Source organism: Dysidea avara, chromosome 13, assembly GCF_963678975.1.
Source record: "Dysidea avara chromosome 13, odDysAvar1.4, whole genome shotgun sequence".
In the NCBI taxonomy this organism is placed as follows: domain Eukaryota; kingdom Metazoa; phylum Porifera; class Demospongiae; order Dictyoceratida; family Dysideidae; genus Dysidea; species Dysidea avara.
This window is the reverse complement of record NC_089284.1, coordinates 4,744,994-5,014,323: the sequence shown is the minus strand read 5'-3', so window position 1 is coordinate 5,014,323 and position 269,330 is coordinate 4,744,994. Positions and strand designations below refer to the sequence as shown.

Below are 269,330 nucleotides of genomic sequence, written 5' to 3'. Positions count from 1 at the left end.
TTGAGTTTGTGTATCTACAGTGACCATTGAATGCATCTCTGTGTGCTTTTTTTTGCAAGAGTACATTTGTGTGTCCTACCTTCTCTAGCCCAACTATGTGCATCTGCTATCATTTTGTGGTCATTCTGCGAGCATTAGTAAATTATTTCTAGACATATACTAAAAACATTGAGGGGCGGGCCTGATCTAGAAGACTTGCTAGATACACATGCTCATATGGTAGCTAGCTATAGGATCGATAGCTAACATTTGAATTGTAACTTCATTAACCCTTTATTACCGAAGTTTTTTTTACAAAACCGCAAGTGTGAAAACTTTTATGGCTTGTGTGAACTGTGTGCGATACGAGTGGACCCCACCCATTAATTAACCCATCAAGCTATATACCGTTTGATAGCCATCTCTCTCTTCTACCAACACAGCTAGAATACTTACAGATCACACACACAACTCACGCGCTATGAAGCGAAGAAAGCGTATCTTCTCCGTATCGCCATGGTATTGAAAGATGGGCGCCGCCATCTTACTAATCAACGCGATGACATCACACTATTTATTTTTAGAATCCTTATCACGTGGGGAATGGAGTAATTCTAACTATAGCCTCCTAGTAGCAGGGAGAAGGCGAACATGGAGTTTTAAACAGGTATTGTTGTTTTGTGTACGCTATTTTATATTGCCAAGTGCCATAACTTGCCCATGCTTCTTCCTATCGCCGAACGGTAAACTTCATTAGAAGCGCCCGGTCCTTCTGAGCAGTTTGCTAGCAATTTCAGCTTCGTAGCCCCTAGGAAAAAGGAGTTAGGGCTCCGTTTATAAAGGGCACTCGTTATGGCAATATATTAGCCATTCGATAATAAAGGGTTAAAAGCCGGAGTGAGTTGACTTCTTGGGCAGTGATAGACAGTGGTCTTTGTTGAAATATCACATAGCTAGCTATGATCAATGTTTGTATGGGGGAGAGTAGCTAGCTATCTCAGTATGCTCTGTACACATGGCAAGTTCACTTCTGATCAAATAATTACCTGGCTACACAGTCTCTACTGGTGATGGAGAACAGTTGATTGGTGTTGAAACATTTATTTTGCAGACTGACGTGTACAGTGGTGTAGCTTCACTGGGGCCTATGCCCTACCATCAGTTTTCCAGTGTTGTAACTCACATGATCTGACGTGATGCGCTACTCTGTAGCTTTTATATGAAAATCACTGGTGTATGTACAGTTTCTGCCATAAATAACATAATTGAGCAAATAAAGTAAAATTCCATTTAATTCCCACTATCACGTGATAACAAGTTCAAATGTGAGCGGGTTTTGAGGGAAGCTATCAATAAGGTGGGTTTAGAATACCCAGACCGGACCAGGTCAACTTCTTCAAGTAAGCCAATTCACACAATAACTGTAACATACAATTCATGCAATAGCTAGCTAGCTATAACATACACTCTTCACCTTGTAGCCACTCTGCCAAGAACATAATTAGCTAGCTATGATGGCTCAGACTGCAACAGCGATCGCGCATGAAACTTCATCCACGATAAAACAACCTAACTAAGCTATTAAAATACTTTCTACTACATTTCACTACACAATCGCTACAAAGCTACACTGAAGCTCTTTCTCTTGTACTCAACTGTTATACACACTAGTGACTGCCTGGATTTATTAGAATCGTGATATACAAAGTGAAAGGAACAAGGGATGCCACGATAGTCGTGACATAAAGCTTCATGATATGATATAGGCTTCTTTATGTCGTGACATAACTATCTCCTAATAATGCACACTTTTCCATTCATTTTGATCAAATTTGATACAATAAATATGAGAAAAATTGACAAATAAGTATGAGCAATGTTGGTTGTCGATGTCATAATTAATATTACTGATGTTTAAGTTGATATTTTTGCATGTTTAAATCAAAATAACTATACAGTTTCATAAATAACAGTTTCAGTTGCGAAACGTTAATTATGTTGTGACATACGACATGTCGTGACATAAACCTCTATGACATGTGACATAAAAATTTCTATGTCGTGGCATCCCTAAAAGGAACTAAGATAGCAGCAAACCTCTGAATTTATTTCGGTAGTGATGAATGAGTAATGGAGTATTTGCTACATGTTAAGGTAAGCTTTGAATAGAACAAAACGTTACTACTCCAGAAATCTCTATAAAGCTACCCTGCATGAGCACTAGCTTACCTTTCTTAGTTTAACCAGTCATCCATGACCATTCCTTTACATAAGTTCAAAGGTTTGCTGTTATCTTAGTTCCTTTCACTTTGTATATCACGATTCTAATAAATTCGGGCGGTCACTAGTGTGTGTAACAGTTGAATACAGCAAAAAGAGCTTGTAGCTTTGTAGCAATTGTGTAGTGAAATGTAGTAGAAAGTATTTTAATAGCTTAGTTAGGTTGTTTATCGTGGATGAAGTTTCGTGCGCGATGGCTGTTGCAGTCTGAGCCATCGTAGCTAGCTAATTATTTTCTTGGCAGAGTGGCTACAAGGTGAAGAGTGTATGTTATAGCTAGCTATTGTGTGAATTGTACGTTATAGCTATTGTGTGAATTGGCTTGCTTGAAGAAGTTGACCCGGTCCGGTCTGGTCCGGTCCGGGTTTTCTAAACCCCCATCAATAAGTGAGACTATATGTATTATGATTATATCAAGTCAAGGTGATGACAGACTATAATTGAAGTGTTGAGTGGTGAAAACTATTGATAGTACTAAGGAGATTGTCGAGGTGATGAGGCACATGCACTGTACACATTCGTTTTAATGCCTGCTATGGTTTAGCGGTGAGTCGACAGTGCAGAGCTGATAATACAAGTTGCTAACCGATTAAAGATTAGATCAAGAATTAATCCATAAGAGCTGTGTAAGAAGAAATCGGGTCAAGGTGCATGCTGATAGTGCAATAGCGTAGGTTGTAGCGTCAATTAGATACAGAAACAGCTGTGTAGCAGTGTATTTAGCTAGCTAGGCCAACCATGCACTTTAATAAGATTTCTATATAAATGTATAAAGAGTTCAAGATGGACTCGATATCATGTATTTATAATTGCATGGGCGGACTTAATATGAAGGCGTATTCCACCTAGGCCCTCATCACTAAAAGTATAGCTACACTACTGGGCATGTACACAACATATGTACCATGCTCAACTGGAAATACTGGGGCTAACCCCAATTATCTAATCATTGGTTACTTAGAGGAGGCCATACTCTGTGTTGACACCTGACAGCCTAAAAAGTATTCCTGGTATTCCTAAGAAGGTTTATGTCACTTAGTGTAATTGAGGAAGGTTTTCACTGATTGGAACCTAATTAGTTTGTTATCATTCATTAATGGTTCCCCCTACTACCACAACCAGCAGTGTAACATTCCCTTTTGGCTTCACCTTAATACCTGTAGATAATACCTGTAGACAGGTAGTTTTGCCAGCCAGCCTGTATTTTTTCCTGACCAGAAAAAAAATAGACTGGCTGGTGAGACTAGTAGACAGGTGATAGTAGCATCAACTGGTTAATAGAATGCTTGCCATGGTCTTATTTACCAATTCAGGATCTTCTTGTTTACTGGCCAAGCACAAGCAAAAATCAGAAATTTAAAATTCGAGTAGGGATCATGGATATAAGGTTGCCTACATGTGGTGTACTTTTAATACCTAGTTCTGTCATATAACCATGATTAAAGTAGGGATTGATGTCTACTAGTATAGCAGGTGTAGGTGACCTCCCTCTTTTTATTTCTATGATTCCTACTTCAATTCAAATTGTCCTTGTACTGAGAAACCATAGACATACTTTGGCAAAAGTCTGTTCCTCTTTGGTACAGTGTTGCTATATTATCACCCTGGGCACCTTAATAGGGAAACCTCTTGCTTCTCTTGCCACCAGTTAACTCTTAGTAGTCTCTTACCCGCCATCTGCAGCTTTGCAAGCTTCTAACTGAGAAGTGAAGTGTGTACTTGTAATTGGTGTGCGTAGTAGTAATAGACTCATGATTCCCTGTTCCTAAAACACAACGTCTGTAGTGAGGATATTTGTATTTATTTATCCAGGGTTGTTTGTGCAACTGTTTGAATAATGTTTATTTTTCCCTCAGGGTGGTGGTCATGCGAGTACAATGTGGACCAAGTCAAGTGTCAGTTACAGCAATTTTAGAATATCTAATGTAGAAGAGTTTAAGAGAAAACATGTGAGCTATGTGATGTCATATGTTGTAGAGCTATAACATGATCATGTGATCAGGGGCTGCAGTTCCTACCGGATGTGGCCAGTTCTCTAGTTGCTGATGTGAAACGATTAACAGAATTATTAAAGTCAAGAGATAACACAAATACAGAAATTATGCAGTGTATTGAAGTGAGTTGGGCAGCAGTGGTAGATATTCAGTGCACACCTGTACAAAGTATTTTTATTATCATTATTTAAGAACTTTTTCATGCAAATTCTAAGGGCTGGTTTCCATGTATCAAACTGCAATTACTGCTGGGCTATATGCATTATGGTGAACATAGATCACTATGACTACCAGAGTAGCCAGAAGTAAATAGGCTACACTTCATCTTGTGTCACTATAAAGCTTATAATGCACCGTATCGTAGCTAATGGAATGCATACCATTGCCTCCAGTTTGTTTACTAATACAGATGTCCACATTTGTTGACTTTTCAAGAGCTATTAATATCATGACTCATAGATGTGTGTGGCTACATGGAAACCAGCCTTGACAGCATATCTTAATTGTGTGATAGAAGACTATTGCATACATTTTATCCTAATACAGAAAGAACATCCTGAATCAAAAGAATGTAGTTTAGTATTTATCAGAGAATTACTAGGGACATCAATGTTCCATGCAGTAATTGAAGGTTAGTTAATCTGTCAATATCAACTAATCATATCCACTACATCGTCAGGTTCTGGTAGTAGTGCTAGGTACAATGAAGAATTGTTTGACTCCAGAATGGTCATAGTAACAAAGTATGTTAAACCACAAAATGACAGTCAACATCAGAGACAAGTGGAGTTCCTATGTGCCATGCAAATGGTCCTACACGACCTTGAACAACCAGCAGGTAAGGTAGTAGAATGACTCGATAGCTCTTTTTAGTTCTTCATTTGCAGGTCTAGCTACTGCTGTTTGTAAGAAGTTATCAGAAACAGGAATATTTGAAGATGCTGCATTCTTCAGATGGAGAGAATCAGCAGCTGGAATTGTAGGGCATGGAGCAACAATGGTGGCCCTGAAAGATTTTTATGAATGGCTGGATAGCACTCCAGTGGAAAGTGACTATTCACAATAATGATACAATATGCAATTTTTTGTTGGTGGCATTTTCTGCCACTTTTTTAGGTGAAATACAATTAAGTTTATTTGTACAATGTAAATAAATTGAATTCATTTTCAAACAAGCTATTTTATAGTCACGTGCCAATTTTTCGCGCGGTCTCAAATAAAGCGCGCCAAACTTTCTGTGATTTTAATGCCTGCGAATATTCAATTAATACTCGCAGCAATAAAGTAACTTTACCTTCGCTTTGTTCCTCGCTAATTCACCTTCTGGACCCGTCAAATTCGACAGTTTTGTAACAAGTTCGTTCCTGTGCAAACACATGCGATTCGAACATGTAAAGCTAGCTGATCACTACTTACAATTCTGCGAGAGTTGTTTTAATAGACCGGAGTTCCTGTACTATCTTAGCGTTAATTTCGTCTTCCATCAGCTTTTTTGTAGTTTTGATTGTGGGTATCTAGATTGCACGTGATACAAGTGACTGTTGTATAAGAGTAGTTACTTGTGTATCCACAACATAGCATACAGGAAGCTTGCTAAGGCCCAACATTGGGCCTTTAGCCTTCCACTGCTGCAGAATATACTCTAAAAATATTTTATAATAATAGAGCATTCAGTTTAATAACGAGCCACCTGCCTAGCTGTATTGATCTAGGGTAACTTTCCTGCTCTGAAATAGTCTGGGGCGGCCACGTCAGACTAACTCTGAAACATATTTAAGCTTTTCTATGGTCAGGGACACAAGTTTGTGTTAATTAGCCATATACATTTCACGTATGTGGTTGAAATAATAGCAGCAGCATGAAAACTTGCATGTTATAATACCGAGCAACATGGAGTGGAAAATCTAAACCATATTATCAACAATAAGTGGCCTGATGGACGTTACCTCTATTACACACAAATGTACTTCACATAGTACATTATAATTGCATATAATCTATATCATATAATAGCAATATTGATTATTTCAGATGTCTCCTAAAGTAGTTTATCACACTCATTGCTGTATCACATGACCAGTGTCTTCTTTGCCCTTGTAACGTCTCTTGCCATAGGAGAATGGCAGGTACCTGTATTTGATCATGTGCTACAGACAAATATTAGAAGTAAACAAGTCGCCATAGCAATTCATAAATAGAATAGTAATGAAGCACATACAAGTACAATCTCACTCTACAATAATTACAGCAAGAACAAAAAATATTCGGTGTGCATGACAGTGAATCGATCAGTACTAGTAGTATCCTCAACAATGATCTGTTTTGTGTGTGTGCGTGTGTAGTATATACATAACAATTTTCTGATGGTGTGTCACCAACTCAAAGGTCTAACCCACTTCAAGGTCAGCATAACAATGCCATAATTGAAACCACCAACATCATTAAATTTTGTTAATTATATGCATTCTATTTTGCCACATCATAAGAAATTTGAGTAAAGTAGAGTGGTGCTACACCACTTTACTACTCTTTAGGGAATTCGAAGTCCCTGACACAGCTATTGCTGCCCAGCGAAACCAGCACTGGGATGCCTGTGTATCACTCAGGCACTTGAGTCTTGTGCAGGTAAATCCTCCACTAGTAACCCACTGTAGGACTGTCCAGGTATCATTGTGAGAAGTCTTGAAACCTGCTGAAGTTCCGCAATGACCCCAACATAGAACAGTTGCACATTTTGTTTCCCTAGCTAGTGAACATTGATGGGTGGCTGCTTCCCCAGTTACATCATATAGCTGTGTAGATCAGTTAAGTTTCTCGCTCAAGGAAACAACAGCAATTGGAATAACCAGGCATGAACCTGGAACCATTACCAGGCTGATGTATGGTGTGTAATTATGTTTTGTTTGTGTAGTTACGTTGTGCTTTTGAATATTGCTTTAATTGTATGTGTAGCCACTGGGCTATGCTGCCTCACAGACGCACAGACAACATATACCCACTCACTGTAATTTGCCTCTTCATAGTGACAGTAAAGAGCAAGATGAAGTACAGCACTAGGATGGGCCAGAACACAGGGATGTTGAACATCTCAAAACATGTCAATAGCAGTGCAAACAGCACCCCTCTAGTCAGGTTGTGCCTACATGGAAAACAATGCCTTATGTCAACACGTGTAAAACATACATGCAAACTATAGCTATTCAAATGTCACACAGTACACACCATGACAACTGTACATACAGTACTATAGAGCATGACCAGACTTAGTGGATGGTAGAAGAACAGAGTTATTACCCCCTAACCTTTGGCAATGCCACCAAGACTATATTTATGGCAGTGGCTGCACACAGGTGATGAAATAAAACAATAATAGCTCCTAGTCTGGCGCCGCTGACCCTATTTAGGCGCTTATACAAGCGCCCTGTATAAGCACCTAAATAGGGTCGGTGGCGCCAGACTAAATAGCTCCATGCAAGTCACCTACCAAAATTTGAATTCTGGTAATCTTCTTATAAATGGTCTGAACTCTTCTGTGGCCTTTGTGGGGAGTGAAGGACCCTCTGGAAAATCATTGACAATTTGATAAGTAATACCCGATTACCTAAATATACCTGATTCCCAATCGTCGTCTTCGAATGCTGGATCAATTTTTGGTGATAAAAATAAAATAAATAAATTCAAGATGTAAATTGCTAGTGCATAGGAGATGATATGCCAACCCTACAGATATACACCCATTCATACAGTGACCATTGAGTACTACACACTTACCTGCAGCAGGTACACTCTGATAGCATATACCACTACCAATAGACATGCTACCACCCAACGTACCATCCGATAACGTGTTATGTCATCTAGGAACTTCTGGTAACGCTAAGTGTTAACATTTGAAATGCAATTATATACAGCGAAAGGCTGTGTGTTAAGATGTAGTGTCACAGTCTATTTATATGTATCTCGGGCACCTATATACCATACCTGTGATATTCCAGTTACCACCCCAGGTGACCATCCCGACGATGAATCGCTACTGGTTGTTACTAGGTACAAGGCAAGATATATTTAACCACTGGTTCATGATCGGGTCATACATTACAGTTACACAGTGACTAGTCATACAGCTTTATTACCTTCAGGGGTTGACATTGTTATCGTTATTCAACAATCAGAAACAATAAACCTATAGTGGGCATTATATAGAATACATCATTCTCTGTTCGTGTGCGTTAAATAGAAAACATGGCTTCGTTGAGATTTCAGGGGCAAACGAAGCCAACAGAACAGCAGTACATTGATGAGGATGGTAACGAGAGTGGTTTTTATGTCTACTACATCATTTCAGTCCGACAGAGCAGAAAAAGATCATAGCTGAGTACGAGAAACAAGACGAACAGCTGTCGAGAAAAGCTAGAGTATGGTTTGTACTTAGTATTGTTTACGTGATACCATTATCTGTGTCAAAGTTAGGTGTGGGTCTGCTGGTCGCTGTGTTGTCTATTGTTAATCTGCTCTGTGCTGTATTGGAATGGATATCTCCAAATTATGTACCTTTCCATTCTATTTTCCGAGATCTCTATCCCATTTGGACGATCAGTGAGATTACAATGTTAAGCTTACTGATTGTCTTATTTTTCTTAAGGTTTTGTTCATGTATTATCATCTTCAGGTCATGTGCTATGCTATATTGGAGCTTTTTATTGGTTGGTTGATCTATATAATCATGATTTGAATGGCTACACTGTGTTCTGTTGTAGCAACCATCTCTATGTTAATATCGGTGTACTGACATCAATATTGGTACCCTTTTATTGGATGTATGGTCTTTATCTGTGGAACAAATTAATGGTGAGTATAATTGATTTCAAACTCGTGCCATGCACTAGTTGTTATACATGTCATTTGCTACCATTCTTTGTGGTTGTCAGTTGGTCATGAGTACTGTGTGATGGCTTTACCCTGGTGATGGTTTGCATGGTTGTATTCACACAACACGATGTTCTTTTAAAGCTATTGATACATTATGGTGACATGAATTTAGTTTGAACTGAAATTTCTTTTGTCCACAGAGTGAAGAGATATGGCTGGCTGTTGTCAACCCAATGACACTGCTACTATGCTGGTAATAAAAATACTATTGTGTATGATCAATAGGTTAGTTACACTCTCTTCTTTACAGGTACATGCGTTATCTTAGCAGTTCACTGAAGCCAGACATCGCCAAGTTAAAGAACTTCACTTACAAATACAAAGCAGTATGACTTCCATATCATGGACGTGTATTTTGATTTTCAAATATCAGCGTAAACTATTTGTATCATATGATGTGTATGGTGCATTGGGTGGGTGCTTGTTCATAAAAGTACCAGCGGTTTGACAATTCAGCATGTACAATATTATAGACAAGCTCATTTGTCCATGGCTCCTCTCTTCTTGTGGAAACCCATTCTACTCTGGTTGTAAATCATTCCCCATACGTTACAGTACGTGTTCAATTGGATATTTCCTTCCTTGACGGCCACTTGTGATCCAACAGTCTGTAAGGATTGTTTGAGTACATCTAAAAAGTCATCTAGTTGCAGTCGTTTATCATCAGTGATCACTTGACGTCTTGCTAACACGTGAGATTCAAAAATAAGGTATGGCATTTGTATACTAAATGGATTCCATCGTTCCAAGAAACCTGGCTCGTTGCCCTGGAAGGTGATCTTGAGACCGTTGCCTCTATTCGCCCTAAAGAGGTAACACCTTATAAACTAGTGTAGCACCATTATTAACTCTTGGTAGCACTGATAGCTTACCAGACTAATGCCATTGAGGGGTAAGTGAATTTACCCACCAACACTTCTGTGATGAACTTCAGTGGTATTAGTTTGATTTCTTCCACTTGACCGTAACGGAAGTTGTACCAGGTTGAGACAATGTTGTGATCACTGATGGCTACCAGCCGTTCCTTCTCAAAGTCCCAGTGGTCTATTCTGTAATAGGAAGATAATTTTTACTATTGTAAGTGTTGGCAGTTTCCAGTCAGTGTGACTCACTCTGTTAGCACCCATGGTCCTTTCAAATTGGCATCCCTATCACCCAGTCGTGCCTTAATTGCAACCACAGCAGCTTCCATCATATTATCCTATACAATAATACAGTACACAATAGGTCATTTCACACACGAAGCTATTGAGTGCTGTAGTTTCAGGTTCCAATACATTACGTAGACATTAAGACCAGTGAATACCTTAACAATTCGGTGCTCATTCATCTAAACTATTTCAATGGTCTTGAAATCACAGGGTACCCATACTATACCACTAAGGTCAATTGAAACCATGAGTCATCAAAAAATTATTACATCACCCCTATGCTTTGGTGGCACTAACACATCCAACCTTCCATCTTCCAAACCACCAGGGTACTTAAAAGCCAGTTAAATGACAAATAGGTTCATGTATAAATGGTTGCTATGCAGGATATTAAATTCAAGATCAGATGGCGCCCCAAAACATAAAATTTGGTGCAAACATGTTCACCAATTCCTTCCCACCCGGTACCTTTAGAGCAAAATATTGTTCTGATTCCGGAATTTTACTCGTTAGCTTTATGAGCCGCTCGTCAGCATCTTTAACAAATCGAGAGGTATACTCAACGTCCGTAGATACGCGATAAAGAACTGGCTGGTCTTCGGGTAAAGTGATCACGACTGGCGGAGGATTGTCAGACGAAGCAGCAGTGTCCTGAGGGGCAGTGTCCTGAGGGCCAACGTCACTCTCCAACTCGCTAGCCATCATATTGCCGCCCTAATTCGTTATTTCCGTTGCCACGTGCTTTTAATAAATAACACAAAATGGCGGATGCGCATGTTGTTATTATTATCTACTTTGCCAGTTGGGCACTGGAGGGTGTACACAGAGGGCAGAGCCTGTTCGAGGTGTTTACCCATAGCCTAGGAGCCTAAGCGAAAATCTTTGAGCTAAATATCCTAAAGTGAAACGGGACAAATACCTAGAAAGGGTGAAAAAAAAGCCAGCCCCATCGTTACTTCATTCGCAGGCCACCCAGATTCCGGCCAAGCGGCACGCTCGGAGCCAACTTTGGGGAGGCCACCTAAGTAGGGAAATGTTGTTGTTATTATCTACTTTTCCAGTTAGGCACTGGAGGGTGTACACAGAAGGCAGAGCCTGTTCCGGATTCTAGACTACATGCAAAACTTCGATGCTTGTGGCTTTCCATGTAAAGGATCCATAGGTCGCCATGATCTCTTTCTAACAAAAGCATAATAAACCAGCTGTAAAATCTGCAACAGGCCATACCTTCCTTCATAAAGATAATAAGACTTGTGGGAATAGCAGCTACCTAATTTCCTTTCCATTCAAAGGTTTTCGTCCGTCGCCGTTATCCCTAGTCACGTGAGACACACTACACTGGTCATTCTTGCTGCATTATTTGCCTTTTAATACAAACGTATAAAGTTGCGGTATTAACTGCGACATAACTGTGCTTTTATTCAAAACATATAGCTACAGATCATAGATTCACAATACTCTACAAGCTAAACCAACAAATCAGCTGGTTAATTGGCGACTACTTCATCCTTTGCATTCAAAGGACAACTGTTATCCCAACCATATGGTGTTTCCTTTAGTTGTAAAGGATTGGACACTTAGCTGATTTCCCACCTTCGTTTCATACCTTTATATTAAAAACAACCTACATCAATATTATATATATAATACCTATACCCGATAACAAGCCTCTCTCCCTCATCAAACTCGGACGGGAAACTACATTCTCATTAGGAGCATGTTTGTAGTGGCCTCATGCATGATTTGACATTGCACTACACTCTGACTTGCATACGAGTTTTAGCCATTATAATATAATAACTCACAGTGACGAAAGGTTCTTTTCCTCTTCGTGGATGATAAGAGCTAGTAGCACGGACAACATCAGAACAGATTTTCGCTTAGGCTCCTAGGCTATGGGTAAACACCTCGAACAGGCGGGTATAGGTATTATATATATAATATTGATGTAGGTTGTTTTTAATATAAAGGTATGCTAGCTCTTATCATCCACGAAGAGGAAAAGAACCCTTCGTCACTGTGAGTTATTATATTATAATGGCTAAAACTCGTATGCAAGTCAAAGTGTAGTGCAATGTCAAATCATGCATGAGGCCATTACAAACATGCTCCTAATGAGAATGTAGTTTCCCGTCCGAGTTTGATGAGGGAGAGAGGCTTGTTATCATTACGTCAATGGCTTTTGAGCCAAGTTTGGATTCTGCTAGGTTAGAAACTAGCTGTAGAACGTGGAATAAGGTAATGACTGGGTTTCACCCTGGGCAACTTTCTTTCTTGTTGAGAACATCCTCGGATACTCTGCCTACTGCTGTTAACCTGCGTCGCTGGCACATACAGTGTGGTGCCAAGTGTACCCTTTGTGATTCTAATCGGCCAACTACCACTCATATTTTAGGTGGTTGCCCAGTAGCACTATCCCAACAAAGGTACACCTATAGACATAATCAAGTACTGTTCACTTTAGTTTCTCAGTTAACTACTCTCTTTTTGGATTGCCAGATAGTCAGTGTTTATGCAGACCTGCAAGGATTTCGCTTTAGTGACGCTCCTCCAGAAACCATCCCCTCCAATGTTTTAGTCACTCCTTACAGACCTGATGTTGTTATCTATAACAGACACTCTGCATCAATGGGCATTATAGAGCTTATGTGCCCATTGGACTCAATACAACATATGGAATCTGCATGCAGCCGTAAATTGTGTAAACCTGAGTATGTTCAGCTTTTGGCTGAATTGGATCGTTTGAAAATTCCTCACTGCTACAGAACTGTGGAAGTCAGTGTTTTGGGCCATTTTCAACCTAATTCTATTGTTGCAATCAAAGATGTGATAAATTTTACCCAGCAAGTACCCCTATTTTCCAAAGGAAGTGCTAGAAATCTCTTGTTCAAGATGGCCAGCGCCTCAATTTCTGCTTACAGAGAATATTTTATGGTAGGAACTCTAAAGAATGGACAATCAACCTGGACTGCTTTTAATTCTGTATATAAGCTATAGCTAACTTTAGTTTTGTAATTTAATTTTTTTCCTTGCCATGCCCACTGCTGTCCGCTGTTGGTCAGACATGTGGTCGCATGTTGTCCGAGGACACATTCTCTTGTAGTATATCATTTGTTTGTAATCAGTCATGCGTGTTTACTCATCAATTGTGACTGGATCTACGAAAACCGTTCTTATCGCCCAAGACAGGAAGTTTGATTTTTTCACACAAACACAAAGCTTAATGAATGCACTATCAAGTTTCACTGCCACAGTCGACCAGAGTAAAGTGGTCTGCTTTTGCTGGCTGCTTTTCTAGAGCACAGTGGCGAGCCGTACGAGCGGTCTGGGGTCTTGATGGAGCCCTGGCCAACCAGGAGATGGCTGTGTGTGGCTGTACAGCTCTGTGGTGTTGGACAATGACCTGTGCTGTAAATTTCCTTTTATTTTAGCCAGTTCTGAGCCCTGAATGGCCTATAACTTAGCCTAATTCATCCCAGCACGTCTCTTCAATTTTTGAAACACCATCTTGCCCGCCTTCCAGGGCCCCCGCCTCACACCCTTCTGGAGCTCGCCTGATACAGACAACCTCGGTTTAAAAACTATCTAAAATGGTGGGAAACTTAGCTGTTGACTACTTCTTCAGTGGATGATCAGGAAGGTAAGAAATAGTTGTGAAACGTGTGAAAATTTGGTATGCGTAGCTACCACCATTGGCCAGCTACAACACACAGAATATTTAAAACCGACGTTTCTCGATACTTTTAAATGGGCGATAAGACCGGTTTTCCCAGAGACAGTCACAATTATTAATGATGGTTTTTCTCTATTATGAAATGAATCTTGTTTCATGCAAGATCACTTACCCTAGTTGCTCTACGCTATCACTCTATGAATCTACTGGACCAGAGCAGTTACACATAATATTTCAAACTTAGCAACTGAACACAGTGATGTAACATTTCTGCCAGGTCTACACAGACCGATATACATACAAATACAATCTCTACAACTTACTTTGGTGAAAATGACATACAGGCTTGCAAAAAGCCAGAGAATGAGATATGATCTAGTTTCTGGAAATTGGCTGACATACTTCTTGAGCATGTGACCTCTTATTATACTAAATTGCGCTTTGCATAATCTTATAGAATCTTTCATTTTGTGTGTCATTCTTTCTTTCAGCATATATACCAAAGGCTTTGGGGCACATGCCTAGTAGCAGTCCACTATTTCACTACTTTAGAATGCTGAGCTCCAAGTAATCAATTATGGTACCAGCTATGGAGTATTTCCATATATTACATATTCTGACTTCTATATCACCAAGGATGACTTCTCCAAGGAATGGATGAACCATGGCTGCACATGCAGTAACACCACAACAATTAACTTTTGGAGCATCCAAATCTTTCCCACAGAGCATCATTATAGTAGTAAGGAGATGCCACCCATGTTATGATTTTGGAAGCATTATTTTGTTAAAACTTTTGCCAGTTCTTCTTGGTGATTCTCACATAGCTATGTAGTAATTCACATAACTAATACTAGTAAATTTGGAAGCTCTAGGTATATTCACAGACTGAAGACTTTAATCACAGCAATATAGGTTGTGGTCCAACCATTCATATTTCATCAAAAGTGAGTAAACAATCCGAACAAAATTTAATATTATAGCTAACTATGAAAGCAGTATTTAAGTAGTGGTGGATCTAGGATTTTTAAAAGAGGGTTTCAGAAAGTTAGTATATATATATATATATATATAGCTGAAAAATAAGGCATCTGAAGACATTTAAAATTTTAGAAGTTCTGAGATTGGATTTTAGGCTGCTTTTAGCAAATCCAATGCTTTAACTGTAAATACTATATAGGAAAAAGTTATGACTAAGCTGTAGCTTTGATTGCTCTATTAGAGTAGTTATACTTGACTGCTCTATTAGAGTATTTTGATCATTTTTTTAATGCAGTGGGAGGTGAAAAGTGAAGTGTTGCTGAGGGTTTATAGCTATAAATGGTGTTATAGTTAAATGCAACTGCATGCATGCTACTGAAATACAGTGGTATTATAATTGTTTGCTATGACAAATTAACAATTATGAAGCTGCCACTGAACTAAATATTAAAAGGGGGTTTCTGTCAAACCTATCTACTGTTAAGGCTTGTTTTGTATGGCTTATTTCTATATAATAGACAAATTACATAATAATGAAAAAATCAACCGTTGCCCATACATAGCAACCTAATTTTTACATTATTTGTAGGTGTCAATGTCTTAAATCACCTCTCCAAGTTTTAAAAGGATAGCTTATATAAGTCATGAGATATGACATTTTGAAGTTGCAATTTTCCCATACATTGTCAATGAGAGGGACAACAGTTTCCCCTTCTGGGCAATCACACAAATCATGGGATTCAATGAATGTCATATCTTATGACCTATATGCACTATCCATTTAAAACTTGGAGAGATTATTGTTGACATTAACACCTACAAATTATGTTACATTGAGATATGTATACTTTCGAATTTTTGGTTTTGCGTATGTTGAAATACCTCATTTTTGTGATTGCCCAGAAGGGGCAACTGTAGTTCTCTCAAATAGACATGTATGGGAAAACCACAAATTTCAAAATGTCATATCTTATGACTTATAATAGCTATCCTTTCAAAATTTGGAGAAGTTACTTTTGACATTATCACCTAAAAATAAATGGCAGGTGCTCAAGTGGCAATAGACAAATTCCATAATAAGACTTTATAGCATATAGAAATAATTGTTGCTCCTAGCAACCTGAAATTTCCAAGCTATTTATCTAATGTGATAGCTGTAAATGCATGTAGAGATTGACATTCTGTCATTTAGTTCAGTACAATATTGCTAAACCTACTTGGAAATTCCTCAACTTTCCACTTTTCATCAGCTTTCAGCAAAGTGACCAATCAGTTAAAAAGCCTCTTAAAGCCATTCTTTTGGTCCATAAATCAGTTTCACTGTTCGATGTTGCTTTGGCCCGAGGTGCCTTTTGGCATACCGCAGTACGTACAATACATTCTTCATGGACTTACCACTGTCCTCCTTTGTGTCCCATTCATCTTTGCTGACAGCAAAGTGTCGACTTGGCGGTAGCATGTGATGGCTAACAGAACGCTTGCACAGATCCATACACATGGCAGCACTGCCAAAAAATAATTTATCTTCTCATAATTAGAGAATAATGACAATAATATGGTATTTAATGTTTAGAAGTGATGCGGGTGGAGGACGGGAAACTACATTCTCATTTGGAGTGGCCTAATTAATAAATCAGTAAAAGAGTTGCTCAAAGACAGTAAACAAAAGGCCCAACAATTTTGCTCCTTCTGCCAGCTGTTCAATCACAAGAGACCTGCTTCAGTGGCTACAACTTGTTGCTATCATAGAACAATGAAGATGTAGCCTATATTATGTAGTTACCCCATTATTTATTGACATGCTCAATTTGCTGCTAGGAATTGAGCTGGAGGCGTCAACCAGAGTGGACGGCTTGTTTCAGGATGCTTGTTTGATCACATGTCCACTGGCAGTAGAGTACATGAGCGGAACACTACTTTAGTACCCTCATGTAAGGTCTGATATATAAGGTGTGCAGGAGGTGGATCTAGGGTTTGGCAATGGGGTCAGAGTACATTATATGTTTTAGGACTGAATTTTTTATGCAGAGCACTAATATCTTAATTATAGTACTGGGCACCAGCTTGTGCTAGTGTATTTTGAGCATAATAAGTGCTTCAATGCATCAGGCATAATGCTAACATAGTATTATATATGTCTTGGCAGATTTGACAACTTTAAATTGCTGTCTGTGAAAAATGTATACTCTGTTAGTCTGTTTATAATCTCGCATCCTATACTTTTCTATTTCTCTCCTACCCACCACTGGGTAAATGATACTACTCTAATATTCAGTAACTTTAACCCAGTCAGAGAAACATTAGACAGTAGAGGCTGCCAAACAAGTGGCTAACTTTTGTAGCTCACAAACCAAAACCATTTGTTTGTTTATAAAGATCAAGAGTTGTAGGGATCAGTGATAGTCATAAGTAGTTCGGTTATACGGTATACCTACGTACAGTTAGTTTGCACAACTTCTGACCTTTTTTTTTTAATTTTCTCAGCATTACCTTTAGTGACCAAGGAATTTCAGCTTGTTGTACAGTGACTAATGCCAACACTGCAACAATGTGGTATGTCAATCTCTCCAAACCTTGTGCTTCTTGTGGAGCCATACCCAAAAGTAGCTAAAATATTGCCATCATAGCCCACTGTTACCAAATACTTAGAGCTACAGTTGTACAGCTGGGGAAAGATGATTGACTACACAGTATCTGTACCAATTGCTACAAAATGCATTGCAATATTATACAATCACTAGAGAGAGAGCAAAATGGGTCTGATGATTCCTTATTCAGGGGGGAGTGGTAATTGTCTCTCAAAGCACCTTGTAATTTGGTGACGCCACTTTGAGTGGAGTATTGTTTGTTATTTGTGCCAAAGAATTGCTGCACTGCCGGTTGCTCTCTTGTCCATACTAAGGGATGTGGGATTAGTTTTTACCATTTTCTTGTTGATCCTGATCGAAGGAGATGATGGATTCCATGGTGAACAGGAAGAACTGTATGAACACATGATTCAGGATTCTGCTGGGCTACACTGTGCAGAGGTTTGTATCCTACCATTTACAAAAGGCAAGAGCCAATTCAGTAAAGTATTGGTGAAAAGTTCTCCATTTTACACTCTATTCTTCCAATCAGCATAATAGCTAGTAATGATGATGGTGTACCATTTGTAGACAAGATAGTTACTGTAATTTGTTGTGCTTTGCATGTTGTGACTTTGTCATGCCGTTTAATTAATTCTATTAAACATGTACTACATCACTATTAAATTATATAGATATATAGCCTAATTAAGTTCTAGTATTATGTCAGTGTACAACTTTTTCCCTTAATTTTCCTTTCTTGGAATTACCATAGGGTTGGGTTGTTAAGTGCATGCACTTATAATTTTTGGAGAAAACTTTTGTAAAAAATCATACTATCTGTTAGGCGCATGTGCCTAATAATTGTGGTGACTTTAACATGAAATCACTACTTTGTAATAAAGCAGTTAGTAGTTTATGCCTGTCACCATGCCGGTGTATAAGAATATTTGACTCCATTTCTGGATGAAATCCTTCGTGATGAACAAGAATATTGCAATCCAGAAGGCTGATTTGCTGTATACGTGGTGATAGGATAACTCAAGGAAGACGTAAGCACTTGAGGAGACTTTAATTTTCCAGCTTTTCTTCCCGTGTGTAGCTTTGTCGTGTGTTGAACCTCACATATGGCCATGTGCACTTATCAGCCATGGTTAATGACACGAAATGTGTATGCGCTTATCAAATAATATGCGCTTAATAACTCAACTCTACGGTACCACTTCTTTAGATGCATGACTTAGATTCATTTGTAGACATGAGAAAATTACCACACCCTGGGACATTGCTCGTTGTTGTAACCTATCACAGCTCCATGTCTTCACCCTTTTACGGTAGCACCACATCTGCTCTTCAGTTTCATTTGAAACATCAGACTGTTGAGCAGTTTGTTCTTCATTTAAGCTTGTCTTTTGCTTAGTGAACCACTTCCCCACAAACTCAGGCAATATTGCCAGCTTTACAAATGGTTCTGCACTTTCTACAGCATCATTGATAAACTTCTCCACTGATATCCTCTACAAACAGTTCTTCCTTCCACACAACAAATTCAGCATATTCAACTTGACATATTTTCATCTGTAGTTGAACCTGGTAATAGTATGCATGGTCTTCCTTCAGCCGGAGACTATCTTCACCATCTTCTAAACAGAATGATCCTTGAGTAGCTTCCCCTTTAAATGATGCTTCTCTGTAATGAAAGGGACATTTGATCTCCAAAACACCAGGTCTGTAGCATGAGCAGTTTACTATCCCATTGGATGTAGTACCAAAAATGGGTAATGATGGATGCTAAATAAGGCCTGACTTGATAACAAAGCTATCATGATTCTTACCATATGTCACTCAACATACTTCTCCCTTGCTATATTCTCATGCTCATAACCATACTTACATGCAACTGGCATTGCATTGTAAGATTTTGGATAACAGATTAAGGATCATAGTGATGGCTGTGAGTTGTCTGTATGCAATACTTGTCTCAGCTTTGAAGCTGTAACATGTTCTGCTTGTTGTTGGTACCACAGCCAAGAATCTACTTGTGTTCTGGTCATCTCCTCAACTTGCTGGGCTTGGCTAAGTGAAAATTGACATGTTTCATAAACTTCCTCACTTTTCTGGTTATGATAATTTCATAGTTCCTACAGAGTATATAGTTCTGTATGTGACTTCGTCACTTTCCCTGTTCCATACAAATGTATGTATGCCTTATTGTAGTCAGCAATCGGTGATAAAATAACAGGGCTACCTCCAGATTGTGACAATTTTTCAACCAACCATTGTGCACACATAGCTTCATCATTATTCTTTGTGGCCACCCAAACCTTAACTACTGGTACAGTTGAATGCTGAGAATGCTTCACCAGTACCCATCAATATAAAAACTTTGGTCTAGTGGTATGGCAAGATACAACAGCTATGTTGGTTACTCACCCCCTTGACAAGAAAATTGAATGCCTCCAGACTTCTGTATGCCTTCAGCTGTTTGTATTATGTACAGTAGCTTGTTGTGTAGATTAAAAGTTAAAAGCATGCGACTTCAGTTCAGGCCATTCATACCATTCTGCAGTGGAGAAACGGCTACTATTAGCATTGCCTTCTAGCCAGTTCTAGGTGACAATAGGGATCTTCAAGGTCAATCATCCTTATCTTTTATGTTGCTTTTACATTGCTATCCAGTTCTTTATAATACTGAACATACTGAACTGCATTGTCAGTCACACTCTCAGTATTCTTTACACACTCAGTCGTTTATCCACTCCAAGTAGCTGGTGGTGCTTAGAATACTGTGCATTCAACCTCAATGGATAGACCCCTTGAGTAAGCTCTATATGAGTCAATCAAAGTCTGGAAGTACACAATTGAAAACACCACAGATTTGGTAACCAAGGCAACAGCTGCAACCATTTCAATTGTACATTGCAAAGCACTTGCTGCAGAATAAAGCTGTACTTTTACCTTGGGTATGCAAAGTATTTGTATAAGCTTATACAGGATCTGTTAATTTGGTATATTTATACTTAAAGTTGGATGAGAACAATGTGCAATTTTCCTCTCGGTGACTACTACATCAATTGATTGTTTACCTACATACTTTATAAATGTATGCACAAAATGTTTGGAATTATAGTTTACTGGAAAGGGGTAGATATCCTGATAAGCCTATCATGGGCTTTAGGTTCACTGGAAGCAACAGAGTACAGCAAATCTGAGCCTATTGCAAAACAAACTTCATCAACTTCACCACCTTATTTTACTCACATACATGTATATCACTGATGTCTACCACTACAGTTAATTACACTGTATCGTTAAAGCATTCACTTCAGTTGGTCTTTTTGTGTATGAGAAACATCCTTAAAGGAAAGTAACACCCTTACCCAGATGAAAATCAGCACAAAACGTATCAAGATGGTGAACAAGCTTCTCATAATCTTTTCTTTCACTTATAATCCGTAACACAACTACGGAAGACTAGTTTGTCAATGCCTACAAAATGCCATGATAAAACTGTGATAGGGTTCTTGGTTGCAAACGAAGTACTTCTGTTTTGTGACACGTGCGTTTCGACTGCACCTTCACAGTCTAACCCTTTATCTATAATTCCAGCTCTTTTATATCCTAGAGCATTGTGTCAATTAATTGTTAAGTAGTCTGCTCAGGCAATTTGGACATGTGCTTTGTTGTAATGGGAAATCAAGAAACAATAAGCTGATGGTAAAACCAAAGAGACTGGCTTTCCATTAGTTCTGAATGGTAAAGTACCACTGCTACAGTAAGAACTACAGGTTGTGATATTTTAATAAGTGTGGTAGTTGCCATAACTACTGTGCACAGTTACGTGCAATGTACAGCAGATATCAGAAACATAAATCACCATCTAAAAGCAAGAATGTTAACAGGTTCTTAAAGCCACCTGCAAAGGACAAAAAAATACAGTTGTAGCAAGTACAAGATTTGTATGAAGAGTTACTCAATATCATGGGGGAACACAACCATTCTGTGCTCCAGAATTTTCCATCAGACGTTAGTTTAGGGAGCAACAGCTGAAATTTCACAGATTCATGACAAATGCATTGGCATCCATGATCATTTGCTGATGCCTTACCTCAGTACTATCTAGAGGTGTACCGATGTGGTTTTTTTGCATGTACCGATATCCGATATTGATGTCACCAAAAGAAGCCGATAACCGATAATTGATCCGATATTTGCATTATAGCCGGTTAAAAGTGTACATTTACCTACCCTACAACATCATGTGCATGTATTCATTGCTATACTCTGCCTGTGGTGGTATACAGCTTGGGTTTCTATTGTGCAATCCAGACAATTAGGCACCCACAAACATTTTTATGTATACTCCCATGAAGCCTTATACGGATATTTCTGCATTACTCTGCATTCTAATGGTTTGTGAGAAAGCTGGTACGGCAAGTTTCCTTGGTTATCCTGTGACCCTTATTTTTATTACAAGGTACTCTATAACTGCTTCATTTATAAAGACTGTGATAAGCTTTCCAGCAACAGACAGTAGAATCGCGTGTGTTTATATGGCTTCTCGTAGCGTAGCGCTTGTTTCAGAGTGAATAATAAGCCACTGGCACTAAAGAGCCACGTGAATAATGTAGAAAACCAATGCACAATCCGTTTATGTACAAACTATTGTTAATGTATAAATATCGGTAGCGATATCGGTCCTCCTGCTGTTCTGTACCGATACCAATATTGGTAAAAATTACCATATTGGTGGCCGATATTATAGCCGATCCGATTATCGGTACACCTCTAGTACTATCTTCATCTGTATATCACTCCCTTTGTAGAACAAGTTACCGACTCTGAGAGACCACACCGATGTTTTTTTTCAATCTGAAGTTGATACCATGCTGCTAAAAGAAGCACAACTGGATAAGCTACCAAAATGCAACAAAAATATGATGTGCCGCCTGAAAACAATCTACACATGGGAATTTTAGATAGCATTTGGTAACTGTGCATACTATATATTGCTCTTGTTGTGTATACATGTGCTTCATAGATAAATGGTTAACATATCAGCTGGCAACATTTACATGCTTTATGCCAAGCCAAGTCATCTTGAGCAGAAAGATTGAATGGTTTATAAAGAACACACTGAACTCAAGAATGAGAGTAGATCTTGTACCTGAAAAATTAATATTACAATATGATTTACATTTGTGCATGGCATTTTGTTTTGAAGGTTCTAGCAAGACTGTATACCATCCCTGGTTTCTTTGATGAAAAGCATAGTTAAGTTTTTAGCTTTAGGAACACTCGGTAATGGGCATTCTTGGTCACCATTTTCCCATCCCTTAAGGTATCCAAGCAGATCTTTCTTTAACCACTAGTAGTAATGTACATTAATTTCAGTAACCACTTTTCTACATTATGAGTGTAAAATTGTATCCTGCCACATATGAGAGGCACTAAAATACTTACCAGCAAACACTCACTGTTTACACTGGTGTACAGTTGTAGGGTGCCAAGTCATGCTTTCTTGTTTTTAATATATTCATCACGATTGCGTACATTTAAACAGTCAAAAAAATTATCAAATGTTTCTTTCATTTTCTACCATAAAATGAGAACGCTTCAGCTACAGATGCTAAGCATTTCTGCACATTTTGGAGTATGGACCACAACCACATTACTGCATATATTACCACCGAGTAGCCACTCTACACAAAATAACCACTATACAAGCAAACTTAGCCATCTACCGCAGATTGACACCTTGGGCAGTCATCAGAAAGAAACAGGTCACAAAGGAGGAGAAAGGTAAGTCCATGATGTGTGCATTTTACGTACCGAGGTATGCCAAAAGGCATGTGTCGGGACGAAGAAACGTCAAACAGTGAAAAAAATCAAGCCCTTAGCCTTAGTTATTATTGAGTTACGCTTGCCTAAAGGCATCAGGCAGGCAGGCAGGCAGGCAGGCAGGCAGGCAGGCAGGCAGGCAGGCAGGCAGGCAGGCAGGCAGGCAGGCAGGCAGGCAGGCAGGCAGGCAGGCAGGCAGGCAGGCAGGCAGGCAGGCAGGCAGGCAGGCAGGCAGGCAGGCAGGCAGGCAGGCAGGCAGGCAGGCAGGCAGGCAGGCAGGCAGGCAGGCAGGCAGGCAGGCAGGCAGGCAGGCAGGCAGGCAGGCAGGCAGGCAGTAGAGAATTTCATTGAATAATTTAAAAAAAATTTGTAACGAACATTTAGTATCGTACTTCGGCAGGGTTATACCTACCAATACTGCTAAGGTGCCAGGATGGTATTGCGAAGCTGGTTTTCTCACTGGAGGACACCTCCTCCCATCAGAGCCAGCATAGTAAGTGACCTCTGTGTGTTTGTGTAGAGCAGCGTAAACCATGTGTTATAGTGTAAGCTATGTGGGTCATGTACTATAGTCAGCTGTTGTTCTATCTTTACGTAGTCATAGCAGTGTCTGGCAGAGCCGTAGTGACGTGTGTGTGTTTATGTGTGTTGGGCATGCAATATTAGTGTAAACCATATGTTGTAGTATAAGCTACTATAGTCAGCTGTTATCCTATCTTGTAGCATAAACCTCGTAGCAGTGGTCTGGCTTCAAGGATGACTATTACAGGACTAGAGAACAATAGCCGTAGTGACATGTAAGGACACACCCACCAATTGGGCTGTGTAACATGTTCAAATGTTTCAGACAACAAATTTTATGTATTACATCTAATGATGTCCTACGGGTAAGCTGTGTGTTGGTATAGTTACTGGTTGATATTATCTTCTCCAATAGTCTGATACACCTAAAATTCCCCCACCCTCATCAAGATGACACTTCAATCAAGTCTCGTATGGTCATAAAATGATGGGCCACACCCTTGGACATTATGCCTCCCTCACCCCTCAATGAAGATGATTACATTGATGATGCCACCTGGGGACTTAGTACCAGTGAGTGTGTCTTTGTGTTTTATCATTTGTTTTTGATCAATTTATGATCTTAGGTATAGTTATCACTGACAACCAATAGCTTATGTTTAGACTTTAACTCATGCCTCTGTATAACTTCCATAACTCTTGGTATCAGTTTATTATTTTTATATAACTGAATAACTGATCTCTGAGATATTCATTCCAAAATGTCTGTTTTGGGCACTTTTCTTGTGCTTTAACATTGACATTAAAGATGATCACACTTGTAGTAGGATTCTGCTTAAGTATAATCACTTGGTGCCTATTACTTTGGTCACTATATGGACAATCTGACAAAATTTTAAGGGTATGTAGCTGACATGCTAGGTGCAACATAAAAATTGCAGGAAATGTCATTTTATTCAGTTAACTGGATAACTGACAGTTTGATCTGCTCAGTAACCAGTTATGATATTCTGTTCAGTTTCTCAGCTCTATTCCATACTCAAAAATTAAGATTGGAATTAAAAAGGTTATTGATTATTTTAATGCGTGAATTAGAAGAAAACATGTTCCTTGAACCCTAATTAGTTTTCTTAGAAGGAGTAAATGTGGCCAACAGACCTACAAATATATCGGTATCACTACCAGTGGGTGAATTGTTCACTTTGTGATAAAGGCATGAAAATTTCCACCATATTCGATTCCGAGCTACAATTATATTTAACTAAAACACCAACTTTCTTAAATAGGCTATTTGTTGTCAATAAAAAGGTAAAGTTTTTAGCTGTTGACTACAGGGTTAATAAATATAAGCAGTACAAACAGCCTTTAGACACCTGGAAACACTTGGTACATATACCAACTCTCAAAGTAAGAGATCTGTTAGATTCCCACTGTAGGCTTTGACTGCTCTATTAGGGTATTTGAGTGTTCTATTAGAGCATGTTGATTTTTTTCAGTTTTCAGTCCCACTCAAACAAGGATAATTTCTGTAATATATCATTCTGACAGGGCCTTTCTGCCTATGCTATAGGATGATTATGGAGTGAGTTTATCATTTGTGGCTGTCTAAAGGATTAATTAGAATTTTATGAAATACATCACATATTATGTGAATTGGTAAACTCTAGGAGTTCATAGTGCAGCAAACTTATTCATGTAGTAATAAGGTTTCTGCTTTTTTTTGCACTTCAGTGAACGGGACCACACCCTCATGGTTAGTATATCATGTGTTGTTGCTATGGTATGTACTGATACACCCCTAGGGCATGTAGTGGACAATTATCCTGACTGGAGGACATGGTGTTTGACAAGAGGTCACCTCCCCCCGGTACAGGTGAGTGACCTCTCTGTATGTATGTGTGTAGAGAATGCTTAAATCATGTATTGTCTACAGTATAAGCTATGTAGGTCATGTACCATACTCAGCTGTTATCCTATCTTCATGCTTACGTAGCATAAACCTCATAGCAGTGGCCTGGCTTCAAGGATGATTATTTTACAGAACAATAACCGTAGTGACCTCTGTGTGTGTGTGTGTTGAGCATGCAATACAGTATTAGTATAAACCACATGTTGTAGTATATGCTGCTATAGTCAGCTGTTATCCTATAACCTCGTAGCAGTGATCTGGCTTCAAGGATGACTATTACAGGACTAGAGAACAATAGCCATAGTGACATGTAAGGACACACCCACCAATTGGGCTATGTAACATGTTGAAATGTTACAAACAAATTTATGTATTATCTCCCTACGGGTAATGTTGTTATAGTTACTGGTCCCCCAATAATCTGATATACCCACCCTTGTCAAGAGACGACACTCCAAACATCCTTTTAAAATGATAGGCCACACCCCTGGACATACAGTAATGCCCCACCTCTTGATGAAAATGATGTCACCTGAGGACTTAGTATCAGTGGGTGTGTTCTTGTGTTGTGTACCAAATGAGATTATTTGATTTTGATCAACTTATGATCCTAGGTATACATAACCTCACTTTGACAACCAATAGCCTGTGTTTAGGCTTTACCTCATGCCTTTTGCATAACTTCAAAATGTTTCTTCTTTTTTTACACTGCTTAGAAAATAGCTTTCTCCATCAAATGTCTGCCATGGCTCTATCAATTGAAGCATATCTTGATAATACATTGTCCTGTGGCCTTAAACTAAGTGGTTGTAAGTGCCATTAAAATCCTCATGTACTACCAATTCATAAAAAAAATCACATGATGGTTAAATGGACACCCATAATCAAAAATGTCAGGGAAGACAGTTTGTGTGTATGTGCGCGTGTGGGGTGTGCGTGTGCAATGCATGCATGCAATAGAGACACACTGTATAGTTACCGTGTGTGTTGTGTGTCACCCTACAGAGCCACAGTCTACTAGCAGTAAGCACAGACTACGAGGAATCATCAGATGACATATTATACCACTTCACTCCCAGCAACACAGCAGTAACCCGGTCACTTGACATTTCAATATTGTAGAATAATTCTTATTTTGACACATAATAAAATATTCAGTGAGGTTTCCACCGTGGCAAAAGGTTGTAAGATATACAGTCCATTCCTGACAATATCATGAACTGCAGAATATCTGACGGTATCCCTGATCAACTAATGAAAATAATCTTTATTACACATGGCAAAGCGTTTTCCACTAATGAGAGATCAGGGTCATTGTATTGTATTTTTACTGTACAGAACTTCCATAGGAGTATGTAGTACATAATCACATGATCCCCAAAAGCTTTGCATTATGCTTTGCTTGGTTCACAACATCTGAAGGTCAAGTGTTTCCTTCACATTAAGTTAATCTTTTTTGTCCAGCACTTTACTAACTAGTGCACTCGAAATTCCACATCACTATCTCCACCAAACATGACACACCAGACAGTATCACCCCCAACACTTCATTATTCCAAATTCATCTACTGTAACGTATCAACAGAGCTTTTACTCAAAAACAATTAATGAATGGAACAACTTGCCCACTGCAATAATTGATCATGATTTGAACTTATTTACTAATAACTTAGTACTAACGTTATAGACTCTTAAATCATTGTAGCTGGCTAATCAGTACTTGTAAATCTTTTTTTCCTGGGAACATCTACAGAGCTACCTGCCCAGTAATAATAAATAAACAAATAGTGCTGGGGTGGTGGACCCTGGGAAAAAAATTAAAGAGCAGATTCAGCAACTCACTTATCCAAACCACCCCACGTACAAGCCCTACTATTAATATCTCAGTATCTTTACCTCGAGTCTTACCTTCTACTTATTTCACAGGACAGTTAACTAGTGAGATAGATCCCAAAAGAGCAGCAACAGACGAAATGCCTAAAGTCGGAATCAATGGGTGGGTACCATCTTCCTCAATGCGTGGTTAACCATGAACGCGTTTTTGTGTATCCAGGTTTGGACGAATCGGTCGTCTAGTTATGCGTGCAGCAATTGCGACAAAGGAGATCGAGATTGTCGCTGTGAATGATCCTTTCTTGTCCATGGATTACATGGTGAGTTTCGGCGACATCTTTACTGGTACATTTACCTTTTCTGTAGGCCTACCTCTTCAAGTATGACTCCACACATGGAAGGTTTGATGGTGAAGTCACCTATGATGACAAGCATTTGATTGTGAATGGCAACAAGATCAAAGTGTTTGGGGAGTAAGTGAAAGGAAACCCCGAGGGAAAACCCGGATCAGTGTTATTTTGCGATTGGAATCACGTGCAAGCACTAGCATGCTACCAGTTCATAAGCCTACATGCTACAGATTACACCGGTAGACTTCACCAACAAATTTTGTCTGCTAGTATGTATTTTACTTGTAACAACGCTACATCTTTGAAAGAAAACAGCTAAAATAAATACTGTGATAATCGAGGGTGTTAAGTCATGTAACTCGCCACAATCCATTTGACTGAAGCGTGACTCTAATAAATTCGGTCGCTGATCACTTGTAACATAGATAATAGACACCCCATACTATTATCTATGCTTGTAAGTATAGCAAAACCGAGCGAGCAAAACTATGTCTTGGGATTGTAGCGATCGTAGAATGTTAAGATAAAGTTTTGGTCTAAACCTGTCAAGAGATAATTTCTGCTTTCAGATTGAACCTGGGACCTTTTTGTAATTAAATTCTCGTTGTAAGGGACAGCTGATAAAATTCTATTAATTTTTGTAGACGTGACCCCAACAACTTGCCATGGGGAGCTAATGGTGTCAAATATGTTGTGGAGTCAACTGGTATATTCACTACCTGTGAGAAGGCAAAGGCTCACATGACTGGTGGAGCTGAGAAAGTGATCATTAGCGCTCCATCTGCTGATGCCCCCATGTTTGTGATGGGAGTAAACGAGGACCAGTACAAACCTGATATGCATATTGTCAGGTACCCATGATGATGTAAATGAGTTTAGTTTGAGTGTGGTTATTGTAGCAATGCATCTTGTACTATCAACTGTCTTGCACCATTGGCTAAAGTGGTTGACGATAAGTTCACCATCATTGAAGGGTTGATGGTAAGATTGTAACATAATATTGTATTGTGTATTGTGTTTCTCTCCCAGACTACCATTCACTCATACACAGCTACTCAACTGGTAGTGGATGGACCAAGCAAGAAGGTGGGCTTGTAACCCTCGAGTCTTTAACATTCTAGTGATTATTGTTTAGAAATGGCGGGATGGACGTAGTGCTGCTCAAAACATCATTCCAGCATCTACTTGTGCTGCCAAGGGTTTCGGCAAGGTGATGCCCCACCTCAATGGGTGAGAGACTTCTGTTGTTGTTCTGTAATGCACACCATGTAATACTGCAGGAAACTAACTGGAATGGGGTTCCGTGTACCCACCCCTGATGTGTCTGTAGTGGACTTGACCTGCCGACTGCAAACACCAGTTTAGTTCAGTGTATCTTGTGAGCTATGTGTACTGTGTTCTGGCAGGATTCAATGGACGACATCAAGAAGGCAATACAAGATGCTGCCGCTACTGATCGCTTCAAGGGCATCCTAGGATACACTGAGGATCAGGTGGTGTCCACTGATTTCATCACTGATAGTCGATCCTCCATTGTGGATGGCAAATCTTGCCTCTCTCTCAATCCCCAGTTTGTGAAACTGGTTGCTTGGTATGACCACATTACTCCCATTTAGTTGTGTGTATCTGTTACTAGGTATGACAATGAGTATGGGTACAGTTGCCGTGTTGTGGACCTGATTTGTCACATGGATGGTGTCAACTAGCCAACTATCAATAGTAGGACTGCAGGAACTGTAGTGTAGATGTTGACAGGAAGATATCTGAACAATTTTTGTGCATATGTGGTATTTATTTTAACAAAACCCTTTACACTAATGTACAGGGGTGTCATGCTATACAATTACAAAAATTCCTGTCAATAAATTTTCATGATTTGGGGAGGGGGGGATGAGTTTAGATATATTTCTGTTCTGGCTTGACAGTGAGAGAATTTTAATTGATGGTTGGCTCTGGTATTTGGAAAAGATAGTGATGGCCACGGCAGGTAGTGGTGAGGAACAACTAGTATTTAAAAACCCTCTATTCTGTCATGGATCTTGTAGAGTTGGCTAATTTAACTCCTGGGGTTAGGGGGAGTTTTTCCTTTCTTTGGCCTATTCTCTGGTTCACCCTATTATTAACTAGGTTAATGTCTCCATTTATGCATATTAAGTTAGGTAATTCAAAGGCTGCAGCAAACTATACACGTACTGATCAAATCAGTCACAAACCTTGCCATGTAAGGAGAAGCTCTAACAAACCACGTTGGTAGACCATCAGCTCCAGAAACTTTATGAACATTTAATAAGGATATGATCAATGGAAGATTCAACATCAACAGGTACAGACTCCAGAGAGTTTGTACTTGTTGATGTTAACCATAGAATCAGAGTTACAGGACAAAAAAAAGCCAACATGATGTAAAATTGTAGGGTCAAAATACTCTAATAGAACAGTCATTGAGTACTGAGCAAAAAGGTTAAAGGACCTTGACACATAAAGGGGGTTGGGGAGGAGGCTACTAAATAATATATCTGTAAATTCAAGCTGAACTGCATGTCTGACCAGTAGAACATTCTATGTGTGTTCTATTAGAATCCTCTCAAACATGTGCACTCTATTAGAGTATTAAATAAAGAACACATAGTGTCTTCCATATCATCATTGTGTCTGTAGATATAGTAGCTGGCTGTTATTTAAAATACAAAAAAAAAAAAAAGAAATCCATGCAAAATACCTAAGCTGTAAAAGGATGCAGCTTTCAAAAGCCTGGGTGAAAAAGTTGTGAGATCAAAAGGTGGCAGCCAATTTGAAGTTAACATAATATATTTCCAGGGATACATTATTAAAATTGATTGGCATGGACATCATTGCAGTCATTCTTCTTGACCACCATCATGCACCTTTGATTTCACAACTTTTTCACCAAGGCCACACTCTTTTGTTGTTTTTACATGGATAGATGTTAAAGTGTTGCTGCATGCTATACAACTACCTTATTTGTAGTTGCATGTTTGCTATATTAATACACTGTACTGAGTTTCAGTAGTATATAATTCTGAAATTGATTTTCCTGTACATATAGCTATACTGCATGTACTGATACAGGCAAAACGAGAACTCAGTATTGTTAGACATAGTATTCCCTCTTGTATCATGAGGGAGGACTATATTTGTATGTTATTGGACCTACATCATACATGCATATCTGATGCATACATGGGACCAGTCCAACAAGTATCATGATTCATGTACAAGTTATTATTAGTTATTCCATAGCCAGATAGTCAGTTAGCAGCTTAACAGGGGTAGGGCGATACTGTATTTGGTAAGTGTTTCATCCTCAATTTAATCAACTGAATGTGTAGTAATCACAATTGGCAATAGAGATATGGAGTGAGTGTGTGATACTAACAGTGAAGTATAGAGATTGCATTATCTTGACATAAGTCTGCGTGCATTGAAGGTGAGCTGTTGTGATCACATAGTCTGAAATTGTCCATCACACACCTAAGTGGGTATGGATCAGAGCATGTCAAGTTTTGCAACATTATAAATTTATAAGGTCTAGCCAGCTACTTGGTGATGGCAGTCTATTGAGCTGGGGGTTGCTTCGTTAATCGAGTTTCATAAGGAGTGTGGCTGGTCTAAAGCTTGTTGTCTTCAGGATGTAATTTGACATAGTATATGTTTCATGACTTCACAAAATAGGGTATAATAATTAGAATTGTAGCAATTTTACAATGATGAAGTGTACATAATGTGGAAAGAGGCCATGTAGAACTGATAAACTGCTGTCTGGTCTAAAGAAGGAGTAAGAAGAGCCACATTCCGTTTTATTGTCCAGGCTCATCTTGAACCGACAAAGCTAGACTCTCGGTGAGTTATAGTTATTGGTGAAGGTAATGACAGGATGCTGGTTGAACAGACCCCAGAAGCTAGACAGTTTATGTAGCTTACTTACATACATAACAAGTCATAATATAGGGTGAATGTTCTAATACAGTATTTGACTACTCCATTAGATCTGGAGAATGAGACCAACCATTAGTCCTGGAGTATTAAAAATATGCCGTTGTCTTTTTGATACTTGCATCCAGAAAAGTTCAAGAACTTCACACATGCAGTTACGATATTATAATCAGAAGACACATCGTCTCATTATGGGATCAATGTGGAGTTTATTGAAATACACTGGGATAGGTGTGTACAGATCACATGCTGCTCATATTAGGTATTAGGTAGGGTATATACATAGTATTTGATGATGGTGCTCATGAATTAGAACATAAAATCATTGATGTCAGTACAGCTGGTGAGGGATGATGACTGATAATAACAATAATGTTGCAGTGGTTCATGGTTGTATCCAGAGCACCTTGCCACTGGTTATGTGGGTCAACTACTGGCTCTCTCAGAATAAGTTATATTACAGCCTGTATCAACACTTCCAGTATGTAGATGCCACAAATTTATTTATATTATATTACTCAAGCTGCTGTAAGAGTAGAGACACTGTACTAACCACTAGACACCACACCTAATAAGTACGAAGTTTTGTTTCAGTGTGGCTACACAGAAAACATTTTTTGTTTGATTATTAAAAACGGACAATAATGACCATTTTAATGCAGGCACTCAGATGTCACATGGGCAGAGGACAGGAAACTACATTCTCACTTAAAACAGCCTAATGGTTACTCATTCAATAGCTGTCTGCATTGAAACACCAATATTTTGGTAAGCCATAGCTACTTTCCAGGAGTAATAAACACCATAAGCATGCGTTAATTAGCACATTGACTTACTTATAACAACAGGTCCACACCTGCAAGCACAATGAGTTGGTTTTTAATAATGCCCACCCATGCTGGATTTTGAAATCAGGATAGGAAACTACATCTCGGCCTTATGTGTAGTTAAACAAGAGACAAATTGTAACCTATCCATTCAACAATAAAAATCAAAGTAAAGAATACGTACATACTGTAAAATAACATTTTAATGGAATATCTTCCACTATGTTATCATTTGGTTAGGTATGGTGATTAGAGTTGTTAACATGTTGGAGAATATGAGGACCTATCAGTGCCACTCCCAATTAAGTTGTTGCCAAGGCCACTGATAGTATATAAAACTATCTATTGCGCTGATGAAGTGAGGGGTGGGCTAGTCATGCTCTGCTCTGATAGACTGCATGATCTTGAACAACACTACCTCACTGATACCTGCCAGTTGGGTGCTTGGTATTGAGCGATTAGCAGTTGTTATGGTTACTCCAAATCTATTACCCTCTAAGGCCACTCCAAATAAATTCTCTGTTTCCCGTCCACCGCCCGCATCTGATTTCTGTCAGCTTAAAACTTCCATTATTCCGTATTCTTCCATTACTCTTGCATACTGACAGGCTCAGTAAAAGCCATCTCGAAACGGTGTCAGCAATGCTATCAAGTTGGCCCGCCACACTTCACGCTTGTGTTATTTTTGCAACTTAAAAAGGAAGGATCAAGCTTAAGCATGCTTTTAATGGTTGTGCCAGGAAAATAATGGCTTGAAAAGCTGCCAATCGTATAATGAAATAATGGAAATGGACCGCCCGCCCGCATGCAAATATGCTTGAGTCCAGGAAGGGAAACAGAGAATTTATTTGGAGTGGCCTAATCCCTGTAACCACGGTGGTCTAAAATTGTTCCCCGTATGCAGGTAGTTACCGTAACTACCAGGAAATCTAGTCTGGCAGCGAACACCCCAACCAATGAGATAGCATAATGATTCAGAGATTCCTTCCTCTATAATGCGAAGGGGCGGGCGCTGCCGGACTACAAAGTAGATCTCGAAGTAGATCAAAGTACAAGAACAAACTCAGAAGTCTAATACCTTTCAATAACCACCCCACCCAATACCTTTAAAGCAAATATTATTCCGAATTTTTACCAATGAGCTGCTTGAGCCGCTCGTCAGCATTTTGAACACATTGGTGTACTCAACGTCCGTATATAGATACGCGATATAAAAGAGCTGGTTGGTCGTCAAGTAGAGTGATTGGCGGAGGATTATCTGACGAAGCAGCAGTGTCCTGTCGCTCTCCAACTCGCTATTCATCATTCGGCCATCACACCATCATAATAATATTGCCGCCCTAATTTGTTATTTCCGTTGCCACGTGCTTTTAGTAAACAACACAAAATGGCGGATGACTTATGTGTGTATGTCTCTAGAGAGTAGCCAGTGTATATAATGAAATGTTGTCCGTGCTACTAGCTCTTATCATCCAAGATCAAATGTCGAAGAGGAAACAGAACCCTTCGTCACTGTGAGTTACTCATAGACAGTAAATTCCTGCCATTCTCACCTCGCAACGTAACGTAGAGCTGGAGTACGTGGACACAGTGTTGATATTCATAGCGTCAATGAACAAACGCCAGCTCGTTTAGCGGCCAACTCCTTCATGCAGGCCAAATACCTGTCCTCTTTGGAGGAGGCTGTGGGCCCAGACATGGACAGCGCTTTTGCTCCTTCTGCCAGCTATTCAATCACAAGAGACCCAGTGGATAGCTTCAGTGGCTACAGCTCGTTATTATCATGGAACAATGAAGATGTATGTGATGTATTTACCCTGTTGTTTATTGATATGCTCAATTTGCTGTTAGGAATTTGAGCTGGAGGCATCAACAAGAGTGGACGGCATGTTTCAGGACATTAACAGTGCCTTGTTTGATCACATGTCCACTGGTAGTAGAGTACTAGACCATGAATGTGATGAGTGGAGCACTACTTACCCTCATATCAGGTATGATGTATTGTGAGTGTAATTATGTGGGTGTGTGTGCACTTCATATGTACATGACAATAATATAGTGAGAGGTGTGTGTATAAATAAAGTAAAAACTGGACCAGGGGAGCTGCGGGGAGGGAAATAGTGATTACTAGTTTCAGTGCAGCGGCTTGACAACCAGACTTCATACATGGTAGTTTATTTTCTAAACTTTAGTAGGTAGGCGACATGATATAGACTGGTATGCTCATTTTCCAGCAAGTCACCTATAAGTGCAGTCAGCTTCAGACACTTTCAGAGGCACTTATAATTTCTAATTGGTATCTAATTGGTATAAACATTGTGTGAGACACTGTGACGGGGAAAAGTGGATTGTCCATGCAAGACTAATTGTAGAGGTTGAGTATTATGAAGTTTATAAAATTCTAAAAAGAGTTGGATCCCCGTGGGCTCATTGGGTTGTTTGTTTTGGTGATATTCAGTTATCAATGCTCTCAATTTTGTTACAATTTTGCATAGTTTCTGGTCCAGTACTGTGGACTTCATGTTTTACTATTAATGTATTTTATTAAAAATTCATGTACAGTGAAACGGCACCCAGAGTTTAGGTAGAAGTTTTCCTCTTGCAGATATAAAAATGTAGAGTCACACCTGTTGGGACCAAAGTATTTGTCCTTATTAGTACTTAATTCAGGGAGTTTTTAAAGAGAGATTCATCACTTCTACACCTGAAATGTAACGGTCAGTTTATATTCAAGAGTATTGCAATTGAAATAAATATCTGACTATTTGTAATTTTTCTCCTGCTTTTAAAACATAATTATATGGTACATACTCATAGGGTGAATGGTGTACAGATATTAGAGTCAGAGGATGAAGGAACTGAATATGTAGCACCAGACCCATTTGTTGTTAACCGATTCTTATTGGAAGGGTTATCATTAGGACAGCATGATCACACGGACCAGTCTCAGTGAGTATTAACAAGTTATATAATGGGATGATCCTCTGGTTTGGTCAGGTTGTGTGTTCGTGGTCATCAAATACATCCACTACCAGTTCCACCAACAGTAGCAGCAAATATGACCTCGTCCAGTAGAAAGGAGAAAAGAAGTCTGATTTGTAAGAAGAGAACCTGTCAATTTGTGTCACATTATGTGTCAACTCATGTCTTGTTGTGTTGCAGTGTCTCATTGTGTGTAGTGTGTCATGTAACTGTGTGTGTGTGTGTGTGCCATTCATCACTTGCAGTTGGCCCTTATGAAGAGCTGATAGCATCACATGGTATAGTAGAAGAGTACTTTGCCTTTGATGCCACGTTAGTTCTTGTGTTGCCAGTACAGTCACCTAATGTATACATACAGGGGTGACCAGCTGATAAACTCAACTCGTGGTAGAGGACACAGAACCAATAAACGTCAGGGGCTTCCCCCTATTACTCCTAATGCTTGTGTGAGGGACACTGTTGGTTCACAAGTGTTTGATCTTATATGGGCAGAGGTAGGCACTTTTGTAGGGGGAATATATTCCCTTTATCACTTTATTACATGATCAATAGGTAGTTGTTATCTTACAACCATTGTTACATGCTGCACAGAGCAGAACAACTACCACTCCTCCCAGTCCCACACTTGATGCACCGTCAACTTTGATTGGTAGATCTCAGGTGTGTATAGTCCCTCCACCAGGCTGCACTCATTTAGTGTCGTTTGCAGGTCCTACAACAATACAGGCCTGTGGGTGGGGCTACTGGTCCTGACTCAAACCTATCAGCCCTACAAGATCTTATGAAGATCAAACCATTTCCACTACAAACAAGGCAGCCATCTCTCTTAGCTAGATGCCACACCTCCTTTGCATCACATGACCATATTGGATCTGATACCAATGATCCATTGTTGCTAGGCAACCATGACCATTATGGGCTACTGCGTAATAATAGGTACACACCTATTCCTGGAAGTCGTCCCGATACCATGGCAACAGGGAGATTAATATCTGGAGGATGGAATAGAAGGTACAAGATGAAGTAATCAATTACAATGCTAGGGATGCATGGGAAATCATGCTGTTTAGCATTGGTTGGCTATAGAGGGAATTCAGATACCTTGCTGTGTGGAACCCAAGGCAGAAATTAGTCTTGTACCAGTGACCATCCGTAGGCTCTAGATAGTGAAACTACTGTGTACAAAAATGCCAGAATGCTAGTGGCTTAAATCAGATCAGTCCATTTCAAATTTGCGTATATACTGTATTTCATAGAATTTGTGGTTAATTTTTTTAGTATTTATGCAGTACTTAAGCATCACACAACAGGGCTCCAACTTTTTGTGCATAGCTTCACACTAGACCCTAATTTGGGAATAGCAGCAAAAATAGGCACATGCGTAGATTGCAAGTTTGCATTCAACGTTGGGGTTCTGACTACCAGCTATGTATACAGGCTTAAATAGTAGTTAATAATACAATCCATTGTGACATTGTTATATTATTGCATTCAGAAACATGGCTACTTTAAAGCCACTGGATAAACCACGTACTCCAGCTAACTTACACGTGAGTATGACCTCATTGGAGAGTAGTGTATTAGTGACAATGTATCACTGTAGGATGATTATGGTATTGATCTGGTGTGTCTGCGTGGACAAAAAATGTGAGTTTATCATTGTGTGTCTAAAGGAGTAATTAGAAATGCATTGCTTATATTATTATTATGTGAATTGGTAAACTCTAAGGACTTCATAGTAGTGTTGTTCCAGTATACTTTTACTAATACTTACTTTGGAAAAGTATAGCCCTTTTTCTGTTAGTATTACTTACTAATACTGTACCAAATGTTGGATGATTTACTAAAGAGATACTCATTACTTTAGTAAAGGGATGGTTAGATACTAAATACTTACTCTTTACTCATAATTGCTTCATCAAGATTTAGTAAGTATTGTACAAGTGACTCATTCATTTATTCCAGCTGAGTTCTATGAACTTTGAAGATTTCTTTTCAAAGCCACCACAAGTAGGCGAGCCTTAAAAGTGTTTTTTTTTGTGCTTAGGCTCCAATAATCACTTTGCTCATGTTGTTTGATCTATCAGTATTAGGTAGTATAGAGTGCATAAATTTAGTGGTAACTGGAACTGTTGGAGTTCATTGTAACTGTTTGGAATTTGGATGCCAGAATAACCATTAAAGAGCATAGAATGGATCCGTTAGATTACTGGGTTGGGAAACTGAAGCATTATCCAGTAATAGTTCCTTAATAGCCTGATATTTTAGCAGTACCAGCTTCAACTGCCCCATATAGAACACATTTTCTCAACTGGTGGGGATGCTACTAGTGGAAGAGAAACAGACTAATGCAGAAAAATTTAGACAGGAATATTTATTTGAAAAAATCTGTAGATTGCACCGGCATATTCAGAATAACTGGTTATGTTATGTACTAACTACTTACTATAACTTTTGGTGACCTTATACTTTACTAAATCAAATTTTGGTAGTAAATATTTTTAAATACTTACTTTTGAAAATTTTCATACCAAAAGTAATACAAGTACTTTACCATCATTGAAAGTCAAGGTCAAATACCAATACTATACTAACAAATTTCTTAATACTGGAACAACACTAGTTCATAGTGTGGTAAACTTATTCATGTAGTAATAAGGTTTCTGCTCTTTATAGCACTTCAGTGAACGGGACTACACCCTCATGGTTAGTATGTCATTTATTGTTGCTATGGTAAGTACTGATACACCCCTAGGGCACGTAGTGGACAACTACCCCCATTGGAGGACACTGTGTTTGACAAGAGGTCACCTCCCCCCATCAGAGCCAGCACAGTAAGTGACCTCTGTATATTTGTGTAGAGTATGCAATATTAGCATAAACTATATGTTGTAGTATAAGCTACTATAGTCAGCTGTTATCCTATCTTCATGTTTATGTAGCATAAACCTCGTAGCAGTGGTCTGGCTTCAAGGATGACTATTACAGGACTAGAGAACAATAGCCATAGTGACATGTAAGGACGCACCCACAATTGGGCTGTGTGACATGTTGGAATGTTACAGACAACAAATTTTATGTATTACATCTAATGATGTTCCTATCTCCCTACGGGTAAGCTGTGTGTTGGTATAGTTACTGGTTGATATTATCTTCCCCAATAGTCTGATACACCTAAAATTCCCCCACCCCCGTCAAGACGACACCCCAATCAAGTATCATATGGTAATAGTCCTTTAAAAATGATAGGCCACACCCCGGGACATTATGCCCCACCTCTTGATGAAGATGATGACATTGATGATGTCACCTGGGGACTTAGTACCAGTGAGTGTGTTCTCGTGTTGTGTACCAGACGAGATTATTTATTTTTGATCAATTTATGATCTTAGATATACATAACCTCTATAGTTATCACTGACAATAACTCATGCCTCTATAAACTTCCTTAACTTCAAAATGTCCTTCTTTACACACAGCCTTCATTGCCATATACGTACATACAAATTTTTGAGGTATATACGTAATTTTTGTGGATTGACAAATTTCAGAGTTTTATTTTCGAGGATCACTCATGTTTCACTGAGGTTAGTTATTAAAAAGCATAAAACTAACACTAGTAATCATTAGGATGAAAGTTTCGCGGAAAGCCAAGCGACCGCAAAAATTATGTCCCTCGAAAATTTGTATGTATACGGTAAATGCCTGCCATGGCTGTATTAATTTTTCCTCACCATACTTTGTCCTGTGGCCTTAAATTCAGTGGTCGTAAGAATCCTCGTGCACTATAAAAGATCACATGATGGTTAAATGGACACCCATATAATCAAAGCACTGTTGGACTCCAGATGTTTGATATTCATTCAAACTTCTAGTGAATGCAGCAAACAGACCTACAAATATATCAGTAGCACCATCGACGGTTTGTGTGTGCTTGTGTGTAATGTATGTATACAGTTGGTATTTTCCCTACACTGTATAGTTACCATGTATGTTGTGTGTCACCCTACAGAGCCACAGTCTACTAGCAGTAAGCACAGACTACGAGGAATCATCAGATGACATATTATACCACTTCACCCCCAGCAACACAGCAGTAACCCGGTCACTTAACATTTCATTGTTGACTTGTAGTAAAATAATTCTCATTTGACACATAATAAAATATTCAGTGAGGTTTCCACCACGGCAAAGGGTCATCAGACATACTGTCCATTCCCCTGACAATGTCATGAACTGCAGGATATCTGACGGTGTCCCTGATCAAGTAAGGACGATCATTTTGTTTGTATGACACTCTAATCCTGTCCCTCACGGTGCGAGGTTTCTCCCAATTAGTCTGGGGAGTGTCCTCACCAATGTCATGTGTTACAAAAGAGTGCATTGGTTGCAGCAAGATGAATGCATGTTTGGCACTGAATGCATACCGGCTGTGCCGTGAAGGGTAGCAGGGTGCAAATGTGGTGACAAAAATTGGCTCTGAATCTAACTCAAACATCCATCCAGCAGATGCAATGAATGACTTGCTCATACAATCATATCCTGAAGGGTCAGCGGATGATAGGACAGACAGAACAGTGCGTACTGCCTCCCCAAATTTATCTGGATCACTACCAAACTCATCACCTGGCAATGAAAACACAAAACCATCCAACTTGAGGTACTTGCTGACTGCTATAAATTTGATGACTGCTGGCACTGACCTATTATATTAAAATATCAAATAAGTACATTATTACACATTTGGTAAACCTCAAAGTGTTTTCTACTAATGAGAGAGCAGGGTCATAATCATGTGAGCCCCAAAGTTTAGCTGTCTTAGCAAATACACAGTGAGTGTTGGCCTTGACTGGTTCAAACTGATCAAGAGCTTCACAATTCTCAGTATCATAAAGTACCAGATTTAGTATGCTCTTTGTGTACTTTTTCACAATTTTATCAGGGATGTCATCTGCATCACTAGTTGTCTTTTTAATGCCACCATGTTGGGTGGTGGTGGTGGTGCGCTTGTCCAGAAAGTAAAACGTCACTACAGGGCCACACGTGATACCTGCAGCAGTTTTAATGCAGAAACTCACTTATCAAAATCACCCCACATGATATGCTGTACAAGTTGATATTCAGTGAGCAGTAGAGGAATAGTAATAGTGCACACAGTCGTGACAAGTCCACAAAGAGTTCCCACCGCCAAGCGCCCATTCTTAGCAAGAGGCGCTTCAAGAATTTTTTTGATGCGTGAATCGCACGTGGTCAGGGATGAGCAGAAAACGATCAGGTGAGACACCGCTGCGTTACTATAAATATCTTTGCCTCGAGTCTTATCTTCTACTTATTTCGCAGGACAGTCAACTAGTGAGATAGATTCCAAAAGAGCAGCAACAGACGAAATGCCTAAAGTCGGAATCAATGGGTGGGTACCATCTTCCCCAATGCGTGGTTAACCATGAGCACGCTTTTTGTGTGTGCAGGTTTGGACGAATCGGTCGTCTCGTTATGCGTGCAGCATTAACGACAAAGAAGATTGAGATTGTCGCTGTGAATGATCCTTTCTTGTCCACGGATTACATGGTGAGTTGCGGCGACATCTTTACTGGTGCACTTCGACCTCCAGAGGTCAGAGGTGAGTAAACTTATGCATACCTTTTGTAGGCCTACCTCTTCAAATATGACTCCACACATGGAAGGTTTGATGGTGAAGTCACCTATGATGACAAGCATTTGATTGTGAATGGCAACAAAATCAAAGTTTTTGGAGAGTGAGTGACCAGTTTATGATGGCCAAGATTTATTTTGTTGCTGTTTTAAAGTGTCACTGCACACTGCTAGAACTTCACATCCTAATTGTGTTGATGTGAGGTGTATTTGTTGTGCAACATTATCACTGCAGGGATTTCGCTAACACTACTAAACCTGTCATGAGTAGCGTTTGATAGTAGGTCCTGCTACATTGTATACAAGGTTATTTTAAAATCAATTCTACCTTTTAGATTGAACCTGGTGACCTTTGTGCATTGAAATTTGCATAATAATCAAACAATATTATAAACATATAAGGGTTGGCTACAGAGCAGCTGTTCAACTTTTCTATTTGTGTAGGCGTGATCCCAACAACTTGCAATGGGGAGCTAATGGTGTCAAATATGTTGTGGAGTCAACTGGTATATTCACTACCTGTGAGAAGGCAAAGGCTCACATGACTGGTGGAGCTGAGAAGGTGATCATCAGTGCTCCATCTGCTGATGCCCCAATGTTTGTGATGGGAGTAAACGAGGACCAGTACAAACCTGATATGCATATTGTCAGGTACCCATGATGTTGTAAATGAGTTTAGTTTGAGTATGGTCATTGTAGCAATGCATCTTGCACTACCAATTGTCTTGCACCATTGGCTAAAGTGGTCCATGATAAGTTCACCATCGTCGAAGGGTTGATGGTAAGATTGCAACATAATCTTGTATTGTGTACTATGTTTCTCTCCTAGACTACCATTCACTCATACACAGCTACTCAACTGGTAGTGGATGGACCAAGCAAAAAGGTGAGCTTGTAACCAACGAGTCTTGTTAACACACTAGTGTTTATTGTTTAGAATTGGCGGGATGGACGTACTGCTGCTCAAAACATCATCCCAGCATCTACTGGTGCTGCCAAGGCTGTTGGCAAGGTGATTCCTGACCTCAATGGGTAAGAGACTTTTGTTGTTGTTCTGTTTAATGCACACTATATAATACTGCAGGAAACTAACTGGAATGGCATTCCGTGTACCCACCCCTGATGTATCTGTAGTGGACCTGACCTGCCGACTGCAAACACCAGTTTAGTTCAGTGTATCTTGTGAGCTGTGTGTACTGTGTTCTTGCAGGCTTCAATGGATGATATCAAGAAGGCAATAAAAGATGCTGCCGCCACTGATCGCTTCAAGGGTATCCTAGCATACACTGAGGATCAGGTGGTATCAACTGATTTCATCACTGATAGTCGATCCTCCATTGTGGATGGCAAGGCTTGCATCTCTCTTAATCCCCAGTTTGTAAAACTGGTTGCTTGGTATGACCACATTACTCCCATTTAGTTGTGTGTATCTGTTACTAGGTATGACAATGAGTATGGGTACAGTTGCCGTGTTGTGGACCTGATTTGTCACATGGATGGTGTCAACTAGCCAACTATCAATAGCAGTACTGCAGGAACTGTAGTGTAGACATTAGTTGACAAAAATATCTCTGAACATTTTTTTGTGTAATGTGATGTCTGTTGTCAAGTCACTAAGCAGCAACTTCAACCACGTGATACGATAAAGTTAAAGTACCAAGAAAGCTAGTGTTCCACACAGTGGGTATGACAGAGAAGTGGTTTTTTTTTTCATGTTAGCTGCATGGGAACTTCTCGAAAGTACATGCATAATATAATTGATTAATGGCACCTCACATTCCAAATTTTATTTAAGCAAAATTCACCTTCATGTGTTCGTGAAATACAAGCTCTCAAAGGGTTAGGCTATATAATTTCTTTTTCCCAAGCCCTAATTTCACAAAACCCTGTATGACACATGCAAAAATTGGTGTGTACATCTTGAGGTGAACTCATGTACCAAGGTTGGTGTGAATCTGATGCACGGAGTTATGCCCTGATTATTTGACCAATTTTTTGCCATTCCTGCAGGGTAAACACACCATAGAGAATGACTTGAAAGTGAATAGGCTAACCATGGCCATCAGCTCAAACCTTCGGTGGTTAATAAAACCACAGTGACAACAAGTGTTACAGGGAAATAACCAACATGACATAGATTGCAGTGTCAAAATACTCTAATAGAACAGTCACCAAGTACTAAGCAAAAGCGTAGACAATAAAAGGACTTCCATACATAACTCCCATACCTTCAATCGTTGAACTGTTGTTGTCAGCTCACTCAATATGCACTTAATTTCTATCAAGGGTGGGGTGGGAGAGAGAGCAATAGCCCTTCAAAGAGATTATTAAAATAATCTCTGAACAAATGTGATGATTATAATTATTACACCAATACCAGCAGTTCCAGTGGATTTTATTATTGGATTTTGACTCTTCTGCTAACAAACACTCCTTAATTAACAAATACTAGTAAAATCTTGTATTTCTTTTTTCCAGCTGAGTTGCCTGCCCAGTATCATCAAAAATCAATGCATCAAGGTATAGCTACTGTATTAAACAGAGCATTCACCCTAATAGCTATCTACGACAGTCAACAGATATAATACAAGTATTAATGGTCATTATGGATTGCTAAAAATTCTTAATCACTTATTCTACCTCTATTTACTGCAAAATCACACATGAAACTGCTTCATTCAATAGTTCAAAATATGCTATTACAGTTAAGCTTCAATTGCATTTGAACAGTGAAATATTACTGGAGAGTGATTATTTGCTATGAAATATTACTACTAGATAGCTAGACCGAAGCACATTCCAGAACCCTCCTTTTTAAAAGTCTGGATCCACCTCTGGGGATGCCCCCAGACCCTTATATAGGTCAACTGGACACCAATATAAATGCCTCAAGACTTAGATACCCTAATAGAGTAGTCACCCTAATACAACAGTCACGCTAAAATTAGTTGTATTCTCATGCTAAAATCAAAGGTTCAATCTTAGAGGATCTACTGAAGTTTTTCAAGAAAATTTCCCGCTTGGGGGCATGCAGACCCCTTAGATTGGCATGCTACACACACCATCCTTAGTAATTAATAATACACTAGTTTGTTTGGTAGGAAAATTTCAACATTTGAAATGCTTGTCGTTTAAAATTCCACTGCAATATATTTTCATTGTTATATAAAATGGCAAAAGTTTACTACAAAAAGGTTCATCCTCTTTGCCCTTGATTTCCACTTTATAGTGAAAATGCTACTGTACAATGGTATAGCTATAAAAAAGTTATAACCACATGGATATGCTAATGGAAAGTCTAGAACATTCTATGTGCATTGTGTTGCATTAGAAGTCCTCAAAACATGACTATATTAGGGTATTCTGAAATGAATAACACATGTATGGTGTCTTCCATATAATCGTCATTTCACGCCTGTAGCTATAGATAAGAAGTTCCAAAGCCAGTTTAGAATGGTAGATATCTAAAATACAAAAAGAGGTGAAATTCAATAAACAGGGTGTGGCCTTCAAAAGCCTGGGTGAAAAAGTTGTGAGGTCAAAGGCGGTAGCCAAGAAATGCATTGTTTCAATGATGTTATAATGCTAATAAATTTTCAGGAGTGCATATTAAGTAACAGTAATGAAGCTCAAGTTGTAGTCTGTCATTGTCCATTGTGTATACCTCTCCACATCAGTGCAGTAATCATGCATGGTGAACAGTGCATGTCAAAAGTTTTTGAGAAATCAAGGTCTTATAGCTACTCTGCATGTGATGACAGTCTATTGAGCAGAGGATTACTTTGTTGATTGAGCTTCATAAGAGAGGGCCAGTCTAAAGCCATATTGTGAACTGATCCCATGCAGGTGTCTTCAACATGTAGTATGACATAACTCACAAAATAGGGTATAATAGTTAGAGGGATTTTTATCGATCTCCTTTTTTTGAACAACATTTACCCTCAGTCAATTCTGCAGGGTTTAATGATCATTATCAAAATTACACCAATTTTGCAATGTTGAAGTACATCATGTGGGAAGGGGCAGAACTGATAAACTGCTGTCTGGCCTAAAGATTTTCTATCCCCTGAAGCCCTATATCAAAGCATAAATGTAGGACGAGTAAACCCCGGGGAATGGAAGTTAAACCACATAGTAGGTCAGAATCTGAAGGACAAGTTGATTTACACATTCCAATTGGATCAAAGAAAACATGATTTAAGCCATATCAATAAAACCGCAAGCACAGCAAAATTGAAACCATATACACAACCTCACTGTAGCTAGTTCTTTGTTTCAAAGTATTGGATATAGCTAGAAAGCAAATCATAACTGCACATTATTAAAAGCCAGTTAAATCATTGTGACACCTGCACTGCTATCAACTGAACACCTGGGCCTTGCCTTGGGTTGATAACAATGATATGTTACTTGTTATAGGTAATTTATTGACCAGGCTCATCTCAAGTCAGACTATTATAGCTCTGTAAGCTGAAGGGTTTAGCCATTATAATACATGATAAATTAACAAACATTTAGGCAAGACATATGCATATTTTGATATAGCAAATCACTATGAAAACAGTATAAGTATTCAACTGAGTATTATTTACGCTGTTACTTCTGTACTTCATGTAGCTAGCTACAGCAATATTTTGTACATGCTGGCATTGTCACAATATTGTTTGTAAACCAGTTGGTACGTAGTTAGCTAATTATAGTATTTGTTGTCATGCACTGTACTAAGTCTTACTGTTGTCGTGTATATTTATGCATTTTAATGTCGAGTTGGTGCATAGTGTCTGCTTATTCTACTGATTGATATTTTCAGAAACTCCATACAATCATGATCAGCTAAAGCGTCGTTCTTTAGACATTAAAATACATAAATATACACAGACACCAGTAAATACGTGCAGTACATGACAACAAATACTATAGCCTCAATTGTGTATATGGTAGCTATCATGAGTACATGATATTCATGGTTTGAACTAGTGACATGACAACCTTTATAAGTCACTGCTTGTTACAGTGTATAGCACGGAAATTTTATCCAGCTAGGTTGTTACATGACTGCATGCTCTATCATTGATATTCAGTATGTCGTGCACGTGACTTACATCGTGATGTTTTAATATAATGACACGTGAGTGTTTCGCGGGAAATTGGAGTGCGAATGAAATCTAGTCCCTATGAAATCCGATGATGGATGATAGCACGGTGCAGTTTCCTGATGCGGAAACGAGTGCAAAACTTCGAGGTAAGCTTACTTATATCACTTTACCTGAAATATTCGTAACCATAGAGCCTCGACAGCCTAATAAATATTGTGACACAGGCATTCGTTGTAGGTCATTCTGCAACTGTAGTAAACTCGATCAGGACAAAAATTTGAAACCCACAATCAAAAAGTATAAATATTTCGAATAGGCTGTGTTCTACCTGTTCTACGGGACAAGTCAAGATGAAATTTCGACTTGTTATGCCCAACTGGTAGACTTGATAATAATAATAAATATCTATGGTTAAAGACAAAAGGATTTTTAAAGGTTAAAAGTGTATGTTTTAGCCACAGCATCTTGTAGAGCTCGAAAATTAAATGCTGCAGATTGATATGGTCACTCCAAATAAATTCCGTCCTGGACTGAGGCAAGGGGGTGACGTACAGGCACTCACTGTAGGTAGATCTGTGACCGCGGTCAAAGTCTTGACCAGCCATAATTTTGCTTTGATCTGTGACTAAGAGCCTTTTTCGATCTTTGACTGGTGACTTAGCAACGATATTTTAGTACTTTTCAATTGTGGGTATAGAAATTTTTACCCTAGACTGTTGACTTAGCATGATTGTGGTGGCCTTGATCTTTGACTTAGACTTTGACCGCGGTCGCAGATCTACCTACAGTGAGTGCCTGTGTGTTACCCCCTTGTGAGGCATATTTGCATGTAGTCTGTCTGGCAGCGCCCACCTATTTGCATAAAGAGGAAGGGTCTGGTCACCCTAGCAGAGTTGTAACAATGGTATGTAATTAAACAATGATGTCAATAATGGCAGCAAGGATGGCACGTCTATTAGCCACACAAAAGTAAGCAGTTTGCAAGATAGATTAATGAAAGGCTGCTAACAATATTGATTAGGCAGCTTTATGAGTACATCAGTTCTGACTACAAGGCTATTTCACTACCTCCATCTTTTGTTCTTTTAAAGAACATCCTATTGGCAACTACAGGCAGCCTAAATCATAACTATCGCATCTTCACAAAAACTCTTTTACGCATTACGGTATCTATGATAACTCCAAAACAAATGTCACAAACATTTAGTAATTACCAATAATGCAATCTGATTGGTGTTACCTGTTTTCGGTAACACGCTACAAATTTTGAATGCTAGAGTGACCAGACCCTTACTCTATGCGAAGGGGTGGGCACCGCCAGACTAATTTGCATGTGGGTGGTCCATTTCCATTATAAGACTGGCAGCTTTTCTAGCTACTATTTGCCTGACACAGCTATAAAAAGCTGCATAAAAGCATGCTTCAGTTTCAAGGGGTCTGCAACAAGGGTGAAATCTTGGAGGTCTTCACTGAAATCCCAAGTGAAATCCGAGATCTCCAAGTGATATGTTTCTCCGTATAATTACGGATATTTAGATCACATGATCCTTGCGTGTGTGTTTTTTAACATGTGTTTTTGATACCCATCTTACCTGGGGTGACGTCACAAGTGATAGTACGTGTGCCATGGACTTACGAGTACGAATATTTCTTAGTTGTTTAATGATTGTGTGATACTTTGAGTGATCATGACTGGAAAGTATCAGTTATTGACAGGTGAGACCATACAGAGTGGGTCAGCACAGCACAGTGAGGACCAAGCCGGAAGACAATGATGTGGAAGATTAAGTTAAGACCCTACAAAGAAGTGGAGCACAAGATAATTGTAGAGATGGAGTGTATGTGTGTGTACCACATAGCCTGTGTATGCAGGTGAAGGGATGGAATTTGGGAGAAACACTAGTGGAAGGGCAGTATTGTTCAGGCAAATTGTCGAGGTGGCAATTTGGTTGTTTCCTAGCACTATCTGTTACATTGTTGCATGCTTGGTTGGCTCTCTCCTGAGTTGATCATGAGTCTAGCTGTATGTGATTTTGTGAACAAGCCACATCTGGCTTACATGGAGGCTGGCTTCCAGGTACTACCTTGGCAACTTTCTCAATATGGGTGGGGCACTTCGTCAAAACATATCACAACCAATGCAGTTTACCTGGCTCTATAAAGATTACCAAATGCCTTCTGTGTATAATATAAAACTATCACACAATTTGTTAGATGCGAATATTTTTGCTGTGAATAATAGCCATCTTTCTTCACATCACATCACAACTTAGTTTGGCTCAGCTGTCCAAATTAAAGGTCTGGTCTGTCTAGCATCACATACTTGTGCCAGATTATGAAAAACTGGTGTAACCAATCAGATTGCTTTTATGCATAACTTTACTTGTACTTGGTGATGGCAACTATTATGTGTTGAGATATCCCTTCTAGATGCCAAGCACACAATACTTTTGCTGGCCTCTTGACTGGGAAAGACGTCGCCAATAACTTATGAGGTTATCGTGATGTAGTACCAGCATACTACTCCATTTGCAAAAGTATGTGACAAGACCCTTAATTTCTGATAGAAGGGATGGCCGTGCCAGGATAATTAATAACCAGTGTGCATAGCTACATGTAACCAATTGCAGGCACAATGAAATGGATAACTCTTTTAATAGTAGGTCTCATACCGGTAAATGAAGTCTAGTAGTATATATGTGTAATCCTGAAAGCTTGATGAAATCTTAATTGTTTTTTTTGAATCTCAATAATAATAATTATTATTATTAATAATAGCAGGATAGTTGAGTACAACACAGTATCGGCCTGTAAAGTTCCTGATCGTTTTAGTTACATGTTTCTGACTCCTGTGTTCACAGGCTTTAAGCCTTCTCACAGGTCCGTAGTGGGATAGCATTCACAGAATCATAATATCTACATATCTTGAGACAATACCCCCAGTGATCATGAGATCTTGAAATCCCAGTGAGATCTTGAAATCCCAGTGAAATCCCGAAATCTTGGAGGAAAATTTTTGCTTTGTTGCTGACCCTCGTTTAGCTTGTACCTTTTTAAAAGGTAACACAAAAGTGAATTTATGCTGACTTTATAGCACTGCTGACACTGCTACAAGATGGCTTTTACTGAGCCTTTGCAGTATGCAAGAATAACCAGGAAATAATGGAAGAATATAAAATAATGGAATATTTAGAGCTGAAAGTAACCAGATGCGGGCGGTGGACAGAAAACAATCAAATGATACAGTAGTACCGTTTAAGTAGGGATCGCCCCGAAAATTTCACATGCCGCCCAAAATTCCACCTTCAAAAATCATCCTAGAGACATTTTACGTGACAAAAATCACCTTTACAGAATAGTACTAGTCCATATAATGCATACTATATAACCAAACACAGATGGCTGGATATAGTAGATTTTTAAAAATCGCCATAACTCATTTTAGTCTCACTGCCTTACCACAGTCGCAAGGCTAGAGACCAAATGAAGCAGCGCACGGTCACCATTTTACGCCACAATAACAAACTCACCAGTGGGATGTGCCTTTGGGGTTCCAATGAGTGTAGGCCCTCTGCGCCTTGTCTTTTCTTTTATCTTCAATCAGGCTGCTTGTCTTCATCTTTTTTTCATTTTTTTTCATTTACTTGTTATATCAACAAACCATATTCAAGGTGTTAATTTTCCGTATTAATGCTTTCTTTCAGCAGCATATTTAGATGCCACAGAATTATTTCAGAGCTGGATTTCAGAAGTGCTTCAGTCCCGGTGCTACTATAGGTACACTTGCTAGATATCTGCAACTTCACGATTGGGATCCCAGGTTTGCGACCATGCCCATCAAATAAAGATCTAGGTGGATTAATAGGATAGAGTACGAGAGTACGATCTAGCTATTTACTTAACAGTAAACAAGATCACCTCACTCCTTATTGGTCTAGCTAACTGAACACCCCTTGGCTGACTCGAGATATACTGTAATACAACAGTCATGTATGATAGAACAGTTACAAGTTACATTGTTCTGGTACACATAGCTATTTTTATAAGAAAAAGAGAAGCAAGCACAATATAAAATCAGTATATTACATTATTGTTCTAAAGGAGACAGGTGCCCCTCAGCAACGGCAAGGTCGACAGCTGGAGGCACACAGGGACGGTTGGATCTAGAATGCAATCCCTTGATGCACATTATTGAAGAGCGCAGCAAGGAGAACCCAAACTACAGTGAAGCCAGCCCATAACCACAGAATATGGGAACTCCACTTCTCCACTTCTCACTGAGCAAATAGGCAAGATGTTTATAAGTGATGGTATCTGCCTTCCCCATACCTACAGATGTGGAAATACAAGTGAACTAATACAAGTTACATTTTAGCTAGCTGTGCCACAACAAAAAATTTAACAAACTAGTTTTTTTTTTTAAATTGTTAATTTAAATATGAAGTAAGGATCTATGCAATAAAAAGTAGTGAAACAAGAGATGAATGATGGTATTACAGCATAGCTCAGTGGGAAAGTCCCTACTTTGGCGCTTTAGCTATTGTTCAATGCCAAAGTAGGGACTTCCCACTGAGCTATGCTGTAACACCATCATTCATCTCTTGTTTCACTACTTTTTATTGCATAGATCCCTACTTCATTTTTAAATTAACAATACCATTTATTTGGAGTGGCCTATAATAGGTTTGCCATATTTGCTCCAGTTACACAAATACCGGTAGGCAGTTCTTCAGACTTCTCTACTAAGCATCGTTGGTAGCCATAGCACAGTGATTACGTCACTTTGTATTATCAATTGCACAGCATTACCAGGAAACTAATACAGGTGTTCAAGTTGCATCTTGAAAAACATCCTATTGATAAACTGGTACACTGTTCTACGTGGTGATTGACGAAACTAGCCTGCTGCCATCTTCCATACATTTTCTAGGCAATGACCTAACATTGGGGCTTACATATGCACTTAGTTACTCTAATCACGAGGAAACTCACCAGAAGAGCACTACCTTGACCACATTGTCATCACTATGAAATGAAAATTTCTAGTACCTAAACTATCTACAGCAGTGGCGGATCCAGGGGGGGGGGAGGGCACGTGCCCCCCCCCCCCTCCCCCTCCCTTAAAAAAATGTATATAAGATTGAGATACTCTAATAGAGCAGTCAATCACCAATCACTCTAATAAAGCAGTCACAGCGTTCATGGGGAAGTGTAGCTTACTTAGGAAGCTATAAATAGGATTTTATTTTACATAACATACGTGATATAATATATTTGGTAAAGGATAACTAGCTATTATTGTTGTGACCTTTTTTTTTTGTTTGCTCTTCAACTTTTTTTCAGCAAGGTGCCCCCCCTCTTTCCAGACTCTGGATCCGCCCCTGTACAGGATGTGCAACTCATGCATTGTGCCACTTTTAATAATTTAAAGAAGGGTCATTCCATGTCAAATCAACAAGGAATTTAGGGTCACCTCTCAGATTTTGATGAAACTTGGTGTGTTTGTAGTACCTATGGTGCTTATCACTCATGCAAATTTTTAGCTCCATGCATTCCATAGTTTCTGATTTATGACCGCAAATATTTTGAATATTTCAGGAAAATTCGGTCCATCTCTAGTTACAAAATCAACTGCAACTGTGTACTGTGTAAATATTTTTAAACACAATTTTCAGTGATGGAAGACTGTTGATTGACCTTTCCAGTGATCCCTAAATTATGGGATATCTACTTAATTATGGTTCAAAAGTACTTCATTGAAAATTTTAATCCTTTATATTTTGAAAAATACTGCTTGAAATTTTTCGAATTCTTTTGTGAATAATGATTGGGTCATGGTCTATGTTTGATAAAATTTTTGAGGTGGGAACACAATGGGCTCAAGAGATATAATGAATTATGTTGTGGTATGCGGTGGAATTTGCAGTGTATTATTGCTGTATTGGAGTGTACACCTCCAATAACCACTCACAACAAAGCCATGCCAAGTTTGTCTTACAGAGTGAAGGTGTCTAGGTACATTGCAACCTGCATTAGTGACCACCTGTATTGAAAGACCATCTATAAGCTGCAGCTAATTTATACTTTAATTGGATATTAATGTATAGCAGCAAAGAATCAACCCTTTCTAGCAAATCCAAAAATAGTCCTTTTTAGACAGGTTGACTATAAATGAGATTATCATGCGTCCATAAACACATTAATGCTGTACCATCTCTTCAGTTATACCTTATTTATTAAGTAAAATCTCGCTGTGGTGCACTCACATACATATCCCCACTCTACACTATTCAAGTTACGTACATAGCTGCATAGGTACAATAGACCTCCTCAAAAAGGATACCTGGGCACCTTAATAGCCTCATGATCTTACTTTATAATTGTACGTACATTTTGGGCCCAAGACAAGTCTGTGGTTTCTCAAAAATGAACACTTTATCAATGGTCCAGGGAACTGAAGCGTTACACTATATATAGTAGATACTTTTAACAAGAGTTTTTATATTATTAACACTTGCTTGCACCTCAATGCGTGATTTATAGTACTGTAATTACTAAAGTGGTTTTTCAAAGTATTTTGGGTTGACACTTTGAAGATCAGTACAGGCAAATGTTAAGTATGTGGTCAGCATGTCCTATGTGAGTATGTGCATGAGTTTATGACTTGATCTTCAAAGGTCATGAATGTAAAGTAATGTAGTAATTAATTTCACATATTGAGGTACAATTAATGCATGTATGGTAAAACCCCTCCATTGCTAGGAACATAATAAAGTGCTCATATTACAGAAGCCACAGAAGTATCTTGGTCTAAATGTATGTGCACCACTACAGTGGGAGTACAGCGTATAAACAGGTGTCCTAGTTATCAAGGTATCCAGGTATCCCTTCTGAGGAGTTCTGTTGTATGTATCTATGTAGCCACATACGCAACTTAAATATGGCTAAGTTCACTACAGTGGTATTCAACTTAATAAAGAAGGTATTTGTGAAGAGATAGTACATTTACATGATGTTCATGGACACATGGTGGTCAGATCTGTAATTTATAGTCAACCTGTCTAATAAGGACCATTTTTTGGATTTGCTAGAAAGGGTTGATGCTTTGGTGCTATACATTAAAGAAGTATAACTTAACTGCAGCTTATAGATGGTCTTTCAATACAGGTGGTCACTAATACAGGTTGCAATGTACCTAGACACCTTCACTCTGTAAGACAAACTTGGCATGGCCTTGTTGCGAGTGGTTTTTGGAGGTGTACACTCCAATACAGCAATAATAGACTGCAAATTCCACCGCATACCATAACATAATTCATTATATCTGTTGAGCCCATTGTGGTCCCACCACAAAAACTTTATCAAACATAGACTATGACCCAATCATTATTCTCAAAAGAATTTGAAAAATTTCAAGTAGCATTTTTCAAAATATAAAAGATTAAAGTTTTCAATGGAGTACTTTTGAACTATAATTAAGTAGATATCCCATAATTTAGGGATCACTGGAAAGGTCAATCAACAGTCTTCCATCACTGAAAATTGTGTTTACAAATATTTACACAGTGCAAGGTTGCAATTGATTTTGTAACAAGAGATGGACCAAATTTTCATGAAATATTCAAAATATTTGTGGTCATAAATCAGAAACTATGGAATGTATGGAGCTAAAAATTTGCATGAGTGATAAGCACCATAGGTACTACAAACACACCAAGTTTCATCAAAATCCGAGAGGTGACCCTAAATTCCTTGTTGATTTGACACGGAATGACCCAGAAGAAATTTTGTGGGATTTTGACGTCTGTATTAAGACTTGATTGAGGTCGCATATCTGCTTACAGTGTATGCCTATTTTTAAATCATGGTTTTGGGAGGTGCCTAAGAGGTAGGATGCTCTTAAACATTATAATCTTTCTTGGTGGCTACATGTTAAGACTTTGGTCTCTAGTCACATCAAAAGGATGCGGGCGGGCGGGCGGATGATCAGGACTATAAATATAGACTCTTACGTCTAGTATTATTATGTGCTGAATTTAGCCAATTCATGTTGACTTTAGTGTATTGACCAACATTCTTACAGTATAAGTAATTGTGAAAACGCACTAGGAAAATTGTTGATGGCTAGCTACACCACTTTAAAACAACTGAGCGAAACAGCGTATAGCTAAATACTATAGACAAGGTCTGCTCATGTAGCTACTTTTGCTTTCCAAGTGAAATGTCTCATTAGCTATATCAGGAAAGTATTAAGCTGTTCAAATGAAATTAAACTATTTAAACATTCAGAAACTCTTCATTCAAATGTGAAGTCTTAGTCCACTATGTGTGGGAAAGTTGATGTTTTAACTAAGGGTTGCCACTGGCCAATCTAGGACCATACAGTTATTTAGTCATGGAAAAGTTTGAGCTCAGCGAATGTTACCAGCTTTTCAGGCAGTGTACCAGTGTTCAGTGATAAGAGTCAAAAGTTTAGATCCACTAGAAGAGTTACTAGACTAATCATTAGAGGACCACATTTGAATTGTTAGGAAAGTTAAAGCTATAACCTATTTGATGCTATTAGGCTGGTGGTTAATGCTACATACTGAAGATACTTTGGTTACTGGTAACAGAAGCATTAATAATAGCTATATAATCAAGGATGAAACTAGTCAGAATATTTTAGTAGTCAGCACATATACCTGACCGTTCTATTATTAGAGTTAAGGGTAGTGTGACTGCTCTATTAGAATCCCTGACTGCCCTATTAGAGTATCTCGATCTTTTGCAGTGTTTAAAAATCAGTGTCCTTGGTTAATAATAGTCCTCATAAACCGGGGTTCCAGGTTTTTTGTGCAGGCGGGTGACCACAGAAACTAAGGTTTGACTTGGTGTGGCCTTACCAGCATTGCATCAAAGTTGACGATGTGGCAATCTAGGCCACTCTGGATATGTGCAACTATTACTGAAATTCTCCAGATCTTTACTCCTTATTCTGAATCTCCTCGTTCTGAATCTGTCAACTGAAAAGACTTACATTGCATTTTACATAGATTTGGACACTTACCACATGGACTTTATTTTTAACAAAATTATTGATTCTGGCTGCTTTGGGGAACTTGGTACAAGCTGCAGGTGTTTGAGGCATAGCCCCCAGAAGCTGCAGACAGTTTAGCTTACTTACATAATTTGTTATTTGCGTAGTCATGTATGTACATGTGGTGAATGCTCTAATAGAGTATTTCACTGTTCTATTTGAGTATTTTAATATGAGACCCAAACATAGGTCTTGGGGGATCCATGAGACTCACAATAACTTTTAATATAGTAAATGTATTATTATGTTGTCTTTTGATACTTGTATCCAGAAAAATTCAAGAACTTCATAGCCAAACACCACCACACACACATGGTTACAATATTATCATCAGAAGACACATCAGCTCATTATGGGATCAATGTGGAGTAAGTTTATTGAAATACAATGGGATAGGTGTGTACAGATCACATGATGTTCATAGCCTGCAGCAATTGTTTGACAGTGACACTGAAGCCAGTCAAGCACTCCTGGAGCAGCCAATGAGATTGCTGGAAGGTAGGGTGCATCTGAGTTGTTCAAATTTAATTCCATACATATAGTATTTGATGATGGTGCTCGTGAACTAGAACATGAGATCATCGATGTCAGTGAAGCTAACAGCCAGCTGGTGAGGGATGATGGTAAAGGCTGATATAACAATAACAATTATGTTGTAGTGGTTCAAACCTAATGTACACGTGAGGTTACACAATCCACCGTTATGTCCAGAGCTCAGTAGACACATGGTACCTGCCACTGGTGATGTTGGTCAACTACTGGCTCTCTCAGGTATGGACCTGTTGTTACTGTACTATAAATAAGTCAAATTTTACTAAACTAACACAAGCTTGTGGTGTTTATAACTCCTGGAAAGTAGCCATGGTTTACCAAAATATATATGGACTGCTAGTGATAAGTAATAGGCTGGTTACAAGTGATAATGTAGTTTCCTGTCCTCTGCCTACATCACACCTGGGTACCTGCATTGAGTGGCCATCATTGTCCCTTTTTAATAATTGAGCAAAAAAAAATTTTCTGTGCTGCCACACTGAAGGTTTTCTGTGAAACTTTGTACAGTATTTATTAGTTGTAATAAGAATGATACTATGGCAACATTGACTCACAGGGTGCTAATTCATGAGTGTAAAATCCTCTTGGATTAAAAGAGCAGTCACATTTTAAAAATATACAGGTGCGGTGGGTTGCCCTTTAATAAGACAAGCCTCCCACTTGCACTCGATTTTGGATATACTACAGTTACAAATTGCAATACCATCTATCCATTCATTCAACAACAAAAATCAAACCATGTTTAAAACACCTAGCTGTAAATTACTTCAACTTCAGTAAATCATTTTAAAGGACATACCACAAGATGAGCATTTAATAGAAAATCTTCTACTTTTCCATTTGGTTAGGTACGGTGATCAGAGTTGGTCGTGTTAACATGTTGGAGAATATGAGGACCTATCAGTGTGACAAGTGCCACTCCCAAGTTGCTGTCAAGGTAACTGTTGAAGTGATGGGGTGGGGCTAGTCTTGCTCTGCTCTGATAGGCTGATCTTGAACAACACTACCTCATACCTAAACCTACCAGGTGGTTGCTTGGTAATAAGTGACTAGTTTCCATGTCAGTTTTACAGTTGCTATGGTGATTGCAAATCTAACAAGTTCTCTACGTTACCCTCTGATCCTGGTAACCATAGTGATTTAAAACAGTAAACATTGTACCCATTATGCAGGTAGTTACCGTGACTACCAAGAGATCAAAGTACAAGAACAAATTCAGAAGTTGACAGTGGGGAAAATATCCTTTGTGTGTGGGGCAAGGGTGTGGTTTGTTGCCTTGACTACTTGTACATACCTCGTTCGATGATAGTGCTGTTGTTGGATGAATTGGTTGATACTTGTAAACCTGGAGATGATGTAACTGTCATGTGAGCTGTTGTCGTGGTAACATTTTGATTACCATCATCATTAGGGGTGTGGTTATTAGAAGATGGCAGCCAGTAAAGTTAGTTGTGCTCATTATTGCTATGGTAATGATATTTTTGTGTTTATAGGGAAAGTGAACGAGCTAATTTGGAGCTCCTGTTACTTAGCAACCATGTCAGTGTCCATAATGAACAGAAAAGGGGTGTGGTCATTACAGATGAAATGGTCAGTAACTACTAAAGAGGCGTCTCACTGTCATCATGTAATCTATACTACTATTAGAAACAAGACTATGAACAATACTGGTCCTTATATAAGGTGAGTGGAGACCTCTAGATCAAGGACAAGGGCAAACCTGACTGTCCCATGTTAGTTTAGTGGCACCCAGCCCTTCATGTGAGTGTACGGGCTGAGGAACTGAACATAGCCAGTTTTAAAAATAATAATTGGCCAATCATAATGAAGAAACCGTGTAACTTTGTAAAAACACCAGTGATGTATTCCCCAGACCATATGTGAACCATTGGACACCATCATACTATACTAGTCCAAAGTGACCTACTATAATCTCCAAATGAAGAGTAGCATTATTTATAATAAAAATAGATTAGCAGCCATTGTACAGCTAGCAAACTTTTCAGCTAAACTTCTGGGATTCAGCACATAAAGGATTTGAGGAGGGTTCTTGGATTTTGTATAACAGCAAATGTTTGTCCCTTAGAAAATTCAAAGTAGCTAGCATGTGTGCTATTCTACTGCTCTAATTGTTAGTGAAAACATTTTACAGGACAAGCCACTAGAGGGTCGTAACAACATAGTGGCTAGTGTGTGTCCACAAGTGTTTGGCTTGTATGCCGTCAAGCTGTCCGTCCTGCTAGTGTTGATTGGTGGAGTCCAGGTGGGTGTGATCACTGATTGACTACTGTTATAACATTCTAACCAATCAGAAGGGTGGAGGATCATCCGGTAACCACATCAGGGGGGAGTCCCATTTGCTGTTAGTTGGTGATCCAGGTATGTCATCAATGTACACAGTATTATTATTGTAGTGCGAAGTAACATTTGATACCTTCACTGGTATAGCTACAGTAGACCCTCGGTTATCCGACCCTCGTTTATCCGTACCCTCGTTTATCCGAAATTGGAAATGACTGTTCTATTAGAGTATTTTGAATACAAGTGTATGTTCTATTAGAGTATTTCAACAGAGCTCTGTATATAAATATATGGGCTTCAGTTATCTGAACTATTCACTTATCTGAACACTTTTACCATTTCCTGAGACTCATTGGGGTTCGGATAACCAAGGTTCTACTGTACCATTGAGGCAAGCAAGGTAGTTGCCTCAGTAATACACTGAACATGAATAAACAGAATTTGGTACATGCTAAAAATGAGATACATATTCTAATAGAGCAGTCACTGACTCTACATGTATGGCTCACTCTTTTTTTCTGGCTATGTCTTTGACCCTAGTACAGCAGAGCCTCAGTTACCTAGGGACTACCTAGTGTATGAATGAGTGCAATGACAACAACACTTTTAAAAATTTTTATGTGCTTTGAACTACTCTTATATAATGGTATGCATAATATGCTTTGATCTTTGGAAGGTGATGAGGTCTCAAAGATGGTTAGAGACCTGCTAGTAGAAAAACCTCAAGCATTACAAATTTCACTTTTGTTCATTGATTTACTATGTACTCAAGACAATACACAAATTCAATCACTCCATTTTATAAGCAATCAATTATTGGAGGTAGAGTTTAACATTTTAGCTACATTTGTTATGATGAATAAACAAGTCCCAAAATGTCATGGAAAATTTTGTTTAGTATCCGTCTGTTTTCTAGAGTGTTTTAAGCTTGTTTTGTCTTCAATTAAGTACTTGGACTTTACCAAACACCTACATGAGTACACTTCTTTGTAGAATGGTTATTTTGTGTTATCTGTAATGTGGGTGTGGTATTCACGAGACTAAGTCTAATCATTAAAGCACACCATTACATCATCATACAAGCTAGTTTAATACACGACATCCCCCTTTCTAGCCATGAGCTACAAAAATCAATCCAAAAATCATACTACAAAAATCAACTACAATCACTCAAAACTACAACTATATACAAGTCAAGTATCAGCTGATTCAATGTACCTTGTTGGTACTCTGATTGGTCTATCATACCTTGAGATTGTTTATCCGTTGACTGTCTGTTGACAGGCAGTGAAGATATATTATCAGAGCTATCTGTATCATCATAGGGAAATACTTGTTTGATTGCTTGATGGTACCTCATTAGTTTGCCTCAAATGGTGTTGGTTTCTTCTCAAAACATTTTTCTGTGAATTCCTGATCATGTATGATCTTGGGGCTGTTTACTGACAATTACTGCTGGTTGCCATACTGAGCCACATTTGTACCGAATGGTGTCACCCTCTGAAGCCACCTAGTACCTCTGTTGTAGTACCGCTGTTGTTGGTTTTGTTTCTTAGTGAGCTGTTTGCTAGCATTTCCACTGATTGCTGGAGTCAATAATGATTGGGTCATAGGTAGCACTGATTGAAGTCATCTGCTCATCGGTAACTGGTCTGGAGATAGATCCATCCCTGAAATGAAGTATTTCTAAATTCAAGCAAAGCAAGCTCAGTATTCGTATTGCCTTCAATTGTTTTTCTATCTGTACATAGTTGCACTCAGAAGAATTCAGACTTTGGGATGTGTAAGCTACAGGATTCCTCTTCTGTAGATGACACATTGATCTACTTGAACGTACCTTTGGATCAAAGTATTGCAGAACAGGTGGGTCAGACAAAATGACAGCTTTTCTGGTGCTCACTGCTCAGGTCCCCACTGAAAATCCTTTACCAGGTCATGCAGCGATGCTGTGATATTAGGAATGTGGTTGGTTAGAGAATTAACCATTCCAAGAAGGCGGCAAACAGTGAATTTGTCAGTTGGTACAGGCATGTTGGAAATGGTGCTTACTTTGTCAGGGTCTGGCTTGATTCCTTCTTTGCTGATGATGGTTCCCAAATATTTGACAGTATTCACCCTGAGTTGAAGCTTGTCCCAGTTGAATTTGACTTTTGTGCTCACAAGCTCTGTTGAGCACGTTATGAAGGATTACATCATATTCGTCAACTGTGGTAGCTGCAATGATGATATCATCAGCCATTACATGTACACCTTCAATTCCTTCAAAGTCAAATTCATTCCTCTTTTGAAATATTTTGCTTGCAGAAGTGAGACCAAATGGCATACGATATCAGCCAAAAAGTGTATTAAATGTACACAGCAGGCCTCATCTAGCTCTACCTGCCAGTAGTCATCTTTGAGGTCAAGAGTGGAGGAGACTTTCTTGCCAGCGAGGCGACTTGAAATTTCTTGAGCTGTAGGTATTTTGTAATGCTCGCGTTTCACAACCTTCTTAAGAAAACATAAAAGCAGAATACCATTCTTCTCAACTATCACTAGACTGTGTACCCAGTCGGTGGGTTGGTCAATATTATGCCACACTGGAGATTGGTATCCAAACACTGCTTTAGTTTGTGAAGTGATGAGTGAGGCACACGTCTAGCAGGATTTATCACAAGTACAACATCTTCCTTCAAGGTAATATGGTATTTTTAAACATTATCAACCCCTTTAAACACATCAGCAAATTCAATTTTAATCATTTCCTTAGACATGTTTGAAATCTGGATGGTGATACAATCTCTTAGACTCAGGATGGGTTGGACCACTTTGGTCACAACAACAAAAATGTGACTTGACATGTAGTGAGTTTTCCTTTGCATTGAAGAACACATGTGCCAATTGGAGTAACAGTGGAACCTCCATAAGTTGACAGTTGTATCTTCAATTAGCGGCTTGTTCTTTAACCATTTGTAAGCTTTAAATGGCAGACTGCTTGCCTCTGTTCCTCTATCTAGCTTGAATGTGACTTTGGTGTCATGAACATCAACAGTGGAAAGCCATGTATGTCACCCCATGTACCTGCAATTCATCAATGACTGTGTCTGAGGTTTTGTTGTCTTTGGCAACGGTGTGAATTTTTCTTTTCTGATTGGGAATGATCAGCAGCTTGGGAACTGTTGCAGGCTGATTTCTACTGCGGCAAACTCTTGCAAAGTGGTTGTATTTGTGGCAAATGGAGCACCTCTGTCCATACGCTGGGCACTCTCTTGGTCTGTGTGTATGATCACACTGGCCACATAGTACTTCTGAGCTTGCTCAACAAAATATTAGTTTCTTATAGGAGTCTTTCTTTCAGATTATCATCTCGCAATCCAAAAACAAACCTGTCACAAACTGTTTCTGTTTTAACTGCTGCTGGCCATCCCTCTTTATCATACTCACAATGGTCAATCACTATCTCCTTCTTGTTGTTGAAGGATCTTGTCAAACTTCATGCTGTCGCTAGCTGATGCCCACGGAACTGTTTTGCAAATTTCACATGCTTCCTTTCCCACATCACTAAGCATGATGCCAATCTTTACTGCATCAGATTTTTTGCTAGATTCTGTCCAGACAAGAAACCAGTGTAACTGTTCAACAAAGTCCCGCCAGTTGCATGCTGAATTTCCACTACTAAACGAAATGGGGTCTGGCAGTTCACACAGACTCACTGCCATGTTCAGAAACAATCAGAAACCTTCCTTTGTAAATTGTAAGGATAGTTCAGACTAGGTCAGTTGTCACAAAGGCATGATGAAAGTAATGGCACTTCTGACATGTGGTATTGATTCATTATTATTATTAAAGTACACCATTACATCATCATATAAGCTAGTATAGTACATGACATCATGCATGACAGTGGGTGTAGTCCATTTTCACTTGTGTCTTTGAAACCATGCCTGGAGTTTGAAAGGAAGCGAGATAAAGCCATGGAGATTGACACCAAACCCAACCTGTGTCACAATTATGCAATAAATTTTCATAAATAAATAAAAATATTAGTTTTGACGCTTACCAGGTAAACTGCTTAGAAGAGTGAGCTGAAAACCAGCATGTAGATGGAATAATTATCATAGAAAGTCCTTGCAGTAGTATAGAAGATTTGGAGTAAAAGCCATAATACAAAATCCAACTACGTGTAGCAAGTGCGCAATTGAGATACTCTAATAGTACAGTCACCCTATTAGATCATTCAGCGCCATTAGTAAGTTACTCTATTAGAACGTTCAGCTACGTAACAAGTCACTGTGTAGAGGGTTCAGCTACCAACAAGTCACCCTATAGACAGTTTAGCGTCACCCCGTAGAGAGTTCAGGTCACCCTGTAGAGAGTTCAGGTCACCCTATAGAGAGGTCAGTTAAAAACATGTTGCCTGTAAGGAGTTTAACTAAATCAGGTCACCCAGTAGATACTTTCAAGTTTCAACTGCAAACTAGTCACCCAGTAAAGAGTTCAGCTACAAACAAATCACCATGCAGGGAGTTTAGCTACCCCTTTGGAGAGTTTAGGTACATACTTTCTGTCCTAATAACAAATCAGCAGGTTTACAAAAGCACTAAATCAACTATGATTTACAAATTATTTTCTACAAAACCCTGTAGAGAGATTATCTAGAAATGAAGTCACCTGTAGAGTTCAGCTACAAACAGGTCACCCACTAGAGACGAACAAGTCCCCCAGTAGAGAGTTCAGCTACAAATAATTTATACCCTATAGAGAGTTCAGCTACAAACAAATCACCCAGTTGGGAGTTCAACTACATATAATACACCCAGTAGAGTGCTCAGCTACAAACAAAATCACTCTGTGGAGAGTTCAGCTACAAACAAGCACCCTTTAGAGAGTTCAGCTACAAGCAAATCACCCTGTAGATAGTTCAGCTACAAACAAGCCACCCAGTAGAGAATCCTCCGGCTACAAGCAAGTCACCTGTAGAGAGTTCAGCTACTTTTGTAACGAAGTTACATAATAGATTAACATCTATAAAAATTTGTATATTATACAAAACATTCTTCAAATCTACAACTGCTCTCCTTTCTCCTTCCTGTAGTAAAGAAAAGACAGGTAAAAAGAAGCTGGCCTATGGCCTGCTTTGGAGTATACAAATACAAAAGGGGTGATATCTAATCCAAAACAGTTAAGTTGTAAAAACAAGGGTGCAACCCCCAAGAAGCCATGGTGAAAAAAGATGTGAACTCCAATTCTGTGGCCAAAAAATGGCTGTGATGGTAAATGGCAAAAACATTAATAACGACAATTCAGGTGAACATGTTGCCAAGTTCTAGTGAAACTTGGAGGAGGCAGCACAATGGATTGTTCTTAAAATTTTTGTCATTTACCTACCATCACAGCCATTTCTTGGCCGTAAACTTGGATTTCACATCTTTTTTCACCATGGCTTTTTGGGGGCTGCACCCTTTTTTATAGTTGATTAGACAGTTTATAACTATAGCGTATCCATGAATATCTGGGCCACTGTTAACCAACGCTTGAATATGAGAACACCTATTGTGAAACCTATTTGGAATTGTTACACTGCTTCTAGTATAAGGGCTAAGCAATAGTAATCAAATATATCAAACAGCATATCAGCAGGGGTAAATGATTATTTGAAATAACAGTAATTGGTAGTATTTGTTGCCATTATCGGTTGCCATATTTAGCTCTTTTCAGCCATTATACCAAGTGAAAACATGATAGCATTAAAAAGAACTGACTATTGTTCAAGTTCTGAGGGAATCTTCCTAAAGGTGTGGGAACACTCTTGTTTATACTACTGCTTTCTTTAACAAGCTGGAGTTATTTTGGATTTTTACTACACTTTATGTGTACAATAAATACTAAGTTGAATAACATGGCAAAAAACACCTATTACCATGTACAATTTTTCAACAAGCAATTACTGAAGTATCTTAATTATTTATATACCATTCAACACTCTTGGTTACTGTTATTTACTCTTCCCTCAGTGCAATAATCATACAAACCAGCCAAATTTACTGTACTTCTCTCATTGCTGAAACCATTGATAGCCTGTCTGTTTTTTATATAAAACTCATTGTCTGATCCTTGTATCTAGTACCAAGTCATTATTACACACTCAGGCACGGCAAAGTCCCAGTTCCTAAAGTTCTCAGCCAAGTTGATGCCTCGGTCAGTATTGACCAGTGGAGTGGGGTCTACTACTGCTGGTCTCACAGTAACCGCTGTCAAGGTAACAGTTGTAACTGTGGTGTCATGTGATCCATTGAAATCATACAGGATGGTGGAGAGTGGCAGTTAGAGGCTGGAGCACTAGTACTAGCTGATGGGGGACTGTGTTGTATTGGTGAGTGACACCTGTCCAGATCACCTGGCCAACTTAAAAAAATCAGACTGCAATTCATTTGTCTAATGCAGCCACCTGCTTATTAAGGCCAAGAAATTTTTGTTCAAATGTGACCAATACAATGAAACCTACCTTATGAAGAGCACCATCATGTCATAGGGTGCTGCTATAAGTATTGTGTGTACCCTTACACACAAATGATCTTACATTTCACATATCCAAAAGAGGTCTGATCATGCTGTTAATGCATTTGGGATGGCTTCCCAGAATATTTTGTCTTTAAAATGTTTACTTTGCCATGTACAATTCTGATCAACTCATAAATATGATGTAGCTGCTATTCTCTGAGCATGGGCCTGGTGCTTTATCTATACAAGTGCAATGAAAAATTAGGAATTTCAAGTTCGATCAGGGATCATAGAAATAAAAAGTAAGGAAACAAGGGAGGTTGCCTATACCTGCAGGTATACAAGTGGATATTTAATTCCTAATTCAGTCATGGGTATACAGAGTAAATGTCCACTTGTATAGACAACCTCCCTTGTTTCCTTTCTTTTTATTTCTGTGATCCCTGATCGAACTTGAAATTCCTAATTTTTCATTGCACTTGTTTGTTTACTTTTTTGTAACATAATTATTGACTGGTGCACCTGTGCATACTGCATCAAAAGAATGAATAGTACCTGACATTATTAATAATGTCTAGATGCGCACCCCAACTCTATCAATTAACAAAAAGTAAAGTAGCTGTTACGCTTCGTGTCAAGCTATGTTCAGCACATTACATAGCGTTTCGAACGAAGAACAGTACAACAACTGCCTCTATTGAGAAGCCACCGCGCGCTATTGCGATTTGACACCTTATGCGGTGTCAGCGAAAAGAAATGGGACACAAAGGAGGACAAAGGCAAGTCCACGATGACTCATTGTAGCTACTGCGGTTGGCGAAAAGGCATGTCTTGGGAAGAAGCGATGTCAAATAGTGAAGAGATCAAGCCCGTTAGCTCTAACCAAAGTCGAGTTACACTTGGCTGAAGGCATCAGTCAGTCAGTTAGCAGAAAATTCTGTTAAATGTCTAACCAATACTGCCAAGCTGTTATGGAGATAAAGTGAGGCTTGTTTGAGGTGATATAATTGGGCAAAAAAAACCTATTCTCCATGATCCCTAATATCATACTGTATGATACTAAATATGTCTTTTTCTACAGTAACTACCCCATAGAAGCATTTTACGCCAGAGCAGAAATCCCACTTTTTTTGCTGTAAAGTGACACCTAAGTTTCCTGTTACTCAAAACAATTTCCTGTAAGAGATGAGCAATGTAACATGTACATGGAGGGAGGGAGGGCTTTGGGTAGTGTTACATTTGCTCATCTCACTCATATAATTATGATTTAACCTCTGGCCTTGTTAAATCATCAATTGTTCCATCTACTATGTGTGGCTTATAGTGGCTAATTAGGATACTTGAATAACACATACAAATTTGTATCCCACATGTATGAACAAATAATGTGCACATGATATGTATGGTCAGTGATGCATCAACAATAACAGGATAATGTGTTATACAACAGGTCATTATGGTGTAAGTGTTAGTAACATACAGGTTGTTACTATATCATCATCTTCACCAGCATTGTATGTACCAGTTAAACCTCCTACAAAGAGGATTTTATTTTCCTCGCATGCACAGAACGTCCAAAATAATACCCATGGGGAATTTCCCCAACACAGTCCCAACACTTGGCATTGACATTGTAGATGTGGATCAGTGGAGCTAACTTCCATGTTGGGAGGTTTTCACCAAAATTTTCAATTTTGTCAACTCCACTAAAGGTGATCAGACGACCTTGATAGTGGTTGATGGATTGTGATGCATAAGGCATGCCAGGTAGTTTGTTCCACACTTGACCACTGTTAGTGTTGTTGTTACTACTCTGTAGTAGTTGTGGTAGAGATGCAGTCACTATATTAAATGTACTCTGATGATCTTCATCATACCCTACAGCAATGTACAAGTTATCATTAACAATTAGAGGAACTGCTTGATATGTAATAAATGGTAATTGTTCAACCACACTCCAGTGTGAGCCAGTGTCAGTGATATGAAGAACTTCTACTGATCTTGTCATAATCATAGGATCCAAACCTGTTACTCCACCGGCTACTATCACTGATGATCCATGGGAAATACATGAGGGAGTGGGTCGTGCAGTTGGCATGTCAGGATATGGAGTGAGCCACTCACCCTTCTTCTCATTTCATAGGAATACTTTATTAGTCACCTTCATAACATTATTACTCCTAACAATTCCTCCAATAGCTAATAGTTGTTTCCTGTCAGGTACAGTTACTAGACTAAAATAACAACTAGGCAGTTCTGGTAGTATGGACCAGTGGTCCTTGTTGGAGTCATATATGAGGGGAATACTATATCCACCTATACTACTATATGCTGTAACATACACTTTCCCATCAAGTTCAGCAATAGATGACACAGATACTTTCCCAGGAAGATCATTACATTTCTGCCATGTTACCCTGAGGTTATTCCAGAAATCAGTGCTACTCTTGTTGACCTACAAATAAGTAACACATACATTATTAACTTATTCAATATTCCTTTAAAAACTTTACCTGATTATGTGGTGGTAGGGAACACTGTGCAGCTTGCAGCTCTGACATCATTACAACTAATTCAGCATCTTTAGCCTGTATTTCTTGCTCTTTGTTCTGTAATTCATTATTTTTGGCTTGTATTTCTTGCTCTTTGTTCTGTAATTCATTATTTTTGGCTTGAATTTCTTGCTCTTTGTTCTGTAATTCATTATTTTTGGCTTGTATTTCTTGCTCTTTATTCTGTAATTCATTATTTTTGGCTTGTATTTCTTGCTCTTTATTCTGTAATTCATTATTTTTGGCTTGAATTTCTTGTTGCAGTGATGAAACAGTTGGGACATGTTCCCTGTCATCCAGACCCTCCAACTGTTCACATAGTGTCACTATTGATGTCCTGTTCTTGGGAAGGTTACTGAGGCAGCTTTCAATCAAGGGGATCAACACACCCAACCTGCTTCTGTCTATTCTATCAAAGTAGCTCCTGCGTCTTTCAACTTCTGATCGAGCCTTCATTTCAAAAGTCAAAGGATCAGTGACTACAGCTTGTAAGGGAGTTGGCCACTGATGGGATAATGTGTGGAGCATCACACAACCAAATGAGAACACATCTAGTTCCATTCCATACCTAACACTTGACATGTCCTCTAATGCCTCAGGAGGCATAAAATCTACAGTACCAGGTGCTTTGGTCATTTGTGATTGTCTTCTAGGGTCTACAAGACGAGCTGTACCTAGGTCACCAATTTTTCCTTCCATTCCTTTTGACAGTAAAACATTATTACTGGACAAATCGCGGTGAATGATAGGTGGAGTGCGTGAGTGAAGATACCTAACACCTAACGACACATCATAAAGAATTGACAACTTTGTTCCTATCAGAATAACTGGAGTTTGCTCTAGCAGATTAGTTAGACTACAGTGAAGTCGCTCCATAACTAAACTAGGTACTCTGGCACCAGGAGGAAGGTAAATACCAAAGAAACGGACTATATTGGGATGACGTAGTCGACTACTTTGCTCACATTCTCGAAGGAAACTTTGCTTAAATGCCTGAAACTCTGGCTCGTTTACTTCATTCATAAAAATGGAGTGAATTTCCTTAACGGCCACTTCAGTTCCTTCCCATTTGGCCTCTAGGATCCTTCCATTTGCTCCTCTTCCGATTTGCCTGCCAAGTCGAATATTATCAATGACCCAGTCTCGTAGAGAAGGTGGTATATCTCGAGTTGCCATTGTTGTTTGCGTCTTTGATGATTGCGGTATAAAATAAAATTGGCAGTTGCTATTCGCACGGTTACTTAGCGATGCAGTTGGCATGTGTGTACACGGCACATAGATCCTTTACTATGGCATATAGTCTATATGGCATACATCTTCATGGTGTGTACGTGCATGCGGGAAGTATAATGAATACGTCACCAAATTGGTCGTGTGAGTCCAAGGATACACCATGCATGCACATGCATTTTCTCTGCTATGGATTGCTAACCGCGCTATGGGTTGTGTATTTACATATTATAGCCATCGTTGTAAAGCATGCAAGCATGTCTCTGTTGACACACCTACAGCTACCCAACTGCATGGATGGTAAAATGCATGCCGGCTGTCATGAAGTTCATAATCAGTTTACTGTTAGTCAGTATGTAAACTGATATGGTAATAAGTAGAGATATACAAAATACCACACACTGTAAAGTAGCAGATTAATTAGATAAAAATAATCCAATAGGAGTCATGCAGTCTGAGTTTCCAAATGCATTCTCGCATCCCTTGTAGTTACAAAACCACATTTTCTCCAACATAATTCATTCTCTTGGCCTCTTCCAAAGTGATGCGAATGCAAGAGTGATGCCATGCTACAGTAACAAAGAAATTTATCATTCAGTAGCATACAATACAAACATAGACAAGGCTGAATTTTCCCTTAACTTGATTCCATCACATACATCACTTTCATTGTTTCTCCAGTAGAACAAGTAGCATCCCTTTGTTTAGTTATTGAACTGTGGCTAGGGGGTCTACAACTCTGAGGAAGCATGACAATGGACAGAATTCGATTTTAAAATTGGAAAAATTTTCTGTAATACCTGACAAGCAAGAGTCAGCACCAGGATTCACTGGGCATTAATTGTCAAATCACAATGTCAAGACAATTGAGCCTATAATGTAATAGCAAAAGTGACACACACCAGCGGATGAACCATGCAGACTTTTGGAAAGGGGGTCAAAATGGCATGCTACATTGCCTGATTTGGTAAGGTGAGACCACTGAAAAAAGGTCACAGCCTGCTGACAATATAGCTAGCTGCCCACCCTAACATGCAACTATGCATTTATCACTGACTGAAAATGAACATAAAAATCCTTAACGGCCGTTCACCCTTAAATGCAGTCCGAACATTTTCCTCTGTGTGCACAAAGAAAATCTATTTCTCTATACCTAAAATCTTCATTGTATACCTTCGATGGTGCACATTTTGCTGCTGAATCTATTGATCTTGATCGTTGAATGTTCAATTGGACGAATTCCGTTCTTTCAAAGGTAGAGACTGTCTCCTTAAGATCATCGTAACTCTCAAACTCGTCTCCTATACAAAACATCGGGCATGTTACGAAAGACCACAGAGAAAGAAAAATCCCGCTCAAAGCCACGTGTAGTTTTCGGAGATGAATGAACCGTGTACTATCCGTAAAATAATAACATCACGTGACTGCCATGCGAATAGCACGAAGCTATTAGTACGTAACCGTGCGAATAGCCACTCCGAATAAAAAATTTTGCGGATTTGTAAATGCACTCCCAAAATCTTTTAGACTATATTAGCAAGAGTTAATAATAGTGGGGGGTGAGGTAGATTGTAGACAACATGGGGACACGCTGGATAAAAATGCCAAACTTTTTTTTGTTCATTACTGAGTATCCACTAAACACTTTTTTGCTAGGAACCTAATTTAATTATGCCCCCCTAATTAATTAATTGCAAGTGACTGTTCTATTAGAGTTATTTCTATTGCCAACATGGCTTTCAAATAATTCTGCCATGTTGCAAATGATTGAATGCGTACAAATAATGCATTCTGGTTAAGGATAATAGTCAAATTTTACAAAACTACAATTAAAATGATGAATCAGAGCTGTCAAGTAAACAATTACATTAATAGATTAGTACATGACAACTAGCAGCTACATCTAGTGCCACATCCCTTTTCACTTTTGCAACTGCACCTTACAAGTTTCATGCATGCACTGGAAGCTATTGGCTTGGTAGTCCAAAGAGGAGTCCATTCTTTTCCTTGTTCATCCCATTCTCATCCCCAAGACTCTGGTGTAGGCCTGTTCTGCTGAAAGTTGTGACTGGAAGCCCAAACACTTGCTTGATATGTCGCCCTTTTGGCATGCTGCAATAAAGCATCAGATGTTAGTGGAACACTCTCCATTGATTTGTTTTCCTGACAAAACAATTCCATTCTGGCTTCATCTACATTTTCCATCATGCTGCTTTTGTTGTATAAAAGAACTGTAAACCTTTCCAACATTCGGAAATGTGGAGATTCAGAACCAAAATTTTCAAATGGTTGCAGTGTTATTTTGGAAAAAACTGGTGTAATTTCTGGAAAACTATTCCAAGCTTCTAAAGCCATCCTTTCCCCTCTTCTATAAAAACTTGAAGTAGTATCACAGCCAATAAAACTATGAAAAAATGCCAATCCAAAGATTTTTCCTCACCCAAGATGGTGTTAATATGTCGAAAAGCAAAGTTTTTACCAGCACCAAAAGCAACCCAAATATCTGCATCTGAATTTACAGTAATTAAATAAGATGATTGTCCAATGAGGATGACAATGACGTTTGTGTCTACAGTGCATACTAGACAGGTGTTTAGTCCTTTCTTCAATGGATTGATTAAGTGAATAACAAGCCTTGTATTAGCTTCCTCATGGTCTCACTGTGGCACTATTAGTCAGCACAAATGGTCCATCAGTTACAAAAATTTCTTTGCCATCAGGGAACTTAAATGCCATAATTTTAACTGATAAAAACTTAAAGAGGTCCTCTTCATTTTTTTTCATCACGTAAAACCTTTGTTGGTAACTTATTCTTTCCTACTACTTTCCTTCTAATACCCTGACCTCTGGTAGATGCTTTGATGCTGTCTTGGATTTAAGTATCCCATACTAAATGAAGTCGTGAACACTTTTCAAGCTGTCTGACAAGATGTGGTATAAACACTAAATCTGCATGTTCATCAAATGTAGCTATGCTTGTTGTTGGTGAAAATGAACTAAAGCTGCGCTATCAATAACATTGGCATCAAAAACAATGGGATGTTCTGGTTAGCCATCTTCTGGAAAAAAGCTTAAAAGATCAGATTTTTTTTTTAAATCGCAGTTTGCCATTATCAGATATAGAGTGTGGAAAAAGCTGGTTTTCATGTGTGAAAAATGTTAACATACCACAGTCCCTGTTCTTAGCTACAATGTACCGTCGAGAAAACAATGACACATCATTTTTCAGGTTTTTCAAATAAGACCTGTGACGATTGCGGAGTTTAGCTGAACAACTCAAATGATATTTGGATTCCAAAGCAATAAGGTCCCCTCCCTCAATTTTTGCAAGTAATGAAGTGTCTTCAAGGTCTTTAGCAATAGCACGTATGCTGCTTCCAGTGTGCTATGGTGAAGCTTGCCACAGCTTTCTTCACAAAAAACACATTTTTCCTTATCTAGTGAATGACATGGAGGACAAATGCGCTTGGAACCACAGCTATTGCTAAACTCTAATTCAGTGTCTGTGACATTCCTTTTCCTTACTTTTTCGAGTTTTTCTTGGCCAAATTTCAAAAAACAACTTTTGTGCCACATGGCTTTATTTTGTACTAAGTCCTGTACTGCTATATTTGTAGGTAAATGTGTCAGTGGTAAAGGTAAAAATTTTAGTTCCTTAAAATCTTTACCTCTATCAAGAAAAGTTTGATATGGGATAGACTTATCCCCTTTACCTGGTGCATTTAATTGACACTTCAAAGTTTCTGCTGCTGGCATAAAGACCAGTCCATGATTCAGTATAGTAGGGATGACTGATTGTCTACAGCATGAAGCAATTTTATGGTTGCAAAATAATCAATTGTACTATAAATTACCTTTTAACCGTCTTTAGATGAACAGGAAATCAATATTATTACTAGACACGTGGCCGTAGCGATAAGCACCTCAAGAAGTAATTAAATTTTCAAGAGGCGCTTAAATTAGAAAAGTTAAAAATTTTACTGTATGTTCATAATTCATGTATGCACCTTTTAACAGACAAAAGTTCAATGCTTGGGTTAAAACTATAATAATTTCAATTTTAATAATTATTTTGAATTCTTAATTACAGATACGAGGGCTCCTAGCATGAAATGACATGTAATCATCATAATGATGGTCATGTACAAAAAGTTTGGTGCTTTTATCCGGTCTGTCCCCATCTTTTTAAAAATGCTCATTTATCTACCCTATTATATGGAGGTCTAAATATTTCAAGGCTAAAATTTTTGCTGATAACCCCCAAAACTGTGAAATCAGCCCCCTCGAAACATTTAGGCTATGTGGTATGATTAATACTGCAAGCATGCAGCCATGCCCATTAGTAATGCTTGAATACGTGCCAAGACACTACTTCCGGCTGGCGAATGCAGTTGTGCCCATCTATTCTGGTCTCATTTTAACCAAGAGTACATAATAATAGAGTTATTATGTATTCTTATCCTTATTAGCCTGGCAGGTCACTGTCAAGAAAATTTGGAGATTTTTTCAATGACCAGTTTAGATAGGTGACCTTATGCATACTATGTTATGTTACTGTATCAGTCTGTATGTATTGTTTGATTGGCTAGATGAGTTGGGCAGTATCAGATCACATGACAAAGCCAGTATACATGAGGCCATGGAACAGCAAACAATCAGTGTTGCCAAGGTAACCAACAATATGTAGTATGGAATAGGAAAGGTGAATGTGGATTACAGGCTGGACTGGTATGTAAGTTGAACACTCGCTGTACTGTACTTGCAGCCACTAACCCTCGTGGTTGCTATGACACCAATGAGGTGATTACGGTTGAGATTTTGTTACATCTCATTGTACAATCTAATTGGTTAGTCTCTCAGTGTCAACACAACCCTGGCCAGCCCCCTACTCAGCCGGTTTGACCTGATTTTGGTCCTGTTAGACCAGCATAACGAGGAATGGGACCAGCTAGTATCCACCTTCATATTGAGAAGCCATAAAGGTGTGATATTGTGTTATATGAATTACTGGTAATTTTATGCTACAGACACACCCACTGACACCTCTGACAAATCTCTTTGGGTGCTTGAAAGGCTTCAAGGATACATTATTCATGTTAAGACTGTTAATCCAGTTACCACAGAACCAGCCAATCAGTGAGCAGAATAACAATGCACCAATAGACACGCCCACTTCACACCTTGCAGGATATTATCTCGGTACTACCAACTGCAGAGACAAACTGATTGCTATAGCAATGCAGGAAGAACCACAGTGAGATTATTAGAGAGTCTTGTCCGTCTCTCACAAGGTAATAGTCACCATGACTTATACTAGGACATAATGAATCTTAGTGCATGTGTAGTGCGTAGAGACAATAGCCACCAGTGAAATATTTTCATTTTATTTATCAAGTTCACCAATTTATAATTTCTAACAGCTCATGCTAGACTGATGATGCGAGATGAGGTCACAGTACAAGATGCTATTGTGGCAGTTGCTGTAATGGAGTGTTCAATGCAGGTAAGTGAAGTATGTCCCCATGGGTGTGGCTCTTATCCAGATCACATGTGGCTTATCCACAGGGTGCAGCACTACTGGGCAGTGTAGATGCGCTACACTCATCATTCCCTACTAATGCTGATGAAGAGTATGCTATTCAAGGTAGTGTGCAACTTCAGGTAGAGGTTGGTCATGTGTGATCCACTTAGCTGAATGTCAGTGTGATTGCTCTATTAGAGTTGTTTAGCTTCTTTAAGGTCAAAACAATGTTACTGAATTGTCCCACTTATCCAAACAACTCAAGGATTTGACTAAATTAAATAGAGCTGTGAAACCGGACAGAATATCATAACTGGTTACTGAGCAGATCAAACTGTCAGTTATCCAGTTTACTGAATAGAATAACATTCCCTGAAATTTTTATGCTGTACCCTACTAAAAGTGTTGTAATAAATGAGTTGTGCCAAATCAGTACTTTAAATTGTGTGTAAATTTGACATGTTATAGTATGTTCACGTTGAGCTGAATCCTCAAAAACATTTAATAACTCATGGATGCAATTACCCATGATCTTGAAATTTGGCTCATTTGTAGTACTGCTTGATCCGCTAAAAATATTTCAAAATCTTTTTGTTCAAATGTTTGACACAATATTTACGACCAATCAAAATTTTCACAATACATTTCCTATGGGGAAGCCATATAAGTACAGTGTCCATTACAGCCCTTTCCCGAACTTGTAATGGAGCCAAACCGTATGTGTCTGTTGTTGACACCTTTGCTTTTACCAATAATCATCTGGTTGGTTGAAATGTTAACTCTGTTGAGAAAAAATCCACTTTTAATTTTTAGCTGTTTTTCAGGATTCAGCTCAACGTGAACGTACTATAATTGGTGGAAAAATGCCAGCAAAACTGCTGTGACAACTACTTTACCCTTAGATTACTTGTTACCCAAGTCATGCATATCAATACAAAAACATAGTGCATGAAAAGGCCAGAAACTAATGCAATTCATGACCAACCCCCTCTGGTTAGTATATCATTACAGTATTATGTTACATATTGGTTTTAATATTATAGAAAAATTGATCATGAGCAAATTGGGTCTACTGGATAGTTGACAATATTTGTTGCTGCTATGACTTGAACAATCGGGCACTACCCCTTAACCTGTTGGATGACATCATCACCATGACAATGTTACTATGACAACACCACACATAACTTACCCTTTCTTCATTGCTGGTTGTTTCATATCATATGATTGTTCTTGTATTTGTTCACAAGTTCCACTACTACCACTGGTCGCTGGTGTCAGTATGGCCTTCATACTTGCAACCTACCAGTTGTATGTTAATAATTTAGTGCACACAAATACTTTCTATTTAGTACAGGGAATACATTATGGAATTAGATCTTCTAAATGTAACACTTTGTAATAAACAGTTTAGTGAAAAAGGGCCTCCAATAACTCATCCAATGCCGTCACTTGGGAGTAGCAACACTTATATTTGGGAAATGGAAGACTAATGGATACTTTTTTTATTACAGTGCTGCATGATTATAATAAAATTTCCTCAAATACTGTTAACATCAAGTTTGTCCAATGCTTGGCATTGCATGTATGCTTAAAGTAGAGGTGCACCGACTTTAGCCAATATTCTGATAACTGATAGCACGAGTGCCCATTAATAGATGTTAATGTATACCTGTATCTGCTGCTTGTTTACACATGTTACAGATCTGATACTGATATGCAAAAAGAAGGCCAATATAGCCAATGAACGAAAGCCAATCTGATTATTGGTGCACCTCTAGCTTAAAGTGATGTGGATGACAGACTCTACTAATAATGAGGTAAAATAGGAGCAGCCCTCCTCTGAAGTAAGAATTGCTTAGGGACGTATGTCACTTTATGACAGCTTAATGTGTATGTAACAAATACAGGGTCTTCACTTCTTCCTCCAGTCGTTTGTGGTCTGCTATTCTGTCTTCCTTCATCTTGTTGGCTCTTGTGATCTCCATCTCCATGGAGCGCATCGTGTCACCACAGTTGTCACACCATGCCTCCAGCTGAGTTACCATAGCAGCAATTGTACCAGGTTTCACATCTCGGCCAATGAAATCTTTCACTTCCAACTAACACCAAGAGTAACACAATGAAAAGTCTCATAAAGAAATGCAATTTTCCACTATAAGTTTAATTTTACCCTCACACTACAAACTGAACAGTTACTGTTCAGTGGCTACAGTGTATCAAACAGTATGGTAGTACTGTGTAAGTAGGGATCCCCCCAAAAATAATGCATGTTGCCTTCAAAAATCATCCCAGAGACATCTTATGCAATGAAAATCACCATTATGGAATAATATTAGTCCGTCTAACATCAGAAAAAACTACTAGACCTTATGCATTGGGGCATGCAAAAATTATTTTCCGTATATGCTCATGATCTATCCACAATTAATTATTAGAAAATGCCGATGGGGTGGCACGGGTGTTTCAACTATCTCACATTCTTGCCAAATTAGATGAGAAGTGACTTACTAACAAGACAGGAGGTCTGTAAAACATTTATATTAGATTATTTTTCATGGCATAGTTATTACAAATGGTGTGGTTAAGTTGGGGGGTATGTTTTTTAGCCATGAGGCTGCACCAGAAAGCCTGACCTAGTGGCGGCCTAGTAACACTAACCGAGAAACACTATCCCATTCATTACCATACTAATTTGTGACCGAATTTTGGAAAATCACCCATATGGGTGCGCATGAAGTAATTAGAATTTTCATGTTTAGTGGGTTGCTAATATGAGCAGGACACAGTTTTAAAATATTTCAAGAATTTTCTTGTAATTTAAGGTATTGAGAATGGCTTAAAACCATCAACAAGTAGATTTGTACTATAAAGTTTGTGATTTGAGCATTAAATATTTTAGGTATCAAATGCACCCATATGGGTGATTTTCCAAAATTCAGTCACATTTATTCATCCTTAAGAGATTGAGTGCTCTGGTAAAGGCTGATATTGATGATAGTACACGTCCAAACACCACTGTTTGCGATTTGCTATAGAATTAATATTATTACAATACTATATTATAAATAAGCGTTTCATCAACACTTTCCTTTAGCAGCATATTTAGATGCTGCAAAACTTTATTTAAGTGCATGCTCAGTAGATACCTGTAACTTCACGATAGGTTCAATGCCTCGCCTATTAATTAATGTGATCTTTGTCGATTAATTGAGCACCAAGACTACCACACCTCTTAACAGTTTATCACGATGACACACCCCATTATTATTGGCCTAGCCGTACTCATAATACTAAAATATGAAATAGTAACACACCAAGGTTGACTCGAGATACTCTAATACAGCAGTCACTAATAGAATAGTCACATGTGTTAGCTGTATGCTATAACAAAAAACCAAACTAATTTTAAAAATGAAGTAGGAATCCAAGCGATAGAGATGAATGATGGTATTACAACATAGCTCAGTGGGAAAATCCCTACATTGTTCGCTTTAATATACCGTGTAGCTGGTAATTTTTGAAGGATTTGTATTTTCGGATGTTTCAAAGAGGCCCTTCTCTTCAAAAATAAATTCCCACGTCCGGTTGTTCTTTGAAAATAAATTCCCACAAGTGAGAACAACGATCCAATTTTTGGTGATTCGCTTGTGTATTCCTCGAGTTTTAGCTCAGTATATTACTGATGATAAGGGGTAAACTGTATCATTACTGCGCCAATAACCAGAAAACAGGTGATCCAGAATGGGAATTGATGCCATCTGCTCTGAGAGTCTATTCTACTGAGCTAACTACGATCAAGCCAGTGAATTTACTCCATTCGAGACTCCCTCGGTCAGTGCACAGGGATGGGGATTATGTAAGTCAGTTCTTGACAAACATTCACATATCTTCATAACTCGTGACATGAATTTCCGGTTATTTGAAATCCAACCAAACTTCAAATTATGCACTCTTCGAAATTAAAATCCTTCGAAATTCATCTTTTGCTTATTGTGCAAAATTTTGTTTTGAAAATAACCCGCTATACGGTACTAGTAACATTACCACTAGATGGTTTCTGGTTGTAATGGCACACTAGTGTTCATGGCGGGTGATAACATTTATGACATTGGTCCTGAGACTCCTGAAACTAAACAGTGGGACCTGCATAATACAGAAATCAACCTAAAAAGTGTTCTGATTATGAAGATATTCTGATTTTCAGATCACTTTATGTACAAAGGAGATGGTCATTATGTGTCAAGTTCTGTATGATAAATACAATACACTGTATACAAATGGTACTATGTAGCAAAGGTGAACAAACTCTCTCAAAATTGGGAACCAGATGTTATTAACAAATTTTACTTTGGCTGAATCAATTATTCAGAAGCTTAATACCAGACTGATATAGCAAGGAAAACAGTAATGCTGGCAGGGAAGAGTATGGACCTACAGATCCCCTCACTGTTACATCATAGCCATGCACAAGGTTACTATTAATAGCTCTCTCTCTCTCTCACCACTTTATTCTCTTGATCAAGTCTGCCAGTAATGATACCACAGTAAACAGCATCAATTATCAGGTCCTCTAGTTGTCTGACATTTTCTAATGACAAGGACTGTAGTAATGTAGAGTATGACAAGGTCTGAGGAACACAAATATGTTAGCATTAATTGCCATGACAACAAACACAATCCTACCCGACATTGTGATGCCATGGTGACCAGTGTGAGCTGCTTCAACTTGGTAGTCATGGCAATTGACAATACTGGAAGTGCTGAGACATTGGCTAAGGGTGTGTGGCTAACAACAGGACATTAAATAGCAACAGTATACCTGCGTAGTCGGCAAAAGTACCAAACGTAAACAACTCCAACAGCTGATAATGTTGACTGTGTACACCAGATGATAACTGCAGTGACTAAATGACGTCATAGATCTCATGACGTCACAACAGACCTCTTTTATGTTAGGAGAATCCAGCAGCTCTCCGAACACATACACACCTGGCGCCTCTAACGCTCGCGTAATCAGTTCTACAGCAGCTTGTCCTTTAGCCGTCTTGGCTAGCAATAAAAACTGCTCTAGTTGCTTACAACTCGTCGAATTGCAGCATTCGTCCATCGTGAAAAAGAGTGAGCGTTATATTGGAATGTATCACGTGATTAAGTTAGTTATTGTTCTATTTAATGCCCATCGATGGCAACTAAAGCAGCGGTACATAGACTGACCCAAGATTACAAAAAACTAATACGCGAGCCAGTTCCCTATATTACGGCGTTACCTTTGAATTCTAATATCTTAGAATGGTAAGTATCTTGTAGTTTCAGTGACGTCGAATAAACTTTGCCCCTCACAGGCACTATGTAGTTACAGGACCCGAGGACACGCCTTATGAAGGTAAGTATGGTGTGTAGTATGAGTGTATTGTATGTAAAGTGACCACTGTAGGTGGCTTCTATCATGGCAAACTGATTTTCCCCAAGGAGTATCCATTCAGACCACCTCGTATCATCATGACCACTCCTAATGGACGTTTTCAGACTGACACAAGGTTAGTGACGTATTTCCTTAATTGGGGAGCTAATGTTATGTAGTATGGTATTATCTATGGTGGTAATTTAGTGTTATAGCTCGCTATATGTTGATAACTGCATGAGCTCTTGTTACAAGTTAAAGTTCAAAGAAGTATCAATACTCCTTTGAGTGTGTGTGTAGACCATTCTTGGCTTGTGTTTATATGATCCACTTATCACTTAAGCCATCACTATAACTTTCAGACATTTCAGGGATAGGACTATAATACATGTTATGGTACCTGTCATGATCTTCTAGGTTGTGCTTATCCATCAGTGATTATCACCCTGACACATGGAACCCTGCCTGGTCTGTGTCCACCATATTAACTGGTCTACTGAGCTTTATGGTAGGTAACGTATCTTTGTGGTCATACAGGTATCATGTGATCCACAGGTTGAGACTGCCCCCACACTTGGTAGCATAGAGACTAGCACTGCTCAGGTAACCATGGTTACTGCTGTTGTGGGTAATAGTTATAACAATGTTTTTGGCAGAAACGAATGTATGCAATCCAGAGTTGGAGCTTTAATCTGAATGATGCATTATTTGTAAAGTTGTTCCCTGAAATAGTAAAGGTATGTGGAATATAATATTTTGTGCATGTTGCTTTACTTGCTTAGTACAATCTTTTTATTGGTAAGTTGTGGTCTTTCTTCTTTACAGAAAATTCAAGATAAGATGGAGGAAAAGAAGAGACAAGAAGAGGAGCAGAAACGTCAGCGCAATTCAGACGTGGACTTGTCAGCAGAGGCGTACACAGCACATGAACTGCAACATGGCATAGCCACAGGATTATGGAGTAATTTAATGTTGATACTTGGAGTGTTTGCATTCGCTTATACTGTAAAAGCATTACTACAGAATTTGGCATGACAAATTTTATAACATTGAATTGACAGATTAAAACTCAAGTACTATACATATATATACACTTACACTAGGCTATCTATTCTTTAAGATTCTGACTCAGGACCATTGCTGTTCCTCGTGTGAACCCTGTATCCAAGAGCCTACTGCATATTATAAAAGTGCTTTTGTTTAAAAAGTATGAAACACACAATACATGCTATCTCCAAAATAAACAGTCTTTTGAAAGACACACACACACAAAACATGTTTCATTTCACGTTCCTAGGAGATGCACTCCCACTATATAATAGTGTCGGAGTTGCTGCTGTTAGGGATGCAGTGGGACTCTCCTCTTGAGGATTGATAGTACCATAATCAGTTATGTCTTCATTACGATCAGATGTGGAGTTCAACTTCCAGGAAGCATTCTTTATTGAGTGCTTTAATCGTCCTCTGACCTTGGCTGAGAAGATGACAAATAGAATGGCATTAGCCCATCCTTGTGCTCCATCACCAATAGCCTGAGCATGAACACACACAGTGCAATAAGTGCAGAGCATACACTATGTACACAAAACAAAACTATTGTGGAATGTTGGAAACACTCAGCACACACAATTCCTAACCTGCAGGAAGACGATCAAAGGATGATAGAGTATGTTTTCACAACTACAAAAATCATGGAGACTATGGCATGCATTCTTGAGGTCACATAATGACGACCATGAGATGATGAATCTTATCGTACCCCACACACGCACCAATAGAAACACCATCGGAATGAACAACACCTTCTTGTCCAACTTCAGGACTGTGGTATAGACAGGATAGTGTAATGGTCGTCGTTTCTGTAGTATAAATCACATGTATTGCTAATTTCTTGTCAACATAGGTGTTGCATTACCAAGAGCAAATAAGTGCTTTACTCTTGACATTACATATATAGCGCATACCCACAGGCACTAAAGTATTAAGTTATGAAACAAAAATTACTAACTATAAGGCCACTCCAAATAAATTCTCTGTTTCCCGTCCTGGACTCAGGCATATTTGCATGCGGGCGGGCAGTCCATTTCCATTATAGTATTGGCAGCTTTTCAAGCCATTATTTGTCTGCATGGCAATTGGGAAAACCATAAAAAGCTGCATAAAAGCATGCTTAAACTTGTTCTTCCTTTTTAAGTTGCAAACGTGAAGTCTGTGCCACGTGAGCCAACACTGTTTCAAGATAGGTCTGTCAGTATGCAAGAATAACCGGAAAATAATGGAAGAATATGGAATAATTTAGGTCTGACATAACCAGATGTGGGCGGCGGACGGGAAACAGAGAATTTATTTGGAGTGGCCTAACAAATGCTCATTATAAAGTACCTCAATTTCAATGTAGATCTTTGTTGCAAGGTAGAATCCAACAATAAGAACATAACAAGTCATTTCCCATCCTTTGCCCATCAGCAGTTGCATAAAGCTTACACTTATATTTACACCATAAGATTCAGTGTTATTGTAATGTTCATCACTGATAAAGCACCAGCTAACAGCAGTATTGTCTACTGATGGTCCCAACCAATGCTTTATCACAGCAGCAGTACACAGAACCAGGCCCACTCCCCAAGACAACACATGGAATAGAGGCATCATTTTACGGACCATTTTGTACATTTTGTGTACAATAGTCATGTACAGGTAGAAGGCTAGTATGGTAGTCCAGAAGAACGAACATATTGATGACCAGGTGGTGAAAAAACTCTGCCACTTGCACAAGTAGGGATAGCTGCGTTGGCACCCGTTACTGGTGTCGTACGTACCACTGTTACAACGGTCTCTGGTGACATTGTAGAAATTGCAGTTCAAATATGTCGAAGAACCAAATATGTATCCCAGAGCAGTGGCGAGATCAGCTATTGCAATGTAGAGAAGGATTGTCCGCGAGGTAGTACGCAGGTCCCGCCAACACCAGTAGGTCACGATGATCAACAAACATCCAGCCACAGATGCTGAGCTAGACAATATGGAAGAAATTGCAGACCATTTCCTGAGCTCTTCATATTTAGGATTGAGGATGCTGACACTGCAACGGTAATTGTGTTCATCGTTGTAGAACTCTCCGTGTTCCATACTTTTAGTGTATTATACTGCTTACAATAGTTTCAATTGTGGGATTGACACATTCAAAAAACAATGGATGAACTGATATTGAAGTTGGGCGGGGACCAGTTGGCTGTCAGTCAAGAGCCAAACACCACGACAGTTCCTCACCCGAGGTACTCACAGTTCAAACAAAAGAGCGAGGGGTTTGGTGATCAAGCACACCGCAGGAGACAACTACTAAAACTGCAGCAAGAGAAAAGACAGCAGACGTTTTTCCAGGCTAGAGGCATTATAGAGGGGGAGATATTTGAAGAAGATGACGACATGGATGGTGGAAATGGGGAGGACGAAATTGATGCAGGGAAAGCCCCACCAGTTGCCGCCATTGCTGCAGGAACTCTGCCAACCAAGAAGAAATCAAAACGTAAGAGAATTACTAATCCGTACAAAAACCAGCTAATGTTATCAGAATGGATGGTTGATGTACCAGAAGACTTGGCCACAGATTGGCTAATGGTGGTGTGTCCTGTAGGCAAGAGAAGTATGGTGGTTGCTGCCAGAGGAACATCAGTGGCTTATTCTCGTAGTGGCTATTGTCTGAACTGTTTCCCCTCCTATTTACCTGGAGGAAACAGAAGGGTGGACAACTGTCTTGGAGACTCAACGATTGTTGATTGTATTTTTGACGACCCAACACAGACTTACTATGTGTTGGACATCATGTGTTGGCGTAGTCACCCAGTGTGTGACAGCGAGGCACAGTTCCGTCGCTATTGGTTACAAACCAAATTGGCCGAGGAAGGCCATCGTGCACAAGAGGTGTGTCGAGTTAACCCACTAAAGTTTTTGCCTTTACAACACTTTGCTTGCGACAAGGACACTCTACAAAAACTCTTTGCAGAGCCTTGGCCACAATTCAAGGTTGATGGATTACTGTTTTTCCACAAGAAATCACTCTACATGAACAGACGATCTCCATTGGTGTTGTGGTTGAAAGTGAACATGGTACAAGACATTCTGGGGGTACCTGTGTCTCAGGATTTCCTACAATCTGCAGACTTGTCCGGGCCTACCTCCATTAACACAAATCAAATGGAAAGTTGATTGCACTTTTGTGCTCCAGTCGTTCTTCACAAGATTGTCAATGTGATTAATGTAATTTTTAAGGGACAATTCTATTAATGCCCAATTAATATACAGTTAGATATGTATATGTGATACTCAGGTGCAATGTTTACAAATCAGATACAAACTGAGTATATTGGTATATTGCATGGGTACATTATCAGTTTGTAGTGTAGTGCATGATGGCCTAAGTGTGTGTGGTCACAGAGAAAGCCCCTTGATCACTTATGGGAGAATTAAAACCAAAACTTTAGTTTATGGTAATAAAAGAAAAATCAGGTGGACAGATTCAAACATTAACATGTGTCCATGGTCACTTTACTAACTAGCAACAGCACATTTTGAAGTGCATCCTCTGCCACTTAGTGAAGTCTTGTGAGGGTGTAATTTGATTTGCAGGGCCGCCCACGGGGGGGGGGGAACTGGGGCATTTTGCCCCGGACCCCATGAAGGGGCCCTTGAATACCTGTTTAAAAGATCAATATACTCTAATAGAGCAGTCACAGTATTCTTCAGAGGAGCAGTGTAGCAAGCTTATAAATAAGGAGATATGGTTGGTGAGGGCAGCTATTTGTCACTGTCAGCATGTGATGACCTTTTTTTTTTTTTTTTGGTCTTACAGCTTGGGTGAAGTTGTGATTCAGAATGGAAACCTCCTTGCTCCTGGGGGCCCCACTTTAACTTTTTGCCCTGGGCCCCTTAATTTCTCTAGGTAGCCCTGTTGATTTAGCAGATATAGTGGTCTTCCTACATTCAGAAAATGAGCTTTACAAAGCTCACATACATTAATTATGGGTAGTGTTTAATCACTGGACTGACATTTTTTGGGTTTTACACATTTTTAAGGGTGGAGTTATTGTACATTCGGGTGACTTGTGACAACATTTCAGCACTGAGTGAACATGATCTTCAAACTAACTGTGATAAGCCAAATGGGTTCAATTAAATGTATTCTATTCACTGCTTGACAGTATCTACTCTACTGTATAGCAGATACTCACATGTGTGTATACCCAAAAATGTTTCTCTCACTCTTAGGCACACGTGATAATTGTGATACTACTTTCTATAACATGTATTGTGAATTGATGACTAGTCCATGATATGTAAATGTGTGCACATTAAATTTACCTACTTTAAAAACTTGTACGTACTGTATGCCGTTGTGCTATGACCATTCAATTTTCTATTCCTATTAACAAAGAATGCAGACATTTCATTTCAGTAATGAGATACAACCAGCTATGTGATGGGATCTAGTTTGTGTGTTCACACACACCATATATGTTATAGAAAGTTGTATCACAATAATCACATGTGCCTAACAGTGAGACAAACATTTTTGGGTATACCTACACGTCAGTATATGCTATACAGTAGAGTAGATACTGTCAACCAGTGATTAGAATACATTTAAATTAACCCATTTGGCTTATCACAGCTACTTTGAAGATCATATTCACCACTCATTGCTGAAATCTTGTCACAAGTCACCCAAATGTACAATAACCCCACCCTTAAAAATGCGTAAAACCAAAAAAATGTCAGTCCAGTAATCCATTCCAGTATTCCAGTCCAGTAGTACAGTCCAGTGATTAGACACTACCATTATGTAGCCCTGAAATCACAATTCAATTACATTTTGTGGCTTAGTGGCTGAAGTATAGTAGCTCCATGCACGTAAGTGGATTTTCAGGTAATTCATGTGATTGTTATGCCATGTGACAGTTACACAAGTATGGTTAAGTCTTATGTACGCCCATGTGTATAACATGAAGTGAGTGTGACTGTTCCCATGTGTAATTAGGCAACGTGGGTTGGAAATAGTTAGCTACTTAAGTTCAGCTCATCATCAGCATTAAAACACATAGCTATAACTTGGCTGACACCCAACACTGACAATAAACTTAGTCTCATAGTACACTTGTTCTACCAAAATGGACAATTTGAACATGGAAAAAGGCCATCATGCATAAGGTGAGCTAGTATCCCATTAAGTTTTTGCCTGCATCGGTATCACTTTACTTGCACAGAATGTCTTGTACCATCATTGACTTTCATTGTGTACAGTAACATACTCTATCTTTATATTGTTACTGAGCAAACAGCACAGCTGATATGATCAGGAAAAAACACGAACTGAATTTAGGTATGTAGTTACAAAAATTACAGTTATTGAGTTCCATACGATGTTTGCAGTTCTGCTGAAAAAAGAGTCACTCAAATATGGTAGATGGTAAGTTGTTCCAATTCTTAATTGATCTGGAGAAAAAACTCTGTTGGTGTCAATAGGTGAATGAGTTTGGTAGAATGAAATGAGGGTGATGTAGTTTTGGTGGATCTTGTCATTAAACAGTGAATAATCTTGATGTATGATTGTGAAAAGTGTTTGTAATCTGGATATATTACATCATAACTGAATTAAGGCTTGGCCAAGAAAGATACTGTATCATAGCTGTGACTATTATTATTATTATTATTATTATCAAATTTACCACAATGGAAGGCATACACAAAAGGCAAAGCCTGTACAAGGTGTCAGCCACAAAAAAGAACACTACAACTACAAAAATATACAACAAACAAATAATTACAAAACTGCACAACAATATAAAAACATCAATTAACACACACATAATGGTATATGAATGCCGGAAGGATTTTGGATTTGGATCATTGAGGATGGTTAATGGTACAGAATTCCACAGAAAGACAGTGTTAACAAAGAACGAATAACGACGAGAGTTGATGGTTGACTGTGGTGGGATTATTGACAAGTGATGACTTCTAGTAGATGAAATTGAATTAAATTTACAGTGACAATTAAACTTGATGGATGTACGTTGGTGATAAATATTATGGAGGAAAGAAATAGAAAGGTACTGACGTCTTGATTCAAGGGTAGGGAGATTAAGCTTGACTGGCTCTGCAAAAAGCTTGTGTGGTGTCCTTGTTACTGTCCTGGATTTCCTGAAGTCCATATCAAGTTGACAGTAACATATCATTTATGCAGTATCAAAACCGCTCAGCACTACTACCATGATTCATCATTCATGACTACATGCATTATGGTGTCTTAGGTTGTCTTTCACTACATGTGATTGATAATAACAATAGTGTATGGGATATAATACAGTATATGGATTTTGCATGTGTTTGAAAATTGGTAGCTACTGAATATTATTTATCTATTTATCATTGCTTTATGGCAAATATTCCAAGGGTCTGCAAGCAACTGCATGGTGCTTGCAGCCTGAAACACAAATATAGTAACTATTAATTAACAACTTAACTAAATTATAAACTAGCTAGCAACAATACACAAGTAATATTTTCACAAACAGAAAGTAAGTAGTGAAGATCTCTCCCACTACCTACTATAAGAGTGAAGGTACCTCATTATCATGAACAGTACTGTTGAATTATGCAGGTTTCTTAATTCCATCTATAGAAGGAAGCTCATTGTATTATATTTTACAAGCATACAGAGAGTGCTCTTTTTACTTACCCCCTCCCTCTTACCCAAAAGCGTACTGACAAAATGTTGACACCATACCGTGTCAATAATTAACCATGCAGTGTTAATTATTTTGTTTGGTTTTCTTCACTATTTCATCCTCTGATTTGTCACTGACAATGTAGGTACTTACAGAATGTTGATTACTTGGAGCCTTGTGTACACTACTTGTCTATGATATCCCCCAAAACAATCATTCAGACTTCAGCTACAACCCAGCTTCCATGCACACAGCTGTAAAAGTACTATTTGTATGCTTGTCAAAATTACAACACAGATTATCCTTTAACCAGATATGTAGGATATACTGAATAGCTATGTCACTGCTTACAGTATAATTAATCATAAAATATGGGAGACAGAACTCCAAAGTATTATATATACAAAGCCTTTGCCATAATTACATGAAAATAACAAGGAGAAAACATCCTGACCACCTGGTAGACTCCTGTAAGCATTCGAGCGTAAATTGGATGGCTGCAGGTTCGAGGCTACCTAGTTCCAGTCATGGATTTTTTATCCTTTCTCCAACTTTTCAAACACACCTTAAGTAGCTAAAGTCTTTGAGCAGGCTGTATGACCAGGTGTCCTACAGACTGCTGTAAAGCATTAATAAATAAAATAAAATAAAATAGTGAGTCATTTTGTAGGAGTGACAACATATAGATTACCTATCAATATTATTGTCAGTGGTGCACATAACATGTTTAATAGGAGAATGCAGAAATAATACTGACTATTCGCAAGCTATAGACCGTCCTAAAGAACCCATTTGGTAGATTGGCCAGGCAAAAGCCATGCCACTTCCCAGCATCAGATACAGATATAATCTATGCATCAGAGTATACAAGTGTATTTAGCTAACTGTAGCACATTACGTACAGCTATATGTACGGCTTATGGAGAATGTGGGCGGTGATCAATAATGTAAAGAGCATTCCTTGATGAGATATTCATACAAATCAACAGCAAAACTGACATGCATGCAGTATTCCACAGTGCCGAGGCTGCTTACAATAGACAGGTGGATTAGTGTACACGTACACAACTTAGGAGTTTGTCTTTTTTAGAGAGAAGGCCTTTCTATCAGTACCTTTTCATCTTACTGATGGCGAACTGAACCAGACTGAACGTTCTATTAGAGAGTTTCCGAAAACCTCTAAAGCAACCCTCCCCCGGCTACGGGGTTAATTTAGACACGAAACAATTCGTGAAGTTGCATGACTTGCAAACTTCTTTAAGATGGACGCAGAATCGGATTGTATTGTGAACCAAACACAGGTCTGTCCCGGAGCTACATACAGTGAGAAGTGTGACCAATTCAACTACGACTCCATTGCTGCAGCCAGAGATGGACCGGCAGTGGTATCCCTAATCTCCAGTAGTTGTTCAATCATTTCTTCACTCTTCATCATCTTCACTTACTTCATATGGTCGGACATTCGTAGTACCTCGCGGCAAATTATTGTCTTCCTCAGTCTGGCGGACTTTTTCACCGCACTGGGGTATGTTATTGGAAGCTCTAACTACTTACAACACTATCATAGCCAGCACAACACTACCTCCGGAAACGTTAACGTGAGTTGTGAACAGTTCACCCGTGCCTGTGTACTACAGAGCTGCATAACTACGTGGTCTTCAATGGCCAGCTTTTGGTGGAGTACATTTTTAGCTTTCCACCTTTACATCACTATTGTCAAAGAGAAGGTGGTCTTAGCTGGAAAACTTTTCCCAGTTTATCATGTACTAGCTTGGATCACACCCCTCATTATTACAGCTGTGTTACTGGGCAAAGATGAGCTGGGGTATTCATCAGTGGCAGTTTCAACATGGTGTTATATTCGTGAACAGTCACAGAAGAGGAATGAAGTGTTGCTGATTCTGATTGGAGGGAAGCTGTGGGAAGTGGCAGCATACATTGCAGTGGTATTATTGTACCTTTTAACCAAGCTACATGTCCGTCATGAGGTGTGTGTGTGTTCTATTAGGGTGTTTTGTGTCCAAGGAAAAGTGGCTTGCAAGACCATGTATCCTTGCAACAAAATATGTCCCCCTTCTTGTTATGCAAATGTATCTTGTTAATATTTTTGCAAGAAAAAGTTCCTTTTCATGCAATGCAAGTCTTGTATATTCTCCCTGGGTGTTGTTATAATTTATGTTTTTGGTCCCCTGCCACCTAATCGTTTGGGTATTGCACAATCACGTGCAGACCTTACTTAGTGGTTGCAATCACTGAAAAAGAAAGCAGTTTGTGGCTTTGCAGTGATATAATCAAGATGCTGATATATGATGATTCGAGTGGTATATATAGATAATGCCCAAAATTTGTCCATGAACTTTCAAAGATAGCTTTGCCCATATTTCAGCTTTTGAAAGATCTTTCACTTTGTCTATCTTCACAAAATCAGTGCTTGAAAATTTGCAAATTGATTTGAACTCCTGTTACATGTTTCAATTGTCATCTTTTGAAATTTACAATAGTCCAGTCTTTCAGAAATTGACTTACAAAATTTTAGTTCATTATCTGTCCTGAAACATCAACTGGATTTATAATTTATGTGAAGATGCCGAAACAAAGCTAAATGTTCTGTGCACTAAACATCAAAAAGGGACTGGCCACCTGGTCAGTTTTGGGTGGTTAGTTTAATAGGACCAGAAACATAACATTGCATGGCCTCATGTACTCTTGTATTTACATCTTGCAGACTAAAACTGCTGCTAATCGTATCTCCTTGTCAGAGGGTGTAATTACAGCCATTCAACAAGTTGATCGTAAACTGATATATATTCCCGTCATGTTCCTCCTGCTGCGGATGTGGGGCACAGTGCAGTTCATTGTAGCATCATCCATACATAAGACTGATTGTCATCACTGCATATCTCAACCTGCCTCCATCTTCCTCTACATTTTAGGCTATTTACAGGTGAGCCATGGATTATGTCATAATCACATCGCCTCTTATGACATCACTTTTGCACAGGGGATTGGTGATGGTGGCCAGGGATGGGGTAATCTCATCCTCTACGTGTTCACTACTAAGGAGATCAGAGAGAGATTGTTCAGCTGCCATAAATCGCCTACTCCAAAATCATCTGCGATACAGCGCAATCAATACAATCGATTCTATAACACAACACAAAACTAACATTCCAATTTTTCATGTGTGACATTATGTTTATTACACATTATAAAATATACGAAGATGTTTCCAATAGTTTACTCGCTTTAAGACATTGCCACACCCAGTCAGGACTCACATGATCCTATAGTGAAAAGCTTGTATGTTGTGTGCATCACATGATTAAGTACCTTTCCACTGGTTGAAGGATCAGAAGAAATAACTTCAGTGGCTTCATCTCGTTGAAATTCTTCTATGGACTCACCACCATATCTATATCACATGTGTAAAGACACAAGATCATGTGAGATCACATGACTAACGCTATTATATATCTCCTTAGCTGACGATAATCTGTCAGTTCCGATGAGATGAATATTTTCTTACCAATAAATAGATCCATTAATGGCTACAGTATTTGTAAGATAATAAGCCACACAATACATGCTAAGTACTCACATTGTTCACAGTAGGATTACTAGCAATTTTGGGTTTCTTTCGGAAAGGTGATGCTGCTGTAGATGCTGGCCTCTTTTGAGGGGTGTGGCTAGTGTCCAGTTTGAAGTCTGCATGGATTGGTTGTAGTCGTGGTGACATTGAACACACGAGTACTAACCAGTATTTTGACCAGATTTCTGGTAAAGAGTCTGTAACAAGATGATAATAAAAACAAATAAACACCTGAGAAAGTTGGTCACGTGTCCTTGTGATCTTAAATTTAAGAATGACACCTCATATCCCTCCATGCCAAGGACAAATCACATATCCATGTAGCCTACAATTTATGAACCTTCTCAGCACAAAGCTCCCAGCTTATAAAAATGCCCTAACACCTGGCACTGTGCTTAGTTGCATAAACTCACATCATACGATTATGATGAGTGACCAACCTCCATACACGCACACACACGCACACACACGCCATTCATTTACAACACAAGCTTACTGAAGGAAATCAGAGGGTCAAATTATGAACACTGTATTAAAATTCAATAAGTGCTTTGCACATGTGTATATAACACCAACTGAAGCATCTACTAATAGTCACATGTTTAGTTTTGAACAATTTTCTTGAAATGCTACAGGGGAAATGAAGTAGGTACTCCAATACAAGTGTGACCAAGATAATGTCAGAAAGTAGCCAATTACATAAATTAAAGACTCTTCACACCGACAGTACTTTGGTATATTACAAGTGGCCTTAATAAACAGGTTATTTTCTAGCTATAATGTATCGAATGGAAATGGTAGATAGAAATGGCTTTTAGGAGCAGCACAGACAGGATAAATGAACTCGGTTCTAGATAAATCATTCAGAGTATCAGAGGGACATGGTTACCCTAGCTACCCTCTCACCTTTAGTCTATCAAGGTCAGTAGCGGTTCTCCAATCCTTGTCGTCACGTATCCTAGTGACACGAGGAAATCTTATTGATATGCCACCTGCAGTGTGAGTTGAAGAGTGTGAGAACTCTGCCCCAGTGATCTCCCATACTGGAGCTGTCTGTTGTCATAGTGATGGTGATATACCCACACCAGGAGCACATGATCTACCTTAGGATCGGCCACAACAAAATCAGGGAGTAATGACTTGTTGATCAGTAACCATGACGGCACTTTACTGGGGTCCTGATATCATATTGTACAGCAGTAACCATAGTGATGCTTGTTACCTTGGAGATCTTGATAACATCTATCTCATCTTGGAGCCGTTCTAATGTGGCATCGTCATGGCCATTACCACACTTAGCAACAGTCCGCCATTGATCACATGACTTGTCGTACACACCCATTAGGAACACTGACATCATCCCACCTGCAGCATCATGTGATCACATGGCAACCATACCCATTTAGTGAGGCATGCCCACCTTTACTACCAGTCCCATAGTAAGCCCCCAACACTACAAGATCAGCAGTGTCAGCCATAGCCCCTCCTTCCAGGTAATCTTTCTTGACCTGCAGAAATACGTGGTAAGTGGGTAGAGCTACAGCACAAGAATAAGCAGCATTGTAATGTACAGGCAATAGAGTTAATAATAGTGGCCTTTCCACTATTATTAACAGTATGCTCTATCCAATCATTTTTGCTGCACACATTTTCATATGTACATCTGGACCTCATACAACACAACACTGTTCTATCAACAACTAAAGTTTTGTTGTGAGTACTGCATTTGACAGTATGTCTACAATGGAGCTTGTGAATACCTTTAGTGTATATATCAAATGATTACTTTGGGACCAAAGCTACTGTCCTCATTCTTGAGGATTTGAGGGCACTAGGTAAAAAAGTCAAGAAATTAACATTCATAAGCAGGACTGTTTCACCTGCAATTACTATTTTTCTATATTTTTTGACCAGCAGTCAACTCTTTGGAAAAAACATGATATTTTGCATGGATGAATGGAGTACATAAAGCATCAGTAAATCACAGATAGGAGCAAACCTTCAACCAGTGCCTCTTCCCTGGTTCATACACACTATCAACGTTCTTCAGTACTAGTCCCTCCAAGCCTTGCTGGATCACATGATTGATCAGCGATGTCAGCTGACTTGGCTCCTAACCAAAAGAGTCATTGGGAAGGTGTTACCTTGGCAACATACCGTAACCATGGTCATTTCAGACAGCATGATGTGATTGGATATTTCCTTGACATTCTTTTCTAACAAGGCACGTCGCTCTTTGATTGACCTATATGAGATATCAGAACCAACATGACTTCCCAGGTTACAACACATTAAACACATCACAGAGAGTAATTCTGAGGCCTGAGATTTAATGCTGCACATTGCCAACACATTTAAAATTGAAATTCTAACATCTACATTAAGTGAATAGTTAGAGATGAGACTGACTTGTTCATTAGGTTTTCTCCATTGAAGTACAAAATATCAAATATGAAGAGGCAACAAGTGGCTTCTTTGAATGCAGTCCTCTGAAATATAATCCACTCAAAACTAAAGTTAATATGATAGTATCATACCTTGTGAACGCCAAGAGTACCAAATGGCAGGGGATTCCCTGTCTTGTTGTCAACCATTAATACCTGAAAAAACAAAAAAAGTGGTGAACTAGTTGTTGGCATGGATGCTGACTAACCTCACTGTCCAGTATCATGCTGTTACCATGAGGACAAGCCTTAACTATGTAGTCTTGTACGAACTCTATCTGTAGTGACATAGTGATTCCCAGGGGTGGGGGTGAGGGAGAAAGTGATTACCTTGTGTGGCTGAACATGCTTCAAGCTGCGACTGAAGAACTCAAACTTGTCACCATTCTTGTGTACTTGTACCCTCTCACCATCATATTTGATCTCAGCATACATTCCATTGGGACATTTCTTCATTGCCTGACCAATAGACCGACAAGCCTCCGCCTGAGAATGGGCAGTAATTTAATGTTTTACTACTTCATTATAGCTGCACGTGACAACAAAAATATCAGCAAACTACAGTTTTCCTATCCCACCCATCCTCATATTTCAGGGGAGAATCCACACAAAGAATGGTTTCCCTCTGAGGCATGGTAATTGCATCCAATATAGTCTAGCTAGCTAGCCATGGTAATGTGAGAGAAAAGATCATGTTTAAAGTAGAGGTGTACCGATATGGGTTTTTGGCATGTACCGATATCCGATATTGATGCCACCAAAAGAAGCCAATAACTGATAGTCGATGCGATATTTGCATTATAGTTCAAAGTGTACATTTACCTACCCTACAACAACATATGCATGTATTCATTGCTATACTCTGCCTGTGGTCGTATACAGCTTGGGTTTCTATTGTGCAATCCAGACAATTAGGCACTCACAAACATTTTATGCTTCCATAAAGCCTTAAACAGATATTTCTGCATTACTCCACATTCTAATGGCTTGTAAGAAAGCTGTTACAGCAAGTTTCCTTGGTTATCCTGCGACCCTTCTTTTTATCACAAGGTACTCTATAACTGCTTCATTTGTAAAGCCTGTGACAAGCTTTGCAACAAACACTAGAATCGTGCGTATTTATATGGCTTCTCATAGCTTCTTTCACAGTGAACAGAAGCCACTGGCACTAAAGAGCCACATGAATAATGTAGAAAACCAATGCATAATCCGTTTTGTACAAACTATTGCTATTGTATAATTATCAGTAGCAATATCGGTCCTCCTGCTGTTCTGTACCGATACCAATATTGGTAAAAATTACCATATCGGTGACTGATATTGTAGCTGATCCGAATATCGGTACACCTCTAGTTTAAAGCATTTGCAGAAATATTGCTACAACTGCAGCAGTTATAGGACTATAAAAGACACTAACAAACGATAACCAGTTTTAGCACTTAATGCACTGGAGAAGCAATTTCGGATGATTTTGCAGCAAAACAAAGAGATAATTAAGATTATTTCAGCCAAGAAAATTACTTTGCATTATACAATAAGTAGTTTCCTTAGTGATAAACTGATTTTGGCTTCACCTTAGCCAAGAAGTTGACAGGGTGGAACACTTGGAACCACCCTTGCTGCAGTGCATGTAGGAAGCAAGGCTTAATCAGGTCAACAACACTGAGTGCGTACTGGCTAATTTTTAGTTATATATGGTTGTGTCATAATAATTTGTTTGTTGGGTTTTCTTGTGCGGGGAAAAGATTTCTTGTGTCATTCTGCAAATGCACAAGTTAGCAACTTGGCACAGAGACCATTTGGGTTCAGCATCCAGTACACTATACGCAAAATGGTGACAAGTTACTTGACACAATGCCACAGTGACACACTACACACCACAATACATAGTATTACATACTGTAGAGTGTAGACACAGTGATGCACAAAACAATGCAGTAATATACACTACACACAACACTACAACATGCACAGTGATACATTACACATACCAACATGGGCTTCACTGGGGTCATCAGGGAGGCCTTGATGCTCAGCTGCCGATCAAGTTTACCACTCTTCCTAGCTCTCTGTACCACATCTCTGAGATCATTGGATGCCTGAAATGCTGCATAGGTGTTTGGTCCAAGTGCATCCAATCTGTACATATGTGGTTGTGATCACAAAGCATCACATGATATCACATTGTGCTCACATGATCTTAGACCCGGCAAAGATACGAAGGTCATGCTTGATCAGTCGGATGATGTACAACAAGTCGTTAGCTGTGCACCTGATGGAATAATAGAATGGGGATCAGAACTTCCATTTATAATGATACTCTCAAATGATACTCTCAAGTAACACAATGTTTTCCATGGTAAGGATGAATGTCCAAATTAACCTTGGAAATAAGACAAAAAAAATCCACTAGAGACCAACAAGAAGGCTAAAAGCCAAAAGTTTATGTAGCCAGAGCCTTGACATTGAAACTAGGACGTCAGAGTTTCTCACACACAGTTCACTAACTTGCGACAAATCTTAGTCATTTCAGCCACCTGGGCTTCTTCCTTACTTACTGAGCTGAGCTGTTCTAGCATATCATCTACCTGCACAACAGATCATGTGAGCACCAGCCCCACCTACAAACCTCTTGCAGTGACAGGGTGCTTGTTTTACATGGAGGACAAGTTGTGCTCTGCTGAAAGAACTTCTTAGCAGTTTCTGCAACATCTCCCTACATGTGAATGTGAGAGGGACATATCATTATGATGTCAGATGTCACTGAGTCACCTGATCCAGGTCCTCTATCATGTCATCAAGGCTACAGTGGAACACTTGACTGAGTAGCTTGACAATCTGTCTGCTCTGTAAATTATACACCCTCTTGGATACCCCCGGTAATAACAACTTGAATAGTAGATAGACATCACCATGGAACCCATCTGGATATGCAAGCAGACAGCACATACATACCAGACATGGGGCCAAGTACATTTAAAAGTACTTAAGTAAAGTACAAGTACTTTTGAATTTTCCAAGTACAAGTACAAGTACTCCTGCAGCACTCAAGATAGTATTTAAGTAAAGTACAAGTACATGCTGGAAGTACTTAAGTAAAGTACAAGTACATTTTGCTGTAGTAAAATATACACTGTATTCAGTGTATTGTAGTATGTAAGTGTGCCTAGAGGGGTTGATACTTTCAGGTTTTTGTCAACCATTCTCTCTCTTATACTCTTAAAATGCACTGCCTCTTGAACAGCAGCATTGTTTTTGTTTGCTAGAAAGCTATGACATCATTAATCGTGGCAACATGATACATAGTATGGTTGGGGAGGCAGTAGAAGAATCGCAAGTAGTTGTACATTGCACCTTCATACAATTTTGTTATTCTCATTGTACACCCACTGTGTACAAACTACATACAATGTTTGCAGTACTTACAAGTACTTAAAATACTCAAGTACATACAAGTACTTAGTGAAGTACTTGAGTATAAGTACAAGTACATTGGGGAAATTAAGAAAGTATTTAAGTAAAGTACAAGTACTTTCAAATTTGTACTTAAGTGTAAGTATAAGTACTCATGTACTTGGCCCCATGTCTGATACATACACAGATAAGAGTAAAACTGGTAACTGACAGTGGATACCATACTGTTAGTACTTAATTGTAAAGTATTTCTTTTTTTTTCTTCCTGGGTGTATCATTCAGCAGTGCTGCCTACCCAGTTTGATAATAAATAAATAAAAGAAATATAAAGTTTATAAAGAACATTTACTTGTGAATAAGCTAAAGGCAAAGAAATTGCCAACTCTACAACAAGGCTTTTCATGTTGTTAATTCACTACACAATATTACTACTAACCTCCACTGTTGCCATGTTTAAGATATGTCTCTATTAGTTTAGTCTTTTTAGTGTGGCTGGACTCTCGCTCCAAATCACCACATAGCCGACGAAATTGCATAAACGAATTGTCCAAAACTTTTGCATCCTTGGAAGCAGTGGCTCCGTGTGACTCAGATGAACTAGCATGAGCTGTAGATGCTATACAAACATAGCCATAGAAAAACAAGATATTTCAAAATGCTACTAACATGTTGGGGCATCACGTTTCTTCTTAACAACACTAGTCTTACTAGTAGATGTGAACGCTGGATAAGCAAAGATAAATCTTACAGTACCAGTTAAATAAACAAACACACACACACACCTGTGATCAGCTTCTTAATCTCTTCCTTGTGTTCGTCCTTGATGGTAGGGAAACCCTCCAGGTCTGCTGGTGATTCTATCTTTTTAGTGGTGGCTCTGGCACGAGTGAAGGACTCGAAAATGCAGCTCAAGTGGTACCACACCTTCATATCGCCCCCATCATCGCTGAAGGGATTGGTCGTTACCTTACCGATACGACAGCAGCCCTTGTCAATGGTGGACTTGCATTTCTTACAGTTACTCCGTGCAGTCTTAGCGTATTCCACGCAGTATCTCGCTTCAGACATAGTGCTTATCACTACGTCTAATTAAAAGCCGCACTTTAAAAAGCGGACACCACATGACTTAAATTTTAGAGGTGCTTATTGGGCTTGTAAACAAATTATGCGCCAACTTTAAAGTCACATGACCAGTGAACAGAAGTTAACTTCGAAATGCCAGCTCGTGTTAATATCGCTGCGCCTCCGAGGAAGGTCTTTCCACTTCGTCTAGTATTTTCTGCATTCTGGCTGTTGCTCTTAGTACTGTTAGCATTAAATGGAGGAGTGCTTAATCGTGCGAGGGGCGGGATGCACCATTTCGTCAATGTGAGCTACTGGTCAGCACACATACGCTCCAGACTGCTAATGGCTGGACCAACTGCAGCACTAGTGGTAAGATTTGTAGAGTGGCATGTGTTGTACATTGTACTAGGGACACAGAGAGAGTGTAGTTCATGTACATGTACACACTGTGCAACCCACATGTACAGTTTGCACATACTGGTAACAAAAGAGTTGATGATAGGTGATAAATGCAAAACTATTGAAACTCTCATATTATTAACAGGCTGAAATGTTAAAATTCTATGCAGTGTTTGCTATTGCCCAGTTGTACAGTCTCCTGTTAATACCATTCATTATGAGAACTGCATAGATTGATTACAAAGAGTTAATGAGTTAATTAAACTAAAACAGTGTGGTGTTTAACTGAATCATGAGTGAAACTATGTGTGTTTCAATGGTGAAGTGGCTGTGCTTTTTGTTGTACTGCTGTTACAAGGTGTATTTGCTGTTACAAGGTGTATTTACAGTTACATACCATAATACAATTACAGTGTACCTCATGATAAAGTGCAGCCCAAGTGTTTTAGAACAGCAGCAACATTAACTAGGAAACTTATGTAATTTGTTTGCCATAGTTATTTAGCGGAACAACATTCACACCTGCCCCACTTTCTAGGTTGAGAGCTATAGGTAATTTAATTGTACCAGTAACCAGTCTATTATACTCTCAGAGTTTGAAGAAACACTACTTTTTTTACAGCTATTATTGTCAATGCACTTTCGTGCATCAGTCATCATATTCCTCATGACCTGGTTCAGCCTCTACACTGGCTGGGGAACATATTTCAATATCGGAAGCAGTCCCACGTCATATTTAAGGTAAGATAGTTTTATGTGCATACTATATAGTGGTATATCATGTGTTCATGTCCACAGCCGTTCTGGAGTGTTTGACTGGGCACTTGGCCGGTCAGAAGCCAACTGGACTTACGAGCATCGCTACTTGCGTGAGTACACTGGTATGTCACTACGAGGATTACTATGGACTGGCCCTGCTGGTTATGCTCTCAACATGATGGGATTAGGATGGCAATACTCACTGTCTGGAAGCTGGATGGGCCTTGTGTACTATCTGGGTGGGGAAACCCCCAACTGGAACATCAGCTATGCCAACAAGAACCTCAATGGGCAAATACAGTGGTCAGAATTCTACTGGGGGTGGTGGATTTGGTTTATGTTAGAGATAACATGTGTTTCCTACCTAATAATGGCCATCCGCAAGTACTTAAAATTGAACACCTACGAAACCTTCGACACTCCACTGCACTACTCGTGGACTTTATTTTATGAAACAATAATGTTCATCCTTAACTTGATATTTGCCTGTTCCACTGCTTACTACCAGTTAGTAGAACAGAAGGATTTGAAGAATAAAGGGCAGACATTTTTTGGATTATTTACTGGTGTATTGTTTCTGACATTTGCACAAGCATTCAACTGGGGCACATGGTGGCAGAAGTATCAGTTTAAACGGAAAGAGAAAAATCTACCGTCAAGAAATAGCTTCAGCACTTCATCTGAACATTTACAAGTTTCAGAAGAAACCACACCTTTGTTACCATGGCCACAAAACCACCCCAATATTGGACAGAGGCTGCGGGAAACAAATGGAATTATAAATGAAAGAACGCCGTGTGTATTTACATGGCGGCAGTGTTCAAGAATTACACAAATATGGCAGGGATTAGAAATGGTGATACATTTGGACACTTTTGCTGTGGTACGATGGTTACTGGGTGCCCTATCTGCACTGCACACTATATTGGTATTAATGATGTTCGTGGTGTGTGTCGTCTGTGATATAGACTCTCCACGTTTTACAAACCATCCCTATACTTAACACTGACTAACCCTACATGATGAAATTGTTTATTGTAATAATTGTCGGAATTGAATTATTTATTTTATACTGTAATGATCACTTGTTAATGGTAACCATGTTATCTTGCCATCCTTTAGTAACTGCTCAGAGCTAATGTGGTCTAAATGATGTACCTACAGTGTGCAACATTACAATTTAACTATATAGCATTGCCAGAGGGGGAATGGTCATATGCCATTATGTGATTTTATTTAGTCATGTTGCCAGTGTCTTGACTGGTGTTATGGCAAGAATATAAATTGGAAGCATGCACACATGATCAGCATGTGGTAGGACTCGTGAGTGTCCCATGGTGCATTTTGCTGACACTAAGGCACACTCCGATAGCACATGATGTCACATGACCAATGACCTCTGGTACATGTGATTTCACTGACCTGTTTCCTGACGTACTCAACCAATAGAGCTAACAACACTGGATCTGCCTTGGCTGCATCAGAGGTTGACAAAAACTTCCTATAATTGTTGTTTCTGGTTAATAGTCACACCATGCCTAGTTAAAAGCCACACCCACCTCCACATAATTGAAGCCAGCACAATATCATGTGATACAATTGCCTGAAAAGTGATGTCACCATGACAATAGTGTAATCCTATTTACTACACACCTCATCGTATGATAATATATCCATGAAGAACTGACTGTCCAAAATCTTCCTGTTGTTTCTAGTAACCTTGGGTTTCATCGGACCAAGCATGCCCATACGATCCCTCATATCTTGCCAGAAAATCTTGCTCATTGACTTTGATATGGCTGCACCATCATCACCCTCTTTGTTGAGACGCACTAGACACATCCTATAGGACAACATATTCTTGATATGCATTAAGTTCAGTACTACCTTAAGAAATGCTCACAGATACTTTTTCGATTTTGATTTAAGCATACTCATAGTTGCAAATTGTATTGGAAATTTGGAGTAAACAGCTCAAGGGATTACTCCTGCAATTCTGATTGGCCAAACCTCATGATATGTGTAACCAGATGGTGTATGCAAGTGTGGTGTCTACTTCTGTGTGGGAGTGATGTAGCTGTACTGCATGTATCCACTCCATTATCTGGTCTAGTCATAGACAATAATCCTCTATGTCTTCAGTGGAACAATCATCCATTATATCATACTAATTGTGACCCTTGTTAAAAGCCTAACAGCCAGTGCTTGCCTCAAAACATACAGAGGGTATCCATTTGAATAAATATTTTCTGTATAATCACAGGATATCTTTGTGAATTCATGAGGAAAGAATGAGTTACAAGCTGAAGAACACTGGCAAAAATAAGAAAGCTGTGGTGTATTTGTTATGTTATTCGTTGCTTAGTGATATCAGCTGGACTATTAAGCTCCAGCTATTCGTTGGTTTGTACTGCAGAGGTAACCCAGTCCCCTTTATTACCGCTCTTGAATTGGCTAACAATAAAAGTAACTCTTGAACTCAGTATAGTGATTTCCACAGATTTCAATTGTGCACAATCACAAGAAGTTCCATTTTCTCATATGGGTCCCCTTGATTTTTGCATGGCATATAGTATGTTCACGTTGAGCTGAATCCTGAAAAATGGCTAAAAATTAAAAGTTGATTTTTTTCTCAACAGAGTTAACATTTCAGCCAACCAGATGATTATTGGTAACAGCAAATATTGGTAACAGCAAAGGTGTCAACAACAGACATGTACGGTTTGGCTCCATTACAAGTTCGGGAAAGGGCTGTATTGGACATTGTACTTATATGGCTTCCCCATAGGAAATGCACTGTGAAAATTTTGATTGACCATAAATATTATGTCTAACATTTGAACAACAAGATTTTGAAATATTTTTAGTGGGTCAAGCAGTACTACAAATGAGCCAAATTTCAAGATCGTGTGTAATTGCATCCATGAGTTATTAAATGTTTTTGAGGGTTCAGCTCAACGTGAACATACTACAGTAATCATTACTAACTTAAAATGATGTCAACGGATACCCTGTGACCTGACTTCGGAAAACCTAAGGGGTAACAGTAGAGGTTCAGAAATGAGACCAAGTTACACTCCCCAATAAGTCCCCATAGGGCTGTGTGATAATTAAGATTAAAAAAGATTATGGAGATAGGTACCATGCAATTACTATTGTGGCAGTTTTCAGGCAGTAACCATTGGGTATACTTTTTTTTAATTAGTTGAAATAGACAGTTACAATATAGTTTTAAAGGTGCTTAAATTGCTACTGCATGGATCAGTAGCAGGGATGATAAGCTGTAGAAAGTGCCCTAACAAGAAACTAAACTACAGAACACTTACTATACATGGGCAGCCAGCAATCATTTTGATATAGTGACAAATTCATTGATATTTCACTTGTCAAAATTTCTTGCTAATCAGTAACTATAAGTACATCTTAGTATATAGCGTAAATTTACTCTAATTATTTATGACACAGACAAACTCCCTAATATAACATTCACATGATAAGCACATTCACACAGTAAACACACAACATTATTTAGATGCCATGAAGATAAGCACACAGGTTTTTACACCATACAGGGGTGGAGGAGGAGTGCACCATGATCATGGTAGTAGGTAGCCAGGGATCTGGGGGTTGCAAAGCTATAAACATTTTACATATTTCAGGGCTGAAAAGTTTGACATACTATCTATAGAGCAGTTTTATGCACAAATATCTAAATCATAGTAATAACTCATACTTTCCAAGTGGTCTACATTGATCAAGAATTGCATGTAGGGATTAGTGACAGTTCAGCAGCTATGTGCCTAAAGTAAATTGTCATAATTGGACCAAGTGAATTTTAATTTGCAAAAAAAATCCTAGCAGACTAAGTGGGATGCTGTAGATGCAAGTTATCATACTCAGTGGAAGAGTCTTAATAGTGTTACAGTTCTATTAGTCTACAATATGCTACATGATAAGTATGATATAGACCATTCTGATTTTTTTACTTTTTCACCCATTACCCATAACAGAGGTCATACATTTAAGCTATTTAAATATTTTTCAAGAACAGATGCCAGGAAATATTTTTTTTACAAGAAGAGTTGTTGAACCATGGAATAATTTACCCCAAGAAGTAGCATGTGCAGCATCAGTTGATGATTTTAAGAAATTGATTGACCAATATTCATCTAACACTATGTATAAATGTATGTAATTAGTCTACTTGTACTTTTTTTACCTGTTGATCAGGTGTAACAGGCTGTTTAGCCTTATAAATTACCTGTAATAAATAATAATAATAATAGAGCATTTTTTACTGATTGCTCTATTAGAGTATCTCAATCTTGCGTATTATTTTAATAAAAACTCCTCCTTGAGTCATTTCCTAGATGAAGGCCTGATAACCTACATTAATACCTACATTGTGTGTGCCATTATTTTCCCAGGACAAAAGGTAAGTAATCATTAGCTCAAAAGTTTAAATTGTTCCATCACATAAACTAGCTCTACTCACCAGAAGTGTAACAGATGGATGGTGAAGAATGATTGGAAAGTGTCTGGCATCTTACACACTGCATGACCATACACACTAACTGGTTACCATGAAAACACTACCCACCAGTAAAGAACTCCCTCATGTTAACATCATTTACACTATGGTAGAGATTTACAGCTGCATCCTCTAGATGCTACAGTAACAACATTGAATGTAGAAATACCTTGACACTGGAAATAGTGCAATAAACCATCTACATGTATACACAGGAAAAAAATTCAAAACCATTGTGGGAAATTGCTGAACATTGTGGGAATTTGGTGCACATTCCCAATAGGGGAAACTTTCTGTAGATATTTCCGAGTATTTGAGTGTGTAAGCAATAATTGGTTAATTGTTTCTATGCTATTAATTGTCCTGTTAGAATAACAGTAGACAAGTTTCATAGTGCTGCAGTTGTGCACTCTTGAACCATTAAAATGCTAACTGCATATCAGCAAGATATAAGATATACATGGTGATATCAGGTGATTTTGTAGCATGTACAACACAACAGTTCTTCCTATGTTAATACTACAGCTCGTACTGTAGCTAATATTGTTGCATACAGGGCCATTGCAGACATGCCAACTCTCACGCACTAGGCGTGAGTCTCACTCTTTGGCTAGTAATCTCATGCTCTCACACCTAACCCTCACTCTTTCAGCTTAGTTCTCACACCTGATCTGCTTCATAATTAGCCCTGTACTTAAAATTGGACAGACCTGTGCGTATTTTTGTACTTTGAGCATGTAGCAACTTTTTTTTTTTGGTCTTCACTACCAAAAATCCTGGAGCTGCACTTGAGTCTGGTCCACATTGCTGGTAATGTTTGAGATCTCACTCCTAAAATTGTTCAGAAGTTGGCATCTCTGTCATTGGTTAATACAAGGACACACCAGGGAGTACACTTACTGCTTTACGTGAATTGAGTGCCCAGTACGCGAACCGGAACAACCTAGACTTCACCGGGCTATCGCGGAGTTCGCTAGGCACAGGATTGTCATCTTTTCCCGCCACCTGTATGGATTATAATCTTACTATCGCAGTGACATCTAGCATCACGTGTACCGTATAGCATCGTAAATACACACGAGTAGTGAAGATGCGTGGAAATGCACGCAGTCCTGTAGTTCGTAGCAGCAAAGTGTTCATAACTTTAATTGAAGTGCATTAAAACCCACAATCGAATGTTTCAAGACATTCTCATGAAATAAGCGCCTGCGTCTTAAAGGTGGTAATGGCCGAAGCAAAGGTGACAGCGCAAACGAAAAGTGAGGACGAAGACAGTAGCAATTCCGATAACGATCAACAAGGTTGTGTATTGATTGTATGAATACCGTGATCACGTCGTAATGACGTCACAGACAGTGAAGATGACGAAAAAGATGTTGTAAAGTTCAACAAGGATGATCTGGTAGGTGTGTACTGGTGTTTGCGTACATCAACTCCACCCCCTACTAGGAGGTTAACCTGGTTCACTGCAAACTGAAGAAGATACCAAAGGGAGTGAGCAAGCTCACCAAAGTGGAGGTGTGTCCATGATCTCACTTGATATCTGGTGATCATGTGTGTAATGTGATAGTGTCTATCATTGCGACAAAACCTGATCAGCAAGTTGGACAGGTTAACCCACCTGACCACTCTGAAAGAGCTTGATGTCTATGACAACGAAGTAAAAGAGATCCATTCCTTGGAGGAACTGATTAACCTAGAGTGAGTCTTACATCTCATATAGCCACATCGCCTTTTCTCCAGAAATTTTGATCACTTGTACCTGGTCCCTTTTTTCAGATCATCTGCTTATAATGGCAGAGAAAAACTGGGTTATGGGTAGAACATGCATTGCACATCACTCACTTTAATTGCATACCACTATTTGGTATTTCACGTGAGTCTCAATAGTCAAGCTAGCAAACAATTGGGTTCACTAGTGCTCAGTAGATCTTTAGACAACACTTCATGTAAGCTTCAAGAAAATGTACTTAGTTTAGAAAGAGTCCCTGGCGAAAGACATGGCTTTGAAGTTTAAAGCACTATCTAAATATCCAGTGATCTTGGTTTTGTATTGAGATTCACATGAGCAATTTAAACAACCGGTGCACAACCACAATCCACATCTTACCTCCTCTGATCTACAGGGATTATGTGCTATGCCTTGTTGTGTTAACTTGTTAGGTCACTGGATTTATCATTTAACAACATTCGGGTTATTGGGGGTGTGTCCAGTATGGTTAAACTGGAGAAGCTGTTCCTGATAAACAACAAGTTGAAGAAGATTGAGAAGTTAGAGCAGCTGACTTGTCTGACTATGCTGGAGCTGGGAGACAACCGAATAAGAGTGAGTTGCACCATAGGTAGTAGGGGGTATAAAATACTATCTATGGATGTACTGAACAATGGATCAGGTACTTTGTGTGTTGTATGTCACCAAGTCAAAGGAGACATTCATTCTTGACGAAATGTTTCATAATCCATGGCTAGACTGGTTCCTTTCTGGTGGGAAATTGTGCTGATAATAGACCTGTCCATCATAAGAGGAAATAAGCAGCGAAGCCATTAAGTGAGCAATTAAGAAGAAACTACTACACTTGGAGTACATCATTACGGCAGTTTACGGGTTTCTCAATAGTAGCTAATACAAATATACGTCATTTCTAACAACAGTTGCTTACACATGCTACTGTATATTCTAATAATACGAAGCCCACAAAAACGTTATTATTTTCTCTTCATATTGGTGGTGGTTGCACGAAGATAGATCAAAGTAGCTGCAAGTTATACAATTTTTAAAAAGTAGCAAACTTCAGAGTGATTCATGGATGTATTATACTAGCTATGTATGTATTAATAACCTGCCAGTTTGTTCTCAATGGTCTACAACACTTGCAATTACTGGGCTTCTGGCAGTGGCATTCTCGGATCTCCAGAACCTTCGAAATGCTGTCTGGTACTATTTCTTCTGTTCTGTCACTGATGAGCTGCTGATATCTGATAAGCACTGCAGTGAAGCACGAAATCGGTGGGTACGTTCTCGCTTCACAAGCCTTTTTGCTCTGGCTATGTCTCTTGTTCTTTTGATGAATCAGATCACATCCCTAAATGCTTGTCAGGCTTGTTGCTTGTGTCACCATTCTTGAAATGTCGACAACAGACGCAAGTACAACTCCTGATGCGCTTCGGGGTTAATTCAAACTCCTTGATCCAGTAGTTCCTTTGCTAAGATCGATCTTTCGGCATGGGAGACGATGGAAAGGAACCGATGGATCTTTCGCTTTAGAATTTCCACACACTACACAGCGATTTCCAGGATTTCTCAGTTACTTTACCTCTCTAACCACAGTTTCTTACTGTTATAAAGATTTTTCGTAACTATATGGTCGGTTTAGTAAGAAATGTTAATAATATCACTCTCAGGCCTGCCAACTTAGGAAACAGAAAAACCTTGAAACTTGGTCTTGACATCCAGAATGGACTGCTGTGTCTGCAAATTATTATAGGCAAACACAGCAAGTTGAAACAGCCCCCTTTACCATGCAACACATATACACATGCCCATCTTCATATGGGCATCAATATAGCATTTAAAACATGTTGTGCATCACTAATCTGTGCATGGAATAGCTAAACCTGCAGTAAATATGTGCACAAGTGTTATTTCACCCGCTAAATGTACTTACTCGGAAGTCACTGTGTTGAAACATTTACTCTTTTATTGCTGTGAAGTTGTAACACGTGACCGAACTATGGAATGTTCTTGATATAAGTCACTAGGTGCTTATAATATTACGTGATGACTTAGAGATGTGTCAATTTCATCCTAGCAAATAAAATACTCCAAACACATAGAACATACCATTTGTATAGGCATAGATAATATATATTTGCTACAAACCCAGGAAAGCAGGTGCTCTTGTATGGGGTCTCTTGTGTGATGTGCAAACCAAGCGCTTCAGAGTTGGTATTCTGATCAGAGTTCTGGCCGCTAATGAACTCCAGATCTTGCTCCAAATACTCTCCAATGTATTGGTATTAAATAGAAGGCCGAAGGCAAATCCACACCACATCGTCCGCCTTTATAATCCTGTGATCTTGCCTAGTTGTACCACAATTACATACCTGGGGAAATCCCCTGAGAACTTGAAAAGGCTAGGTAAAGGGCATTCTGAGAGCTTTGACTCTGGCCTGAGCTTGAAAGTGAAAGAAATCATGAGTTTTTACGGTGATGATCCTTGAGAATTGGTAGGCTTAACTAAAAATCCGTGAGTTTAGACCTACTGCTTGTGAGACCTTGAGCTTGGTAGTGAAATCGTGAGTGTCATGGTAAATCTGTGAAGGTTGGCAGGCCTGCACTCTCCACAGTGGACTCCAGTTGTGGAAAGTACTCCAGACGTGACGTTCTCGCAATTACACGTAATTGAATTCTTTAGGTCTTATGATGGACAGGGCTATTTGGTAACTATTGTAACAGAATCATCAAGTGTTTGTGATGTTCATGATTGTGTAAACTCAGTTCTAAAAAATTATCAAACTAGTTGTGGTACGTACAGATCAAGATTCATGGTAGTGTGTCGCATGTCCAAGAAAATAAAAAGCGCACTCCTCAAATAAATATGTGTGAGCCACTGTGAGTTGTTTGCAATGCATGTAACAGTGGTTTTCTCATCACAATACCCGTGATGTTTACCATTTTTAACATCTCAGCTCATGGATGTGCGACTCAACATCACATACTGGTCACTCACCTATTATAAGGAATATCAGTACCGAGGAAGTTTGGCAATTCTTTTCTGTCACGCATGCCCAACCATATTTTTTCTCTCCTTCCCTGAATCTTTGATTATGAAGCCGTACAGTCATGCTTGCCTCCTGTTGCTATTAACATATTACTACTATGATTTTGAAAAATTAATATTGGTATATGTGGTACCAGGCGTTTCCATGAAGTTAGTGATTTGAAATCCTACCACAAACAATTATTTTGAACAAGACTACCTGGACAAGCATTGTCACTGTAAAAGTTTCAAGAAAAGCAGTCAACCACTCTTAGACTGTTTTCACTGTGTAACTGAAGCAACTTACAACAGCTGATATTCTTTAGAGTAGTTGACTGCCTTATTAGAGTAGTTCAGAACTAAATTCTTCCTTAGCATAGATGACATCCATGTCTGTTGCTACTGTGTGACTTTATTGCCAAACTTCCCTTTATCCACTGTTTTCCTTGCTCGCTTCACTTGGGAACTTCATAGGGAGTAAGACTTGTTACCTGTTGATGATGAAGAAGATGAGTCCTTAAGCTGTAAATGTAAGCGTAGTATAGCAATGTTTGCATACACTGAATAGATATGTATCACTAGCCAAATGTATACAGATTTAATAATTACAACTTCTGTGTGCAAACTATAATTTAGTTGGGGTGATATAGCCATAGTTTACATGGTACACAGAAGTTCTGAACTTTTTAACTGAACCATCTTGAAGTGTGGAATGTTTGCCGCCATTGTGTATAGCTCCTTTTTTACCAATAACTACATACATATATATATCACTATTTCTACTAATGAAGGTATTTGATTGTTCATAGAAGTCATTTCACTATTTATACTAATTCTGGCTGTCTGGTTGCCTGCACAGCTGCATAAGTTGCATCTTACAGGAACGTGAGAACAGAATCACATATTGATATATAATCATGATGCAATTTATATCAATTCATTTGATTCACAAAAACAAGTGAAATCCTCCAGCTGTATAATAAGGCCATGTCATGTCTATGAAATATTAAGTAACTGACAACTAAAGGAGGCCTAGAATGAATGTTGATCTTCAAGAATGAATATTGATCTTGATCTGGCCAAGAATGAATGTTGATACAACTAACTCTAAACTGTAGTTATAATATTGAACCCTTATCACTGACTCGCGCTCTTCATTCAGTCTTGCTCATTCCCAACATATTCCTTTTAGCTCTAGTTGCCTTGTATTACCATTCATTCTTGGCCACTCCAGATATCAGCTCTTTCAATTGCTAGTTACATGGATGCACCCTTTTTTTACAGCCAAGCTGTTTCTGCATGGGGGATATATATTACGGTTGGTAAACATTAGACTATTAGGATGTGCTTCACTCACACAACCACTGAGTCATCATTGATATGTGTATTGTGATTGTCTCATAATTGAGCACCAGACAAATTTTAGAGTTAGCATCAAGTCAATACACACACCACCCTCTACTACCATCCCCTAACCCATGATAGCCCATTCACAAGTCTTTAATTCTAGGTCAGGTGAGTAAACCTCCAGACAAACCCTGTAGGATATTAGGTCTTTGACCTGGTCCGAATCTTTCTGCAAAAAGAATCCTTAAGTGTATGTGTGATGTAAAGCTGTGTAGTTGGCTAGTGAAACCAACACAAGGGAATCCCTACACACATGGTCAAGGAAAGGGATCCTGCCAGTAGCCATACCACTAAAAGTGGTATGCAATGAGGACATTGGAAGTGCTGTAGCCATTTTTTTTGTCAAGGTAGGTGTCTTCAATATGTAGTTAATAGGTTGCTAATTAAAGTAATTGTCTTCTTTGCCTCTTGGCGTAGAGAATCAATTTATTGTCCACCCTGGCTTCTTACTGCTTCATAATATTAAATCACAGTAAAACAATAAGAAGTGTTATATCCCTACTGTGCATTTTCATTATGGTACCTTGAGCACAGTAGGGATATAACACTTCTTATTGTTTTACTGTGATTTAACATCGTGCTCTACTCCAGCTTGTTTCAGTACTTTTTATCATTGTGCTATGCTAGTTGAAAATTCCAATTTTTTGTGTACTTGTGTATGATACTGTTTATACAGAGAACTGATTTATTGTGAATTCACTAGTTAGAATACTAATTTTCTCATAGTAATTTTTGGGTCAAGTTTTTCAAAGTTTCGTCAACAGGGGTAAAACTTCACCTTGTACTTGATTTAAATAACAACTTTATGGCATTATAATTTACAATCAGTGACCTTTCTCCCAGTATCATTCACTACAGATACACATTATACTTTTGGTGACTGCACAAGCAATGGGTGCTAGGTACCTAACATAATGTGGTTCTGCCAAACTCAACTGTTAATCTTGTGTCTAACACGTGCCAATATAAAACAAGCAGATCTGATCATGTTACAAACACTAAGGGATACTGATTGTGTACAAGGAACTGCCAACAGGTGTTGCTTCTGTGACAAGAGTCAATAACATGCGTCCACTGTGGTTATGCATCTCACGTTCTTGTGTGGGGTGTGCATGATGTCACTATGTACTGCTATAGATGTACTTATAACACACACAACTTCAATCACAAAGCACATTACAGCGAATGAAGCAACACAGATATCAAGTTGCTCAATCCATAGAATTTTGATACATACCCACTCACAAGTACACAACGCAAGTAGAACTAGTAACCCAATATGCAAACAAGAAGGATATCCGGATTTGATCAGTTGTTAAGTCAGTCAGTCAGTCAGCCAAAATGACAAATAACCAATAAAGAACCAAAATAACAGACAACTTAAAAGTTAATGCTGTTAACCAACCACCCACATGCAATGCAAAGTGTACTCACGCAACAGTAAAAGTATTTGACTTTGATTAAAAAATATGGCACACGCACAGGTATGCTGACACTATTATTGTCACACCTCACTAGACACATTATATATTTAGCAACATCTCATTGGCTTGCTTACAATTTGTAATAAAATTGTAAAGAAGTTTACTCTAGTCTTCATTATGTCCAATAGCATTCTTGATGAGTGGTTTGTCATGTAGGTAATATTGTAAGGTTTTGGCCCTAGAAACCGTCAACATCCCTCCACGGTTACTAGTGTAAGCTTCATAACATTCATTATGAAGGGAAGAAATAGAAACAGCATCATCTGTATTTTGCTTCTGATTTACAGCCTCCACAATACATGTGCATGCGTTTGTGTTTGTGTTTACATAAAGCTACATGTTAACTTGTGATACCATTGGTAATGGTGAAAACTGATTACATAGTACTGTGCAGTTATATATCAACGTTGCTATCTGCTATTGTTCAGTACTATCATCAAGAGTACATTATCAATATAGCAGACAAGAGAACTGAAACAAGGAAACTACCAACCTTTAATCTATAAGGGTACAGATTATCAGTTAACAATATTAGCTTTAAGGTTTTATGAATTAATCATTCATATCCTTATGGATTCAGGCCTGGACAATATGTTTTATTGTATTCAGTGTCCCATTGGTATGACATCTGCTTTGATTTCAGATCAATATGCAACAGGTATGAATTTATTCAGATTTCATGTAAACTCCCAGTAATAGAAAGCTGCATATTTGATATATAATTAACTCCTATGACGTTGATATATTTTTCCCAAGGACTGTACACCAAGTTGCACAGAAATATGTTACCATAAGATTATTTTGTGTTTTACATTTTCTGTTGTACTACTAAATATAAAGTCATTTGGACAACAATGGTATGTAATGTGGTGGTTACTGATAGAGTCAGAAACCCCAGAGCATACAAAGCTCTACCAATGTGTGGTTTCTTGTATAGTTGTGGAATTGAAAACTACTTGAATAGCTTTTTATTTGTTTACATTTATCTCTCTTTATCAAAGTGTGTATTGAAACTGAGCAAAGAAATGTTGTTTGTTTCTAGGAAATTGAAGGACTTGACAATCTTGTAAACCTTGAGAGCTTGTTCCTTGGTAAAAACAAGATCACTGAAATCAAGGTCAGGTTACTGGTTGCTATCTGTAACCAGGTGTGCACTAATAGGGATTAGATAAGCTGAAGAAATTGAAGGTGCTAGCAATGCAGGTGAGCTATCATTGTAGTGGAAATGTTATTAATGGTATTTTCAGAGCAATCGTATCACAGTCTTAAAAGGACTTAGTGAGCTAACTTCACTGGAAGAACTCTATCTTGATCACAATGGTGTAGAAGTGATTGAAGGACTTGATAACAATGTGAGTATCCATCACGTCTTGTATACTAATCGTTGCTAACATACAGGTTAATTTAATGACACTGGACCTGGCATCAAATAGCGTTAGTCGATTATCTAACATATCTCACTTGACCAAACTAGAAGAATTCTGGGTAAAGTCATAAAACGTTAATGTCTTTAGGATACTGACGTTTCTTGTAGTTCAACAACAACAATTTGGACCAGTGGCCAGATGTAGAGCTGCTAAAAAATGCCACTAATATCCAGACTGTCTACTTTGAGAACAACCCTATTGCCAAGGATAACCAGTATCGTAACAAGCTCCGCCTAATATTACCATCACTGACACAAATTGATGCAACACTTTGTGCCTAACTGATTATTACATCCATTAAATGAGTTCTATGTTTGTTACTAATAAATAATACAAATGACCATACCGTTTGTAACTTCTATATAATGCACAATTTGGAAGCAGGGAACAACTGATTTTAATGTAATGAGGAGGTTGTCCTTTTTTCAGAGGTATATAACTTTGTATTGATATACAGAGGAGTATGGGAGTGTCCTTTATTGAGAAGTACTGGTATAGTGATCTATGGTTCTTAAGAGAGATCCTACGTCTGTATTGGATGCATTTCATTGTTTTATATTTAGCACCATCTTGTGACTGAGACACAAGAATCACAAAGAAGTCAATAACAACTCCTTCATGATGCACATGAACTGCACTCTGCTACTAACTATTGCTCTGCTTCAAGGACTTCACAATGAGGTGATTTGGCATTGTTATTACCGGCAGGACAAATATTGCAAAGCACCAAAAACATAGCTTCACAGCTTTATACAGAGGAACCTCTCTATTACAGACATTTTGGGACCTGGCCACTTTTGCTGTAATACAGAGGTTTTCCTCTTTCAGAGGTAAAAATGTATTAACCAGGCCTGTTGGGACTAAAATTTTTGTCCTTATTATACCGGGAGGTTTTTTCTATTGTGTCCTTAATTCAGAGAGGTTCTAGGGGGCTACTGTATTTTTTGTGTGTATTGCCCCACTATATGTGTTTTGTTAAATTTGTGAGTGGAGCCTGTGTTTCTGCATCTATTACTCTGCATCAAATTGTGTGGGCCAAATTTTCACTAGATATATATATATATATTTTTAAGATATGTTTTGATCCAAGGTCAACTGATTCAATGCACACCATGCATTAATTCATACTGTATGCCATCTTGTTTAGCAAAAGACTAGAAAGTGCTTTGATGAACAGCTATACATTGATATAGTATCACTGACAAATGCTATGATAGTGTTGCAGCTCCAATTGTTTCTCTGTTGTCATATGTAATAGATATAGGTTGCTAATTGTGAATACTGAGCCATTAGTTACTCTCTTTGCTTTCCTATCATTGTATGCCAACATGGCTTCAGTTAATTGTTAGTGGATATTCATTGAAGTCTTATACAGGTGCATGGTTAAATAGCTAGTTTGTAGACATCCAAAGAATGTGAGAAACCTGTAAAAATAATATAACCACAGTGGCCATACGCATGCAAACTGGCAGATTTCCTTGCAAGTTGTATCTCATAGCAATGTTAGAAACACAATCATTTCTTTCCTTTGGCTTACTCTTCACTTGTATGTCTTGTAATCTTATGCATGCACTGATGTGACCTTGACAAAATACAATCCCATGAAATACATAAGGAAGCCAGACTACAAGGAAATGGTGTTCCTGCACTGCAATCTCAAATACTGTCAAAGGATTTTATTTAGAGCCATTTTACAAAACTTCTACTTAATTACCTTTGGTCTTAACATCACAGTAGTGTAGGAAACCCCAGAATACACAAAGCTCTACCAATGTGTGCTGGATTTCTGTATAGTGGTTGTAGAATTGAAAATGCTTACTGAAACTGAACAAAAAAAAAAACAATAAGGATTTGACAATCTAGTAAATTTTGTGAGGTTGCTCCTTGATTGGCAGAAACAATTAAGATCACTCAGATAATCAATGGTTAGCTTGATTACTGTACATACAACTACAAGTAACCAAGTGTTGGGGTAAGATGAAAGTGTTGGTGCTGCAGTTAAGCCATTATCATGATGATAAGATTTTGGAGCAATTAATGTGAAAATACTTTGTGAGCTGACCTCACTGGAAGACTCTATCTTGATGTAGCTATAGAAGTAATTGAAGAGATTGATAACAATGTGGTGTTCCATTACAGCTTGATACTACTAATTGTTGCTAACTTATACAAGTTAATTTATTACGGGATCAGTTACATATCTCACTTAGAAGAAGTCATAAAAATAATTGTCTTTAGCAGATACTAGCATCTCTTGTAGTTCAGCAATAACAGTAGCCAGATGTAGAGTTGCTAAAAAATGCTATTATTATCAAATGACAATGCTATCTACTACCGGACCATTACTCAGAGTAAAATTGTATTGGTACCTAGAGGTGTATGGGGGGCCACCTTTATAGAGAGGTTAAATAATGTACATACGGTGTTGTTTGTACGGAGGATCCTTTATGAGAGGTTCCCGCACTATCGGATACATTAATTTAACACCAGATACAAGCTGTTAAATCATGATAGAGTTGATAACAACTTATTTGTGATGCACATCAACTGGATTTTGCATGCATCACTTTGTGCATGAATTTCAAGATAACTGTTTTATTGTTGTCATCCAGCTGGATGAATGTTTCAGAGCACCAAAGCCATGCACCCTACATAATTATGCAATAATTTATTTGTTGCTGTTGTCCCTTATAATGGATGAAATGATTATTTGTGGATGAAAGACATGTATGGCACTATATGTACCGGCATGGGGGATGCTTGAGGCCACTAAACTTGCTACATGACAAACAGGTTATCAAACACGTAAATCCTATAACATATAAATTTTATACTGTTCAGGTTGTACAAGCCGACAAGCTGCTACTACATACTATATGATATTTCAGGTATAAACCTTCACAGTGAAAATTATTGCATGCCTGCATGTTGATGCCATAGTTAAGGGATCACTATCAGTATTGTAGTGACCATTCATGGCATATAGTAAATTTCTACTACTTCGTAGTCTTTGTACATTTCTATATGAGAAGTCAGAATGTGAAGAACTTGTGCATATCACATGCAGTGGCCATATGTATTCTAACACTTGTGGATTTCCTTACAACAAAAACAAACCTAGTTGGCAATTTCCTTGTGCTTATCTGCCCAAACATAACCATATTAGAAATATATGATCAGTACTTCAGGGTGGAGTTAGCTATATTAATTTTATATTGGCCTAAGAATGTTATGTGCATGCAGTTAGGCATACTTGCATTGTATAAGTGTAGCTATAAAACATTGACTACTACCTGTTCTGTTTGATGTCACCTCATGCTGCATAGGAGCTCGTGAAGTGCTATAGGAAAAGGGCTGAAGTACAATGTTTTATTAGCAGATTTTTGAGCAGCATGTTGGGCCATATATCCATCAGCTAGCACCATACAGCTTTGCAGTACTACTGAACCAGTAGAGAAAATTTTAAATCCATAGCTGTTACTAAAGTTTGTCACAACAGAATTAATGATTGCATGATCATTTGATGTGCTGCACTATATTAAAGGAAATAGCCTCATGGTAACTACATCACATGCAATCATATTAATTTTAGAATTTGAAAACCCATGATAGCTAAATCATTAATCCCTCAGTGTGCTAGTAAAATTCAATAAAAGCAGCTAAGGTGCTATCCAGAGACCCCTAGTCTAACTGAATAGCATATTATAGCGTTTGCATTTAGCTATCACTAAGATAAGAAAGAAATACTATTCGGTATATACATATTCTACATGAAGCATGCGTACATTAATAAATATCTGCTGTTTAAAATGCCTAATATACTATACTAATAGGGCCTGATTAAATTAAAGGCGTAAGCCATCATTTCAGAACAATAGGATCAGGTATTGGAGAGCTGACTACTGAAGACTTTTGAGGTAATTACGGTGTGGACTAAATTTCACTAACATTGCTCCATGCTGTCACCAGTAATTTATGCAACATTTTGTGGTTAACTTGTTATTATCCAATAAGCAAGCCATACATTTGTAACTATACTAATAAGTGATACAAATGACAAAAGTGTGATTATATAATAGTGTCTTCTACATTTATTAGGTATGTTTGCTGTTTTATATTTAGCACTATCTTGTACTTGAGATAAATGCCCAACAGTAAACCTTGAAGGAGCCAATAACGGCTTATTCTTTGTATTCATGGCAACTGGAGGTGGAGTATGATTTCTACCCAACAGTTCTAGTCTATGTAACTCATGTAACCATGATGATGTGCTGCCTTGGTGGTGCATTGGCTTGCTGTTGTCATGGTGGTCTAATGATAGAGCTTGAAATGATGCTCCGATTCCATATAAGGAATTATCACTTTGAGGGGGTTCAAAAGGTATACAGCAAGCAAATAGAAACATACACATCGCGAAGACCAATATCCATGGAGTAGCTGACAGTAATACACCTAGTTAAAGCGCACGTTAGCTAGATTATTATTCGCTATATGCGCTTACCTGAGGTGCGACAAGCAGAGTCACACCACTCGTACACGCACACGTGATCTACCATTTTACTGCTCGTGCCGTTTAGCGACTTGCACTGAATCATGTTGAAACTAACGTTTCCTCCAAGCAAACTTAGTGCTATTACCCCAGAACTTATCACGTATAAATGTCCTTTCATCTTGATTACACTAACAAGCGCTAGGGCGCAGTAACTAGAAAAAAATACTCCAATTGAAGCGCATCAATACACACCTTCACACCCTTGACCCTTGGGGCGAAAGCTGCCAAGACGACTGTTGTGATGGCGAAAAGCGAACGCGCATCGAATGTAGTGAAAGGGTTCAAACTGTAAGCCCAACATTGCACCAATATTGCATTCATGATTTTTAATTCAAATTTAGAAACTGGATGAACCTCAGGGATTCTGAGAGCGGGAAAATATTTTGGCAGGGCAGCACAGACATGTTAGTAGTTTGTGTCACATACGCATAATACATCATGTACACTTGTTAGGTCCAAGTCAGGAGTAGAACACGAAGGTACGTAAATAACATGATAGTTTGGTCAACAGCCAGTCGTAGCACTGTTGATCACTAGTGTATTTGTGGGTAGCTATAGGTATTTAATACTGACTATGGACAAAGCATTACTATGTGAAATCCATAAGGGGGCATATAGACAGTTTTGATGTACATCTTTGCCTTATGTGCTTAGTACAAGTGTTAAGCTGGAATAATGGAATATGTGCTCAAATGTCACTGCTTCCCACACTTTAAAAAACTTCAGCAATTTGCAATTAACTGCTTTGTTTTACAGAGGAGGATCTAGTTTACAGCCATTTCCTTGTTTGTATGTACATACAAGATTTCTATGCTACATGATAGTCAACCAATACTACTACATTCAGTATAACTCATCTGTATGGCTATGTGTAAAATGTCACCTTCATGAGTGTTATCGCTATAGCTCGGGTACCCAAGAAGATACTCAAGTCCAAGGCTGTGTCTAGAGAAATAAACTTTTCATCTGCAGAAGAGTTGACCAACTTTCGGCTAGAACAAAGGGTCATGTTCAAAGGAAAGCTTATGGAAGGTTAGCTGTTATCTTTGTTATATTCACTGAGTTTAGTGTGTGTCTGCCACAGAATGGATGTTTGAATTTGGATTTGTAATTCCTGGTTCAACCAATACATGGCAGTCCCTAATAGAAGCCGTTCCCCAGTCCCAAATGATGCCTGCCAATGTGTTAAGGTAACCAGCCTTATCGTCACATTAACAACTTTCAAATTTTGTCTCACTTACATAGTGGCAACGTTGTTATAGAAACATTGTTTTATGATGGAGATCTTTTAGTGAGTACTTCACACGTCAGAGTCTTCTATGTGTGATCAAATCACATGACTACATAAGGAAGATTCTATAGTAACTATATTCATATCAGAGATCACTTATATGTGTCGTACCAGTCTGTGCCTGCTGCCACTGTTTCCTTTTGTAAGCTGATAATGTTTGCTTGTGATCAATGGTGTACAATAACATACATCTACAGTATATTGTCGGTACATATTTCTACTACAAAATTTACATGTTCGAATCATTGATGGGTTAAAACATTTTACATTATCCTCTTAGACCATAATATGAACCGTCGCATTATTCTTATACTCTTACAGAGTGTGGGCATTGTCGTCATACTTGGCATGTGAAAGTTACTGCTACACCGTCAGTGTGACTGAGTCTCTGAGATGGTCTTTGTTCATCTCCTGCTAAACACTTTAGCAGTGTCAAGTCCTTATTGTTACCATGGTATAGTCCAGTGTTTAAATGGTATGATGAGTATTGGTGGCCGCTGTCCAGAAAACTGTAGACTGATGCTGATGTTGTTTCTGTTGATGGAAAATCATTTTGAGGGGTATGAGTAGAATGGGAGAGGTACTTGCAGTCTTTGCGGGTGGCAAATTGAGGCCTGTTCTGTACAGAGATGTGTACGTTTTGACCGCACACATACTGTACACACGCTGCCCTGTGTTTCGTGACATCATCTGAGTAACACTCATCTGACCTGATTTTCCTGTCTGGTTCAGTTGCCACAACACTGTAGGAGCCCACAAGCTGTTCAGTATTTTTGTCAAAGCTGAGACTAAAGATGTCTGTGTACAAAAGACAATCGTCCACAGCAACTTTCACAAAACAGTATGGTGCTGAGTTTGGCTGGGACACCGTCATTACAGCTGGTTGGAATGGGAACGACTTTGTTTTCATGCTAAATTCAAAATAAGATGTGTCAAGATTTCCTTGCAGGCATTCCTGTTCACTTCTATAGTATGGTGTGATACCATGACTGTCCACTGAAGTGTCTGTGATATAATAAGTTAACAATTCAGGCCTGTTGTCCATGACAATCCCATGACGAATACTGGGGCTCTTGGGGTAAGCCCACTCTCCATTATCCTTCATAGCTAGAATTGTTCCACCCTCACTGCAGGATGTCTTTAGACAAACACCCTGACCTTGTCTAGTTCTATCAGCATAGCGGTAAAATGTTTTGTGCCCAAGTTCTTCATTAGCCTGTTCTAGGGTAACCCTGATCCCCTCAAGTTCATTACTGGTATTCTCATGTAGTACTTTAGCTTTGACATAACAGGCAGAAGGTTGTGGTAGGCCCATAGCCCAGAAACCGCCAATCCCTTTCATCTTTCCTTCAATGGAGTACAAGCGACGTCCACCAACCAACAATCCTTTATCTTCCACTAAAACTTCCCCATGGTCAGACCAACTGGACTCTACCTCTGAGTAAGAGAACAAATGAATCTTGTTGGCCTCTTCCAGTGTGGCAGTTGTGTCAAACTGAAAGTGCACTTCAATTTTGACCTCTGACCCTTGCTTGACACTCAGCAACCTTCCAGTATCATCTACTATTGAAACAGAACCTAGCACAAGAGCCTTGATAGCATACAACTGATTGTCTATCTTGCAGGTCATGTCTTGTAGAGCTGGGGAATCAAATGATGGTGGCTCTGATGGTTTGTAGATAGAGTGGAGCACTTTACCTGATCCAGTGTATAACATTCCACCACTGGATGTGATCAATACTTTAGGAGGTACTGTCAAACTAGCTCTACTAGAGAACACACCAGATTTATCTGTCACTGTTTTACTATTCTCTAATTGCAACTGAAATCCTGCCATCACATCACTGACTACAACCTCTCCTGATATTCTCTCTAGTGTGATCAGTAGTTCGTATGATGATGAAAGTGTGTCCATGTGTAGTTCAATGGTGGTTGGTTTATGTTGTGGCTCCAATACTGTCACCTTACATGTGTCCTGCACACTGGAGACCACAAAACGGAAGCGTCCCTCTTCATCGCTCATCCCCAACACTTCAGAGTCTAACATGAACGCTGCCAGTACCACCGGTTCCTGGTCAGGACTGGCAACCACACGTCCTTCCACAGTAACATACTGGTTAGAACATAGTCTACAGCCACACTCATGTATGACATGTCGTTCTAGTAACTGTGACGAGCTAGCACACTGCAGTTGTATGATGGAAGTGTTGGTGGCTTCGTAACAACAGTGACTTGAGAAGGAACACAATCCAGCTAAGGTGTGGCACTTCTGTCTTGAGCACTGGCCTTGGTTGTACGACCGACTTGGATTACCAACAATTTTACATTCTGGTGGTAAGCCGACTTCAAATGAGACAGGGTCTTCAGTTAATGCTAGACCTATGGTGACAGAAAGATGATAGCAAACTGAAGCCACCATGGAATGTAACAGCAACCGTACAACAAAATGCAGTGTTATTGATAGAAACACCAATATGTGGACACAAACCTAGACCAACCAACAATACACACGCCACAGTCCTACCTACACTAAGTCCTACACTACCACAAATGGAGTGTTAAGTTCTTAGTCGCAACCGCACAATCTTACAACATAAAACTTGGTGATGAGTTCATGAGCTCACTAATACTAGCCATCAATTAAGTGAAGCACTAGCCATCACTATCACTTTTGAAGAAAGTAATTCATTTAAATTTTTAACCACAACGAACATTAACATAATTATAAAGACAAGTATAGCTTACCAACTAGCGAACGAGACGAAGGTAGTTTTGACAACGGAGCCGCTAAAGTTAATTGCTTCACTGTCGACAATAAAATTAATAGACAAATTAGATACTGTCCTAACACTGTTGTCCTGTTCTTTCCCATCTTCAAGGCTGTCAGCGACGTACTGTTGTTGACCTATACAATCTTACATTAAATACGCTACAGTAGGATTTCTGTATTTCCTGCCTACTCCTTAAACGTCGGAGCTTTAAAATTCCTTTGCATGCCATACCCACGCCTCTAAAACATAATCAGCTGTTAATTATGTAATGTCTAGCGCTTATCAACACCGTGACTTCAATAAAATTGACTTCATTGAAATTGCACTAATGTATTAATTAGAGAGTCATTTCTTCTTCTTGTCATTGCTCCTATGGAGAGGTATTAAACATTATCCCAACCAACCAATTTCTTACTCTGTGTTCATGCCCCCAAGGTCAAGCATCAAGGCTTCTGCGTTTAGGTAGACTCTGTTCTGGGCATTAGAGATCTTTGGAACAAGAACAAAAAATTGACAATAATGTATGAAAACATTTGTCTCACAGTTTGTGCAATGTGCTGAGCAGCTCTGATTTTACGTAACTTAAGGTAGCCAGGGTTCTCTGTCATAGCAGTGCCGAGGTGAGGTAGGAGTCAAAGAAATATGTGCCACTATAATCATAAAGATGCAAAAAGGATATCAATGTCGCAGCTTTGGATTCTCCTTCAGCCTTAACCACTTTCTCCTGTCTCTCTTGCTTTGCCTTTTCCACCAGAAATTGTGCCCGCTGTGCCTCTTGCTGGGCTATAGATACGGATCATGTTACTACACAAACTATACATGATCACCTGCTAAACTTACCGACTTGCTTTGACTCCACGGCTGCTGTATACTCCCTACCAAAACTGAGATCAGTAATGGACACATCATCTAAGATGATATTGAAGTCTTTGGCACGTTCCATTAATTGCTCCCTCACAAGGGCACTGACCTAACGTCAACAGAAAACACTTATCAATTACTATAGGAAGAGCAATAGGAAGAGCAATAGGAAGAGCAGGATGAGAAGAATCATTGCAGTGTTACATACTAGTGATTACAGTCATATTAGAAACCATACCAAATAGTTACTACAGGAAAATTCCACCCTTGAACACACACCCACACTGTAAAACCTTACTTTTCCACGTTGCGTGATCAACTGGGAAGCATTAAACTGTGCCACTACAGCTTTCAACACCTGGCACAACAAACAAGTAGTTACCACTATAAAAGACACGTGATATGTCATACCTCGTTCATAATGGATGGCAATACTCTATCATCATAATCTTTGCCAAGGTTACGATATACTGTTGGTAAAAAGGCTTTGTCTGGTCGATGCAGTACTCTCAAGCCGATGTTAACCATCTGAAGATCTGTGTTATATATAATACTAAAGTGACTACAAAATTTAACTGATGTACCTTTGCTTCCTGTTGGGGACTGAATCCTCTTTGGACGTGCACGGATATCGTATATTATTGGATACTGAAACCACGGTATTCTAAAATGCAGCCCTTCTGAGTATATGATCTGCTGTATACCACCAATTCTACTGAATATAATACCTCGGTGACCTCCTTGCACTGTTAATGCATGCGGTAAACGGCTACACATTATAATTTAGCACAAGTGGCGCTAACCTGTATACATGGATTGATTTATACCTATTCCAAGCAGGGTAGCTCCTCCGATAAGTTTTAACGCCGTGCTCATCCCAGATCCACCCGCACCACTCATAAACTGCTGTATTTGCTTGGCCATTTCCACACGTGCCGGCTGAGATTAAAAGGTCACGTGTTGGTCTTGTATCTCACGTGTGGGTTGAAATGGAAGCGGTGCTGCAAGGAGAAGTGCGGGTCCCGTTGGGCGGGGATAAAGTGTACAAGGACCAGTGTGTTTATTCCTTCGACACTCCAGTTAGTGAATGTATTGTGTGTTGTGTCCAGTTTATCATGTGCAGTCCACCCTAGGAGTCAGTTGGGGGGTTGTACGTGTGCCTGTACTCCTTCCTTGGATTTAGCAAGGATCACGTGCAGTCATATTTTAACAAGAGTGGTAGAAGGTTATTCTTGCACATAAAGAGAACTAAGAAACCTCCACAACCAGCTGAGAAGACCGAGGAAGTGAAAAAGCCAACAAGATTAGCAATAGGTGCGTCTCTTGGTTGCGTTGCTATAATAGATTACAAGATTATTTAGGGGTTGATGGAGGTTTTGATGGTGGTCAAGTGAAGGTACATTTATTACTGAGTACATACTGTAATTGTAACATGTGATAAGACTAACATTTATGGCAACATCATTTGGTAGACACTACTTGGTACATTCGCTGTGTAATTTAACAAAACTTTTAAAATTTTCCAAATTTATCAAACTACAATGTTTAATATATAGGTCATGGGTTACTGCAAAAGTTTGTAACTTGGGCGAATGAGTGGAACTAGAAATCTAGTGAAGTCTCATCCAGTTCAGTAGTATTTTTGTTGTAATCTTGTCATAGACAATTAGAACCTGTCATTTCAGGCCAATGTTTCTTGGTCTTAATGAGCAGGTGGTAGCACTAGACAGGTATATTTACAGTCGGCCAGTTTAGAGGGTGGCCTCAGGTGGCCACTAAGATGAGGTTTGTATACATTATATCATGTGGCATGTACAGGAGGAATATGATGAGGTGACGTCACTGATCATCTTACCTGAACACACTGTCATTGCCCTTCCCAATACTGACCTACCTGATAAGGTGTGCGTCACATGATGTGTATCACCATGTGACTACCCTCCTATACTGTTACCATAGTTACAACAGTCCATTAAGGGTGTGCTAGCTGCTGATGAAATGTGTAAGAAGGAAGCTGTGTTAGCATGGGATGGAGAGAAACGTCCTGTCACCAAGTGAGGTTGTCCCTCCCTGTAACTGACTTACTAGCAGACTAGGTATGCATCATCTCTGCTGCAGTTGGATAATGGAGTGAAGATCCCTCCAAGGTGATGTGTTTGTTGTTGTTTCCATGGTTACTACTGGTGTACACACTAGTGGGTGGAAGTGCAGCCGGTGTGATTTGACTAATAACTTGTGGATGAACATGACTGATGGAGCTATATTGTGTGGACGACGATATTTTGATGGTATGTTTGCTCTGTGTGTGTGTGTGTGTGAGAGTGTGTGTGTGAGAGTGCGTGTGTGTGTACACATGCATATGTGCATGCATATACTTAATTTGGTATTCCATATAAGATCATGCATTGGTAAGACATTGCCCAAAGCTAGTTGCTAGTATTAGCAGTGTATCATTATTAAACTAAATGGCTATATACTCCTTGCTAATACATGTTTTGTAACTAACTGGGGGTGCTCTGTGATTTTGCACCATGCATGACTGAATTGCTGATTCAGACACTGTTCTCCACAATTCAGTCGGAACTGAGATTGGCCACTTTGTATACAATTGATATGCAGATACATATACTAGTTACATAGTGAGATGATTACGACTATGTAGGTCTATTACTGCACACCAACCAGCAGGACTGCCTATGCTACCAGCAGTCAATCGCTTTCTACGTATTTGACTGCTGACATATACATTCCTCACACATTGGTTACAGCTGTAGGGTCATCTTGGATTGTACGTAGGATCAAATTCTAAGCACAGACATGAAGTCTCCAAGAAGTAATAGTGCAGGAGACTTGCACAGTTTACAGTGGTGGATCTAGGAATTTTCAGAGGAGGTTTCAGATTCAGGAAGTTTTCAATAACTGTGATACCACTTAGCTATAGTCCAGCTGGGGTTGTTAACTCAGTCTTATAACTCTGGCCTATAGCTACATAGATCTATAAAAATCACTCTAAAACATTGTTTCATAGTTGATCCAGACCTTCACAGAAAGTTCTGAAGCAAAACAGCACTAAACGATAATTATTTTTAGAGGGGCTTAACATGCTGTAATGCCATATTTAGCAATTTCAAAGGTAAAGTATGAATTTTGGCCAGTAGAAAAGGTCCCAATGTGATACACTATGCATAACTGATTAACTGTTGATGATTTTATCACACACGAATCGTAAATTAATTAGGGACGCGTGTACTTTTTCAGAGGGGATTGCAACCCCCCTGTATCCGTCACTGGTTTAGTTGTGATATAGAGTGTACCGTGAGTGTGGTCACTGACTTGCTGTAGTCACTTAGCACGATTCATACTACAACAATAGAAATATAATTGTACAGTTTTGGTGGTACATCTGGTGTGAATTGTACAGTTAACTGACATGACGTTTGCACCATGAGCCGTGTGCAATAGCACCGAAAAGAATGATTACTGATTGAAACTGGTGAACTGCAGTGAATCTAGCGATGTGGTACAGAAACTCAAGTACACTACTGCTGAAAGTGTCAGTCCAGCAACAGCAAGTTAATGATAACCCCATACGTAGATGAAAATCGTATGTGGACTATATATGCAAAACGTTAAAAATGACATGTTTAATACTCGTCACCAATGTAATCAATACGTAATGTTTTATATATGTGGCATCTTGAAATAGCTACCTGTTCCTGTACCCATTAAATGTAACGGGCTATGGACTTTCACATGTAAACAAACCCTATGGCTTCAGTTCTCAACTATCACTACATGTAATGCCTATAATGTTATGTCAAGATGTGTACATTGAATTTCTAGACTCACGCAATTGTCTCAGTTTGACACAGGATAGCATTTTTGTATACATGTTTCAAAATGTTTGCATGTCTTCACAAGAGTACTATTGCTCGCTGGAAAGGTCCTTACCCTCTTGTTCAAGAGCAAGGGATGTTCACCTCAGCCCATGTACAGTACAGTTGTACTGTAGAATTTGTCAAGTAAATGACAGGCTTTCCCCTCACAATAGTTAAATGTGGGTACTCTATCCTGCTTATATGAGAATGGTATTACTGAGTTAAACTAGATAAACTTGTCATAATATCTGTGTACCGTCCTCCATACAATGATCTTGAATATACAGAAAATCTCACTATCAATTTCATTGTGAGTAATTACAAGAATTCCACTATATGGTTTGGTGGTGACCTAATATCAACTGGGTTGACAACACTATCAGCGGCAACAATTATTCACTGACACTATGTAACACCTACTTACAAGTCACGGCTTCACGCAGATGAATTTACAACCAACTAGAAACAATCATGTATTGAATATTTTTCTCACAAACTGTCCAGCTCTAATCTTTGATATCAAAGTTATTCCTGGAATAAGTGATCACAAGGCTCTGTGTGTTGAAAGTGCTCTAACTGTAAAATCTGTATCACCTAGTAAAAAGGAAACTCTATTTGTGGAACAAAGCAGATTTTGTATCTATCAATCACTTAGTAACAGAATTTTCCAACACCTTTCTTGATAACACCATCGATACTCCAATACAAGATTTATGGGATGCCTTTAAGACAATGTGTATGAACTGTCTACAACTTGTACCTACCAAAACTGCCCCTTCAGGCAAATCCAACCAACCCTGGACAACCCCTTTAATCAGACGTCTCTCAAGTAAGAAACAGCGATTATATAGCCGAGCTAGAAGGAGAAACTTATTGGAAGGAATATTGTGCTGCTAAAAAAAACTTATGCAGAAAGAGTGTCGACGAGCGCATAACAGACATTTATGTGATATGTTCAGTCCTGATTCCAACAGAGGTTACAAGAATCTATGGTCTTATGTGAAGTGCAAAAAGTGTGATCAAGTAACTATTCCACCATTAGATGTTAATGGGTTAACTGTAAGTGACTCACAAGAGAAGGCTAATGCTATCAATAAACAATTTCTATCTGTCTACACTGAGGAGGATGTTTCTACCCTACCAAACCTAGGGGCTTCCCCATAAAATTCAATCATTACAGAAGACATCACTGTAGAGGGCGTGGCTAGATTATTAGCTGACATAGAGAGCCATAAAGCCCATGGCCCTGATGAGATCCCAGCTCGCTTATTAAAAGAGACTGCTTATAATATGGCTCCCATACTTACCCTTATATTCAAGGCATCGTTACACCAACATCGTCTTGAAACTGCTCGTGTTACGCCAGTCTTCAAGAAAGGATCACGTAAGAATCCTGCTAATTATAGGCCAATATCCTTGACAAGCATACCATGTAAGATCTTTGAGCACATATAGTTCAATGTACAAACACCTTGAGACTAACTCGATTCTAAGTGACGCTCAACATGGATTTAGGAAGAATCGATCATGCGAGACACAGCTTATCACAACGATACATGATATAGTCACACTTTGGACACCAAATTGATATTCTTTTTTTGGACTTCTCAAAGGCCTTTGACAAGGTGCCTCATGAACGATTACTCCATAAACTAGATTACTATGGGATCCGAGGAACTTATTTAGAGTGGATCAAGTAATTTCTTATTGACAGAACGCAGCAAGTTGCTATTGAGAATAAGTTTAGTGATTCAACCCCAGTAATTTCTGGTGTTCCTCAAGGATCAGTGCTTGGCCCATTACTAGTTTTGCTATTCATTAATGACTTACCTTGTAGTATTGGCTCTGTAGTTAAACTTTATGCTGATGATGTCTTAATGTACAGAAGTATCAACGATCCCAGTGATCATCATGCACTGCAAAATGATGTGAACAAATTAGCTTACTGGTCCACCGTTTGGCAAATGCCTTTCAATTTAACTAAGTGTGAGCATCTCATAGTTACTAACAAATCCTCCCCTTTTGTATGTCACTACAGGTTGAATGATTGATACAGAGAGTACAATCTGCTAAGTACCTCGGTCTAACAATTTCAGGTAATTTGTCCTGGTCCACACATATTTCAGGAATTATTGGTCGAGCAAACTCTGCCTTGGTATTTTTTCAACCGAACTTTGGTCAGTGCACACAGGATGTTAAAATTAAATGCTACCAGACATACATCCGCCCCATCTGTGAATATGCTGTAGTCATCTGGTCACCCCACTTACACACTAACATTCACCAAATTGAGATGATTCAAAGGAAAGCTGCCAGATTTGTATTTAGCGATTATTCTCGATATTCCAGTGTTACAGCTATGCTAAGTCAACTTGATTGGCAATCATTGGAGAGACGAAGAGATGATTCGATTTTGGTTATGTTTCATAAAGCTATTAATCAGTATGTAGATATCCCTTGTGATCATATCCTTCGTAAAGCTCCCAGTATCACCTGTAGTAGCAACAAGAAATTCCTACACTTACCCTCAAGAATTGATTCTTTCATGCATTCATTTTTCCAAGAGCAATCCGATTATGGAATCACCTACCCGATCACCTTGTGGAAACTGATAATGTTGATAATTTTACATCTCTACTAACTACTTAATTAACGTTTAGACATAATACTCTTGATTGAGGTCTGTACATTATACAGTAATAATAAATAATTTAGTGTATTAGGTTTTTAAAATATTCTCTACATCAGGGTTTCCAATTGAGCTTTGAAATCCTGATTTGTGTTATGTGTAAAATTTGAATGTTTTTTTTTTTTTTTTTGCTGTACTTGGCCATTCATAGGTAATGAGACATTACCACTAGTTAGCACTGTTTATAACCTTACATCCTCCACTACATCTTCCCCTGTCTTCAGTGAATCTGTTAGTTGTTGTTGACATGATAGACATCTGCTTTGTGAGGTATTATACCATAAACAGCAAAGCATATGAATGTCCGTGCTCATATTTGACATACACAAGCACAAACAGCAGCACACAGACATACATGGAACATGCACATACAAACAGCACTGAAACATCTCTAATAGTGCAGTCACTTTGTTACTGGTAACAGGTTCTGGTGGTAACAACCATGCAGTGGAGCACTTCCAGCAGACCCAGTATCCGTTGTGTGTAAAGTTGGGTACCATCACACCTGATGGGGCGGGTAAGTGTGTGTACTATGTTGTGTTGTAACGCTATGACACTTTGACCCCCTCCACAAGATGTCTACTCATATGATGAGGACACAATGGTGGAGGACCCTAACCTGGCACAGCACTTGGCTCACTTTGGTATTAACCTGGCTGCAATGACCAAGGTGTGTTTCTAATAGGGGGTAGGGGGTGGATGTTGCAATGTTGGCTGCACACACAGACTGACCAAACCATGACCGAGTTAGAAATAGACATGAATATGAAGATTGGTGAGTGGTCAATTATTCAGGAGTCCGGTAAGGAGCTCCAGTTAGTGTATGGTACTGGATTAACTGGTATGAGTAACCTTGGTAACAGGTGAGTTAGTTTGACAATTAAATAAGCCGTTGATACCATGGCTACCACTACAGTTGCTACCTCAATTCTATAATGCAAGTATTGTTTACTATTCCGGAGTTTCAACAAAGGTAACTACAGCAACGTGTTAGCACTTGTTTTATGAGCTTTCTCATTGTAGGTACTGTAACAATGCTGATAGTGTGTTCCGATCAGTGCACACCAACCCTGCAGATGATTTTGAAGTTCAGATGTTAGTGTCATGTGATTTGTACTTGAATCATGTGATCCCCTCAGGTGTAAACTGGGTGTTGGCTTGTTGTCAGGACAATACTCGCAGCAACCTGAGCCTGTTGCTACAGAAACTGAAGATGGTCCAAAGCAACGGGTAAAAATAGTTTAAACAATAAATAATGTTGAGTGATCTTCCCATGTTGTTAGGAGCAACCAGGGATTAAACCATACATGTTTAAAGCAGTAGTGGGACGTGGTCACCAAGAGTTCAGTAGTTCACGGCAACAAGATGCTCAAGAGTTCTTCCTACACTTGCTAACACTCATTGATCGTAAGCAGCATGGTGCACCTCCTGGTGCTGCCAACCCTGTGAACTGCTTCAAGTTTCAGGTAAGATGTGGTGCTAGGCCAGAAGATTCATTGAAAGCATTTTTTTAAAAAAGCCAGTGGTGAAGTCTAAATAGGGTTACAGCACCCTGGATTATCACAGTCTTAAATCCTGGTAGAGCCTAAAGCCCTTCTGGTATTCACAAAGGCTGGATATGCCACTGGATAGGCTATCATTGGGATGAAGAGCTCTACTACATATACGTTAATGAGGTCATGGACATTGTCGTTTTGTTTGTTACATGGCCACTATTAAAAGTTGATCTTATTAAAAGTGTCCACAAGAGTACATAGTAAAAGAAAACCATCTTTTATTGTGTACTCTAATTGAACATGACACTGTCCAAGGGCCCTTAACAACCTTCTGAGGGAACATAGTGTTTTATTAGTTGACAACTGAGCTTCCACATACACACACTATGCTGGTCTGCATATTCACATGTCTATCAAAAAAGAGAAAACTTTCAAGTCACACTTGATCCAATTCACACGAATTTCCGATATAGAATTATGGAATCAGTTTCATCCTATACATATGCCATTCATATGAGGGCAGGAAAAAGGTTTAAAAAGCAATTTCGCCTACAGAGTAATTTTGTGTGAATAGGTTTTTCGATAGACATGCAATTATGCAACCCAGCATATTGTGTGTATGTTGTGGCTTGGTTGTTGGCAAATGAAACACGGACAGGTCAGTTCAGTGTTTCCTTGAGATGGTCTGCTACAGAGTAAGAAGTAGTTTATTCTCTAACTGTTTGGTATTGTAACTTTCTTAACCATTGTGCAGTTAAATAGCCACCATTTAACCTGTGTGGAATCTGAAACATAAACTGTAGTACCAAATGGTTGTTTATCTCATGAATAATGAATATAAGTTAGTCATGTTATAGTATACTGACTTCACATAAATTATACAGGCTGAATAATAACAACATACCAATGGCCTTTGAAACAAATATATACCAAATTTCTTACTTTTACAAATTTCAATGGGACCCTTCAGCTTTTCCCTTCTAGTATGACTGACAACCAACATTTTTTTTTCTAAACTGATTCACTGCATCTCTACACTGTAGTCACAGACAGCCAGTATAAACATGTCTGTAGTCCTACTATCACCCGTAATCAGTAATACAAGCCAAGTACTATTGTTCAATCTAAAAGTGTTTAATCCCACCAGTCTGAACAAGCCAGCCTCCACTGGTGATTAGTAGGAGCAGTGGCCCATATTCTATCTGGATCCAAAACCTTTCTTTCATACATACCTACACTGCTTAGTGGGCCATGACAGCCTGGAAATCATTTTGCTAAAGGCAATGAAAAATTTGCCTTTTTAAAAGTTTTTTTTCTTTGTTAGTGAAAAATGCTCTCTGGTTACTAACATGCTTTGTGGCTAGAGTAAACTGATAATGTTATTGATAATTATGTGATAATCTTGTTTTTGCAACTCCTACCTGTAGTTGGAGGAGAGAGTGGAGTGTAGCAAGAGTGGACAAGTGAAGTATTCGACACAAGAAACGTGTCTGCTGTCTCTACCTGTTCCCATGGTAGCTGCCACCAACAAGGATGAGGTGGATGCTTGGACTGCTAAGAAACGTCAGTTGGAAGAGAAGAAGGAAAGAGTGTAAGCAATCATTGTCTGGTGTATTATGAAGTGTGCATGGTCACTCCGATGCTCAGGAAGCAAGAAGACATTGTTAGGGCAAAGATCCCCTTCACAGCTTGTCTGACATCTTTTGCGGCCCCAGTTTCTATAGAAGATTTCTACAGTACAGCAATTGGTGGAAAATGTGCTGCCTCCAAGACGACCCGTTTCATCACTTTCCCAGATTATCTGATGATCCAGTTGAACAAGTTTGCTATTGGCGATGACTGGGTACCACGGAAACTCGATGTACTAGTTGACATACCCCAGCAATTATCACTGGAACAATTACACAGTAAAGGTGGTCTCCAACCAGGAGAAGTGGCCCTACCAGAAAGGGAAGAGCCCCAGCCAACTGGTGTGTATTATTATGTTTGGTGCCACCATGTTTAGTGTGTGTACAGTTAATATAGATGAGTCAGTAGTTAGTCAGTTAGTGATGATGGGGTTCCCCCTGGAAGGTTGTCGTAGAGCTGCATACCACACAGCTGGTAGTGGAGTTGAGGCTGCTATGGAGTGGGTACTTCAACACTCTACTGATTCTGGTAAAGTTACAGATTAATGTGGCTACTGTTGTTATGGCTTATAACTTGAGTAGATTTTGCTGCTCCTTTTAACCCCAGCAAGAAAAGTGCAACATCCACCAAGAGCTCATGTGATGAGGGAAGTATTGCCATGATTGAAAGCATGGGGTTCACACGCCAACAAGCCATCGCTGCACTAGAGGCTACGGTAAGACTGACACACAAGTGTCATTATGTGCATCATGTGATTCAGAATAACAACATGGAGAGAGCAGTTGATTGGATATTTAGTCATGCAGATGAAGTTGCTACCATGGAAACAGACCAGGCTTCATCAAACACACCCAAGTACAATGATGGCACAGGAAGTGAGCGATACATAATAAAGCTTTTAACCACACGCCTGAAACTATTAGAGTATGAACTAATGGCATTTGTTAGTCACATGGGTACATCTACAATGTGTGGCCATTATGTGTGTCACATTAAAAAGGATGGCAAGTAAGCTTACATAACTGCTCATCAATGCATATAAAATCATGCCTTTGAATGCAGGTGGATCATCTTTAATGATAACAAAGTTGCTCTATCAGTGACACCACCATTTGAACTAGGCTACCTGTACCTGTACAAGCGGCTGACAGATTAAAACAGTGTGTAATCAGAACAACAAGAATACACAGCAAATAATAACTATTGTCATAATAATTTACATGGAAAAATAGTACAAATAATAGTTTAATTGTAGTTGCAGCTGTAATGCTGCCTGTATTGTAATAATAGTAGTAGTGTGGTTTATGAGGTTCTAGAGTAAGACACACTTTCGCTTCTTTGTTACCTCTGGGGGCTCAAGAGCAGCCAAAATAGCCTCATCAAATACATTCTTGAGACCTTTTTGTGTGAGAGCGGAACACTCAACATATTTAACTGCACGCAATTCTCTTGCTAGCTTCTCAGCCTGCTCAACTGTGATAGGCTTCATTTTAACTTTGGATAGCTTCTCAACAGTGCCTGCATCGTCTCTCAAATCAATCTATGACGAGAGTAACACTACGAAGTCACAAAAATATTTATCTCACCTGTGTTCCAACTAGAAGAAAAGGTGTCTTAGGACAATGATGGGTGATCTCTGGTACCCACTGCGTGACAAATAACACAACATCATACTTTGTCACACATTACAGTAAGTTGCTAAACTTTACCTTCTCTTTAACATTCTCAAAGGATGCTGGTGATACGACTGAGAAACAGACTAAGAACACATCAGTTTGTGGATATGAAAGTGGTCTTAGTCGGTCATAATCTTCTTGTCCTGTACCCCATTAAGTTAAAGGTCACTCATGAACATACAACACAACACAATGGTGACATACCTGCAGTATCAAACAATCCGAGAGTGTATGGCTCTCCTCCGATCATCACAGTCACTGCATAGTTGTCGAATACCTGTAGTAGCACACACGATGGTAGTAACGCCACTCCGCCCACTATCAATCACACTTACTGTCGGCACATATTCTTGAGGGAATTTGTTGGTGGTGTAGGAAATCAACAAACAAGTCTTTCCTACAGCACCGTCCCCTACCACTACACACTTTATCGTCTGCATCACGGGTAGCGGCCGATCTCTACCTCTATCGGAGAATAAGTATTGATTCAAATTTCCTGACTAAAACTTTAGTTAAATGTTAACAACACGTAATCCTTCTGCACTACGTTCACTCACAAGTTAAATTAATAAACTGCTTCGCGAGTAACAGCGGACCAGTTTTTGAAGGAGCGACTACCACCCTACACAACGAGCTCCTGCTATTTTTAGCACTCAGTGTTCTTAAAATAGAACTGTCAACCATATTTGGAGTTACTATATTAAGATTTCTATTTTTAGCACGTAGTCGGATTGATTTACACGTGATTCCTGGTTGTTTACATTCTAAGTAAAGCGCACTCAGTGATGCTTTGATCAAAATGCTATTTTACGTCGAGTCAAAGTTATATCCGGTAATGTCTGTGTTCATACTTGGTGTGCGTGTGTTGCATGGTGACAAGTATACGGTGAGTATACTAACCTTGGTATGGTCACATATAGGGGAGGACCATGGTACTGGTGTGTAGTCGTAGTGATAGTGTAGCACGTGCTAAAGCATTACTGCTGCACATCCTCAGTGAAGTCACCCACAAGACAGACCACTTCTTCAGGCTAAAATATCGTGGAGAGTTCATGAAGGATGCTTTGTCGTTACAAGTGATTTGAGTGACACAAAGTGTCGTGTTGTTAACAAGTGTGTTACTAGGACTATGGTGTTGATGACATGTCAGTTGTCAAGATGATCCCCCTCTACCATTCTTCCCAGTTAGACATGGCAAATGTAAGTACTTTAATACCAGTTGATTGTCAGATGGGTCATATGTGTAGTTTTCCATTATAGAACCACTCGTTAATTGAAGCACATTTATTTAAAAGACTTGGTTTGATGTACCCATACAATCATAGATGACATCCTCATTTGTAGTTGAAAGCATTTTTATGTGCTATTGCAGGGCCTATGTGCTCTTGGTACGGCCTATGTTATAAGATGAAGTATTATAAGATAACTATGGAACTTCAATGATTTGTGCTATATAATCTGATGTTGGCCAATAGGAAAGATAACAACAAAACTACTTCATCATTAAACATGTAGATATATGGCTACAGGCAGTAGTGTATATATGTGGGGGCCTATATTGAGAAAAAGATCTGTTGATGTTAAGTGTAACTCCTCTGTGGCACCTTGAGACCATAATAAAATGTTCTGGTCTAAAACACACTACAAAAATGTCCATGCCACACATGTCCTGAGTATCAAGGCATCCACATTGCAGGGTATTCTTTTTACGGGGTTCTGTATTCTTTGTATGATCAATGGAACAGCCAATCAGCTTGCAGTACTGATAATTACAATGCATTTTTATAGCCAGTGAACCCAAACAAGCAAGATGATATATTTGTAGCTCTTGACAAGGAGAAGGTGAAGTTTCACCACCGCGTATCCTTGCTGAACTTCCTAAAGGTGCGTACTTGGTCTCATCTTCTTGGCTAAGATGTATAAAAGTATACTGCAGGTATTGATATGGCTCCATCTGTTGTGCGTGATTGGGAACTTTGTGACAGCATTCTGGTGGTCAGGCCTGTGGATGGGACTCTTGACACTTACTGCGAAGTACTTCACTCCAGTCTACCTTCATGTGGGAGGATCTGTTGGGAAGATGAGCACGGGGTACTGTATTGGTTTGTACTTGTCTGTAGTGTTGTTGCAGTACTGCAAATATTATTTTAGCTTTTTTAGTTGCACCTGTGTGTATCTGTACTGTGCATTTCTAATGTTGAGTGTGTGATGTTTGCCATTCCCAAACATTTCCCCAAGTGTATACTGTAGTGGTAGTGGATTTTCTGGTAGGCCAAATCTAATCATCATGTTTTGTTCCTTTGTTGTTTCTACCTGCTTTAATGGATGAGTCACGGTGACTTAAAACTTCTTTCTGCAGCTGGAAAATGTGACAGATTCTTCTTGCCATTTTGTCAGATAATGCTATTTACTTCTCCATTTAAGTATGAGGGGGTGACACAGCAGACACCACAGACTCCTCCATAACATCATATCCTCCATGGCTACCCTCCTCCATTTTAATGTCACTGTATATAATCAGTTTCTGTGCCCCTTACTCTGTCGTGTGCTGGTGAAGTTGCCACGCCAGCTGTTGGAGTCCACAATTGGAGGATTTGATATTTTGCCACCTGGTTTGCTACTACTAATTATTATTAATACATTCTTGTGGCTATGACCCAACTGTGCCACTGTAGCATCAGCTTTCCTCCTACATGATTTTGTCTATATGCACATGACAGTCTTTTTACTGTCACAGGAAGTGCTGGTTACTAGTTATTTGGGGTATCATGAATGAGTAGTCTACCAACTTGCAATACCTCTGGTTTTCTTCTCTCAACTGTTTCTCCCTTAGTTACTTGCAACAGGTGGTAGTTGTTTTTTAATACATGACACTTGGGGCTGTCGTTGCGTTAGAGAATATGCTCTACTTGATTGGGGGCATTCAAGCCATCATTCTTCACCTGGCTCTCTACAGAGGCTCTATCATTATCTTTACCTTTGGGACACTTCAGCTGATGCTTTTGAAAAATCAAGCCCAGTTGTCTAAATGTATATGTATGCATATGGAGCTAATTAGTGGTATTTTCGTACCATCTCTTGAGAGCACTCCAAAAGAATAGTCTCACATTTTTGTCTTGATAGCTAAAACTTTCCTTTTAGCCTTTTCTTCTGCTGTTATTGCTTCTTTTTGTATCTCTTGTCTTCCTGTTCTTTTTCTTTTAGCTCTATTCTTTTCTCAGCCAGTTGCTTTAGACTCTGTGGCCATGCCATTATAGCTACCAGTCATAAATAGCAGAGTTAAATGGTCACACTGACAGTCAGCAGTTGCAGCACTAACCTTATTGATGAGGTGGCCCCAGTGGCAGTTCTAGGCCTGACCTACAGGGGGGGCACAGCTGAGCATGACTATAGCTCAATGCCAATCCATACTGCAACTTTCCCCCAAGACTTATTTTTCAGCGGAGGGGGGGGCTTAGAATTGCTTATGGGTGGCTCCTATTACCAAAAAAAATTAAATCAATGGAAGGTACATCTGGATCTTCTGGACCTGGCCACAAAGTGAGGTTTCACTGTTCGTTGATTACAGTGGCATGTATCGTACTGTTCTTCGTTTGTAACACTGTATATTGAGTAGAGAACGAAGTGCTATACACATCTCAGTAATTGATAGTTAGAGTGTACATTTAATTGCAATTTTGTAGTAACTGATAATTGCAGAAGCACTTTTTGTACTGTACTTCATTTGTAATGCTGTGTATCAGGTGGAATTGATGAAAACGAAGCAAAATTTATTTATGTATGTAATTGAATGGGTGTACAGACTTCTAAGCCTCAACCCAAATCACATCATAATCATAAAAAAAATGGCCACCTCGTTTTCAGTAATTGATAGTCAGTTGATTTTTTAATAATGTGTCTGGCTGGTGCCATTCTTTCCTTTGATGTGGTATGCGTTGGTTCACCAGTCATAAAAATCATATTATAAAAATGTAAACAAACCAAGTACAAGGAAAATTATATTTGAGTAGAAATGAAACCAGGAGGTCATCTACACCTGCAGCTATACTACTGGTTTACACACCTAGGACCAAACTGGTAAAACCAACACAATATTCCTTGGGCCAGCTGAGCAGACAGTCGAGGTATCGTTACATATGTTTCTGCTTCTAAGTACACCTGTACCTAATTTAAATGCCAAAAACTGTGCCTATAATTCTGGCAATATACTTCATGCTTTTATGCCTCAAGAATATTTGGTGTATTCCTACCTTTTGCTGTGATGAAACTCATAGTGTATATATGCCAATTATAAATTACTGTTACCAGGTATTGGTTTGTTGGCCACTTTGTCTTATGACTGCATTGATGGGTCCCATAGGACAAGTGTGTACTCTCTGCAGAAATTTTACCGACAATTCTCATAATTCGAAGTGTGATTCGGTAGGTACTGTAGAAGCCATAATTCACTATCTACAAATCAACACCTATGCTGTAGTGGAGAAATGGAACACAAAAGGACAAAGGTAAGTCCATGATGCATGTATTGCAGCTCCTGTGGTTTGCAGAAAGACACGTCTTGGACCAAAGCGATGTAAAACAGCAAAGAAATTAAGTCTGTAGCCTTACTCATAGTGTTATGATTGGCTGTAAGCATCAGTTAGCCAGTCTGTCAGGCAGAAAATTCAGTTAGATAAAAATAAATTAAAATTCCACAGAAACTTGTCACTCTGCAAGCATTTTTTGGGCTTGATTATATACATAACCAATATAATATGGCAATATTGTCAAGCTACCATGAAGGGAAGGCAATATTTTTGGCCAGAAAAGCCCAAACCTTCCTGATCCCTACTATACAGTACTACTGTACTCATACAGTATGGTAGTATTGTATATGGTGGTTTGGACTTTCTTGCCCAACACTATCACAAAACAGCTTTACTTTTCCTTTACAACCGCGCTGCAGTATTGGTCAGGCGCAGCCAAGCATATATATATAAACATCTTCAGAGCGACTCTAAACATATTTTCATAGTTTTAAGTTTTGTAATTAAAAAAATTTATACTGACTGACTAACTGATACCTCCAGCCAAGCATATCTTGGCAATGGATAAGGCTATGGGCTTGATTTCTTCACTGTTCGATATTGCTTCATCCCAAGACATGCCTTTTTGCCAACCGCAATATGTACAATACACGGATCATGGACTTCCCTTTGTAGCATGATACAGCTTGTCATGCTTATTGCCAATATTTTCCATAGCAACTGGGTTGATTGCAGAGAAGCTTCTCATACTGTTCTTTGTTTGTAACACCATGTAATGGTCAGAACATAGTTGAAAACAAAGTCTAATAGCTACTTAGCTTTTGGGAGTAGTGAAATAAGATAAGTTGTCTGTACAATATACCAGGAGCTTATAAGCTTTGGCGCTTATAAGCTCCTGAATAATATATACTAATGGACATTTAATCCCTAATTCAGTCATGGTTATAGACTAAAGTGTGGGGATTAAATGTATATCTGCAGGTATAGACAACCTCTCTTGTATCACTACTTATCCTTAATCCAACAATATTTTTTTCCTTCTACTTGTGTTGTGGGCTAAGATATTCATAGTATAGCGGTGAAAGGGGGGATTTTTCATGTTTGACAGCTATTCATGAAAAAGTTTCCATCGAAATGTTTACTCAATACATTTATCACAACAGCTTTATCAAAATGGTGACATGTGAAAGAAAGAAGATAATGAGTGTCACCTGATACATCTGACTTCGTCCAATATACGAAATCCCCCCCTTTGAAAATTAGGTTAAACATTTCCATTTTGGACTGTGATAATTCATGAAAACTTTTACTCTCAAAAGAAAATCTGCTATATATGAAATAAAAAATTGGTCTGAAATGCAGTGTTGGGACAGTTACTATTTAAAAGTAACTAGCTACATATTACTTGCAACTGAACTATTTAGTTACAGTTACATATTACCCATAAAATAAAGTAACTATAATAATATATTATATTACTTTGTGTCCACAGCCGTAAGCTGTCACATGTGAAACTACCACCTTGTCACGTGACATGATTGTGTCATGAGGACAATGTGCAAATCTTGGTCATAAGTAAGAAGCTGGTGAACAAGCTTCATTCAGTAGACTTCATTACTTCGTTGTAGCTAAGCGTTACTCAGTGGATCACTAACGAAATTAGTAACTTCGTTACTTGTAGTAATAATATTACTTAGGTAACAGGTTACATTTGTAAGTAAAGTAACTTGAGTTAAATTACCTGTTTTTATAGCGTATTTCCGTTATACTACTTAGTTACCACAAAAGTAATAATATTACATAACGTGTTACCCCCAACACTGCTGGAATGTGCATTAGTGGAAGTATTATCTTTACTCTGAAAAAGCACTAAATGAATTAGAATAGCTAATTTCCACACACCCCACATATACATATAGTACTGTATGTCACATTGACTTGTGGTTTTTAGGGATAAACGCTTCATGCTCACTTACAGCTTTCTGTTGGCGGTGGTTGCTATTGGAGACCTGGCCATGTTCCTGATAGCCATCATCAGGATACTAATCCCGGAGTGTGATGAGGGATCACCATATTATAATGAGCATGGAGTACTGCACTGTAGCTACCGAGTGTGGTTTGCTGGTAAGGCCACAGCTATAATGCTACTGTCTCACCATCCAGACTAGATTTGTTTTTCTTTAGTCATTTGGTCAAGATGTATTCCCCTAAATTTAAGAGAGGTTTCACTGTGGTCTCTGACTTTTTTGCTGGTCGTGGTTGAATTTTTTATTAGAAAAAATGTTCCAAGGTAGGAAAAAGTGGGTTTGGTCCCAACAAGTTAGCTCCTTATTTCCACAAAAAAGTCTTGGTCTTAAAGTGTCTTTTGTTTAAGAGCATTTAATGTACTGACCATTGATAACTTAATCTCTCTCCATAGTTGTGTTCCTGCCAGTGCAGATGGTTCTGTGTACAGTCACTGCTGTTGTGTGTGTCTTACTGTACACCAATTTCCAGTTTGAAGCTGGCCAGTTGGTAGAGAGGTGTCTAGTGGAGACCCGGGACATCAATAAAGTGCTCTACTCTGCACTACATGGCAAGTTAGTCCTGAATTGAGAATTGCAATATATTTTCATGCAGTTGTAACAGCAACTTGTTACTAGGCCTTAGCATACTATTATGGACTGTCTCTTGTGATCTATTCTTGTAGTTATTTACAGGCTAAACATTAACAGTCCATTAAATGGATACCCAATTTAGTACATGCCTACGTGGCTTTAAATAGTATCTTTCTATGTATGTATAGTATATCAAAAGTTGTTAGGATTGTTGGCATTCCTTGAGTACAGAAATTGATATCATATTTCCAGTATATTGCATTCCATAGTGATGACAATGTAATGTCATGCATATAATGCAGCCCTTGAAGTGTTGCCTGGCTGAGTTGCAGAGCTCAGGACTCCACGTTAATTGATATCTTATGTTTCCTCATTGTTACCTTTGCTCGTGTATTTGTGCTTGTGTGGATTTAAAATATGAGTAGCAGCCATTCACCTTCTCACATGTATGCAGTATTGTGGTGACTGATAAGTAGATTGAGGTGTGTTAAGGCAGTCACTGGAAGTGATTACATGGTTTATAAATTCTCACATGTGTACGTATAAGCCGGCAATATTACGACAGCAGGAAACTGACTGTTATAAGTTGTTTTGTGGTTGCCACTGTAGTGGTCGGGAGCGTCACAATGCTGCATTTGAGCTGATCAATCTGGCACTGACGGATGATGACAACAAATTCCATATTGTGCAAGAGGGAGGGTGAGTGGAACGTGCTACATTATGTCACTGCTATTCATGAAGGGGATTCCCCTGTAGATTACAAGTGCTGCAGACATTGCTGACCAGTGGCCAAGAGAATGAGGTACAGTAAGTTGTTGTTTTCTTATTAATGCCTATAGACGGATTGCCTTTTTAAGGTGTGGTCGTTTTACCGTAAATTTTCCACATACTTTCCGAGTTCGCTAAGTCAAAAATGTATTACGGCTAATGGAGAAAATGATTGTTTCAGTTAATTTTAGCAAGCAGGAGTTAGCCAGCCTTCAGAACAGAAAGTATGTTATAGAGAAAGGTTCGAGCTATAACATATCCAGCGTGTAAGGTGAAGGCTGAACAAGAAGATGATTTTCTCTCAATCTCGGGTTTTTGGAAAGCAATAAAACTCGCTGAAAACATTCTTTGTAAGACTTTGCTACTACTTAGAATGATAGACTGGATGATTTTAACTCACCTTGTACCTTTGAAGAATCAAAAACGTTAGTCTAACTATTGTAAAAATGGGTTTTTTGTTGACTTCTTGACCAACATTGTAATCATGTGTAAAACGGAAAGTCGCGTTTGCTCGCGTTACACAAGGGACACGCCCTAAATAGGCAACCCGTCTATATAGTATATCAAAACCTTTTTGCTCAGTATCCACTTGTTTAGTGAGTATACGAAGGTCCCAAACACAATTAATTGTGTAAGATGTACTTTATGACCTCAGTAATGAGGGCACCATGCCATGTTTTGGTCCCAATATGTGTTGTTGCTAGGAGACCAAAGATTATGCAGCAGAAGCACTGGCTGAGCTGCTGACAGTAGAAGCCATACAGGTACACAATGTTATCGTGACACATATAAACACGACACCTTCTGGTGGTATAGGACGAATTCATCAGCGAGGGTGGGCTGCTAACCCTGGGGGCGTTGCTACACAGCTCACGAGAACATGTAGTCCATGAGGCATCATGTGCTCTCTCGTTCATCATATCTCGTGATGAACACAAGATGACACTGATCAATAATAATGGGTATGTTTGTGGTTGTCACATATTGTATGCACTGGAACTTCTGTTATCCGATATCACAGTAAACAGTGTTAGAAGATTATAGAGGTGTATTTTAGATTGTACAGGTAGGTTTCACTGTAGCAGATATTGCAAATTTTTGTGAAGGAGACAGACTGAGATCTTCTCTTATGATAAAATACACTGTTCTCTTTAAGAATTTCACATACAAAAAAATGACCTGACACTTGTAGTGCTATATAGTTACATTAAAATGTGTCACATGATCAGCCCCTCCCCTTTACAGACTGAATGATGTAATTTATCCCATAATTCATGGTTGTTCGTTTGACGTGGCTAAAATTCTATCTGGAGTGCTACTAGACTTGTCACTTGATGGTGATGTCAGGCATTACATCATTGAACATCATGACATTGGTAAGCCATTCCCCCTAGTTGAAACATGTGATATGTCCCGGCATGTAGTCATGGTATTGTCGTCACTACTGGCCATGGGTGGAGAGGTGCAACGGTCTGGCCTGCAGACGATGGAGTTGCTGGCTATTCACAGTGGCCAAGTGTTGCAGCCATTATTACTGGATCACCTGATCTCTATTGCAACAAGTGATACAATGGATGAAGGAATTGCTCAACTTGTTGGCAAAATACTCAGTTACTATGCCAACAGTGAAGAGGTACTGCGAACAAGCACAACACAAAACAAGCAAGTTGTTTACGTGTTTGCAATTTAGGGGGTAAGGCTGTTAGCTTCACAGGATCACCTGATCCCAGCAATGACAGCACTAGTAGATGCTGGAGAGGTGGACGTCATTAGTGGGATAATGAGGAACATGTCACTATACCAACCCATCAGGTAATCTCTGATGATGTCATAAGTTATGATGTAATGTATTAGGTCACGTCTTGAGGAGATGGGTGTGTCTCAGCTAAGGAGGAAAATTACATCATTACCTGGGACCACTGTGGCTGATTTGTTACCATGGTGATAGACTGGCAAACCGATCACTTAATTTTCAGAATTTCAAGAATGGCATCTGCTGGCCACTGAATTCATCAGTTAATTTCTTATAATGGGACAGTTAATTAAGTAGTAAATTGTAAATATTAACTACAGGTAGTAAACACTGTAAACAATATAATAAATAATATTATGTGTATATAGTTCCACCACTACAAACTAAACTCATGAATAAGGGATACTCCATATATGGTCTTGGTAACAACCAGCTTTAATGGACGGTCTGGTGTAAAAGAAAACACACAGAGCTAGTTTGTATCCTGCACATGTATGGTTGGCTTGATTCCGTTCTAAGAGAACTTTCTAATGAGCCGACCCTCAGCATTATGAATTACTTCATCGTCATAATTATTTCCTCCCTATCTGTTTCTGTTTGGGTGGTTTCATGCAAGGGGTTTTGGATTACAGTAAATTAACAGGATTCAATTGCGATTTCAGAACATTGTCATGAATCTCTGAGACACTTGACCTGCTCAGTAAGCAGTGTCTGTTGATAGTATCGAGTAGTACTCTTGATAGCATTATTGTTATGATCCAATATTGCCATGTGAGGATGATGAATTAAAATGACAGCTTTCAGTTTTCAGAAGCTTTTCAAGATAAAATGTGTAATTGTCTGTTTAATGAATATGTTAACGAGCAAATATTTTATTATTATTAGCACTTTACAGTGACCAGCACTGAAGGTCTGACAGCAACATGTGCTGCAGCCTTAGGATTACCTAACCTAATTTCAAGGACTTAGACCTAATGACTTGACTTACTGACTGACTGACTTCATGCATACTATTCATTTCAGCATAGAGGGAGTTGGCCAGCATCTTTCCTGAATTTGCCAGAACAACTTACCCATTATGCTTGTATCTGGAAGGGATACCTTTGTCCCTTTACCAACAATGGAGTCCACTAAGCAAGCACATAATGATATGCTTGCTTAGTGGACTGTCTTTTGACTGTCATCACTTTTGAAGTGTTGCTACAAATTAGAATTATTCCAGACCCTTATAGTGCAGTGCTTAGCTATAATTGATTTCCAATCTATTGACAAGGGTCTGGTCACATGGCACAGGAGACCTGAATTGCTATTCTGCTAGGATTTCTAGTAGAGGGAAAAGGAAACAAGCTATTTTGTCGTGATTGGATTGGTATAGTGAGAGCCTGTAGTTGATTACAGAGTACAAGGTATCCAGGAGGTGTTAAGTTTCATTTTTGATTACAGTTGGGGAGGTTGTTCCACTGGTTAATGGTGAAGGGAAAGAAACTTTACTGGTAAGTAGCTGTGCTAATTGATTGTAGGACCCAGTAGGGGTAACGTATCTTGATGGAATCACCTAGTTCGGTAAACTGTTGGAGTGAACTCAGTAGAGGTAGACTGTATTAATATCATGTATAACTAGCTCAAAGGACTTCTGTGCTGCAGACTCTGCCAGTATAGTTGATCTACTAAGGTTGTTACGTTACTCATTGGAATGTATGTTGATGTGACCCATCTTGCAGCACATCATTGAACCTTATAAGATGTTGTTAGTGAGGGTTCCAAACACAACTAGTGGGAGACGCATAAATGTTATACATAAATTGTTGTCTTCGGCTTTAGTCCTTTTTGATCTGTAGCAATGTTATAAAATATTTATTTTTAGAAAAACTCACTTGTCAATGTTTAGTTGTATCTGCCAGATTTTGGACGAATGAAAGAAATTTTATCCAAGTTTTGCTGTAGAAGGTCCTCATTTTTTATTATCCTACAGTTGTCTGCCAAATACAAGAGCCCTGAGCGTAATCTGCTGAATTGTAGTAGTATATATCTGAGAAGGTTTTTAAGACTAACTCTGATTGAGTTTTCATGGTTATCTAATGTGTGATTTTAAAGCATGTGTTACGTATGGTAGAACCTGGGTTCCATCCAGTAAGTGTAGCCAAACAAGGAAATATCATCAAAATCAATAATGAATAACTGAATGTTCTATTAGAGTGCAGTATATAATCTTTGTGGAGTGGCTTCCATTTTGTGCAGCTTCTACATGGAAAGTGTTGTACTAAAAATCTGGAGGGGGGAGGAAAGAGAAGGAACCTTTTCCCACTCTAAGATGTGCCAGATTTTTTTTTTTTGCGGTGAACCTCATACTCAGCAACTAAATACATACAGGCATATAGTCATTATTATTTAAAAGTCTTTGTACATCTTCAAGTATAGTTCTCCACCCATTCCTCTCTCCACGTAATAATAACTCTGCAGGAAGTTGATTCCAAAGTAATACAGCTGTAACCTGCCAGCTATGTGTGAAACAATCTAAGGATCTAAAATCACAAGAGTTCTGAAATCTTAAATGGTTAGCAGGACCATAATCATGAAGTCTCTGTGATCTTCTTGTGGTAGTGGTGACAAATTTAAGACAAAAGGTCATCGTCCTTCGCCAGCTAACAGCTGACAAACAAGGCCCATTATTGAAGCATTTCTATGGTTGTATAAGGATGGAAATTTAGAGGAGCTCATATGTTCAACACATGTCTGTAAAGCAATGAGACAATGTAAATGGGATGGTGCTGCACCAGAATACAAAACATATCCATATTCAATTGTTGGTCTCACTCATGACTTGTAAAGGATGAATAAACTCATGAGAATTTAAAAGGTTATGACATCAGTGTAGCTGACCAAGTTGTTGCTTTCCACAAGTCAGCATCTTCACAATAATTATGATCTTGCCATGTAAAGGCAATTGAATTGAATCTGAAGTTGTGTCTTATAAGATGTTTCATTTTGTTACTTAGTCTGGGGATCTATGAAAGGGGGAGGAAGAGGCAAACACTGCACACTTTTGTAGCTGACCGTATATACAGTCATTACATATCCATTCATCTGACATATCAAATATGAAAAAAGAAAATAAGGATCGCATAATTATTTGTGATCAGCAAGCAACAGATCCTGGGTGCAGAGGGAGCAAATGGACTCCTTACTCAGATAATCACTCCAGCATAGCAGCCACCTTTTGGGCCAGCACAGATTTCACTGTAGTTAGTTATAATGTATGATGATCACCCATTAGAGGGACAGGCTAAAGTCCTCCTGTCCCTGTCAAATCAAAGAATTTTATGATTGAGTGGATCAGTCAAACAGTTTACTACAACAGTCACTTTATGCTACACTGTGCATGCCAGTAACACTTCAAAAATGTCGAGAGATTGTGCCAATCAGGTCATCCTCTGGATACCAGAGGTACATATGATCTATGATCAGGTAAATTGTTTCATAGCTACGGTAAGGCTGAATTTATAACACTCATCTATTCTGTTGAATGAACTTTAAGTAACTTCCCCTTTGTGGTCCATGTGATATGTTGGATGTAGTTTGTGCGTTACAAATTCACACATTTATCAATTATTTTAAAGATATCATTTGTAAATATCAAAATACTCTATTAGAGCAGTCATATATAGCTATATACTCTAATAAGACAGTCAGGTGATACAACTTGTAGACAGCTTTAGGATGTCGTACTAGTTTGGTAGGGCACAGGGTTGCTTCCAGGCACCAATTACAACTTGATCAGTATCTAGAGTGTCTGGGACATGTAGAAAAGCTATTTCATATCACTGACAAAGTAAATCAATGGTTTAGTTTTCTAGACTGCCGCGATACTTTAAATGCAACATTAGTTGGTAGTCGACTACTTAGTAGAGAAGAAATATCATGATGGTAAGAATCATACTGTCACTTCATAGCTAAATCACATGATTGCAACATACAAATATGTATTAGTTGTATCATGGATCCGAGTGATTTTCTTGATATGTAAATCCAAGCTTGAGGGTTGCAGGCCTGAGGCCGTGGCTGTACACATCAGGCAAATCATGAAAGTACATAATACAACTGATATGTACTGTGCTGAATGGCCCATGGTGGGTGACCAATCACCCAAACCAATGTGAGGGTAACCACTTTCATTTTGGAATAGTGCAAAATTTGGGAGGTCTGAAATTAAACTATACTATTAACCAAGTTCTATTGAAAGTTGGGCAAGGGACAATGGCAGAGAAAGGTAAATTCAAAGTGGTGGGGGACATGTAATTACTGAAAGTGTCATTTGCTGGTGTTCTTGGCAAGGCCCAGCCCACCCCTAGGTGCACCACTGCACTAAACTGACAATACTGCATCTAACTTAATTTTCAATCATTGTGTTTTATTGAAAAATCAAAATAGCTGCATGATAACCAAAATTTATTTGACAAGTTGATTAGCCAAACTTTCACCACTAAACAACAAGTTCAGGTACAAGTATTATGCATACATCACAGCCTGACTTACTACAATTAAAAAGTAATAGTTCACTTTTGTGGTACATTAGGGTCCACAATCCAAATCAGCTTTTAGAAATCAATCCCCCTACCATTGTGGGATGTTCATCATAGTATCCGTTGCTAGATCCACCATGAGACCGGGGAGACACAATTATTGTCTTTACACAAATATCAAATTCACGAATCATAAAATCTATATTTAAAATTTCGTCCACCACACAAATGATCAGATGAAACTTGCTACTTAGCCAGACCTTATCTTGTTGTAGACACAGCAATAAGCAAATGATTGGCTGGGTGCTTGGGCACAGGGTTGCTTTCTTTGAAAAATTGAGAAACGAAACATGAATTTTTGAATTCAAGCTGCCCTACCATGCAAGACAAGAGAAGCCAACTTTTCCTCAGTGTTGTGATAAGGTTGGATGCATAGTTTGTCTATGCTGTCATTTTGGAAAGAATCTGAGACTTCTCTAAAGTGTTCTGCAGTGTTAAAAACTACATAATGCTTTCTGACTATTTCCAGTGCTTCTGCAGCCACAGTGGACATCATTACTAGAACGATGGCAAAAGATGTCACCAAATGTTTGGTTGCTAATTGTTATTTCATCTACAACATCATCCATGTGTCGTCCAAAGCTCGACACCATTGAAGGCAGCTAAACTGTCCAAATTTGACTTCTCCTCTCATGCTTTACAACTGCTTCTAAAATTCCATCATGTCTGAAAACAAGAGTTCATAATATAAAGTTAATAATATGAGCCCTTGCTTATAATGAAGCACAAAAAATGGATGCTTGTCACCCAGATGGTGAGAAATCTCAGGTCTTTTCCAGACTGTATCACAGATCTTATCTTCTCTTGTGTTGGATGGTAATAGCTTGAATTCAAAATGTTTTTTCCAAAGTAAGCAGCCCCATGCTCCAGCCAATCACTTGCTTATTACTGTGTGTACTTTTTATCTAGATAAGATCTGGCTAATTAGCAAGTTTCATCTGATCCTTTAAAGGGTGTGGAACACAAAATTTTAAAACAATTAACTTCTCACGAGTTACTAATCTGTGAAGACAACAATCGCTCCACCATTTTGATCCAGCAATGTGATACATCCCACAATGGTTATGGGATTGAATTGCATAAGTTGATCTTCCGGATTGCAAGGTATATACAACCTAAAAAAATGTCTGCACAGTTGTAAAAACAATTTGTTTATTGTTGATCGTCAGACTCTTCAGGCCTGTGATAGTCATCAGGATTGCCTTCACGTCCTGCATCTGTGTATACAACAATACACTACTGGAAGACCAACAGGAGTACACTCACTATATCTCATGAAGGCTGCAAACAGTGCATACAGAATGCACAGCGGCTGTAGTGGGATTACATTACATAATACACAATGATATCACCTTGTATTGCTACACCCACCTTAGCTAGCAAGTGGATAATCACTGCTCTGAGAGAAAGATAAGGACATTTTAATGTGGTAAAACTAAAATATTGAGACAAAACATTTCCAGTGGTATACCCAAAAAGCTCATATGAGCTACTTATTATATTTCCTCTTTTAATTTAATGCACCACAACTGCAAGGATACGCTGCAGAATAACGCCAAGTGTCACGAATTTTGTGTTCCTGATCTGTACACAAAACAAACCATCACACATACGTGCGTGCGTATAAAAATACTACACAAAAAGAAACAAATGCTTAGTACAGTGGCGGATACAGGGGGGTTGCAATGGTTTCAACTGAAAACCCTCTGAAAATAGTGTGTGCCCCTAATCTATTTGATTCACGTGGGTGATAAAATCACCAAGAGTTATACAGTGTATTATATTAGGACTTTTTCTACTGGCCAAACTTCATACTTTTGCCTTTGAAATCACCATTACAGCATTCAACAGCAGGTAGGCTAGTTACCTATTTTTTTGGTCTTAGACTTAAAGCTAGGCTGAACTGTTGAAGTTGCAATTCCAGAGTGGACTCCCCTTTTAAAAAGTCTGGATCTGCCCCTGACAATTATTGAAAACTTCCTCAACCTGAAACCCCCTCTGAAAATTTCTAGATCCGCCACTGTAGTAGGACTAACTCAAAGCTATGGTACTTACCATCAGTAGCATCTTGTGTGTCTTCAAAGTACAGTCCCAACATGATGATGTCATTCAACATACTAATGGCGACTGCTATGATGTAGGCTATTATCGGCTCATAACCTTTCTTCTGGTATGCCACCCACAAAGCAATCAATATCACTACGAGGTGAGTGAATAGGTAACTAGGCATCCACTGATAGAACAGATCTGATAGCTGAACACTGTACAATAACATAAATAATGTAACCACTCAAACAATTCACTTACTGGGATGCAAAGAAGAAATGCACCAATATAACAACCTAAACAAAACCATAGACAAAACATTTATAACACCGCATGGCCAATATGGTACACGTCAATTCTCACCGAAAAAGGTACGGGTATATTGGGTACGTTGGGTATGTTTGGCAACGATATCTGGGCCATGTTATCCGAGTTGCTGTCGAGGTTGTCGCGTCTCCACGTGATACTGGTTTCAGCCTGGCAGCGTCCGTTCTTTTACTCTAAAAACAAAGGGGCGGGCGCTGACAGGAGGTCACGTCACCAAATAGTAACATTGAATAGCTGCATTTCAGGGTGATCTATATCACAACGTATTTCTTACCATAATGAAGACTTCTACATCTTGCAGTGCTATACCACATACTGTATAGCTGTAATGGGATTGTTAGCCATGTGACCACTTTTGGGTGTTTACAGTTAAAACTGCACTGATATTGAAAACACTAAAATAGACAATTCCAGAGACAAACATAAGCACTTGTTTGTTTTATCTTAAGGTCAGTCTGTGTGAAAATCATCAGAAACAATGAAAAAAGCTGGGGCATCATCCCATTTTGCAATGGAAATCCTATATGAAGGGATTTTTGGTCATGTGACCACTTTTTGGATATTATTATGTCAATAGCTGCTATCAAATGTTCCAATAACAATTTTGCTTTATCTAAAAGGTAAATATGTGTAAAAACAACAAAAATGAAGCACCTTCCTAGGAACCCTATTCAATTCGCAAATTTACATATACCCGCATAATAACATGTTTTTGTGAGTTAAACTTATGCTGATACCCAATGCTACAAGCAATCCAATAATTTGTTTGCTTTATCCTTTATCTTAACCTTCAGTCCGTGTGAAAATCTCAGTCCAGAAACAACAAAAAGAAGCACTTTCCTGTTTTGAGTTGGAAACCCTATCATTTCATACCTCACAGATTTCCCAATCACAGAAATTTATACTGGAGGAGGCTATCCGCATGATCTATGAGGCTACATATCTTTAGTTGCTCCCTCAGCTGCTTTGCACAAAATTTGGACTTCGAAACAATAACTATAGCGATCATTAATCTGTTCTAATATGAGAAAAATACCATGCAGTTTATGAACACCATCATGGTTATGATGAAATCACACTAGTCTACATCTATGATCCTGGCCAATCACATCTTGGGGCCTCCTCTGATACTCTTCCAACCCCAATTATTTTCAGATCATGCAGCCAGTTCCAGTTGTCAACTATAATTCTATTTGACCTGCACATATTTTGAATGGCTGTCCCATTGCTTCAGCAAGGAGTATATAGCAACAACCTTTTCCTGTCAAAAAGCAACTTCCTGGTGAAACTCCCTTCCAAATAATCTATTTCAAAATTTGTTTTCCTTCTGTAACAATTTATATGATCATTTATTGTAGGGTGTGTAATTGTGTTTTGCTTGTGTAGTTATGTTGTGCTTTTGTGTATTGCTTTGTTTTTGTATATGTATGTGTGTATACTCTGGAATGGAAGAACGGCCTTGGCCGAATTCCAGACTTCAAACCAATTAATCAATCAATCAAATCACCTCCTGAGTCTTGTTGTGTTTATTATTGGGTATAATTGTTATTGTGAATTATACAGAGGTGATCCTCCTCTGGCAACCATTCCACTATCTACCTCATATCACCCTGATACAGTATTAGTGAGCAAAGATGCCTTAATGGTGGATCCAAACTATAGTCTATGCATTCATTCAACAGCAGTGTAACTCAAAACTCAAGGGACTATATTATGTGATTGATATTTATATTTCATGCAATGAGATTCTTACATGTCCATTTATCTCCACTCTGCTTGTGAATGCAAGTCTGGCAAGATAGGATACCAACTATTAATCTCAGAGTTAGACTTTCTTTCTCAGTTCTCTACTATCAAAATTGGTTGCTTGTCTAATCCGACACTCAATGGGAACCATAAATTTTGCTGGATTATATAAGGAGAATGTTGGATTATCAAGTCACCTCTGTAATCCAACGTTGTACAATATCTAGAATTATGTTGGATTATGCAGTAAATTACAGGTAAAACGGGGATCACACAATGTTTTTAACATGAATTTATTTTAGATTTGCAAGTATTACAGCCTTTTTTCTATTACTGTCAACCAATTAAATACTTTGGTTGCTTAAAAATTATTTTCTGTGATTGTTTTTAATGCCGCTATTATTCTTTGTCGGATTACAAAGGTCGAAAGCAATGTATTTCCAAGTCTAAGGAATCAACCAGAGTACAGAGGTGTCAGATTACAGAGGTTGTTTTCTATGCAAAAGTGTTGGTAAATGACATTTTGGTCGGATTAGAGAGGATTCTGGGTTACACAGGTGTTGGATTAGAGAAGTTCGACTGTACCTTTCAGACTTCATTAGGGCCTTACAAACAGGAATCAACAGTCTGTAGCAATTTGTAGAACTATGTGTACTGGATAGTGCCATCAGTTGCTCTCAACAAATCTTTTTGGAATGCGATTGGAACACTTTAATTTGTCTTGTTCTTGTTTGTTTTGTGTGCTGTACTCTCACTATACAGCTACATTTAACAGAAATTACAAAGCACAAAATAAAGCCTCAGTTTTAAATTGTCAACTGCCATGGCATCATATAGTGTAGCTGGCAGGTGATTCCATATGTTCCCTGATACTTTATAGACTTTTTTCCCATATTCAGGAACATGTCTATAGCCGGGAGTCTGTGTGGGCATCTCCAATAACATTACTAGCATAGGACATATATTATGCAATATAAAGCTATGCTTTTGTAATTTTATGTTGTGTTTTTTGAGCACCTTAATATAGTGCAGCTGGCAGGTGATCTCATATACATCCACAAATTATGTTCCCCGATATCTTAAAGACATTTCCATAATTTAAGTTATTTATTAAAGTTTTGTCACTGCTTTCACTTAAAGGTTCACCACAAGTTTCACTCAGTAGCTAAAACAGTGTATTTGTATGTGCATGGTCCTGATCGTGATATGCTTGCTTTCTCTCCTCAACAAAGACAGCTACATGTTACCCACTTGTATATACTAGTTTTACTCCTCTCAGATCACAAGAGTTTGGTGACATGTAATAGAAACATTCAGCTGCAAGACAAGCATGGCCAATGCATGTACCAAGAGTTCGCAATAATTTATGAACTCTTGCATGTGCATTAATTAAGAAAATCAGTTCATCCAGAGGAATAAATATTTTCTTTGGGAAGCTGTGACACACTGCTGTGAAGTTGCAGGCAATAACAGTGTTGCCTTTAAAAGGTTGTGTACTTTTCATCCTAAATTAATATTAGCACCTTCAGAGGAGGAACTAAAACAGCAATTATTTTACCACACCTGGTTTTTTAGAAGTAGCTGCACTTCAGTAATAAGTGCTACAAGGGGCTTAATCATTTCCAGGTAATTCACAGACTAAGAAGAATTCATCCAAAATTAATTTTTTTTATCATCATTGCCACCCCACCTTCTAGATCTGAACACAACCCTAGAGCAGAGTGATGAACCTACCATACGGCCATACAAGTTTTTAAATATATTGAATAATATTTCACCTTTGTTCTTTGCTAGTAATGTTACTGTAAGCCCACACTATGCCCACACAGACTCTATATAGCTGGAAAAAGAACACAATGGTGCACCAAGCACCATATGATGCTTTTTATTAAATGTATGTATTATAGTAATTTTCATGCATGCATGGTCCATCCTTATTTTTCAACATCACCAAGGAGATCCATCCATGTTAACAGCAATGTATTAACACGGCCAATGAATATGAATCTTGATCCGTTCTCAACAGAAACATTAAAGAGACAGTTTAAACGACACCTTCTGGTCATCTTTACTTCAAAGTTTAACGACAAATTGACAATAATTGCTTATCATGTTGTGTGCCCTTGTCGCAAGTTCTGCCTTTGTTAGCTTATACTTGTAACTTTAGTTGCTCCTGCGGCATGTAGCTAATTTTAACTTATTTATGGGAGTTCTTATCTGTACACCAGCTGTTGTACTTTATAGCTTTTATGCTTGTATAGCTAACTGCTGTCTATATTGTATCATATCATATCTTGTATCAGCAATATGTGTTGGTGTACACCTATAATAAGCAATGTGCATGCTCAGCACTCAGTAAATAGACTCCACAAATATTTATATTTCACACTAAAATTGTTGCTAAATGCAGTCTCAGAGCATCAAAATTGCAGAAATGTTATAAAACTATGTTTATTTTGCTAGGACTTCTGCTTTGAGGGGAAAGGATTTTAATTTTCTCATTATCAAGTTGGTGTATTTCTTGACGGATGACACACGCACAGTTCATACTACTAATACTTTTTTTTGTCTGTATCTGGGGACAGTTTTACATTTTTGTAAAAAAAATGTGTGATTTGAAAACATGTGTTAACCTAGAAAATCAGTTTCTGGGGTAGGATCTGTTACAATGACAGCTCAATCAGTAATATCTAGAAGGTCTGGGACATCCCTCATAGGTTACTTCAAAACTATCACTGATGAGGCAAATGGTTTACTGCCAAATAATAAAGTGTGGCATATCATGTACAGCTATGTAGCATGCAAAGGGCAGCTTGAAAGCTTGCATTTGCAGCTAAACAGAATGCACAGAAAATGTACTGCATGCATGTAGTTGAGTGTTTTATTAGAGTATTTCAATCATTTGATTTTGAAGGGGACGGAGGAGGGCAAGTGACTCCCCTTGGGTGGCTCATTATACATTATCAGTGAGACCTGCAATCTCTTATTATTGGAAGAAAACTCAAACCTATTTTAAACTTATCAAAGGTACATTACATGATTGTCACACTGCTTTAGGTGTAACATGACATGTTTTAGTTAACAAAGACCTGAGATCAGACAACTATAATAGTGTATCAGCCAAAACTGACTTATAAGATATTTTTTCAAATTAGCTACAGCTTTCAGCAGCTGATCCAAATGGTTGCCATGAACCACGATAGTAGGTTCATAATAGGGATCGCCCATGTTTTTTTGCAAAAATCCTAATAGAATGCTCACCTAAAAACCACCTTGAAAAGCATCCTTCAACTCAAAACAACCCTCTGGTGGTCCTTTGTAATGAGTATAGGTCTACTAGTAAGTATCAAGTGAAAAGGAAACAGTACGTGTATTTCAGACAAAACTGAAATTTGCCTGTTTGTTCACAGGCATAGCGAAGTTTACAAGGAGAATCCTGGGATAAAAAGTAGCAAGGCTTGCTGAATGGATCATTTTGCGTGTCCATGACCTATTTTTGATTTCGTTTTCGGATGGAAACAGCCCAAACCGGGCCGTTTCTTCTTTCCAAAACGCCATTACGCTCGAAAAGCCATACAAGATAGCGCTCAAAGTTAAGTTTTTTAGTGTGCACTACTTGTGGCTAATAAAACCTGTCTTTATTAGCTTAATCTGGGCTGATGACTTTGTTGCAAGGTGGGTTTTTTCGCTCCGTGATTATTTTACGTGGGCGGGTTATCTAGATTAAATACTCTAATAGAGCAGTCATGTAAATACTCTAATAATGCAGTCAAGTTTATAACAACAACCCTTGCACTGAATAAATTGTAGCTCATATTGGGAGAATCTCAGTCTGTATGCACATTGCAATTTGATCAGTTTCATGTTTGTACTGAATTGTTGACAGTGTTACTATGCAGAATGCAAAATTACACTATTCACCACAGTCTTCATTATCAATCAAAGAAATCCATGCTAATTTGTACTCATGATATTGTAGTCAATAGCGTGAGGAGATATTGCTGAGGAGATGATATGTTCCAACAACTTGCAGCAAATACTAGTCAATGATATAGGTCTATAGTTCGATGGATTAGTACACGGGCCTTTCTTGTATACTGGTGTTACACATGCCCTCTTCCAGTCCGAAGGGAGTTCACCCTGATGTATAATGCAGTCAAGTGTATAACAACAATCCGTACACTGAATTTGACAGCTATTAAAGGCACCAATAATGTCTCATATTAGGAGACTCTCAGTCTGTATGCACATTGCAATTTGATCAGTTTTATGTGTGTACTGAAATGTTGACGATGTTACTATGCAGAATGCAAAATTACACTCATGATCCATTACTGGATTAATAAAAAGTACACAAACTAGATGAATAAAAAATTGAAATGGAAATAGGGATCACTGAAAAAAGCCACAAAACAAGAAGGGATTGCTGGGGTGGTAATGTAAACCACAAATCCCTATTTTGACTCACTTCAAAATGACAAAGCATGTAACTAAAGATTTATGACAGAGAGTCAAAATAGGGATTTGTGGTTTACATTACCACCCCAGCGATCCCTTTTTGTTTCATGGCTTTTTTTCAGCGATCCCTATTCCCATTATAAAATTTCCAATTTTTTATTCATCTAGTATATAACAATGAGACTTGGTACAATAAACTGGAGTCAGTAATTGCAATCTTTGAAACTGTAGACGGTTGCAAAATTTACACACAAGTCCCACATGTAATGACTGCTCTATTAGAGTGTTTTGACTGTGATTTAGTATAAAATAGCTAAAGATTTTTCTTAAGAGAAATAACCAATTATGATGATGATGCCAATAGTTTAGTCAATACTGCAATATCATGTTGACAATACTGTACCATTTATGAAATATCAAAACTGCTCAGCAGTACTATGAACTGTTGCCGAAAGGTAAGTAGTGATGGTACATCCTTTTGACAATATAATGGAACTTATATAGCAGTTTCTTTCATTGAAAGGCCAACCATCAAGGTACATGCATGTCTGTTCTTCATGTCTTTACCATGAATTAGTTGATAATCTGTAGAGTTAGACCCTAATAATGGTATTGAAAGCCAATTGCAGTATATTCATATGTACCGCTACTGGCTTATTATTTTAGCTATAATGCATTTGCAGTAGTCAAAATATTGGACGGTATCAAAAACAGATACCACGGTCTGACTAAAATATTCTTATCTCCTGTATGTAACTAGAAGTCATTGTTTTAAAATGTTCAAACTACAAGTCTACCGCAACGCCAGATTAATTTTGAGGATCACTTGTTTGTCACTCAGGTTACCATAGCATAGCCAATCATGAATTTTTGAGGATGAAAATTTGTGGACAGCAAAGCAACTGTGAAAATTACGTATTAAAAGCTGAATATTGAAGATTCCATTTGCAATTAGTGGTTTTATTGAAATCAAATAAGCTACATGACAACTACCAAATTTTTTGGTAAGCTGATTTGCCAACTACTTCTGCCATTCATTATGTACTGGTGCAACCTCAGTTAAAAAATTAAAGTTTCTTGTGGTATAAGTATAAGATCAAACTTTAAAACATCTACAAACTTGTAACAACTATTTGTCTATTGTTGACCGTCAGACCCTCCAATCCTCTCATAGTCATTAGCATTGCCTTCACGCCTTGCATCTGTGTATACAACAATACACTACCGGAAGACCAACAGGAGTACACTCACTATATCTCATGAAGGCTGCAAACAGTGCATACAGAATGCACAGCGGCTGTAGTGGGATTACATTACATAATACACAATGATGTCACCTTGTATTGCTACACCCACCTTAGCTAGCAAGTGGATAATCACTAATCTGAAGAGAAGATAAGGACATTTCTAAGACAATGTATTGGATATTTACGGATGAACTTTATGAATTCATCTCCAGTGGTACACAAAAGCCCGTATTATGAGCTCTTGATTGTTCCCCATAATTACAAGGATACGCTGCAGAATAACGCCAAGTGTCACGAATTTTGGATTTCTCACCTGTACACAAAACACACACACACATAAAATACTACACAGAAAGATTTAATGAACGAATGTTTAGTAGGAAAGCTATGGTACTTACCATCAGTAGCATCTTGTGCGTCTTCAAAGTACAATCCCAACATGATGATGTCATTCAACATACTAATTGCGACTGCTATGATGTAGGCTATTATTGGCTCAAAATCTCTCTTCTGGTATGCCACCCACAGAGCAATCATCATCAACCCAAGATGAGTGAATAGGTAACTAGGCACCCACCCAGCGAACAGTGGTGTTAGCTGAACTCTGGACACAACATCATAAATTCTGCAGACCACTCAAACAATTCACTTACTGGGATGCAAAGAAGAAATGCACCAACACGACTACCTAGTAAATTACGACAGGACATTTCTATATCACATGGTACATGGCACACGTCTACACTTACCGAGAACGGTACGGTTATGTTGGGTATGTTTGGCAACTGCACCATGTTGTCGGAGTTGTTGTCGATGGAAACACCACGTGATAAGTCAAGACTTTTTATGCGGGAAAATAAGCGCCCTCTTACCACGTGAGGGCATATAGTACTGTAGTAAATCATAGCCAGTGTTGCCATGCTGTGAATAAAGTTCATAGATTTATGAACTTTTTGTCTTGTTTGTGAACCTGAAATAATCTATGAACTTTTTGCTGGTTTGTGAACCTGAAATAATCTATGAACTTTTTTATGAACCTGGAGTAATCTGTGAACTTTTTATGAACTTTTGGCAATTTTAGGTGGTAACCTTTTTTTTTTTTGCTCTTCAGTGCCCTACTAACCCAGAGATCCACCTATTTATAATGTGTAGGCTAGTTTTCGGAAAGTGACTGGATTTATGAACTTTTTATGAACAAATTTATTTTTTCACATGAACATTTGGAGCAAATCATCTGGCAACACTGATCATAGCTATGCTTTTGTCTCGCTGTGAGTTGTGTGTATTGGCGGTGGTGTCACTTTGCTGCATTGCCGTGGTGCGCTCCGTAACTTGTCTTGACGGTAAACATGGTGACACTTTCCTCAAGACGATGAATAAATTCAAAGGTAAAGTGTGTGTTATCCCATAGTGACTCATAGATATAGTGACCTTGTGCATTGATCAACGCAGGTACAAAACGAAAGGTATACACGAGAATGGCAACACATACGAGTACAAGATCGGAATCGGAGCGTCGGAATCTGCACTCCAGCCTCGAATGATCAGGGATTTGAAGAATGTGCAGTTGTGCAAGAAGTCAGAAAACGGCCAGAAGAATTCGTTGTGTCTTGGACGACTGAACGCAACCACAGTAGTAGAAAGTAAGCGACACTTGTACCTACTGTGAGTTAATAGTCTCGCGTGGCCAGACCACTTTTTCTCGGCATGGCGCTTATAATGCAATCGATAAGCGCCGTGCCGAGAAAAAGTGGTCTGGCCACGCGAGACTAACTGTGAGTTGGGTATACGTTAGTTAACACCAGTTTATATTGTTGCTAACTAGCTGTTATTAGGTCCAGGTGGATGGATTGAACTAAACTATGGCAATGGTACCAGTTATAACAGTCACTATCAAATTATCATGGAACTGGTAGATCTGCTAGAATATTATTCGACTGTGATCAGTTTGCTGGAAAGGTAATGACCTGTTTGCCTACTTATAACATAGATCCTTTACACACCTGGGATTGGAATCTTCTGTTTTTAACACTTCCATCTGCACCTCCATTGACACCTTTCTACAAAGAGATCTATGAATTGATGCATCAGTAACTCGACTTTAGTGTATTAATTCTCTGTTTAGTGGACAGTACGGGCAATGGGTTTACTTCAGTTCGATTAACAAAGGATGGATAAGTACACAAAACAAATTGTAAGTTAAGAAGACGTTGTTTCAGGCGGGTAGAGCTAGCCAAAATTTGTCACCGCCACTCAAACAACAAGATTTGAACACGGACATATGGACTAATGACTTCGCTGGTTCGCTTCCTTATCCCAAGTTATACTTACGGACTGAATTTGACGCTCATAGAGTGAACAATTCGAGAGTTACAGCTAGCCAAAGTTTTAATTGCTTGGGTCTGTCAGCGAGTTTTGTCACTGTTTTTGCGTCCACAATCACCTTTCCACCTTATTCGAAGTAAAGAACAAGATTACTGTATCAAACAACACGAAATTCACTACAGAACAATGGATCAGAGTTTTCTCGTTCCAGTCAACACCAATTAATTAACGGTGCGGATAGTCCAGCACGTAAGTACAGCAAGTATGCGGAGATTCCTATCCCAGGGTATAAAGGATCTATGCTTATAACAACATGCTAAACTGGTCTAACAGGGTAATCCTGTTTTTGTTGAGGAGAATAATCAAGACAGCTTGTGCTTTACCTGTTCTACTGGCGCACAAGTGAAATGTGTGACAAGTTTATCCCTTGGAACAATTATGATCATGTGAGCACTAAGTGTGATCACACAATCTCTTATTGTGTTGTATATATGTAGATCTGCAGTGGTACTAGCCATCTTGTTGGGTGCCATGGTGATAGGCCTTTTGTATCTGGCTATTATCGGCTCAGAATCTCTCTTCTGGTATGCCACCCATGTGCACAGAGCAATCATCATGCCGAGTATGTAACTAGACATCCACACAAGGAACAGTGGTTTTAGCTGAACTCTGGACACAACATCATAGACCATTCACTTACTTGGGATGCAAAGAAGAAATGCACCAACACAACTTAGTAAATTTATAACAAAGAGATTTTATTTTATTTATTTGTATTGTACTAGACCAGTAATTACTGAAGCATCCTGAAAGTGGGTATGTGTGCGCTATGCATTTAACTTCTTGACTACACCTGTATAAGCTTCTACGGAGAAAATTTGGCATTCTTTTTGTTTTGTTGGTAATTGATATGGTAATTGTAGGATAATGTTGTCAATGGTCTTCTTCCACATCACAGTACAACACATTTGTTTGCATTCAAGGCCATCTGTCAGGTCTTAGTCCATTTAATAAGTAGCTAGTTTTAGGTCAGCCAGAGGTGAGCCTTTTTAACATCACATGATAGCTACATGGGACAAGTTTATGGTGTGCTGTTTGTTTCAAAATTATGCCTCATCAACCAACAAACTATTGACAGCTTCAAAGAATTATTATACAATCATTTTTAATGTACATTAGCACTTATGCCCCAGGCGGGCTCTGTATAGCCTAAATATTTCGAGGTTGAGCAATGTTGCTAAAAATAAAAATTTCGCGGATTTGCAAACATTCTCAAAATGTATTAGACTTTATGGAGGTCTAAATATTTCAAGGGTGGTACAATTTTGATAACACCCAAAACCGCGAAATGAGCGAAAATCTTCCCCCCTGAAATATTTAGGCTGTACGGTAACAGGTCACAGGTAGTCTCGCGTAAAGGGTCTGGCCACGCGAGACTAGGTCACAGGTGTACAGGGCCGGTGTAGCGCTTATTAAAATATTATTACAGTTATAGGCGCCCTCTTACCACGTGACTGTCACTTAGGGTGAGCAGTAAATGGTAGCTATGTTTTTGTCTCGCTGTGAGTTGTGTGTGTTGGCGGTAGTGTCGCTTTGTTGCATCGCCGTGGTGCGCTCCGAAACTTGTCTTGATGACGTTAAACATGGTGACACTTTCCTCAAGACGCTGAATAAATTCAAAGGCAAAGTGTATGTTTAATATCCCATATAGTGACCTTGTCATTGATCAAAGTGATTACACTACAGGTACAAAACGAAAGGCATACACGAGAACGGCGACACGTACGACTACAAAATCGGAATCTGTACTCGAGCCTCGGACGATCATGGATTTGAAGAATGTGCAGTTGTGCAAGAAAAGTCAGAAAAAGGCGAGAAGAAATCGGTGTGTGTTGGACGACTGAACGCTACCACAGTAGTAGAAAGTAAGCAACACTTGTACCTACTGTGAGTTGGGTATACCTTAGTTACTACCAGTTTATATTGTTGCTAACTGTTATTAGGTCCAGGTGGATGGATTGAACTACACTATGGCAATGGTACCAGTTATAACAATCATTGTCATGGAACTGGTAGATCTGCTAGAATATTATTTGACTGTGACCAGTTTGCTGGAAAGGTAATGACTTGATTGTCTACTTATAACACGTGCTAAACTAGTCAACAGGGTAATCCTGTTTTTGTTGAGGAGAACAATGAGGACAACTTGTGCTATTACCTGTTCTACTGGCGCACACGTGAAATGTGTGACAAAAGTTTATCCCCTGGAGCAATTATATTGATCATGTGAGCACCCCGTGTGATCACATGATCTCATATGTTTATTTGTACTAGATTTGCAGTAGTACTAGCCATCTTGTTGGTTGGCATGGTGGGAGGCTTTTTGTATCTGCGATTTGTAGTAGGAGCTAAGGGATATGAGCAAATTCCATTTTACAGTCATTTTGTGGAGTTTGGAAATCTTCAGGCAGTAAGTATAGTTGGCCTACTGTATATTATATTATGTGTCAACCGTGTTTATAGGATGGTTGTGACTTAGTTTGTCGATCAAGAGGCTCGGTACCAGCCTGTATACAAAAGCCCCCAATCATAACTGACAAGACCACTGCTCCCAACAGAGATCTTGATAGTGAAACTGATGAAGATGACAGAGATGACACCTTACTGCCAATGTAAAGTGTTGTATAGTTAAAATACTAATAACTTAAGTTCAGTCATCAGTGACTGGTTGTCTTTGAGCGGCCATCTGTTAGAATTGATAGGATCATTGTAGCATGTTAATTATGTGGTATGTACCTCCTCTGCATCTTGTCGTTCATCTTGTTCATACACATCCTTGTCAAGTCTCTCCAGTGTCCTAATAGCTATTAATACCTCCAGCCTGTACTCATCGGTTTCGCATACTGGACACTCTGTACACAATTGTTTAAAATACTGTTATCTCACTAGAACCTAACCTGACAGTATTAGTGCTCTTAGGAATGGAAGACATTGTAGTTTAGCCACTTCTTTGATGTCCTCAATAGGGTTTCCCCTAAGGTAGTTAATAACATAGTTATTAGTGATTCTGAGTACTTACTAATAGAAATGACTCAACACATTGATATGAGGGAGCTATGACATGTCAGATAAATCACCCTAACCAACAATGTCAGGAGAGATTAGGTACCGAGTAGTAAGCATAGCTGGCATGCTCAGGAAAAACAAATAATTAGAAATACTACATGAGCTTCTCTAAAGGTCTATCTTAAGTTATGATGTAATACTTCCAAACTTGTATAATGTATGTGCCTGGTAACTGGTAACCAAAAGAAATACATAAATGGCATAGGTATTCTCTTTGTTTGGAAATCATGAATATGGCTGTTCTGAGTTTCACAACACTAATGATTCTCACAAAACTCAAGGCAGCTAGTTAATTGTGATAGAGACTCAACTAATGCTGGGAAACTCTGCACACTAGACACTCAAATTTAATGTAAAAAGGTACTTTTAAATAGCGGAACCTGATCAGGACACCTTGATAATCAGGACACTGCCGTTGGTTGGTCCCAAAATGTCCTTAATACAGATTTCACTATAGGTGTCAGCTGTAGTGTCACCTGGTTGTTAGTAATCTGTTTGACAAGCAGCTATCATGTTTGACAAATGTCAAACACAAGAATGATACTGCTTGGACATTGTACCAGAATCACTATGACTACATAGTAGGCTGTCCAGTATAAGTAATGAAATGATATTTCTAGTAACCGGTTATCAAATGTTTAGCACTCTTGTCAGTTAGGTATATGTCAATTATGAGCACCTATGGCACTCCAAATTCTATTCATTATGTTATTGGTAGTTAGCAAACTAGCCCTTAGCCTACAAACATCTTTTCAAAACACACCATGGCTGCAAATGGATTCGTCAAGATCACTTATTTGTGTTCTTGATGTTTCTGCATTCATGCTGGTTGTGTTTGTTGATGCTACATTTTTGTCTGTGAAACAACTAATCAAGTTGAAGTAAATATAAGCACAAAGTTTGACGAAGTAAGGCTTTTTAAATTGAGTGATTTGACAAAAAAAAAAAAAAAAAAAAGACAAACAAACAAAAACTGATGAACAATTCCAATTTCACATGTTCACGCAAGCTTAGTTTTACAATAGAACGCATTAAACACAATAGGTGAAATACTTCTAAAATTTCTAAAGTACCTTGGTATCATTACTACCCGAAGTGTACAAAAATCTTTATAGTCCTCCCAAGGAGATGTGATGTATGTTAGTTTCCTTCACACCGAATGTGTGGTTCACTTTTATTTTTTCTCCTTTGCCCTAGTCATAGGAAGGACCTGTAAGATATAACTTCCCCAGCAATGGATTTGCTTGTTTATGGAGAGCTCATCTCTGTATAAGAATGCATTTTTTTAGTTACAACCATTAAATTTCCTTTTACCAAGAGTTAAAAATAATAGCACCCTACTATTATCAATCTTTTTGTTGTTACCACTCTGTAGCGCTGTAGTTTCTAAAGCTCTTGGTTTCCAGGACTGAAACTGTAGTTGACCATTCCCTTGGTGTTTTAGATAAAGGTAAAATGAGAATTTGAAAAAACCCATAAACAAGTGGTAGATTTGGTCGTATTGAGCGAAAACCCAACTAGTTTGCATAATACATTGGGTAAAAAGTGCTGCTACAAAAAGTTTTACACACGTTATTCACTTCAGTAAACAATGAAAGAAGACTAAAATATCTAATACACCACTGCATTTGCCTTTTCATAGAGAGTAAGTAAGCTTTTAAATTACATAGTAAGATTTATTCACACAATGAACTGTCTCAAAGTGAAGGCTTGTTATCCGGATTGTACAACAATATGTGCCACCATTACATTTGCATGTGATGTCACAACATCACAAAATCCCACAATCAATATAATCTCCCAGCCTAATACTCACTGCAGAGAGGATTATAACTATTCTTCGTTGATCTGACAATATGTCAAATCAAAGTCAAAGTTGATCTGACAATGTATGTCCCCTGAAATAATTTTGAATTTTCAAAGCTTGGATGTGAGTATTTTGACACCCAAAACTCCTTCAGCAGACATGTACTGCATCACTGTTAAACCACATTCTGTAATAATGACATTTTGATGATTTGATATGAAATTATCCAATGTGATGCTTTGTGACTTGTATCTATCTATATTAATTTATGGTCATATACTGCAGTACATTTAAAAACCCCTTTTTAAGCCACTTAAACTGTGAACATGTGGTAGCATGTGGTAGAATGGTGCAGATTGCACTTCATTGAAAGGTGCAGGTTTGATTCCCTAAGTCAAACATTTTTTCCTGCTTTTTAAGACCTTTTTAGAAGCTCTTTGACTGCTCTATTAGGGTTGCTCACTGTTCTATTAGAGTATATCGATCTTTTTAATGGAATAGGGGTTGGCCATCCTTGACCGGTTCAGTAGGTAGTTGGGCGGTCTTCAAGCTAATTGGTCAGTAAATGTCCGATGGCCGACTGCTATAACCCACTCTGCCTAATAGGCACTGTACAAGTCAATTGTCTTGCTCTTGTCACTATAACTATAACTCCAAAAATGCCATATAACACCATAAAGGCTGAAACTTTATAGCCCATTGCTCTAGACAACAAAATAAAGTTTTAAAAAGTTGATTAGTCAGGTTTTTGCTCCACAGGTACATGTATAGAAATTTTTCACTCTTCCTCTAATACAACACACACCTGAGATTGATGTACTGTAAAGCTGACATTTGCTCTGTTAATCCATCCAATGTCTTGAGTTGGTTCTCACGTAAGTGAAGTGTGGTCAACTGAGTGAGGTGGCCCAGCCCTTCCAGAGTGTTGATCTGATTGGTAGCCTACAGAGCCACACCTCTCACACACAGCCACATCCACCCATAAGCCATACTCACCAGATACAGTTTCTGCAGGGTAGGAATGTTAATATTTCTAGCACCAGTGAGAGCATTCCCATGACAATCCAGAGTTGTAAGTGTTGGAAGGTTAGTTTCGGATAAGTCAGACAGTTCTGTGATCTGGTTAACTAACACATAACACATTATTAATGACTAAATATAGTGATTAATATGTCATACATGATAAGTCAAGATTCTCCAACAGTGGATGTGTTATTCCTTCAGTGGTCGTGATGTTGTTGTGTGCCAAATTGAGCACTTGTAGGTAAGCCAGCTAGTGAGGGTATGCACAGATCACTTGTAACAATTCCATTCCTTACTTACTGGTGCAATTGAGGCTGACTGTAGCAAGTTGTGATCAGCTTTCAGCACAATCAGCTGTGACAGGTTGTTTAAACACGATATATCACTGATCTTGTTGTTAGACACATCCTATAGTAGCTCATATAAACGTCACATCCTTCGATGTATCTCCACTCACCAAATATCGAAGGTGTACAAACGTGCTCAAAACTGATACGTCGCCAAGCGACCTAACAGGTGTGCATTATATAAAAAGACGCCATTTCTTAGCAACTTACAAGCTTTGTAAGTCAGCTCTCACATACGCATGAGCCAAACCACTACCAGTCTTACATAACAGCGATAATTTTTCCGATAGCACTTCGTGCGTTAAAGGCTCCGGCGCCTCCTATCGTATGTTCAAAATAATGTACACTGAAGAGCCTATACCTGCTCCCCGTTATCTTGTTCGTCTTGGTCCTCGTCTTCCTCATGCATAGTCTAAAAATCAATTATTAATATTATTTACATATAAAATACACTCGATGCAATGTCACCATGGAAACAACAATCACTACAAAGAGATCACGTGATATAATAGTACAAATCAGCGCGCGAGAGTCTAGCTCACGTTTCCGGCAGAGGGTAAATTGGAGTAGACGTTCTCTGGCTTGGGTGAACCATGCTGCATACAAACAAGTACAAATAATAGAAGATGATGACAATTTGGATTATAATTCACTGACCTGCCTAATGTAATGCAATATGGCTAAGTAGACAAATTTGTACTGAGCCTATTCAAAAACACACAATCGAGTTATTGCACATTAATAGAAGTTCTCACTTCAGTTTGAACCATGCCAGAACGTTGGGCTCGCACTAACATGATACTTTTCTGGATATCAATTTCATTATCAATTCCTGAAAGGTGTGTGTATGGTAAAGAGAGCTATAGTCTGTAATTGCTCACCTTCAACCTCCAGTACATTCAATAAAATATCTATCACTATAAATGTTCCAGTACGTCCAATTCCTGCACTGCAATGAACCACTATTGGGCCTACGTTGGGTGAATAACTCTTTTGTCTATCGTTGACATCCTTGAGAAAGCTCAGTACTGTGCTAGGGTCAGCAGGCACCCCGTGGTCAGGCCAAGCCTTGAAGTGAAACTGAAAAACACGACGGGGTTCCTGGCCTGGATCCACAGCACTCTGCAGAAGAAACTCCCTCAAAATGTAATGGCCTTGAGTGGAATCCTCTGATACACACTGCAGATAAAGCTTGCCATATTCCTGACTGTTGCCTTCATCTGGCCAATACCGTGTGCATTTATTCTACACAAAAAAATTCAACTTTCATTGTACATTGAAATAGAATATTGAACAAAATTACCCTGCCTCGTTCCACTTCATTGGTTGTCATGACAATAACACGACAATTCTCTTGATACACCATCCGCCAGAAGTCTGCCACAGTTCCTGGCAAACAGCCCTGGGTAGCAATGTAGTGGTTCCGAGAATCAGCCACCTCTCCCTAATACAAGACACAGTGCTAAACACAACACAAATGAAATGTCTCAGACTACTAACGCTGATAAAATTAGCATTGATATAATCAGACCCTGACATAGAAGGATCACCATCTTTTAATGTAAGTCTGGTATAATCAACTGCAACAAGAGTTTTCAAATAACATGGACATTACCAATAACAAGACACTTACAAGGAAGGATGTTCTTGTATCTGTTCTTGGACTTGTTCTCAGGTCTGGCACCTTCCTTCCTACTGTACAGATGTTTGCATTCTTGTTGCTGCAGCTGCTCAAACTCCTCCCAGAAGCCTGCTTTACCAAACACATCTTGGTTTTGTTTTTTCAATTCTTCAACTCGGTCATTTATACTAGTTGGAACAATCCGTGTTGCGTGGTATGCCTGTATGTACGCATGTGTCACCAGATCTTGTACAACACATGCAGAAGACACACCGACCTGTTTAAGATGGACTACATCCCCACTGAGTTCTACAAGTGGACACTTTTTGTAGTGTTCAATAAGATCCCCTAAACTGTCAAAACTATTTCCACCACCGACATCATACTTGCCACCTTTGTTAAGTATCTTGATATGCTTAACTTTGTCATCGACCCTGTCACATTGTGTGCAACATGATACAATGAGGTACTGTAACTTACTTGGCAGATAATACGTAGTCACCAGGACTGTGGTATGATGCCCTCACTAAGTAACTACCATTTGGTGCCTTATCTTGCAACAAGATTTCGGCTTCTCTTCCCGAGATGTTACCATGATACCATCTGTATAAAAATCTTGTAGTAGCCATAGAAACACTAACAAATCCAATATCACCTATCATTGGTTACTTGTTGACTATTAAGGGCATGTTTCAATTCTATTGTTAGCCCATTCTTCTCTTTCAGCAGGCCTTGGTTTTCAGTATAGTACTCGATCAGTTCTGACAAGCTTGCAAACTTCTCGCCACCATACAGATCATAGTAATCACCCGTATTCTGAATCTTGATGTGCGTTACCTCTCCTCCTCGCCTAATACAGGCATTATAGGCATTTGTAGACATTGTACTTTACGCACTACGGCACTTACCTTACTGACAACGTGAAGTCCCCCGGATTACCTTGACTAGGCCTGCATAAGAAGCTGCCGTCCACTCCTCTGCTGAGGAGTAAATCTTCAGCATCCCTGCCAGTAAGGTAAGGATGGAACCACCTGGAGAAAACATCACCATTTCACGATCCTTCTATCCATCATGCTTTGCTTAGAAAACTCCTACAAGTCACTTTACTCACCTTCGAGAACCAATCCCAGCCATTTATTTCTACCGGAAATAGCTATTGTGTTTTAATTACTCGAACAGATATGCGCGGCGCTATTTAGAAACATGTCTGATGGAGATGCCAGTACTAGTTCTGGGGCTACCTTGGGTGAGTCTCACTTCAAGACACAATGTTAAATTATATGAGATATTAACAGTTCCTATCGAAAATGATACCACCGCTACCAAGACAGCTACACACCACACCCCTTTAGATCTTGTGGAGCTGGCTACTCAAATTCAGGAGGTAGCTATCTGTATTTGCATAATTACACGACCTGGCACAACTCACACAGGCTAACCAGTTTGTGCGTGCTACTGCTACCAACAAGCTACAGGTTGTCCTAGAACAGATGAGGTCACTACAGCAGCAGGTAACATTTACGATGTTATGTGTAGTTTAGAGTTTGTACATGCTAGTAGGCCCGTACAATTTTGGAAGATGCTACTAAGGATAAACAACTTCATGAAGTACCGTGTAACTTTGTGAAACGACCAGGCAAAACCTACCATCTATATAAGAAAGAATCTGGACAATTGTTCTTTTCCATGCTGTCGCCAGGAGTAAGCAAGCTGCCTTATTTTAAAGTTTATCATTTCTTTTGCTTGCTATAGGAGTGGGGCCAGTTACTTAAGCATGAATATTGTGGCTCTTATTATTTGGGCCTTGACCACAGTTGGACGCCAACTACTAAGCTCGAACAACGTAACAATGACCTTACTGCAATTGAAGGACTACTTAACGGTACTAAAGACATTACCAAACAATTGGAACATATAAAATAAATATGTGTGCCTATTTATGTGTGTGGTGTGTCAATGTTTACCATAAATGGAAATAAAGTTACGCAGGCTAGTTAATGGTAGGAGTTGTTGTTGCCGGGAGCACTTATCAAAACACTCTACCACGATATCTAAGAGATGACACAGCAGATGATATCAACTAAGATACTATTTATAAACCTACCAACTGTCTCCTCCAGCATTGGTGGAATGATGCGCTGTAGTGTAGCATTCTTAGTGTGTAGGGCTGGGTTAACGTTTACTTCAATAAGCCATAGCTATTGATAGTTGATAATGAATGTTGTAACTTTGTGAAAGTTTTACCTTCAGTGTGGCATCCAATATGAAGTCAAATCCTAACAGTTCAAAGTACCCCAATCTGTTGTGCAATTTATCCTTGATGGTGTGGAAACAGGTCAACATGATGCGACACATCGCAGGCTGTGGGATCACTATCATTGACACTGTCACGGTAATCACAGAATAGTGCTCACCATTAATTCAGACTGTACCCAGTTGCTGTGAAGACTGTAAGAATGTGCCAAGTGCTTGTCAATATAGTCTTGAAGTTGCTCCATGCTCCAAATGGTCTCGGTGTCATTATACAGTGGCTGTCTCTTCTGTACATACTGGTTTGTCAAGTGCACCCCCAGTTCAGCACTGTCACACTGGTAGGGTAGACAGGACAGACGAATGTAACCTTGATGCCATAACACAACATAGGGTCGTGCAGACACTATTAACAGGTACATCCTGATGTCAAATTTTCTCTGGTCCAATAACAAGGGATTGTTTATGTACCTGCAGTGAATGAAAACATGGTGAGAAATCCTCTTGTTTACACTCCAGTAATTTGTATTGGCTAAATTTGGCTTGTATCACCAAATTTTATGGTAATAAAGTTCTTGCAATGTAGTCCAGGAATTCATAAAAAAGGCTTCTCTAAGTGTTATGGAAGAGTGTAGCACAAATTTTAGGTGATTAAATAATGCAAATTTGAGCAAACATTCTCAACATTACCAAATAAAACTCAACTATTTAGCAGATGATTAATAGACCATGGGATATACTATTGTCACTTTTGTGTAGAAACATAATGAAAATATTTGTGTAAGTAGGAATTCTTTCGAAAAAAATCGTGATTTTTAATGTTTACAGCACATGGATGAAATTACCATTGCACAATCCTGGCTACTGGTCTTCTTGTTGCCTTACAGTTTTTCTGGTCTTGTAATAATTGTATCTTCAACTGATCCAAATCCTTCACCAGAAATATCCCCTTACCCTAATAGTATCAATATGCAACTAACCATTAGTTGGTTGCTATAGTTACCTGGTTAGCAGCATTTGGTTTGCATATCCAGACGTCACCTTCTACAAACACCATCAGTATCTTAGGAAACAAATATTAATATGCTCACCTTTAAATTTCTTATAGAACTCTTCACATTCTAAGTGATTGTCAAGACGATATGTTAGCGGAAAAAAATCTCCAAAATTACTCCTGTACTGTTAGAGTAACTACAGAACGGTCAACATTTTGCTCACCTATGATGGGGCATTGTACGGGAATTAATTCTATCATATTCTCTCAAACATTCTAATAATCCAATTTTGGTTGTAAGGATGTTAATATTGGGAAAATGATTAACCAATTGTTGTCCTACGTGCTAAGAGTTGAAATATACATATCAAAATCTTAACATTGGATACCTTCACGAAATGTAGTGTAATTAATGTCCCTCTTCAATTCAGTCCACTTGAAGAAGAATGCACTGCTACTACTATCCTCCAGTGGTCTCCAGCCATGTGATAAGCAGATGTTGTGTAGTAACACATTCCCATTGTGTCCGGCAATGTAGAAGGAATGCTGCATTGATCCAAAAGGCTTAGCTGGTGTGTGAGTCTTGTGTGGAGTAACCTTCAGTTTACTGTATGGGTATTGTTGTGTGGGTGTGCTGCCCCCTATTGATGCTCCTGTAACTGAACGTGAGCCTCACCGCGATGACTGGGTACTGTATAGTAACACCATACCTGTCATGTTATCATCACATGATCCCAGTGATGGCGGATCAGTGGTGGATGAACTATCATCAGGTTTGTTGACTGGATCACAGGGTGCTTGATTTTGATCACACAATATTTGGCGTTGACTACATGAATTATTGAATGCTGCTTGATTGTGGTTGCACAGTGTTTGATTATGATCGCACAGCACTTGACTGTGATCGCAGGGTGTTTGATTATGATCGCACAGCACTTGACTGTGATCGCAGGGTGTTTGATTATGACCGCAGGGTGTTTGATTTTGATTGCATGCTTCATGACCTTGATCATATGGCAACGAATCTTGATCAAGTAATTCAATTGGATCAGCTTGCTCTTCCTCTTCATCACAGCAGAATATTGACTTCTTCCCTGGTAAGCTGCGTGTGTTCCGTTTCCAAGGGTGTTCACTACAGTAACTCTGACATATTCCATTAAGCCATGTGTTGATAGAACAGAAGTGATACTTCATCGAATGATAAGACTTTGACGTGTACTGATAAGAGTCATGTATTTCCACAACACTCTTCTGCCACCGAGCACCTACTGTCTTCTCTCCCTCACCTAACCACACCTCGACATGCACCATATTGTGCTTTTGTTGCTTAGCTATAGAAATATGTATGTGTCATACATGCCACAACACACAGTGGCTTACATTTGGGATTATTGTATATTCCTGATACGAACACTAGATCTCCAGGCTTCATGTCTGCTGGGCCTCCCAGTCTAATAGGTAATGTGTCAAACATGTAGGCTTGGTTCCATGGTCCAATGGTAAAGCCAAACTCTTCCTTCAAGTCCAGTAATACTCTTCTTACTAATCCACAGCAGTCAAGATATAAGGGAGCGTTGTAATAGGGAGCTGGAAATTCAACAAGTTTCATGCAAAAAAAAAAAAAGAGAGGAGTGGCTTACAATCTGGTCCATGATAACGACGTGCGTACGGTACGCCCATGTAGCTAAGTGCTGTGTCCAAGAACTTTTGTCGCAACTTATCTAAGCTTTCCGCAGAGCGTTTTTCCAGCTTCCTTCTCCGCTGGATTCTAATCTCTTTCTGTTGATCACACATGAGCTAACTATGTACAACAGTAAATACTGACTTCGCGTTCTTGTTTGAACTTGAGAAACGAATTTTGTAACGTAGCGTTCTTCTGCTTGTCGTCTTCCCAAGTGATCACAAATGATTCATTCGTCGCCTTAGCTTCCATGTTGCTGTTGTTAGGTATCTATGACAACCGCTGGCGTAGTTATGGAAATTCATAACATTGTTGTCATAGAAACGCTTTTAAATTTACCGCCGGAAAATGGGTTCAGCAGAAAGTCACCAAGTAGAGGCTAAAAGGACGTTGCATAATGACGTTGATCCCCGGTCACCTTGTCCACAAATTAATCGTACGCCGTTACAAGTCGTGTCGGACAGAAACGATCCTCGTTCGCCTTCCGACAATGTGATGAGGACACCCATTGATAAATCAAGTGGGCCACTCTCACCAGAATCATGCGGCGAGAACCGACCATTGTTAAAACAGTGCCTACAGGCAGAAAAGAAATCTTTGATAAAGGAATTCATTAATTAAACGATATTATAACTTATATTCAAATATTGAACTGCTACAGGTGTATATTGCAATATCCTTTTTTATGTACTGGTTTATGTAAGTGTCACTTCTGTTGTGTGTAAGAGTCTCTTGTAACAGATTATCGCTGTGTGTACTGTGTATGACAGAATATGATAAATTCCGTATAACGCACACCTACTCGATACAAACACTCTAATATAACGCGCAAGTTGTTGTTGAGTTGTCATGGTAATATAATGGAGGCGGATAACCAAAGAGAGCATAAAGGTAGCAACGAGGGTGAGAGGAATTAATAGCTTACAGCGATGATATGTTTATGTAGAAAAAGAAATTATTAGTGTAGCATTTGGTAGTGCTGCAAGCAGGTAAGACTCCACACTGTGGTTTTTTACCAAATGATGTGAGTGAATTGTACTCGTTAGGTTGATGGTTCCTGAACATCCACCACCATCTAGAGGTGGAATAGAGGCGGGGTTAAGGGGTGCTCGCAACAGAGGACCAGGATGCTATGGGCCTTCTCCAGTGAGTGAAGCCAATGTGCAATCTAATGCCTGCACTGAGCTTAGTCTCGCGTGGCCTGACCGCTTTTTTCCGTGTATTGGGTGGGGAAAAAAGGGTCTGGTGCAACTCCAATAGCTGTTTACTTCTGAGCCGTCCCCAGATTCCGGGGATGCTAATTGAATAACATTGGTCACAAAGGAGGTGCTATGACGTCAGTAAAACTATGAAGTATTCCTACACTCCTGCTCCGGTTGTGAGTCTTGTTATGAACTTTCAAGACGCTATAAGAGAGACATCGGAGCAAATTAAGATTCATTTAAAAGATAAACAGATCTTGAGTTTACTTATATAGCTTACTGACGCCATCGGCGCCTCCTTTGCGGCCAATGTTATTCAATTAGCGTCCCCAGTGTTGGGACGGTTTAGAAGTAAACAATTTTTGGAGTTGCACCAGACCCTTTTTTCCCCAGCCAATATACGGAAAAAAGCGGTCTGGCCACGCGAGACTACACTGAGCTATGGCCACTCCAAATAAATTCTCTGTTCCCGTCCACCGCCCGCATGTGGTTACTGCCAGCTCTAAATATCCATTATTCCATATTCTTCCATTATTTACCGATTATTCTTGCATACTGATAGGCTCAGTAAAAGCTATCTTAAAACAGCGTCAGCTCACGTGTCAGCAGTGCAATCAAGTCAGCACAAACTTCACGTTTGTGCTATTTTTGCAACTTACAAAGGAAGAAACAAGCTTAAACGTGCTTTTATGCAGCCTTTTTGGCTGTGCCAGGCAAATAATGGCTTGAAAAGCTAGCCAATCTTATAATGAAATAATGGAAATGGACCGCCCGGCCGCATGCAAATATGCCTGAGTCCAGGACGGGAAATAGAGAATTTATTTGGAGTGGCCTATCCTATTGTGGCCAATCCATCCTTATGTACTCCATGTAGGAGGAACTGTTTCTTAAAGAACTTGATTCCAGGCCCCAGAGCACAAGAGGCGTGATGTTTGGTGCTACGACAGCTAAACGTTTTCCTCAAGCCAGAAAGGTACAAAGCATATGTTCCGGTGTGATATTCTATATGGTACACTTACTGTTACTTAATCAGTGTCTATGTTACAGTTAGCTACCTGTGATAAATTTTCAGTCAGAACAACCTATTGTATCCTCCTACTTAATCTTGCATGCCAGACGATTTGTGTGGGGGCGGCAAATAAACCACGAGTACCTGCTACCTATGGTATCCTCGTATTCAGTAAATCTGCTTAAAATCATCATACTTATTCATCACATTTTACTACCTTGTGGTTAATTAGTAGCTATAATTAGCAAGTCAGATCTGATAAGACGAGACTTGTTATATGGGTTCAGCGTTGTTCCTGGTAGCTGTAAACTGTTCAATAGTGGAGAAGTCGTGGAAACTGCTAAGTTTTGGAAACTGCTAAGTTTTCCACTGCTATACTGAGTGTTAAATGGTAAAAGACTGTGATCTGTAATGGGCCAACACTTTAGCCATCATGTATTCTCTGTGAATTTCTATCTTCCAAAAATATAGTAGCAGTTGCTATGATACAAGCTAGCTGTGTCTTCCTCTATAGGAATACATAATACATTTATCTTCACATTCTTTGCAGGAAATGAGGTGTCATATTAAACAATTTGCTGCTTGATTGGTGAAGATCAGTGAAATTCATATATCACCTCCTCCTACTTGCCTCGTACATTAAAATACTTATTAGGTTACAAGAACAAAGTTCTCCTGTTTCTAAACATGCTATCACACACACTCCGTTCTCAAGCAGCTATATTTGTAGTCATGTATCAGATGATGTGTGTATATGGTCAATATGACATATAATCCTATTGGTCACAAGAAGCCAGCCATTGTATGCTATCCTTTTAGTAAAGTGTTCTTCTGGTGGTTGTTATACAACTTCTGGTGAAGTCAGTGATTAGCCAAAATGATTACAGTTGATTATAGTGATCTAGTTATCATGGATAATTCCTCTACTGTCCCTTTTACCTCATAAGGAGTGGTGGTGTTTTACAAATAACCAAGACATGTGTCCAATTTGACTTGTTTCTTCAATTACTCATGAATATACTATATGTGTTGATTGTGACCAGACAGGTAACATTGCCTAAAGTCCAAGCAGTTGGGAATTTGTGTTTATTTCATTCCTAATCTGATTACAGAGTGTTGGGGAATCTGTGATATTATTTTAGAGATGAGAATCATTGGTCTAATGAATACCCATCAATGGTCTAATATAGAACTATTTAAATTTTCAATATATATATTATAGTTAGTTGCAATATCAAATAGGGACTGAAATCACTAAAATTTATACCAATACTGTATTGTGTGTACCTGATCAAACATTTTACCACATATATAGCTGTTTCCTGATTTCCTGCATATTTCAGTTTTGTTAAGACAGTGAGATTTTCTATAACTCTACAAGGCTGTTCTTGAGCTAACCTTGTAAGGTTGCAGGCTAGATGTAGTTGTAGGTTGAGATAGTAACTATAAGTATGGTCCAGTTTCTGTAGTGATCAGTGAGGGATCGTGTAACCAGCCACCAAGGAGATCTTGTTGGTAGTAATTATTATGTCAGTCAGATTACACTGATGATATGAATTAGTTTGAATGATCTGGTGCAGGTGTATTATTACACCTGATATAATCCTGGTGTACTCTATGGGTTGAATATATTATGGACAGCTGGTTAACTGGATGCCACCACAATCTGATTTGATAATTAAAAAGTATAATTAGAAATCTAATAGTAATTATCTGATATGAATTCATCAGTGATGTTGCTCAAGATAGTTGGCACTGTGTTGTCTGCATGTGTTGGGCTTTACACACCTACCTACCTAACTACCTACCATCATCATGTCTTGTACATCTATAGGAGAAGATGCCCGGACCAGCTACCTACCAGCCGAATGTTAGAACTCAGATCACACTGTCCTACAAACCATTTGGTAGCGCCACATCACGACGGCCTGGCACTGTCGACAAGGTAATTAGCCTTATTAAATGAGGGAGGTGTGGTGTCAATAAGCCCATAGTTTTACATTTATAATTGTTGAGCCAGAAAAAATGAAGCTATTTGTTTCAATTCAGTGTAAGGCTTTTGTTTGGCAATGTACAAATGCGGTATCCTGTATATTGTGTGCATCTTTATTCTTATATAGGCAGAGGAGAGTCCAGGGTGAGAGAACTGATCTTGGTAATGTGTAAATTACCCCCCACTTATAGCCCTGGTCATTACGAACATGATGTTGTCAAGAATCGACATGTTGAAGTGATGGGATCATTTGGTGGGAATGCTCAAATCAAGGAAGCAGTCTTTACCAAATGTACTAATGGCAATACAGATAAGGTCAATTGCACATTATAACAACAAGGATGTTTACTTATTGTCTTTGTAGTGCCAACAATGTAACTGTTCAATGGTTGGTGATTACTGGGAAAAGAATGAGACAACTTTGTGCCAGGCTTGCTATGATAAACACTTACAAGCCTCAACATCAGCTTACAAGAATCTTAAGTGGGTAGCATGTTTGCCCATATTACACATTTGTTATGTACATATTATTGCAGTAGTACATGTACTTGGCAGAAGGTCCGAGATTGTTCAAGCATACATAAGCACGAAGGCACTGGAGCACAGATACAGGTGTAGTCATGTGTAGTTGTCTTTTGTGGTGTATTAATAGTGTCCCGTCTTCTTCACAGCTGAAGAGTGCTAAGGAGCAAAAGAAACTCAAATACAGGGAAGCCTACTTGAAACTTTATTACTCTTGATAAAATTATGACGCAATCCATATGGTAGCTAATTTTTGCGATTTCGTAGAACTTTAAAAACAGGGAATCGCGTGAACACCCTGCATTTTTCTGTTCGAATCACGAGCGTTTAGATTTGCTGAGTGCAGAGTTTACATAGTATAGTACCTTGATACAAGACTTGTGCGCTGTGGACTATTCGGTAAGATATATCACTTCCCCTATAAGCTAGTAATTCATAGTCCTGTTGTAAATGAATGCTGCTCATAATCGCTTGTTTATGGGGTGATTGAGCCGAGGGATTGAGAGGACAAGTTGGCATGCTAGAGCTTAGCTAGTGTTATAAACTGCAAACATTACTAGATATTTACACACAATACATGTTCTTGGTTGGCAGATTTGATTAGTAAAAGAGCTATGAATATCCTTCAAGCCGAGCTTGGTAAGTGAATGGAATTACTTTGGTTGCAGTTTGTATGGCTTTGTGACTACCGTAGAGCAATTTAACTCCATCCAGTACGCTCACCATCGAGTCGCCTTCAAGCTGAGGCATCTCCAGAAGCGATTTCTATGTGAGCAAAACTTTCAAACACATTTTGCCGCCATTATTTATACACTATGCTCCTTCCCTAGTGGACCAGCTGACACTGAGTGACATTCAAGAATGTTGTGGGCGTGCGAATGTGTCGTGCGTTCTCAAGGAGGTTGTACCGCACGCACAGTTGGACAGGTTACTCTCCACCATCTATGCTAGCATTGAGACCAGTATTCCTCATGATAAGCTCATAGATGCACAGACAATGGCATACAACTGGATGTTATCAGCATTCAGAGAGTGAGCACAACTCTTTAACAACTATTATCAATCAATTAACACACTGATTCTTCTATAGCATGTCAGACGGAGGTCAGATACATGCTGGAGTTGTTAGAGTATGGCTGGCCCTGTTCTGTGGCAACAAGACAGTGGAGAAAGGCAAAGGTGATACAACAAATTGTTTAATGTAGTAGAAATACCAGCAACAATTGTTATTCCAGCCTTGTTCAGTGTGTTGAGTAACAGTGATAAGAGCGGTCGTGTTGAGATGGAAACACTATCATGGTTGCTAAGCATGAGTTACCAAGTGATCCTGGAGGGACTTGGTGAAGCTCTACTGCCATCAGACCAAGCCCAAGTACAGCAGCAGTATATGGAGTCCTTGGTATTGAAATGTTTGGAATATGTGCAATCTTCTAAGGTATGAAGCCAGTCCACTTCTATTCATCCTGTGTACACTCGTATTACAGGGAGCATGCTTGAGGGCCTGGCTTAACTCCCTGGAGTTTGGCCGCTTGTTGATATCAGTGCCTACCTCTGCTCCAGGCTTATTTTGGCTGGGATTATGGCAGAACCTACCACAGTGTGAAGAAAGTGAGTGTCACTTGTTGCTGTAAAATGACCAGCTATTTTTAACATGTTAGCTAGGAATTTTGGTTTCTTGATATGGTTATGTTTGTAGTTCCCACATTGTGTGTGGCTTCTGATGACTGCTATAACATTGTTGGGTCCATAGCAACATCTGTTGATCAAATGTAATAAGCTGCTCGTGATGTTTTTATTTCTACTGTATAGTCCACCATAATGCCCGCTGTTCAGTCTGCAAACAGAAGGCTATAAGAGGATTATGTTATGAATGTCTGCAGTGCCCGAGTGTGCTATGTCAGGTAATACACCATAATGGTCTGTCCTTATAACTGTGAATTTCATTCTTGTATCGTTGATATAGACATGTCACTTGACTGGAAGAACTAGTAGAAAAAGTAAACATGTACCTTCACATCGAGTGCGAGAATACCAGGTTTGTTGTTCACACTGTTGGCTTCTTCTTTTATCGTATGATACTTATTGTGTTAGGTTCCCTTCAAGGCTACTAATACATGGAGTAGCCGACTATTGTGTATTGCTCCACACAACTCTTCAGTACCCAAGGGACACGTAATGGATGATCCTGTTGTTCCCTATACCCCACGTTCAAACAGTACTAGTCCTGCAAATTCTCTTGCATCCAGCCAGTCAGCATACAGCTTGACAAATGGCAGGTTAGCTTTGATGTTTATTGTTCACATATGCTTGTCATTCACTGTAATGTATTTGCAGTATTGGTCCCAGCCCTACACCTTCGTTGCCACAAAAACCAGCTCCAGTCACATATCGTGTCAATCGGAGTGGCAGTTTTCAACAAAAAGACAAGTGGCAGAAGTGGAACATGCCACAAATCAGACGTATTGGGACAGCCCCAGAGGCTTCCACCAATAATAACAGTCAATTGGGTCCAGACAAAGTGCCAAGTATTGGAACACTAGACATGGATGTTGATGGCTACTTCAGACGTTGCTCCCATATATCTAATGATACTCTCAGTGTAACCACAACTGATACTCAGGATAGTGTCCCAGGACGATCAGTCGGTGACAGTATGGACTTTGTTCCACCGGCAATTGTGGAACAAGGATGTAGTACAGACAATGGAGCTGACGTGTCGTCACAGTCCAGTGAACCTCCCAGAAGGTAGGCATCATTAATAGATGTATTCCTAGTTTCAAATTTGGCTGTTTTTTTAGTGATGATGAAATGTTAGAAGACCAAGTGACTAAACTAACAGCACAGCGTAAAGAATTATCCAGCGAACTACAAGGACTAATTGTACAAGTGAGCAACAGTTAGAAAATGTTTACAATAATACTGTTGACATGTCCGTCTCCTCCTAGTTACAACACCTACAGCAGATCCCACTACATGGAGAGCCATCACCTAAGAGCACCACCAAGAGACACACAATTGCACTACCAAGCACTTCAGAATACGACAACAAGGCAACAAGCATGCTAGACCACGAAATCAGTCAACTGTTACAATTAGGCAGCAACTCAGCATTATCATGACCTCTTTCCTCGCAGCATCACATGATCGTGTATAATATTGTATTTGTATTGTTTATTTTATAACACATGCCAGTGGTCACGCCCACAGTAACGCTTGATTACACAGTGAAATGTGCAGCAGATAAACTATGTGATGGGAGTATATTTGTTTACTTAATACCACTGTCTAGTTATGATAGCATTGGGTGGTCAAATTATTAAATCATTCAAGAATTCATAACATTTTCAGTCTGGTTTTATCAAAGCATACAATGTCCATATAAGCACTGATACTATCAATATTACAATAGCTAGAGAATATGCTACAATGTTATTTGGCGCCCAGGGTAATTTTTGTTGGTAACAAGGTGTTGCTTTGATGTAATGTTTGTCAGCGTATGTTGCGGTGACAGTTACCATGGCACCCATGAGGTGTTCCCCCCATGATTTACTAATTAGCACTTGATCATAAAACTTGTTGTGTCCAACGTAATGTTCTCCATCACTTGATATCTCAGTCACCAATACTGTCTGTCGTTCACCCACCTAGCAACAAACAAGTTGCACTAACAACAATATGCACAACATAGTGCTTAAAATGGAACCTCTTTATTAAAATACCCCCATATTTTAGTGGTTATACAAACAAAGTCTCTTACTTTTTTATAGCAAGAAAACTTTGGGCCCAGAGTTTGTTGTGGAGGGCTTCCACTGTAATATGATTAAAGAAACTCAACATCATTTCAAGGATGTTTGTAAACAGAGCCATTCATTGGGAACATCAATGTTCACAAAGTGTGACAAAAATGCATTGATGATAAGGGGACCACATCCATAGTTTTGAGAACTTTTCTACAGTGTACACTGAGTCACCTTGTGCTGGTAGGGATGGTATGAGTGAAACAATTTTGTTAGCTGTCTGCTGCGTCTCTTTACCTTCACAAATAGCTAAGATAATAGCATAACAATTAAACATAATAGGAGATACCTCTTGTGTTGGAATACGTTTCATTCTGGCGGCAGGAGTGCCAGGACGAGGATAAAACTGATTGATGAAGAGAGATGGAAACTTGTATCGCTTGACTAGCTGCAATGTCTGCTCAAAGTCCTGCAAGGTTGAAGGTATAATCATGAAGACATGACAGTACACAACCACCTACCTCTTCTGTCTCGGTAGGAAATCCACAGATTATGTCCGTCGCTATGTTGATGCCTGGAACACTAAGAAATATGCAAAAGTTAGAATGCACAGAAAACAAAACAATTTAACAAAAAAAATTTATGTTTCTTTTTCTCCCGCTACAAGATAACAAACACTGGCTGGTAGTGTTGTGTAGCAGTTTTGTTGGTTATGCTAGGTATAAAATATCCTCAATGCTAGCAGCATATAGTGCATGCCTAACTACCAGCATACTTGTATTATGAAGTAATTCACACACAAGACATCATGTATGGCAGTCAATATACCACATCGACTGATACAGACCAAGAGACTACTACTCTTTATCACTTGTTGATGGATGAAATAAGCAGGTAAGGCATGATATTCATAGAGCACAAAGGCCAGCAACAAGAGCTTCTAGGGCAGCTCATCTGACTGCCAACGGAGGAATTCAATAAAATCAAAAATAACAAGCCATAATGTTCTGAACCACGGCTTCACAAAAACATCACACCAGGAAGGCATTCCTGTGCTACTGCTAGGATAACAATGAAGCTGTATATGCATGTACTGTGTACATAATGATAATGTTAGGTCATTACCATATGAAATGGTCGCTACATAGAACAAACATGACATCACCCGCCCCCCGAATTCCTTCCTTTACAAACTGTACACACACTCATCCACTTGAGTAAAGTAGAAGTAAACAACCATGTCTATATTCTGATTGTCAAATTCATGAGAATTCTTTTGTACAGGTGTAGTATTTATAGACTTTATATGGAGCTCCAACCATTGAAAAATAACTCGCTACTAGACAGCAGCAATACACTATAGTGGGACTATATATCACTGTACACAGTGTGTTAGTACTAGTAATGAGGTACAAATGGTACATATAATTGATACCATATGCTGCTACTGCTGCTGCTTACTGAGTTTGTAAGTAATCGGCTACTGCACAAAAATCATCAACAGAATATTCTCTTTTCATGTCAGCTAGTACAGCATCTGATCCTGACTGTACCGGGACATGTAGGAATGAGTACACTCTTGGGTGTGATAAGATGGCTGCCATCTCCTAATAGCAAACAACAGTTAATACTGGTACTACACTACACACCATGTGTACATACAAATACACATGCGTGCACGTATACACACACACACACACACGCACGCATACAGGCATGTATGCACAAACCCAGAAACATTACATAAACTCATATGCTACCTTTAAATGTTCCAGTATGTACGGAGGATTGGTCATACCAACACGCATCATACAACCATCAGGAATCACATCAACTAGTTGCCACAGTAACTCTGGTAAACTGGTCCCAATGTCTCTCCCATAAGTACCAGTATCTTCACTAGTCAACCATAACTCCTTCACCCCCTCTGTATCCACAGGGATATCATAGCAGGATTCACACAGCATCAATATTACCCACCTTGAAATACTTGCTTGGCTCGAGCCACAATCTCCTCTGGAGGATAACTAGCCAGGTCACCTCGGGCATGTTTGGTCTTACAGTAGGTACACTGGTTGAGGCAGCTACACATGATGTAAATTATTCATGATGTAAATTATTCATGCTGTAAATTTTAATATGGTTTATAGAAATGCTATTAAACTCTAGCCTCAATTATATTAAGGTCACCTCCAGTTACCTGGCAACAACTGGTCAACAAAAACCATTAACAGGTCATGTGATACTATGGGCAACACCAGCAATCCTCGTATGTACCAGTTGATTTCAGGTTAGTTGACCAGGAAACAAGTTTAAAAAAGTTATGTCCTTGAAAGTAGTCAATGACATCAGTAGCCTTCAGTTTAAACTAGTGCGCCCTCCCCTGGGGCAGACGGCGTGAAGTTTCATTGGTTATTTCTATGCACGTGATATTTTGCATTTGGATCTACACGGACAACCAACTGAATACTGACTATTAGGTCTAAAAAAATAAAACTCAGAAAGAGGGTCAAATGAAAGGGGTAGTAATGACCTGCATGCTGACAAACAGAACAGAAGTATGATTAGACAGTGAGCATGGGGCACCAACAGCATTACCATTTGCATAACTTGTTGGTGGTTTAAGTGATTGGCTGACACGGCCGATTTATTAATGTGAAATGTTGTGAATTGTTGACCTTCAGTATAATAGGACACTAGAGAATTGGTTGGCACACAACACAGTTTGTCCAGAGAATTAACAACAATGCTCTCCCCACTATCCTGAGTATGTACCACATAAAGACTGTTTGCAGCAATCAAAGTACCTGTCCAACAAATAGCAACAGTCAAGTGTGGTAATTGGAAATTGGAAATTAATAGTCTGATCAAAGCTTCCAGTAGTATGGCTTAATGTCTTGTGGTTCACCACACCCAATCCATGGGATATATGAGCCTTCAACGTGTGAATCTTGCACAGGTAAGTTGATACAACCCTTCAACCAAACTTGGCTAAACTACTCCCTCCTGTTCATACCACTTTGAGGAAGAACATACAATGTGTCTTCACCATGTGCAGCATGTGTTCCTGAATTTCATAGATGAACATGACTCTTCAACTTCATTGACTAGTTGACCATAGCAGCCATGTTAACTTGTTGTGGTTATACATGTGGGGTATAAGTTCTGATTTTAAGTGTCCATGTTAAAAAAAAAAAAAAACTACACACAACACAAGCCACTATGTGTACACTGTTCAGAGTGAGGCCATCGTGAGTAACTACAATGCAAACATGATAGGTTTATATAAAAGAATTCCTCAAGAAATCCACAGCGAGAGTGAAACAGTATAGTAGGGGATACTCTTACCATATTTTAATTTGTTTATGAGGTGTTTTAATTTCATACACATACCAATATGGCTCCACAGACTGCTGTTATTTGTAATAGTAATAAATTAATATAATATGGATGATGAAACCACCAGCTCAGGTGTCCCCTCTTTCTAAGGGAACAGAAAAGAGGCAAAGACCATGCTCATGTGATTGTGACAACATGTAGTTAGTAGCACAGCCTATGATTTATCCAAATACTATATTGACATGAAAACCTTGTTGCATTGAACAGAGACATGCTGTCCTGGTGCAACAGGTCACAATAGGTGTTGCAGGCTGGTGGACAGTTGTCATTGACTACCATGGAGGGGGTACACGCTTCTTTATTAAATTAACAAGAGTACATCTTGAGGTCACAACAAAAAACTCACTTGCATAAAACAACAACAAAAACAGTTGCTATGCACCAAGTCCATAACCAAGGTCATCATGGATGGACCATGTGATCACCATAGTCACAGTGTGATGAAATGACGCATCAGTTGACATCAAGTCAGGATGTCATTTTTAGGATATCCTCAAAGAAAGTGAATATAAACAGTCACCATCAAACAAAAGCCATATCATGTCATTTCTCTAACTTGAAGGACATCAAATTATATAATATGATTAGTATTGTACACTGCCAATATGTGGGATTTGGCTTATGACATAAGAGGATGGGAAGCCAGGATAACAGCTTCACATTAAGTGGACTGTTACATTAAACAGAGTGTAAAGCATTACTAATTGATGATTTGAAACAAAACCACACCGGTGTAGAAATGACTTTTTTTGATGCAAATGATGTCAATGTCACAGCATGAAATTGATTTATGATGGTGTTGCACTACTTGTCAGACCAAGGGAATCTGATCTGGGTGCTATTCAGTAGCTTCGTCTTAAAGCACGAAGAAGTGTATGCAAAGAGCATTGTCTTGGCTTGCAAGGCTAACAATGCTGGCCCTCCGTCACACAGTTAAGAAGAGGGGAGCTGCCATTAGCCAACTCCACTAACCAGTGGTGTGTTACCAGGTACACCACGAGCAGGTTGGCAGCACTACAAACGCATGCACGCATGAGCTATAATGTAAAAATGGTGCACTTACTGTAAGCGATTTAGTTAGACTAAATGTTTTACTTCACAACAGCTCAACCATTACAACCTCATTATACTAATGAAGTTGTGCTATGGTACAAGAAGCCCTGCTATAGCTACCCACCACTTACAGCAACATCACCACTAATACTAATGTTTACTAACAAGCAATTAGTGGATCACCACCAAAAACAATACAGTCACTACCACAGGTGGTATGAAAAATAGTCCAAACTTTTCCTGTATGCTTATGTAAATACTGTACAGCTTGCTGGTGGCAACTTAGGTACGTTGTCACAACAGGATTTCAGCAACAAAACAGTCTGGCAAATATGTGACTTTTTGTTCTGAATGAAAAGAATTACTGTAGTGGTAAAATGCTACTCGTCTGCCAAAGTTTTTCCCACCAAGCTGTCAAAGATAAGTGTCCTCAATTATTGAGGATCTCCATAACTTCCCAAGGAATAATAAGATATTCTGTACAGAAGCAATGAATATCACAGGCCAGAATTTCTATTTCACTAACAAGGATAGAGCAAAGAGGTCACTTTTCAAAGGTATCACCACTGACAGTAACATACTAAGTTAATTCCTTTCGTACAGTAACACTTCTATACTACACAGAGTGGAATAACCAGAAGTGTTGACACACATCGTTTGATTCAATTGGAAACACCAAAATTCTGGGAAAAAGAAGACCTGCCAAGAATTAGGAATGTTTCCAGAGAAACAGGTGGAATTTGTACGCCTTTCTGTAATTGATACCACCTAAGCCGTCGTCATAACACAAATTCCAAAGTGGCCAGTGAAAGCAATGCACTTAACATACTAAGTTAATGGTTAATTTGACAATGTATATTAAATGCTATATATTCATTGTAAGATTGCTGCCTCAATTATAATATCAAGATTTTAATCATCCTTGGTAATAGGCATATACTCCACCACATAAACACATAGCTGACGCCGTTTATAAGTGATGTGTCATAAAACCATTTTTTTCTATTCATCCAAATATGTACTGTGATATTGGTAGTTATGGTAACTTGATAGGATTCGTGCTATGGTCAGGTTTAGTTCTAGTATTGTGATTAGTGGCGTATCTGTGGAAACACTACAAATACTTGCATCTTAGCAACCACCCACATTAAAGTGGTCTAACCCAAACAACTGATATATGGTCACACCAGTTTATATATGTGCACACCTACCCAGAGTTAATAGGAATGATTTCTATCAGTTTATTTCTTCTAATCTTTGGAAGCGATAGAGACACACCATTACCACCACGTCTCTTCTGGCCCAACAAACGCACACAATTCCCTACACAACCAAACAGTACAAGGGATAGATACATGCGGTGGTGGTACCTTTCAGTGTCTCTTCTACTACTTCAACCACTCTGTCTAATTGTTGCACACCAACAACTGATAGTCCATTGAGGTCTCCATGGTTACGCTGTCCTTGTGGAACACATCCTGCCAAAACTAGTTTCTTGTTCAACTTCTTGCCCGATCGTATTGCATTGATGAAACTGTCTTCAGAAGGACCTTTCACTGTACAGCTGTTGAGAAGCCATAGTTCTGCATCCAGTGGAGACTCTGTGGAGAGTTGGATCACATGATGCAGACCACATGATCCATCTTACCGGTGATTTGGTAGCCATAGGCAGCAAGTTGTCCAGCCATGTACTCCCCATCACTATTGTTATGGGAACATCCCCATGTTTTAATGTAGATCACTTGAGCTCCAGGAATGATGCTATCTGCTGCAACTGGTGGGTGGGGCTTTGATTTCCTCAATGCCTACATGTAGTGATGCCATTTTAAAAGTATGCTACAGCATATAAAGTCATACATATGGCCACACTCATACAGTCCATTAAAGCAACCGTATAGCCAGAAAGTTTGGCAGAAAATTTTTTTCCAAACCAGCAAATTTGCCACAGTTTCCTCCTGCAAAACTTTCCGGCTATATGGTATATAGGAGGGGCATCCATGGGATATTGTGGTATGTGACTAACAACTTGCAGTCACTGCCACCACTCTATATAGCTATATGGATCACTGCTATTCTCTCATGTAAGACTCCAGTTGAAAGTGATTGGGAATAGAGAGCACTTTGGGTATTGTTAGTCAGGACAGAGGTAACCACCCAATGTTATATAGATGTTCATGGGATAAACTATCTTCGCTTCACTGGCAGGACAAAGCATAAATGAAAGGATCTCAAAAGAAGGGTGTGGTGTACAGAAAATGTGGAGGTGGTAAAGAATCTTGATGGAAGTGTGGAGGTGGTAAAGAACCTTGATGGAAGAACGGATATACAGCATGCTAATACCAATATACTAGTGGCTCAAGAGGACAGGCATCTCCTGAACAATGTGCTGTAGTGGGGAAGAGTTATAAGATCAGATGTTGCCATTCAGGATACAATTGGATTATCTAAGCAGCAGCCAAAGCTCTTCAGTGGATAATAAACATCAAGATGTGGAGCAGGGTCTTCTATGTGCTGTCATCACTTGCTAACATTTAGTAGCAGTAATTATTTCAGATACCTCTAGCACACGGGGTGGGACAAGTTTGTGGAAAAGAATAGCTTCAGCTTTGCTGTAATGTACAAGTACATACAGCACAGTTAAGAAGCTGACACCAGTCATGGTGGCAACAACAGTGTGGAGGCAGATGGTGGACAATATGGCTACTACAACAACTGCTAACAGCACCAGCCACAACAGCAAGGCAATGATGCACTGTGCAATATTTATTTTTACAACAGCAAATTCCAGCTGATGCTGTCAGCTGCTCACAAGGGGAACAACACACTTACAGATGTGCAAATTGTATTTCTTTACCTGTATCTTTTAGGGCTAGGCAACTGAAAAATGTGAAGGGACTGCAGAAGGAATGGCAAAGCTAGTCCAGGTGTTGAGAGGCTTCCATCTGTCATCTTCAGGATTGTTTTTGGTTGCATCAAACAAACTTGTTAGCTACTCATAAACTTGGGAGGCACAGAGGGATTTAACAATGACTGGCAATGGCAGTGATTTTTGCTTTGAAAATGCTATTACCAAGAGTTCATAATATATATATTTAGGAATATATATATTATGTACTCTTGCTATTACTTATTAAAGGCACGAAATGTTACTAAAACAAGGCACTTCCTGAAGGTAAAATTTTCAACCAACCAGTGGCAACTACTTTAACTGAAATTTCATGTACAATGTTAATATTGACCAGCTACTACGGCTCTATACCAGAGCTATCTGCATACTGTATTTCCTTGTACAAAAGCCATATTTGATTAAATGCCTGTCTTGCATATAAGTGGGGGGGTTTCCAGCACCTTTGGAAAATAAACACCTGGTCTCAAATAGAGGCCTGGGCTATTACTGTTAATGGCTTTAATTGTTTCCCTTGTTGCTGCTGCTTCAGACTTGAGTTTAGAGCCTTCTGAGGGATGAAGTACTACAAGTAATCACATGAGTAGTCCGGGCGGGTCCACATGCATGCAGATATGTATGATACAACTATTATCCAGCCTTGCCTACACCTGTTTATATGGTCAACACACTGTATTACTGTTTTCTATGCTTACCATTACAGTAATCCTGTTCTACCACCACCCAAACTCAATTAAACGCTGGGTATTGGCTGGACCAATCAAAAATTAAAACCCGGTCTCAAATAAAGGCCCTATTTGTTTACAGGCCGGGTCAAAAATGCTGCAAAGGAACTTTTATAAGAGGAAATAGGGTACTTGTAGAATACTGCTGAGTGTACAATCAACAATTGGTTTCTTTTAGCTGGCATGAACAATAAAACTGAATGTGCAATGGTTAACCAAATATAGATGAATATAATATGACAGTGTAGATCTGTAGCTACATACAATACAAGCTGAAAATTCAAACATGATGATATATAACGATAAACATAACAGGGCCATTCAGCTCAAATTTCACTTTATGTTAGCTCACAGAAATAGTTTAAACTTTCCTCTCTGTCACTAAGCTCTGTAGTGAGAGAGTGATAACTAACCCAATACAAAGGTATCAAAGAAAAGTTGATTAATCATCTTGTTATCTCAAATGAATGTTGCCTGCTAGTTCAATAATGACAAATCAGATCAATGTAAAATATTCTAAAGGACAAATAAATTGTCAACAAATCTTCAAAGCACTGTTTTTTCAGGGTAAAATATTATAGCAAGGGTCTATAGTAGATCCTATATTATGGACTTTTGGTTATGGCGCATAACAAACCTTCTCTACAAAGATAAGTCGGTTTTTTTTTTGTCTCACCAGTAGTGTTCATTATATAACTCATGCAACGAAAAATACAGCAGGCTCACAATGTTATATTAGCACATGCAATGAAACTACTCTAATAAAACACACAGCAAGAACATTAAATCTGAAGTCTGCTAATTTAGCAATTAAGCGGTCCACATTTTAAAGAAAAAGTCTACTATATATGTACAAATTAGCTTATTTTTTATTCACAATTTCTGGGCTTTTCTCAAACAAATAACTGGCAGAGCCCACGATATTAGCTTGTGAAATACTTAGTGATTCTGACTTTGTATGTTTGGAATTACACTTCAGTCAAACATCAGGTAAATTATCACTGTACTGCTGAAAAGAGTAGCAGAGAAAGTTGTTGATGCAAAAGGGTATAGAGTATCTGGTGGTGTGTCTGGGGAGGGAACTATCTGTGTCCGATCCTTTACAAGTTGTTCTGGTGTTACATCAAAATATACACCAACTGTTTTGAGGATTGGCACTGCTAAAATATTATTAATGTCAACAAAAGTGGCAGGGGTTACCAGACATGGCTTTTCACACCTACGCACATACATGGTTGGCTCACAAGACTACTTTATAATGCCTGAAAGATTACTGGAATTAATAGTTCACCACTGGATTTAAACTTTGAAGCATTTCAACTACCTCAAGCCAATAAAAGAATTGTAAACACAAATTTCATAATTCAACTATCTCTCAATAAAAATTGCTTTGGCAGTGTAGTACCATAAGCATATTAAATTTCGTGGGTAAAATTTTCATGGTTTGCCAAAGACAAGTTTGGAAGTGTATTAAATTTTGTGGGTATAATTTTTGTGGTTTAATCTTGACGAGCCAGTTTATTTTCTCAAGGATCCATGGGAGCAAAATTCGTGCTTTAAGGTTGCGTTTAAGGTTTACAACTTAACAGCTTTGGCTAGTTACTCCATTTACGCTGGCATACTTATCTGGGACTAAGCAAACCATTTTGTGGGGTTGACTCACCACAAAAGAGTCTTGCCTGCTGGAATCAGAGGAAACGGGTCTTTGGTGAACAGGTGCATGTGTCATTGTCAGCATAATATCATATCTATGGTAGCGCATTGCAAATTATGTGCATTAATAGTATAAGGAGTGTGTATTGGTGGTAATAGTTAATAGCTAGGTCTGCTCGAGCCGAGATGTGAGTTTCAAAATGGATTAATTTTTGTGGATCACTTTATTTTTCATGGATCAGCTGCAAATCACGAAATCCACAAAAATTTATACGCTTACAGTATATCTTAGAAAGTCTGTATACAACATTTATACAGTAGATGCTTGTTGAATAGTGGATAGACTATTTGGTACAGTACAGTAGGACCTTGAACTTCCAAACCTTTGATTATCCAAACAGTAGTGGTGACTGTTCTATTAGAATATTTTGTCAATGTTCTATTAGAGAATTGTATGTTCTATTAGAGTATTTGAACACAGCTGTTGTATATAACTGAATGGGTTTCACATTTATCCAAACTAATTCACTTATCTGAACACTTTTGTGATTGAACTGGCATACAAGTGTTTGAGGTCCCACTGTACAAGACAGACAAGTTATAAAGCAAGAGGGGTAACTGGTTCAAATCCCGGGTAGTGTAAGTTAATGACATGGTTTCATCAAACACCTGTGATTCCTTACTGTAATGACATAAGAACTTGTAGTTTGATAGACTAGTCTTCCGCAACAAATTTATTTATTTCATGTAAGTGAATGATGTGTTATTGAAAAGAAGACAGTAGTGCACAAATCATTAACCTATTATCGACACCCTATACTTTACCCAATTTGTCATGCATAAATCACTGATACATTATTCTTTATGGGAATATCCTTGAATAACTATGTTTCACAAAGATGAGGCCAGCTATTCAAGAGGTGTTCAGGTTGGATGCAAATGCATACTGATTTACTTATTATTACTATTATTACGGATGCCTTTAACAATTGAATGAAAAAGATTGTGAGAACATTTTAGAGGGCAAAGCAGCCAACTGTGTGAGTGGGTAGCCCTATACATGCAGTGATCTGTTCACTTATCAAATGTTGATGATTGCTACCTGTCAATTGGGAACTTACACTAAGGGATTTTCACTTTATGTAAGTGCCTTGATCGCTCTATTAGAGCATAGAGTATATCAATCTTATTGTACAGATTCCAGCCATACTCCAAGAAATACATTTTCAGCATTCCGAGCCCCCTCCCCCTGACCTTAAAACCTTTAGTTGGCCAACACAGTGGTCCCATATCCCTGTGATTTTACATGTACTTTTCTTCTGTTAGTGATGTTTTACATGGTAATACACCATACTAAGAAATTGAAATACATGGCTTGAGCACTTTCACTTTCCCAGTTGATACACTTGACTGGGATCAAGAATTTTTGATTGTCTTGATTTTCACCTGTATAATTTGTCAACCATAAGGCCACATAAATGTACTAATTAATTTCTCATCCTCACCTACGCCACCATTTTCCTTGCTGTATCAATGATTATTCTATTGGTGAAGCTATTATGCAACTTATAAAGTAACTAGCTAAAACATGTTGCATTCTGGGTTCCTACGAGCCACCATGTCATTCAGCTATAAAAAAAAATAGAATTTAAATCTGCCTGCCTGCATTGTTATTTTGCATATTGGAGGATCAGAAAAGTGATTGGATTCCCAGTTGCAAATATTTCAACAGACTGACAGTATGTATCCATGTCCCTAGAAAAATTACCGATTTCTGACCAATTGATGAAGTGTTTTGCTGATGATCTCTAAAACATGAGAATTCCAGAGGAAATCACGAGGGGAACAAAACAAGGGGTGCGACACCTTCACAAATCTGTACATGATTTGAAACCTGATTTGTGATTTGAAACTTCACTTGTGATTGCTGTAGTGTGATTTGTGATGTTATTACTGTGTTCTGAAGGACAGTAGTTCACAGTGTTGCCATGCTGTGAATAAAGTTCATAGATTTATGAACTTTTTGTCTTGTTTGTGAACCTGAAATGATCTATGAACTTTTTATGAACTTTTGGCTGGTTTGTGAACCTGAAATAATCTATGAACTTTTTTATGAACCTGGAGTAATCTGTGAACTTTTTATGAACTTTTGGCAATTTTATGTGGTAACCTTTTTTTTTTTTTTTTTTTTGCTCTTCATTGCCCTACTAACCCAGAGATCCACCTATTTATAATGTGTAGGCTAGTTTTCGGAAAGTGACTATGGATTTATGAACTTTTTATGAACAAATTTATTTTTTCACATGAACATTTGGAGCAAATCATCTGGCAACACTGGTAGTTCATGATAAATGTATTGTTTAAAAATATGTTTTCAAGAGTAATTTTCAAGCAGTTTTAATTATTTGCGTGGGCGAAACCGCTCGAGATTTTGTTGATTTGTGATTTGGTAGCTGAAGGGCGTACGTGATTTGGAGAGGTGTCGTACCCCTTGGAACAAAACGTACAACTCGACTTACAACACGGCGTGCAGCCATACAGTTAAGGCACGTACCTTTGGTAATACATGATTGTTGACAGAAGGCACCAGTTTCTCACCAGCACAATCCTCGATATCCGCTAAACCGTCACTACAGCTCATCTTTCTTCCCCCATGTGTACCAACAATAAATTACGCAATAACTCTATTTATTTAGGGCAGTATTAGTATTATAGTTTCCGACCGGTTGATAAGTGACTTTTCGCCCTAATATCCTTGGAGCTACGGAAGACTTTTCGTGACCTGACGGGCATCCTTTCTACTAGGGGGCGGCGGCGGCGCGCGCACATAATTCATTTAGCTACGCCCATGCACCAATCTCTTGTAGGGTGCAGGTGTAGCTGCCCCTACACACACTCGCACATACCATTTACACATACATTGCAAGGTGCATATGTGCTACTGAAGGATCTTCAGAGGCCTGACATTAAAATATGTAGTGAAAATGAAATGGACCAAAGTCAGTTCAGTAGGTGTTTAGCTTCATTAAATTTCTCATACTCTGAGCGGGACATTCTCCTCTTTTTCTGTTCAAGCCGTACCCAAATAATCCAAGCCTTGAAGTACTCTCCTGCCTTCAGTAATGTAATAAACACTCCACACAATGCTCCAATTGTGGTCCAAAAGTTAGTGGACAGAATTTCTTTGATATACACATATCGTGGTGAAGCCCACTCAAAATACACCGTACAAGTATCCAAATCTGTTGAATTATTATACATGAAACTTCGATATTTAGCTAAGCTAATCTCCATTTCAAATTCTATCGATTTCCTTTTACCATCATATTGTTCTGTTTCTATATAACTCATCTTTACCCAGGTCTTGAATCCAGCGGGGAACGTGAATAAAGTGCTTTTGTCCTCAAAGTCAGCTAATATCAGTCTCTGGTCGTCTAAACTTTTATTAACAACATTGCTCCACTGATAAAAAGCAAAATACTCAATAGCATTGTACTCCCTTTGTGTAGTGTTGATAGTGTAGCGTACTCCCAGACTTTGTCTCCTCATTATGTCAGTTGGTCCCATAAACACCATCGACTTTCTTGTGCTGTTTGACAATTTAGAAGTGAATGATATGTTGAAATATTTACACTCTTTGGTGGGGACAATTGGGTCAGGGGAATAGTCATCATAGTAACGATACTCACAACCCACAAACTGAGAGAAGTCTGGGATGATGGCTATACCAATGGCAGGATAGCTTGATGCTGTACGATAACTAGTAGATTGTACTGGGTACTGATAAGAATGTATTAATGCAGTGATTGTGTAGAATGCATATACCACAGCAGCTCCAATGAACACCATGTAAACTACTGGTAGAATCAAGAGCTTTAGCCAGTCCTTACATGATGGCTGGTATAACTCTAACTTGTCATTCTTGCTGAATGCACCATCTGGTTGGTCTTCTGAAAATTGATGGAGCCGGGGGCTACTTGCAGTGTCTAGTGTTTGATACAGCTATTAAACAGAGCAGCAAATGTAAAGTAGGTGATGATCCAGAAAATAATATCAAAGGGGGTGGATGGCCCAGGATACAGTATTAACATTAAGCTTTGCTAGGATGACATGCTCTGATATAGTCTGGCACGGCCGACCCTTTTACACCACTCGCTTTTTGATGAGTTGGGTGGCACTTGTCTGCATACTGGACTTGAGTTTAATTAACATCTAAATCCTGTAGTGGAGATAGAATTATGGTTTTAAATCTCGCTTCAAGGTTCAGAAGGCGGTGAAGTAAGCAAAATTCATTTGCTCAGGTGTCAGCCTTATGTAGCTAAGCTCTTGTATATGATGCACTTTATCCTCTTCCAGTAAGACCATGCATAGTTACCATAGATACTTTTCCCTCCGGACAATGGTGTCTATGGCTTCACTCCAACATTCAGTTATTTAATAATGCTGCGATTTGATTCGTGCTGCCACTATAGTGGCAGCATGAACAAGTCCAGCATTTGGATCCTTTTTACAGTGAGCACCGCCCCAAAAGCGAGCAGGGTAAAAGGATTGGCTGTGCCAGACCCCCAGAGAAATCCTGAGATTGAATCTGGAAGCTGAAATCATGAAGTTATAAAAAAGATAAATACTCTTAAGATGATAGTGGCAAATTCTTGAATTCTGAATATTCAGTAACTTTGTGAAAGAGAAAAATTCTTGGATTTAGATCTCAGTACACATATTCAAGTCTATTCATGGAGAGCCAAAGCATGGTGGGTGGTCATCCATCCCCTTGATCAACCCCTGTAATCACACAACAAGCTCACCCAATTTGAAAAGCGACGAACGCTGTTTTGTCTCCTAAACAGATTAGTCTGATCTTCATCATCATCATAATCGTCGTCGTCACTTGATTCTGATGAGCCCACTTTCATCCTTACTCTTCTCCCCTCGCGCAGATCTCCCATTCTCGGTAAGCAGTAAATGTAAGCTTATTTGTGCACGGGCTGATAACCGATCACTACAGTTCAGAGTACAGCTCATCTTTATCCCGCAAGTGCACCAACAATAGAAATTACGCAATAACTGTAATTCTATTTCGAGGGCGGGTCCGCAACCTCTTTGAAATCTCGTGCAGCCTCCTCTCAAATCTTACCTGATTTTGAAATCTTGCTGTAAAATTCCGTATAGTGACCATTACGTGTACTACAGGTCCGGAACTATAAAAAAATCAAAATAAAATGCATTGTTTTTTTATTCTTATCAAGTCTACCAGTTGGGCACTGGAGGTAGGCATTCCAGCCTGATTTTTAAATTTTGGAAAAATGGGCTTTTTATATGCTCACTAGATAGAGTATTGATTGCTGATCTCAGAAATATATAGTTTGTTGGGTTGGAATTAGCTACTTTGACATGCACAGTGCTTAAAAACTGAAAAAAGGTACATTTTTTCTCCAGGGCTCCCCATACATTTTAAAGGGGAAAATGGCACAATTGAATCAGGAAGCCATCTAGCAATCTGGACTAGCTTGAAACTGCAGTTGCTTCTAGCTGCAAGTTTGTACATGTAATGAGAGTAACTTCAGATCGTATCGGATCTCAGTGATCTTTGTATGTTTTGTGGTGAGCAAATATGTTTCACCCACTGCACACTTCTCTACAATGGTGTATACCCATAGGCAAGTGGCTATCTCAAGTAAGTAAGTTAACAACTTATAAAGGTAAACAACTAAAGTGGAGGTACCACAATGATGCAACAATACTTAAGGTGGAGTTGTAGTTTCAATTATGGCATTGTTATACTGACTTTGAAGTGGTTTATACCTTTGAGCTGATGACACAGCCATCAGAAAATTGCTCTGGAGCTGAAAATCGCTAACCAGAGCGAAGTAACTACGCACTTTAAAGTAAGCACCAGTGACTACCTTCCACCCAACAGTACGTTTTTAAAAGTTTTAAAGTATTCTGCATACATTGCATGGCTTGAAAAGATTACAAAACAACACAAAACTTACTTATATGTAACGCGCACGATAAAACAAAGATTTTCATGATGATTATCGTGTGGAAAAACCCCACAGCAATTTTCATCCTCATTGGAGCTTGCACGACGGAGCAATCCCAAGTTAAACACGAGTTGTTATTTTGTGCCAGGATTCTATTGGGGAATATACGGAGAATTTTTTTATTAAAAAATCTCGGATACTGGAATGCCTACTGGAGGGTTTGCACAGAAGGCAGATTGTGGTATGCGTTAGAAGGTATCAACAACAGTTTTGAGGTGGTACCATATGTAGCAGCTAGCCTGTTCTATGTCATTATATGCTATAGCAGGGCAGCAGTGGCAGCTAAAGAGCAGCAGTATCACCAATTCTTTGCAATACTGGAAAAGCTTTATTGAGTTGATATTAAAGCTTAGTAGAAGAGTTTTATTGAGTTGATAGTAAAGCTACAGGGCATAGTACAGGAACTTATCAAGTATGGGAGTAGTTGAGTATTACTACAACATTATCATCAATCTCCACTGAGCTACAACAAGACCATCCATCCCAGGATGACATCATGTGGCTGTGGTAGGCATGCACTTTCAGCTTGCCATTTAGATGCTATTGTGGCAGCAAGTATATCTTATGTCTGAGTCACAACTACAGCAGTTTGTTCAGCTCTGCAGCTGACAGTCATGTATGTATGCTAATGCAGGTAGGTAGCCTGCAGGGTACTATTAAGCTCTTGTAGTTAGTTACAAGGCTTGGCACGCCACAGCCACGTGCTTGTTGTCTCGCATAACCCAAGGAGATCCAGCATGGGGGAGCCAGCAGACGGGTAATGCACCTATAGTCACTGCGTGCATTTCATGGAAGATAGCATAAGAAATACATTCTATAGAGGAGTATGACACTGATGGAGATAACACCTCACTCCTGTTTAAGACAATGATGTAATTAACAGGATGGTTAGCACTGTGATGTGATAATTAAATTTCTGGAGAAATGTATTCTTGGCTTAGGACTTCGAAGTAAGGTCATATAAGTTAAGCTGTATCTCTCCGGGTGTCATAATTCTCCCTTGATGTTAGAGGGATATACCTACTGATTACTTTGCTGTATGGTAGGGATGTATCTACTGATTAATTTATTGTATGATACGGGTGTACCTTACAGGGATACTGTACATAGGGGTGCACCTTCCCATCAATCAGGGGTACACCTATACTCATGGTAAACACAGTTTATATTTGTTCTCAAGTTGCAGAACATCTTACTTTTAAAAGACAGAACAACAAACGAATACTTTTTACCACTCTACTAAGAGTTTCTTAGATTAAACAGCCTGAGGTGAAATAATACACACTCTTGAACTGTGGGAATTATAGAATTTTGTTTTAAATTGCTGCGAGATACATTTCACAGGTACATACGCATTTAAGTATTTTGGAGTTTTTCATTGTATCATTGTTTGCAAAACATAGTTTAGTGTTAGGTCAGTTCACCCAGTAATCACAGAATGAGAGCAGTGATTTATAGACATGAAACACAAATAGTTGGCTTAGCATGCTAAGGATTATCAAAAGTTAATATCACAAATTAAAGCATAAAATATGTACGTAACCGCACCCAAATGCTACATCTTAGAATTAGAAGTGTTGTTTACCCTTGACCAGTGCGATTTTTATGGGACAAACTCTTACTATTAGTCAATAGTCAACAGCATTTGTTGTGAACACCTCATGCACTATGGTGTTTGCCCTTCAGGGCTCAACTAGTAAAGAATATTACTGACCAGATGTACAACTTACAACTTGCTGCATGGTGGGGGTGTATCTGTCGACTTGCTGTTTGGTAGGGGTAACTATTGGCTTGCCGTATGGTAAGAATGAATCTTCCAGCTTGTTGTATGGTAGGGGTGTACCTACCAGCTTGCTGTATGGTAGGGGTGTACCTACCGGTTTGCTGTATGGTAGGGGTGTACCTACCTGTTTGCTGTATGGTAGGGGTGTACCTACCGGTTTGCTGTATGGTAGGGGTGTACCTACTGGCTTGTTGTATGGTAGGGGTGTACCTACCAGCTTGCTGTATGATAGGGGTGTACCTACCTGTTTGCTGTATGGTAGGGGTGTACCTACCTATTTGCTGTATGGTAGGGGTGTACCTACCTGTTTGCTGTATGGTAGGGGTGTACCTACCTGTTTGCTGTATGGTAGGGGTGTACCTACCTGTTTGCTGTATGGTAGGGGTGTACCTACTGGCTTTATGTACGGCAGGGATGTACCTACTAGTTTGTAGGGGTGTACCTACAGCGTTGCCTGGTAGTTAGGGGCTTGTAGCAAGCTATATCATTCATAAATGGTAAGTAATACCAAGAGTAAATAACACCTGTTGCATTGGCAGCAACAAATATTGATGTTCTCTGTCAGCATATTCAAGTGGTGCCACCAACCTGCTATTTGGGTTATCAACAATCACCGCTCAACTTCCGCTGCTGCAAGCTTTAATTTTGCAGTAATAGCAGACTCAACAAATCAGTACTAGCCATTACAGGAGTCCCCGTCTCAGCGGTTGCTATGTTCATTGATACTTGGCAAATCTGTGGATACTTCAGGTCTCAAGGAATTATGCCTCATTTCTATGATTACCCAAGATAATTCCATGCATACCCAACTGGTCCTGGCTGTTCGTTTGTTTCAAATCCCATTAGCTATGTGGTGTTTATTAGCTACCAGACCAGATGAGTAGATCTTCAGGGCTAGTAGGGTATGGTATTAGGGAGAGGCCTGGCTTTCCACCTTATGGTATGTAATTTATTCGGCCTCTCCCTGCTTATTTGGGATGTCATATTCTATCAGAAGGAATGCCATTATGTGTACATGAATCACCTACGTATGAGTATTGGACAGTAAACAGGGCTGCAGCCTCTGACCCCTATGTCATGGGATGTCCACTCACACTCTATTTGGAGCAGTGGATATGGGAACTGTCAGATCATGAATATCTCACTTATAGGGATGCCACGATAGTCGTGACATATGACATGTCGTGACATAAAGCTCCATGATATGATATGATATAGGCTTCTTTATGTCGTGATATAAATATCTCCTAATAATGCACACTTTTCCATTCATTTTGATCAAATATGAGAAAAATTGACAAATAAGTATGAGCAATGTTGGTTGTTGATGTCATAGTTAATATTGCTGATGTTTAAGTTAGCATGTTTGAATCAAAATAGCTCTACAGTTTCATAAGTAGCAGCCTCAGTTGTGAAACTTTAAGAATTGCTTATATCGTGACATATGACATGTCGTGACATAAATCTCTATGACATGTGACATAAAAATTTCTATGTCGTGGCATCCCTACTCACTTACTACTTATATGCAGACAGTATAGTCTTGGATGCACAGGAGTCATCTGCCACATATATAGAGTTATAGACTGCAACATATCAAAGCAAAGTGATTGGCTATCTAGCAAGATGTGTTGCACTATAAAGAAGGTAGAAGTGTTTTTTGGGTACAATACCAAAGGGTTGTCTCCTTGAGACTAATACCTAAGCAAAAGTAAACCAGAAAAATGGTAACTGATCGCTGATTTCCTTGTGCAGGAGTATAATAACAGGGCTCCCAAGATATATTTTTTGAGCATACTGTCAAACTGTCAGTACATTTGTCTGGATGAAGCACAAAAATGTACTGATGTACTAGTACCCGTTCTGAGTTTTTCAATGCGCAAACCAAAAGCAGTGAAACACTATCATAACATGATGTACATACCGTTTGTAGTCCAAGCAGGAAAACAGGTGTTTTAAGCTATTGCAGCAAAGTTTCAACACGTTTAAAGCTGACAAGCACAAGTAGGCTGGTGTACAAACCTCAAAAATTGGCTTGAGATAAAGCTTGAGGCCACATTAAATATTACCGCCTTTGTAAGGCTATTCTCCAGCAATAAAATAACAGAAATTGTCTGATGGTGGAACATTATTTTGAGCAGTGAAAATGGTAGAAACACAGCTGTCTTACACACATTGATAAATGACTGGCTACTCTAGTAGCTCCTGGAGTCTCCTTTAGTAAAAGCTGGCATTCAAGAAGTACACAGGATGATCCCAGGCTTCACAGCTTAGCATTCGCTAGGTATTTGCTAGGTATTGAAGCCAATTATATAAACACTTTGCCCTACTCTTAAAATGTCTGACCTAGTATTCAGATGATGGTTTTGTACTGCAGCTGGTGGAAAGGTACCTGCACACAGCATCACAGCAAGACCAGGAACTATGCATGTCCACAATCTACAGCCTCCTGATCTTACTAGACCAGTCACAGTTAAATTAATTGGAGGTCCACCTCTTGCCTAGGAATCAAAATCGACATGGAGTGACTGCTAACATCTATAGCTCATCCTTCAGTTTCAAAAAAAAAAGGGAAGTAGAGAGTTTTACTTCACAACATATAGCCAGGAAGATTTTTGTGGAAGGTAGAACAGTATATTTATCACTGCTGTGGGATTGGGCATGTGTAAGTGTAACTTGTAGATGTGGCTTAATTATGTAAATACAGCTTTTCAGATCAATGCCCAGCTTCACTGGACATCCCACAAAAGTCACCTGTCTATTGCAGTGAATAAGCTTATTTTATTGATTATGGCAGGGTTAGGGTCTGGGAAGGTGACACAATTGGTACATGGTTGCAGCAATAAATGTTCTCACTATCATTCTGCTCTGACTCACAAAGGGTAGAACTACTTTTACACAGGTAGATTTGTGTTTTCATTTATAGGTGTCAACAAGAGATACTGCGATGGCACTGTGTGTATGTATGTATGTATGTAGGATTAATGCATATGGGATGTGAATACATTGCATTGCGTTTACGTTAGTTTTGATATTAGAGCACAGTCTAAATGCAATTGTCCAATTGCTTTGGTGGGTGAATGGACTGGGGCCATGGTATATTTGGTGGCATGTAATTGCTAGTCTTCTGGAAGACTAGCTTGTATGGGTAAGTTGGCATACCACCAAATGTACCAGCCAGAGCCTTATCATAGATGTTGGGGTACACATTTACCATGACCCAATCTTGGAGGGTCATGCGATCTCACGTGACAAATTAAGGGTCAGGTCTCAAGGCTACAGCGCTCCATGCAGCCCATTCTCCCAATCTCGATATCTTATTGTGTATGGTCATTGGTACACATTGGTATACAGAGGCACACCTGGGAACAAGTTAAACCCAAAGACTAATTACAAGTAACTAAACTAGTAGTATTAGTATTAGGTTTAAGGAGCCTGTAAAGCCTTACAAAAATTACAACATAAAAACTATACAGATTATACAACAAGAATTGGCCAAATAATTAGTAATCATACAGTAGGGTTTCCACTGAAAACTTCTTTGTTGTTTCTGGATATTTTCACACAGACTGACCTTTAAGATAAATCAAACAGGTGCTAATTTGTTATTGAATTGTTTGCAGCATTCAATATTACCATAATTAACACACATAAATATCCAAAACGTGGTCATGTGACCAAAATCCCATCATATAGAATTTCCATGGCAAAATAGCATGAGACCTCAGCTTCTCTGATTAGTTTCACACAGACTGACCTTTAAGATAACAAACAAGCACTAATTTATTGTTAAACTGTCTATTTGCTTTCAATATCAGTGCACCGTTAACTGTAAATATCCAAAAAACTGGTCACGTGGACAACAGTATCATTATACAGCTATACAGGGTGAGCTATAGCACTAAAAGATGTAGAAGTCTTCATTGAGGTACGAAATACAATAATTGTGACTTACATCACCTTAAAATACAATGATCTGTCCAATGTAAGTATTATAGTATTTCTGGTCACGTGGCCACTTTTTGGATGTTTTTGTGCATTAACATTATGTTGATACCAAATGCTACAAGTAATCCAATAATAAATTAGCACCTGTTTGCTTTATCTTAAAGGTCAGTCTGTGTGAAAATCTCCAGAAACAACAAAAGGAAGCACCTTCCTATTTTGAGTTGGAAACCCTACATACATACAGTAGACCAGCTAGGTAGTGAAGTAAAATTTTAAAGTCATTCAATGAGGGAGCATTAGCTACATGATGAGATAGGTTATTCCAATCATTAATAGCTCTCACTGTAAAAAATGAAGATCTCAATCTAGTAGATGCTCGTGACCCCTAGTTATTGATAAACTATTGATGGTTAGTAATTATCTACGTTAAGATTATTATGTAGAAGTTGATAAATCATTATCATATCACAACGACGCCTCTGATATTTTAGTGATGGCAAGTTTAATTCAACAAGACGGTCATCATATGTATAATCCTGAAGGTTGTGGATCAACTTCGTTGCTCTTCTCTGCACTTTCTCTATATTTTGCTGATCAAGGATATACTGGGGTCCCCAGACAATATTACCATACTCCAACACTGGCTGAATATAAGATTTATAGAGGTTAATAACTGTGTTTTTGTCGAAATGTTGGAAGGTTTTTTGAATAATTGCTAAAAGACGATTGGCCTTCTTAGTAATTGTGGTGGTGTGATCATGAAACTTTAGTTGGCTATCTATTTGTACTCCCAAATCTTTAACAACATTATAAGATGTGATACTAGTGCCATCAATCGTATGCGGTTGTCCCAAGTGTAACCAGTTATATATTTACTAATGTTAAACTACATACAAGCTACACCTACGCTTAAAACCTAATCAAAATCTATACGTCTGGAACTCTCGTATAGCTTCCAGAAATTTCAAAACCTTCACTTGCAAAAGTTCCCGTACATTTCCAGATACTAAGCATCTGGTGATCTAATTATTTGGGTTACCACAAAAATTTTTTTGCTCTGAAATCTAATACAGGGTTTTTACGAGTTGCCGACTCCTCACTCTATTTACAGCACCAAGAGTAAATAATGGAAGATTGTACTCTTCCATTATTTACTCCTGATGGCGCTTATAAATGTTTACCGATTATGTGTCTATTCATAACTAAAACGCAACAAAAGTGAAGGGGAAAGTGTTTCCAGAGAAAAAATAACTAATGATTAGGATTAATAGTTGAGTCACTGGATGTGTACCACATGATTGAACCTTTGCCTTGTACCACAAAGTTTGGCACCACCCGCCCCATTGAAAAAAAGTAATGGGTGGACAGCACCAGACTATAAACTAGTTCATATATAATTGCAAGGATTAGTGAAAAATTGTGTCAGCAACATTTGAGGTTCTGAAGTGGACACTTGCCATTTCCTGGGAAGATTACTGTCCTGTGACTACAGAATATGTGAATAGTGGGTATGTATGTTGTAAGTAAATCAGTTTGTATTAAAAAATAATTAACAACCTGCATAATTTATACTATATGCATACAGCTTTAAATAGACTGGACATGGTGCTAGTTCAATAGATGTTTAGTTTCATTAAATCTCTCGTACTCCAAACGAGTCATTCTTCTCTTTTTCCATTCTTGACGTACCCAAGCCACCCAAGCCTTCAAGTAGTCTCCTGCCTTAAGTAATGTAATAAGTACTCCACACATTGCCCCTAGTGAATTCCAAAAGTTAGTGGACAGAATTTCTTGGATATACACATATCGTGGTGAAGCCCACTCAAAATACACTGTACATGTATCCAAATCTGTGGAATTATTATAGGTAGAGCTCCGGTATTTAGCTAAACTAATATCCATTTCAAATTCTATTGATTTACTTTTACCATCATATTTAGCTGTTTCTATATAACTCATCTTTACCCAGGTCTTGAATCCAGCAGGAAATGTGAATAAAGTACTTTTGTACTCAAAGTCAGCTAATATCAATCTCTGGTCGTCTAAACTTTTATTAATAACATTGCTCCACTTATAAAATACAAAATACTCAATAGCATTGTACTCCCTTTGTGTAGTGTTGATAATGTAGTGTACTCCCAGACTTTGTCTCCTTGTCACGTCAGTTGGTCCCATAAATACCATCGAATTTCTTGTGTTGTTTAACAGTGTAGAATTAAACGTTGCATTAAAATAATTACATTTTTCAGTAGGGACAATTGGGTCAGGGGAATAGTCATCATAGTAACGATACTCACAACCCACAAACTGAGAGAAGTCTGGGATGATGGCTATACCAATGGCAGGATAGCTTGATACTGTACGATAGCTAGTAGATTGTACTGGGTACTGATAAGAATGCACCAATGCCCCAATTGTGTAGAATACATATACCACAGCAGCTCCAAAGAACACCATGTAAGCTACCGGTAGAATCAAGAGCTTTATCCAGTCCTTACATGATGGCTGGTATAATTCCAGCTCGCTATTCTCGCTTATTGCATCTGTTTCGTCTACTGAAGTCAGCTCGCTACTGCCACCTCGAGTGCCACCGTTTAGTTTTTGGTATAACTATAAAAGTATATGATGTCAAATCCTCGTGTCAAATGCATCAAATGCCGAGGTATACAAAATCACAATCAACTTACCCAGGTTGAAAAACTGCGACCACTGTTTTGTCTCTGGAACACCCTCGCCTGGTCTTCAATGTCAGAATAATCATAATCATTACGTACTGGTGAGGCCGCTATTGTTACTGTCCTGCCTGCACGTGAATCACCCATTAATACGTAATGTAACACTGTAACAGCACAAAACTAGTCCCGCCTTTTTTCTTCTCTGTGTGTGTGGGAGCATAGTAGTGAGAGGGAAAAAAAGAAAAAGAAAAGCGGTCTGGGTACGAGACTAGCACAAACTGCAAACATAGATAAGTACGTGTCGAGAGGTGCTACACAGCTAGTAGTCGCCTTAGTAGTCTATAGTAGTCGTCATTCCTGGGCGATAGATCTACCTTTTGAACGTGATTTTCTTTTGTGAGTGGAATCATAGATACAGTATAATTGTTGGAAAGTATACTGTATCTATGGTGGAATTATTCGATACTGTATAGTTGTGTGAAAGGGAACATCGTTTATCATCTGTAGCATGTAAAGTGGTCATTTTCATTTTACAACCAGAAAATATTTGCTTGTGGGTTTTGGTTACCAAGTTGGTTGTTTTTATCTGCTTTACCAGTTTGGGTACCAGCGTGAAGTCACAAGGACATAATATGGTTGTGGTCAAAGGTTGTGACACATTGGAATGTATGTCATGTGGAGCCAGTGTTCTGCTTTAAATAGATGATATCTGCAATGACAGATCTAAAATAAGAAGTTGGCTGCTATACTCATTGCAGGAAGCTATTGGTACATTTGTTCTAGTGAGCCTCTTGGATTGCCATAAATGTTTACTACCACTTACCATGTTACCTCCTTGTGTTTCTGAGACATTTACTGCGTGACTAATTCATGAAAGCCTGTGGTGTATCCTCATGTAGTCAGACTACCACACAGAAGTGAAGTATCAGGGAGAACACTCAGCCTGCTGAAGCTAATGCCTGCAAAGGACAAGTTGACAATAGAATTTGTAACCAGACCTAGGTATTTTATGGTCGTGGTGTGCCATTTGTTTCAAAATTATGCCTATTTTGATGAGTCAATTTTCTGCAAAAACCAACTTGGTTTATTTTGCTACTTGCTAAAAATTGTCTTGGTTTTGGCTGTAACATGTGAAAAATTGGCTCAGTTATCAAAACCATCAAGCTTTTTTTCCAGTGTTTACAGAAGTGCTTTTTTGACTCTAATAGGTTGTCTTCAAACTGTTATTTTGTCTTTATTATTAATAAACGTGCGAGCCAGTGAGAGAGTTGGCAAATGAAAAAGGTGACGTAGCAAACTGAGAAAATGGTAGCTACACCTTGCTGTTATACTTCAGCAGCTTCCACCAATGTTGTGGGAAACCTATACATGTACACTGTAGTATACTTATAAAACACAAGTTAGCCATATTGGCACTTTCTAAGAATTATAATGCTAGATATTACGTTGGGTAAATTAATTAACACTCTTCCAGAAAGATGATTATTTGTATAACGTATTTGTTTTAGGAGTTTAAAGCCTTTGCTTTGGAATCGGATCCCTCTGCCCATTGCGTTGTATTCTACATGCCCATATATGTACTACTGGTCGAATGCTTTATGTGATATTGACTTTATATATATAACTGCTTTAATGATTATTTAAAGCAGCAATATACTATATATCCATTTTTATGCTTGTATCATTTCATTCTAGATGACTGGAGGGCAGATGACTATTGCTGGTTGAACATGGCTGTAACACAAGTTACCTCGAAAAACGCTGATGTTGAAAAGTATTACTTCTTTATCCTATTAATCCTAACACCTGATGGCCCACTACTTGATTTTAAGAGACATGCAAAACCTAGTACTTGTGCACTACATTGGCAATCATACTGTTGCAGAGGATTTCCCCCACGGAAATGCCAAGCACACATTTTATTACAAAGAAGAGCCTTGCATACCAGGCACTTTTTAAAGGAAGCTTGCAGAAACACATGAAGAGCTTTTTGATGTATTAAGTATAGAAGTAAAAATAAAATAATAGGCAAACTGTCTATACCACTTATAACGGATGGTGAACAAGTATTGAAGACTCAATTGACAGAAAGCTTCTAAATAGAAACTCAGTGCTGTGTTGGAATTATATTATAACCAGCATGAAACACCTAGATGATAAGAAGGATGGAGAACACCGTGACTTTGTAGCTAATCGCAACGATTTAAAGCTTCTGTTCATGTGCACAGATGAAAAAGTATACAATAGTTTATAGAAGAAAGGTATGGGAGAATGAATTTACAGAGTACTACATAAAGAACATTCATAATAACATTTCAAATATTGGGCGATGGGGCCTAGAAATTGGGAATTTACCAGCCATGTACTGGAGTCACCAGAGAGCATTAATAGGTATGTTGCTGTTAAAGTGTTATATATTAATTATAATAAGGGTGCTGATAGATTGGGAGAATTGGAAGCCAGGTGCAGCTTTGTTTTATCAATATACCAGCTCCAAGTATATTACATCTAAGCATGGTAGGGAAAGGATCCTAGATTTAAAATCCAGATATGAAGCAGCACAAGTTGATTTCATAGATGGTGTTGCTATGTTGATTAGATTTGATTTATATGTTTAAACTCTGGAATTCGGTCAAGGCCGTTCTTCCATTTCAGAGTATCATACAGTACGATAGTACTGTATAGTAGGGACCACAAAGGAGTAGGCGTGTCCCATGAAATAACATCACCCAAAAACCGGTCTCAATTTCCCCCTGACGACAATGAGGCAGTATTGGTTAGGTAAAACTAAGCCCAAACAAGCTTTTAGATCTCGACCTGAAACACTGTCAGCAAGTTGCTACGGAATTTTAAAAAACATTTATTTAACAGAATTTTCTACTGACTGCCTGACTGACTGACTGATTGACTGACTGACTGACTGACTGACTGACTGACTGACTGACTGACTGACTGACTGACTGACTGACTGACTGACTGACTGACTGACTGACTGACTGACTGACTGACTGACTGACTGATGCATTCAGACAAGCGTAACTCAATAATGCCTAAGGCTACAGGCTTGATTTTTTCACTGTTCGGCGTCATTTCAGCCCAACAGGTACCTTTTGGCATACCACAGTACGTACAATGCATTCTTCATGGACTTACCAGTGTCCTCCTTTGTGTCCCATTCATCTTTGCTGACAGCGAAAAGGGTCGATTTGGTGGTAGCATGTGATTTTTTTATTTTTTTTGTAACAATGTCCTTAAATTTGTATAATACACACATAAATTGTATAATACATAAATTTATATCACAATTCAATCAGACAAAGAGAGCTTCCCTCACACACCGCCAGAGAGAAGTCTGTCAGATCTCTCTGGGGCCAACCAGCAGTAAAGTGACTGCCATGAAGACACATAATGGCGAACGCAATAGGGAAAATGACAATCTGCAGTGAATAAAGGATATAGCAACATTATGTTTCTGCTCTTGTGGAAAGAAGTGAGGCTAATCGTTTATATGTAATTTCTGTTGGTTTGCTCATTCCACCTAAAGCAGAAATCACAAGAGGTATAAAAGATTCCCTCTCTATTTCATGAACATGTTGTTCATAAGTTCTTTGTTTCTCTTGGTCATGTAATCAGAAACAGCTGGTAGAAGAAGTGCAACGATTTGTGACTACCAATGGATTGAAACACCAACATCAAAGAAAGCTTGTTGATAGTGAACACCCCAGAAACCTTGAGCTCTTACGTCCAAGCGAGCACCACATTCAGTGTTTGCAGAGCGATGATGGCACGTGATGGCTTCCCTTCGTAACGGAAATCGTTTGTATTTTTCATAGTGGCTATTTTGTTAGCAGAGGTGCTTTTCGAACGGTTCTTGATTCGTACTGCTGTGTAACGGGTTGAACATAGCCAACAACAAAGCGTAATGGATACTTCACTTTTCATCTGGACGATAATCGATATAACTGGGGCGCGCGGCACCATTTCTTTCGGTATGCAGAGATTGTGGAGGTGCTTTTTGAACAGTTGTTGATTCAAAATGCTGTGTAACTGGTTGAACATAGCTGACAACGAAGCGTAATGGATACTTCACTTTTCAGACAATAATTAACATAGCTGGGGCGCTCGGCACCATTTCAGATGCGGTATGTGTGGGTTCACCAGTCATAATAATTATTTACAAAAAAAAGTCAACAAACAAGTACACTTGAGCACAGTAGGGATATAACACTTCTGTTTTACTGTGATTTAATATCATGGACTACTCCAACTTAAAAAAAAAAATTTGTGGCTTTTGATTGTGGTTTATAAGTCTTCTCTTCACCAACTCAACTTTTATCTGCTTTAAGAGTGCAGTCTGCAAAAGGAACCAGCGTTTCATTCGAGTCTGGTATCAGTACCGGTCTTATTGCGAGAGCCAGCCCTTGTCTCTCGCACTAAGAACATCAAGTTGTAGTACCGTGGCGAGTGAATAACAGTACCTGTCAAGGCAAGCTTATCCTAATACATTGCACTTCTTCTCTGTTCCCTACGAACAGGTGCTACAGTTGGCCAGCGTAACTGGATTTCCAACATGGCAGAGAATGACGAGACCCGACCAGAACAGACTCTGAGCTACAAGAGAAAACAACCAGACGATTCACCAGATGCCAAAAGCTATGTTTTGAATAAGGATGTTGATTCCTGCCAACACTGTGGTAAGAAATGTACTGCTGTTTGTGATGCTATTCAGTGTGACCTACGTGGATCATGGGTACATGCGATATGCAAAGGGATAGATAAGGAGCACTATAAACTCCTCACACAGGTGACAAACTTGGTACCAAATGTAATGTATTATTGTCAAGTAAACAACTGTATAAGCAACTAATTTTTAACAACAAGCTGTTCACTGTAGACACTAACAATAATAACAACACATCACAGGTCCAAAGTGAAACATGTGGTCAGGAACTAGAGCACAGGCTTCAAGCTGTAGAGTCAAAGTTGTCAGAAGTTGTGGATTCCCTGCACAGTAAACTGACTGAGCATCACCAAGCAATTACCTCAGCCTTGGCAGAGCAATTGACCTCCAATAACATGGAAAGTGAGTCTGAAGCAACTATAAATGGAAAAGGCACTCAAATCACAGCTCATCCAGTGACATCAGATCCAGCAGAGGCCATAAATGAATACATGGATAGACAAAGACGAAGATGCAACTTGATTATTAGAAATGTGCCTGAATCATCAAAGCAAGAAAAGTCCAAACAGAGTAACGAAGATACTGCAAAAATTTCTGAACTGTTTCAAAAAGAATTTGGCATTGAAAGAACACAAATCAAGAAAATAACAAGGCTAGGGAGGCGTGTCCAAGACCAAGCACGCTTGATCTTGGTTACAGTTAATGAAGAAGAAGCTGAAAGACAAATCCTATGTATATAATACTGCAAAATTGAGGCAGATTTCTGTATGGAAAAACATTTTTGTTTCTCCTGATTTTACATTCAAAGAAAGACAAGCAAACAAGATCCTTCGTGATGAACTCAAAAGAAGAAGGAGCCAAGGTGAAACAAACTTAATTATTAGAAATGGTAAAATAATCTGCAAACAGAGAAGCAGTGCTCCTCACATATGACTAGATTCAGTACATACTACCCCTACACAAAACGATTTTCAAGAAACACAAACAATTCCCAGAAATAAATTACGCGTAATCTGTGTAAATTGCCAAAGCATTAGAAGTCAAGAGAAAAGTGCTAATTTAGAAGGTCTTGTATATGAACATTCTCCAGATATTATAATTGGATGTGAATCTCACCTAGACTCCACATACGCATCGTCTGAAATATTTCCTTCAGGTTATACAGTCATTTGTAAAGACCGTTCTCTTGGTGGTGGCGGTGTATTTCTTTGCGTTCGTAAAACTCTGCCAGTTATTGAACAACCCTCACTCCTTTTGGATGCTGAAGCTGTGTGGGCTAAGTTAACGCTTCCTAAGATGAGCCCAATTTATATTTGTTCGTTCTATCGACCACCTAGCACTGACTCCATTCCATTGACACAACTCCAAATGGTATTGAACAATCTACAGCTTAGTCATTCATTTCCCAACATTATTGTAGCTGGTGACTTTAACTTACCTAGTATTGTGTGGCTAGATACTGGAGCCTCGATAGAGCCTTCCCCCTGCATACGGAAGAGAACTAAATAGTTTGTTTTTAGAACTGATTGATGATAATGGCCTGGAACAATTAGTTAACAAACCAACCAGACAAGGAAACATTCTTGACATAGTGCTAGCTTCGCATCCCGACATGATAACTAATGTTGATGTTGTACCTGGAATTTCTGACCATGAAGTTGTTTTGTTGTCTTTGATATCAGCATAAAATCAAGTCTTCCACATGACTCAGTGGCCCACTCAGTGTATTTATATCACAAAGGGGATCTAGATGGTGTAAAGCAAGATATGTGTACTTCAGGGACTCATTCATGAATAGAAATCCGGAGTGTAATTCTGTAGACAACAACTGGCATTCCCTTAAAGAGACTCTGACTGTTAGTGTATCCAACCATGTTCCTAAAAAGAAGCTTAAATCGTGCAAAGACCTGCCATGGTTAACTCGTGACATTAAGCGAGCTATGAAATATTGTAAGAAATTATTTGACCATGCCAAACAACACAATACTGAAGAAAGCTGGAGTAATTATCGCAGGGCTCATAACAAAGTAAACAAGGCGCTTCAGGTAGCCCATGAACAGTACCGTAATAGAATCCTGGACACAACATTTTCTGGACATCAATGTCAGTTTTGGAAGTATATAAAAACAATGAAGAAAAGTACATCCTCCATACCATTCCTTACAGTGAATGGCCATACAGTCACCAAAGCAAAGGATAGAGCTACAGCACTTAACAACCAATTTCAGTCTGTTTTCACTGTTGAAGATCTGTCTAACGTACCTGAGATTGGCACTGGTAATTACAACATGATGCAGCCCATACAATTCTCTGAAGCTGGGATTCAAGCACTTCTGCAAAATCTTGACACAAACAAGTCACCAGGCCCTGATGGAATCCACCCTATCATTCTTAAACACTGTGCCAGTGAACTTGCGCCTATCTTGAAAGTTATCTTTACGCAATCATTGAACACTGGTAATATCCCTGCAGATTAGCTAGAATATTATCATATTGATGGCCAAGTTATCCACTGGACTGAAAAGTGGCTCACAACACGCAAACAACGGGTCTTACTTGATGGGGAATCATCTGATTATGTCCCTGTAACATCTGGAGTACCTCAGGGTACTGTATTGGGTCCACTAATGTTTTTAATCTATATTAATGACATTGTTAAAAATATTTCATCTCAGATAAAACTTTTTGCTGATGACTGCCAATTGTATCGAGTCATTAAAACAGAGCAGGACACTATCTCATTGCAAAGGAATCTGGACACTTTATCCCACTGGGCATTGGTCTGGCAGATGAATAAATGTACCGTTATGAGATGTTCAAGGTCACTAAATCCTATAACTGTAAACTACTCTATCTACGGGTCCATTTTATCTGTAACCCATCAACATATGTATCTTGGAATGACGTTGGATGATCACCTTTCTTGGTCTACCCATGTTACTAATGTTGCTAGTAAGGCTACAAGGATGTTAAACTTTCTCAAATGCCACCTTAATAATTGTTCAACTGATATCAAGACATCTGCATACTTATTATTAGTTCGACCATTAATGGAATACGCATGTGTTGTTTGGGACCCGCATTACATTGTACAAATAACACTTTTAGAAAAAGCCCAGAGGCGTGCTGCAAGATGGGTCCTTTCTGGCTATAACTATCACAGTAATGTCAGTACTATGCTGGAACAGCTTAATTGGTTGCCATTAGCAAAGAGAAGGAAGCAACAAAAACTAAACATCTTTTAGGCGGAATGGGTGATGTTGTCTAGTATGTGTGGTGGTAAAGTGATAGCATAGTCAGGTAGAGATAAGCCAATCATGTTGTGCATTATTTGGTAATGATACCATCCACAAGTACCACTGCATATATGACAAGCTTTTTCCCAAAGATGATCAGAGAATGGAATGCACTACCAGTACCACTGATAGAAATGAACAATTTAACTAAATCTTCAGAGGCTATAATTGAATGTCTGTGATGTATTTACTTGTACCTTGTAGGGCCTAATCAGCCTCGGCTGTCTGCCCTATTTAACCAATAATAACAACTTGTTTCAGTACTTTTTGTCGATGTGCTATGGTCTCTACTCTAGTTTTAACAAAACTACAACCTTGATTCTTATGTAGACCATTTAACAGTTAAAATTAAAGTTTATTTGTTTATAGAACCATTGGATGACTAATGCCATTCTTGCAGGATGATTGGTTTTCAGAAATTGATACAGCTCACTTGGTGAGATCTTTAATGCACATCGAAGAATGACTATAATATCAAGAGTTCATAATATAAAAAGAGAGGAGAGTGTCCTACTCAAGTATAGCCTGTATAAAGGCGTATTTTGAAGTTATGATGTAACTTATGGTCACTTTCAATGTGTTAGTTGGTCAGGTCTCTGTTCTACATTAATTTTCAATGACCCTTGAAGTTATGGCTTCAATAAGTAGTCCACTGATGACATTGTCAACACTCCTTAACACTGTATGTGTTGACATGATATCCTAAAGAGATCAAAGTTTTACTGTACTATTTCAAAATACGCATTTATACAGGCTATACTGAAGTAGGACACTCTCCTCTCCTTTTATATTATGAACTCTTGATAATATGTGCTAACTCCATAGATCAGGTGTTACAATTGCTTGTGCATTGGGATACCACATGCAGTGTTTAAGGAGTACGGCAAGACAGGAAAAAATGGTTATGAACATTTATATACATCAAGATATGGAGCTGTTATTAACTCGGTATATAGGCTAACGTATAGCTGTATGTGTGATGTCAAACACAACATGTTATGTATTTGTGTAACATTTTTTTATTTGTGTAGCTAAAGTGATATAGTTAGGTACAACTATGAGAGAGAATAACCATTCTGTATCAACAACAGCAAGCTGCTCCAATTGTGCCCATATGCATTTCATTACTTGTGTAGGAGTATTTCTACAACTATAAGACAGCTTGTCTATGACATGCACTTGGTTCAACGCTGGTAAGCTATCACTGAGTGGACCATAATCTTTAGGAGATAAAATGTGCAGCTTTTGTAGTAGTTACAAATTACACAACAATTTATATTCTACTGTGCAGCCGTTATCAAGTTACGCTTGTCTGTAGGCAGGCAATTAGCCAGTATAAAATTCCATTGAATAAAAAAAAATTAGCAATCTACTGAAGTTACTTGGGCTTCTAACACTGCCACTGCCAAGGCACCAGGATGATATTGTGTAGCTGGTTTTTGGGTGATATTTTGGCCAGAAAAACTCAAACCTCCTAATATACAGTACTAACAAGCGTTAATAATAGTAGGGAGGGCTCTTGGTACTACCATACTGTATGATACACAATTCCAGCACAGCATATATATTTAAAAACAGACTGTTAAAGGCCTTCAAACCCTGGCTGCTAATTCAGCCAGTGTGCATTGTGAGGCTCTGGAGAGAAAAGATAACGGCCTGGCAAACTGCATATGTCCTACAAGTGAACTACTATTATAACCAGTAAAGTATTAAGAACAATCAATACAGTGCGATAACAATAACTGCACTGCAAAATTTATACTATACAGCTTCACATAGACTGGACCCACAAGTATTAGTTCAATAGATGTTTAGTTTCGTTAAATTTCTCATACTCCAAATGGGTCATTCATCTTTTTCTCCATTCAAGCCATACCCAAATCACCCAAGCCTTGAAGTACTCTCCTGCCTTCAGTAATGTAATAAACACTCCACACATTGTCCCAAATGAATTCCAAAATTTAGTGGAGAGAATTTCTATGATATACACATATCATGGTGAAGCCCACTCAAAATATTATTATTATTTATTACAGGTAATTTATAAGGCTAAACAGCCTGTTACACCTGATCAACAGGTAAAAAAAGTACAAGTAGACTAATTACATACATTTATACATAGTGTTAGATGAATATTGGTCAATCAATTTCTTAAAATCATCAACTGATGCTGCACATGCTACTTCTTGGGGTAAATTATTCCATGGTTCAACAACTCTTCTTGTAAAAAAATATTTCCTGGCATCTGTTCTTGAAAAATATTTAGATAGCTTAAATGTATGACCTCTGGTATGGGTAATGGGTGAAAAAGTAAAAAAAATCAGAATGGTCTATATCATACTTATCATGTAGCATATTATAGACAGCAATCATGTCACCTCTATAACGTCTATAATGTAATGATGGCAAGTTAAGTACTTTCAATCGTTCCTCGTAGTCAAGATTTCTTATAGATTTGATCATTCTATACCATACACGTATCCAAATCTGTTGAATTATTATACATGAAACTTCGATATTTAGCTAAGCTAATATCCAGATCAAATTCAATCAATTTGTTTTTGCTGTCGTGTTGTTCTGTTTCTGTATAACTCATCTTGACCCAGGTCTTGAATCCAGCAGGAATTGTGAACAAAGTTCTTTTGTCCTCAATATCAATCTCTGGTCGTCTAAACTTTTATTGACAACATTGCTCCACTGATAAAATGCTAAATACTCAATAGCATTGTACTCCCTTTGTGTAGTGTTGATGGTGTAGCGTACTCCCAGACTTTGTCTCCTCATTATGTCAGTTGGTCCCATAAACACCATCGACTTTCTTGGGTCATTTTGACAGTTTAGAAGTGAATGATATGTTGAAATATTTACACTCTTTGTTGGGGACAATTGGGTCAGGGGAATAGTCATCATAGTAACGATACTCACAACCCACAAACTGAGAGAAGTTGGGGATGATAGCTATACCAATGGCAGGATAGCTTGATGCTGTACGATAACTAGTAGATTGTACTGGGTACTGATAAGAATGTATTAGTGCAGTGATGTGTAGAATGCATATACTACCGCAGCTCCAGTGAACACCATGTAAACTACAAGAGTCCTTACATGATGGCTGATATTAACTTTTCATTCTTGCTGAATGTTGGTCCTCTGAAAGTTGATGGAGCCGGGGGCTACTTGTGTGTTTAGCATTTGATACAGCTATTAAACAGAGCAGCAGCAAATGTAAAGTAGGTGCTGATTCAGAAAAGTAGGACACAGTACAGTAGACTTCAGTTATCCAAAATTGAAATAACTGTCCTATTAGAGTATTTTGAGTACAAGTGTATGTTCTATTAGAGTATTTCAACAGTGCTTTGTGTATAAATGCATGGGCTTCAGCTATCCGAACAATTCACTTATCTGATCATTGCCTGAGACACATTGGGGTTCAGATAACCAAGGGTCCACTGTATTAGCATTTAGAAGGTCTGGGGGCATCCTCAGTGAAAAATCCTTCCTGAAAAAGCTGAAATCATGAAGTTGTACTCTAGTGGCAAGTTCTTGGATTCTGAATTTTGAGTAACTTTGTGAAAGAGCAAAAATATTGGATTTAGAGTATTAGGTATAGTACATGTATTAAAGTCTATTCATGGTTGTGTGTTGCTATGAAAGAGCCAAGCATAGTGGCTGGCTATCCAGCCCATCCACCCCTGTGATAAGCCCCTGTGATCATACACACGCTTACCCAATTTGAAAAGCGACGAACACTGTTTTGTCTCCTAAACAGATTGGTCTGATCTTCATCATCATAATCGTGTTCATCACTTGATTCTGGTGAGCCCACTTTCATCTTTACTCTTACCCCTCATGTGGATCTCCCATTTTCTCTGAGTAGTAAATATAAGTACCTGATCCAGCTTATTTGCACACGGGCCAATAACCGATCACTACAGTCCAGAGTACAGGTCATCTTTGGACCAACAATAGTGACTACGCTAAAACCTTATTTTGGGTAATTACTGTTTGCCGATTATTCGTATATTCTTGATAACTAATGGGATACTACACGAAAAGACACAGTTGCAAAATACTAAGTAAAATAACAATTAAGGGCAAAAGAAAGCAATGTGAGCAGACCAACAGGTGTAAAGTGAAGGGGGAAAGTTTTATTCCACTGAGAGAAAGGGAGTGTTCAAAGTAATATGATTTGGATTGATAGACTAGCTAGTCAAGGACAGAATTGATAGTCATTGGATGTGATTGGGTTGAGGATCTGGTAAATGTCATGATTAAACCTTTGCCTTGTACCACAAATTGAATTACTGTAGTCTGGTGCTGCCTGCCCCTTTGCAAAAGTAAGGGTGGACAGCACCAGGCTATACACCAATTCAGGGCTGCCAATTGTGACATGATCGGCAGCATTTGAGACAGACACTCACTGCATTTTTCACAACCTTGGCAGATTACTGTCCTAGCTGTCACCAAAGAATATACTAACTCCTTATTAATAGTGAGTATGCATGTTGTAAATAAATAAGAACGTACAATATATATGTTAAAAACATGCATGACAAAAGATATAGCTTTACATAGACTGGACTTGGCATTAGTTCAATAGATGTTTAGTTTCATAATATTTCTCATACTCCAAACGGGTCATTTGTCTCTTTTTCCGTTCTTGACGTACCCAAGCCACCCAAGCCTTCAAGTAGTCTCCTGCCTTTAGTAATGTAATAAGTACTCCACACATTGCCCCTAGTGAATTCCAAAAGTTAGTGGACAGAATTTCTTGGATATACACATATCGTGGTGAAGCCCACTCAAAATACACAGCACAGGAGTCCAAATCTGTGGAATTATTAAAGGTAGAACTCCGGTATTTAGCTAAACTAATATCCATTTCAAATTCTATTGATTTACTTTTACCATCATATTTAGCTGTTTCTATATAACTCATCTTTACCCAAGTCTTGAATCCAGCAGGAAATGTGAATAAAGTACTTTTGTACTCAAAGTCAGCTAATAATGATCTTTGCTCATCTACACTTTTATTGACAACATTGCTCCACTGGTAAAATGCGAAATACTCAATAGCATTGTACTCCCTTTGTGTAGTGTTGATAGTGTAGCGTACTTCCAGACTTTGTCTCCTCATTATGTCAGTTGGTCCCATAAACACCATCGACTTTCTTGTGCTGTTTAACAGTGTAGAATTAAACGATACATTAAAATAATTACATTCTTCAGTGGGGACAATTGGGTCAGGGGAATAGTCATCATAGTAACGATACTCACAACCCACAAACTGAGAGAAGTCTGGGATGATGGCTATACCAATGGCAGGATAGCTTGATGCTATGCGATAACTAGTAGATTGTACTGGGTACTGATAAGAATGTATTAATGCAGTGATTGTGTAGAATGCATATACCACAGCAGCTCCAATGAACACCATGTAAACTACTGGTAGAATCAAGAGCTTTAGCCAGTCCTTACATGATGGCTGCCATAACTCCAGCTCGCTATTCTGGCTAATCGCATCAGTTTCGTCTACTGAAGTTAGCTCGCTACTGCCGCCTCGAGTGCCACCTTCTACAGCGTCTAGCTTTTGGTATAACTATAATGAAGTGCCACCATAGACTTAATTGTCAAATGCCGAGGTGGACAAACCGCATGCAACTTACCCAGGTCGAAAAGCGGCGACCACTGTTTTGTCGATGGAACAGTCTCGCCTGGTCTTCAATGTCAGTATAATCATTACCTCGATCGTTACTGCGTTCTGGTAAGGCCGCTATTGTCACTCTTCTACCTGCACGTGAATCCTCCATTATTACGTAATGCACCTATCAATGTCACGCCCCACCTAACCCCAGGTCGGGCAGCAGGTGGGGATTTGTAGGGGATTTGTCACCCAAGCTCGTCCCCAGGGTAGGGGCATTTGCAACACGAATATCCGTACTTTTCCATACTGTTGTGATTCCCGAAGTTGTCCCCAGGGGTGGGGAATTTGCATTCTCGCATTTGTAAACCCCCAACAATCCCCACCTCTGCCCGACCTGAGGTAGGTGGGGCTTGACATTGATAGGTGCATAATGTATCTCAGCACAAAACATGGTGTCGCCTCGGCACACCTGGATGTCAGTGTGTAAGGATTTTGGGGAAACAGTCCGATCAAAAGGCTTTCTTTGATGTAAGAGTTTTTAATCCTACTGCTCCTAGTTATCGAAACACAGCGGCTTCTTCTCTATATAAAAGGTTTGAGTGCAACATGAACAAACAGCGTAAGTATGAGCAGCGTGTAAGGGATGTTGAAATGGGCTCTTTCACCCCTTTGGTATTCTCTACTTTTGGGGGAATGGCCACTACTGCTTACTGTACAAGAGGTTGGCATCTCTGCTTGCTTATAAGAGAGACCAGAGTTATAGTAGTGTAGTGTCCTGGATTAGATGCTCCACCAGTTTTTCTTTACTGAGGTCAGCTGTAACCTGCTTGCGTGGAGCCAGGTCTCATCATGGCAGCAGTGACTATTGGAGCACTTGACCTTGCAATATCTGATGGTCGTGTGCTTCCATCACATGTACTTTGAGTTGTTGTTTCTTGTTTTTTCATTTACTTGTTATATTAAGGAAATTAAATACAGTATCGAATAAGTTCCACTCATTTTCGTAATTTAGAATTACAAAAGAAAATCACGTTTACGTACGACAGACAGAGACCAAAATGACCGTTTAAGACAGACCAAAATGTATCCCCCAAGAACGAGGGTCAGTACCATCCACTCTGACCACTACTACTAAGGCGACTACCTGGTATTAATGAACTATATATTACAGATAATATAGTAGCTGTCTTATCCTCCACATTAGCTGTGGCATAGTGAAAAGATTCACCAGATAGGGGTTGCAACACTGGCTCAATTGCCACATAATGACAAACTTCAGTATTTGATACTGTATAGTGTGAAAGGACACCATTTATCATAGTAAAGTGGTCACTTCTCGATTCAGTCCGTTTTACCAGAAAACTTTTGCTTGTGGGTTTTGGAGCCAGTGTTTCTGCATGTCTTTTTAATAATAGATGATATCTACAATGATAGCTAGACATTTCAAAAAATAAGTTGGCTGCTATACTCTGTGCTATACTCTGTGCTGGCTATGCACTGTGCAGGGGAGTTATTGGTGAAGTACATTTTTATAATCCTGCTTTCATCCAATAAGCCTTTTGGATTGCCACAAATGTTTACTACTAGTCTCATGGCCAGGCCTCTATTTCAGCGCAGGGACTTATCAATTAGAGATTATAAATGCCCGTACTGATTTTTCGAGCAGGCTCTAGCTTATAATTTCCAATCGATAAGTACCGTGGGAGAAAAAGCAGTCTGGCCACATGAGACTAGTTTACTAACACTTACCGTGTTACCTCATGTATTTCTTTCAGTTACTGCGTGACTAATTCATGAAAGCCTGTGCATCCTCATTTAGCCAGCCTATTAGGAACAACACTCAGCCTGCTGCAAAAAAACAGGTGTGCTAAAGTAATACTAAGTAATACTTGCAAAGGACAAGTTGATATCAGAATAATTATGTTACCAGACCCATTTCATGGTAGGAACTGAATATCTAGCTCATTATGGTGTGCCATAAAACTGACTCGGGTTTTTGTAGCTAACTTGCAAAAATCAACTCAGTCTATTGTAACACGACTAATGCGAAAATTCAACTCATGTTTTTTTGTTTTTGTTTTTAAAACGGAAGTGCTTTTTTGACTTTAAAAGGTGTGGTTTCTTTCGGTTGTCTTCGAGCCATTATCTTGTCTTTAAATGTGTGAGCCAGTGAGCGAGTTGGCAAGTAAGAAGGTAACGTAGCAGGGCAAGAAGATGCAGGTGCTTTACAGCAACTGAGAAAACGATAGCTACACTTTCACCAGCATTATGTTGCTATACCTCAGCAGCCAGGTATAGCCTCCACCAATGCTGTGGGCAACCTCCATGTAGTATCATATAGTATGGTAGTACTGTATAGTAGGGATCATGGAGGTTTGGGTTTCTTGCTCTTCAGTATCATCTTTCTTCAAAGAAGCATAGCCAAGCCCAAAAATGCCTTCAGAGCGACCCCAGACCCCAACAAGTTTCTATAAAACCTTTTATTTTCTACTAACAGATGCCTTCAGTCAAGCATAACTCGACTATATGGTTAATGCTAAGGTTTGTACAGTATTTACCAAGTCTGGTCCAAAACTGTCCTCAGTTATATTTAGACAATCTACCCAGTCAGTCTGCAAAGATTTTGCCTATAGCATTAGTACCCTCGAACACCAAGGAACAATTTACACTGACCCATTGTCCAGAGCAAACATTCTATAGCTGAATATTTTTCATCAGTTTTTACTCAAGAAGACACAACCAATGTGTCAGTATTATAAAAGGCAACCCTCTCCCTGAAATTCTGCCAATTCACATACATTCTGACTGTGTCTCAACTACTTCACAACTAAAGTACCATAAAGCTGTGGACCAAGTTTTCATCTAGGAGGTAGAAGTAGTAATGTAATTGCACCAGCTCTATCTATACATTTTCAAGCATCACTGAACCAAGGAGCCATACCTGACATATGAAAATTTGCTTTGATAGTCCCAGTGTAAAGCCAGTAAGAAGGACCCTGAATGCTAATTATCACTATAACATCTAATATATATTTAAAATAGCTACTGTAGCATGTGAATCATCCTTCAAGAAATGAACAACATGGCTTCTAACAGCATATAGGGGTTGAGGTATGTTCCTGAACCATTGTTGGCAGGTTTTGATAAACCTACTTTTTGCCATTTTTGGCAACTTTCAAAGCTGCCAAAAAATGGCAACTTGCAAAAACTGCCAAAATTGGCAACTTTAGAAGCTACCAAAACTGGCACCTTTCAAAGCTGCCAAAACTGGCAAATTCACAACTTCAGAAGCTGCCAAAACTGGCAACTTCATAAGCTTCCAAAACTGGTAACTTTTAGAGCTGCTTAAAAAATGTATCACTAGCAGCTCTATGACATTTCCAAAAGTGGCATAAATTCCATGTCTTTTTATAGTTGCAAAGGTATTTTTTAATTGTGGGATTGAATTTCAGTTTGGGGTTTCAAAACTGGAAGCTTTTATAGCTACCGAAATTAGCAAGATTATAAATCTAAGTTTATAAAATGGGCAAGTTCTGTAATTACCAAAATTGGCAAGTTTCATAATATCCGATGTTGGTAGCTAAGTTTATATTTACCAAAATTGGCAAGTTTGAATTTCCAAAATTGGCAAGTTTGAACTTCCAAAATTGGCAAGTTTGAATTTCCAAAACTGGCAAGTTTGAATATCCAAAATTGGCAAGTTTGAAAATCCAAAATTAGCAAGTTTGAATTTCCAAAATTGGCAAGTTTGATTTTCCAAAATTGGCAAGTTAGAATTTCCAAGATTCCATTATTGGCATGAAGTAGGCATGTCAAACTTGGCAATAAAAAATATAATTATAAACATCTTATTTCTTGCCAAAAATGGAAACTCAAACCCACAATCAATGGTTACACACAGCACTATATAAGTAAAACCTGATACCTTCCAACTTTGGAATAACTGTTAAGATGCTTGTGAGAGAAATTGAAGCATTTACTGGTTCCATGACAAAGCGGTGTATACTCTCCTTAGCTTGCCAAGGAAAATACGTTGCTCTATTGTTTTCCAATAATTCAGATCCCCGCCAATGTTGGCAATAATGGGGGTCACAAGTTATTGCCAAATTTGACAAAAAAAGGTCCTGCCAAATTTGGGCCAGTTTTGGAAGCTTGGTAACTTTTACATTAATTCTGCTGTTGTCACTACTTTGAAGTTGCATTTTGTAAATTGCCAACAATGGCAAAATAAAATTCTTTACATTGCCAGACTTTGCTTTTAAGGCTGTTCCAACTTTGGCAATAACAACGCTGCAAAATATGGAACCCAATAGATTGACAAAAATGGCAACATGTTGGATCTACATTTGGCAAAATGTGGACAATGCTGAATTTGCCAACATCTGGGATAAACCTAATTTTGCCACAATTGGCAAAAATATGATACTGAATGTTGCTAAAACTGTCAAAAAGCAGGTTTATCAAAACCTGCCAAAATTGGCTGTTGAACATACCTGAGGGGTTGTGAGACACAGCAAATTACAACTGTAAATGACTTTGCTAAATGTGTAAACCAATGAGGACAGTGTGATATGGTGCTGATTGACTCCTGTAAATCTTTTGACAAGGTCCCTCACTCTCACTTCTTCTACAGGTTAATATTAAAATCCCTGGCCCTTTTGAGAACTTCCTCTCTGACCAATCACAGCAAGTAGTGTTAGATAGCAACTCATGTAGCACATACTATCTGGTGCACCACAAGAAACTGTTTTGGCTCCATTACTTTTCACACATAAATTAATGATCTTCCTTTACATGTCTCAAGCAAAGTTTGATGTGATGTAAACATTTACTCTGAGAAGGGCTGCGATCAATTACAGAATGATCTCGACTCTCTAACTCAGTGCACAAGTGGCTAATGACTTAGAGAGCAAATGACGTGGGGGCGATTAAATTCAAATTTCAAACTAGCCATTCTCGAAAACAAATGTTTCAATCTGAACGAAACTTTTAGAACAGTTTAAAGATACATTGCCCTACTTGCCAAGCGAGTATTGCGGAAAACAACAATCTGGGATTTGTATTTGGCCTCTAGGTCGACTGAGGACGACTGAAACTTCGTTTGGTGCTGAAATTACGACGGTAGGGTAATCATGTATGGTGAAATCGATGATGTGAATCTTGAGACGATTGAGTGAATACTGAAGCAATAGTAGGGCAATCAATGTTTGGAATGCACAAAGGAACGCAAGGCATACACCTGCGGTTGCGTCTAACCGCATGCGATAAAAAAAAAAAAAAATGAAACTTCCCCTTTGATGTCGGCAAAAATATGAATTCACAAACAAGAAGAACATCATACCATTCACTTATCACATCAACAGCTCCATCATTCATGAGGTTACTCATGTTAAATGTCTAGGTGTGGTCATTGATCAACATCTTAACTGGAATGAGCACATGCTAGTAAAGCTACCAGAGTTATATCGAACATGTACCGTGTGTCATCTGGCCAAGAAAACTAGTGTACCGCACCGTGAGTATATTGACAGGAAGAAAGAAAACAGTTTTTTTCATGTGTGCATAGCTCCATGGCCCTTCTCCAATAATATTTGCATAATATCTGTCCGCCAGGTAGGGTAGGACACATAATAAATTTGATTAAAAGTCATTTGTGAGATACATACTAATGGGGCATTCAAAGTTTCAGTTCTATAATTTCTTTGTTTTTTCTTATGCCCTATGGGGGCTTCGATTTATTTCGCACACTTTGCAAAAATTGCTATAAAACATAAACATGTAATTCAATTGCCTCAATCATGAAGTGTGTAAAGGCAAATTCACGTACCAAGTTTGCTGTGAATCTGTTTCTGTCATGGTTACAGGGTAAACTGAGTATGGGAATAACTTGAAAATTGGTGTGTATATAGGCTGATCACTATGTAGCAGTGCTTTTTAGATAGTTTGAATAGCAATAGAGTTACAGCTACTAAGTTATAAAAACCAAACAAGTGTAAAATCATGTGATAGAGATCTCTAATAGAGCAGTCACTACAGGGGAAAAGTGCACAAAATTGTCGGCAAAAAAACCTATCAGAGTTCGAATCGTGCAGGGACCTTTATACCTAACACCCACATTCTTAATCACTGCTATCTCAGCTGTTCACCCCTCACTTAATTTCTGCTTTATAAATTGTAGTTTAAATCTGCTTATATAAGTATATAGCTAATGTAATTATATGATCTACCAATAGTAGTACTAGAACATTCCATGTATGTTCTTTTAGAAGTCTTCAAAAATGTGTATTCTATTAGAGTACTACAATAATATTGCCAAATGTTGAAGTAAATCATGCAACACAATACATTTATAAGTTTGTCTTTACTAATCATCATCGTGTCTGCATAGAATAGAAGAAATGTGAAACCATAAAGTCAGCCATAGGCAGGCACAAGAAGTATACACACAATAACAGCCAAGCTGTGAAAAAATGGTGCGGCCTTAAAAAGCTTGGGTGGAAAAAGTTGTGAAATCAAAAGTAGCAGCTAAGAAATGGCCGCAATGATGTTAACGTTAGTAAATATTAATAATAGTTGTGTGCATTGTTAGCATTAACATCATTGCAGCCATTTCTTGGTAGGTTTTTTTAAGGCCGCACCATTTTTTCACAGCTTGGCTGTTTTTGTGCGGATAATAATTACACCTGTGCTTTATAATCATACATGATTCCTGCACAGTGCTTATTTAAAAACAGACATGTACCATATACTTCTAACCCTGGCTACAAATTCAGCCAAATTGTGTCAGTGTGCATTGTGAGGCTCTGGAGAAAAAAAGAGAACAGGTAACATGCCCTATGTGTGAAGTACTATTACAACTGGTAAATTAATTACAATCATTACAGTACATTAAAAATAACTGCACTGCAAAATTTGTACCATGCAGCTTTACATAGACTGGACCCAAAGTGTCAGTTCAGTAGGTATTTAGTTTCATTAAATTTCTCATACTCCAAACGGGTCATTCTTCTTTTTCTCCGTTCATGACGTACCCAAGTAATCCAAGCCTTGAAGTACTCTCCTGCCTTCAGTAATGTAATAAACACTCCACACATTGCCCCAAATGAATTCCAAAAGTTTGTGGACAGAATTTCTTTGATATACACATATCGTGGTGAAGCCCACTCAAAATACACCGTACAAGTATCCAAATCTGTTGAATTATTATACATGAAACTTCGATATTTAGCTAAGCTAATGTCCATATCAAATTCAATCAATTTGTTTTTGCTATCGTGTTGTTCTGTTTCTATATAACTCATCTTGACCCAGGTCTTGAATCCAGCAGGAAATGTGAACAAAGTACTTTTGTCCTCAAAGCCAGCTAATATCAATCTCTGGTCGTCTAAACTTTTATTAATAACATTACTCCACTGGTAAAATGCAAAATACTCAATAGCATTGTACTCCCTCTGTGTAGTGTTGATAGTGTAGTGTACTCCCAGACTTTGTCTCCTCATTATGTCAGTTGGTCCCATAAACACCATCGACTTTCTTGTGTTGTTTGACAATTTAGAAGTGAATGATATGTTGAAATATTTACATTCTTCAGTGGGGACAATTGGGTCAGGAGAATAGTCATCATAGTAACGATACTCACAACCGACAAACTGAGAGAAGTCTGGGATGATGGCTATACCAATGGCAGGATAGCTTAATGCTGTACGATAACTAGTAGATTGTACTGGGTACTGATAAGAATGTATTAATCCAGTGATTGTGTAGAATGCATATACCACAGCAGCTCCAATGAACACCATGTAAACTACTGGTAGAATCAAGAGCTTTAACCAGTCCTTACATGATGGCTGCCATAACTCCAGCTCGCTATTCTGGCTTATTACATCTGATTCGCCTATTGAAGTCAGCAGCTCGCTACTACCGCCTTCTGCAACATCTAGCTTTTGATACAACTACAGTAAAAGAAAAGGTCAAATGCCGAGGTAAACAAACCACAAGTAACTTACCCAGGCTGAAAACCGGCGACCACTGTTTTGTCTCTGGAACAGCCTCGCCTGGTCTTCAATGTCAGTATAATCATCGTAATCATTACTGCGTTCTGGTGAGGCCGCTATTGTCACTCTTCTTCCTGCACGTGAATCACCCATTATTACGTAATGTAACTCAGCACAAAACAAAACATAACACAGAAATGGATAGGAAGTACGTTTCGGGAGGTGAGCTAGACAGCTACTATAGTAACATGTGTATAGTTTATTTACTACCAGGAGGTCGCCTAAGTAGTAGTGGTCAGAGTGGATGGTATTGGCCCTCGTTCTTGGGCGATACATTTTGGTCCGTCTTGAACGTGATATTTCTCTTGTGAGTGTAAACCGAAATGTGTTTTGTTGTTGAAGGGACACAGTTTGTTGCCTGTATTAAAGTAGTCTTCTATCCACTCAGATATAGAGCATACGGTTTAATATTTTACTAGAAAACTTTTGCTTGTGGGTTTTGGTTATACGATGGGTTGTCAAAGACATTATAGTATTGAGGTCGTACCTGCTTACAAAGAAAAGGGTCTGTTAACAAAATTATTTCGTTGCCAGCTTGTCCTCTGCAGGTATTAGCCAGCACACTTATATACTGTAACTGGTTGAATCACTGCATGTATTTTGCATCAGCCTTCAATATATTGTGGCAAGCTTGTTAGATGAAAGTAGGAATATTTCAGTGGCAGATACAGAATAAGGCAAATCCCCCCTCACTCTGTGCCATAGCTATTTATTTTGATAGAAATACTATAGACCTTGAATGTCAGACCAGAATCAATTTATATAACTCATGAAAACTGCATATTAGTACCATTTATTGCAAACTCACTTGAAAGCAAAACAGCTGTCAAACTGTTACCCAGCACTTTTGTACATACTAAGTGCCTCAAATAATTATTGTGTTGCTGGTGTTCAGACTTTCATAGCCTTTTAAACAGATTTTAAGATTTCACAACCATCTTCAAAGATCATAATGATGAAAATCAACCTACTCTAAAGAGTGATCATTGCTACTTATTTATTCCATCAAATAGTTTCCTGCATAAAGTATAGAAGCAGACTTGTTTTTTAGAGATGTGTCAAGCTGCCACTGTGGATGCAGAAACATTGGCTCCATATGATATACATTCTGTAGTAACCCAATGTGTTTAACAACACTATACAAATTGATCACCAAGTGAACTGGTCATTAGAGTATACAACATTATTAGTGTTCAATATATTATCACATCACTAGCTTCAAGACACTGGTCAGTCCTGGTAAAGGAGATTCCTCAACAACCAGCTCATCAGGATGGGGACGTGGTAATGGGTAAGTGTCACCACACCCCACTGATGTACACACTAATACGTTATGTACCAACAGGCCAGGGCCAGGAGGACCACGACGAATGGGCAGAGTCCGCCATGGTGGGGGACCGTCTCCTCCTCCTATGGGTGGGGGTGGATGAGGAAGGTGAGAATATATGGTGGTATCTGTCAAGAATCAAGATCATAGATAGCATAATACCCCCATCTAGAGGGTATGCCATCTATGGTGTACTAGTCAGGTGCATTTGCTATACATTTTTTCTACTCGGGGGAAGAAATGAAATTGTAGTTGGGTACTATTCACAACAATGCAAAGTTTTCAATTGTGAAAAAATGTTTTATGTTCAGGTTGCTGAAGTCATGGATGTTGTAGAAATAGACATAAAATACTCTAATAAAACAGTCATTTCTTTGCTATTTACCATAAAGCATACTTTGTAACTTTGTGTTGTATAATATAATCATATTTGTTGTAATTAATACCATTCCCTCACACAGATAAATGGCTTCTCTAAGCCACCGTCATAACTGTAACACACCCACAATACAGATCACATGATGCTCTACTGGCAAACCTGTTGGACCGGTGGAACTGAATTATTGTGTAGTGTGTTACAAATATTGTAATAATATCTATAATTGTCAGGTGTCACTGTCACCTTCTGATATCTCTTCCTGTGGAGGAAATAATATACAGATAAGTGGTACAACTGGGACCTCTCATAAAAAAAATCTCCTGACTAAAACTTGTTAGAAAAACCTCCTTAATAAAGCACTGGGGATATTAAGCCTATGTTGTATGTGTAAAAAGATAGCTATGTTGCTATTTTCAAGGAATACTGTACCTTGGAATCTGACTTCTCTAATTCTTTCATTTGTCTCCATGACAACAGGAACTGTTTAAGGGGGTTGTCCTTTTTCTTGCGTCCACTCTCCCACTGTTGCTATGGTAATTAATAATGTAAACTGTTTAACCAATCACAGCACAGTACCACTTGTTTGAGATCACCAGGTCCAAAAGATAACTTGCTCCTATCCTGTACCAGTTGATCTGATGTGTTGTCAAGCTGTTGCTATTGGTAACCAGTGCACATATTACTGGATGGTCGCATTACCTTTGTAACCAGTTGCTTGAGTTGTCTATTCAGCCATGACACTTTAGTTGTCTTGGCAACCTTGTTGAGCTGTGAGGTAAAAATAAAATCAGTGTTTTGGCAAACTCAAAAATAAAAATCACCATCTTTTTTTTTTTGTAAAAAAGAGTGCTAATATGACTACTGCAGCATAGATGTGCAAGTAGTCATAGTTCAGTACAGTGAAACCTCAGTTATCTGAACCCCTTGGGACCAGGGATGGTCCATAAGTCTGAAAAATTCATATCTCTTAAACTGTATTAAAAACCTTTAAAATAGCATTTTCAAAAATATCAATATTATCAACTACCCTAATAGAACAGTCACTACTCTAATAGAGCAATCATTTCCATAGTTCAGTTAACCGGTCCAGATAACTGAGGTTCCACTGTAGTATATAGGGCATTCACTTCATTTATAAAGATCTCTAATAGAACAGTCACCTTTACTCTAATAAAAAAGTCAGGTACAGCTGAATCATTATTTAACCTGCCAGATCACTATTAGAGGGTGAACGTTATTTGGTATGGCCTAAAATCTGTTTATGTACTACATCACTTGATGTATACTACGTGACAAATAATAAACATGATCAAGTCTCACTGTACATGCATTACTAACACCAGTGACACAGCTAACACCACCTCTACATCAACACCATACTAACCCTTAACACAATGGGAACCACCAGTTCAGGGAAGGCTATAGTATGAGACAGATCACACAGGTACTCCAATAGTAGTTCATATGAAGTGTCCAGTAGTCTTGACTGTGACGTGAGGTATACACTGGATCACATGATCTTCTCACTAACCTGTACAGCACGATTATGTAGTAACTGTTTGGATAACCTGATTGTAGTCTCCATGGCAACCGGCTTGCCTGTAGTTAGTGATTTAGTTGGATATTTATATTCCATTACCTAATAAGGAATAAAGTGATGAATGAGGTAGGGGACTTACCTCTAACAGCAAGGTTGCCAAGGGAACATAGTAGTCATGTGATTTGGCAAGGGGTAGCAGGAGTCTTATGATGTGAAGACGTAAAGGAAAATAATTAGCTTTTGTCTGTAACCTGTTGAGGAAGTCAGTCATGTGGATAATGTTTATAACAAACACTGGACTCAAATATTTCATGCCATATTTAGATGTTTTAATATGCTAAATAAGAGAGAAGATCAACAGCTAGAGACTGGACTCTATCCATTGCAAAAACAAGAGTTTTTTTACAGGAGGTTCCACATTGTATATTGAACTCACATTACACAACTGAGACATATTTGCACCAGTGGGTAGACAAGAGGTTCGAGGGATTGTTCTTCTGAAACTAATTGTGCCCAGAGCTGTAGACACCTCAGGAACTGCCAACTCAGCACTGGCTGCCAGGCTTTGCTCTGCCCCGACGTGTGAGCATTACGCAGTGATATTGCCAACTGTCTAATGTACACAAATCCCATCTGGTAACCAGTTGAAACGTCCATTCTTATCAATTCTACTAAACTTGTTTGTAGTAATTTCATCTTCTCCGGACCAGAAAATCGTGCACTAGATACCAAACTGAGATATAGTTGCTATGTATAGGGAAACACTTTAAACTATTTTAAAGATGTAAACTTTACCTTCACAACTGGTTCTAAGGACTGCGGACTGTGTTGGATCACTTGACGAAGACAAAGAAATGCTCCAATCCTCACAAGATCATCGTCACCAGTCCATAACTTGACTAGTACCTGTGTAGTAGTCACCATGACGATTGTATGGTATCCTAGTAAATAAATACCTTAATGAGCTGCTTCAACAACTTACCCATGGCAACATAACATGCTACCAAACTCCTGACAGCTCGTAACACGGCACATAACAAGCTAGCATCAGTTAGTTGCTCTAGTAACTGGTACAGAAACACAATCTCAATACAATAGCCTGTTCAAATAAGACAATGGCATAAGCCAGCCAACTTAAAACTTCTAATTCTCATAATCACTAAAAAATTGACTCATACAAACCTTCAGCAAATCTGTGATGAATATTTTAATGGTGGGTTTTAGTTTCTTCCATGCTTTGTTCCTGGTAAACAATTAATACAATCACCATGACAACCAAAATGGCTGACCTATGGGAGGTGTGGCTTGTTGGCAGGTGTGATGGTAGTAACCGTAGTGACGTGGATAACAGAGAGTTGAACACTACAGATAAGGTCCAATTAAGAACTTTGTAGCTAAACATTGCTTTCAAGTAACATTCAAGTTGTCATGTAATAAAATCATAAACCCATTCATAGTTATGCTCATGGCAAATTCATGACAAGATTTGTTTGCAATGCAACTGTTCTATTTATAAATATTACGAACTCTTGTATGAAGTATTCAGATGAAGGAGCAATCACAAGCGTCACTAGTAATCACAAGCGTCACTACATCTACTGGTTCAAGTATTCAGATGAAGGAGCAATCACAAGCGTCACTACATCTACTGGTTCTGTTCTACACACAGAACCAGTAGATGTAGTTTCCAACGGGCCATTACTTCTCTAACTAAGTTCAAAAGTTTGATCTACAAAATACTCTAATAAAATAGTCATCAATTATGGTTGGTCATAATATTCTAATAGAGCATTCATAGTTGCTAGTAAGGAAACAATGCAGGAGAGTGTCTAGAGAAACAATTCAACTTCTGTTGGCATGGATTAAGTGTGATAGTGTATGTATGTTCTATTAGAGTAGTGAAACACTCTAAAAATGCCACTAGTGCCTCTCAAAATGGCAATATTTTCACCACTAGAACCATAACTCAACATCAACAATGGAATGGTTGGCATGGAAGTTACGTAACATCTTTCAAACTGAAGTGCAGTCAGGAGCACTGGATAAAGAATTAGTTCAAAGCAAAAAATCTGTTGAGTAGGCACTTCTCCAATGTTTATTGTGAGCTAATTAAACTCCATGGTAACCAATTCATTAAAATAATTACGGCACTAAATTAAATAGCATAATGAATAATTTAATTGACCAGCAAACAACAAACTTGACATGTGGCAGCACAACATTAATATATTTAATAAGTGCGCTAATAAGATTTGCAAATGCGCCTGTAGTTATCAAGAATTCTTAAGTATAAATCTGTGGGTTCGCAAATGGAAAATACTGTTTAATTAAAAATCTACCACAGTGTGTTCACACATCACCAATAGGAACACTCCTATAACTCATTAAAGCTGAATCCTGTTATTTTCCCGGACAGTCTTCATCGACCATTAGAGAGGTGTTAATATACTGTTAAATATCTACCATACAAACCTTGTCCATCATTTAGAGTGTAGCTCAAAGCGTTGGTTTCGTCAGGATCATGTGCTGATGACAAATAGTGACATACCCCACTGTGTAATGCCTCAATGATATCACTGATGTGATGTGATGACACACCATCCTAGATCACATGTGCACTACAAATCACAAAATAGTTAACTCTGTACCTTAGTGATAGACTTTTCCCATTTTTTAACCATCTGTTGAGTGACTATGCCCTTTTTTGTTACCTAGACAACACCAGCTGCAGTCAGTAGATGACAAATCTTTATTAACGTTACCAGTGTGGTGGCTTCATCGTCTGATTGGTTTAAATCCTCTGCCTCATCTGACTGGTTCAAATCATCTGACACATCATCCTCATTGAACTCCAACAATTCCCGATCCTCAGATAACAAGAACTGGTAGAACTCTGGATCTGACTGGGCCAAGTTGGCAAGATCAGATTTGTGCGTAGCTGCTGTAGATGGACTATTGTCACTGTATGAAAGACATAGCCAAGCATAAGTAGCAGCCATTACATTCTCCAAACACTAAACTGTTTTCTCTTCTTCACATGAGGAACATCTTCAGTAGTGACATCTCCAGTGATGACATCATCATCATCATCTGACTGAGTGAGGTCACTAGCTAACAACTCATCTACAGTCAACCTCCTCCTTCTGTAAACAAAATAATACACCAATAAATATCACCGACAACTGACAGCTTTCAACCCTATGCTGGAGACCTGACAATATTCTTATGTTATAATTGCTCTAAGAGTCCACTAGGGACCTGAAAAGAAGGCCACTGGAAGCCTGTATAGCAGGGAGTCAGAAACGTGTTTACTGCTGGTTACTGCTGAATGCAGAAAAAAATCCAGACCAGATGGTGACTTGATCCAGACAGCTTGCAGTCTAAGCAAGTACTTGAGGAGCCACACAATCTGGGATCCAGGATTTCCTCTGCATTCAACCTGTACTTAAATATCACATGCAATAATAATAGTAATAAGGTCAGGCAAATTTGATTAATTGTTTCTCATCCGCCTACATCCCACTATTACTGTTATCAATCATATGCACAGGCGTATTTTGATGCTAAGAAGGCTGGCTATCACTTTACAGCACAGCAAAATATCACTTGCACCTCAGAAACGGTGGTAAAATAATAAATACTAGTTGTTAAAGTAACATACAGCTTGATTTGGAGTGCTTTCTTTAATAATGAATAATGAAAAATGACCTCCCAACTACATGGAATTCCAAATTTTTGTGGATGAGAAACAAGTAATCAAGTTTGCCTGGCCTAATTATGCAGTTGTCAGCCTCTGAATATCACTTCACACAGAAGCCATTACTGCATGGGCATCCTCAGAATTAATCAGTGCAGCGTACTGCAGTGCCAACACATTATGCCATTGTAGTCTGTTTATACTGACGTCAATATAAGAAACCTGATATCACACTATTGACTTACTTTCGCTTGCCACGTGCCGCCATGCGCTTTACTTAGAATGGGGATGATTAATTAGAATAGTAACGGTGTGATATGCTGAAACACACAGGGAGATATTTCAGGGAATGGACTACCTCCGTTGTATCAATAAAGCGATTTTTTAGTGATAAGCGGTAAGTGAATGTTGACCATACACACCTGCACCAGATTTGGAGTTTATTACTGTATGAGCTAATTTGAAAAGTTGATTAATAGCTACATTCAGGTACCCATTTTCGTCAACTGCAGCTTCTACAATGGATGGATCATAGACTTACCTTTGACCTCTTTTATGTCCTGTTTCTTTCTTAGTGTTGATTCGTGGCTTCTAAATATCACAAGAATTGTCTGATTTCTGTAGTGACTGGATTGATTGCAGAGGCATTTCTCATACTGTTCTTCATTTGTAATGCTGTACAACAGGCTGAACATAGCTGAAAATGAAGCAGAAAGTCATGTTGTTTTTCAGTAATTGATAGTTGGAGTGGCACATTCAGTTGTACGTGTGATTGAATTTCAGGCACCATATGCATTATTTCTTTTGTTGCAGTATGCGCTGGTTCACCAGTCCAGTAATGAATTTTGCTGTTACAAAGGAAGTAAAGTTAACTGAAACTGGTGTAGCAAAAAAATTATGAACTTTTTACTAGGGATTGGCAATTATTCAGTTATCGTGATAATCGTGATATTTTATTGGCAATAATCGGCATCGTGTACTTTTCATTGACTAGTGATAATCGTAATTGGCAATAATCGTGATAGAGAAATATTTATTGATTTTTACCATTTTATTAACAATTCATTATGTGTTTAGAATTTATTATTACAAGAATTGAGTGGACAATAATCGTGATATTTGTTCATGACAATAATCGCATGACAAAATATCAATATCGCCCATCACTACTTTATGAAATAGAAGGCACTGAAACATCTACAACTGCAAGTATGCTAGTAAACATTTAATCTCTACTTCTGTCATGACTTTACTCTGTCTAAAATAGGTACATGTAGGTATCATTGCTTTTTATTGCTATGATCCCTACTCAAATGTAATGTAAAATGTTTTTTTTTGTTATACCTCTTACCTGATATCAGATAAAAGTTGTCGTAAAAAAAATTGTTGGTGGCAGCATTGACAAATACAAAACAACGATATTTTCCCCTGTTCATTCGTAGCTAGAAATAGCAATTCACTGGACAATTAATTCTATTGCACTTCAGATATCCAGCCATGAGGAGCTGCATATTGCCAGCTTGGGCAGCAGGCTTGCTGGGGTAGCAAGTAGGTATCAGATGACATTGATCAGATCCAGTGGGGCTACTAGGGTTCTGAGTTAGCTATCACAGGTGCACATGTGGTAGCTATCCCTTTTCAAATGTATGCAATAATTATTCCAGCTTTCATTAGGCACATGTAAATTTTCCCTATCATTGCTAAGCTCATAGCTAGCACCACTGGAATAATCCTTACTTATTATCCTTTAACTGTTGTTACTTAATCTGTTCCTTTAAAATTTTTTTGCACGTTACTGTCTAGGAAACTTGTGTAATGACCCTTTCATAGTACATAAGTTTTCATACCTAAACCCTCTAAAACTTAGTGTGCCCACTAAGCACCTAGTACTTGATAATGCCCCAAGCACAACAGATTTCTAGCCAGATACACAATAATTACCCATAGAAACTGTATAGTATGTTGGTGGAAGGACGGTTTGGTGATTGGAAGTGTTTGCCATACTAAAAACTGCCGAGTCTTTCTGTCCATTGGCACTCAATGCAATCCTTGCCAATAACTGATTTTTCCATTCTCATCTATGTCCTTGCATAGTTTGCCTTTACAAAAAAAAAAAAAAAAAAAAAAAAACTTATTCCCTGGCATCATCTGAGCAATTAATGCTTGTAACTGACAGAAAATATACATGATGTAGCAGCTAAACTTAGTGATACAAAGGTGCATGAAATTTTGATGTAGTTGTTCTCCCACCCACATACAAAGAAGTATATGATTGGGTATTATACTAGCGAGGGCCATATGAAATGATTGTGTATTTTTGTACTCTTTAGTGTGAACAAATCAAGTACTAGTCCAAAACATAAAATTGCAACTTTTCCAAGTAATAGCAATGTTACATGCACGCACGCACACACCCACACACATACACACAATATTTAAGTGTGGATGTAAATGTTGCTAAGCAAAGTTTCAAACTCCCGCAGCCTTCAAGGTGTCATGATGAAAATGCATCATGTTGGCTGATAAATAATGTCACTGATCTTTAAGTACCGATTTGCTATCTGAATGCCAAAATCCTCCAAGTATTTGCGGTGTTTGTTTTATTCCTAATTTATACGTCCACTTAATATCACATCCTTGATGAGCTGTACTTATTCCCACTACAATTAACTAGTGTTGCATATCAGTTGTTATTGATTGTTATGAAACCTCATCGTGCTAATTTATCCTAACAATGAAAGTTTGGAGTGGACAACAATCTACTTCAGTTTACCAAATTAGTAACGCCAATTCTAACCAAATTCTAACCATGGTGTGACCTTTGCAAACAACAGTGAGGATGTTTTTTTTTTGCAAACTGTGCAAATATTTTCATGTGTCCCATACATGAAACAGTATTTAAAATTTGCAGATCTAACACTGATTTATATATATATATATATAATTTTTTTTTTATTAAGACTTTACATTAAAAGTGCTGAAGGTCTGTAGGACACCTGGTCCTACAGCCTGTTTAAAGTTGTTACATAAAGTGTGTTTGAAAAAGTGGAGAAAGGAGAAAAAATCCATGACTGGACCTTGGCAGCTTCGAACCCGCAGCCATTCGATTAACGTATATATATTTTTTGTGGACAATAAATTTGTCAAAAATTGTGTCTTTCATACATATTTGGTAACACAGGAGAAATCATTTAAGTACAAACTAACCAAGTAGAAATTGTCATTCAATTATTTGGTACCCTACCCTAGTTAGCTCATGAGTATCTTGTGTGGCTTTTTCTCAGCAAGATCCTTAAAGATTCAATTAAAGTTTTCTGGTATCCTGTGATCTGGAATGTGTAATAATTACATGACCAAATATGGTACTCAGTGTTTATTTGTTTTTGCAGATATGTGGGGGGGTATGCCTCCTGTCTGGGAATGTCGTATATTATATTGGGGTGAGTGATTGAAGGCTGTTGTGCAGGGGCCGTATGGGCATTATGGTGTGGATCAACGATTCGTACATAAGCATATGACGGTGTTGGTGTGAATATTTTCTTTGAAGTCATGAGATATTTGATGACGCGTGTCTGATTTCCTCAGTAGCCAATTTTTAGTTCTCCACAAAATTTGTACTTGTCTACTGTGGCCTGGTTACTCCTATCCTGTGTAGTAGACAGAGTGACTACTATTAGGATGTAGCAATGTGGTGTAACTATGTCAACAACAATTATTCAAGGGATGGTGAGTATTAGTAGAGCAATTAACTAGTTGAACATACAGCACAAATTATCACCTAAGGCTGTCCAGGGTGGTTCCTTGTAGGATGCCTGACCACCAAGAGCTCCTTCTGAAATTACTATGCATAACTGTATTCATGCAGTGAAATATGCATATTCTTGCTAAAACTAAACTAAACACCTTTGGACATGGTGTCTGTAGACATACTATATATGACTATAGGTGCGGATGCATTCACACTGACACTCACGCTGCACTAAGTATACAGTGGAACCATTTATTCCAGACATTTTAAGTGATTCTGTTGCATTAGATTTATTATATAAATGGGACTTGTAGAAAACACTGAGTATGGACAGTTCTCTCAGATTATCATGTTTCAGGGTTTATTTTGATGTGGTTCCACCACATGTCTGGCAGTCACCATAACTATACTCATATTGAGTTATATAGGATTATTGAGTTGGTAATATAATTGAGATGCTCTCTTGAGATTTCAGATGTTACAGTTTGTATAAGAATAACATTTTTATCATATCCCATAACCAAGTCAGGCAGTATTACATAACTCTTGTCCCTGTAGGGCTGGTGGTTTTATCAGCGACTTGCATGGTGAGGCTATATCAAATATTGTTGTAACTGATATAGACTTGTGATACTATTGCTTGCAAGAACTGAGGGCCAACAAAGGCAAGTTATCTGAAGCTTCAGATTTCCCATGTTCTGCAAAGGTACACTGAAGCCATGTGAGTGTATGTTCACATCTTTCAGAGCGCAGCATTGATGCCATCAGTCAAGGGCGTGTCCCTCAGCAACAAAGACATCACCTTACCGGATGAATTATATGGCTTTGTGTCGCTTGTTTTGTTGTCATTCCGCCAGCTAGGCTGGGTGAGTATATTATATAGCATTAAATTGGTGTGGGTGATGTGTTTTGAGAGAACTTGTCTCATTTTAGAAAATGAACAACCACTACCGTGAACCATTTGCACAGGAATACTCTGGACATGCAAATGTCAAAATATATGATGTTTCAGTATATAGTTATATATTGTTGAGGATAATACCTGGGTGGATTAAAAGAAACCTCCACCGCAAGATTGATAAAAAAGATCATGTAATTAATTACTGCAATTAGTTTAAATTGTTATGTGTTGTCCTGACAGGATAACTTCATTTGTTATTTTGGATCATTCAGTGAGCAACAGAGAGTATTAAAGGTGACCTTATATTAGTTTAGTCTGACATAACTAATTTTATTAGTAGTTGCACAATCAATTGGTCGGACATGCTTTTCTCGTTGATGCCCGAGGCCGTGTAAGATGGAGGGCTCATGCGGTACCAACTGACCGAGAGGTGAAGGCAATGATCAGGAGTACCAGACACTTAGTAGCAGAACTATAGCCATAGCAGGTGCACACACAAAACAAAAGAATTCATAACATCTGCGTGTTTTGTTTATGTTGCAACAGTCAACATTGACACTTTGTTATACCAAACTGTCCCTGCTTTGTGATCCCGCAGGGTGACAAACAATGGGACCTGTAGTCGTTTAAAGGTTTTCTTATCACCACTTATTAAATTGAATGTTGACTGATGCAAGCAATTCTTTTATTGAGTTTTCTACCATATCAGTGACAAGCTGCATGAGAACCATATAACCATGGTCGCAAATCAGTGATGGTGTAATTTTTGTTGTGTTAGTTGACACAACCACACAACTTTCATCCCAGTACACCTGCAATGCGTGGTTACAGGGCAGGGCTGGTTATTAATTGCACTCTAAGTGGCATTGTTAGGTGGAGCATAATTTAATCACTGCTCTCCCTATGAATAATATACTAGAGCGGACATAGCCAGTCTGGCTGGTTTACTCAACTATGGAGTGCAACACATGTCTTGGTGGGGCTCTGTTATGCCATCACTTATGCTGTTAAGTGTGCATTGTACAGTACACTCATACAGTCAGTCATTATTTGTGCATGTGCTAACAGTTCCATTACATCATGTTACATCATTGGTGAGGCCAATGCTGCATGCTGTAGCATTTGATGCTGCTGGTCACTTAAACTAGGTGTTGTCATAGTGATAGGGATAGTCTCTGACTTGGGGAAATGATAGCCGCCTCCATTGTAAGATGAATTGATGTATGAGGGGATCATGTTGTTGGTGTCATAGAAACTGCTACTGCTGCATGGGTACTGCAGTGGTGGTTGACAATATGGATTTGTACCTGTGATGCTGTGTGCAGACTCGTATACTGCTGCTGGGTTACAAGTGGTGGCTGTTGTGCCTGCTGAAAAGTGCATGTTTCTCTTCGGCTCTTGGTAGGGCTTGGAAGGACGCTTCATTCTCTTTCTTCTCTTAAAGTTTCCATTCTCAAACATTTCTTCACAACTTTCATCCAACATCCAATAGTTACCCTTCCTATCCCCGCTATCCCGCGGGACTTTCTGGAAACATTCATTGAGGGATAAGTTATGTCTTATAGAATTCTGCCAGCCCTTCTTGTTCTTAGCATAGTAAGGAAACTTGTCCATTATAAACTGGTAGATTCCACTTAAAGTGAGTTTCTTGCCTGGGGACTGAGCTATAGCCATTGCGATCAGTGCAACATACGAGTAGGGTGGTTTAGCGTTTTCATTCTGGTCTTCCTCGCTCACAGCAAGGCTGGCAAACAACGAAGATTTCTCCGGTGAAGGCTGATCATCAGAATAGAGGTATCGTCGTCCGCTCGCTCCATCTCTGTTCACAGCTGGTGCTGCTGCAGGGAAGCCTGGTGGCCTGCTCATTATTGATACGGACATAATAGCTGTGCACTACCAGTAGCTGTATATTATTTCATGCTTTATAATAAACTCAACACAAAGACTCTTTTAGCCAGTTCACTGGTTTTAGCCATCACACATGTTAGCTAGCTAAACAGCTATGTAAATAAAATAATGCGCAGGCGTCTGCTCGCCCACGTAGTCCCGTCATGTGGTCGTTACATGGAGTACGGGCTCTGTTTCTTCTTTACAGTGTAGTGTGCTTGTCAACTATCAACAAGTTTTGTCTTTCAGATGAAGACACGTGTTTCAAACAACAGGACATGTGTCCTGCTTGTCAAGAGGGACATGAGAGCTTCTCCTCCAAGATTATGTAAGTTGGTACTGCCGACCGTCGCAAGCATAACCGCCGCCCTTCAGGCTTTCTGCCAATGTTCCTGCACGTAGCGAAACAGTGAGAGCCCAGGATGTTATAATGGAGCAGCATTCTGGTGATGTATTATCACTCGTGTCGCAATACACCCTGACCACTAGCTTACTGCACTTCTGTTGTCGCGCGAGTGAGGTTAGTTAGTACTTATAGTTACATTTATATTGTGTTTACTCACCTCAATAGGATAGGAAGACGATTGTTGACACGCTGTTACAATGCCCAAGTTTTACACCAACAACACTGGAATACAGTGGTGCAACATGTATGGAAACAGACAATGATGGGATCACTATAGCAGTGGAGCTGGTATGGTGTTTTCAAGATGTGATACAGTGGTGTTACTTCAAGCCAACAGGTAGAGCAGTCAAAAGAGTTCCTCAAGACCTGGGTAAACGATGTTAGAGAGTGCTTGAGTAACAATGGGATTATAGTGGATGAAAGGAAGGACCCATTTGACATGCCATTAGCAGTGGTCAATGACAATTATCCAATTGATGATGTTCTACCCACCTTGAACGGCATAACGTTTAGTTACAACCTGGACAGCTATTATGTAGCTGGAGTAATAATACGTGTATTATAATCGATTGTGGGTTTAAGTAACGGTCACTTAGCAACACTACTAACAATGCCGAAGAAAGTGGTTAAAGAAGCGGAGCCAGCGCAAGAAGAGGTAATGCGGTTGTTCTTACAGCAGTACTGATGGGTGTTCTTGCAGCTACAAGCGATATCCGTGAACACGAAGGATCCGCGAACCCTTCTGATATTGTTGGATTCCAATGAGGCCCCTATACAAGCTAAAGCGGCCGAAGCGCTACACAAATACATGCAATTATCTGAGCAGAACTGTGTTGAATTGGAAGAGCTGGGGGTTATCGCGAAAGTGTCGCATTTGCTTCGTTCTGAGGAGGCTGCGATAAGATCATTTGCTGTGATGTGTGTTGATAAGTTGAGCTGCCATGCTGCAATCAGAATGAACCTGAGAAAAAGTGATTACTTGTCCTCGCTGTTACCTCTCCTAGAACCAGACCAGACTCCGCTATGCCACGAGAAAGCTACTGCAGTTTTAGCTCACATGGCAGGTAAGTGACTCAGTATACCCTCTGGATACTATAACACTAAATGGTATTCCAGAGGAATACAGTGGGAAAGTGCACTTATATGAAGGATCAGTACTGGAACCATTGCTGAAATTGTTAGGCACTGTGGAAGATGTTGATGTGCAATCAAACACTTTAAAAGCAATCAGCTTACTTGTGCAACATTACGAATGCCAGTCCCAACTGTGTGAACTGGAAGGCGTTAACGTGGTACTCTCATTACTGGGCTCTGAGTATGCAGTGATACAAAAACTAACTCTAGAAACACTGGAGTGTTTGATGAAGAATAAAGAGTGCCGGAGCTCTTTACAGGAAGCAGATGGCCTTACCAAAGTCACTGAGTTTATTGCAAACAAAGTAAACAACTTCTTGTATACTATAATAGTTAAGTGTTTGCTCTGGTTAGGATTATAAAGACCTCCATGTTGAGGCTCTGGCTGTGTTGGCACATTGCCTCAGGGACAACGACAATATGATGGTCAGTGATCACCAATTATACAAGTTCACTACTATATTTGGACATTTTAGGCCCTACAGAGCTCAGGCTGTCTGGAGAAGCTGTTGTCCATAGTAGCAGTTGCGGGTGTCCAAGAAGAGCTAAAAAGCAATGCAGTTAGTGTGTGATGTCATTGTTGATATGTAGTGTGAGACTGGTTGCTGTAGGTACTGGCTATTGCTCATGCAGCTGAGGACAGTAAGAACTTGTATTCATTTTAACTGAGTGACTTTGTTTGTCATCCAATGTTTGTAGGAACTAACTGCAATATTCTTCATGAGCAAGATGTGGAAAAAGTAGTGCTAGGGTTGCTAGAATCGGCTGCTGATAAGCCGCCATTGTGTTGTGCTAGTTGTTTAGCTATTACTACCATGGGTAGCCAGTTAGCTACTTCTAAACAGTTGATAGGCAAAGAAGGTGACCTGTCTATTGTATGAGAGCAGTGAGTGATGTGTGTGTGTGTTAAGGTGGTATTGGCAGTCTTGTTAAACTACTGAGCAATGAAGACGTGCAGTGTCGTAGTCATGCAGTGCAGGCATTAGCTGCTGTACTGTCTAACATGCCATCCAACTGCAAGTGGGTGTGACTGGGTGAATTATGTGACCATTTTGGTGTAATAGAATCCTAGCTGATCATGAAGGAGTTGAGCCATTAGTGGCATTGCTTGAGGACAGTCATTCGGAGTGTCGACTGTATGCAGCACAGTGTATCACTGAGATGGGCACTCATGGTATGTAATGAACATGCTAGGATGATGTGCATGGTTTTGTTGTAGAATTCTTGCGTGTCCAACTGATTGGCTGTGGAGCTACTGGTGTTGTGGAAAAGCTGTGTTCATCGCTGACTTTCAGGTGAGCACCTCCCATACTTGTAGTGTCCACTACCTGTGGGTACATTGTATAGTGAACCTCGAGTACAGCTAGCTTGTATGGAGGCACTAGCTATTTTATCAACTGACCATGAGGCCAGACAACAGGTGTGTGGTGTGTGTACACTGTGCTGGTGATATTGATGATATCATGTTTGTAATAGTTCAATGATGCTGGAGGTATCACAGCTGTGGTCAACCACCTGCAGTCATCTCGTGAAGAGATGAGAGTTGTAGCATGTCGACTGTTAGCTGGTCTGGCCACTAATCCAAGTGTGGCAGAGGCTGCAATAGAACACAAGTGAGATGGGATGTTGTGGCACGTGTAAGAATTTGCACATACTATAGTGCCATGAACCTGCTGGATGATCTCACAAAACATCCTGGCATGACTCTACTGGCCCAACAAGCCATCAACCATGTGCTGGACTCAAACTTGTCAGCCAAGTATTGGCAGTGTGGCCAGCTGAAACATGGTGACATCATAAAGGATGGGTTCTTTGATGGTGGCCAGGTGAACAGCAGTGAAATTAAAGCATTGAAATGATTGTAAAACTGCAGGCTCGTCCTGGAGAGAAGCACCCCACTCTAAAACAATTGATACAAAAACCATTACTGCTCAATCGTCCAGTACTATACATCAGCCTACAGCCATGGTCAGTTCTGCTAACCCCCAATATGGCTGGTGATTATATTGTGATATAGCAAAGCTGACACTGCATCAGAAGATATGCCATCTGAAGCATCAGCAACGTCAGTCAGTAGTAAAGAGACCAGAAGCAGGTCTCGTGGGAGCAAAGAAGTCAAAGGGTAAGAATCACTGATGCACCACAGAAGTTTAGTTTCCTTTGTTGCTTCCTGTAGGAAGAAAGGAAGACAGCAGCAACAGCAAGCCAGTGACAAGGAAAATAAAGAGGATAACAGTGAATCTGACACGCTCACACTGCCTGCAGACCCAACACTATTAGCACACATCAATCAAGTCAAGCTGCACATCCAAACCCTTCCATCCACTAAGGATCAAGCCATCAGCTTAGCCAGGTACCAACACACTGCATACCCATGACAGTTAATCAGATACTGTTTCCAGTTATGTAAGTGATGCCATGGGTGGAGCTATCAGTGAACCAACTACATTCCAATATGAGTTAGTTAATGGACAGGCACAGTACAAGGAAGGCAGTAACCTCATACCATTGGGTGCTGTTAATAAGGGACTGTTCCGACACCGAGCACTCTTATACAAGGTGCTGTGTGACAGTATTGGCTTGACATGTTCCCTGCAGCGTAGCCAGTATGGACGAGTGTGGAACACTATTATTGTAGCAAGTGACGGTCAAAGTGAAACATTTGTGGTTGACCTAATCTACCGTCCTGGAAGATTAATGCCAGTGATCAGCCCCGAAGCTGTGCAATATCAAACAGTTTGATTATGTACATGTTATGAAAATGTCCATAAATCATCATTATTGGATGCACTGTTAACTGGTGTTGCTTGTTCTTCATTCTTTGCATTATCTATTAGAACACACACTGAGTAATTGTGACACTCAACATGTTGTCATATGGGGTGGGAAAGTTAGGGAATACTGTACCTGCATTTACAACAGTAGCATAGGAACTAAATTGCAAGCCTGGTAATAGTCCTTACAAGACAGGAGTTAGCCACTTATGTAACATTTGGCAATTTTTTTTTTTTTTGCAGGGAGCAAAAATTTTATCTATCAAAATAAACTTTTCTTCCACCAAACTTTCCCACTGTTGTGTAGTATATATACACCCACCTAGCCAACCGGATGATAACTTCCTTGTGTCCAAGGGCATCACAGGTCGTAACAGCTCAGTTAGAGGAACATAGTTACTTTTCTTGTGAGGCTGGTTAAAGATACAATGCCATTTTAACACCAAAATAACATGTATAGGCATTCAAAATAACTAAACGTAAGTTTCAGTACTTCAGATACACAAGACAAAAAAAGCTTTCATTAAAGATCTTAACTGGTCTAACAACCAACTGAGACAATTCAATGTAATGCAAAATAAGTGCATGACAAATCATCAAAGTTTACAAAATGGTTGTGTGTGTGGGAGAACCCTTATGCAAATTCAGTCACACATTACCTTAAAGAAAGTTTGAGATAGCAGGCGGTGTGCTGATGACCTGTTACTGGGATTGGGATCAACACAGCGATCAACTATCGACGCCAGTCGTGAGGATAGTTTTACTTCTTTTCCATTCCTCCTCATTAACATTGGAGGATGACCCTGCAGCTTCAGCATCATAATCTGTGTAGACCATTGCTACAGTTATGGTACTCATGAGATAGTCACTGCACTTACCTGAGTAACTGGTAGGCCGGCATAAGGGGCCTCCCCTGTTGCCAGTTCTAATGCAGCAATACCCACACTATAAATATCTGATGATTTTGTGTATCCAGTAATGTCCTGTTAGAAGAGAAGTACTGTGTAGTCAACAGTATTCAGTTTGTACCTGTGCTAACACCTCTGGGGCTAGCCAGCAAATATTATTGACCGTTGAATGAGAGTGGTCATGAATAGCAAGATGACGGGTTCCTTCTTGTATTGTACTAATTGTCGTCCTGAGACCTGATAATTTGACTGTGCCGTCACATGAAATTAGGAAATGTTTGGCTCTCACACTTCTGTTGCCATGTCAACTACACAATGCTCATCCCAAAACTGACACTTACCTATGAATATAACCTAACGTGTGTAGATAGTGTAGTGCTCTTAATACATCTCGTAACACCAGTCCTATTACTGGCTCAATAAAACCATGTTGAAATGGCTTAGCTGAATGCATTACATCAGCACAGGAGCCTATACAAAGAAGTTGTAATCTTATTCACTACAGTGTTGCTCACCATAATGCATTAACTCCTGAATGGCCCAGAGGTGGTGTCCATGTACAAAACTTGTAAAACATTTGATCACATGTGGGTGATTTACCAGCTGAGATATACACATTTCATGCTGGACGATATAACTTGTTAACATGTCATATTAACATGTTGTAACACTATCATACTTGTAGCTCTATCAGTTGGTCCAGCTGGAGAACTTCCAAGTTGAATTGTCGTACAACTACAGTCATATTATTTACTCTACTTAGCTTGATATCAAGACTACCAAACCATCCTTGACCTGTGAACACACAAGTGACACATCAACCTCGTATAGCAGCATACACTGACCAATTGTCTGGTAGAATTCGTAATCTGCTGCATTGCTAGACACCTCTAAGGGGCATGGCTGTTCTGGCTGGGCCATTATCAACTAACGGTACCGATATGTACAAATGATTTCCGTCGTTAAGTACCCGCCCTTACGTGCTCGGTCGAGTTCCCGTCTTCTACCAGCTCCGGTGACACTCGATTACGCTTGCTCCAGCAACATTTCCACTATCAATATGACAGCGTGTATACAAATGATTTGTTAAAGCTTCCACCTATGACCTTACCGTCAACATACGACCATCCTTTAATATCCCAATTAACGCACACCGAGAAATGTCTGCACCTGGAGGTCTTGAGGATACGCCCCAGTTACTAGACGAGTTGATCCAGAAATGTTTCAAGGCTAAAGAGAAGGCGTACAACCCGTATAGTAAATTCCGAGTTGGCGCTGCTCTGCTTACTGAAGGAGGACAGATTTTCACAGGTATAGTGTTGCTGTGTATCTGTTGTGAGCGAGGTTGTGAGGTCTGTTGTGAAATGGTATTACGTGTGTGAAGACAGCAATAACGTTGCGATGACATTCGGTAGATACTCCTATTTAGGACTTTAACGTGGTTTTCTTTGTTCTTCATTTTGTCACAATGGCTTCCTGAGAACTGTTATACCCTCTCAGTTACTGACTTGGTATAATGGAATTCTACAATATCTTAGATACTGTATCTGTGATACCTTAGGAAATGCATAGCTAACTGTTATACATCGATTGTAAAAATGGCTTCGATGTGGTACGTGTAGGATGAGCAACTGCTTGCTAATTGGAGTCCACTAAAGGGTGTTTAAAATAGAGCTCTTGGCTATGTAGCTTGTTACGAAGAACGGGGAGAGGGAAATGCTGATCATGTGTTTTTTGTGATATTTTCTCATAAATTGTAAGTTCTAGTTTGGAATACTGAAATCCATTTTCCAGTATTTTTTTATGGGTTACAACTCTAGTTTGCTTATATACAATTGAGTGAGGTAGTCCACAATGTTTTTCAGGTATTGAAACATGTAGCTGATCATGTGATCTTAAATATGGAAATTCTGATGTCTGTTGTAATCTGATACATTGCAGTGGATTAGTGACTGTACAATGTGTTCAAGTGTGCTTGAACGTGAAGCAAGGGAGTTCAAAAAATGTTCCGGGACTTTGGCATGTGCCTAGACAATAACTTAGTGCCATGGTTCTGAATCACTTAATTTCTGACTCCCAACACTCCCTACACTTACAGGATTTAGCTTTCTCACAGGTCCCTATTGGGATAGCACCACCATCATGGTATAGCATGCTATGTGCTGCATTGGCATATAACCTCAAGCCATTTTCCCACATAACTATATTGTTTCACTGCTGGATCTCTACTTCAACTGTTTTACTCTTTGTGTAAAATAAAACAATGATGTATGCAAATGCTACAAATTACCTGGTTTGTTGTATTAGGGTGACTGCTTTATTAAAGTATATCAGTAAAAATTAATGTTATATATGGTTTCCTTGCATAGCAAGGACATTAAAGGTGCATTAAGTGGATGTTTGTCAGAATCCAAAAAGGCACATACCACAAGTGAGTTTTTATTGTGACGGCTGTGCACTGACTTGCAGACAGACAGACCAAAAATCAATTATTGTGCTTCTGTTGTATCACTAGACTTGGCATCAAATATACACCTGTACTGTCCTTAAAAAGCTATTTTTCGTTTTAAGTTTTCTGACAGCTTCTATGGGGATGGGACCACTACTATGAGGTATTACCATACTTAAGAAAAAACATCAGAAGAAAACAGGCAGCACACTAGCTCTCTGATTCTGGAGAATAAGTTATCCACTGTGTCACTAAGTTGTTTGAGTATTTTGAAATGTTATTATTAATTTAACAGTGAAGTAGGATTGATGTGACAAACAAGACATGTGATGGCAGAGGGGGGAGGGGGTAGGACAAGCCCACATGAACTGATATAATTACACAGTGCATAATTTAAAAATATTTCACTTGAGCCAAAGGTTACTGTGCAAAGGATTGATGGAGAGGTTCGATAGATATTGAGTTCTATTGTTACAATGGTGAGAACTTTGTAAAGAAAAGCATGAAGTCTTTATGAAGAGATCAGACTTCAGAAATGGCAGCATGTGGCGGTCACCAATTCGCCTCTAAGAATCTCCATATTTATCAAACAACTGCAATCATCCGTTTTGAATATATCCAAAGAGGAATGTGCTTCTTTAGAGTAGTGTTAAGACTGTTATTACCAGTTTGCTTAGGCTTGTCCAACTCCCCCTGACGTGATGGTATCATAGCTATGTGGGAAAATCCCTACACTGGCATGTTATCACAATTTGTTTAATGCAAAGTACTACTTTTTGTCATAGCATAGCTGTTCTATTATAGGCTGGTTTCCATATAGCCGCAAACTGCCTGTGTTATTGGCTGAGTCAGAATGTCTACGGTAGCCTGCGACTTGCTGCGGTTGGTTTGCTTGGGCCTGTGACCATAACTGAAATGGATTAAAAGTTTGCTACATGTCTGTATTTTTCCGTATTTTATTAGTTTAGCGAACCTTGGAAACGATCCTGGCAGAAAGGTCAGTGGCGTAACTAAACCCAGGCCTACCCGGGGGGTGTCAGCAAATTATTAGATTGAAAACAGACATTGTGTATACCACGATGTCAAGATAGGCTTGGCCAACCGTCATGGACCGTGGGCGATGTACCAAAAATTTGAACAAAACAGCGAAGAAGACTTACTGGTTTTAGGTCGATTTGATCAAGGCACAAACTACCACGCCCCTTAAGTTTAATTAAATTTCACATGCATAAATTAGGCTGTGGCGTTTATACCATGTAAACAATGTTGAACACGTGTCCTAGCACATGGTAACAGTCGTGCTAAATGGCCAGCTTCTTCAGTGCTATTCTCTTCAACACTTCTCACTCCATTTAGCGAACGTGTGATGCAACAGTTAACAAAAGGATCGTCCATGTTTGAGATAACAAGTAATGAAAATATTAGTTACTCACACTAATTATTTAGACTAGCTTACTCACGTGATAGTGCATTTAAACAAAGGCGGTTGACCTTCTGCAATTGAGGCTTGAGATAACACTGATAAACTGCACTATGAGACGATGAATTGTTGATAGAGTTGGTCTGCTATATATTAAAGTAGAGGGGATTACTTGGAAATAGAGATAAGGAGTCAAACTGGAATCTGGAGTGGTAATTCACTAAATTCAGTGGACGAAATCAGTGTGACCAGAAGTGTCTAACGTCAATAGCTAAAGCGCATTATAATAAGTGATTCTATACTGTCAGTGATGTATAGCTCTACTTGATCATGGACGAATATGTTGGAGTACAGTTGAGACACGTGAGAATGAGATGAGGCTTGATCTGCGGGGTTACATTTGTACAATAATTTGTAATAAAGCAGCTACTTGGATATCTAATACTACACCGTATGTTGGCTAGCCCATCATTGGGTCATTAGCCTTTTTGTACAATCATGACATTGAGTGTTCTGTGGGGGAGGGGGTGTCACCCCATCACCTTCTAGTTAGCTACGCCACTGATTGCACTAGGCCCTGGTGTCAGTCTGGTTCTAGTTACACCACTGGAAAAGGTACTCCTTAATTTGTTACAACATGGCACGTTACAGGTGTTTTAGTGACACTCTACAAAGCGTGGTATACTTGTATACATCATGCTTGGCTTCTTCATGTTGAACTTGTCTGCGGTGTTTGTTTCCATTAACAAATCGTCCTGCCTGCGATGCCAGAAGAGCCGAGAAGGTTGAACCTCTCCCAATTTTTACGGTGGGTGAGGCACAGTTGTTGCGATACCGGTGAGGTATGTTTCCATATTGTTGTTTAAAGTGCCCCCCGTCTATAATAATTACAGGCAATGTGCAGGCGGTTTGCGGCTATATGGAAACCAGCCTTATGACAATGTTGTATTGGCAAGAATTCATAATATTTGTAGGTGGGCCCCATACAAATAGTATGAACTTTTGGTATTAGGATGACTGTTTTATTAGAGAATCTTGATCTCACTGCTGATCTTGAGTAATCCTCTGGTAGAGGTACGGATCATTAATGGTATGTTCTCTGTGTCTGTGCCAAAAACCTATCTTAGTAACAACGGCACTTTTGTGGTTTTTGCCTCAGTGCCTGTTTTGTAAGTTGTTGATATGAAAATTTTAATACCTTGATATGGTTTCCTTGCATAAAAAGTGATGAAAGACAATAATTTACGTGTTTTCCTAACAAGAATTAGAAAAGGTGCAGAAATCAGATAATCTAAAAGCACATGTAGAGCTATTATCGGATCGGTTATCAGCTATATTGGTTTGCAGTTCAGTATCAGATAAGTAACATGTATAGTTACAGCATGGGCACCTGTGCTCTAGTAATGATGTACACAATTGTAATGTCAAATTGAAGTCTCACACTGTCGTATAACTGAATTTAGAGGTAAACTGGGAAGTCTATGCTGTATCAGTTATTTATCAGTTATAATTGTTATATCAGTTATTGGAATATTGGGCTAAAATTTATAGCAATGCTCCTCCACTCATGCCACAAATTTATGAAAGTTTTGAAAATAGGGATTTTGTTGACTATTTAAAGTTTGATATTCCTTAATTGGTGCATCCTCCATTGTTTTTTTTCTAATGTACCCAAGATTGTAATTATCATAATGTAGCTGGTCAGTTCGCCATTCACAGCTCTAGAGCTACTGGCCCAACGTCATTACAGTGCAATGGGTTTTCATTTAAAAAAAATATCATTTAAAAACTCCCTTTTCACATGATGAAATTGACACGTCTGTGTGCTAACACCAATCCAACCACAAGAGTATTCATAGTGTGTTATTTTTATCTTGTTGTGTAGGTTGTAATGTGGAGAATGCTAGCTATGGTCTTTGTATATGTGCTGAAAGAACTGCCATTTGTAAAGCAGTTAGTGAGGGCTATCGTTCCTTTAAGGCCATTGCAGTTTCATCGTAAGTAACATCACATCATTGACAAAACTGTTGAGTAACTCCCATGTAGTGACATGACAGAGAAGTTCATTTCTCCTTGTGGGAACTGTCGGCAGTTCATGATAGAGGTTAGTAATTTATTTCGAGTTTAACCTGCCTTACCAGTTTTTCTGTAGTTTGGAGGGGACTATGAAGTGTTCTTAACTAAAGGTGATGGTAGTTATCAGCGACATCTTGTGCGTGACCTTCTACCACACTCATTTGAATCGGGTGACCTCATCGAATTCCAACAAAAACAACAATAATTATTCTATATTATACATTTTTGACATGCAGATTAATAATTATGTATATGTAAATTATTTTTGATCAAGTGTATTATCTGCTACTGGGTTTGTTGCTTTCAGTTAAAGGGAATTTTGTATCGAACTTAGTTGGAACTGAAGGACGGTGAATCTTTTGGGTCTCCTTGGGATCTTTTCCAGCGTAAGAATGACGTCGTCCCACTTGATCTTTTGATGCAAGCATTATAGGGCCAGGACTGACCCGTCGTATCTCAAATGGGTTGCCTTCAAATTTCATGGAAATCTTGCGACTCTCAGCTTTCTTTCGCTCGTGATGAAAATCATCAGGGATCTTACTGATTCGGTTGTGGTCAAGGCGAAGAAGTCGTAGCTTCTTTTCAAGCAATAAACACAACTCATTGGGAATCTCAACAATTTGATTTTGATGCATGTAGAGCCTTGTCAATTCCACCATGTTACAAATGCTGGTACTGATCATAGAAATCTTGTTATTGTTTAAGTACAATATCTCCAGCTCGGTTAGTTGACACAGGTAGTCTGGGAACTCGGTTATAAGGTTATTGTCCAGGTGAAGCCTCTTCAGTGACTTCAGTTGTACTATTTCATAGGGAATACTACTGATACGATTGTTGTTCAACCAGAGCAGTCGCAGGTTACTCAGCTTACAAAGGCGGGTAGGTATCGAATCCAATTGATTGTGATGTAGAAATAGTTCGGTCAGGTTCGTCAGTTGTTCTATCTCAGGAGGCAGCGAAGTGAAACAGTTGTGGCTAGCCCAGAGACGCTGTAAGAACGAGAACTCGCAAACCTCCTTGGGTAGCACGCTTAATGGATTCTTGTGACAACCATTTTGAGGATCCCAGCCTGAGTAAAGATCTAAACTCTTTTTCCCCGAAACTAATGTCACGTACACCTTCTTCTTAAGTCCATCACTTTGACTATCTAGTTCTACATAAGCTGGCTTTGCTTCTGTTCGTTCCATCGCAATCCGGTGCCAACACCCTGTTCAGTGATATCCCAACTGAGCTACATTCCGAACGAAATTTTTACACCAAAAGGAGGAAATGTTAATTACAAGGAAATTACTCTACATTGACACCCATTAATACCTATATTATGGGTTATTACGTAATCTTCAGGGTATTCTGTCAAAAAAAAACACTTATAAGTTTTCTTGTTCAAGATTCCTATGTTGACTGAAGCATTTATTCTAGGCTGCAGCTGGGGGAGGGGGAAAGTCTATACGATAGCTACTAGCTAGCCTTGCAACAAATAGTTGAAAATAGTTGACTGGGCAAGACTGTTTCATGAGTGTTGATTTTTTATTGGCAAATCCTGAGTATGACGGTAGATACTTGGCAGAGCTTATACATGAGATGACACAATGGTGTACTAACTAGAACAACCATCACAACAAAACTCTGTACTGATACTATCTCCATATTTACTCAGTCTTGGAACAAGTTTTTTCAAGTACAGCCTAGCCTGACTATAGTATGTTCACGTTGAGCTGAAACCTGAAAAACAGCTAAAAATTAAAAGTAATTTTTTTTTTTCTCAACAGAATTAACATTTCAGCCAACCAGACAATTATTGGTAACAGCAAAGGTGTCAACAACAGACACATACAGTTTGGCTTTATTACAAGTTCGGGAAAGAGCTGTAATGGACACTGTATTTATATGGCTTCCCCATAGGAAATGTATTGTGACAATTTTGATTGGCCACAAATATTATGTCAAACATTTGAACAAAAAAATTACGAAATATTTTTAGCAGGTCAAGCAGTACTACAAATGAGCCAAATTTCAAGATCGTGTGTAATTGCATCCATGAGTTATTAAATGTTTTTGAGGATTCAGCTCAACGTGAACGTACCATAGATTACTACAGAGTCATAGCAGTTTCCCATTAGTGTGCAAATTTAAACAGAATTTGAATAATGCTCCCAAGATGGAGTAAAGACAGAAATACGGAGTAAGATACGGAGATAGTATCAGTCAGCATGATATAGTATCGGGTTTTGCTGTACATATATACATGCACACAATTGTGTGACACATCATATATACTGGTCATAATTATTTGATACCTAGAGCAATAAGCTTAACCTAAATGCATGTGGTGTGGTGCCACTCACAATTTTAGGAGGGAGTCTTAAGATTCTTTGGGAAAATTTTCTCTCCTCCCTCTGATAGACACTACTATAATCACTTACTCAGGAAGCTAAGCTGTCAACAGATTCAACTCCACAACACATCAAAGCTGAAGTGTATAGTGCTAACTGTAAGACATATTCAGTATTTTGGTGGATGAAAAACTAATAGTTTAATAATTAACTCGGACACAAAGAAGCTATAATTAGAGTGAATACGGTCTCTGATAATCCAACACTAATGTATCAGGTTCCAGTTGAGACGGTGTTTGATATTCTCTTGTAATATGGAAATGGTAGTTGCAAAAAAAAGGTTAACCAAATAGAACAAAGAAACCCTGAATATTGTGTAGTACAACCCTCTCTTCCCTTTAAGAGTATAGTTGTAAAATATTTTTTATTCACTGAATAGAAAACTATTTACGATTCTGGAGTGTGTACAGTGTCATTATGAGTTGAATATTTCGGCTTTGTGTTACCTTTACAGCGATGATCACCTTCACCCATGAGGTGATCTCTCCATGCCTGTCATGAACATCTACTAGAGGCTCATAACTAAGGAAGGGATACTCACCTGTTCACTGGCCATGATCTGCACATGACAAAGTGGACAACTCTGCTTGTCATTTTCCAACACTATGAAAATGAGACACACAAATCGAAAGAAGTATATGGAGTCAGTAGCCATTTTAAAACTTTCACCCAAAACTCTTCCACCATGAAACACTTCCCTCTCACAGTTTAGATACATCGTTACATGACAAAAATTAGTGTAATGGTAACAGTTTGAAATTTTAGCCCATCACAAGATAGTGATTTTATGTTTCTCAATAAACATTATACAGTAACATATACGTAGTGGCTTACAATGACAGGACTGGTGGTCGTCGTGGCTGCTGCTGTGGACTGCCTCACCACATCTGGAACACTTGTGGAATTGTGTGGAGTGTTGGCACTCAGTCAGCCAGTGATCTGTGAGTCCACTAACCTCCACCATCTAAAGAGAGAATTGTTGTATGTAGTTTTGGAACAGAGTCTTTACTAACACACTGATTCCAAAAATTAAGGGCAAACTTTGTGTGTGTGTGTGTGTGTGTGTGTGGGTGTGTGTGTGTGTGTGTGTGTGTGTGTGTGTGTGTGTGTGTGTGTGTGTGTGTGTGTGTGTGTGTGTGTGTGTGTGTGTGTGTGTGTGTGTGTGTGTGTGTGTGTGTGTGTGTGTGTGTGTGTGTGTGTGTGTGTGTGTGTGTGTGTGTGTGTGTGTGTGTGTGTGTGTGTGTGTGTGTGTGTGTGTGTGTGTGTGTGTGTGTGTGTGTGTGTGTGTGTGTGTGTGTGTGTGTGTGTGTGTGTGTGTGTGTGTGTGTGTGTGTGTGTGTGTGTGTGTGTGTGTGTGTGTGTGTGTGTGTGTGTGTGTGTGTGTGTGTGTGTGTGTGTGTGTGTGTGTGTGTGTGTGTGTGGCATGAACACTTTAATGTACTCACATTTGACTTGTTTATACTCACCTGTCCACAGTAGCTACAGTAAGCTAGCATGGCACAATGAAGGTAGTGTTCTTCCATGGTCATGTTCTGCTGAAGCCCACAGAATAGACACCTGTTACCATCATACAATACTCCCATCTAGTGGAGATGGCAACTTACATGTCATGTGATGACTGTGTTCTGGTGAGTGCCTTCAGTTTCTTATGCTGTTCCCGGAGTTGTTTGAGCTACAACATGGAGAAGTGATTATGATGTCTGACTATAGCACCCACAGTATTTGAGGAGATAGGCAGGTTAATAGTGCCAAATATGCTGAGCTCAATACACTACCAAAAGCATCAGGCATAATAGAATGATTTTCAAGATTACAATTAAAATGTGCACACCTAAAATAATGAACACTGTATATAAAAACTTACTATATTGGTGTAGTCATTGTTTTCTTATGATTACTTGCACTTTACAGAAATGAAATTGAGATACTCTAATAGAACAGTCACTTAATCCACGTTTAAACCTATTGTGCTTTGAATATAGCCTACTATGATTTTGAGCAATGTTCCCTGTTATGCTCTTTCAAACTGATCATGCCTAGACATAGTAGAAACATAACCAACAGGGTTTCTAATTGAACAAATAAGACAAGGGCCAGCCCCAGCTGCATACAGAACTTGAACATTAAAATTTTAATCATTTTTCATTGCCTGAATTACCACACTAAAAGAAATAAGAAGATACAAATGCAAGAAACACACTTTTCATTAATTAATGGAAGCTCTTTCTATTAGAGTATCTTATTCTCTCTACATGGTCTCCACTAAGAAATCAAATTGTATAATTTATAGCCATATTCTTGTCTTTTTCTGTAATTTTGTGCTACCAAAGTGCATATAGGCCTATATGTATAAGGTACCAATGAAGCATGCCCTTTCTCTATCCTGCTATAGTTACAATACCTCTTCTTGTTCTTCCTTTTCTTGTTGTCTCCTAACGACCTAACAATAAATACACCATCACACCTCCACTACCAACAAACATTACTCACTGCAATGTCGGCAGCAGTTGGTTTTCCATCCACTCTGTCGAAGCTCTCAAACAGTCTCCTCCAAGTTAGTGCAGTTTGTAGTCCCTCTTGTGGAGCCAGCATGTGACGTATTGTGTTACCATGGACTTTGTACAGCTGCAGGAGACCATCACTGGCTGCACTACGTACTGGTTGTTGAATGTGGTCCATACATTGTACCAGCAACTGTGACACAATGGCTTAAGCTGGAGGAAGTATACTATTGTGTTACCTTTACTGCCAGTGGTAGAGTTGACTTGTTTGCTTCAAAGCATGTTTGCAATATTTCTATCTGACCAAGTGTTTGTCGCCATGGTGACTGTCACAACAAGTGATGATGCCAACCATGGAACACAACACATACTCACTTGTAGTTTAGGTGGCTGCAGTAGTAACGAATCAACCAGCTGCCATTTCTGGAAGAAAAACCATTACATGAATACTTTTACACCACATAACAACAATGAACTGCTTTACTTTAATCAGCGGAAGCTTGGTCAGTGTTTGTAGTGTCTCACTCGCAGCCTGCCGAACCCTCGGGGTCTGCAGTTAGTGTTGTCATAGTAATTCAGTACAATATCACCTACATTGTCACCAAGTCGGCGTAGCAGCACACGTCCAACCTAATAAATACAATAGTGCACCAAACAATTAAAGTTGTTCAAACCTTCTCCATCAAAACTGTTATATCATTTTTACTTAACCTAGTAAGAATGTACATCAAACACTGAATAGAAGTGTGACAAGGATACTCACTGAAGCTTTCCAGAGCATAACTCCACTAATAATGTTGCAGCTCCTTTGAACACCTAAAGGCATGCACACACACACACACATGCTGATACATACATCCAGTGATATGATATAACTAGAGGGACAATTGTCATGCATCATCAAACAGCTTACTATCTCAAAGAAACCATTCAACCCAACACCTCTGTGCTGTGCAAATTGTGTTACAAGTACACACTCTGTGCTATACTCATCCCAGGGCCTATATATAATCTATACTAATAAGTTTGCAAATTTCAGTATCAATACAGATGCTATGCTTGGTTGTACAATTCCAAACATCCTACAGTTAAGTGATCAAAAACAATGGATCCTAAAACCTTTGTTCCTAGAATCAGATTAAAATGTTAGGATAAATGAAAATGTTAATTTGTATACACAGCTCTGTTCAAATACTCTAATAGAACATACATTAATTTTAACAATGGACGAAATACTCTAATTGAGCAGTCACTTTTGGTGTTTGGATAATCAAAGTATTTAAACAACTGAGATGCACTGTGAAAATTAGATAGCTTAGGTGCGGGAGCTGTAGAATTGTGATAAACATGAAAAAATTACATGAACAAAGAAAATTCTACCTGAAACACCTTGTCCTTTAGTAACCTCTGTAGTACTAGTGTTACTCCTTTTAGTAGTTGAGGAGAACATGCAATCATGGCTGAGTTCACATGATCTAATCCCTCACTCCTGTACTGGAAATACTTGGAATATACCAACTCAGCCTGGGGTTAAATGTAGCATAAATGTGAAGACAATATACAACCAGATTACGATACCGTATGCATCCCAAATGCCTCAATGATTGGTACAGCTTCTTGGGCAGTCTTCTTAGACAATTCCTCAGGGCCTGATGGTAATGTGGGTGTGTCAGGAGGTGTGGATGGTCTGGTTGCTTGTTCCTCACTGTTACTACTAGCAACAAGAGCAGGCAATGGTCGGTTGTCCTGGTTGTCATAGTGACTGTGATCATGAGTGTATGTTACAACAACAGCAGTTTCCTTTGTTCTGATTGGTTGCACTTCCTTGGCTGTTTCATTAGCTGGTACAGACTGAGGTCCCACTATGACCTGGGTTAGTTGTGATGCATTTCCAGTAACCTGCTCCAGCAGTGAGGACAGATTTAGTCGCTGGTATGCTTGTTGACGGAAAGTTTCACTTTGAGTCCTCCTCTCCTCAGCCGTGTCATAATCCTCACGCTGTATGGCTTCTCTCTTCTGCACTTCATAACTGGCCAGTACTTCACCTACCTGAACACAACATGAATCGTGTAATCAGAGCCCCACCCGCATACATGCTGCAACTCAATGATGCAATCCTTCAACTGCTTGGCTAGTTTATAACGCTCCCCTGAATAACATGGATTACATGCAACAAATACTTTGGCAATTACATATTTCATAGCATCCTACCAGCAATAGCAGTTAGTTTAGCTTTCTCCAGGTGCATCATCAGTGCGGCAGTGGATGGTTCTTGATTAATAGCAAATGCCAGGTCATCATATTGTGATACCTTCTCCTCTCTATAAGAGTACATCATTGTTCACTAGTTACCATGACAACTGATATCACCTGGTAGGATAGGAGTAGCTATTAAGTACCTGTGACAACATCACCATGGTAACCCAACATGTCATTAACGTACAAACACTAACATTTTGTAGTGCATCAGTCTTGTCATCAAGGTGATTACCAATAACATTCACTGCTACTATACCCACCTAACAGTAAATAATTATCATTAACGAGCAAGTCATGGTCAGCTACTAATAATGAGCATTATGCCAAATAAGTTTCTTATCCCACCAACATCATCATTTTCTTTGCCATGCCAATGAGATTTTGTTATTACTAATGGCTGAATACCACCACTAAGCAACTCTGTAAGTTAGTAACTAGCTAAAGCAGTCTAAAATTGTTGCATTCTTGGTCACATGAGCTATATAATTCAGCTATCTAGTGTATAAAAATAACACGTAAATAACGTGTAATCTGCCGCTATTTTGAAAAATGGTACACAATAATACTTTTTTTCCCGCATGCATGTAGGCAATTTCCCAACATTGCGGAGTTTAACATTTGAAGTGCAGATGTAAATGTGTGTTGATTGATATAATGCATGTACCTGGTTGAACAGGTTTAGCTGGTTGACATGATTGTGGTACAGTAAAAGTCTCAGCTCACTACAGTGCACATCCAAGTGGATTGACTTGAGCTCGCGTTGCTACGTAGTATAATAGATAGTAAATTCAGTACATTCACACACACACACCTACACGGAAAGTTGATTTCTCATTGGTTGAAAGTGACACATGTCCTAGCAGTCGATCACAAACATACAACTCTACTTGACTAGCTATACAGACATATCACGTCAGTAGGGTCAGTTTACACATTACCTATGAGATATTGATGGGATAGCAACTGTAGTTGTCGCACGTGACACATCCCTCCGTGTAGCTGCAAGATCAGTTCTTGTGGGTACATACAAAATCTGCGAACGTATAAATGAACTCGTGTGATCTACTGCATATAAAGAACACACCGTTGTGATCTCCAGCCTTTCATGAACGGTCCGTGTATCTATATCACCATAGCAACTGTGGTATATACACAATAAATACGCGAATAACTCTTACCGAAATATCGCTCCCCGCGTACCCATCTTCCCAGCCCGAGCGAGCTGATAGTGTAAACGCTAACTTACGTGCCGGCATGTAAAAACGAAAGTGTAATCGTTATACTGTAAGATGGTATTTCTGAATGCATTATTTCAAATATTGGTAGCTGCTATTTAGAAATCTGTGAATAAATATGGTACAAAAAAATTCTATAAGAACGATCAGTCTAACTGCTGCTCGACTAGATAACTAGCTTGGAAGTCTGACAAATCAGTGTGTAGCAAACGTGACGAATTCCTACAAATATAGTACATGCATTATGATATCCACTAGTAAGTACTCATTACCTCAGCCAACGAACGTGTTCTTGCAATTCTAGTAATTTCTTCTGTTCTTGTGTCAAATTCCTACCTCGTTCCAGTTCCTGTACTTGGGCCTGCACCACCTCATGGTTTAACCGTTCAATCTGATTGGTTAGGTCGCTACAACATACATGTATTCCTTAGATAACATGATGTCAGAGATGCACCTTTCAATGATCCTGGTGTAACTATGGCCGGTCAAAGATATTTGTTCTACCAGTTTCTCTCTCAAGTAAGTTATCAGCTGTTGGTTGAATGTGCTCCGTTGTGCCCTGTCTGTCCACCGCAGCCTCTCGTAACCATAGAACAATCCATAACACAACAGGCCGGTACCAATGACAGGCCATGACACATAACGTATTAACACCTGGGGACACATAGTAATAACACGCGCAATAACAAGACCACCCTCACCAGAGCACAACCAGTGACGCCTATCAATGGTATCAGATAATTGCGATTGTTGGATCCACCCACTAACATGCCAGCAACATCAATATTGAGATTCTGAGCCATCCTCTGTCATAATAATCTGTATGGTCTGTTTGTACTGTATGTAACACTGACCATTAGTGATTGTAGGCTTAGTGAAGAGTTGAAGGCCAGGTCCTCTCGAAAGGTGTTACACAGGTGCTCGCATTTGGTCAGGTCTCGTAATTCTGGCTTGGCCACTTGATGCACAAAGTTAGTCAGCTGTTCTGAGGGCAATTGCAGCACATCTTGGAATGTGTCTAGTAGCACACAGGAGTAGTGATGCAGACACACAAGAAGGGTAGCTATCTCACCTGCTACACCATGTAGTCCACTGTTGTGTAGTATCTGTAGCTCTGCAGAACATCTCTGACGTAACTGTTCAATTATACTATCATCAATGACTTTGTATAGCCCCTATAGTAATGGGCACAGAGACTTCATACCATAACAAAAACAGTTGCTTCTCACTTCCTTATAAGGGAAAGGATTATTTTTATCAAAGTCAACACCATCATAATTGTCCACCACATCTGTTAGTTGGGAGGTGACACTGTTCAATACTGACCTCACTTTCTTGTCAACATCCTTTGCTATGCTTGATACGACACTACGACCATCTTCTCTGATCCTTTTAGCATTGTCATGGAGTTGTCTCTGACGCTCTTTAGACTTGTGCAGGTCTATAGCTAGTTGTTGACTGCATGATATAACAAATATGAGATGAAGCACGCTATTAATGAAGTGTTAGCTACCAGTTGCTAGCACACTCCAGCTCTGCTTCTGTCAGTAATGTCTCCAGTTGTTGTACTATATCGGCGGCCCTCTTGTAGTGTTGTTCAAACTTTGTTTGTATGGCAGCACTGCTGAGACAGGCCTTGAACTTGGTCTCAAAGTTTTGGAACTCTAGAAACCGAGCCTGATAGCCATCAGCCAGCCCTTCACCTAAACAAAATGATGATGAAACACACATTACATCACCTACTGATACACACACCTGGTAACGGTGAGAGTGATTGGCCCTCTTTTATCCTCATCTGTAGTACCTACACAAATTAGTGGGTGTTGCATATATAGTCGCTGCAGCAATATATACCTCTTTAGCTGATATAAAGAACACACGATCAAGTGCTACTTTATTATCTACCACACCTAATTCTTCAGTGAGAAATGCCACTGCTCTTTCTAAGTGTTGTTTACGGATCTAATACACAACATGTAGTATAGGCCAGTGTGATAGTGACTCGAACTTATTATTACCTGTTCTACCATGTCTGGCTCCTGGGCAGATGCATCCCAGCGATTATTTAATATGAATATGTTGGGTTTTGACAGCTTCTGACTGACACGATGAAAGAAGCTCTTTTCCTATAAACACCAGGCTGGCCCTACTTGGTATGCAAGTATTCACTTACTGTGTTCATCAATGTGGACTCTGCATTGGAGACTAACACAAACACATCAGCATCTGTACAGTGCTTGTCTATCCACTCGTCAACATTAGGGTTCATGTCAATTCCAGGACTACAGAAGTTTATGTAATAATAAAAACAAACGCAAGAAGAAAATGAGTACCTGTCCATCAAAATTACATCATCTTTTAGCAATGCACACCTAATATTGGAATGAACAATCTGCATACGTTAATTCCTAAGGGGTGTTACTATTCAGTGGACTGGACTACTGGACTGGAACAATGGACTGGACTACTGGACTGACATAATTTTGGTATTTGTAACATTCTATGATTGGAGTCTTGCTAGTAAACTTGCACCTTTAGGGCACCTGCAGCCCACTCAAACACTGAAGACGAGCAATGGAATATGCTAAAACTGTATTTCACCGTTCATTATGCCACTACTACTTATTCTTTACCCTGTAGTGCTGCAGGCAGTGCAGGGAATGTGACAGCAATAGTTAGCCCGCGATCAACTTGCCAGTAGACAATATCCTCTGAGATATCCTTACAGTAAGCTTGAGGAGCAAGTTAGTCTCGTGTGGCCAGACCTCTAGTTCAGTGCAGGAGCTTACTAATTAGCTATCAGCACGGGCACTTATAGTCTTTAATTGATAAGTCCCTGCACTGAGCTAGAGGTCTGGCCACACGAGACTAGCTTGCTCCTCAAGCTTGCTCTAAGGATATCTTGCAGGATATTGTCTACTGGCAAGTTGATCGCTGGTTAACTATTGCTGTCACATTCCCTGCACTGCCTGCAGCATTACAGGGTAAGGATCGAATAAGTGCTGTATAGTGCCATAATGAATGGTGAAATACAGTTTTCGTATATTCCACTGCTCAGTCTTCAGCGTTTGAGTAGGCTGCAGGTGTCCTAAGAGTGCTAGCTTACTAGCAAGACTCCATAAATCCAACCATAGAATGTGCAAAAGCCAAAAATATGTCAGTCCAGTAGTCCAGTCCACTGAATAGTAACGCCCATTCTTAAGTTACCGTGACATTGGCCAGTGTATTTGTATCAGTCCACTAGCTTCAATGTTCTGCTCCATGTGAACAGCATGTGCTAACTGCTGTACATTCTGCAACAAGTTGTAATGTATAGCCTCAAGGGAGTACTACAAACATACTTTCACATTTTGTGGCTGGTCAGATCCTGGAGTCAACAGGAAGCCTTCTTCTTCGTTGCATCCAACAACGCTACAGAAACAGTTTGTAGTGTGGCCTATCCCGGAAGGCAACACTTTATCATGAAGGAGTGCATTGATCACAGTGCTCTTGCCATTACTGGTACGACCAAAGAATGCAACGTTCATATGATCCCTATCCAGGACACCCTTGATGCCATCAGTACGCTTCAACAGTCCATGTACCTCCTCTGACTGATACACAAATAATAAACCTCGCTAAAATATTGTCATGGTTACCTTGTGTGCCACACCAGGGATATTGGCTAGAAATGACACAACCTCTTCAAGCTGTTCATGAACTCTTGCAAATACACGAGATATACTTTCTTTCGCTTCAGCAAACCTACGTAACGGAGAAGTGGGGGGAAGGCCCTTCAGCTGCTTAGTTTCATTTCGTGGCAGGGTGACTGTGTTCCGCCTGTCTAAATGCATTGGACTGACCAACGCGCTAGCGTCTGAGGCGTTTAGTGACCGCTGTCTTTTCATGGGACGTCTGTCAACCGACATTTTCGAGCAAGCCTAGTACTTTGCACTGCACGTGCACTTCACTGTGTTCATAGGGTGCGCATTTATAGTAGTTTGCTGTGCATTATTTAGATGCCTCGTAGAATTCTGTTGGCGTGTACAGGTAGTGTAGCTGCACTAAAAGTTCCTGAACTAGCCGCAGAGTTGTACAAATTACCTGAGGTGTAAGCAATGTCTATAAATGTGCAACTTGTTACACCTTTAACAGGTAGAGGTTCGCGTTGTTGCTACTGAGAACGCCAAACACTTTTTTGACACCGCTCAGCTTTCAGTTGACTTGTATAGTGACCAAGACGAATGGGTGGGTAGTTGCATTTAGCTAAGTGTGTACTTGTGCTGTGTAAAATCTGAACAGAAATGGTCCAAACGAGGTGATCCTGTTCTTCACATCGAGGTGAGTGTACAGCAGCATTGTTATCTGTCTAATATAAGCCTTTTCATTGATCAAAAGTTACAGCCTGTTTCCCTATTTGTTACAGTATAAATGACAACAATGTTTGGCTTGTTCCCTTGATATCGATCAAATGTTTTGGTGCAAGCATGAGGCAAGGTCTTCACGCTGTGATGCCTTGAGTGCTTTAGCTAAATATTTCCCTGATTGCCTCTCACCTTTATGTGCATTTTTTAGGCTACTTCTGAATGTGGTACATCAGGTTAGTTAACTACCCTCCCCATTGCTAAACGTAGAGTTGCTATGCCCTAGGGATGCTCTTTGTCTAAGTTTTGGTTGACAGTTTCCTAACCTGCCTCAGATGTGTGTCTGTGTCATGGGCGGAGGAAGTAGTTGATATGAGGGGGGGGGGCTGGGCTGACCCAGACTTAGTCTCTGGTTTGGTATGGTGAGACCAAAAAAAAAAAAAAAAAGGTCATAACCAGCTGACAATAGCTGCCCACCTCACCAGCTACACATCCATAGCTGATAAACATCCTTACATAGCTCACTACACACTGCTCTAATACTGTGACTGCTTTATTAGAGTGACTGCTCTATTAGAGTATCTTGATCTTTATCGCGGTCTTCAACCCCACTCCAAGAAGGATAACTTCGGCGTGGTATCATTCTGAGGGGGGCTTAGCCCCCTAGCCCCCCCTTTCCGCCGCCTATGGTGTGTGTGGCAAATCCTTTTCTGTACAACATGCATTCAGCTGCTCTTGTGTTGGCTTTCCATCGATTCACCACAATGAATTGTATAATCTAACAGCTGAACTTCTTAGTGAGGTGTGAACTGATGTTGGCTGTTCTCCAGCCCCTGGATAGCGAGCCTGTACGGTATGCTAATCGGGAGGATGGTGCATGACCTGATGTAGTAGCCCTGGAGTTTTGGGGTCCAAATAGGCAGTGTGCATTTTTTGGCAAGCTCTTATTCATATTTTCCATTGTCCTGGTGCTATGTAACTAATGAGCAAGAGCTTATCATGAGAAGGTGAGAGAAGTTGAGAGAGCTTGCTTCTCTTCTCTAGTTTTTTCTGCTTGTGGAGGTATGGGACCGACTGCAACCACAGTGTATAAGAAACTAGCTTCCATGTTGGCTGACAAACGGGAAATGAATTATAGTCGCTCTTTGTACTGGGTGAGATGTAGATTTTGCTTTTCTCTATTAAGGTCAGCCATTATGTGTTTGAGGGTCATCGTTCTTGTGCATGTCCTACATCTTTCAGTATTGATCTGGCCTATTCTGAGGGCAGACTTTTGCCGATCCCCTTTGTTCCTAATAGTCGCTGGTGTTATCCAGCTGTCCAGCACTTGATAGCCAGTGCTGGGGTGGTGGCAAGGGCATTCCATCTAGTCCAGGAAAAACATCAGAAAGAGTTGTAATTCAGAGTGGTAATATCTGATGTCACTGTGGTTGCATAATCACTGTAGAAAATGTATGGATGTAGCATGAGTTTGCATCACCTCAGGTTTGTTGAGACTACCTTTTTAAATAGTCTTTCTCAAAACTAATGTTCTATATATGTCAAGGGCATAGCAACAACATTTCAAACGATAAAGTAGTCTGACACCGCGTCTTTGCAAAAAGTAAGGGTGTGGTAAAATACACAATTTATCCTATATCATTTCTAGCACCAAAATTCCATGCTAGCGCCAATTAATGCATGCCAATTATGTTAACACACAAATTGCCTTGGCAACAGAGTGCTTTTATTCAAATTGGAGGACCAATCATCTGCAGTTATGTATGCTGTGTAATTAAATTCCCCTAATTGTCTAAAGTTCCATCAGAAAAATCAATGTGTAGATCTATATTATCATACATAAAGCTGAAAAGCAGTGTGTCTGTCTGTCTGCATTCCATTTGAGTTCACACCTTCTCACCAGTTGCTGTACATATTGAAGTGATTTTGGCACCAAACAAAACGCTCATCATCTAGGAATATAATATTACAATTGTCTTTGCTTATGTATCTACATACACACAGCTCTGCTGTTTAACATTATCTGTATGCTCTCATCATTCCAGTGTACTTGCAGGATGGGATATTCATTATACATGCAACAATGAATTTAATGCATGGTTTCCATTACATTAGCTATGTGCCCAACATATAACATGCAATATGACAACTTCTGCATTGCAGGGTAGGTACCAATAGATTAATGTCTTTTGTGGTCAATATATTATCAAATGATGCTGCATGTATAGCCTGCATAATAGAGCAGGTTCAGGAGTACCTGTATGCTTCCCATCATTTCGGTATACTTTGCAAGATGGTGGTGTTAAGAATGATATCACCATGCATGCTGCAGGGAATGAATGGCACTGATGTTTAATGTTTGGTTGTTAATACAGTGGAACATCACCCCACTTATCCGGATTCTCAGTTATCTGAATTACGGAAATGACTGCTCTATTAGAGTAGTGACTGTTCTATTAGGGTAGTTGAAATACTGATACTTTTTAAAAATTTGATTGTGCTATTTTAATGTTAGTTTCAGAGATACGGACTTTTCAGACTTATGGACCACCTCTGGTTCCAAGGGGTTTGGATAACTGAGGTTCCACTGTAATGTGGTCCCTGCACGTAGGGAGGTACCAATGCTAGTGTTATTATAACTCTTTGCACACAAACATGCCTACAAATTTCCAGTAGGGCAAAGGAGTGTTCATATCTAGTATTGTGGTTACAACCATAGAATTGAAAGGAAACTGCACATGTACTAGCATATTCAAAGGTAATGTGTATAACTCCTCATGGGCAAAATAAGCTGTACCACCACAAAGTACCATTTTGTATTATGGTTGTGATTGTTATATTAGAGTAGTTCCACATGTGTGCATCTCTGATTACAGTTGGGCAAGTGGGCTGATCTAATGTTGATAGCTCCATTGGATGCCAATACACTAGCCAAACTAGCTAATGGAATTTGTGACAATCTGTTGGTTAGCTACTAACACTGTAGAAAGTATTATAAAGCTGTTACCATATGTGTCTCATAGACATGTATTGCTAGAGCATGGGATTTGACTCGACCACTAATTGTATGTCCTGCTATGAACACAAGAATGTGGACACATCCGTTTACAGCTAGACATCTCTCTGTGCTACGTGAGGAGTTGGGCTTCCATGAAGTACCCCCCATCTTTAAGACGCTTGTCTGTGGAGACTCTGGTTTGGAACCGTGTGAACTGTATTGCTTTGTCATAACTGTTTACAGGGATTGGTGCTATGGCAACAGTGAATGATATAGTGAGAATAGTGGACAGTTATTTGCCTGCAGTTGTGATTTAAAGGACTACCAAAAATGTCATGCGGGTATTGTGAAGTGGAACTGATACAATTCTTACATGTACTCTTGCACATTTCCATTTGCACACAATCGTGCACTCACATATCCAAAAAGCTAATGAAATGGATGGTCTGATCCTTATGTTTTTACATGGGGTGGCTGTTCAGAGATGAGCTATATATACTTTTTATTAACATCTGGATTATTGTTACTACCATAAATTTACTGTGCGTACATTTGTCATGTATGAGCCTGACCAACAATTAATGAAATTGTGGTGCAAGTAAGTGTACAACTTTTTATGGCCCCTTATAAATTTTATTGCGTTCTTTTGAACTTTCATCATTGTGCAGAACAATTAATCAAGTTATAGCTGTACATGCAAGATTTCTGTGATCATTGTACATATAGTGGAGATCTGAAAGCCCATATGTATAGCTAACTATGTTCATGGTTTGTAATTTTAAATATATGCCCCACGAAGAGCAAAATCAATATCAGCAAGTCTCCATAAACTTTCTCCAGTTCTTGGAAGCTAGTATCCTAATTTGCTCGAAATACTCAAATCCTTTTGTAAATATAGTCATGTCTTCAACTGGACTACAATCCTGTTGGCAATGTTGTCCTTGTATTGTATGCTTGCTTAATATAATGCGTCTATTTGTTGCTAGAAAAGACAAATTTCTATGAGGGAAATACATGCAAAGGCTTGCTCTATATCTATAGGCAGATCTGGGGGTATACCCCACATAGAAGCTTTGAAAATGTGGAAAAGATTAAAAAACCTCATAACCTGAATTGATAACAGCTTTGACAGAAAATGTCATGCAAATGTGTAATTTGAGCGCATGCTCTACTAGAGTAGCAGGCTACTCTATTGGAGTATTTTGATCTTGAAAAGTGGAAGGCCCACCCATAAAATAAAAATGGGGAAGCTCTACAACAGTTGCTAAAACTGACTGCTCCAACTACAGACAAAATATTATAGTATAGAGTATTGTGCTATGTTATTTGCATTGCGGTATATAAGGCTTTTTGTGTGCTACACAATATGTGACCCGCTGAGTGAAAAGCATGTTAATGATGTGGTTGCTATGCATGACTGACACAATTTATGTTATAGTATCTGTCAATTTTAAATGCCAGTGTCATGAAGTCATTTCCAGTAAGAATTGGATCGGCCAATGCATTTTACCACCAAGAAAGATTATGTGTACATGCATATGCAGTTAATAGATGCTTTTTAAAAGGACCTACAAATTCTTATTTCTTTCATAATGGTTTTTCCACAATCATCGTGGTGTTTTGCGAACAATTTGTTTCTGAACAGCTAGGATGACAACTGGTAGGTGACATGGGAATCATTATTACAACATCTTTAATGGGACAGATCATCTAGAATTTCCCAAAGGGGGAGGGAGGGATGCTAAGCTACGGGCATCTGTAGTGGGGATGGTATCAGATTGATACAACTAGTAGAGTATACATAGTGCAAGAAGCACACTCAGCATGAGGAGCATGCTTTATCTGAAGGGGGGGGGGGGGGGGGGGGGGGGGGGGCATGTCCTAACAGGCAAATTTAGCTTTCTGATATTGAATTTGGCAATAAT

General features: G+C 39.0%; 50 protein-coding genes, 2 long non-coding RNA genes and 1 pseudogene across 74 annotated transcripts in view; 25 read left to right on the top strand and 28 right to left on the bottom strand.

The window, feature by feature from the left end:
- LOC136242781 (eukaryotic translation initiation factor 4 gamma 3-like) overlaps positions 1-5,428 on the top strand; it is a 14,981-nt gene extending 9,553 nt beyond the window's left edge. The window contains exons 17-21 of the mRNA XM_066034257.1: positions 4,116-4,208; positions 4,262-4,375; positions 4,800-4,884; positions 4,933-5,091; positions 5,141-5,428. Of these exons, the coding sequence (XP_065890329.1) occupies positions 4,116-4,208; positions 4,262-4,375; positions 4,800-4,884; positions 4,933-5,091; positions 5,141-5,319 (630 nt within the window). The 3' untranslated portion in view covers positions 5,320-5,428. The remainder of the gene's footprint in view (positions 1-4,115; positions 4,209-4,261; positions 4,376-4,799; positions 4,885-4,932; positions 5,092-5,140) is intronic.
- A 723-nt stretch (positions 5,429-6,151) lies between these two features.
- LOC136242787 (protein RER1-like) lies at positions 6,152-8,534 on the bottom strand. Its single transcript, XM_066034267.1, has 7 exons — positions 8,387-8,534; positions 8,235-8,296; positions 8,025-8,129; positions 7,865-7,973; positions 7,738-7,813; positions 7,257-7,392; positions 6,152-6,400 (listed from the first exon to the last, which is right to left on the bottom strand). Exons 1-7 carry the CDS (start codon positions 8,400-8,402, stop codon positions 6,311-6,313), a joined length of 594 nt encoding a protein of 197 aa, XP_065890339.1. The 5' UTR covers positions 8,403-8,534; the 3' UTR covers positions 6,152-6,310.
- LOC136242788 (uncharacterized) lies at positions 8,424-9,575 on the top strand. The gene is made up of 7 exons (XM_066034268.1): positions 8,424-8,559; positions 8,607-8,668; positions 8,720-8,849; positions 8,896-8,956; positions 9,011-9,101; positions 9,323-9,375; positions 9,433-9,575. The coding sequence occupies exons 1-7, from the start codon at positions 8,496-8,498 to the stop codon at positions 9,512-9,514; spliced, it is 543 nt and encodes a 180-aa protein (XP_065890340.1). The 5' UTR covers positions 8,424-8,495; the 3' UTR covers positions 9,515-9,575.
- Positions 9,523-11,111, bottom strand: LOC136242786 (tumor protein p63-regulated gene 1-like protein). The gene is made up of 4 exons (XM_066034266.1): positions 10,802-11,111; positions 10,295-10,383; positions 10,055-10,231; positions 9,523-9,986 (listed from the first exon to the last, which is right to left on the bottom strand). The coding sequence occupies exons 1-4, from the start codon at positions 11,036-11,038 to the stop codon at positions 9,662-9,664; spliced, it is 828 nt and encodes a 275-aa protein (XP_065890338.1). The 5' UTR covers positions 11,039-11,111; the 3' UTR covers positions 9,523-9,661.
- A 16,501-nt stretch (positions 11,112-27,612) lies between these two features.
- Positions 27,613-29,860, top strand: LOC136242622 (glyceraldehyde-3-phosphate dehydrogenase 2-like). The gene is made up of 10 exons (XM_066034065.1): positions 27,613-27,822; positions 27,880-27,979; positions 28,026-28,132; positions 28,654-28,860; positions 28,909-28,990; positions 29,039-29,095; positions 29,145-29,239; positions 29,290-29,368; positions 29,416-29,600; positions 29,646-29,860. Exons 1-10 carry the CDS (start codon positions 27,800-27,802, stop codon positions 29,713-29,715), a joined length of 1,005 nt encoding a protein of 334 aa, XP_065890137.1. The 5' UTR covers positions 27,613-27,799; the 3' UTR covers positions 29,716-29,860.
- A 4,297-nt stretch (positions 29,861-34,157) lies between these two features.
- Positions 34,158-39,955, top strand: LOC136242343 (protein FAM149A-like). 3 transcript variants are annotated; one of them, XM_066033755.1, is made up of 17 exons: positions 34,158-34,197; positions 34,253-34,304; positions 34,361-34,589; positions 34,642-34,781; positions 35,608-35,739; positions 35,788-36,084; positions 36,131-36,266; positions 36,325-36,432; positions 36,482-36,783; positions 37,268-37,322; positions 37,376-37,419; positions 38,449-38,478; positions 38,528-38,606; positions 38,715-38,788; positions 38,838-38,886; positions 38,937-39,099; positions 39,785-39,955. In XM_066033755.1, the coding sequence occupies exons 1-17, from the start codon at positions 34,185-34,187 to the stop codon at positions 39,832-39,834; spliced, it is 1,953 nt and encodes a 650-aa protein (XP_065889827.1). In that variant the 5' UTR covers positions 34,158-34,184; the 3' UTR covers positions 39,835-39,955. The 3 variants fall into 3 exon arrangements, with proteins under 3 accessions (XP_065889827.1, XP_065889828.1, XP_065889826.1); XM_066033756.1 differs by having other exon boundaries at positions 34,159-34,304; positions 35,788-35,888; positions 36,018-36,084; XM_066033754.1 differs by having other exon boundaries at positions 34,159-34,304.
- LOC136242346 (uncharacterized) lies at positions 39,873-41,017 on the bottom strand. The gene is made up of 3 exons (XM_066033758.1): positions 40,851-41,017; positions 40,525-40,801; positions 39,873-40,475 (listed from the first exon to the last, which is right to left on the bottom strand). Exons 1-3 carry the CDS (start codon positions 40,969-40,971, stop codon positions 39,941-39,943), a joined length of 933 nt encoding a protein of 310 aa, XP_065889830.1. The 5' UTR covers positions 40,972-41,017; the 3' UTR covers positions 39,873-39,940.
- On the top strand, positions 40,965-43,054 carry LOC136242345 (glyceraldehyde-3-phosphate dehydrogenase-like). Its single transcript, XM_066033757.1, has 11 exons — positions 40,965-41,047; positions 41,113-41,182; positions 41,241-41,340; positions 41,422-41,528; positions 41,869-42,075; positions 42,124-42,205; positions 42,254-42,310; positions 42,362-42,456; positions 42,509-42,587; positions 42,635-42,819; positions 42,865-43,054. The coding sequence occupies exons 1-11, from the start codon at positions 41,029-41,031 to the stop codon at positions 42,932-42,934; spliced, it is 1,071 nt and encodes a 356-aa protein (XP_065889829.1). The 5' UTR covers positions 40,965-41,028; the 3' UTR covers positions 42,935-43,054.
- A 3,474-nt stretch (positions 43,055-46,528) lies between these two features.
- Positions 46,529-75,473, top strand: LOC136243251 (DNA helicase MCM9-like). Of its 2 annotated transcripts, none has more exons than XM_066034767.1 (25): positions 46,529-46,666; positions 55,871-55,967; positions 56,024-56,097; positions 56,142-56,209; positions 56,259-56,370; positions 57,000-57,088; positions 57,138-57,178; positions 57,225-57,277; positions 57,324-57,391; positions 57,445-57,518; positions 57,563-57,595; positions 57,645-57,741; positions 57,799-57,834; positions 58,304-58,414; positions 58,467-58,530; positions 64,581-64,690; positions 64,738-64,804; positions 73,304-73,383; positions 73,434-73,514; positions 73,567-73,696; positions 73,742-73,850; positions 73,902-74,005; positions 74,135-74,217; positions 74,280-74,358; positions 75,279-75,473. In XM_066034767.1, the coding sequence occupies exons 1-25, from the start codon at positions 46,609-46,611 to the stop codon at positions 75,317-75,319; spliced, it is 1,959 nt and encodes a 652-aa protein (XP_065890839.1). In that variant the 5' UTR covers positions 46,529-46,608; the 3' UTR covers positions 75,320-75,473. The 2 variants fall into 2 exon arrangements, with proteins under 2 accessions (XP_065890839.1, XP_065890838.1); XM_066034766.1 differs by having other exon boundaries at positions 58,464-58,530.
- Positions 66,243-70,188, bottom strand: LOC136243252 (probable serine/threonine-protein kinase drkD). 7 transcript variants are annotated; one of them, XM_066034774.1, is made up of 4 exons: positions 69,515-70,188; positions 69,374-69,453; positions 67,446-69,283; positions 66,243-67,387 (listed from the first exon to the last, which is right to left on the bottom strand). In XM_066034774.1, exons 3-4 carry the CDS (start codon positions 68,742-68,744, stop codon positions 67,070-67,072), a joined length of 1,617 nt encoding a protein of 538 aa, XP_065890846.1. In that variant the 5' UTR covers positions 68,745-69,283; positions 69,374-69,453; positions 69,515-70,188; the 3' UTR covers positions 66,243-67,069. The 7 variants fall into 7 exon arrangements, with proteins under 7 accessions (XP_065890846.1, XP_065890844.1, XP_065890843.1 ...); XM_066034772.1 differs by having other exon boundaries at positions 67,446-69,453; positions 69,515-69,586; positions 69,888-70,188; XM_066034771.1 differs by having other exon boundaries at positions 67,446-69,453.
- Positions 75,261-79,411, bottom strand: LOC136243259 (COP9 signalosome complex subunit 7a-like). Of its 2 annotated transcripts, XM_066034783.1 has the most exons (7): positions 79,181-79,409; positions 79,058-79,133; positions 78,922-79,010; positions 78,741-78,866; positions 76,155-76,337; positions 75,428-75,537; positions 75,261-75,368 (listed from the first exon to the last, which is right to left on the bottom strand). In XM_066034783.1, the coding sequence occupies exons 1-7, from the start codon at positions 79,343-79,345 to the stop codon at positions 75,335-75,337; spliced, it is 783 nt and encodes a 260-aa protein (XP_065890855.1). In that variant the 5' UTR covers positions 79,346-79,409; the 3' UTR covers positions 75,261-75,334. The 2 variants fall into 2 exon arrangements, with proteins under 2 accessions (XP_065890855.1, XP_065890856.1); XM_066034784.1 differs by lacking the exon at positions 76,155-76,337 and having other exon boundaries at positions 79,181-79,411.
- LOC136243261 (ubiquitin-conjugating enzyme E2 J2-like) lies at positions 79,372-80,693 on the top strand. The gene is made up of 7 exons (XM_066034787.1): positions 79,372-79,530; positions 79,581-79,621; positions 79,673-79,775; positions 80,057-80,147; positions 80,195-80,242; positions 80,296-80,376; positions 80,465-80,693. Exons 1-7 carry the CDS (start codon positions 79,421-79,423, stop codon positions 80,672-80,674), a joined length of 684 nt encoding a protein of 227 aa, XP_065890859.1. The 5' UTR covers positions 79,372-79,420; the 3' UTR covers positions 80,675-80,693.
- Positions 80,694-80,815: 122 nt separating this feature from the next.
- On the bottom strand, positions 80,816-82,822 carry LOC136243254 (G-protein coupled receptor 157-like). Its single transcript, XM_066034778.1, has 3 exons — positions 82,022-82,822; positions 81,277-81,498; positions 80,816-81,171 (listed from the first exon to the last, which is right to left on the bottom strand). Exons 1-3 carry the CDS (start codon positions 82,766-82,768, stop codon positions 80,920-80,922), a joined length of 1,221 nt encoding a protein of 406 aa, XP_065890850.1. The 5' UTR covers positions 82,769-82,822; the 3' UTR covers positions 80,816-80,919.
- On the top strand, positions 82,784-83,998 carry LOC136243257 (snurportin-1-like). Its single transcript, XM_066034780.1, has one exon. The coding sequence runs from the start codon at positions 82,832-82,834 to the stop codon at positions 83,843-83,845; it is 1,014 nt and encodes a 337-aa protein (XP_065890852.1). The 5' UTR covers positions 82,784-82,831; the 3' UTR covers positions 83,846-83,998.
- Positions 83,999-88,558: 4,560 nt separating this feature from the next.
- LOC136243256 (G-protein coupled receptor 157-like) lies at positions 88,559-90,581 on the top strand. Its single transcript, XM_066034779.1, has 3 exons — positions 88,559-89,351; positions 90,089-90,307; positions 90,365-90,581. Exons 1-3 carry the CDS (start codon positions 88,626-88,628, stop codon positions 90,527-90,529), a joined length of 1,110 nt encoding a protein of 369 aa, XP_065890851.1. The 5' UTR covers positions 88,559-88,625; the 3' UTR covers positions 90,530-90,581.
- Positions 90,506-99,440, bottom strand: LOC136243250 (DNA ligase 3-like). The gene is made up of 23 exons (XM_066034765.1): positions 97,593-99,440; positions 97,477-97,533; positions 97,247-97,426; positions 96,169-96,320; positions 96,026-96,112; positions 95,905-95,984; positions 95,591-95,668; positions 95,388-95,535; positions 93,727-93,882; positions 93,606-93,674; positions 93,490-93,552; positions 93,362-93,441; positions 93,110-93,197; positions 92,952-93,065; positions 92,373-92,460; positions 92,175-92,317; positions 92,056-92,130; positions 91,859-92,005; positions 91,119-91,149; positions 90,962-91,068; positions 90,826-90,911; positions 90,694-90,775; positions 90,506-90,647 (listed from the first exon to the last, which is right to left on the bottom strand). The coding sequence occupies exons 1-23, from the start codon at positions 97,876-97,878 to the stop codon at positions 90,570-90,572; spliced, it is 2,475 nt and encodes an 824-aa protein (XP_065890837.1). The 5' UTR covers positions 97,879-99,440; the 3' UTR covers positions 90,506-90,569.
- Positions 97,964-100,131, top strand: LOC136243253 (uncharacterized). The gene is made up of 3 exons (XM_066034777.1): positions 97,964-98,244; positions 98,897-99,015; positions 99,073-100,131. Exons 1-3 carry the CDS (start codon positions 98,026-98,028, stop codon positions 100,034-100,036), a joined length of 1,302 nt encoding a protein of 433 aa, XP_065890849.1. The 5' UTR covers positions 97,964-98,025; the 3' UTR covers positions 100,037-100,131.
- Positions 100,033-104,769, bottom strand: LOC136243260 (ubiquinol-cytochrome c reductase complex assembly factor 1-like). 2 transcript variants are annotated; one of them, XM_066034785.1, is made up of 8 exons: positions 104,621-104,769; positions 104,465-104,569; positions 103,634-103,703; positions 103,529-103,586; positions 100,687-100,876; positions 100,593-100,636; positions 100,456-100,534; positions 100,033-100,191 (listed from the first exon to the last, which is right to left on the bottom strand). In XM_066034785.1, the coding sequence occupies exons 1-8, from the start codon at positions 104,702-104,704 to the stop codon at positions 100,096-100,098; spliced, it is 726 nt and encodes a 241-aa protein (XP_065890857.1). In that variant the 5' UTR covers positions 104,705-104,769; the 3' UTR covers positions 100,033-100,095. The 2 variants fall into 2 exon arrangements, with proteins under 2 accessions (XP_065890857.1, XP_065890858.1); XM_066034786.1 differs by lacking the exon at positions 104,621-104,769 and adding an exon at positions 104,275-104,395 and having other exon boundaries at positions 104,465-104,552.
- On the top strand, positions 104,749-112,987 carry LOC136243258 (protein phosphatase 1 regulatory subunit 7-like). Its single transcript, XM_066034781.1, has 10 exons — positions 104,749-104,865; positions 104,917-104,966; positions 105,014-105,082; positions 105,135-105,265; positions 105,728-105,890; positions 112,258-112,332; positions 112,377-112,418; positions 112,463-112,567; positions 112,614-112,700; positions 112,750-112,987. Exons 1-10 carry the CDS (start codon positions 104,790-104,792, stop codon positions 112,921-112,923), a joined length of 972 nt encoding a protein of 323 aa, XP_065890853.1. The 5' UTR covers positions 104,749-104,789; the 3' UTR covers positions 112,924-112,987.
- Positions 112,988-117,349: 4,362 nt separating this feature from the next.
- Positions 117,350-118,732, top strand: LOC136243754 (retinal rod rhodopsin-sensitive cGMP 3',5'-cyclic phosphodiesterase subunit delta-like). Its single transcript, XM_066035360.1, has 6 exons — positions 117,350-117,482; positions 117,536-117,598; positions 117,648-117,673; positions 118,101-118,226; positions 118,279-118,384; positions 118,440-118,732. The coding sequence occupies exons 1-6, from the start codon at positions 117,436-117,438 to the stop codon at positions 118,519-118,521; spliced, it is 450 nt and encodes a 149-aa protein (XP_065891432.1). The 5' UTR covers positions 117,350-117,435; the 3' UTR covers positions 118,522-118,732.
- Positions 118,606-121,498, bottom strand: LOC136243751 (uncharacterized). Its single transcript, XM_066035356.1, has 2 exons — positions 121,231-121,498; positions 118,606-120,864 (listed from the first exon to the last, which is right to left on the bottom strand). The coding sequence occupies exons 1-2, from the start codon at positions 121,355-121,357 to the stop codon at positions 118,823-118,825; spliced, it is 2,169 nt and encodes a 722-aa protein (XP_065891428.1). The 5' UTR covers positions 121,358-121,498; the 3' UTR covers positions 118,606-118,822.
- A 53-nt stretch (positions 121,499-121,551) lies between these two features.
- On the bottom strand, positions 121,552-123,111 carry LOC136243752 (prohibitin-2-like). The gene is made up of 9 exons (XM_066035357.1): positions 122,921-123,111; positions 122,702-122,863; positions 122,529-122,653; positions 122,416-122,475; positions 122,097-122,226; positions 121,936-122,039; positions 121,799-121,876; positions 121,672-121,745; positions 121,552-121,626 (listed from the first exon to the last, which is right to left on the bottom strand). Exons 1-9 carry the CDS (start codon positions 123,039-123,041, stop codon positions 121,602-121,604), a joined length of 879 nt encoding a protein of 292 aa, XP_065891429.1. The 5' UTR covers positions 123,042-123,111; the 3' UTR covers positions 121,552-121,601.
- LOC136243750 (ubiquitin carboxyl-terminal hydrolase 5-like) lies at positions 123,037-133,063 on the top strand. Its single transcript, XM_066035355.1, has 21 exons — positions 123,037-123,196; positions 123,251-123,431; positions 123,479-123,513; positions 123,936-124,019; positions 124,077-124,171; positions 124,214-124,264; positions 124,314-124,405; positions 129,109-129,201; positions 129,260-129,354; positions 129,411-129,547; positions 129,601-129,657; positions 129,708-129,779; positions 129,824-129,914; positions 129,968-130,150; positions 131,608-131,771; positions 131,828-132,150; positions 132,197-132,337; positions 132,391-132,524; positions 132,570-132,684; positions 132,733-132,817; positions 132,872-133,063. The coding sequence occupies exons 1-21, from the start codon at positions 123,107-123,109 to the stop codon at positions 132,963-132,965; spliced, it is 2,412 nt and encodes an 803-aa protein (XP_065891427.1). The 5' UTR covers positions 123,037-123,106; the 3' UTR covers positions 132,966-133,063.
- Positions 132,955-134,182, bottom strand: LOC136243753 (cell division control protein 42 homolog). Of its 2 annotated transcripts, none has more exons than XM_066035358.1 (6): positions 134,043-134,182; positions 133,821-133,950; positions 133,690-133,762; positions 133,519-133,628; positions 133,396-133,455; positions 132,955-133,349 (listed from the first exon to the last, which is right to left on the bottom strand). In XM_066035358.1, exons 2-6 carry the CDS (start codon positions 133,923-133,925, stop codon positions 133,122-133,124), a joined length of 576 nt encoding a protein of 191 aa, XP_065891430.1. In that variant the 5' UTR covers positions 133,926-133,950; positions 134,043-134,182; the 3' UTR covers positions 132,955-133,121. The 2 variants fall into 2 exon arrangements, with proteins under 2 accessions (XP_065891430.1, XP_065891431.1); XM_066035359.1 differs by having other exon boundaries at positions 133,821-133,991; positions 134,043-134,158.
- A 37-nt stretch (positions 134,183-134,219) lies between these two features.
- On the top strand, positions 134,220-143,517 carry LOC136242690 (uncharacterized). 2 transcript variants are annotated; one of them, XM_066034134.1, is made up of 15 exons: positions 134,220-134,317; positions 134,406-134,561; positions 134,611-134,685; positions 135,274-135,369; positions 135,422-135,576; positions 139,990-140,135; positions 140,431-140,590; positions 141,218-141,307; positions 141,365-141,410; positions 142,081-142,140; positions 142,193-142,338; positions 142,622-142,752; positions 142,801-143,009; positions 143,067-143,188; positions 143,231-143,517. In XM_066034134.1, exons 1-15 carry the CDS (start codon positions 134,285-134,287, stop codon positions 143,319-143,321), a joined length of 1,716 nt encoding a protein of 571 aa, XP_065890206.1. In that variant the 5' UTR covers positions 134,220-134,284; the 3' UTR covers positions 143,322-143,517. The 2 variants fall into 2 exon arrangements, with proteins under 2 accessions (XP_065890206.1, XP_065890205.1); XM_066034133.1 differs by having other exon boundaries at positions 139,963-140,135.
- A 5,272-nt stretch (positions 143,518-148,789) lies between these two features.
- LOC136242687 (type-1 angiotensin II receptor-associated protein-like) lies at positions 148,790-150,266 on the bottom strand. The gene is made up of 7 exons (XM_066034130.1): positions 150,119-150,266; positions 150,017-150,051; positions 149,765-149,970; positions 149,251-149,293; positions 149,081-149,108; positions 148,976-149,021; positions 148,790-148,926 (listed from the first exon to the last, which is right to left on the bottom strand). Exons 1-7 carry the CDS (start codon positions 150,176-150,178, stop codon positions 148,862-148,864), a joined length of 483 nt encoding a protein of 160 aa, XP_065890202.1. The 5' UTR covers positions 150,179-150,266; the 3' UTR covers positions 148,790-148,861.
- A 7,079-nt stretch (positions 150,267-157,345) lies between these two features.
- On the bottom strand, positions 157,346-158,429 carry LOC136242685 (type-1 angiotensin II receptor-associated protein-like). The gene is made up of 7 exons (XM_066034128.1): positions 158,283-158,429; positions 158,187-158,221; positions 157,932-158,137; positions 157,804-157,846; positions 157,643-157,670; positions 157,538-157,583; positions 157,346-157,488 (listed from the first exon to the last, which is right to left on the bottom strand). The coding sequence occupies exons 1-7, from the start codon at positions 158,325-158,327 to the stop codon at positions 157,424-157,426; spliced, it is 468 nt and encodes a 155-aa protein (XP_065890200.1). The 5' UTR covers positions 158,328-158,429; the 3' UTR covers positions 157,346-157,423.
- An 885-nt stretch (positions 158,430-159,314) lies between these two features.
- LOC136242686 (uncharacterized) lies at positions 159,315-160,628 on the top strand. The gene is made up of 3 exons (XR_010694614.1): positions 159,315-159,492; positions 160,192-160,304; positions 160,356-160,628. It is a non-coding gene; the product is annotated as an uncharacterized lncRNA (long non-coding RNA).
- A 720-nt stretch (positions 160,629-161,348) lies between these two features.
- Positions 161,349-162,664, top strand: LOC136243306 (cation-dependent mannose-6-phosphate receptor-like). The gene is made up of 6 exons (XM_066034829.1): positions 161,349-161,547; positions 161,605-161,783; positions 161,862-161,977; positions 162,026-162,144; positions 162,193-162,328; positions 162,382-162,664. The coding sequence occupies exons 1-6, from the start codon at positions 161,396-161,398 to the stop codon at positions 162,532-162,534; spliced, it is 855 nt and encodes a 284-aa protein (XP_065890901.1). The 5' UTR covers positions 161,349-161,395; the 3' UTR covers positions 162,535-162,664.
- On the bottom strand, positions 162,468-166,646 carry LOC136243305 (leucine-rich repeat-containing protein 23-like). Its single transcript, XM_066034828.1, has 10 exons — positions 166,523-166,646; positions 166,372-166,481; positions 166,272-166,323; positions 166,115-166,222; positions 165,971-166,064; positions 165,788-165,918; positions 165,597-165,733; positions 162,816-162,892; positions 162,655-162,770; positions 162,468-162,604 (listed from the first exon to the last, which is right to left on the bottom strand). The coding sequence occupies exons 1-10, from the start codon at positions 166,568-166,570 to the stop codon at positions 162,569-162,571; spliced, it is 909 nt and encodes a 302-aa protein (XP_065890900.1). The 5' UTR covers positions 166,571-166,646; the 3' UTR covers positions 162,468-162,568.
- LOC136243302 (tyrosine-protein phosphatase non-receptor type 11-like) lies at positions 166,570-168,981 on the bottom strand. Of its 2 annotated transcripts, XM_066034825.1 has the most exons (13): positions 168,894-168,981; positions 168,691-168,813; positions 168,438-168,632; positions 168,263-168,385; positions 168,060-168,216; positions 167,795-168,002; positions 167,662-167,741; positions 167,465-167,605; positions 167,043-167,406; positions 166,917-166,993; positions 166,819-166,866; positions 166,704-166,757; positions 166,570-166,646 (listed from the first exon to the last, which is right to left on the bottom strand). In XM_066034825.1, exons 1-13 carry the CDS (start codon positions 168,914-168,916, stop codon positions 166,644-166,646), a joined length of 1,596 nt encoding a protein of 531 aa, XP_065890897.1. In that variant the 5' UTR covers positions 168,917-168,981; the 3' UTR covers positions 166,570-166,643. The 2 variants fall into 2 exon arrangements, with proteins under 2 accessions (XP_065890897.1, XP_065890896.1); XM_066034824.1 differs by having other exon boundaries at positions 166,570-166,757.
- Positions 168,921-169,766, top strand: LOC136243308 (uncharacterized protein C1orf50-like). The gene is made up of 5 exons (XM_066034832.1): positions 168,921-169,028; positions 169,078-169,166; positions 169,216-169,293; positions 169,343-169,483; positions 169,535-169,766. Exons 1-5 carry the CDS (start codon positions 168,986-168,988, stop codon positions 169,703-169,705), a joined length of 522 nt encoding a protein of 173 aa, XP_065890904.1. The 5' UTR covers positions 168,921-168,985; the 3' UTR covers positions 169,706-169,766.
- Positions 169,642-173,011, bottom strand: LOC136243300 (protein polyglycylase TTLL10-like). Of its 2 annotated transcripts, XM_066034822.1 has the most exons (14): positions 172,852-173,011; positions 172,667-172,805; positions 172,407-172,613; positions 171,994-172,357; positions 171,737-171,951; positions 171,416-171,685; positions 171,251-171,365; positions 171,124-171,206; positions 171,036-171,076; positions 170,878-170,987; positions 170,197-170,503; positions 170,027-170,143; positions 169,887-169,980; positions 169,642-169,833 (listed from the first exon to the last, which is right to left on the bottom strand). In XM_066034822.1, the coding sequence occupies exons 1-14, from the start codon at positions 172,957-172,959 to the stop codon at positions 169,736-169,738; spliced, it is 2,268 nt and encodes a 755-aa protein (XP_065890894.1). In that variant the 5' UTR covers positions 172,960-173,011; the 3' UTR covers positions 169,642-169,735. The 2 variants fall into 2 exon arrangements, with proteins under 2 accessions (XP_065890894.1, XP_065890893.1); XM_066034821.1 differs by having other exon boundaries at positions 171,737-172,357.
- Positions 173,012-173,326: 315 nt separating this feature from the next.
- LOC136243307 (ciliary microtubule-associated protein 3-like) lies at positions 173,327-177,774 on the top strand. Of its 2 annotated transcripts, none has more exons than XM_066034831.1 (10): positions 173,327-173,598; positions 173,654-173,696; positions 173,754-173,853; positions 174,784-174,882; positions 176,753-176,863; positions 177,039-177,055; positions 177,103-177,226; positions 177,276-177,394; positions 177,457-177,523; positions 177,583-177,774. In XM_066034831.1, the coding sequence occupies exons 1-10, from the start codon at positions 173,568-173,570 to the stop codon at positions 177,649-177,651; spliced, it is 780 nt and encodes a 259-aa protein (XP_065890903.1). In that variant the 5' UTR covers positions 173,327-173,567; the 3' UTR covers positions 177,652-177,774. The 2 variants fall into 2 exon arrangements, with proteins under 2 accessions (XP_065890903.1, XP_065890902.1); XM_066034830.1 differs by having other exon boundaries at positions 177,448-177,523.
- Positions 177,711-180,650, top strand: LOC136243301 (dystrophin-like). The gene is made up of 13 exons (XM_066034823.1): positions 177,711-177,832; positions 178,028-178,072; positions 178,128-178,202; positions 178,264-178,465; positions 178,524-178,612; positions 178,669-178,868; positions 178,918-179,041; positions 179,243-179,334; positions 179,397-179,468; positions 179,525-179,709; positions 179,768-180,178; positions 180,232-180,319; positions 180,379-180,650. The coding sequence occupies exons 2-13, from the start codon at positions 178,048-178,050 to the stop codon at positions 180,550-180,552; spliced, it is 1,737 nt and encodes a 578-aa protein (XP_065890895.1). The 5' UTR covers positions 177,711-177,832; positions 178,028-178,047; the 3' UTR covers positions 180,553-180,650.
- An 83-nt stretch (positions 180,651-180,733) lies between these two features.
- LOC136243303 (threonylcarbamoyladenosine tRNA methylthiotransferase-like) lies at positions 180,734-193,696 on the bottom strand. Its single transcript, XM_066034826.1, has 11 exons — positions 193,460-193,696; positions 187,271-187,427; positions 186,993-187,223; positions 186,834-186,945; positions 183,151-183,254; positions 182,931-183,097; positions 182,632-182,777; positions 181,692-181,752; positions 181,520-181,639; positions 181,405-181,467; positions 180,734-181,077 (listed from the first exon to the last, which is right to left on the bottom strand). The coding sequence occupies exons 1-11, from the start codon at positions 193,544-193,546 to the stop codon at positions 180,778-180,780; spliced, it is 1,548 nt and encodes a 515-aa protein (XP_065890898.1). The 5' UTR covers positions 193,547-193,696; the 3' UTR covers positions 180,734-180,777.
- Positions 193,697-193,757: 61 nt separating this feature from the next.
- Positions 193,758-195,957, bottom strand: LOC136243304 (proton-activated chloride channel-like). The gene is made up of 2 exons (XM_066034827.1): positions 195,711-195,957; positions 193,758-194,907 (listed from the first exon to the last, which is right to left on the bottom strand). Exons 1-2 carry the CDS (start codon positions 195,849-195,851, stop codon positions 193,906-193,908), a joined length of 1,143 nt encoding a protein of 380 aa, XP_065890899.1. The 5' UTR covers positions 195,852-195,957; the 3' UTR covers positions 193,758-193,905.
- An 8,234-nt stretch (positions 195,958-204,191) lies between these two features.
- On the bottom strand, positions 204,192-205,562 carry LOC136243186 (proton-activated chloride channel-like). The gene is made up of 2 exons (XM_066034707.1): positions 205,368-205,562; positions 204,192-205,290 (listed from the first exon to the last, which is right to left on the bottom strand). Exons 1-2 carry the CDS (start codon positions 205,500-205,502, stop codon positions 204,289-204,291), a joined length of 1,137 nt encoding a protein of 378 aa, XP_065890779.1. The 5' UTR covers positions 205,503-205,562; the 3' UTR covers positions 204,192-204,288.
- Positions 205,553-214,372, top strand: LOC136243187 (uncharacterized). 3 transcript variants are annotated; one of them, XR_010694772.1, is made up of 4 exons: positions 205,553-205,649; positions 207,051-207,746; positions 213,702-213,768; positions 214,158-214,372. It is a non-coding gene; the product is annotated as an uncharacterized lncRNA (long non-coding RNA). The 3 variants fall into 3 exon arrangements; XR_010694771.1 differs by lacking the exon at positions 205,553-205,649 and adding an exon at positions 205,656-205,751; XR_010694770.1 differs by lacking the exon at positions 205,553-205,649 and adding an exon at positions 205,960-206,357.
- A 566-nt stretch (positions 214,373-214,938) lies between these two features.
- LOC136243426 (proton-activated chloride channel-like) lies at positions 214,939-217,164 on the bottom strand (annotated as a pseudogene).
- Positions 217,165-217,834: 670 nt separating this feature from the next.
- On the bottom strand, positions 217,835-219,179 carry LOC136243292 (proton-activated chloride channel-like). Its single transcript, XM_066034814.1, has 2 exons — positions 218,999-219,179; positions 217,835-218,931 (listed from the first exon to the last, which is right to left on the bottom strand). The coding sequence occupies exons 1-2, from the start codon at positions 219,140-219,142 to the stop codon at positions 217,921-217,923; spliced, it is 1,155 nt and encodes a 384-aa protein (XP_065890886.1). The 5' UTR covers positions 219,143-219,179; the 3' UTR covers positions 217,835-217,920.
- A 6,493-nt stretch (positions 219,180-225,672) lies between these two features.
- LOC136242317 (proton-activated chloride channel-like) lies at positions 225,673-227,149 on the bottom strand. The gene is made up of 2 exons (XM_066033721.1): positions 226,983-227,149; positions 225,673-226,928 (listed from the first exon to the last, which is right to left on the bottom strand). The coding sequence occupies exons 1-2, from the start codon at positions 227,121-227,123 to the stop codon at positions 225,927-225,929; spliced, it is 1,143 nt and encodes a 380-aa protein (XP_065889793.1). The 5' UTR covers positions 227,124-227,149; the 3' UTR covers positions 225,673-225,926.
- On the top strand, positions 227,004-228,986 carry LOC136242319 (selenoprotein K-like). Its single transcript, XM_066033724.1, has 5 exons — positions 227,004-227,192; positions 227,244-227,337; positions 228,247-228,321; positions 228,376-228,465; positions 228,819-228,986. Exons 1-4 carry the CDS (start codon positions 227,168-227,170, stop codon positions 228,458-228,460), a joined length of 279 nt encoding a protein of 92 aa, XP_065889796.1. The 5' UTR covers positions 227,004-227,167; the 3' UTR covers positions 228,461-228,465; positions 228,819-228,986.
- Positions 228,811-234,300, bottom strand: LOC136242316 (nucleolar complex protein 2 homolog). The gene is made up of 17 exons (XM_066033720.1): positions 234,219-234,300; positions 233,297-233,419; positions 233,039-233,237; positions 232,925-232,987; positions 232,749-232,878; positions 231,566-231,638; positions 231,459-231,519; positions 231,233-231,343; positions 231,072-231,182; positions 230,713-231,023; positions 230,416-230,527; positions 230,268-230,375; positions 230,121-230,222; positions 229,436-229,504; positions 229,313-229,387; positions 229,166-229,264; positions 228,811-228,995 (listed from the first exon to the last, which is right to left on the bottom strand). The coding sequence occupies exons 1-17, from the start codon at positions 234,239-234,241 to the stop codon at positions 228,963-228,965; spliced, it is 1,803 nt and encodes a 600-aa protein (XP_065889792.1). The 5' UTR covers positions 234,242-234,300; the 3' UTR covers positions 228,811-228,962.
- LOC136242318 (uncharacterized) lies at positions 234,224-239,157 on the top strand. Of its 2 annotated transcripts, none has more exons than XM_066033723.1 (7): positions 234,224-234,370; positions 238,280-238,308; positions 238,369-238,427; positions 238,468-238,587; positions 238,655-238,813; positions 238,863-238,916; positions 238,960-239,157. In XM_066033723.1, the coding sequence occupies exons 1-7, from the start codon at positions 234,291-234,293 to the stop codon at positions 238,960-238,962; spliced, it is 504 nt and encodes a 167-aa protein (XP_065889795.1). In that variant the 5' UTR covers positions 234,224-234,290; the 3' UTR covers positions 238,963-239,157. The 2 variants fall into 2 exon arrangements, with proteins under 2 accessions (XP_065889795.1, XP_065889794.1); XM_066033722.1 differs by having other exon boundaries at positions 234,226-234,370; positions 238,963-239,157.
- Positions 239,158-239,593: 436 nt separating this feature from the next.
- LOC136242017 (forkhead box protein L2-like) lies at positions 239,594-240,639 on the bottom strand. Its single transcript, XM_066033332.1, has one exon. It carries the CDS (start codon positions 240,501-240,503, stop codon positions 239,706-239,708), a length of 798 nt encoding a protein of 265 aa, XP_065889404.1. The 5' UTR covers positions 240,504-240,639; the 3' UTR covers positions 239,594-239,705.
- On the top strand, positions 240,637-244,835 carry LOC136242014 (armadillo repeat-containing protein 3-like). Of its 2 annotated transcripts, none has more exons than XM_066033329.1 (20): positions 240,637-240,837; positions 240,885-241,024; positions 241,081-241,203; positions 241,253-241,570; positions 241,616-241,979; positions 242,032-242,354; positions 242,404-242,475; positions 242,526-242,609; positions 242,661-242,691; positions 242,749-242,910; positions 242,961-243,069; positions 243,114-243,223; positions 243,269-243,344; positions 243,397-243,469; positions 243,526-243,662; positions 243,710-243,875; positions 243,923-244,017; positions 244,067-244,171; positions 244,226-244,402; positions 244,452-244,835. In XM_066033329.1, exons 4-20 carry the CDS (start codon positions 241,526-241,528, stop codon positions 244,789-244,791), a joined length of 2,469 nt encoding a protein of 822 aa, XP_065889401.1. In that variant the 5' UTR covers positions 240,637-240,837; positions 240,885-241,024; positions 241,081-241,203; positions 241,253-241,525; the 3' UTR covers positions 244,792-244,835. The 2 variants fall into 2 exon arrangements, with proteins under 2 accessions (XP_065889401.1, XP_065889400.1); XM_066033328.1 differs by having other exon boundaries at positions 240,885-241,029.
- LOC136242015 (STE20-related kinase adapter protein alpha-like) lies at positions 244,774-247,061 on the bottom strand. The gene is made up of 11 exons (XM_066033330.1): positions 246,843-247,061; positions 246,712-246,783; positions 246,577-246,658; positions 246,411-246,526; positions 246,247-246,355; positions 246,073-246,202; positions 245,853-246,024; positions 245,702-245,806; positions 245,483-245,647; positions 245,146-245,236; positions 244,774-244,879 (listed from the first exon to the last, which is right to left on the bottom strand). The coding sequence occupies exons 1-11, from the start codon at positions 246,849-246,851 to the stop codon at positions 244,803-244,805; spliced, it is 1,128 nt and encodes a 375-aa protein (XP_065889402.1). The 5' UTR covers positions 246,852-247,061; the 3' UTR covers positions 244,774-244,802.
- On the top strand, positions 246,851-251,964 carry LOC136242018 (cytidine deaminase-like). The gene is made up of 4 exons (XM_066033333.1): positions 246,851-247,042; positions 251,486-251,597; positions 251,647-251,704; positions 251,753-251,964. Exons 1-4 carry the CDS (start codon positions 246,892-246,894, stop codon positions 251,879-251,881), a joined length of 450 nt encoding a protein of 149 aa, XP_065889405.1. The 5' UTR covers positions 246,851-246,891; the 3' UTR covers positions 251,882-251,964.
- On the bottom strand, positions 251,861-252,945 carry LOC136242016 (leucine-rich repeat-containing protein 10-like). Its single transcript, XM_066033331.1, has one exon. It carries the CDS (start codon positions 252,861-252,863, stop codon positions 251,955-251,957), a length of 909 nt encoding a protein of 302 aa, XP_065889403.1. The 5' UTR covers positions 252,864-252,945; the 3' UTR covers positions 251,861-251,954.
- A 1,471-nt stretch (positions 252,946-254,416) lies between these two features.
- LOC136242335 (centrosomal protein of 104 kDa-like) lies at positions 254,417-260,150 on the bottom strand. 3 transcript variants are annotated; one of them, XM_066033743.1, is made up of 24 exons: positions 260,008-260,150; positions 259,914-259,951; positions 259,768-259,862; positions 259,645-259,724; positions 259,494-259,592; positions 259,024-259,089; positions 258,941-258,969; positions 258,782-258,891; positions 258,664-258,719; positions 258,149-258,619; positions 257,951-258,094; positions 257,334-257,386; positions 257,245-257,281; positions 257,165-257,200; positions 257,055-257,120; positions 256,946-256,993; positions 256,810-256,896; positions 256,560-256,763; positions 256,471-256,509; positions 255,674-255,741; positions 255,536-255,626; positions 254,904-255,033; positions 254,611-254,672; positions 254,417-254,561 (listed from the first exon to the last, which is right to left on the bottom strand). In XM_066033743.1, exons 1-24 carry the CDS (start codon positions 260,083-260,085, stop codon positions 254,457-254,459), a joined length of 2,292 nt encoding a protein of 763 aa, XP_065889815.1. In that variant the 5' UTR covers positions 260,086-260,150; the 3' UTR covers positions 254,417-254,456. The 3 variants fall into 3 exon arrangements, 2 of the variants coding, with proteins under 2 accessions (XP_065889815.1, XP_065889816.1); XM_066033744.1 differs by having other exon boundaries at positions 259,645-259,685; XR_010694516.1 differs by lacking the exons at positions 254,417-254,561; positions 254,611-254,672 and having other exon boundaries at positions 254,960-255,033; positions 255,536-255,601.
- Positions 260,125-264,050, bottom strand: LOC136242336 (mitofusin-2-like). The gene is made up of 16 exons (XM_066033745.1): positions 263,703-264,050; positions 263,406-263,657; positions 263,272-263,357; positions 262,398-262,436; positions 262,238-262,346; positions 262,083-262,190; positions 261,919-262,026; positions 261,820-261,868; positions 261,578-261,767; positions 261,294-261,522; positions 261,137-261,239; positions 260,919-261,082; positions 260,766-260,870; positions 260,519-260,718; positions 260,337-260,471; positions 260,125-260,286 (listed from the first exon to the last, which is right to left on the bottom strand). The coding sequence occupies exons 1-16, from the start codon at positions 263,970-263,972 to the stop codon at positions 260,211-260,213; spliced, it is 2,223 nt and encodes a 740-aa protein (XP_065889817.1). The 5' UTR covers positions 263,973-264,050; the 3' UTR covers positions 260,125-260,210.
- Positions 264,022-268,046, top strand: LOC136242337 (phosphopantothenoylcysteine decarboxylase-like). Its single transcript, XM_066033746.1, has 6 exons — positions 264,022-264,152; positions 264,199-264,291; positions 264,346-264,384; positions 267,284-267,373; positions 267,431-267,602; positions 267,649-268,046. The coding sequence occupies exons 1-6, from the start codon at positions 264,063-264,065 to the stop codon at positions 267,720-267,722; spliced, it is 558 nt and encodes a 185-aa protein (XP_065889818.1). The 5' UTR covers positions 264,022-264,062; the 3' UTR covers positions 267,723-268,046.
- Positions 268,047-269,330: the final 1,284 nt, after the last annotated feature.

What these genes read in the sequence shown, in the direction of transcription:
- LOC136242787 (XM_066034267.1), bottom strand. An exon ending in AGACGACGATTGGGAATCAG is followed by an intron (nt 7,814 to 7,864) that starts GTATATTTAGGT and finishes ATGATTTTCCAG; the next exon opens with AGGGTCCTTCACTCCCCACA. An exon ending in TTACCAGAATTCAAATTTTG is followed by an intron (nt 7,393 to 7,737) that starts GTAGGTGACTTG and finishes TTTTCCATGTAG; the next exon opens with GCACAACCTGACTAGAGGGG.
- LOC136242788 (XM_066034268.1), top strand. Translation starts at nt 8,496, where the DNA reads ATGGCTTCGTTGAGATTTCAGGGGCAAACGAAGCCAACAGAACAGCAG. An exon ending in AGCTGTCGAGAAAAGCTAGA is followed by an intron (nt 8,669 to 8,719) that starts GTATGGTTTGTA and finishes TCTGTGTCAAAG; the next exon opens with TTAGGTGTGGGTCTGCTGGT. An exon ending in CTATCCCATTTGGACGATCA is followed by an intron (nt 8,850 to 8,895) that starts GTGAGATTACAA and finishes ATTTTTCTTAAG; the next exon opens with GTTTTGTTCATGTATTATCA.
- LOC136242786 (XM_066034266.1), bottom strand. Translation starts at nt 11,038, where the DNA reads ATGATGGCTAGCGAGTTGGAGAGTGACGTTGGCCCTCAGGACACTGCC. An exon ending in AACAATATTTTGCTCTAAAG is followed by an intron (nt 10,384 to 10,801) that starts GTACCGGGTGGG and finishes ATTATTGTATAG; the next exon opens with GATAATATGATGGAAGCTGC. An exon ending in CCCTCAATGGCATTAGTCTG is followed by an intron (nt 9,987 to 10,054) that starts GTAAGCTATCAG and finishes TTACCTCTTTAG; the next exon opens with GGCGAATAGAGGCAACGGTC.
- LOC136242622 (XM_066034065.1), top strand. Translation starts at nt 27,800, where the DNA reads ATGCCTAAAGTCGGAATCAATGG. An exon ending in AAGATCAAAGTGTTTGGGGA is followed by an intron (nt 28,133 to 28,653) that starts GTAAGTGAAAGG and finishes TAATTTTTGTAG; the next exon opens with ACGTGACCCCAACAACTTGC. An exon ending in TTTGTGAAACTGGTTGCTTG is followed by an intron (nt 29,601 to 29,645) that starts GTATGACCACAT and finishes ATCTGTTACTAG; the next exon opens with GTATGACAATGAGTATGGGT.
- LOC136242343 (XM_066033754.1), top strand. Translation starts at nt 34,234, where the DNA reads ATGTTGTCCGTGCTACTAGCTCTTATCATCCAAGATCAAATGTCGAAG. An exon ending in TATCATGGAACAATGAAGAT is followed by an intron (nt 34,590 to 34,641) that starts GTATGTGATGTA and finishes ATTTGCTGTTAG; the next exon opens with GAATTTGAGCTGGAGGCATC. An exon ending in TTGATCTTATATGGGCAGAG is followed by an intron (nt 36,267 to 36,324) that starts GTAGGCACTTTT and finishes CATGATCAATAG; the next exon opens with GTAGTTGTTATCTTACAACC.
- LOC136242346 (XM_066033758.1), bottom strand. Translation starts at nt 40,971, where the DNA reads ATGGGCGCTTGGCGGTGGGAACTCTTTGTGGACTTGTCACGACTGTGT. An exon ending in ATGTGGGGTGATTTTGATAA is followed by an intron (nt 40,802 to 40,850) that starts GTGAGTTTCTGC and finishes GTGGCCCTGTAG; the next exon opens with TGACGTTTTACTTTCTGGAC. An exon ending in TTAGTAGAAAACACTTTGAG is followed by an intron (nt 40,476 to 40,524) that starts GTTTACCAAATG and finishes TTAATATAATAG; the next exon opens with GTCAGTGCCAGCAGTCATCA.
- LOC136242345 (XM_066033757.1), top strand. An exon ending in CCTAAAGTCGGAATCAATGG is followed by an intron (nt 41,183 to 41,240) that starts GTGGGTACCATC and finishes TTGTGTGTGCAG; the next exon opens with GTTTGGACGAATCGGTCGTC. An exon ending in TCTTGTCCACGGATTACATG is followed by an intron (nt 41,341 to 41,421) that starts GTGAGTTGCGGC and finishes TACCTTTTGTAG; the next exon opens with GCCTACCTCTTCAAATATGA.
- LOC136243251 (XM_066034766.1), top strand. Translation starts at nt 46,609, where the DNA reads ATGATGGATGATAGCACGGTGCAGTTTCCTGATGCGGAAACGAGTGCA. An exon ending in AATACTGGTCCTTATATAAG is followed by an intron (nt 57,835 to 58,303) that starts GTGAGTGGAGAC and finishes AACATTTTACAG; the next exon opens with GACAAGCCACTAGAGGGTCG. An exon ending in GTTGCTATGACACCAATGAG is followed by an intron (nt 73,515 to 73,566) that starts GTGATTACGGTT and finishes CTAATTGGTTAG; the next exon opens with TCTCTCAGTGTCAACACAAC.
- LOC136243252 (XM_066034771.1), bottom strand. Translation starts at nt 68,744, where the DNA reads ATGCCAACTGCATCGCTAAGTAACCGTGCGAATAGCAACTGCCAATTT. An exon ending in CCCTACCACCACATAATCAG is followed by an intron (nt 67,388 to 67,445) that starts GTAAAGTTTTTA and finishes ACTTATTTGTAG; the next exon opens with GTCAACAAGAGTAGCACTGA.
- LOC136243259 (XM_066034783.1), bottom strand. Translation starts at nt 79,345, where the DNA reads ATGGACGAATGCTGCAATTCGACGAGTTGTAAGCAACTAGAGCAGTTT. An exon ending in TTGATCAAGAGAATAAAGTG is followed by an intron (nt 76,338 to 78,740) that starts GTGAGAGAGAGA and finishes TCTTGGTGTTAG; the next exon opens with TTGGAAGTGAAAGATTTCAT. An exon ending in ACAAACGACTGGAGGAAGAA is followed by an intron (nt 75,538 to 76,154) that starts GTGAAGACCCTG and finishes TACAACTGGTAG; the next exon opens with GTTGCAAGTATGAAGGCCAT.
- LOC136243261 (XM_066034787.1), top strand. Translation starts at nt 79,421, where the DNA reads ATGGCAACTAAAGCAGCGGTACATAGACTGACCCAAGATTACAAAAAA. An exon ending in AATTCTAATATCTTAGAATG is followed by an intron (nt 79,531 to 79,580) that starts GTAAGTATCTTG and finishes TGCCCCTCACAG; the next exon opens with GCACTATGTAGTTACAGGAC. An exon ending in TAGAGACTAGCACTGCTCAG is followed by an intron (nt 80,243 to 80,295) that starts GTAACCATGGTT and finishes TGTTTTTGGCAG; the next exon opens with AAACGAATGTATGCAATCCA.
- LOC136243254 (XM_066034778.1), bottom strand. Translation starts at nt 82,768, where the DNA reads ATGGAACACGGAGAGTTCTACAACGATGAACACAATTACCGTTGCAGT. An exon ending in AGATCTACATTGAAATTGAG is followed by an intron (nt 81,499 to 82,021) that starts GTACTTTATAAT and finishes TTTATACTACAG; the next exon opens with AAACGACGACCATTACACTA. An exon ending in CTTTGATCGTCTTCCTGCAG is followed by an intron (nt 81,172 to 81,276) that starts GTTAGGAATTGT and finishes GTTCATGCTCAG; the next exon opens with GCTATTGGTGATGGAGCACA.
- LOC136243257 (XM_066034780.1), top strand. Translation starts at nt 82,832, where the DNA reads ATGGATGAACTGATATTGAAGTTGGGCGGGGACCAGTTGGCTGTCAGT.
- LOC136243256 (XM_066034779.1), top strand. Translation starts at nt 88,626, where the DNA reads ATGGACGCAGAATCGGATTGTATTGTGAACCAAACACAGGTCTGTCCC. An exon ending in AGCTACATGTCCGTCATGAG is followed by an intron (nt 89,352 to 90,088) that starts GTGTGTGTGTGT and finishes TACATCTTGCAG; the next exon opens with ACTAAAACTGCTGCTAATCG. An exon ending in ACATTTTAGGCTATTTACAG is followed by an intron (nt 90,308 to 90,364) that starts GTGAGCCATGGA and finishes ACTTTTGCACAG; the next exon opens with GGGATTGGTGATGGTGGCCA.
- LOC136243250 (XM_066034765.1), bottom strand. Translation starts at nt 97,878, where the DNA reads ATGTCTGAAGCGAGATACTGCGTGGAATACGCTAAGACTGCACGGAGT. An exon ending in CTGACCTTGATAGACTAAAG is followed by an intron (nt 91,150 to 91,858) that starts GTGAGAGGGTAG and finishes ATCTTGTTACAG; the next exon opens with ACTCTTTACCAGAAATCTGG. An exon ending in ATCCTTCAACCAGTGGAAAG is followed by an intron (nt 90,648 to 90,693) that starts GTACTTAATCAT and finishes TTTTCACTATAG; the next exon opens with GATCATGTGAGTCCTGACTG.
- LOC136243253 (XM_066034777.1), top strand. Translation starts at nt 98,026, where the DNA reads ATGCCAGCTCGTGTTAATATCGCTGCGCCTCCGAGGAAGGTCTTTCCA. An exon ending in GACCAACTGCAGCACTAGTG is followed by an intron (nt 98,245 to 98,896) that starts GTAAGATTTGTA and finishes CTTTTTTTACAG; the next exon opens with CTATTATTGTCAATGCACTT. An exon ending in AGTCCCACGTCATATTTAAG is followed by an intron (nt 99,016 to 99,072) that starts GTAAGATAGTTT and finishes TCATGTCCACAG; the next exon opens with CCGTTCTGGAGTGTTTGACT.
- LOC136243260 (XM_066034785.1), bottom strand. Translation starts at nt 104,704, where the DNA reads ATGAACACTTTGCTGCTACGAACTACAGGACTGCGTGCATTTCCACGC. An exon ending in CACTCAATTCACGTAAAGCA is followed by an intron (nt 103,704 to 104,464) that starts GTAAGTGTACTC and finishes TTGTTACTGTAG; the next exon opens with CATCTAGAGGATGCAGCTGT. An exon ending in TTGAGTACGTCAGGAAACAG is followed by an intron (nt 100,192 to 100,455) that starts GTCAGTGAAATC and finishes TGCACACTGTAG; the next exon opens with GTACATCATTTAGACCACAT.
- LOC136243258 (XM_066034781.1), top strand. Translation starts at nt 104,790, where the DNA reads ATGGCCGAAGCAAAGGTGACAGCGCAAACGAAAAGTGAGGACGAAGAC. An exon ending in TTGAAGGACTTGATAACAAT is followed by an intron (nt 112,568 to 112,613) that starts GTGAGTATCCAT and finishes GCTAACATACAG; the next exon opens with GTTAATTTAATGACACTGGA. An exon ending in CCAAACTAGAAGAATTCTGG is followed by an intron (nt 112,701 to 112,749) that starts GTAAAGTCATAA and finishes CGTTTCTTGTAG; the next exon opens with TTCAACAACAACAATTTGGA.
- LOC136243754 (XM_066035360.1), top strand. Translation starts at nt 117,436, where the DNA reads ATGGCGAAAAGCGAACGCGCATCGAATGTAGTGAAAGGGTTCAAACT. An exon ending in GTAGTGAAAGGGTTCAAACT is followed by an intron (nt 117,483 to 117,535) that starts GTAAGCCCAACA and finishes ATTCAAATTTAG; the next exon opens with AAACTGGATGAACCTCAGGG. An exon ending in TGGCAGGGCAGCACAGACAT is followed by an intron (nt 117,599 to 117,647) that starts GTTAGTAGTTTG and finishes TACACTTGTTAG; the next exon opens with GTCCAAGTCAGGAGTAGAAC.
- LOC136243751 (XM_066035356.1), bottom strand. Translation starts at nt 121,357, where the DNA reads ATGGGAAAGAACAGGACAACAGTGTTAGGACAGTATCTAATTTGTCTA. An exon ending in TTCGTCTCGTTCGCTAGTTG is followed by an intron (nt 120,865 to 121,230) that starts GTAAGCTATACT and finishes CTGTCACCATAG; the next exon opens with GTCTAGCATTAACTGAAGAC.
- LOC136243752 (XM_066035357.1), bottom strand. Translation starts at nt 123,041, where the DNA reads ATGGCCAAGCAAATACAGCAGTTTATGAGTGGTGCGGGTGGATCTGGG. An exon ending in TGATCACGCAACGTGGAAAA is followed by an intron (nt 122,227 to 122,415) that starts GTAAGGTTTTAC and finishes TGTTGACGTTAG; the next exon opens with GTCAGTGCCCTTGTGAGGGA. An exon ending in CTCAGCACATTGCACAAACT is followed by an intron (nt 121,746 to 121,798) that starts GTGAGACAAATG and finishes CTTGTTCCAAAG; the next exon opens with ATCTCTAATGCCCAGAACAG.
- LOC136243750 (XM_066035355.1), top strand. Translation starts at nt 123,107, where the DNA reads ATGGAAGCGGTGCTGCAAGGAGAAGTGCGGGTCCCGTTGGGCGGGGAT. An exon ending in TTGATGGTGGTCAAGTGAAG is followed by an intron (nt 123,514 to 123,935) that starts GTACATTTATTA and finishes TGGCATGTACAG; the next exon opens with GAGGAATATGATGAGGTGAC. An exon ending in CACATTAAAAAGGATGGCAA is followed by an intron (nt 132,818 to 132,871) that starts GTAAGCTTACAT and finishes CTTTGAATGCAG; the next exon opens with GTGGATCATCTTTAATGATA.
- LOC136243753 (XM_066035358.1), bottom strand. Translation starts at nt 133,925, where the DNA reads ATGCAGACGATAAAGTGTGTAGTGGTAGGGGACGGTGCTGTAGGAAAG. An exon ending in TTGAGAATGTTAAAGAGAAG is followed by an intron (nt 133,456 to 133,518) that starts GTAAAGTTTAGC and finishes TTTGTCACGCAG; the next exon opens with TGGGTACCAGAGATCACCCA. An exon ending in TTCTTCTAGTTGGAACACAG is followed by an intron (nt 133,350 to 133,395) that starts GTGAGATAAATA and finishes CTCTCGTCATAG; the next exon opens with ATTGATTTGAGAGACGATGC.
- LOC136242690 (XM_066034133.1), top strand. Translation starts at nt 134,285, where the DNA reads ATGCTATTTTACGTCGAGTCAAAGTTATATCCG. An exon ending in TACTCTGCACTACATGGCAA is followed by an intron (nt 140,591 to 141,217) that starts GTTAGTCCTGAA and finishes TTGCCACTGTAG; the next exon opens with TGGTCGGGAGCGTCACAATG. An exon ending in ACTATGCCAACAGTGAAGAG is followed by an intron (nt 143,010 to 143,066) that starts GTACTGCGAACA and finishes TTTGCAATTTAG; the next exon opens with GGGGTAAGGCTGTTAGCTTC.
- LOC136242687 (XM_066034130.1), bottom strand. Translation starts at nt 150,178, where the DNA reads ATGGCCCAGATATCGTTGCCAAACATACCCAACGTACCCAATATACCC. An exon ending in ATATACCCGTACCTTTTTCG is followed by an intron (nt 150,052 to 150,118) that starts GTGAGAATTGAC and finishes GGTTTTGTTTAG; the next exon opens with GTTGTTATATTGGTGCATTT. An exon ending in TGCAGCCTTCATGAGATATA is followed by an intron (nt 148,927 to 148,975) that starts GTGAGTGTACTC and finishes TTGTATACACAG; the next exon opens with ATGCAGGACGTGAAGGCAAT.
- LOC136242685 (XM_066034128.1), bottom strand. Translation starts at nt 158,327, where the DNA reads ATGGTGCAGTTGCCAAACATACCCAACATAACCGTACCGTTCTCG. An exon ending in ACTTGGCGTTATTCTGCAGC is followed by an intron (nt 157,671 to 157,803) that starts GTATCCTTGTAA and finishes TCTTCTCTTCAG; the next exon opens with ATTAGTGATTATCCACTTGC. An exon ending in TGCAGCCTTCATGAGATATA is followed by an intron (nt 157,489 to 157,537) that starts GTGAGTGTACTC and finishes TTGTATACACAG; the next exon opens with ATGCAAGGCGTGAAGGCAAT.
- LOC136243306 (XM_066034829.1), top strand. Translation starts at nt 161,396, where the DNA reads ATGGTAGCTATGTTTTTGTCTCGCTGTGAGTTGTGTGTGTTGGCGGTA. An exon ending in AATAAATTCAAAGGCAAAGT is followed by an intron (nt 161,548 to 161,604) that starts GTATGTTTAATA and finishes ATTACACTACAG; the next exon opens with GTACAAAACGAAAGGCATAC. An exon ending in GGAGCAATTATATTGATCAT is followed by an intron (nt 162,145 to 162,192) that starts GTGAGCACCCCG and finishes TATTTGTACTAG; the next exon opens with ATTTGCAGTAGTACTAGCCA.
- LOC136243305 (XM_066034828.1), bottom strand. Translation starts at nt 166,570, where the DNA reads ATGCATGAGGAAGACGAGGACCAAGACGAACAAGATAACGGGGAGCAG. An exon ending in AGAGCTGACTTACAAAGCTT is followed by an intron (nt 166,324 to 166,371) that starts GTAAGTTGCTAA and finishes CACACCTGTTAG; the next exon opens with GTCGCTTGGCGACGTATCAG. An exon ending in GGAGAATCTTGACTTATCAT is followed by an intron (nt 165,919 to 165,970) that starts GTATGACATATT and finishes GTTATGTGTTAG; the next exon opens with TTAACCAGATCACAGAACTG.
- LOC136243302 (XM_066034824.1), bottom strand. Translation starts at nt 168,916, where the DNA reads ATGGCTGGGATTGGTTCTCGAAG. An exon ending in TCAATGCTAATTTTATCAGC is followed by an intron (nt 167,606 to 167,661) that starts GTTAGTAGTCTG and finishes GTCTTGTATTAG; the next exon opens with GGAGAGGTGGCTGATTCTCG. An exon ending in GAATGTACTGGAGGTTGAAG is followed by an intron (nt 166,994 to 167,042) that starts GTGAGCAATTAC and finishes CACACCTTTCAG; the next exon opens with GAATTGATAATGAAATTGAT.
- LOC136243308 (XM_066034832.1), top strand. Translation starts at nt 168,986, where the DNA reads ATGTCTGATGGAGATGCCAGTACTAGTTCTGGGGCTACCTTGG. An exon ending in TAGTTCTGGGGCTACCTTGG is followed by an intron (nt 169,029 to 169,077) that starts GTGAGTCTCACT and finishes AGATATTAACAG; the next exon opens with TTCCTATCGAAAATGATACC. An exon ending in TGAGGTCACTACAGCAGCAG is followed by an intron (nt 169,294 to 169,342) that starts GTAACATTTACG and finishes ACATGCTAGTAG; the next exon opens with GCCCGTACAATTTTGGAAGA.
- LOC136243300 (XM_066034821.1), bottom strand. Translation starts at nt 172,959, where the DNA reads ATGGAAGCTAAGGCGACGAATGAATCATTTGTGATCACTTGGGAAGAC. An exon ending in AGTTCAAACAAGAACGCGAA is followed by an intron (nt 172,806 to 172,851) that starts GTCAGTATTTAC and finishes TGTGATCAACAG; the next exon opens with AAAGAGATTAGAATCCAGCG. An exon ending in AATATACAATAATCCCAAAT is followed by an intron (nt 172,358 to 172,406) that starts GTAAGCCACTGT and finishes ATATTTCTATAG; the next exon opens with CTAAGCAACAAAAGCACAAT.
- LOC136243307 (XM_066034830.1), top strand. Translation starts at nt 173,568, where the DNA reads ATGGAGGCGGATAACCAAAGAGAGCATAAAG. An exon ending in TTTGGTAGTGCTGCAAGCAG is followed by an intron (nt 173,697 to 173,753) that starts GTAAGACTCCAC and finishes TGTACTCGTTAG; the next exon opens with GTTGATGGTTCCTGAACATC. An exon ending in GCACTGGAGCACAGATACAG is followed by an intron (nt 177,524 to 177,582) that starts GTGTAGTCATGT and finishes TCTTCTTCACAG; the next exon opens with CTGAAGAGTGCTAAGGAGCA.
- LOC136243301 (XM_066034823.1), top strand. Translation starts at nt 178,048, where the DNA reads ATGAATATCCTTCAAGCCGAGCTTG. An exon ending in TATCCTTCAAGCCGAGCTTG is followed by an intron (nt 178,073 to 178,127) that starts GTAAGTGAATGG and finishes TGACTACCGTAG; the next exon opens with AGCAATTTAACTCCATCCAG. An exon ending in TCCAGTGAACCTCCCAGAAG is followed by an intron (nt 180,179 to 180,231) that starts GTAGGCATCATT and finishes CTGTTTTTTTAG; the next exon opens with TGATGATGAAATGTTAGAAG.
- LOC136243303 (XM_066034826.1), bottom strand. Translation starts at nt 193,546, where the DNA reads ATGAGCTGTAGTGACGGTTTAGCGGATATCGAGGATTGTGCTGGTGAG. An exon ending in TTCCTACCGAGACAGAAGAG is followed by an intron (nt 181,640 to 181,691) that starts GTAGGTGGTTGT and finishes TCAACCTTGCAG; the next exon opens with GACTTTGAGCAGACATTGCA. An exon ending in ACCATCCCTACCAGCACAAG is followed by an intron (nt 181,078 to 181,404) that starts GTGACTCAGTGT and finishes GTTTGTTGCTAG; the next exon opens with GTGGGTGAACGACAGACAGT.
- LOC136243304 (XM_066034827.1), bottom strand. Translation starts at nt 195,851, where the DNA reads ATGGGAGATCTGCGCGAGGGGAGAAGAGTAAGGATGAAAGTGGGCTCA. An exon ending in TTCGTCGCTTTTCAAATTGG is followed by an intron (nt 194,908 to 195,710) that starts GTGAGCTTGTTG and finishes TCTGTTTAATAG; the next exon opens with CTGTATCAAACACTAGACAC.
- LOC136243186 (XM_066034707.1), bottom strand. Translation starts at nt 205,502, where the DNA reads ATGGGTGATTCACGTGCAGGCAGGACAGTAACAATAGCGGCCTCACCA. An exon ending in GTCGCAGTTTTTCAACCTGG is followed by an intron (nt 205,291 to 205,367) that starts GTAAGTTGATTG and finishes ATACTTTTATAG; the next exon opens with TTATACCAAAAACTAAACGG.
- LOC136243292 (XM_066034814.1), bottom strand. Translation starts at nt 219,142, where the DNA reads ATGGAGGATTCACGTGCAGGTAGAAGAGTGACAATAGCGGCCTTACCA. An exon ending in GTCGCCGCTTTTCGACCTGG is followed by an intron (nt 218,932 to 218,998) that starts GTAAGTTGCATG and finishes ACTTCATTATAG; the next exon opens with TTATACCAAAAGCTAGACGC.
- LOC136242317 (XM_066033721.1), bottom strand. Translation starts at nt 227,123, where the DNA reads ATGGGTGATTCACGTGCAGGAAGAAGAGTGACAATAGCGGCCTCACCA. An exon ending in GTCGCCGGTTTTCAGCCTGG is followed by an intron (nt 226,929 to 226,982) that starts GTAAGTTACTTG and finishes CTTTTACTGTAG; the next exon opens with TTGTATCAAAAGCTAGATGT.
- LOC136242319 (XM_066033724.1), top strand. Translation starts at nt 227,168, where the DNA reads ATGGATAGGAAGTACGTTTCGGGAG. An exon ending in TAGGAAGTACGTTTCGGGAG is followed by an intron (nt 227,193 to 227,243) that starts GTGAGCTAGACA and finishes ATTTACTACCAG; the next exon opens with GAGGTCGCCTAAGTAGTAGT. An exon ending in GGATGGGGACGTGGTAATGG is followed by an intron (nt 228,322 to 228,375) that starts GTAAGTGTCACC and finishes ATGTACCAACAG; the next exon opens with GCCAGGGCCAGGAGGACCAC.
- LOC136242316 (XM_066033720.1), bottom strand. Translation starts at nt 234,241, where the DNA reads ATGGCGGCACGTGGCAAGCGAAA. An exon ending in GGGAAAAGTCTATCACTAAG is followed by an intron (nt 232,879 to 232,924) that starts GTACAGAGTTAA and finishes CATGTGATCTAG; the next exon opens with GATGGTGTGTCATCACATCA. An exon ending in ATATGTCTCAGTTGTGTAAT is followed by an intron (nt 230,528 to 230,712) that starts GTGAGTTCAATA and finishes CTTCCTCAACAG; the next exon opens with GTTACAGACAAAAGCTAATT.
- LOC136242318 (XM_066033722.1), top strand. Translation starts at nt 234,291, where the DNA reads ATGCTGAAACACACAGGGAGATATTTCAGGGAATGGACTACCTCCGTT. An exon ending in TTTTATCAGCGACTTGCATG is followed by an intron (nt 238,309 to 238,368) that starts GTGAGGCTATAT and finishes ATTGCTTGCAAG; the next exon opens with AACTGAGGGCCAACAAAGGC. An exon ending in AGCAACAGAGAGTATTAAAG is followed by an intron (nt 238,917 to 238,962) that starts GTGACCTTATAT and finishes TTTTATTAGTAG; the next exon opens with TTGCACAATCAATTGGTCGG.
- LOC136242017 (XM_066033332.1), bottom strand. Translation starts at nt 240,503, where the DNA reads ATGTCCGTATCAATAATGAGCAGGCCACCAGGCTTCCCTGCAGCAGCA.
- LOC136242014 (XM_066033329.1), top strand. Translation starts at nt 241,526, where the DNA reads ATGCCGAAGAAAGTGGTTAAAGAAGCGGAGCCAGCGCAAGAAGAG. An exon ending in TGCTCATGCAGCTGAGGACA is followed by an intron (nt 242,692 to 242,748) that starts GTAAGAACTTGT and finishes CAATGTTTGTAG; the next exon opens with GAACTAACTGCAATATTCTT. An exon ending in TGTTCATCGCTGACTTTCAG is followed by an intron (nt 243,345 to 243,396) that starts GTGAGCACCTCC and finishes TACATTGTATAG; the next exon opens with TGAACCTCGAGTACAGCTAG.
- LOC136242015 (XM_066033330.1), bottom strand. An exon ending in ACGGGAACTCGACCGAGCAC is followed by an intron (nt 246,659 to 246,711) that starts GTAAGGGCGGGT and finishes CGGTACCGTTAG; the next exon opens with TTGATAATGGCCCAGCCAGA. An exon ending in GTTATCATCCGGTTGGCTAG is followed by an intron (nt 244,880 to 245,145) that starts GTGGGTGTATAT and finishes GTGTTCTAATAG; the next exon opens with ATAATGCAAAGAATGAAGAA.
- LOC136242018 (XM_066033333.1), top strand. Translation starts at nt 246,892, where the DNA reads ATGTCTGCACCTGGAGGTCTTGAGGATACGCCCCAGTTACTAGACGAG. An exon ending in AGGAGGACAGATTTTCACAG is followed by an intron (nt 247,043 to 251,485) that starts GTATAGTGTTGC and finishes CTTGTTGTGTAG; the next exon opens with GTTGTAATGTGGAGAATGCT. An exon ending in GTCGGCAGTTCATGATAGAG is followed by an intron (nt 251,705 to 251,752) that starts GTTAGTAATTTA and finishes GTTTTTCTGTAG; the next exon opens with TTTGGAGGGGACTATGAAGT.
- LOC136242016 (XM_066033331.1), bottom strand. Translation starts at nt 252,863, where the DNA reads ATGGAACGAACAGAAGCAAAGCCAGCTTATGTAGAACTAGATAGTCAA.
- LOC136242335 (XM_066033743.1), bottom strand. Translation starts at nt 260,085, where the DNA reads ATGCCGGCACGTAAGTTAGCGTTTACACTATCAGCTCGCTCGGGCTGG. An exon ending in AAAGGCTGGAGATCACAACG is followed by an intron (nt 259,863 to 259,913) that starts GTGTGTTCTTTA and finishes ATACGTTCGCAG; the next exon opens with ATTTTGTATGTACCCACAAG. An exon ending in TGCAGCCACCTAAACTACAA is followed by an intron (nt 256,897 to 256,945) that starts GTGAGTATGTGT and finishes TTGTTGTGACAG; the next exon opens with TCACCATGGCGACAAACACT.
- LOC136242336 (XM_066033745.1), bottom strand. Translation starts at nt 263,972, where the DNA reads ATGTCGGTTGACAGACGTCCCATGAAAAGACAGCGGTCACTAAACGCC. An exon ending in TAAGCCTACAATCACTAATG is followed by an intron (nt 260,871 to 260,918) that starts GTCAGTGTTACA and finishes TTATTATGACAG; the next exon opens with AGGATGGCTCAGAATCTCAA. An exon ending in GAACACGTTCGTTGGCTGAG is followed by an intron (nt 260,287 to 260,336) that starts GTAATGAGTACT and finishes CTATATTTGTAG; the next exon opens with GAATTCGTCACGTTTGCTAC.
- LOC136242337 (XM_066033746.1), top strand. Translation starts at nt 264,063, where the DNA reads ATGCCTCGTAGAATTCTGTTGGCGTGTACAGGTAGTGTAGCTGCACTA. An exon ending in ATCCTGTTCTTCACATCGAG is followed by an intron (nt 264,385 to 267,283) that starts GTGAGTGTACAG and finishes CTCTGATTACAG; the next exon opens with TTGGGCAAGTGGGCTGATCT. An exon ending in GAATTTGTGACAATCTGTTG is followed by an intron (nt 267,374 to 267,430) that starts GTTAGCTACTAA and finishes TGTGTCTCATAG; the next exon opens with ACATGTATTGCTAGAGCATG.